A 236,184-nucleotide genomic window follows, 5' to 3' on the forward strand; every position below is an offset into this window, starting at 1 on the left:
CAAATTTCTTCGGAGACACGCGAAAGAGTAACCTTTGGGAATCGTAAAGAATATTTGTCCCAAAGGTCGTATTACTGGTCCCCCCCGTCAAAATTTGAATCGCGGCCGAGCCCTGCCTTCGCCGCAGCCCGCAGTCGCGGATGATTAGCGAGAGCCTGTTTATAGGCGTCCGTAAAGGGGGCAAACGGGAGGGCGATGACTGTAGGTAGGGGTACGCGCTCGCTCTCTATCGGACCCGCGTATCTTTAAGCGTGGTGGGCCAAACCATTTCCCCACGGCAGCTCGCGGGTGGGCGAAGAGAGGGGGCCACGGAGGGGGCGGCCGTATCATTCTCAGCCCACCCGCGGATAGCGTACGCGTTATTATAGTACACTGGTATACTATTCACGTTTTTGGCGAAACGGGGAGTTACGTAGACGAGCGCATTTTTCCGTGGCAGGGGAGAGACGCGTAGTCGAGGGTAGGCCGACGCCCACTGAGTGAGGCGCACCAGAAACAGACTTCCTGCCGCCCAACAAAAACCACCTTCCCCACTGGCGGCGCGGACGGGACGCGAGGGTACCCAGCCGAAAAAGTTTACAATTCGGGCTGTAGATTGTAGAATGAAAACTACCCCGAAATTTCGCGTCTCAATACACGTTTTAGCGGTTATGTTCTAAAAATGGAAATCAATTTGAAACGGGCTCGTTCGTCGACGTCGTCCGGTGGTAAAGCCAAGAAAAGAAGCCATCACGGTTCGAAGCAGCAGCTACAACAACAGAGCGGGTACGTCGTTTTCGAAAACCAATACCTGACGATCACGAATCAAGCCGGTTCGTCCTCTGCGGAAGCGCTGGCTTTGGCTCGATTGGGAGCTAGGGCGGCCGCGAATAATAACGTTTGCGACGAACAGGCGACCGCGTGCTACGAAGTCTCCGCCGACACTGACGCGCCCGCTTCGACCAAGGAAGCCTGTCTCAAAGCGGAAGAGGGCGTAGAAGCCATATCCGTTCTGAGTCCCGAATTATACGACTACTACGCTAACAATAAAGAACCTCCACCAGGTAATTCCATCCTCGAACCGCGGATGGCTAAGAAAACACCTTTATTTCGTTTATCGTTTTGGCGCGGGGCTATAAACGATGCTACTTTCGTCCTACTTTCGCGTTTTGGACGAAAAACAAAATCTCCCCCGAGCGCTAAATAGTTCCTAGAGGGCGCTCGCTGTTCTATTCCCAGAGCGAGAGAGAGAGAGAGAGAAACGCGTTAATGATAAAAAAAATGTGACGGGAAACTAAGGAAAAGCGAGAAGATTTTATTATAGTTTCTTCCTAACAAGTTTCTTATATGTATAATAATAAATTAAGTAGATGGTTTATTTGTCTTCCTGCCATTATATAAGCTTGGATAATGAAGAACGACCTAAGCGCGAGATTTTGAAGGGGAAGTATAATAGCAGCGCGGTCTTTAGGCGGATTGCTTCTTCAAATTGTAATAACATTTGACTTTGAGCGATTTACATAAACAACGCGTGAGCTTCGCGACGATTTAACCGCGTATTTATATAGGAATTCTCCGTATACGAAGGGAGGCTATTGGATAAGTCAAAGCGACTATGTTTATTAGCAGGAATCCATAACGCTACTTGGAATGAATAACGGCTTCAATTCCCCGCCGTTGTGGCGGAACATAGTAGGCGGAGCTTATAAGCCTTTGTTTGTCACTGAATTTGACGTCATTTAAGGCAGTATAAGCGTTTTAGCCCCTCCCACAATGTTCCGCCACAAAATACCACAGGGGATATGGGGAGATACTCATTCCAAGTAGCGTTATGGATTCCTGTTATTAGATATTAAGCACCTCGAGCCTGAACGTGAACGTGTAGCATTCCATTCCCGTTGCAAATGCCACGTGCTTACGTACCAGTGGCGGGGTCAAGGGTGAGGTAATATTTCGGGGGGGGGGTGAAAATTTAATGCAGTCAAAGCAACGCCCAATTGGGGGGGGGGGGGAGAATTCGAGACGTAAACCCCCTTTAATACGGCACTGATACGTTCAGACGCGATGTGTTTAGCCTATTTACTCAACGATCGTAACATCAAAATAATAATTTAATATTAATGTAGAAGATACATTGAAACACGGTTCTGACTTCAACTTAATTTGCAGGTCCTCCGGATGTATCTCAAAGCGTGTACCACGGGCCTTGCCAACCCACGAATGTCGTATTTCCCTCGCGTTCGTTCGGAAAAGATTCTCGCGCCTTCAAGCAGGAATGGTACTTGCGCTACACCTGGCTGGAGTACAGTTTCGAAGTGGACGCTGCCTTCTGTTTCGCTTGTCGTTTCTTCGCCATGCCGGGACAGAACGCCAAGGGTTCCGCCTTCACGACGGTCGGGTTCCGGAACTGGAAACGGGCCATGGAAGGAAAGTCCGGTTTGCGACAACATGACCGCAGCGAATTCCACCAGCGGGCTTTCGAAAGGTGGATGGCCTTCAACCAGTATAATCCCCAACTACAAATGGTCATAGCGCAGTCTACGGCTCCACCCATTCCCAACACCGAAGTGTCGGTATGGAAGAGAGCGTCGGCCACCCCGATCATGTGGAACAAACAAACGGAACCCAAGAAGAGAGTGGAGGACAACTGTCGCTTCCTGAAGGCCATGGTGGAGGCCATTCGTTACGGCACCGCCACGGACAGAGTCTACGCCAACGACGACTTCTTCAACGACCAAATTAACTACTTCAAGGGACTGGTGTCCCTCATTGCTAAAGTGGACGAAACGGTCTACAAACTGCACAGAACCGGGGTCAACGAATCCGTCCTAATCGAACTGATCGACTGCATGACCACCGTAGTCAAATTAGACCTTTTCAGCAGTATTAAAGACAAAAAATTCGCCATCGTGTTCGTGGAATGCGAAGACCGAAACGACGTTCCCGTCCTGGCGTATGCCATCCGATTTTTCCAAGAAGATTCGGTCGCGGAATCCTTCCTCGGCTACCAATCGCGACAGTCCGCTCTCACGGAGGACGAAGTGATTCGGTATCTATCGGACGTCGTCGGCGAGGGCGGGTTGGAATTAGAAAACTGTATCGGTCAAACGTACGACCACGCGCCTTCCCTGACCAACTACCTCCCTCGACTGCCCGATATGATATCTCTGTTGGCGCCCCAAGCCTTAAACTACCATTCCGGTTACCGTAACATCGACGGTTTGCTAATAGAAGCCGCGCGAAAAGTACATTCCTTCAACTTCTGTCTGCCTCTTGTGAAAAAAATCGCGACATTCTTCGAGTCGTGTTCCTTAGCGAAGAACCTCTTGGAACAATACCAACTAAGTCACTATCCGGACGACGAGCCCAAATCGTTATCGCCGGAGCAACGGGACGCGGGGAACCAGAACCTCACCTACGCTTGCGTCTCGTTAAAGTCCCGTTACGGAGCCGTCGTCGAGGCCTTAACCGAAATCGCCAGAAACCCGTCCTTGGAGAACAGATGCGTAGAGGCGCGTTCAGCGCTAAGCCTTATGAATCTGGACTTTATATTCTGTCTGGTGCTAACTTGCAAAGTGTACGATCAAATCTTTTTCCTGTCCGATTACTTAGCGGACGAGGGTAAAGATTTGAGCAACGTATTCGAACTTTTAAACGCGGCCAATTCCACCTTAATCGGCCTCAAGACCGAAGACGCTTTCCAGAAACTAATGGAGGAGGCCGAGGAATTAGTCGCGATTAAAAACAAAGCCTTCGAAAAGGCGCGGTTAGAGGTCGCCAGCGTCGGCGAGCGCCAACCCAAAGAGAGCTCCGTCCGTAGTCGAGAAGCTATCTACAATATGTACATCGATTGCGTGCTGTCGGAGTTGAATCTGAAATACAACGAAGAGACGCGATCGTTAATCCACGCGGTGGACTCTTTTAATCCTCGAAGCGTGAATTTCCTGAACTACTCGATGATGGAGAGCGTGGCGGAGTGGTACAACGCTAATGAATCTGATTTGCAAAACGAACTCAAACAACTTCAAAGGTTTTTGGAGCGCCAGAAAGGGAAAGGCGAGAACCCGGGAGCGATCGAAGATATGGTCAAACACTTGGTCCCCTTTCGAGAGGCCTTCTACGAATCTTTCCAACTGCTCCGCACCGTCGTCACCCTTTCCCCCGAAACCAACCGCGCCGGACCTCTGGCCGCCAAGGTGAAAGATTTCTTCGAGAGAAACGCCCTCGAAGACGGAGCCACTAATTCGGCCTTCTTGGTCCTCGAGAACCAGCGCCTGCAAAATATTCGAGTGGAGAATCTTTTGAATCACTTCAAAGAGAAACACGCCAATCGTATTTACAAATTCTTATAAAAAGAAATCGGAGATACTTTCAATCTCCACTCTTCCGCCTTTTCTTCAAACCGCAGCCGCCCATATTTTTCACAAATAGAAGACATTTTTTTAAAAAGAATTCGCTACACTCGCGTATATTTTTTTATCAACAAAAAATGCCAAATAGTCTTGTAAGAGATATTAAAAGAAACGCAAATATTCTAATTATTTTTCACGATTTTTTTAACTCTAAGATATTGTAGAATTTTTGATCCATCTAAAAAAAATTCTCATTCGACGCCACCAAAATGTAACTTATAACAGAGTACTTAAGTTACTGATATAAACCCTTAACGTTTTATATTTTCTAGTTTTATTAAAGGGAATATAATCACCGGTATTTAGTGTGGAACACCAACGTTTGCAGCTCTGACCGCTCTTGCATTTGGCTTTAGAAATGTTTGGCGCCACTGTAAAGGGTAATTGGAAAAATTGAAGGGGTCTTCCATGAAGATTGCTTTGCAGGTTATATTCAATTTAAAGGTAGTATATTCTAAATAGAAAAGTCGTCTGTTAGCACTCGCAGCAACTTGTTTTTTAACGTAACTAGCGCCAGCTACCCCACGCTTCTGTTTACCTGAAATTCCTCTATCTACCATAAATATGAACAGTGGCGTAGCTGAGAACTCAGAGGCCCCCCCGCAAAAATCTCTATGAGGCCCCCTTTTTAATTTTTTTATGGTTAGCGCCCCCCCCCCTCCCCGAAGCTCGAGGCCCCCCCTGAAGCTAGAGGCCCCCCCGCACCGCGGGCCCTGCGGACCATCAGCTACGCCACTGAATATGAAACTAAATTATATTTTAAATGATAAATAGTATGCTAAACACTGGCTGTCGATTGTTTTAACATAACTAGCCTCAGTTATATAAATTCGTTTATCCACCATAAATATGGAACCTAATTATATTCATAATGAAAGAGTTGTCTCCTAATTCCCGCCGCAACTTTTTTTAAACGTAACTAGCTCCAGCTACCCCACTCATCTGTTAAACCTGGTCGCAGAAATGTGAAATTTTATACTACCATTAACACTATTATTAATCCAAGCTTTAACCTACTGTTCCTAAATGTGAAAACCACTTAAAAATTAGAAATCAGACCACATGGTAAAATTTAAAACCTTAATATTAGTTTATATTTTTAGCTATTTTACGGGGATACATATTTACAACAAAAACACTAATAACTTAAAAAAAGGGAAAATGATTTTGAAAAAAATGATGGTTGAATTTTATAAATCAACGTGAAGATAATTCATTAATTTTGCTAAGAATATATCGTCATTAATATAATCTGAAAATAAATAAAAAATTAAATTAATATTTTAACGCGCATCTTATTTACTCATAAGCATAACATGACCATAGAAATTCATTGTTTTCTACGGAACATACAATAGGTGTTTTTATAAAATACGGGAGGTCACGTGTAAATGTTTTCCCACGTCTGACACGTCACTAGCACGCGCTGGAGTCGATAAAGATTTTGAAATTTGAAATCCACGTGCGAAACGCGCGTGCCAATAAAGTACTAAAAAGCTTAAGCAGATAAAAACCTTTTACACTTTTTATATTTTAATTGTTTTTATGGAAAAAGGTTACCATGGAAACAAAATCTCGTGATCGCCAGGCACGAGCTAAACTACGTATCAAAGAGAGAAACGTGTTATCAAAGTCGTCGCCTGAAAGCCAAAACCACATATATTTTTAAGACTCGCGTATAAAGTTACGTGGATTTTGCTTCCAGGCGACGAAATCCACTTCATTAACTTCCCATAAATAAAGTCGATGACGCGTTTCTCGTCTCGGAGTTGGAAGTAACTTAATTTACGTCATATCATAAGTAACATAATAACGATAAGTACAATTAACGAGATTTACAACCAAACTGATTTTCATAATTATTGCGTAATCAAGATGTTTTCTCAGCACGTGTCTAAAATATGCGAGACTTCCGCTAAGCCGAAATATCTGGTTTCCGATAGATAGGCGGAATATTAGGCTAAAATGATAAAAATTAAAAAAGTTTTTCTCGGCGCCACGAGCTCATGTTTTTTATCGCGCATGATTCGCACGCGGGCTTCGAAACAGAGCCAAAACCCCTCGCGACTCCAGAACGTGCTCTCCGATGTTTATCAAAAAGTAGTCATCCAAAACGGTAAGTCGCGAGTCCAAGTCACAGCGTGAAGAGAGTATCAGTGCCGAAAAAAGGTTCGGTTAGAAAATTAGTATTAAAGCGAAAGGAAGTGTCATACTTAATGTTATTACGTTACTTATGGTCATATATTACAAGGTTTCATTTAGGAAAATGAGTGTATCGCATCCTAACGATACGTATGCTACGAATGTGCCTAAATTGAGCCTTATTATAATTCAGTCTAGCCTGAGCGGAGGGGGGTCAGGGAATCCTACCTCTTCTAGGGATAATCTATTTTCTTTCATCTTTTTTTCGGCGGCTCTGTACCGCTCTGAAAGAAAAGAAAGTTGTCAGTAAATGATTCTCGCATCAGCTTCCTTCCGGAGCATCTGCCGGGGTTCTCACGCACCGTGCGCTAAGTTGAGTTTAACAAGGGCCAGGAAGAAATCCTCCATTTTAATACTGCTGATCTTCACGTAACGAATGACGAGACATTCCAACACTTTGTTACTCGTACTAATGCCTGCGCGGGAAAATAAAAATTTAGAAATCTGATATGACAAGAATTTAAATACACCACTTTGATATTACCGGGAAATTATACTCGTATACACTCTAAATGTCTAAGGCTCTTGGAGTTCTTGGATAATTTACTTATACCATAAGCCTATCACCCAGTGGCGTAGCTGATGGTCCGCAGGGCCGGCGTTGCGGGGGGGGGGGCCTCGAGCTTCAACGAGGGCCTCGAGCTTCGGGGGGCCCTCGCTAACCATAAAAAAATTAAAAAGGGGGGCCTCATAGAGATTTTTGCGGGGGGGCCTCTGAGTTCTCAGCTACGCCACTGCTATCACCCCTAAGTTTGAAACGCGCATAGCGCCCTTTGTACCACCACTGGACGGGCGAAAAAGAAAAAATCAGGCGATAGTATCGGCACCTGGTAGAGATAAATTGAAGCTTCTTCCTTCCCCCTGTCTCTCTCTACGCACCTCTCTCTTACCAAAGCAGCTGGCATCATGCATTGCGGGACGCGTTACGTTTCTCTTTTCCGCCACCTTGTGTATTTAGCGCTGTACTTTCGCCAGTCGTTAGCTTGAACCAACACTGCCTTTCGATTCAAACTTATGGGTGGTAGGCTTATGCTTATACATTTACGTATTTACAAATAAGGTTAAGTGAACTTTTTCTATTCTAGCCAAGCCTTAATGTCGAGTTGGCGCTGATGTTATCGTAGCATGGCTTGGCCGAAAATCTCGGCTCTAGAACACGCCCCTTTCTATCGTCAGGCATTCCAAGTGTAAAAACATATAATTTCTTAGTAGTGACTCACGTGCCATCTACTGTTAGAAAAGGGTTCAAACGATTAATATGAAATTTCCTTTTTTTCCCAGTTTCTACAAAACTGAAAAACTAACGTAGATGTCGTCCGGTAGATAGTGCCAGCTAGGAGCAAAAAAACACAGCACCCCACACAAGGAGAACGCAACCCGTCCAAAGTCGTGTATTTTCTTGCGTACCATTTTGTATTGGTTAGACGCTTTAGCGCCTGCTGCCGTCGGAAGGTGAAATTCCGAAAATTGTCTTCCCCCTTTCCGTAAACCATGGTAAAACGTTCAGCGTAAAAGCTCGTCCAATGAAAATTGTACACAACACTGCGTTAGCGTGTTTAAACGCTAGCTGCGTTCTCCTTGTGTTTGTGGCTCCTAAGTGGCACATTATCATAAGTTAATGATACCTCTAAGTAGACAAATAAGCCCTTTCAAGGAGGAATCTTTGTCCAGAAAATGTGATGTCAAATCTTGTCCCTCCGATTCCCGCGAAAATGAAAGATTTGAAAAATATCTCTGACCCAGCGCCGCTGTGCGGTCGAGAATGAAACTATATTGGGGGGGGGCTACTTTTACTAGCCGTACCTTAGTGGGGGTGCCTAAGCGGGATGGAGGGGGAGAGGGAGAGGGAGAGAGTTCATTCGTTATAATTTCAGTCACATGAGAGAAATAAACCAATAGCAAAAAAAACGTTTTTCTGCCTCTGCGGGGGGAACGAATTTTCTAAGGGAATATCGAAATTTACCTCTTTTGGGGAAGTTCAAGCTAGCCTTGCACCAAACAGGATTAAAGAAACGTAAGCTTCGGCAGTTCCAAGTGTATGTTGAGGCTACTTTGATACGCAGTACGGAGAGACATAGGTCGATTTGGACAAGCATTTCCGCCATAGGCAGCATAGCCATTTGTGTACTTAGAGGTATCATTAACTTATGACATTATATATCGAAGTGGCTTATTGCGAAGAAGCATACCTGCGTCCCAAAACAGAGATCGAAGGTGGTAGCTACTGGTTTTCCCGCTATGACTCTGGTCGTATTTCATAAATATCGTCTGCAAGAAGGGTTTCATTTAATTTGTGAATAATTAATTGCGGGGCATGGCTTGTTTTTACCTTCCACCTTTGAAGTACCGTCATGAGTGCTTGAAGGTCGTGAGCAGATATTCTACCCGCTATACTGGGCTATATTTTTATTTCGAGTTAAGTTCAAATGTCATATTATGAATACGCTAAATTCATCGGTTCATATAAGGGTTTAATATCGGTAAGTATCGTTATAGCGTTTTTGGTAATTATCGGTATTTATTGATAACTATCTTTAAAACGTTTTCGGTTTATATCGGTACAACCGGTAGAAAATTATCTGTTTTTATCGGTAACTATTTAGAATGTTATCAATATTTATTGGTAAATATCTTTACCGGTAAAAATTATCGATATTTATTGGAAACTATCGATAGAAAATTATCTGTTTTTATCGGTAACTATTTAGAATGTTATCAATATTTATTGGTAAATATCTTTACCGGTAAAAATTATCGATATTTATTGGAAACTATCGATAGAAAATTATCTGTTTTTATCGGTAACTATTTAGAATGTTATCAATATTTATTGGTAAATATCTTTACCGGTAAAAATTATCGATATTTATTGGAAACTATCGATAGAAAATTATCTGTTTTTATCGGTAACTATTTAGAATGTTATCAATATTTATTGGTAAATATCTTTACCGGTAAAAATTATCGATATTTATTGGAAACTATCGATAGAAAATTATCTGTTTTTATCGGTAACTATTTAGAATGTTATCAATATTTATTGGTAAATATCTTTACCGGTAAAAAATTATCGATATTTATTGGAAACTATCGATAGAAAATTATCGGTATTTATCGGTAACTATCGGTAAAGAGTTATCGATATTTATCGGAAACTATCGATAGAAAACTATCGGTATTTATCAGTAACTATCGGTATTTATCAGTAACTATCGGTAGAAAGTTATCGGTAATTATCGGTAAGTTTCGGTAAGCCGTTGATAAATATCGAGAAACCAGTTACCGGAATAACCAGCTTAACCAAAATATCGCCTAAGCTCGAATTTTCCCATGAAAGGATACGTCTTTCAACATTAGTAAACACCTCGAAAGCTCGAAAGTCGGTTTTTCGGATAAAATTTTCAGTTCTGCAAAATATTTGAAAGATAAAATGAAGTGAAATGAAACGATATTGGGACGATCAAGATGTAGAAACCACTAACGTCGCCAGCATAACTTCAAAACCTTCAGCAACAGTCGAGCGTCTAGTTCCGTCGGAATTTGGAAGGGATCCGGCGACGAGCAGACCTACGATGGAACAATGGCCGTCAATTTAGGAAAAACGGAATTTAATTTAAAGAAAAGAGGAGGAATTATTCCGGAAAAGTGCTTCGTCGAATCTAGTAGAGGAACAAGATTAAGAAGGGAATAGGGAAGCCTTTGTCGCCTCGAGAGATAGAGGGCGCGGATAAGTTGAAGGGAAAAGAACTAGTAAGTTAAGAGTTTCCGAGATGGTTGCCTAGATGGCGCCAAAGTCGGGTTTACCACCGAAACCACCCCCGACATCCCGAAGACTCCTTTCCTTCCTTTGGTAAAACCACTTTTCTCATTTGAAACAATAGAGAGGTTAAGCATCCGACGTTTCTAAGTTCCGCCGTCGCTTTGGTTAACCTCTCAAATACCACCACCGAAATGAACTAATTAAAAATGGGGGATTAAGATGGCGGCGGATGAAAGGAAACCTAGCTTAATTACCTTTTGTAGAATTTTAGATAGAACGAAACGGGTATTCTGCAAAACGGAAAGGTTTCCATGTTTTGGAATTAATTAAACGAAAACCCTTATAAGGCAAGTTCCCACTTGGCGAATTTTCGAGACGAATAAAATTTTCGCGCAATAAAAAAAGACGCGTTTTTTCGGTCGCTGGAGAAGTGGTTCTCACTTTAGCGCGAAAATTTAAAAACGCTGAAAACAACTCGTGCGGGTTTTTAGTTATGTTTTAGGCCTAACATCAAATATCAGCTCAAAATGAACCAAATGGATGTTCCCTGTTGATAATTTAAATAAATCAACGATTCTATTCGTGAGATAATTATCTTTACTTCAGTATCTTGGTCAAGTTGGCTGAGCCGCTTTTCTAAAGACCTAGGCTTAATAAGTGACGGACGGGAGCGGAAGAGATCGAGGGAACGCGTTTTCTGATTGGCTGAAGTTTTTATCGCCAAGGTGTGGACGGCAAAAAATAGAACATTCGCTAGATACCGCGGAGACGAGACTTTATCGGCGAATTTGAAAAAAATTGCAAATTTTATTCGCGAGCGTCAATTTTCAGCGCGAAAATTGTTTTTTTCGCTAAGTGGGAACTAGGCTTAATTGGACCACTTTATATCTACGCACGTTCAGGTTTCCAACGTCTCCGTTTCCGACGTAAACCGCATCCTCGAAGAGAGTATTTTCCTCGTTGACTTCCCTGTGGACCATTTTCAATTATTACATTTCAATTTATAATTCACTTTCAATCCCTCGACCGATTCTCTAATTGTGTACGGGGAAACCAACGTTTACAAAGAAGCCCTTAGAGGTTCGATTTCTACGCTTTAATTGAAACTAGATGGCGTCTATTTAAACTAGATTTATTAATTTATTAAATAAAACCACTTCTAATAAGTTGATCTTAAGATTTCTAAAATAATTTTTCTCTAGGGTGTACGTAAGTCGGACCCCTCGCTTCTAACAACATTTTAAGATATGTTTTACGTGAAAATTATAATCAAGTAATAAACGCAGCGCCATCTATCGGCTTTAAAATACCTATTGGTTTGGTTCTTTTAGCAACAAAGCCTAAACTGACGTTATTGTTTACAGAGGTCACGCTTAGGTATGACGTCAAAGTACCGTCCGTGCCTGCCAAACTGCGCATGCGTCGGATATTATTGAAACATGGCAAAAAGATAAACTTGAAAAAATTACTTATTATTCCTGGTTTTTAAATATACTAAAGCTTCCTCGTTTAAGCTACGAGAAACAAACACAAACACAACGCAGCTAGCCTTTAAACACGCTAACGCAGTGTTGTGTACAAATTTCATTGGACGAGCCTTTACACTGAAAGTTTTACGGAAAGGGTTAAGACAATTTCCGAACTTTCCTCTTCCGACGGCAGCAGGCGCTAAAGCGTCTAACCAATGAAAAATGTACGCAAGAAAATCCACGACTTTTGACGGGTTGCGTTCTCCTTGTGTGGGGTGCAGTGTTTGTCGCTCCTACGTTTAAGACTGTTTGCGGCGTCTGGTAAATTTTCGTATATTTAAAGGAGAACGGTCAAGCTTTAACCAGTTAAATAGCCCTATAGCCCATTAAAAACTAAAATTTATGGCGAAAACCGCATAAAAAAATATTGAGTGGTTCATTTTTAATAAAATAAAGAAATTTCGGGAAATCGAAAAGCGCGCGTCCACCGCGACACCTGGTGAGAAGTCGGTGAGACAGAAAAACAACGTAAAAGCGCGCGCTGCTGAAGACGCAAAAAAATTGTTTCGCACGCGCGGCGCGTTCCAGTTATGAGAGACTAAAGGCGGATGCACACATAGCCTTCGCGCGCGAAATTTCGCTAGCAAATCGCGTCGCGTCGCGTGACTTAAATAGAATGGAAGTCATGGCGCATGGGCGCGTGCGCGAAAATTCGCAGGCGAAATCGCTTGCGAACCGTATGTGTGTTTGGGCCTTTAAGCTTAATCGCGCGACTTTAAAAGTTAAGGTGGATGCACACATAGCCATCGCGCGAACCGTATGTGTGTTTGGACCTTAAGGATAGTTCGCAAATCGCTCATACGAGGTTAGGGGCGCTGGCGGCAGCCCCTAAGATGGCGGCGAAAATTCAAACCCAAACACCTGGCGTTATTTTTCGTTTCAACTTTTTGGGCCAAAAGCTATTTTTTCAAGACAAAAAAAGGTACGTGTTATAGTATATTGAACGTCTTGTTAATCTTTTGATACGGAAATAAGGCCATATTTGGAAAAGCTTGGCCGTTCCCCTTTAATCATGGGGCTCTAATGCCGTTGTGAAAGAATCGGTCAATAATGGGCGGAATAGTTCTTTTTATAAAATAACCTTGGCCATCTTGTTGAAATGTTGCCTCCCCGCTTCAGCTGTGGATCCGTTTTCTCTCCCACTAAAGAGTTTATGAACTCATTCTTAGGCATTGGCTGAACTATTCCAGGGCAACATTTCAACAAGTTGGGCAAGCGTAAAGACATTTTATAAAATCAACTATTTCGCTTAAATGCGTACCATATTTTACACTGTTCGTCTATGAGTATCCGTAAGAGAAAGACGGTCTCGCAATTGGCTTCCTTGGTACACGGAAGAACAACGTAGTCCCCCGGAGGAAGGGTGAAGAATGTAACTGTCTCCCTGGACGGCGTGAAGACGGTAAGGTCTAATGGTTGGTTGGAGGTAATGAATTCCAAACTAAGTCGAGAAACGTTCGCGGGAACCTAAGTCAAATAGTAATTGGTAACTTCAGTAAGGTACTCGCGATTCTGGTACGCGGTAATGAGAACGATACCAACTTCGTAAATGATAAAACCAATGGGAAAGAGTTGCGGTTTCTTATTGTTGGGCTGATTGGTGTACTGCTGCGTGACGGCGATTACCATGTGGCATTTCTTGGCACTGCTCTTTGGTATGTGAATATGGAATTGAGGATTGGACGGCACCGAATCTGAAGACCACGAATACCGTTCTTATTAGTACGGTTATTAGTGCGAACGAATTTAATCCGTTGTTACCGGGATTCTTCGGTCCACCACCGGCGTTGTAACCCCTTCGAAATCTCCGTTTGGCCAGAACCGCCCTCCAAGGTCGTTTATTGTGCAAAGCGGGCTCTCTGGTCCAGTCGTCGGGTCCGATATGAAGGAGGTCCAAATGGGTGAAGCTCTTCATGAAGTCGTCGAAGGACATCCTAAACGGGAAACGTCATTTCCATAAGGCCTCTTTCAAAAGCCAGTCAAAATAAAAGCGAGTCTAAAGGAACTTGGAAGTAAGGAAATCCCCAAGGTCAATAACATCCGCGGTAAGCTCCATTTTCATAATAAAACCATTACGGTATGCTAATGTTTTAATTTCGGTGGGAGGGCCCGCGCCAGGAAGAGAAAGCTTCGACGCAAAATATAAATAGAGAAACAATTTCGAATGTATGTCGTCATTACCAGAACTCTCCTTCGTTGCGGACTCTCAAATTAAGCAAGTCTTTGTCCCTCCTCGGAAGGGAGTCCCACTCCCAGGACCTCTCGCTCCACGCGCCGTTCCATTCTCCTTTTCCCGCCGGATTCCTCAGTCGGATCAAGGGGATTTCACCGAACCGGTTCCGGACCTTTTATTCGTATAAAAATATGTTATTTAAGTAATGCGGATGAAATAGGAAAATATAGAAGACGAAGTAGCCGCGAAACCGAAAGGGGTCAGTCCCTGAGAATAGCGACCGACGGCCCATGAAGATGGAAGAATGAAAGAAAAGGTTTCCGTCCAAACCAAAGACTGGTTTGTGGAAATAGGACGGCTTACCCACGCTAATCCGGTAATGCTGTAAGCGTGCCTCGTCAACAGTCCGTTGGGCAGACGGCTCATTTTCTTATTCTCCTAAGGACGTAAACACAGCGGTCAAACGGATACTACTGAGGGATTTCATTAGCCTGGTTCACACGGGCACGCGTCTACCCCGTTTTGCGAGGGGGTAGCCATTCGGAAATATTTTTACACCTTTTTACTGATTTTCGAAAAAGGTTCTGTGATTACCATTGATTTCTCAGTTTTTATGTGAATTTCACTGAATAGTTGATTTTATATTAAAATAAAAAGTGGTCTAGCCCAACTTGTTAAAATGATGCTCTTACGTCACAAGACACCGCTTTATTAGTATATTCATCGCACGAGCGATTTGCACGCGCGCTAGAAAAACCTATATTCCTCGCGACTGTAGCGCGCGCTCGTAGGCTTGTGAAAGTAAAAGACTGTGACGTAAGAGCAACATTTCAACAAGACGGCCACGTTAGTTTATAAAAAGGACTATTATCACAGTTTTCTTTAATTTTAACTGGTTTTTCACAGTTTTTCCGTGATTTTCACTAATTTATCAATTTCTCTGTATTTTCCACAGATTTGACATAATTTTCTGTTATTTCTACAGATTTCTTAAAGGGAGTATATTCTAAAAACGAAATGTCAATTTCTGAAACGCGCTACGACCATTTTTTTAAGGGAATATAACCTACAAAATTTTGGAAAACACCAAACCACTAATCAGCGCCGAAAAAGTCAATGTGGCCAATATTGGAACTCATTGAGCTGCGACACGAATACAAGAAGTTATTTTCCCACTAAATTAAGCACATTCTAAATAGAAATATCGTCTGCTAGCACGCGTTACGAAATGTTTTAACGTAAATCGAGCCAGTTAGCCCAAGATTATGTTTAACATGGTAGCAGAAACGCGAAATTTGGCGAACCACCGTAAATAGGGGACATTACACTCCCTTTAAGTAAATTGCCGTGATGGCATACGATTTGTATACTAGAATGACTACTGCGTTTTCCTCTGACTGAGTGGGAACTGGAGAAAAGCGCAAAATTGACGCCCGTGTGAACCAGGTTTCAAACCACAAATCAGAAGTCTGTTTCGTGGACATTGAGATCATTGAAATAAATCGTACCAGGACAATTCCAGCAGCCAGAAGAGTGGAGCTAGGAACGGCGCTGTTTATCATTTGAAACAAAACGTGATGGTCGTGTTTGGGGAGATGAAAACTTTGAGCAATTCCCCCGGTCAAGTCCTGCAGCGCCCGAGCCACGCTACCTCGTTCCAGCATGTGGTACCCTCCGTACAACCTATTTATAAGACGTAAAAATAGCTTTTTATTATTGTTTATCAGATAATAACGGATAAGAATCAACGGTAACACCGTCATCGACAAAAGAACGCTCGCCATTGAATAGAATCTAGGTCCCTGTAGTAGTCAGAGTAACAAATTAAATCTTTACAACAAGTTTTTCTCGGACGACTAACTTTCCAATTGAATTGACCCGTCGAAGTGGTTGAAAAGTAAAAGCCCGCGGCTCTTTACTCGTCTTCCTGTTTCTCTGAGGATTCAATTTTCTAGGATAAAATCCCTTCACGAAAACATTTCCCCTCCAGACTGCGGCCAAGTATAGATCAGTTACCCGAAGGGCTGATTCTACCAACGAGTTACGGCCAATTTCGTCTAGAGAGACGCTTATTGTATCAACTTAGCCGTAGTTGGTAGTATCTCTTTTCAGGTAACGGATTTCTTAAAGAAAACCCGACACGGATGGTAACTCCGCGTAGAAGCGGCCCTACGGCCTCGCCTGTTTTTTGCGTATTTGGACGCAAAATCTTTGAGTGAAAGGATCCGGAGTTAATGAAACGCGTCCTAGCCTCATATCAGAATTAGATGATGCATATTCTTTTTTTTCTCTTCCTACATACGCTATCTGGGGAGGGGGGTACGAAAGACCTTGTACCCGAAAATTAATTGCAATTTCGCGTTTCTTGTTTTCTTTACAATCTATTATTCTGAACATTTTTATTAACAAAAAAACTATCTTTTACTTCGTAAACAAAATTTGGTTTTCGAACGTTATAGACTGATAGTGATTGGCAAGTCGGGTGGCTGGTTTTCTATTTAAATATCTTGTTATTACTTTAGTTGGCGTTAGAGCGGAAGTAATATTAGATTTAATCTTCCGTCACCTCTCTAGGCTTTTACTAATAGAACTAATCACAAATGAAACTACGAATTCCAATTTTCATTGGTTGAAAATCTTCTCAAGCAAAGACAAACGATATGACTTTAGTAATATAATAATCTAAACTCCCCTAACCTATCCTTAAAATAATGTTTCAGAGACCCCGGAAATGAATGATGTAACCGTTGCTAGGTTTTGTCACTTAGGACCAAGTGTTAACAGTTGGAATGTCTACGCCCTGGTGATTCTCATTTAAACGAGCATGGTTTACAACGGAGATTTTCACTAAGCTAGACTCGGCTCGAAATCGTCACTAAGCCTTGTCTCGAATCGAAGTTCACTTAGCTTCTTTGCCATCTTTTAACCTTCTAAATACGATATTTTGCCAATTTAACTAATCTGGATTTCCTAAATTAATTTTTAATAATAAATTAAATAAGGATTTTAGGTTGAATTTAGAATACTCTAGTATCTATTCTTAGTATTGTAATAGAATGGAATGATTTAAAATTTGTATTTCAAAGTATACTGTGGCTTGACCACCTTGTTTATTGTAACTTCTTCGAACCAAATTCTTTGTTGGGCATAAAATTCGCGGATTCTTCGTTTGAGCCGGCGAACCGAAACTTCGCATTTAACCTCAAACTAAAAAGAGGGTTTTGTTAACATACCGGGTCGCGTATTTGTTGTTAATTAAAAGAGGTTACCATCCGTATTTCTATTTTTCTTTTATAAGTTATTAAAATTTAGCCTATGGCGTAACCCCGTAGTCAAGTCAAGCGTTTGTAGGTTCAGAATTATTTGCTTGACGTAAATAATTTATTCCCACAGAGCCGAAAGAAAATTAAATACACGTGGATCCATTTGAAAATATGAAAGAGTTTTATATTGTCGAGTTTAATTTACTTTATTTTATATTGTGCATTCAAGAAATTTTTTAAATATATGAATAGCATATGATGTTGGGAAAGTGCACATAAATATCGAAATTCGCTTACTTGGTTCATTAATTGCAATTGTGCAGAGTTTTGGAGCTCTAAGACAAAAGGTGTTAACGCTTATAGCTAGACAGACAGACAGACAAACAGACAGACAAGCAAATAACTTTCGGAAATAAGGGTCTTTTACGACACAAATGTTACGTCATGGTTTAATATCAGAACAATATAGTAAAACGGTTAATTAATATTAACTAAATTATTTGGGTTACTTTATAAAATAACGGAAATTATTGTGCAAAATATTTAAAAACTATTAAAAAATAGTTTTAACAAATATAACAACTGTAGTAATTATTATTTTTTAAATATTGGGCAAAATAAATACAGTTGTTTTTATTTTCATAAATTAATAGATTTGGTTTTATAAGAAATGTATAAAGAAATAACAGAATTCATGGGGTCGAGTATTTGTGACGTAATTCAGGGGGTTCTGTATTTGTGACGTAATTTAGGGGGTTCTGTATTTGGGACGTAATTTAGGTGGTTCTGTATTTGTGACGTAATTTAGGGGTTCTGTATTTGGGGCGTAATCTAGGTGGTTGAGTATTTGTAACGTAATGTAGGTGGTTGAGTATTTGTGACGTAATTTAGGTGGTTCTGTATTTGGGACGTAATTTATGTGGTTCTGTATTTGTGACGTAATCTAGGTGGTTCTGTATTTGTGACGAATTTAGGGGGTTCTGTATTTGGGACGTAATTTATGTGGTTCTGTATTTGTGACGTAATTTAGGGGTTCTGTATTTGGGACGTAATTTAGGGGATCTGTATGTGGGACATAATTTAGGGGGTTCTGTATTTTTGACGTAATTTAAGTGGTTCTGTATTTGTGACGTAATTTCGGGGGATCTGTATTTGTGACGTAATTTAGGTGGTTCTGTATTTGGGACGTAATTTAGGGGGTTCTATATTTGTGTCGTAATTTAGGGGGTTCTGTAATTGGGACGTAATTTATGTGGTTCTGTATTTGTGACGTAATTTAGGGGTTCTGTATTTGCGACGTAATTTAGGGGATCTGTATGTGGGACATAATTTAGGGGGTTCTGTATTTGTGACGTAATTTAGGGGGTTCTGTATTTGTGACGTAATTTAGGTGGTTCTGTATTTGTGACGTAATTTAAGTGGTTCTGTATTTGTGACGTAATTTATGTGGGTCTGTATTTGTGACGTAATTTAGGTGGTTCTGTATTTGTGACGTAATTTAGGGGGTTATGTATTTGTGACGTAGTTTAAGTTGTTCTGTATTTGTGACGTAATTTAGGTGGTTCTGTATTTGTAACGTAATCTAGGTGGTTCTATATTTGTGACGTAATTTAGGTGGTTCGATATTTGTGACGTAATTTAGGTGGTTCTGTATTTGTGACGTAATCTAGGTGGTTCTATATCTGTGACGTAATTTAGGTGGTTGGGTATTTACCGTATTTGTGACGTGATTTAGGTGGTTACGTAATTTGTGAACTGCCGCGTATATATCAGATTAGTCTAGTCAAGTCAAGCGTTCGTTTGTCAGGAATAGTTTACTTGGCATATGCCTTTTCCAGCAAAGCCGACCAAAACTCGTTGGGGTCGGAAGAATGCAAACACAGCAGGCGACCCTTGAAGGCGGGCAAACGGTCGTCGATGACCACTTCCGTCCATTCGCCGAACGTCCAGAAACGGAAACGGAAAATTCCGCAGTAATCTGCGCTGAAGTTTTGATCAGGAGGGACGACACGGTCCAGGAACTTTGGAGTGAGAGTTAAGCAAGATATGGCAGCTAGTAGGTAATGATCCCCTGCAAATGGACCCGCAATTTCTTTACTCTCGGCAACAGTAGGAACTTTAACCTAATGCCAACGTACCATGACCACCCTGTTCGACGTCGAACTTCGTCGTATCGGTTGAAATGAACTTTGGACGACTGCTTAATTCCTGAAAATCGATTAAACCGGAAGTTTATAATATGTTGTCACGAAAGAGGTATCACTATGGTAAATTGTAATGAAACACGCATTTTCGCAGGCATCAGTCGTTTTCAATAGGCTTCAAATTGAGAAATCAAGAGCCGCGTAGAAACGGTTTCTTACCATTTACCTCGGTAACCGTGGGAATACCGCGGGAATGGGTGGGAAATAAGAAGACTGATATCTCATTTTGGGTTAGGGAATGGATGGAAAAGGTAATTTTGAGTTCGGAAATGATCGGGAATGGATTTTCAATGGGTGGTATTGATAAAACCATAAGTAACATAATGACAATAAGTATGACACTTCCTATTGCTTTAAAGCTAATTTTCTAACCGACCTTTTTTCGGCACTGATACTCTCTTCAAGCTGTGACTTGGACTCGCAACTTACCGTTTTGGATGACTACTTTTTGATAAAAATTTAAGCCTAATATCGGAGAGTACGTTCTGGAGTGGAGTCGCGAGGGGGTTTGGCTCTGTTTCGAAGCCCGCGTGCGAATCACGCGTGATAAAAAAACCAGAGCTCGTGGCGTCGAGAAAAACATTTTTAATTTTTATAATTTTAGTCTAATATTCCACCTATCTATTTCGGCTTAGCGGAAGTCCCGCGTATTTTAGACACTAGAGGGCTCTGTGCAGAGAAAACAACTTGATTACGCAATAACTATGAAAATCAGTTTGATTGTAAATCTCATTAATTGTCATACTTATTGTTATTATGCTACTTATGATAAAACTATATAAAATTGAATGGGAATGCAAATTTTTCAACGGGAATTGACTCTGAAATTCTTGGAACACGTTTAAAGCGAATAATATTATCAGTATAAGTAGATTGATTATTCTCTCGTAAGAAATGTCTTATAGACTTCTGGTTATACTTGTCAAATGACGTGAGAAATGGATGCAAGACAAAAATAACGGTAACAAAGATAATTAAAATGGTAGACACGGATGGAAATGATTATAAAACAACGTCCCAATTCAGGCGTGTATGGAAGATACCATTTCCAAGTCGTCAAGTACAGAGATTCCCATCTCTACCATTCGTCCCGCGCGTCTGCGGACAGTCTTCCAAAAGTTCCATTAAGAGAAAATAACTAAATCGAGATGACCTTCCAACCGACTTCGACTTTTTTTTTGGTTAAAATAAGTTAAATGGGGCGTTCTAAATCGTTTATCATCAAAGTCCCTCGACAAAGACGTCATAGAAAGCGACGGAGTTAACAAAACAGAAACGTCATCCGTGGCGACGTAGTTACTAAAGAAGACAACGTCTATACAGGGTGTTTCAAAAGGCTATGCAAAAGTTTTAAGGAGTTGTAGGGGGTGAGTTGAGATGTATGCCCGTTTCTCCCCATTTTCCTACGATGAGTGAAAAGAGCGCCAGAGAGCTTCAAAGTGTGGCCTACTAGCTCCTGGAAGTAGGCTGCAACAATCGCTAAACCAAGCAGCAGGGAAACGCGAACATTAAGAGTTGGGTTCGTGTGATAGGTGAAAAAGGACTTTGTAAACAAATCGAGGTACCCAACGTAAAAAAGTAAACTTAAACAGTATTTAAAGTCCCTGCAGCTTGGTTTTGTACTTTTGCTTCCACTGGCTAGTAGGCGACACTTTGAAGCTCTCTGAAGGGCTCTTTTAACTCATCGTAGGAAAATGGAAAAGTAATAGGCATACTTTTCAACTCACCCCCTACAGCTCCTTACAGTTTTGCATAACCTTTTGCAACACCCTGTATACAGTTAAGATATAAAAAATTTCTAGAGTATCTTGGGAATGGTGCTTCAAAATCAGAAGCTTACGAAAACGTTTAAAAACTCCTCGAAGCGATTCATTCTTTTAAACTTTTTGGCCCCTAAAATAAAACATTCGGAGAGTGAAATAAATTTCCACGTTGGCCTCAGCCTTGAATTATTTTATATCAAAAGGGACGTGGTTTTTTCTTCATTTCCTATTTTTTATGTACTTTCTTTTGGGGGAGAAATCATTTTAAAAAGTTCAAAAAACTCTTTTCGCCTATAGATGTCAGGGTTAGCCGGAACGTAACTAATCACGGGTAATATTTTACTTCTCGTGAGCTGAAAGTAGGACTTTGGATGATAAATAAATAAAGCCCGAGGTGGAACAGGATGAGGAAGACACGGCGGAGATAGAGGACTGATAATGATAACGGTGAGGGAGAGGGTACTCACGTGAGGCCGCAGCCAAACCACGGGAACCGAAGTCTTCTGCTTAACGCCGAAGTGCAGCCGATTTCCGGGTGGAAATTCCAAATCCTCGAAGAGTAAGCCCCTCTCGCGACACAGCCGTTTCAAGTAAAAATAATTCAAATGTCCCTTGGCTCCTTGGCTCAGCCGCCCGTCGCTGATCTCCGAAGAGATGGACTGCGAGAAACCGGACCTTTCTTCGACGCCCGCGTGGTCAGGTGTCAGGGTCGCTGGTCTGCCCATTGTACTGGAGTAGGGTCGTGACCTTGGCATGTCTTCCGCTACGATCCCCGACTGTCCTAATGAACATGGCCCCTCTCAACTATCCATCGACGTCCTTGGTCTAGATTCGCGGATGTCCATACGGTTCAATTCCAAAAACAATACCTGCTGTAATGAACAATGGATTTAGTACGTAATTAGGTTAATTGAGAATACATTAATCTATAACGTTAATTTTGTCACACGATAAAAATTTAATGAAGAAGAAAAAATATAAGTATTATAATTAATATTTCCTCAAAATTACCGATTCGAAAGCTAATGCTTTTTAATTAACGTACACTTGGAAGATTTTATTTTAATTATAGGTTATTAACCCGTGAAAAACTAACTATAAAATAAAACTATATCTTCTTAATTTTATTAATTTTATTCCATAACCTTATTTAAGCGTCCATTTCGCGAGGACTTTGCTGGTAATGATTTTAAAAATGGCTACAACATTTAAGCCGGGAAAATTCCCAAAAAAATAAACAGGTTTTATAGTTTCTTCGGGAATGTAAGAATTTTGTCCGGAGCTGTGGGCCAGTTATCAATCCATTAAAATCCGCGCATCATTCTGGCCGCTTCCTTTTTTTAAGGGAAAGTCATTGGCCTTGACGCGTTGTACGCTTCGCGTGGACGATTTCGGCGAAGATCGAAAGTTCGTATTGAATGGGGGATCCCTGGGGAACACGTATTCGCCGCGACCCCGTAGCCCTTTTCCGTTCCTAGATGGAGCCATTGGCGACAGCGTGCCCTTCTAGTTTCTTAGGATTAATGGCGACCTCCGTTGGAATATAACCCGAGAAGGAATAAAATGGCCTATTAAAAAGGTCGTCGAAAAAAAGAGAGTCGATGCGATAAAATCGGCCAAAATGATCTGGAGATAAATATTCGAGATCGGTTGTCCATCTTATCATTTATATGGGATGGTAACGGGCCTTTTTATACCCAGTGACGCGGAAGGACATTTTCTAGAAGCGGAGATTTTTCATCTCATCAATCAGGGGAATAAACCCCCGGCGATCGATCAAGTTTTTTTCAACGCTTAATTTGCAAAATATTATCGCGGTCCATTCTCAACCCTTCTGTCGGTTCAGCTACCCAATCTGACCAAACAATGAAATACAGGGTGCTAGACCGCTCTTTGGATCAGTTCGTATTTCACGGTATCGTGATTGTGTACTGTGTGGTAAATTGAAAATTATTCTAATAGAACATTTAAAAAATATATTCTAGTCGAAAATATCTAAAAATAAAGATATTCAACCAGCCGCTTTTCACGGTTATAGTCCCCAAATCATACAAAACTTTTTCACAAAATTAGAAAAACATACGAAAGGCCGAAAACTAATCTCCTACCAATAAACAGCAAAAAATAAATGATTTAAATCTCTATCTGAAAAATAACAAACGGCTTAAAGAAAAGTAATATAAATATGGCGTTTAAACCAACTCTCAACCAACTAAGAAATATTTTTAACAACGGCAAAGCCCATTTAGTTGACCACTCTAAACAAGGTATTTACGAAATACCCTATAAAGACTGTACTCAAAGTTATGTTGGTCAAACAAAACGGTTTTTTAAGAAACGACTTGTTGTAAGTAAAGGTCAATTAAATAATTCTTAATGGGAAAAATCAGACATAGCTTATCATTATAAAAATACTTAACACACAATTGATTTATATATATATATATATAGAATAGAATAGAATATTGTTTAATGTTCGGCAAAACAGTACATAAACATAACCTGGTTTCAAAAACATCTACTTCATATAAAGATAGAAAAGAAAAAAAGTTAAGTATTAATGTATATTGTATACATTGTCATCGCGAATAGATATATATATATTAACTTTTCAACAAGGGCTTGTATATACATTACCCAAATAATATTCTACACATATATACACAAACTAAAAACAAAAATAAAACCAATATAAATATTTATATTTTAATTTGTTAGTTTATTTCCGGAAAACAAATCGACATTGGTACCATGTTTATTAAAATTTGACATTATCCGCTGAAGAAGGTTACTGGTGCGCCTTGCCGAATAAAATAAAGTTGGGTTTCTATAGTGGTTCGATTACTATAGTTAAAATTTATTAAGTCGACGAAATGTTTCAATTGTACAAATTAACTTTACTTACGAAATAATTCGTGTTTTAATTCCATAATTTTAATAAATTATATTTTAATTACAGGTTTTAAATATTGTAAGTAATTTTGTTCGTTTTTAAATTAACCGGTTCAGGTTCGATTTTTTTTTAAACTATCAGGTTCGTTTATTTTTAAATTAAGTTTTTTTAATAATCACGTGCAAAATAATTTAAATGATCGGGTTGGTTTTTAAATTATCAGGTACGAAAATTTTCCAATTTCTTAGATCCTAAAATTTATTCTCCTTCATAAATTCAGTTTCTATTTTGGCAACACACCAAAGTTACGCCTTTTTTGTGAAGTACTGTTTTCACCCAAAGATTGTCTTATATTATTATTATTATTATTATTATTATTATTTTACAGAAGCTGCTTCAATTTGGTTACTTATTTTACATTTCTCTCTGAACAAAACAATATTAAATATATCAGTCTTTTCCGCGTTTTTATATATTTAAAAAAAAATAACGGATTAAATTGAGCTCCGCTTAAAGTCATTATTTTTCGATAAAAATAGAGAAAATTTCCTTTAAAAAAACCCGTAAATTTAACGGTATCGAAATGTCGTTTTCTATAACCTCGTAAAAATAACGTTTTGGGGCTTCTAGACTAGAGGTCTCTAACCTGTCAGGGACGTAAAATAATCAAAAGAAACCTGTTGGATTTTTCGGTAGACCTTAAGGTGGAAAGTATGATGCCAACAAGTTTGACCTCCCTGCGGAAAATGATCCAAATCTCAGCGGCATTTCTCGTTTTTACGGTTTTTTTCTGACCAAAAAACCTAAACGACATCGGTTCACTTTTATAAATACGTTACTTTTTTTGTTAAGTAACGAAGACTATAACGGAAAGTGAATGTACTAAGACCACTTAAGGGTACCTAAATGATCTGTAGTTAACGCCATCTTGTCGGTCCCGTTAACGTTTATGGTCATTGACGAAGGAACGACACGGATTCTTTTCGGTAAAGTGGAACTCGCGAGGGACAGCGTTTACTAGTCGATTCAAATAATAAATTACTCTAAAAGGAAACGGACTGGAAACACAATTGATTGAAATATAGCGCCTATCATTACGACAAAAGGAAAACCTCCTTAAAAAATAAAACGAAGATTCTTGTAATACAATAAAACAATGTAATAAAGAAACATTCGCGGAATGGGAACATGGCGTAGTAAATAATGGCAGGTAGACTCTACAAGAATTATAATAAAAAATATAGGCTCGTAGTGTAGTATAAGAAACAGTTTGATTTACGATGCTTAATTTTAGAACTCGTCACATGAGATGAATTAATTTCCTTTTTAATTTTCCTTTTATCTTAAAATTTCGAATAAACCATTTTCCAACACTCTCCCCCTTATTGGCTTTCCGTTGCTACCCAACGCGATTCGAAAAAATTATGATAAATATCAAATCGAAAAAATTATGATAAATATCAAATCGAAAAAGTTATGATAAATATCAAACCGAAAAATTATGATAAATATTAAATCGAAAAAGTTATGATAAATATCAAACCGAAAAATTATGATAAATATCAAATCGAAAAAATTATTATAAATATCAAATCGAAATAAATTATGATAAATATCAAATCGAAACAAATTATGATAAATATCAAATCGAAACAAATTATGATAAATATCAAATCGAAACAAATTATGATAAATATAATTTTTTGCAACGCTGAGCCAATCCGAGTCAACTAGGTTCGAAATTCACTTGATACATCAATTTTGTATGGTTGAGCTATTGCGCAATCTAGTTCTAGTTGTCAGCACAGAGCCCCCTAGTGTCTAAATATTAGCAAGGCAAAATATATGACTACCAAGGACGATAACACTCAGTTAGAGTGAGAATCCAAGTCAGAGCTTGGCGAAAATGTCAATGTCGGAAAAAGGTTCGGTCAGAAAAATAGCAATAAAATAATAGGAAGTATCATACTTATTGTTATTATGTTTCTTATGTATTAATTGAAGCGTCTATTGTTTTCTTATAAACGGTTGAAACTAGTAATTGATAAATGGCCATTATAATTAATCCCCTTTATTTCACCTTTAAGTAAGCGGGTCACACTTAATGCAGTTAATCACCAACAACGAAAGCAATTCTCATTTTCCACATCCCATACGGAGTAAGACCAATTAAACCTGTACCAACTAAACAGAAATATTAGCGATTTCCTAGTAGGTATATTACCGTAACTGTATCAGCCTTTCGATTAGTTTCGACGTCTGGCAGGGGGTGCTGAAGCCCAAGTAGTCCCCGAAGATGACGACACTATTTGATCAACCCCTCAAACGAACAAGTAGACGAAGACAGACGAAAAATCAGATACCAAAAAAAGAAACGTCGAGACAAAGAAAATACTTTTTCTAATGAATTTATAGTAGCGCCAGAAACGGACCCAGAGAAAGAGAAATCCAATTTGCAAAACCGTTTCCCGAATTAGACAACGCTTCATTGGATCCTTAAGCTGGAAATCGAATTTCTTAATATAGATCAAAAGGCTACTGGGGGAAAAACGTTTGCGTAAAAACCCTAGATCTAATCACGAGTAAATAGGACTAAGTATACGGCAGTTTTGCTTTTGTTTGCTCTCAGCCTTTGAAGGTTGTATACTTAAAATATTCACGTTTGATCGATCTGTTTTTAAAGAAAAGAATAGATTTAAAATCTGATTTTGAATTCCGTTTTTAGACGTATGCAAAAAACTGGGGAAAACTTCAAACATCGCCACTTTAACTTAATTTGCAAGTTGATCCCGTCGAAATAGAGCGAGGTGAAAAGACTTAACATAACCTTTCCGAAATTTCGAGTTTGTAAAAATTAAAAAAATAAACATTTGCTTCGCATAGCACCTATTTTCTATTATCTAGAGTAAAAGTGAGATGGAAGTTTTCAAGGTATAGCAATATATTATAAGCAACCAAATAATTCTGAGAAATTCAAAATGTTTAAGGTTCAAGAAATAGGGCTTTGTTAAAAAAAAATTGTAATTTTGATAAAATAAATTATTTTTTCAGAAAACAGAAAGGCTGCTACTTGAGTGGCTGAAAGGGCCAAAAAAACTAGAAGATACGGTACCCCAAAAGCTCTAATAAGGGCCCTCCAAATTCAAAATGAAGGACCCACGAGCAAACCAATCTCGAAAATACATTTTCAACAATTTGTTAGTTGGCTCGTTTCAATTTTGAGTGAAGCAGAGTACACGACGAAGGAATACGCTGTTTGCTCAAAAATACAGCTACTCATTTTAGACTAATTATTATTTAAAACTTATTATTTGTAATTGCCACGATAATACTATATCACAGGTGACCTACTATTATTCTGCCCACGAACGCGTTAATAAGATATAACAATGTCCCCCCTGGCCACGACTAAAATTACTTTAGATATTTTAGTGTAGAATATGCAAAATAATCCTCGTGTTTTAGTTTCGCTTTTTTGTCCCGGTTTCAGATAGCTCTTCTTTGAGTATTATTTTTCTCGCAATTCGAGACGACACGCGATGCATTTTCCATACCGTGTACCTTTCTCTTGAGCAAATGTAATCTCTACCTGCCATAAGTTACCCCGCACTGGTTTTAGACGTGCATGAGAACGGGTTAAAGCTGCTTTGATTGTCAGGTAACCCAAAGTTAGCAACCGAAAGTTATTTGCGTGTTAGCCTCGCGTGATTATAGCTGTCCTGGTTTATTACCGGAGAGTTCCATATTCATTTCTGCTTCTCTGTCTAAATTGTGGCGGATGGATACCGTTGCGCTGATAAAACCTTGCGTTTGAAACTCGATCGCATCTATCAAAAAACTTCAATAACAGTCTTATGGAGGAAAAATATATCTTAATGGATTTCCGAGTGCTTCTGAAATAACCATTAAACGAATGTTTATAAATTTAACTATTCATTACCTTTCTACACGATATTTGCATACTGGTAATAAAAACTAACAATTTACAGAAAGGCCTATTCACACGAGCTAACATTTTACCCAACTTTGTTGTCGACGCAGGTTCGTGAAACGCGTTACATTTCCATTCACACGCTCCACGAAAAAATGTCGACATTTCACTTGTTAAACGGTGAAGAAATATGCTTATAATTCTTCAAAAATACCTCTAATATAACATTTAATGGACATTCTTTAAAACATGGCCGTGTGGCGAACACATTGACAAATGTTTGCTCCATTCACACTATGTTGGCCAACAATGTTGGCTCATCTGAATCTTGACAACATTTCATGAACGAAAATGTACCGTTAATAAACCCTAAGTTATCTCTGTAAATAGTTTATCTTTATTACGTGCATGCAAAATAGTGTAGAAAGATTAGAAATAATTTAAGAATATTTATTAAAATTCTTTTAAACTGTGTCGCCTAGGAGCAACAAACACAAGGAGAACGCAGCTTGCCTTTAAACACGCTAACGCGGTGTTGTGTACAAATTTCATTGGACGAGGCTTTACGCTGAACGTTTTACGGAAAGGGGGAAGACAATTTCCGAACTTTCCCCTTCCGACGGCAGCACACAGTTAGAAAAAAAGAGTTTGATTATAAACCCCCGAGGTTCTTAAAAACATTTCCACAAATTCAAACCCTCCAAAACCCTTTAACGGAAATTTTCAAATCCACAAGGCTTAAAAATGAGCACTTTTATGATTATAAATTGAAACATTAGAAACCCTTTAAAAACTTCCTAGGGTTTACAACAAAAACCGCCAGTGTATTTATAGATTACATAAAAATTTATTAATTTAATTTACGGCTTGATAACAAACTTTGGCGATTGCATAGGACGCGTTTCGAACCCAAACCCTCTAGCACGACAGGCGGGAGTTTTACCACAGAACCACCGAAAGATGTATGATTGCAACGATGTTTAGAGAAACCATTTTGGGGAAAATCCGTCTTCCTTTACGTTTTATGAAATTATTATACGGCTTGATATCAAATTTTGGCGTAGATGAGATATAGTTTAAAACGTGCAGGGTTTGAAAAGGGTTTTAAAAAGTGATAAATTATTTTTTTTCTATAGGTTCTTTCCTTAAACCATTTTCAAACCATGCAAGTTGCCAAAACAAACCTTAAGAGTTTATAATTTTTTCCTAAACCTTTTTTAAACCCAAAGCAAAACCCTAATAAAACCCATGGAAACCCTTTTTTCTAACTGTGCAGGCGTTAAAGCGTCTAACCAATGAAAAATGTACACAAGAAAATGCAAGACTTTTGACGGGTTGCGTTCTCCTTATGTGGGGTGCTGTGTTTGTTACTCCTAGGTGTCACTAACAAAGTTGGCCCAAAACGTTGTCCCGTGTGAATAAGCCTTCAGAAAATCAACGTAAAGCAGCAATATGCTCCAGATTTCGAGCCAAATCTGGCGTGTCAAAAACCCCTGAAGTGGTGACTCCCTCTGAGGTCTAATCATTCAGAGGTCGTAACCGGAAAACGACACCAATGTTCTCATAAAAACCATCCGTTCAAAGACTTCAACAATGAGCTATTTTAAATAGCGCGAAAAACTAATTACTACCAAAACAATGTAATCATTAAATTGGAAAATAAAGGAGTTAATTACGTACCCTGTAACGTTATACTATTATTAAAAAAGAAAACTTGTAGTGTCGAACAAAACCAAACGTCCACTTATCAGATTTTTTCCCATAAACCGTCGTAAATATTTGCGATTCCTTCCCGAAGTCGAACGTGGCTCAACGTATATTACCAGTTCCATCGCATCACTTGAAATATCTCAAATATCAACGCGAACAGTACAGCTAGATAGCGAAATTCCACAACTCGGAGAAGAGTTCAACGAATTTTACACTTTCTAAAACCAGAATTATTTCTCAGTAAAGAAAGTCCATTTGAAAGGCGAGGCTGTGAGCGTTCGAAATGTAAATGATATTAGATCCAGCGTCTATACGAGCGGGACCTTTTATATCATTTCGCCGCCATTTTCAAGCCAGAGGTTTGATCATTCTGGCCTAACCAGTCGACGGATTTCTAATTCGTAGCCTTCAGCTACTACTTTCTACAAATACGGGGGACAAGATCAAAGCGTGATTATTATTACGAGCCTGATTAATTAAATCTGGAGGTAGGACAACGACCTCTCTTTTGACTCTTATTTATGCCATGATAGGGTTAACTGTCCAAGTTCAAAAACGTAAACAATGACTTCTAGTCTTTAAAGGATTTGTTATTAGCGAATATAGCTGAGGTAAAATCTATTCAAGTTCCCAAGTGGTAAATAATAGATATTAACGTTGTGGTAAGAAATAAACAGTGGTAAATATGGTAGTTAATGGTAATTAATAAAGTACCGCAATTATTGACCAAAAAATTAATTCGACGTTTATCGACTTAGTGTAAATAAAGTTAAGAAAAATTAATTTAGTTTATTAAGTTTTTGTTTAAACCTTTTAAAAAGTATACAATATATCTTCACTCACGGAACAAATTTTGAATGGATACTAAAAGTAATCTGTCTTATAGTAATAATTTAATATTATTTTAATTATTATAATATATTATTAATTTAGTAATATCTAACTTAAGATTTCAAATAATATGATTTATATTTAGCAATATAATAATAATAATAATAATAATAATAATAATAATAATAATAATAATAATAATAATAATAATAATAATAATAATAATAATAATAATAATAATAATAATAATAATAATAATAATAATAATAATAATAATAATAATAATAATAATAATAATAATAATAATTCAATTCAATTCAATTGTTTTTTATTTCCTGAAAAATAACATGCTTTTACAAGCACTTTTTACAATTTTACAATAATAATAATAATAATAATAATAATCAGCTAGGCTATAAGAGCAGTATGAGCAATTTTGGAAAAATAAGTGTTTACGGGACCCAGAATCGGCATATTAAAGATAAAAAGACATCAAAGAAGGTATAGCGGTATACTTTGAAGAATATAGAAAAGACTACCACTAATTTCCGTTGGGGCGTTTAAAATTAACGCCGAAATGACATAAAATAAGGTTAGAGGCGTACTTTGACATTTTGCCTTTGGCACATATAGAATGCGAGCTATAACCCGAAGGTAAAAGTTTCATTTCGTCTGCTGCATCGTCTTCACCCACATTTCTAAGGTTGATCTTACTAAGACAATCGTTTCCCCTCAAAAATATTTTAAATTGTTTCGATTTATGAACTGATATCAAAATTGTAGTAGACTATATGCCAAAAATCTTGGAAACTTTATGATCATACATAGTGTTTCACAGTTTCGTAGGTTCACCATTGTTTCTCGTGTTATGTAATATCTCGAGCACAGTTGGTAATTTAAAAATTATTTTTAAATCTGTTATTTTTTAACAAGAATGTGTTTATTTCAAATTAAGCAGAATGACAACGTTGAGACGATTATGCCAACGGTGGAAAAAACCAGGTGGGGAAAAATAGTTTTATCCACCTGTTGTTTTCCTGTTAAAAACCGTGTGGGAAAAACGTATTTCCCTGGATTTTTCCACACTTTGTAACCCTTCTGCAAGTTCTGTCCCCTCTGGTTTAAGGGGTTTTCCGCGAGCTCATCGGTTTCCCCTTCCATAAAAACTTGTAGAGGAGAGGTGAACGGTAATAGTTAGTGTAGGGAGCTGTAGGTTCGCGTGGCATGAAGGGCTTGCCCCCACCCTCCTACACATTGTAACCCGGCCACCTGAATTAATGGCTTTAAAAGTCGCTTGATGACTTAGGCCTAAGGTGGTGCCTTGGCTAATAGCCTAGCTGATTATTAATATTATATCAATGATTAATTTAGCCTGAAAAGGGTTTTTTCCATTTTTCCTGGTTTTTACCAGTTTTTTCCACATGTCCCGGCAAAAACCTTTTTTGGTCCCTAATGTGCCGGGTTTCATCAAAAGCGCACCATTTGAGTCGGTGATAAAGAAGCTTCAATCAGTGCCGTATTTCCGCCTAGGCCAACCTAGGCCGTGACCTAGGGGCCCATCAGTGGCGCCGATCCCATGGGGGCGGCGGGGCCGAAGCCCCCATTGGGAAAAATCAATGGGGGCTCTGCCCCCATTGGTAAAACCGCCGACGTTAAAGGCCATTTACTTTTAAGCAAGAAAGTGTTGCCAGCAGCCTCATTCCAAGTTTATTAGTGAGCTTCGGCCCCCATTGGGAAAAAAAGCGATTGGCGCCACTGGGGCCCATCCTTGGAAGGGGCCCTCCTGTGACAGTAGTTACTGTATTCGAAGGCATAAATCTATAATATCAATCGTAATTTATATTGGAGAAATTCCTAGCTAGAAGATTTTGTTTTAAAATTACCAAAATTTCTGCCTGGCAGTTTACGGACGCAGCCTTAAATCGAAATGTTGCGTAATTATCGCGTATTAAGTCGACGATTGTTAAGAGCTTTTATTTAGTAATATAACCGTAGAGCTCGGACTTCTACGCTGAATCAGGGAAATTCAGGCACAGCCTAGTTCCAGGGATAAGAGTAAATGCAGCGCGTGAAAAGTGGGCCCAGACTCCTTATCTGCCTATGGGCCCAGGATCCCTAAGTCCGGCCCTGGCTTCAATCCACTATACTTAAAAATGTGCCTAAATCAATATAAATCTATCGAAAAGGAGTGTCATTCGACAGAACAGACCCAAGAAAAATCAGGGGCGTACAAGGTATTATTTGGAGAAAGACAGATTACCCTGATATAGCAACGAAATATTAAAGGCGAATTTGGAAGCGTGAACGCCACCTATACATATATTTATGAAGGGAATAGAACCATTACCTGGCAAAGTGAGGGTATTTTCAGGTAGAAGTACAAACTAAACACTGGCCTCGTGGCTGTAATTCGCAGCGCGTGGAGGCATCCGTGCATGTCAGAGGGAACATCGAAATGCCGACGGAGAAAAAACAAAATGGGAAAAAATGTACCACACATGGCTACGGATCAAGATTTCCCCTCCAATGAAACCTTTAATGGAAAAGCGCAAATCGTGATTTTTTACTTTTTTAATCATTTTTATTCCGGGTAGTGCGTAATAGAGATGGTAGAGGGGGCTGAATACAGTTCCGTTTTGGTGCGCGATTAAAAAAAATGAACGTGCGGAAAAGAATACGATATTAGAGGCCTTTATTTCCTCTCGTATGGACGGTATTTAACGCAGCCATGTGCGAAATACACATCAACTACCTATTTAGATTACAGAGAACGTAAGAATGTACCTTCCAGGCTCGCTAACCTGGTCTGATATCTAAGAAACGGACCATTGTCAGGGCCGGACTTAGAGATGCTGGGCCCCTAGGCCTATAAGGAGTCTGCCCCTCCCCCCCCCCCTTTAGAAATATAGCATAGTGTATATAGTGAGTCACGTAGTGGCAAACGCGTGTAGTTCATAGACAGCTCGATTTTTGTCTGCTAAGCGGACGATTTGCCTTAATAAAAATACAAAGCGTCTGCTAAGCAGATGAAAGTCCAGCAGTTTATGAGCTTCTCACGTTTGCCGCTACGTGGCTTTATATTATTATATAAACTGAAATAGCAAACTATCTGATGTAAAAATATTATTTTTATAAATTATGTTCATTGAAATAGCGTACAAACCCAACCGACATAATCCTTTATAGGAGCCCACTAGCCCAAGCCTTTAAAATTAACCTGGTAGGTGACACACACCTACACAACTCTCATAGCTACGGTTACATTACAAGATAAAAACGTTTCGAACCGTTTAGAAACAAATCGAAACGGGTTGAGTGAAATTCTTGATGTTACTTTTAACCTACGTATTTTAGTAGAGTTTAACCCTAAAATTGCTCTTATTTTTACCCTTCGCGTACCCAAATTGATTTTGCAAAAAAACTTTTTATTATTATTTGCGAGTATATTTTACACCTAACCAAAGATAATTTAAACTCGTACCTAGATTCGAAATCACTCTCTCGCGCGTTGCCGATAGCGTTTACCCACTTCTCATTGGAACTCAGAAAAATTCGCTCCATAGAGTAGTATCGCTCTGTAGCTTTGGACTATGGCCGCCATTTTGCGGGCAGTTTTTTATCTATAGGAAAAAGCATGGGTGACGTTGACGATATTACTCTATTGTTGGCGCCTTACCGCAACCGATGGAGCCCGATTTTTCTGAGGTCACGGGCCGGAAAAGGGTAAACGCTTCGTAACAAAACCGTCAATGGGAAAGCTCTCAGTATTCGAATCTAGGGTACGAGTTTAAATTATCTTTGAGACTTTGACCTAACCTAAGGTTATAAAAATTTCATCAAAAACGTGTGAATTTAGTTATTAGAATTTCGGATAACACAATAATTAATTATTAAATCTTTTATAATAATTTAGTGACGATAACCAGTCATGCTAATAGAGTAATGGCAGTTCTACGTCACACAACGTCACCAATGCTTTTTCCTATACATAAAAAATTCGCGCCACAATGGCGGCCATGGCCAAAGCTACGGAGTGATACTACTCTATAGCGACTACGGTAGAGCTTAGAAGACATTGGGATGTTTACTACTAACACCCAGTCACTCACAAGCGTATATTTTAATTTTATTAGATAAAAAATAACTTACTTTCGATTTCTTGCACCCACTAATCACCAGCGATTAACCAAGGAGGATAGGAAGGGAGGCGAAGTAGGAGGGATGAACGCGCCAGCATCCTTGTAAGAAGTTTAGCGCGCGCTCGGCGGGAAAATTTCGGAAAAATGGCGGCAAGATTGTAGCCGCTACGTTACGTGTTGCCGCCATTTTTCCGAAATTTTCCCGCCGAGCGCGCGCTAAGCTTCTTACAAGGATACTGGGGCGTTAATCCCACCTACTTCGCCTCCCTTCCTATCCTCCTTGGATTAACGAACCGTACGGCGCAAAAACTAATAGTTTTTAAATACCCTCTAAATCAAGAAATAAAGAGAGGCTTCCGTTTAAATTAGCGACGAATACCGGGCTACCTTTCTTTCACGAGCTGCAGTTACTCTGATCCCTGGAACTAGGCTGTGCCTGAATTTCCCTAATTCAGCATATTACTAAATAAAAGCTCTTAACAAACGCGGACTAAATATGCGATAGTTTTGCAATATTGCGATTTAAGGCTACGACCGTTAACTGCCAGGTAGAAAATTGGTTAATTTAAATTACGATTGCTATTATGGATTCATGCTTTCGTTTACGGTAATTACGAATTCACTAGAGGGCCCCTTCCAAGGATGGGCCCCTAGGCCTAGGCCTAGGTGGGCCCTGGCGGAAATACGGCCCTGACCATTGTAGACTGATTTCTAGTTCATGTTAAATTTAATTACTTATTTCATTTAATTAATCAAAATAGTTTATGGATTAAGTATTGTGTGAAGAAAAATTGATTTAACTTAAAAAGTCCATGACCGATGATTGATGAATTTAATTATTTAATTAATTTCATTAATCATACATAGCATATTAATTAGTAAATTAAAAATTTAGTAGACAAAATGTTTCAATTTCGGTTCAAATTTAAATAGCGATTTTCAGAACTTCTTGGTTCCTTAACCAGGTCAACTCGTACTTTCTCGGTAACCTAAGTACCATCTTGAGTACATAGTAATCTTTCCCTCAATATTGGCTTTCCTGGCATGCACTGACGATTTCGTATTATATCCGATTTTGGTCCTCTCATCTCTGATAACATCTGTTCAAGAGAGTGGTTTTACGCATGCTCGATTTCGAAAGGTTGTATCCGCGTATTTCTTTCTGTGGTGCACGGACGCGAGTGAGAGTTGTTACTGGTTGAAAACAAGATGTTTCTTACGTTTACCTATAAGGTTTGATTTAGGTTTTAGTGTTGGATAATTCTAGTTGGTTATTTTTATCCGATTAACTGTAGTAAAATATTCGAAATAATTTTGAATTAAATTAGTTTTAAAAAGTTTTCTTTTAAATTTTACGCAATATAACTTAGAGATTGACCGATTTTCTTTAAGTTTGAAATAAAAATTAACTAAAATTGTTCAAATGCATTTTATTAACTACGAAAATTCAAAACTAAAAACTAAAAATTTTTTACTTTTTATTTTATTTTAAAGCATAATATTCTAAAATAATAAAAAAAATTAAAAATATAGAATTAAAAACATAACATATTATGTTAATAATAATAAGCTAGCCCAAGTCATCTATTGCCTTTCATTCGAGTGGCCGGAGTAGATGGCGTAGGAGTGTGGTGGCAAGTCCTTCACTTACTATTACCGTTAACCACAACAAGTTTTTATGGAAAGGGTAAGCCGAAGAGCTTGGGGAAAACCCCTTAGACCAGAGAGGAGAGAACTTGCAAACTCTACGCAGAAGGATCGGTTCTGAGTTTTCACCCACAAACTGGAATCGAACCCGGCTCCTCTTACCGCGAGGCGAAAGTGCCAACCACACCACCACCCCACGTATATAATACGCGTGATATATTACACCTTATATATTATTTAATTACGTAGCTTTACAAAAATATTTTAATATTTTATTAAAAATAGCTACTATAGAATATAATGCTTTAAGTTTAATTTCAATTGTAAATGAAAACCAAATGTTTTGGTTTTTGCAAACGAAAGTTCCACAAATATAATTTATAACACAACGTTTTATATATATGCCTATATATTTTTTTTTAGTATTTCAGTCTACAAAAACGCGGAACGATAAAACTAAAATATAAAATGAGCCCAACCTTTTTATCAAACGTGTTAATCTTGAGGGCCTTTATAAGAGATCTGGAAAAACTGATTATTTTTGTCCCCAACGTGTCGAAAGGTTGACTCATACAATCAGCCCAACGCCCCGCTAAATGGAAGTTCTCGAATTAGAGACTAAAAAACCAGATCAGTGGTACACTTTTGATTAATCGAATTTATATCAATTCTAATGTCTTTTCCTATTAAAAAATCAATGATAGAAACGTTCTGCATTTCCAATTAAATGAGATTTAACGTGGGTTAAGTTTTACCTACTTGACTGCGAAAGACAAGCAAGTCTAGATACGTGATTTTTGAAAGAAAATTTTAAATAACAGTTTTCAAAGTTAGACTGACTCAGTAATACATTTTTACATAGTTAACCTCTTTTTTTAGTGTATTTCCATTACTAGATTATTTTCACAAAAAGGGTTTTTAAGATTTACGAGACTTTCGTACTCACAAGGAGACGACCCGAGGTGTAACGCACCGATTTGGTTCAAACCCGGGCTTCATGTAACTTGAAACACCCTGAAGGGAAATGTCTCCATAGGCAACCGTTTTGCCAAAGTAACCAAATATGTTTTTGACAATACAAAATGGAAATTTTCCTATTGAATATAACATGGGAATCTGACTAAATGTAAGGGTACCCCTGTAAAGATTTTAATCAACTTCGAACTTTTTCATTATTTTCTTATTTATATTTTCTATTTTTAGCATTTTCAAAAAATAACATTTTTTTACAGAGCGTACCCTTAATATTAGTCAGATTCCCATGTTATTTTCTATGGAAAAATTTCCATTTTGTGTTGTAAAAAACATTTTAGGTTGCCATGGCAAAACGGTTGCCTATGGAGACATTTCCCTTTTAGGGTGTTTCAAGTTACATGAAGGTCTACCAAACCCCCGAGTTTGAACCAAATCGGTGCGTTACACCTCGGGTCGTCTCCTTGTCAGTGTTTTACGTAATGGATCTATTGTATTAAAAAATTATTTAAAAATTAGGGTGGAACTACATTTAGACTTGGTTTATTTTCTTCCAAACATTTGATTCGATGTTATCATTACGTCGTACCATTTGTTTGGAGTAAACATCTATTAGTCTGGACACATTCAGGGACGTTACGTATATACAAACATCATACTAAATGTCTGTAGCTTTCACGTGACGTCATCAGCTTTCCTACTTCACGTCCACTGCTACCAAAAACCGAAGGTCACTCAAGTCCAGGTTGATGGAAAACATGTTGAATATCGGAAAAATATGACAAAAAGTAGCCAATAGTAGACAATAAATAATTTTGCTCGTAGAAAAGTTAAGACCTTTTAATTCAATTTTAACTAATTTAATTAAAAATTATTAATTTTAGAATAGTAAAATTTTACTTCAATGGTGGTGCCTTGGGTATTAGCCAGCTGATTATTATTATTATTATTATTATTATTATTAATTTTAAAAGTGTTTAACTGACAAGTTTTTATACAGAAAAAAAAGTTTGAATTGAATTATTATAATTAGAATATAACCAAAAATACTGGGAAAATAATTAGTTGAAATATAATGACTTAAATCTTTCACTATCTATTTCTTTCGAATAAAAATACATTTTCTACTAATTTCTACATTATCCATGCCGGAAATTTCCAATATTTTTCGAACTATTTGCCACCTGGAATTGTCCACTTCGGAACACTACCTATCGAGACATGGACACCATCTTGAACAAATTTATGGTTACACCTACCTCTATGTGTTTATTCTATACTAAAACTGTCAATAGGAAATTATATATATATACACTCGGAATGCCTAGTAATCCATTGAATGCGTTTGGACAAATGGGCGGAATTTAAACTACGCGTATTTTTAAAATCTTTCTCTGGCGCGAACCAAAATCTCGGCCGCAAACCACGCCCGTTTCCACGATAATCATAAGGGCACCATAGTCTTCTTTAGACATTCCAAGTGTATAGATATATAATTTCCAGTGGAACTCTTTATTTTGAAATAATCCATTAGCTAAAACTAAAATGAAAACTTGCACAGTTTTGATATTTTTAGACTATTAACATAAAACTTGACGATTTAGTTGCGAGTAGAAAACCGTTGGAGGTAAAACACTAGACAAAAATGAGCTCCCGCTGGCAACGCAATGATTCGAAAACCGAAATGGAAATATGTTACGAATGCGACCACAGTTTCCTGTCGTTAAACTTCAGACGTTTTCTGTAAACGCGTGCGTTTATAAAGAGTTCTGGGTTTCGGCCGTAGATAAAACTCCCTCTTGTGGTATCGCGGGGAATTAAAATTCGGAAAACATGAAAAGGGAGAGATAAGAGGAGAGTTTAAAGTTATTTTTCTTAGAAGAGACAATCAAAGGAAACTTTCTAATGAATATTAATGCGATGTAGGTTTTTAATTTAATACCCACTCAGGACTATTTTTAACCGTTGTAATCTGGGTAGCTAGATCGAACCTAGTCGGTATTATATAATCGGAATTATATGGTCGGAAGTTTAGGGTTGGTATTATAGGGTCGGTATTATATGGTCGGTATTTTAGAGTCGGTATTATATGGTCGGTATTATCTGGTCCGTTTTATATTGTCGGTATTATATGGTCGGTGTTATAGGGTCGTTGTTATATGGTCTAAGATATTCTGATTCTAGGATACACATAACTAACCTGTATAAAATTTACTCCATATTTTAGAATTTTCAAAAAAAATACAATATTTTTTGCACTTACAATGTTAGCCAGCGACATTTTATAAGGTATTTGGAAAACTTTCTGTAAAAAATATGTACTTAGTAAATTTTCCATCATTCAAAATTTATGAAAGTGCCTAAAAACAATTCACAAAAGAATATTATACCAATTAAAAAAATCAACTAATTAAAAGCTCAATTAACACATGTTCACGTCCGCTTGGTTAACTTTCGCGGAAAACTCAATTATGCACCTTAATTATTTTCCAATAACTGGAGATTTAGATTTTCAATAAAAAAAAACTACAAAAAGAGCCGAATTTAACGCTAATCTAACTCCCAAATTGGCGCTTTCTATTTAGTGTCAAAGACCTTCGATTTCAAACACCAAAACATCATTTCGATTCGACAACTTAAAATCCGACCGTAACAGTACGCGATTTAATTTATCCCCTTAATTAACCCATCTCGTGAAAAGAGGAAAAAACTATCCAGTAAATATTGTTTACTGTATAGAGAGATCTAACAGATACCGGTTTGTCAATCGCCGCTACCAATACGGGAAAACGCGGGTACGGGGGTGAAGTCTACCTTGTTTTCGCCTATAGCGAAGAACCACGCCAAAAGCCCTAGACATAATGACAACTTAAAAACGTTAAAAACAGACGGATTTCTGGAGAATATCATTTTCCCACTTTTTCACAGTCCAATGAATTCAGACTCACCTTGAACCAAATGACCCGTCAAAGAGAAAGTAGTCAACGATAACGCTCCGAAAAGATGACTCAAAACCAACGACGACGATGGTTTAGACGGTACTAAACTTGAAAACGACTTTCCATTCTCAATACACGGGCTCGCGAAGCATCAACCGTCCACTACTCGAAACACGACCGAACTAATACTGTTCTTTAAATACATCCTACGTTTTTTCAAGTTTGCTGGCGATGGGAAAAAAAGTTAAATTGAAGTATTCCTGTTCATAGATAAATACAAGTTTTTCTTAAACTGGCTAATGGAGAGTACTTAATGGGTACTGGTTCGGGAACAACCGCCGCGGGTAGAGAAGGGTCCTGTATGATATATGGTGTTGCCAGAGAAAATTAGGGGCGGCTTCTTAACCTGTCATAACGCTAATTTGATTTTTTCTCCAAAGGGGGCGTGTATTCCAATGCTTATTTAAACGCTATTTAAGTCAACAATGGGGTGATTTCGCTTAATGGATTAACGCGACTAAGACATACGCCATTGCAAACGAAAGGTTTTCTAAAAGAAACGTATAAATTATACAGTAATAAGGCTATTAATTAAACTTACATGTTTATGCTGGATCAACGTATTTCGCATTTTTTTCCACCAGTTTTAACAGAAGCTAGTTACATTCAAAACAAATCGTACCACGTGTTCGCAGATTTTTCTATTTAAGAGATTTTTCGCAGGCTATCACCGTCAAGAATTATTTGGCAATTTTTTTTCGAAAGCGACAAGTCTGATTTAATTATGTGAAAGGAAGATTTCAACGATCACTTAAAGGGGAACGGTCAAGCCATAGCCGTGTATGGCGACCAATGGCTCTATTTATAAACCAAAGTTAATTTTTCAGCGAGATTGCGAAAAGGCGGTTCGTCAAACAAAAAGTGACCCAACAACCACACCACCGTCTTCTTCTTAAAGGGGAACTGTCAAGCTTTAACCAGTTAGATAGCCCTATAGCCCGTTAAAAACTAAAATTTATGGCGAAAACCACATAAAAAATACTAAGTGGTTAATTTTTAATAAAATAAAGAAATTTCGGGAAATTGAAAAGCGCGCGTACGCTGCGACACCTGGTGAGAAACCGGTGAGACAGGTAAACAACATAAAAGCGGGCGCTGCTGAAAAATTTGTTATACGAGACCTAAGCCTAAATTGCGCGATTTTAAAAGTTAGGATAATTCGCAAATCGCTCACTAAAGTGCTGCTGGCGCTGGCGATACACCTTAAGATGGCGGCGAAAATTCAAATGGCGTTATTTTGCATTTCAACTTTTTGGGCCAAAAGCTATTTTTTCAAGACAAAAAAAGGTACGTGTAAGTATATTGAACGTCTTGTTGATCTTTTGATATGCAAATAAGGCGATATTTGGAAAAGCTTGGCCGTTCCCCTTTAAGCATAAGCATTTCACTACGTATAGGGTGAGGTTCTTATTTATATGTCATACTTAGTAAATAGATTTCAAATGAATAATACTAGCGTTATAGAGAAATTATTATTTTACTGATTCTCAACTTACTAAAGTCATATGAAATTGTATAGCAGTTTTATATACAATAAGCAAACATTTTGGATATCACTTATTTTCAAAAGCATGCTCAGTTAATTATTTTTATAGAAAAAGCAAAAAACTTCAAGATTAAAGAAAGCTTTTCGTAAAGCATCATTTCTGCCAAAAATACTTCTACCTGGAGATTTTAATCCTTTAAGCCTCTTTCGAGAAAACCTGTGGAGACTTAAGGCTAGTAATTAAATTCACGTCATTTTTTTGGTTAAATAAAAGGATTTAGCTAAAAAAACTAGAAAAATAAAGTGGGGTGGCGGAGTGGTTAGCACTTTCGCCTCGCAGCAAGAGGAGCCGGGTTCGATCCCAGCTTGTGGCACTGGGTGAAAACTCGGAACTACTCCTTCTACGTTGAGTTTGCAAGTTCTCTCCCCACTGGTTTAAGGGGTTTTCCCCCGAGTTCTTCGGTTTCCCCTTCCGTAAAAACTTGTTGAGGTTAACGGTAATAGTTAGTGTAGGGAGCTGTTTCCTCGAACGCGTGGCATGCAGGGCTTGCCACCACCCTCCTACGCATTGTAACCCGGCCACCTGAATTAATGGCTTCAAAAGTCGCTTGACGACTTAGGCCTAAGTTGGTGCCTTGGGTATTAGCCTAGCTGATTATTAGTTGTTTGGAAATAGAATAGTTTTTACGGCGAAATTATTTTTAATTATTAGTTTTTAATTTAAAAAGTATTAAATATCACCGTAGATTTAAACAAAAATATAATAATAATAATAATATATAAAAATATCCCAAAAATTAACGCAAAAAGTTCGTTATCTATGGCAATTTTTAATATAAACTAAACTTTTCCCAAAGTCCTTGTAAATCAATTCACAAAAACATTATGGTCATAAACTTTTGAAAGAGAAAAAAAAATGAAATTTAACTTTAAAAGTACAAGGTGATCACGACCGTCTTCACAAATTGCTAATAGGTGAGGGAGCACGCTTTCAAAGCGAAAAAGCATTAAATTTTATACGTATATTTTGCCTTTCGTATAGGAAATTCAGCTCGCAGGCCTGGCGAGAACAAGCTCTCTAAATTCAACCATTCAAATTCAAGTCATTTCCACACAACGCACCACTCTGGCTGCGGTTCTAGCGCGCAACAAAAAAACTATTTTGTACCTGTGGTGCCATCTTAGTCGAAACGATTACATTCTGGGTAAACTGATAATTTATTGTTGTATCTGTAAAAGAATTCGCTATTGGCCACTATTTCTGTGACTTCATTGGAACCTTACGTCATCCAAGGGGATAAAATAAACTGCAGGTTTTAGTAAACCATTAATAAAGATAATAAGGAGGTTTAGAAAAAAAAACACATTGATATAATTCATTTGCTGCTCTAGAGCACTCAAGTGCACTCGAGATTCAATTAACCTCACGATCGGTGTGAGATCAATGACGATGGAGGCGAACTGGGAACGAATCACGAGCAATCAAATGGAAAAAGCTATTATTGCGCTTTCCTCCTCGTTATTTCTATGTGTTTTCTGGTGGTATTAACCTAATGCGTTGAGCTCCAACTGGTTATCCCTCGAGTTCTTCGGTTTCCTCTTTTCCATAAAAACTTGTGGAGGTTAACGGTAGTAGTGAGCGTAGGGAGCTGTTGGCTCGCGTGGCATGAAGGGCTTGCCTTCGCATTGTAACCCGGTCACCCGAATTAAAGGTATTAAAAGTCACTAGATGATTTGAGCCTAAAGTGGTGTCTCGCGTAGTAGCCTAGCTTATTCAGGGTTCATACAATATTTCAAAAACCATTTTCCCTGATATTTCCAGGTTTTCCAGAGTAGTTTTGAATATTTTCCAGGTGTACTTTTTAAAACAATAGGGGTCTCTAAAATGTTAAAAGCATTACTGTTACACTTTCTAATATAATATAGTCAAGATTGAACGTATGAATTCAATACTAAGTAATAATTTCTGTAATACTAAAACCAATTGCACATAATTAGGAGTTCTCAAAATTATTTTCCCTGATTTCCCTGATTTTTCAGGAAAATTTTCATTTTCCCTGATATTTCCCAGACTTTTTTGCTTTAAATAAATTACACTGATATTTCCAGGTTTTCACTGATTTCCATGTTTGTATGAACCCTGTTATTATTATTATATGTCACGATATTTAATTTCAATGTGAAATGTATTTAACATAACCATAAATAAGTCATTAACAATTTTAAATAACCAAATAAATGTTATGTAGATATTTTTTATCGCACGGGCTAAATGAAAAATGGCGTTGCCTAAAAACAATTTACGCGTCGTAAAATTTTCAGGTACGCCGCTCGTATATTTAACCCTTGGCCAGCTTATTTCCCAGACGTTCGAAAGGCGGGGAGGAAAATCTCGTTTGGGCATAAAGCGCGCCGGCGTAGTAATATTACGTCGAGACCGAAACGGGACAGGGGCAATTGACCCCTGAACTATATATCTATCTCATCTCGGCGAAAGGCGGGAAAAAGTAGTGGGGCGTTTGCTCGAGCATTTATAGCGAGCTAGGCCTTTGCTCGTCACAATGCAATCTAGCCTAGGATAGCATCCCTCGCTGTGTGCATTGTATTATGATATATGTTTAAAACATGAACTTCCTCACAATGCCTACTTTCTCTCGGCCGGTTTCCTCCGCCGCTTCTATCAACAGCCACATGCAAAATACGTGCCCTTCCCCTTTCTAGTACAAAAGTCCCAGTCTAAATATTAAACTTTGTAAGTTATAATACCAAATATCTGCGTACAATTCCGGCAAAAAAAGATTTACAATATCCAATAAAAGGCAGCAAAAAATTTGGATATTTTTCATTCGCCATGCAAAATTTACTTAATATATACACTTGTATTCAAAAGTGAAATCGTAACAAAGGGATACGGTTAGATCCAAGTGCGTGTTCAACGTAAAAATGTAATGGTATATTTGCTTGGAATAGCTGTTTACCAGATCCCAAAAATCAAATTATACTTTCCAAGGCCAGAACATGCAATTATCGTACTCTTGAAAATTGGTTCTAGATACTATTTTCGAGGGGCAGGTCACTTCCATTTTGGGTGCGTCTTAATCATAGTAAAATGATTTAATCAGGATAATCATTATTAAATCAGGGTGATCAAGATTAAAAATTTTAATCGAGATTATAAAATCTAATCACGATTTAATCAATCTAATCACAATTTAAACGTGATTTAATTATTCTAATCATGATCTAATCTTTTTATTCAGGATTTAATCATTTTAATCAGATTTTATCATTTCAATCATGATCTAATCTTTTTAATCATGATTTAATCATTTTAACATGATTAAATCAGATTTAAACATTCTAAACATGATTTAAAGTGATGTAATCAACATAATCGTGATTAAATAGAATTTAAGCAAAATAATCACGGTTAAATTGGATTTAATCTTTGTAGGGGTGCGTCGTTAATCAAGGAAGTGACCTGTTCCTCGACTATTTTTGACAGCATATTGGTAATAAACTTGGTTTATTATATTTATCAGGTATTAAGATTTTTAATAATGGTTTAATTAAGTTGGGCCTAATGAAAAAAGGCATTAAAAGATATGTATATATAAAGTACAGTCTGACGAGGTTAAGTGGGGTGGTTAGAACTTTCGCCTGGCAGCAAGAGGGTGAACACTCTAAATAAGTTCGAAAGTTCCCTCCCCCACTGGTTAAAAGGGGTTTTCAATCGCGACCTTCGGTTTCCCCTTCCATAAAAACTTGTTGAGGTTTACGGTAATAGTGAGTGTAGGGAGCTGTTGGCTCGCGTGGCATGAAGGGCTTTCCACCACCCTCCTACGCGTTGAAACCGGCCACCTGAATTGAACGCATCAAAAGTCGCTAGGTGACTTGGGCCTAAAGTGGTGCCAAGGGTATTAGCCGAGCTGATTTTTAAATATTATCGATAAAACCAAAATATCTTGAAAATATCGCACTACACAGTATTTCGTTGTCGTACGGCAAAACTCGCCTCTAAAATATCAATGTGTACGATCATTATCGTACATATGGCAACACTGCTATACATGCGCTTAATTTGGATGTTCGATAATTGTCCGCTAAAGGTTTAAAGGATCACAAAATCGTTTGAAAAATTCGGAGCAAATTTCAGGTATCTCCTACCCGTCTGCTCTGTGACTCAGACATTCTCTCATCAAGAAACGTGTTTATGTAGCCCCACCCTTAAATGAAAACCATTCAGCGGCCTTTTAACGCAACTAGCGCCACTTACCACTAACAGTGACTAGCTTCTGTTAAACCTGGTGGTCGAAATGTGACATACCATAAATACCCACTTCCTACTCCACTTTTTCACTAATAGTAATAGTTAATACAATATAGTTAAAACGATTTAAAATAATTTTCATGTTGTAGTTCACTATTCAATTAAAATTTATAATAAGTATTGGTTTAATACATAACGAAAATAAGTAGATACAAATTCCAAATTTGGATCCAGCCGGAATGCAATTCTGTTTCGATCAAATAATTTTGATCAAATCTGAATAAAGTGGACTTTCATACATAGTAATGGGATCAAATATTCGTATTGGCTACTATTTCTGTGACGTAATCCAAGGGGATAAAATAAACTTGCGTTAATTGTAAGCCATTAATAAAGTTAATAAGCAAGTTAAGAAAGAAAAGTCAGAGAGATAATGTATGGGATTGTAGACGTAGTTTTTACAATCACCGTGTCTGTCTGTCTGTGGGTCTGTCTGTCTGGGCTGCGAACGCGTACGCATTTTCGGGGCAAAGTGTAATCACTGCGTTCTTAGTTTCTTGGAATTAGGGAAAAGCTTTTTAAAATAGGGCATCACTAAGTCATTGGGTGTAGTATACATTTTTTTCAATTTGCGTTAGTATCGGGCGGGATCTGAACCCGAGCCCTCCTGCACGACCGGTGAGCGTACTACCATAGAATTACGGATACATGTTAAGCTTCCATTTGAATGCAATTCTGTTTGGATCAAATAATTTTGATTAAATCTGAGTCGAATTGGTATCTGCCCATTTTTGGGTATAATTTTGAAATAAAATTTGTTCAGGCTTTTTGGAAAGGGAGATTTGGCCATGACCCTCATTTTGATTTAATTTTCTGTCTATGACCTAAATGACTGATTCTCTCGTAAATTATATACTGTTCAAACAAAATATTAAATTAAAAGATAAGGTACGGTTTAATTTTTTTCTCCAAATTTCTAACTTAGGTTCTGTAGCCGTGGATAAATCGTGAGTCGGAAGTTTTAGGAACTACACTAGGGTCGTAAAAAACAACGTTAAACGCTCTTCTTCCGAAATTTCTCCAGGAAGATTGTAAAGTTCGTGTTATCTCTTTTAAGGAGACAGACACACGCTCAGGAACAGGGCGCCACCAAAATTACGAACCTATCTAAAGTGGCAAACCCCACGACGAAACTTTCAAATATATATTTTTTAAGGTCACAAAAATAAATTAAATAGTCTTTGTTATGACTTACAAAATAAAAGGAAAATATTATCGATAAGATTCGATACTCAAATTATAAAAAAGTACACCCTTTTGTATGTAAATTTCCAAATTTCCACAGCCACACCTGAGGTTATACATATTTTTAGGAATAAATTTACCCGTTATATTTTTAATATTTAAACTCCTACGTTTATCGGTTTTGAGAAAATTATTATCCTGGGTTTTCTCAAATTTATTTTTTAAATATCCTTTGACGTCAATCTTTTCATTATTAAAGAGTTTAAGAACTTGCCGCAAAACGCGTGGGGCTACTTACGGGTAGGCTTAAGAAGTTAAGAATTGTACTAATAATACTGAAACTCATTCACAGACGTCCCTGAGTCCGTTATACTATTCGTGAATAGAAATAGTTTTTCGCGGGTTTAATGATTTAATAATATTTAAATTGCGTTTTGGGCCAAACAATTCAAGGTCTTATTAGATTGCCACAAAAAATATTTAACGTTATAGTTTATACTATATACTCGAGTGAAGAATTGAAATGTGGGTATTATTAAACAAGGTGTTATTCACGCGGAGACGTTCGCACTCTTATTCCATGAAATTCTTGATAACACTCGTTGTATTTAAATATTTTGAATATAACTTTGATTATAATATTAATAACAAAATAGGGGCGCTGGAAAAAAATGTCAATGTCAAAACTGGAAATATAAATTTTTAATATTCTGTTTTATAATTTTCTCTAGCATGAAAGTACATAAAATTAATCGTTGGATTCACATTTCGATTAATTAATTTGTTTGAGTTAAACAAGGTTGGCACTTCAAATCAATCGATTTTTTTATTTAAATCGGTTATTTTATTTTAATTTATTTTTTATTTTATTGAATTTAGTAATTTTTATACAATTAAAGACTCTTTTCCTGTATAATTAACGGTTATTTTACTTTTATCAGTTAGCTAATCTGGAATTAAATGAAATCTGAATTAAATTGAATTATTATTTAATAATTTAGTTTGCTCAAAATTTATATGTATTTAAATTTTTTAAGAACCTATTTTTTGCCATTTTTTTTTCTCCAATGAAACACATTGTGCGATTTAAATCAATGATTTAAAAACACTTGATTTAAATCAGCCAACTCGGGCGTTAAATGGAGTAGAAAGTAAATCGATAGATAATCCGCTAACTCCCTTTAAGATTATTTTAACGAAGTTGTCACAATATAAAAAGAAGTTTTAAAAAAAGAGTTTTAATTCCTATCCATTTTACAGTGAAAGTTTAGATTGATTTTAAACTTGATATAAAGAAAGCTAGTTATTTTATTCATATTGGGATTCCATCATAATTCTGTCGTAACTCGTGTATAGCAGACGATTACTGAATCAGACGTACAAATCATTCAAAATCACCAAAACATTGTGAGAAATCATTCAAAATCACCAAAACATTGTTAGAAATCATTCAAAATCACTGATAATTGAGAGAAATAAAACCAAATTAGCGAAATATTGTGACAAATCGCACAAAATCACAGAAAATTTATGAAAAATCACACAAAATCCCAGAAAATTTATGAGAAATCACACAAACTCACAAACAAATTGTGACAAATCACACAAAATCCCAGAAAAGTTATGATAAATCACACAAACTCACAAACAAATTGTGACAAATCACATAAAATCCCAGAAAAGTTATAAATCACACAAACTCACAAACAAATTGTGACAAATCACACAAAATCCCAGAAAAGTTATGAGAAATCACACAAACTCACAAACAAATTGTGACAAATCACATAAAATCCCAGAAAAGTTATAAATCACACAAACTCACAAACAAATTGTGACAAATCACACAAAATCCCAGAAAAGTTATGAGAAATCACACAAACTCACAAACAAATTGTGACAAATCACACAAAATCCCAGAAAATTTATGAGAAATCACACAAACTCACAAACAAATTGTGACAAATCACACAAAATCCCAGAAAAGTTATGAGAAATCACACAAACTCACAAACAAATTGTGACAAATCACACAAAATCCCAGAAAAGTTATGAGAAATCACACAAACTCACAAACAAATTGTGACAAATCACACAAAATCCCAGAAAAGTTATGAGAAATCACACAAACTCACAAACAAATTGTGACAAATCACATAAAATCCCAGAAAAGTTATAAATCACACAAACTCACAAACAAATTGTGACAAATCACACAAAATCCCAGAAAAGTTATGAGAAATCACACAAACTCACAAACAAATTGTGACAAATCACACAAAATCCCAGAAAAGTTATGAGAAATCACACAAACTCACAAACAAATTGTGACAAATCACACAAAATCCCAGAAAAGTAATGAGAAATCACACAAACTCACAAACAAATTGTGACAAATCACACAAAATCCCAGAAAATTTATGAGAAATCACACAAACTCACAAACAAATTGTGACAAATCACATAAAATCCCAGAAAAGTTATAAATCACACAAACTCACAAACAAATTGTGACAAATCACACAAAATCCCAGAAAATTTATGAGAAATCACACAAACTCACAAACAAATTGTGACAAATCACACAAAATCCCAGAAAAGTTATGAGAAATCACACAAACTCACAAACAAATTGTGACAAATCACACAAAATTGAGGAATCACTGGAAACGTGTTTTGTAAATCAGTAATCAATAATAAAAATGTTTTCCGAGTAACAACACCGTCGATACTAACTTTAATATCTGTAAACAATTTGCAAATAAAACCACACTTAAGATAATTAAAAGCATAGCGCGGTAACAGGTACGAACTCGACTTTTGTAAATACAAAGGAACCGTTTCCGTCCATTGAAAAGAGATAGCATGAAGAAACTCCCCGAAGTTACAAGCGCCGAATGACACGTAGCAGAGATTATCACACCGTTTTCTTTCTCTTCAATTTGCCGGCGACAGCGGTTCGAATTATGAAGCCAAAGAAATTAGAAAAATCTCCAGTGGCACCGTTCAATCTCTTTTTCTTTCGGTCCCCGTTGGAGCGTTACCCGCGCCGGTGCGCGGCGCATCCATTTTGATTCGGAAAAAATATCCTACGTAATCACTATCGGGTCTCATTTGGGGATTAAGGTAGCGGTCAGCGAGATGACCATTCCGCGGACAATGGCCATTTCGAGATCGATTCCGGCCGAAGAGGATTAATCCCGACTAAATCCCAGAGCGGATTAATTCGGGCTTAATGTAAGTTTTACCGGGACAAGGCGCTTAAGTCTGCCGAATCAATAATGTACGTACAGTTAAGACGTACGGTTAAAGACTTTCCCGTCCCAATTCATTACGACTTCTAATTACATTGAATATCATGGCTTCACTACAATTATTTTCGATTTCACGTAACTCGCTGAATGATACTGCTATTTTTATCATTTTCAGGGTTAGATTTTGTTTGTTTAATTTAAGTAATTTTATATTTCTATTATTAAAACGTATTTTTTATACTTTGATTCCATAGAATAGATAAACATTATTTATTTTAATGCTGAATGAACTTTTGTTTATAATATTTACATTAAAAAATCGCTTAAAACAATACTAGAAATAGTTTTACAAATAAATCATTAAAGTATTAAGTTCCTTCGTGTGTATAAATAAAAATAACTTCTAAATTGTCGTTCCTCAGAAGCAATTTGTTTATTGGTTTATTCCCACAAATATTCCAATGGATTTTAATTTACATGGACGGGTATAATTTACCAAAAAAATACGCCTTTTTATTTAGGTGAAGGGTCAACCCTCGTAAAATTGCTACTTTATAACTTTGACTGTTAAAGATAAGAATTTCAATGGCTCGTAAAATCGAATCTCCTTATGTACCGCCCATTTAAGCCCTACTTTATATGACATTTTATTTTTGTTTGTATTCTTACAGGTAGGGAAAAAAAGCAATCCACCCCTGACAATTTATGATATACCTTTATATCGGATACCCCCACTAACTTGTAAGTTTCGGAAGAAAATATAATAAATATTTTTTTGAAATTCATATGGCAGATAGATATAAGTGCAGATAGCGTATCGGAATAAGAAGCTTACGAATCTATTGTAACCACCACGAATAACAATTTTTACTAACAAATCTAAACTTAAGAAGTTATAGTTTGATAATACTTTAGTAAACGGCTGGTAGCAGATTTAACTTCTCGCCCTTTAAAAATTATGTATCTTAATTTACCGTAGTATTTTTCAGACTAACGAAGATTATTCCAGACTAACGAGGATTATTCCAGACTAACGAGGATTATTCCAGACTAACGAGGATTATTCCAGACTAACGAGGATTATTCCAGACTAACGAGGATTATTCCAGACTAACGAGGATTATTCCAGACTAACGAGGATTATTCCAGACTAAAGAAGATTATTCCAGACTAATGAAGATTATTCCAGACTAACGAGGATTATTCCAGACTAATGAAGATTATTCCAGACTAACGAGGATTATTCCAGACTAACGAGGATTATTCCAGACTAACGAGGATTATTCCAGACTAACGAGGATTATTCCAGACTAACGAGGATTATTCCAGACTAACGAGGATTATTCCAGACTAACGAGGATTATTCCAGACTAACGAGGACTATTCCAGACTAACGAGGATTATTCCAGACTAACGAGGATTATTCCAGACTAACGAAGATTATTCCAGACTAACGAGGATTATTCCAGACTAACGAGGATTATTCCAGACTAACGAGGATTATTCCAGACTAACGAGGATTATTCCAGACTAACGAGGATTATTCCAGACTAACGAGGATTATTCCAGACTAACGAGGATTATTCCAGACTAACGAGGACTATTCCAGACTAACGAGGATTATTCCAGACTAATGAAGATTATTCCAGACTAACGAGGATTATTCCAGACTAACGAGGATTATTCCAGACTAACGAGGATTATTCCAGACTAACGAGGATTATTCCAGACTAACGAGGATTATTCCAGACTAACGAGGATTATTCCAGACTAACGAGGATTATTCCAGACTAAAGAAGATCATTCCAGACTAATGAAGATCATTCCAGACTAATGAAGATTATTCCAGACTAATGAAGATTATTCCAGACTAATGAAGATCATTCCAGACTAATGAAGATCATTCCAGACTAATGAAGATCATTCCAGACTAATGAAGATCATTCCAGACTAATGAAGATCATTCCAGACTAATGAAGATTATTCCAGACTAATGAAGATTATTCCAGACTAACGAAGATCATTCCAGACTAATGAAGATCATTCCAGACTAATGTAGATATATTTAAGACAAGTGAAAATATATTTAAATCAAACGAAAATTACTCAAAACTAATCAAATTAAGATTATTCAAACATATTGAGCAAAATTTAATTTAAAAAGTATATCGTGGCTTACCAACCTTGTTTTATTTCAAATATTATATTCTTTCATTTTGGTGTTGCGATTCTATGAAAGACGAAAAAAATTTGCGTACGTGTGGGAGACAAACTATAAATTTTGGGATATGAGCGGGACCTGCGATACACGTTTTACGCTTTTGGGCCAAAACTTTGGATGGGCGTGAGGGCAGAGGTGATCCTTTCTGGGTACAGCGGAGCTATTGATGTTTTTCCCCGTTTTTCGGAAAAGGCGTTGCTGACGTTTTGACTCAAATTTTTGACATTTATGAGATGGCGAATAAAGAAAATCGGTGTCGCGGCGCTCAGGGATGGACCCGAAGGACCCCCGGGTTTATAAGAACCTAATTTGGGGGGATTTCTAGGGTTCGCGTCCCAAACAATATGTCAGAATAAGAGTGCGCTCTTGTAACGCCTTAAAAAGACTTCTCGTGAAAGGTTACTGATCAATTTTCTTTAAAAGGCAAGCCGTCAGATTCAACATACAATAATAATCAAATTTCGCCTAAGCCTATTAAATTGGATCCAGCGGAAAATCTTAAACCTTCAACGTTTTGTCAAAATTGAAAGTGCCTAGGAACAAAAGTTGATAATATTTATTTTAAGATAGAAGCGATTAAAATGAAACTAGAACTTTATAAATTTACGCGTTTTTGGACCCTGGGTATTAATTTTTTTTTGTTAAAAATGTTGTTGAATTACCTAATGCGCCTTATACTAAAGCCGGCCCTGAATGGAACCTTTGCCGGCTTAAGGCACTTTTCAAAGGGAGCTAATTATCCATCAAACTACGGTCTAAAATTTACCTCTGAATGTGAAATTTAGATATTACATTATATTTAATTATTTAAAATAAAAATTTTCTCTGTAGTAGCATTAGTATATTAAATTATATATAAATTAAAAATTTCCCTCTGTTAAAGCATTACTATATTTTATGATTTATAATTAATATTTTTTCCTCTTTATTAGCATTAGTATATTTAATTATTTATAACTAAAAAATTTACCCTCTGTAATAGTATTATAATATTTTATGATTCATAAATAATTTTTTTTCCTCTGTAATAGTATTAGAAAATTTTATGATTTATAATTAAAAATTTACCATCTGTAAGGGTATTTGTATATTTAATTATTTATAACAAACATTTTACCCGCTGTAGTAGTATTAGAATATTTTATGATTTAAAATTAAAAACATTCCTTTGGTAATATTATTCTAATTAAAATTGTAATAGTATTAGTTTGTTTAATAATTTATAATTAATATTTCCCTCTGTAATAGCATTAGTATATTTAATAATTTATAATAAATTTCCCTCTGTAATAGTTAGTATATTTAATTATTTATAATTAATATTTTCCCTCGGTAATAGTATTAGAATATTTCATTATATTTCCCTCTGCAATACTATTAAAAATACACTACATGACCATTGTTGCTTCCAAATATTTTTTTTTAAATTGACGGGAGTCTGCTAGGGTACGTATTTTAAGCGAATAACATTTGCAGTAATATTGTGATGGAGATATATTATTTACTTTTGGTATAAAACCCTAACGGAAGATCGAATAATTTAGTCGGTTTACTTTCAATAGCCAACAAAAACAGCTTAACAAAAGTCTTAAAAAATAAACACCACAACGATAATCATAAATATACAATATAAACTAACATTAGGAGATTATTATATATTTTTGGGCAGTTTCCTCCGAAGTGGGAAACGAAAAATAACTGTTCATACAAACCTCTGCGCGGGCTCAATGCCAAACGCCTACTGACACTGACAAAACGAGTCGCAGCGTCTGCTAGCGACCATCCTCAGTACGGGTATCCTTTTTAAAAGGAAAAATTACAATTCCCCAGTGACTGAAATTTAGAGACGAAGAGGATGCGAAATTTACGAAAATTTAAATGTGATACATTAAGATAGTTATCAAGTGGTAATTTGTCACTTTTGTTGACAATAATATTAATTTCAATTTTGCAGTGATATTTTAAAAAAAAATTATAAATCATTAAATTCCACTTAATTTACACAATACCCACATTAAATTTAATTTTCTTATATAAGCCCATTTTTTGTAGGTAAAAATATTAATTAAAATGTTTTAGAAATCAATACTAAAATTTCACACTCAGATTTTTAAATCTGAATACATTTTTCTATCAATAATAGCCTTATATTTAACTTAATTTACGTAATACCTACATTAATTTTAATTATATAAAATAAGCCTATTTTTGTAACTAGGAATATTTATTTAAGTTTCAATGATAAAATATGACATTTTTATAGTTAGAATAATTTCGCACTAATATTTCTACCTCTTTAAAGTTTACTAACTATAATAGCATTAATTATAATTAACTAAAATAAGTAAATTTGTGTACCTAAGGAAATTAATTTTAATTTTGAAGTTTTAACGCAAACATTTGTTGACTTTAAAGGTAGAATAATTTCCCCCAGAAATATTTAGGACTTTAAATTTTTAAAACTATAATAGAAATTATAGAATTATATTTAAGCAACACCAAAAGCAATTTTAAATATATAAAATAAGCATATTTTTGTAGGTAAGAATATTAATTTAAATTTTGGAGTTTCAATGCCAAAATATGTTAAGATAATTTCCCCCATAAATTATATTTAACTTAATTTACGCACCAACATTAATTTTACTTATCTAAACTTATCACTTTATATTGCTAAAAACGTGTATCTAAATTTTGGTCCTAATCCGAGATACCATATATTGTAATTCTCGGGTATCGCGAAGGCTAAGAATCCAACCTAGAAGCGCTAAATACGAAACTAAAACGGCTGTATTTGATTAATAGCGATTTCGGCTGCATTATAAATCTTTTTCGCATTTTATCAATGTCGCCATAGAAGCCGCGGCTACAGACGAAATCAAATTGGGGGGAGGTGGAAAAGAAAGCACTAACTCTTTCTTCACGATCTATCATTTTGATTTCCAAAACCACCCTGCTTCTTCTTTTTTATTTAGTCTCTCGGAGTCTCAATAGCTTATCAAAAAGGGTCGTCTTAGAACTCGAAAAGATATGAAATTTTATGACGCTCCGTTGGGAAAACCACGCATTTTTCATATAACGTCATACACGCTTTTGAGACAGCAAATTTACAGATCGTATTTTTAGTATCTATAATATAGTGGGGTTGGTTTCATCTTTAGATACTTTTTAAGCGAATATTTTGAGTCTATATTTAATATTTTGCGTTATAAAACAGTTAATTTATTAAAAGACACTGAAATGTTTCATTGCGTGGATTTGAATTAATATAATTGTTTGATTATTAAAAGACAGACAAATCACATTGAAATGATAATAATCTTTATAATTAATCGGTTTAATAGATTAGTAATTAGGTGTATTTTTATTTCAATGTCTTGTTGTATCTGCCTTTTAATAACTAAACGATTAAATTAACTAAAATAATTTTCAAATACCTTTTTTAATTTATAATTCTTATTTTAGATTGCATTATACGAAATATCTCTGAAATATTTAATTTCGACTGTATTTGTGGAAAGTAATAAAACACTTGGACACCGGCTATATTTATAAAATTAACGATAAAATGTGCGCCAATTTTTTATTTTATTTTTATTATAAAATATTATAATAATAATTAAAATTAAAATTAATATCTACCATATTTATCATATCGAGTTACCGAAATCTTATTTTGAACACCAGTAAATGACTAAGGTGTTTACGAGCGTTACTGTACAAAGTAAATACTTTTCTATTAAGTCTCGAGTATCTAAAACGACGCTAGTACAGTCTAAATCCATCAACTCAATCTGTATTGTTCGAGTTTATTTCGTTACATATTTTTTTCTTTCAAAAATGGGTTTGTAAAAAGATTTTTTAAAAGGTGTGGTGCGTTAGCATACGCCCAAAATCTAGAGAACGCCCATCGCAAACGGTTCGATAAAACGCGGGTTCAAACCCAAATTTGACCTCGGCAAACCACGCGCGTAGAAAAAATAAATCCATCATTATTTCCAATTTGTAAAAATGGGAAAATTATATCTTAAAAATTCGCGAGTCAAGCGAAAGCGATCAACTAGATCGAGAAGATAAAAAGGCGGCGAAATAGCGATTGTAATGACTGTAGTAATTGAAAGGCTTTTCAAAGACGCTTTCGCGCGAAAGGGAACAACAGTAAAACACCGGCTTAAGGAAACAAAACGTAGAAAATGAAAAGTTTGTCGAAACGCTTACCAATTGGCACGAGAAGCTCCGCGGAATGTAGGTACCTTCCCAACCATCGGCCAGACTGGGACTGAACTGACGGGAAAAGGGCTCCGAGCTAAGAAGCCAGGTGCATTGAACGAAACCGAACGGGGGTCGACTGCGAGCCATCACACATCCAACCATTACCCGAAGGCGCGGACCACGGACCAGCTCTGTGACGTCGACTCTAGCGACCCGTTCGCGCCCCCGACAACCGAAAACCGGTAATTTGGGTGTTCAGCCGTAACCATCCGACGTTTCTCCGTACAATTTAATCAAGCCGACTGTACCCATTTAACTACCACCGGCTACGCTACCCGGTGACTACAATCGGGTCTGCTTCCTTACCTGTTTGCTGCACTCGGCGGGTAAGGCGCATTTTTTTCGTCTTAGCCAGCTTGGCAATAAGAGGGCCTCCTACGGAAGTTCCTGCCTAGTTTTTTCCGACATTTAGGCTTAGAATTATTTCTATTTCTTCGGATTTAATATAACATATTTCGATATGAATTGATGAAATATAATTATTAATCACCAACTATAACCACCAAGTAAGTAAAGTTTTCCATTTGGAATTTATAAATGAATATAAACGGACCCGTTTATGCGGGTTGTTCGAGTCTATGGATAAACTCGTTTCCACCAAGGGTAAAGGGATAAATGACGTTTACACCTTTTCAGAGATTCCGCCATAATTTAGCCCAGAAAATGGCCAAATATTTATTGCTATGCATAGCCTACCTACACTTCAAAGGTATACTAGTACTCTCTTTTATCAAATAACGCTTTAAGTGAATGTTGAAAACGTCTTTATTGTATAGGTATTTTGGCCAACTCTCCGCCAATTTTAATTAACTCTATCGACCTAGCGGTCGTTTCCGAAAATACGCCAGTTGGTAAGCGTTCGTGTTCCTAACCAATTAATTAGAGCGCCATTGTAACGAAACCGTTTCAACTATTCTCAGGGTCTTCCGTCTTTCAATTACTGGGCCGCGACCCTGAGGGTGCACCTGTCAAGTATGGTTTGGAGGGGACTGAGAAACTGGCCGTTGATAAACACACGGGTATCGTGACCGTTGCGCGGGACATCGACCGGGAGGTAAGGAAACAGTTGGTTTTGGTTGGCGCCAATTATAAAGGAGACATTTGGCGTCCAGGTGAACGAGTCCTTGTCGTTCGCGGTGACTTTGGAAGACGAGGTCGGTGGGGGAAACAACAACAACGTCATTCGGGTCCCCGTCACCGTCATCGTCTTGGATGAAAACGACAACGCGCCTCGTTTCCATCAAGTACCTTACGAAGTCGAAGTTAGCGAGGACACAGCCATTGAAACGACTATCTTCGACAAAATTAACGTGACGGATGTAGATGTCGTAGGGTCAATTTTGAACGTCAAATGCGTCTTCAACGCTGACGTATGTTACACATTCGAACCATAGACGAAGTCTGGATTTTAAAACATGATATTTACAGTTTCCGGATGCCTGCGACTTATTTAAAGTCACCCCGTTGAAGGTGTCCCCAACTAACACCTTAGCCGCTGTAGTTCTGGTTAAGCCATTAGATTACATGAAGAATTCAATTTATCAGTTGCATTTGCAAGCCGAGGTAAGTGTCTCCAAAATAAACCCTTAAAAAATATTAGTTAATCTAAGAGTCTGTCGTTTTAGGATGGGGAACATACAAGTTCCACTACTTTGTCTATCGTAATCGGTGACGTACAGAACCAGCCACCAACGTTCATAAGTTCCTTGGTAGCTGTGGTCAGCGAGGATAGTCCGATTGTAAGATAGTTAAAGTGGTTTTTTTAGCTGGAAAATAAGATTAACCAAGAGATGCTTTTTGATAAAGGGAAGCCGGGTAATGATCGTGAAAGCCGTCGATGGTGACAAGGCCAAACCTAGAAAACTGTACTACGAACTCTTAACAAGTAACGACTTCAAGTACATTTCTTGGTAAATAAACAGCGTATACATGACTTCTTAATTCAACGTAGATCCCGGTGAATACTTCACGATGGATTCGGAATCCGGTGAGATCCAAACGGGAAGACCTCTCAACAGAGAAGCCTTTTTGGACACGAATGGAATTGTAACTCTGCGCGTACGTGTCTCTGAAATTGTCCTGAACGGAGAACCAGATTATAGCGAGGAAACGTCCTCAACTTCATCCGTCACCGTAACCATCAAGGTAAGAGCTAAAAACCTCACTAAGGGCTGTTCTCCACAAGGGTAGAAAAACCATGAAGGATAGCATTGACGCAAAATAAAGTTGAATTAGGCCTAACAGAGTAAACGCTCACCGTTGTGGGGTTGTTCTGAGAAAGCTATAAAGTTATCTCCGTAGTAAATAATTGTACATCTTCATTTAGGACGTCAATGATGAAGCTCCGACTTTCAATCTTACCAGTTATTCGGTGAAAGTAAACGAAAACCTTCCCAACGGCACTCCACTTCCGGGATTGGATATGTTCGTCCAGGATTTAGATATTGTATTTATCCAAATTTTTAAAAATAAATTCAACGTTATGAATAATTTAAAAATTTTAGGGCACCAACTCCGTGTTTAATTTGGAAGTGAAGGACCCCTCAGGGATATTCAGTATAGAACCTTCCTTAGCTACGGGCTCAACCTCAGTTAGCGTCCGGATAGCGCACGGACCATTGGACTACGAGAACCCCAATCAAAGGAAGTTCATTCTTTTGGTATGTAGTGGAACCGTTTGCTTGAATATGGTTTATCTTCTAACGTTTTCAATGTTCTAGATCGTAGCTAGAGAAACATTTTCGACTCAAAAGCTTTCTAGCACTGCCACAGGTAAAGACAATAAACGCTCGATTTCAATAGGCCGTTGACGCAAAAAATTGCATTAGGCCTAAAGACCCCTTTTCACGTTCGCTAGTAGATGGTAAAAATGCTTATTTCAAACAGATTATTTTCAGATTCCGCTGAATTTGAACTAGTGTTAGGTATTATTTTCACGTATAGCGAGTCGCGGAAGCATATTTTGAGGTTTAATACCAACCACTAGCTAGCTTGAAAAAGGGGCTTAACGGATAGTTTTACCGTCAACGCTCGTAGCATTTAAGCCGTTGTGAAAACCAATGTTCCCATAAAATGAATTAATCCCGAGTTAAAATCCACAGTATCAATAACGACAGTTGACGTCAACGACAACCCACCAGAATTTGAGCAAGAAAATTACCGGGCTACCATATCAGAAACAGCTCCACCTGGTACGGTAGTTTCCGCCATAACGGTACGATTAACTCTGATTTCAAACTAGGACAAAAAAGAATTCATTAACATTATGATATACAAACAATTCAATGTAGGCTCAAGATCGAGACTCGGGTGTTCACGGAGTAAATGGAATCGTGTACTCGTTATTTGGAAATGGCGCTGATCGGTTCACAGTTAGCAAGTCCACCGGCGTCATATCGGTGGCGCCGTGCGAGACGCCAGGGTCGGGAAATTGTTTGGACTACGAAGCTCACCCCGTTTACCTACTGTCGTACCAAGCTGTCGACGAAAACGGAACTGGACACACCACCGTGGTTCCGATCACCATCGGCCTCAAGGACGCGGACGACAACCCTCCCTACTTCCAACAAACACTCTATCAAGCCGTCATAAACGAGGGCTCCACTCAATTCGAACCTCCGCTTTATGTTAAGGTATGCCATCAACATTTTATCAAAAGTGTATTTTTAAGTTCGGTAAAGGTGTCAGTTCAAAGAAAATATAGAAAAGGAATAGCAACGCCAGTTTTGTAGAGGGTTAAAAATGTAGCTCGGGGTTTTGCGGTTAGGATGTCGCCATTAGCGCTTCCGGTTAATATATATTTCAATATATGTGGCTTAAGTCATAACATTTACGGAAGTTAATAGGTCTAAAGTACTAACTATAGTTGTTATTCCTCTTCTATATTTTCGATAATTAGTTACTCGAATTACTGCTAACTACATGTGGAGTAACGTAGAGATGGCGTCGTACCCAAAATGATATGCACCTTTGTCGATAAAAATACGAGACAACGAGCACTAATTAGATCTAAAGTCCATAAAAAATATCTGGTCATTCTAGAAATGGTTTTCAGTTAAAAAATTCCTCGATGAAACATATTTATAGTCTTAAGGGGGAAGAATACAGTAAAAGCCTCTTTTTCGTTCACGCTGAACGTTTCTGTTTTAGCCATTATACAATTGAATTATATTTTCCGTATTAGGCTGAACCTTCCTCTAGTGGTTAAAAAAATTTTGATGGTTATAATATTAATAGTTAACGAGATATAAGGTCCTAACTTGTTTAGCTCCGGGAGTCCGAATTAAAACGTAATAACTTAATTACTTTTAAATTTAAAATTGTCAAAATTATTTTAATCACTAAACAAGAGGCTGTTCTACACATAATTATTAATTTTATAAGTTAAAATACAATATTAAAAGAGTTCATCTTGAAATAGCACGAAAGTAGACAATGGCCACAGTAGTCTTCCCCCTTAAGGTTAATATTTGCTGTTATCATTCAAACTTTTAATCAATATTAGGCCAAAGACTTGGACGTCACTTCGGTCCCTCAGTACAGTATCATCGCGGGAAACAACCTTAACTTCTTCACCATAAATTCTTTAACGGGAGAAATCAGTTTAGCCAACGCAAACGATAACATTGACGTCTCCAGTCTTCCTACTGATACGTTAGTACAATTAAAACCTCAAAAACACACTATATTGGTCTAAACGACAATCTCTTGTAGAATCGTGTTAACAGTACAGGCCAGAGACAGTGGACAGGGTCTAGCGACCACCACGGTCAAGATAACCGTTAGGGTAAGTGACTTCCGTAGTTTAATCCGTAAACGGAATTTATTGAACCAAAGTCGTTGTAGGATTCCAACAACAACAGTCCAACGTTTCTGAAAGAGTCTTATCTAGCTACCATCCCGGAATCGGCCCCACCCGGTATAATTTGCATAAACATTTTCTTTAAGCCTTGGATCTAAAAATAGGTCGTTTATTCATTCTCAAGGAACATTTGTCGAGCAAGTGTCCGCGACAGACGCGGACACCGGGGTAAACGCGCAATTAACATACCGCATCAATAAAGGAGGATTCGACGATTTTTACCTCAACTCCAGCAGTGGAGAGATTACGGTCGCACCCGCTGCCAAACTCGACTTTGATAAAAGACAAGAATATGTTATTGAGGTAAATCTGTCATATCCACACGCGTAATTGACAAAAATCCAAAATGTCGTACATTCGCAGGTAGTTGCGGTAGATGCGGGAGTACCTAGCCATACAGGAACTACAACCGTAACAGTGCAGGTAAATTCTGCTATTATATATTTCCTGACAAAAAAGCAAAGCTCTTACGCGTTAATTTACGTACCGTAGCTAATCAATAATAACGATAAAGCACCGTATTTCACTCCAACAACTCAACGGACCGAAGTTTCCGAAGGTCAGGATAGAGTTTCCTTAAGAATGAGGAACTAGATAAGGTTTTTTCATGAAATTGTTAACCAACAGGTGCCGTTGTCGGTTACACGTTCTACAAGTTAGTGGCGAAGGATCCGGACGTAGCTTCGCCCGATTTACTACGCTATTACGTCATCGAGCCAATAACGGCGCTGGATAAAGATGGCAGAGCTGTTCCGGACAGCGAACAATCTTTTAGGGTAGGCTTTGACCACAATTAAATTGACTCTCAGTTTGACGTGAAATTGGATTCTTAGCGTTTCTTCGACGTGGTGCCGGCTACTGGAGAAGTTCGGGTTTCGAGCGAAGTAAGCCGCGACACGGCGGCGGTTGTACGCTTAACCGTAACCGTAACCGACACTAGCGCCACGCCGCGTCAAACGGGAACTGGTAAGTTGGCTTTCTCGGCTCGTATCGCGTCCCAGTTTGATGGATTAGGATTAGTAAAAAATATTTTCCCCTTTCCAGGAACGATTGTGGTGACTATCGTGGACCGTAACGACCACGCGCCGAAATTCACTTCTCCCTGGAGCCGGGAAAACCCCAACATCGATCTGAACGTCATGGAAGAGCAGTCAATCGGCACCATCGTGAGCAGCGTGGTAGCCACCGACGAGGATAGCAATATCGCGGGCTACGAAATCATGCCGGAGAACGCCTACTTCGCCATCGATAAAAATACGGGTGTCATCACCGTCCAAGGGAGAATCGACTACGAATCCGTACAAACCATCAGAATGAACATCGTCGCTTACGACACGGGCATTCCCAGACTATCCGCGGTGGCGCTGATGACTTGCAACGTCATCAATACGAACGACAATGATCCAATCTTCTCAGAGGTATTTGAAACTTTTTCACGGCGAATGAAGACGAAATTAAACGCCGATTGTTTCGGTCAGGAATCGTACAAGGCGACAGTGAGGGAGAATTCCTTGGAAGGAACAATCGTAACGACCATCAGCGCGTCAGACGCGGACGCTGGTGATTTTGGCAGGCTTCAATTCAGGGTCATCGGCGAAAGAGGCTCCGATTTCATCATTTACCAAGATGTTAGTACCATTGAATGTACTTAAATATAATTAGGTAAACTAATCGCGGGATTGCGTTTGCAGGGTTCCATTAGAGTGGCTCCGGCCATAGTACTTGACAGAGAAGCGAGTCCTAGAATAACCATTCAAGTAGTCGCGACCGATCAAGGCTCTGACGTCTCTACTCGTAGATCACGTTCCGTACCAGTACGTTTATCCGTTAACCCATATAGAAGTATTTATTTTTTTTTAGGCAAAGTAGATTAATTATCCGAGCCTGAACAGGTTTACATCGACTTGATTGACGAGAACGACAATCCTCCGATCTTCAGTCAACGCGAGTACATGGCGTCGATCGTGGCTAACGTGTCTCTGAACCCGCCTTCGACGGTGCAGCGGGTGGTGGCCGAAGACGCGGACGAAGGCTTAAACGCCGAAATCAAGTACAGCATCGTCTCGGGAAACAAAGAAGGTAAACGCTCTTGACCCCGAAAATGTAGCTTCATCGATTCCTTTTTATTGGTTTCATTCGACGAGGATATTGATAAACTCGCTACTTCTTTTTTGTCGGTGACGGGTGGACTTTGTATAGATACTTTCCGCATCGATTCGGAGAGCGGAACTATTTTCCCAATCAAAGCCATCGGCGAACATCTGAAGGACTTCACGCTGAGAGTGAGAGCGGAAGACCGCGCGGGGGACGGACACAACTTCGACGAGGCCAATGTCAAAATCAAAGTATTGGAGATTAATCAGGAAAAACCTCGATTTATCTTCCCCGCTTCCGTCAACGCCACCATCGAGATACCGGAAGTAAGACGTCTCAATTTAATATAGCAATTACGTATTAATAAATATTGCGACCCTCTTTGGACAGAATCAACACATCCACAATTACTTGATCATGACGGCGCAAGCCATCGACAACGACAGGGGAGAGAACGGACGCGTCTCTTACTACATGAAAGTGGCGGATAAAAACGTCAACGAGACCGAAGAATTTCAGTTAAATACCGAGACTGGGGAATTGAGGACGAAAGTGGTCCTTGACCGAGAAAAGACGCCATTTTATAAGGTAAGTACGCGTATCGATCTCGCGGCCGAGTTATCGGAGGTTATTGGAATTATCGATTACCAATGTCCCCCGTCCTTAAACTCTCCATCGGGAATTCGTGGACGATTGGATATATTGTAATAAGTCTCTTTAACGAGCAGCTGATCTTGGTGGCCCGGGACAACGGGAAACCCATTTTCTACGAGACCCTGAGTTCCTTAACCATTGCCTTAAAAGGTAACTACCTCAACTATCGTTATTCGTCAAAATCGGTGGTTAATATTAAAATTATTCAGACGTGGACGACAATATTCCGCAATTCAAAAGAAGCCAGCTATCCGACCCGTACGTCTTCACCGTGCGAGAAAACTTGCCTCCCAACCAGTTAATTGGACGCGTCAATGCCATCGACGCTGACCAGGGAGACAATTCCGTCGTCTATTACTACATCACGGGTATGAAATTCAAAAGCTCGACTCAAAGCGTATTAATTATTAAGTTATCTGTGAGGACCCGATATAAAAGGGAATATATCACGTCATAAAGAAACCTATTTACTTAAAGGGGCACGGCCAAGCTTTTCCAAATATGGCCTTATTTCCGTATCAAAAGATTAAAAAGGTCGTAACGCAAAATAACGCCAGGTGTTTGGGTTTGAATTTTCGCCGCCATCTTACGCGCTGCCGCCAGCGCCCCTAACCCCGTATGAGCGATTTGCGAACTATCCTAACTTTTAAAATCGCGCAATTTAGGCTTAGGTCTCTCGTAACTGGAACGCGCCGCGCGTGCTAAACAATTTCTTTTGCGTCTTCGGCAGCGCGCGCTTTTACGTTGTTTTTCTGTCTCACCGACTTCTTACCAGGTGTCGCGGCGGACGCGCGCTTTTCAATTTCCCGAAATTTCTTTATTTTATTAAAAATTAACCACTCAATATTTTTTGATGCGGTTTTGGCCATAAATTTTAGATTTTAATGGGCTATAGGGCTATCTAACTGGTTAAAGTTTGACCGTTCCCCTTTAATTGGTTTTTCACGCGATCATAGGTTCCAATAAATATACATGTAATGAATTTTAGCCTCGCGTATCTCAGACCATAGGATATAATTTTAAAATATGGATTACATTACGTTCAAAATTTCATAAAAATTTGTTTACTTTTAATAAGCACGATGACAAACATTTTTCCATTTGAGTCGATGATATGAAAGGTTCACTCGCTTCATTCGCGTCATATCTTTATCAATACAGAAAGCGTGGCCGAGGGAGCATTTCAGATCGACAAAAAGTACGGCGATGTGTACACGAACACCAGTTTCGACAGGGAAGCCAGAAAAGAATACGAATTTGTCGTGAAAGCCACGAGTAACCCAGACTATATGGAGTACCAAGTAAGTACTTCACGTAATACCAGAAGTAAATGAACCGAAGTTATCAGACAGCTATACTCCCCATGTTGGAGGCGTTTTCCTTATGAAGTTACATTTTTACCTCGAATTTGAAATTTTGCGCGCTCCTAGGCCGAAAAAAAACCCTTTTTGTTTTTATGAAACCATTTTTTATACGTACCCACAATTCCCAAGTGCAATTTATCGCGTCAAAAGACGGGGATGGAAAATAGCTTTTATTTGACTCGATTTTCTCATCATTTTCATAAGGAAAACGCCCTCCGATTCTGAGCGCTATTTCAATAACTTCGGTTCATTTACTTCTGGTAATACCATACGTTTATAATCTAACTGTTACGAGAGAAGTATAAATCCAAACATAAACAAATATATAAATGTACCTCCACAGGCTCAAAGTAAATAAGATCTAAATCAGCTTGGTTAATATCCAAGGCACTACCTTAAACGCACTCTCGCAAGCTCAAAATTGGTGTTAGCGTCGAGTTCGGGACTTCTTATTTTCATTCAATTTTTTCTATTAGATAGTAGCGGCAATGAGAGTAGCGGAGGTTTCTTCTAATTACGCTGCACAGCCAAAGGTAGCGGAGAGAGGATTTTCAGCCCCCTGGAGTGACTGATTTCTAACTCTTTGGGGCATATAGTTCATTCCTTCCCACATATACTTTTACTCTAAGGTTCGAATTTCGCAATAAAGATTGAAGTGAGATTGGAATAGCTCGTAGCACGCGTCGCGATAGACTCCATCGCCATCTCTTTTTCATAAAAGAACTAAAAGCTACCTATGTGAGAAAATTCAGCTGGCGAGAGTGCGTTTAAACTCAAGTCAGCTAGCAACTTTAAACGCTTTTAATTTAGGTGGCCCGCGAAGTATTCGATTAATTATCCAACCCCCATATTTTCCCTAGCCTACGCAGGCACATGTTTCAAGTTCGATGGATATTTCTCTCTAAGCGATAAATTATATACTGATGGAGAAAATGAATAAAATTTGTCCATAGCCGTTCAGTTCGCGAAACAGCTATTCCATGGTGCGAACATACAAGTCGGAAGACCTGACGATGGCTTTGGTGAAAATCCGCATATCGGACACGAACGATAATGAACCTACTTTCAAAGAAGGAGAATTCCACGTGGGTAAGTTTGATCTACAATCTTTAAAAGTTTGGATGGGTGTACGGATACCGTTACTGTTAGGCTTGAGATATACCGGCCAACCGGGTGACACGGTGGAACACGTCATTGCCGAAGACGCCGACGAGGGAGACAACGGGACTTTAACCTACGCGATAGAGTACGTTAATCTGTTCCGAGTGGGCATTCCGGGTAGCGTCCGTCCAGTGCCGTCGCCTTTCCACATCACCCAAACTGGGCTCATCACCACCACCGAATTCATGTCCCAATACGATCAGACGCGTTTCCACATCGCAGTCACGGCCACCGAAGTCGGAGCCCCTCACAGATCTGTCAAAGCCATCATCAAAGTAAGTTAATTCCTACCCACCCAAAATATACTGACCTATCAGTAAACATTTGTATTGACCGCGCGTCTAGGTTTGGATCTACCATCCGGATCAATTAGTTAAGGTAGTAATTACCCATCCGCCAGAAGAAGTCCACAAGAAAAAGAAGGAATTGCAAAAGTAAGTACTTAATGGAACGTATTTAGGTTACAAGAACGAACCATTGAGTTGGGAATATTAATCTAGAGGTCCAATCAAAACGTCGGATTTCAGTATTTCGCGAAACTAGATTTTAACAAATAAGAATACTGCCGTCTGCTCGCAAATGACGAGAAAACTTTATCATTCTACCCGTGGCGCCGTCTATCTCTCAATGGTTCGTTCAAATAAGACGCGTATTCCGGCAAAAAGATTATTTTTCAAAACATAATGGATGGCGCCACGGGTCATATGATAACGTTTTCTCGTCATATTAGAGGAGACAGCACATTCGAAATTTTCAAAAACTTGTTTCGCGGGGAGCAGATTTGATTGGATCTCTAGATTAATATTCCCAACTCAATAGAACGAACTGAAAATCGCAAATCAAATTGAAGCTTCATCTGTCGGATAATTATTTTAAAGAAACTTTGGCCCAATAATTAACAATCTAAGAAATATTTTTCTATTTGTTTAATTAAATTCATTAAATTCAGCTTTTATTTATGTTTCACGAAAGCAATTCGGGGTTAAATCGAACTATACGTTTTCCGGAAAGATAAAAAAAAAACATTCCAACGACCGGTACTAAATGACCTTATATAATTAGGATAGAGTAGTTCAGGTAGCAGAAAAAGCGACATAAGACCCAAAGGTGTGCGAGATCCAGTGGCGTAGATAAGGGGGGGTTCCGGGTCCATACCCCACTTGGACCTACCTTTGACTGTACTAAATTTCCACCCCTTCTCGACCCCCTCTTAACATTCACTTTGTAGTCTCAGTAAACATTTCTAAAGGAGTAAAACACTTTTAGGTATTATGTAACTTTTGGTAGTAGATCATGCTAGAGTATTTGGAAGTTAGACTCGTACGTTTTCAGTAAATTAAATACGTTCGTGGTTGGACAAAATCATCGATTAAAGCTCTTAAATTTTAGAATGTTGAAAGACGCCATGGGTGGAACTGTTATTATGGACACCGTGCGATATCACGTGGGTCATGGAAATAAGTTACAAAGGAAATGGTAAGTTGAAACTTACAAGGAGACTACCCTCGAGACTACCCGAGGTGGTTATCACCGATTTTGTTGAAACTCGAGGGTTAGGTAGAACTTATGGTAGTATGAAAATTGCCAAAGGGAAAAGTTGCAATTGGCTTTGGTTTTCCTATGGCAACCGAAAATGTTCTTGACCTCTCCATTTAAAAAGCATGGGATTCTCTCGGTTACCCAAATTTTGTTAAAATTTAATCAAAATTGATCAATTTTAGCCAAAATCATTTATCAATTTTACCCAAAATAGGTCAAATTCATCTTTAAGGTAAGTTTTGAAAATTTAATTTTTTAATTTTTTTAGCACCCTGTTATACCGAGAAGACCCCATGCTTTTTTAAATGGATTTTTTTTGTTTTGAGAGATCAAAAACATTTTCGGTTGCCATGGGAAAACTAAAGCCCATTGCAACTTTTCCCTTTGGCAATTTTCGTACTACCATAAGGTCTACCTAACCTCCGAGTTTCAACAAAATCTGTGATAACCACCGCGGGTAGTCTCCTAGTACAATCTCGGTACTATAACAAGATAATGAAAAGTGGTAAACTCCGGTTTGTTCTTCTATAAGGACCGACTTGTACGTATACGTGGCCGGAAGTGACGAACGAATGTTGCCGCTAAACAGAGTCCTGGATAACGTGGACGTCAACGCCGAATTGCTCAAAATGAAAGACGATATGTTACAGATACACAATATTGTGGTAACTGAATCATATTGAAAATGGAGCTTAAAGGGGAAGAATACCGTAAAAGCCTCTTTTTCGTTCAAGCTGAACGTTTCTGTTTTAATAATTACACAATTGAATTATATTTTTCTTATTAAGCTGAACCTTTCTCTAGTGCTTAAAATAATTTTGATAATTCTAATATTAATAGTTAACGAGATATAAGGTTCTAACTAAAGGGTAGTTTGGGCGCTTGCCCAACTTGTTTAGCTCCGGGGGTCCGAATTAAAACGTAATAACTTAATTACTTTAAAATTTAAAATTGTCAAAAGTATTTTAATCACTAAACAAGAGGCTGTGCTACACATAAATATTAATTTTATAAGTTAAAATACAAAATTAAAAGAGTTCAGCTTGATATAGCGCGAAAGTAGACAATGGCCACTGTAGTCTTCCCCCTTAACCAATGTCCGTTTAACAATTTTTTACCCTTGGTAGCCCGCTTACGCGACGATGGTGCAGAACAAATTTGACCCTTCACTGGCTGTTTTAATCACGTTACTTGTGGTACTCGGAGTGGGTATTCTCACGATGGTTGTCTGCTGTTTCTGCCTCAAATCCTGGTAAATACGAAGAAGCAATTAAGGTTTACTGAAAATGTGAGAACAAGTAACTCTAGCTCAATCAATCAGTGGACAGTGGGAAAATCATGTAAATTTTTTGTAAGAATCCACCATGGGGCCATTTAAAGAAAAATCTATTGTACTACCTTCCCTCGGAGTGTTATTTCCCAATTACACTAAAGTATTGCCGTAATTTGGAGATAAAGTAGTACCGCGCAATAGTTGATTTTATAAAATGTCTTTACGCTTGTCCAACTTGTTGAAATGTTGCCCTGGGATAGTTCAGCCAATGCCTAAGAATGAGTTCATAAACTCTTTAGTGGGAGAGAAAACGGATCCACAGCTGAAGCGGGGAGGCAACATTTCAACAAGATGGCCAAGGTTATTTTATAAAAAGAACTATTGGTGGATCTTAAAATTCATTTAGAACGTGAAAATACGCCGCCATGTTAGGGAATAAAAGCGGGTAAATAAGTCTGCTATACCTCACAATGTAAAGGTACTGTCACTCGCAAAAACGTAATTTTAAATGAGCAGACAGCTTTCATATATTCAATTTAAAACTCGATCGGTAGGCGGCGATACTTGTGACCAAAATGTAAACTACGCACGAAGCCTATACACACATACCTTTATTTCATTAGATCAATTAACCCGCTTCATGCTCAACTTTGACAATCTCAATCAATTTCTGATTGTTAGCTCTATAACTTATCTAACTTAATGAATTATATAGACAATGCGGTCTAATTATAATAAAATTATAATGCAAAATTTGGCAGATAGATGGTGCTAGCCTCTCTGTGCACTACCATATAACTACGCCCATTTCCTAAAAACCCGCAAATATAGCAGCTTTAGGTTCGTTCCCATATTTTCGGTGAACCTGAATAACGTTTTAAGAAATGATGAGTTACAAATGAAACTTTTATTTTAGGTATTTCGTCAAACTACAAAAAATATACGGTACGTTATGTCATAAGCGTATAGTTATATTACATAGTGTGTCAGTTAGTCGAGATAATCACTGATGTGCTGAGTGACGTAGAATTGACGTCACACGTCAAAGCATAAGCAATTTTAGAGCAAATTCCTAAGACTGGAAGCTGCTATCCAGGATAGCTCACCTCTTTTCTACGTAACCCTCGACTACTTGCACCACATTTTTAAAAATAGGTGTTTCTATAAAGTATAGGAGGTCACGTGTTAATGTTTTTTCTACGTCACTAGTTTTGTTATTGAAGAGAAAGAGCGCGCGCTCGAGTCGATAAAGATTTTGGAATTTGAAGTCCACGCGCGTGCCAATTAAGCACTAAAAAGCTTAAGCTCGTGACGTGCTGAAAAACATTTTATACTTGTTTTTTATGTTTTATTTTATGTAAAAACCTATTTAACAATTTTGGGTAGAACTTTAAGGAATTTTAAGATGGACGAATACGAACTGGCAAGACAAGGTTACGTTGAGGATAAGACAATTTTAGTACATGGAAAGGTACAGCATATCTGTCCTTATTCCTGAATAATATTTAATTTGTATTGGCGGACCGCTATGACACCAGGCAAAGAGCGGGCTTAGTAATAGAGTGCTAGCAGTTGATGCGTTTTTAAAAGTTAGTGACGTCGCAGCCGTAGCTTCCGTAATGGTTGTCATGAAAACTCGCGTTTTTTCTCAATAGACGTTTAACATTGGTGACGTCGCAGGGTTTCAAGCTGCTGGCACTCTATTAGGCCTAAGCCTTATGTCCACCAAAAAAAGGGGGGTCATTAAAAATAGGCTCTGAGTAAACCATAAACACGTGGATGATAGGGAACTGACACACTTCTGTAAAATATAATTATAAACTTATGATTCTACCTTTTAGTTTTTTATCGAGTTATTCGGTTTTGTTTTTGGCTTCACCGCGCATAATAAAAATGGAATTTTATGTTGTTTAAACAGCCGGTGGTCCCAAGCCTGAAGTCAAACCAAAGAATACAATGTAAATACGAGTTATTTATATCCTACTAGAACTATTTTCAAAAATTTATTGACTTGATTTTTTTTAACGTAGCGAAAATCCGTTATGGACTGAACAGTAAGTACATTAACTATTTTCAAAATAATGGTCAAAAAGACACCGACTTGCATCTTCCGATTCGCAAACGTCCGCCATCTTCGGTGTCGAGAAACAGTGTTGCCAGACTAAAGTTTATTAGCATTAACACAGCCAACTTTGATCACGCGCTACAGCGGCCAACACATTCGTCGAAATTCCGCGAGCAAGGATTTTCCCCCTATACAGTGGCGTAGCTGATGGTCCGCAGGGCCCGTGGTGCGGGGGGGGGGCCTCGAGCTTCAGGAGGGGCCTCGAGGTTCGGGGAGGGGCCCCGCTAACCATAAAAAAAATTAAAAAGGGGGTCTCATAGAGATTTTTGCGGGGGGGCCTCTGAGTTCTCAGCTACGCCACTGCCCCTATAAACTGTACTATAACATGTAGGAGTTCAGCACCACGCTCGGTTGTTATATTGACTTCAATGTAAAAACTATTCTAAAAATAATAATCCGCTAGGGGCGCTCATGTCATACACATCTTTTGCTTATAGGTTAACACAGAAACGTCAACGAATGAGATGGCCGCTGTAGCGCGAGAGATCCAAGTTGGCCGTGGCATTAATCACCGAGTTGGGAATATAGTACTTCTAGAGGCAAATTTTTATTTAATGGCTTGGGGCACTTTCTTGAAATCACGTAGGAACGGAAACAGTTATCATTATTCGGTCGGGTCATCTACCGCAAGCCAGCGGTGAGAATAATTTAAGCTATCGTGAACAGAGTATAAGCAAAGATAAGTGACACCACCGACCAGGGCTGGACATAAGGCACTAGTCACGGCATTTGACTACTAAAATAAATGCTCTGACTACTAAAATTAATCGTAATCTGGGTGCTCACTAGTCAATTGGACTAGTGAAAAATTTACTTAAATATTCATAAATAATAGAGAATATGGCGTATCATAAATTCATCATTCATTAATCCAATTTTATTTTAAAAAAAAATCACAACATTCTTGTAGAGCTTGTAGAAAATCAAGAGTCCAGAGTGTCCACTGCACCTCAGATTCAGAATCTCTATCTCAAATTAATGCGTCATTTGATGATATTATAAATATTTTAAACGTGAAAAAAATGTGATCGGCCAAAGTCATGTAACTCAAGTGATAAGAAAAATGTTGGCTGTCCCAAAAATCACCTATACCTACGTACCGGCTGACCTTCGTGTTTTTATACACCCCACTAGTCAGCGACTACTAAAATAAATTAAGATAGGAGGCTACTAAAAACCCTATCCTTATGTCCATCCCTGTCACCGACTAATGATAGATGTAATCATAGAGATAGAAAAGAAATAGAGGGAAGATTACCGCGTTAAGGCACCCCGGTTTTTGACCGGCAAAATTCATCCCCCCCCCCTCACGCATGTAAGAAAGCGGAGATGGGCAGAATTTGCAACGCCATCTATCCTTTTTTTGTTTACATCAAATGACAGCTGATTTTCCAAAAGGAATAATGTATTTCATTTCACCGCGCGTCGATGGCGCCACCTAATCTGACCATCTCATGGCTTCCTACATGGGCGAAAAGGGGTCGGCACTCGCGGTCAACTTCGCCAGATACAATAGTGCCTCTATTTCTTTTCTATCTCTATGGATGTAATCGTCGATAATGATTGCAAGAAAGTGTTCCTAATACCCAAGCCACAGCAGATAAAAATTGGCTCTAGAAGTACTATTCCAAACTCAATGGCCATAACAGAAAGCAGCGTTGCCAGATTCTGGTTATTTTGTTTTTAAATACATAAGAAAATGGCCGACTTTCATTTGGAGGTAGCAATGATATTTTGCGGTGTAGTATCGACTAAAACTGTTATCTGAGATTATTATTAAGTCTATTATTTTAATCCATCTCTCAGGAAAGTCAAACTTTACGAAGAACAGGTAATTAAAAGAATTTTTTTAATGGTACGCTATAGAAAATAGCCTAATGAATTCCTTGTCCAGGAGTTGAGCATGAGCGTGGCCCCAGATGGCGTGGACAACAAGTCAATGGTCAATATCCCGGATGACAACGCCAGCGCCGTATACGCCACGCTGAGGAGGAGTACAGCAAACAGTATTATGGGCGGCGAAAGTAATCTGGACGGTTTTCACACTAATAGCCGCAATGAGTACGCCACTTTGAAGGGAGTACCCAGTATGCTGGACCTGCACCAGTCATCTTCGTCTCACCCCAGACAGCAAACGCCGCTAGATGTGAGTCTAAAATACTAAGTATTTCCATAAAACCCTCATCGAAGTCAAAGAAAACTCTACCGCAATTGAACTTACAACCCGTTTTATATTATACTGCCAAAGCTGTGGTCACAGTTCTGACAGCAATGTTCAGTAGGAAATAAATCTTGGGTTAAAACACGGAAGGTATTATAATACAAGGATATATCACTCTATCGTTCCGCGTGCATTTGCTAAGTGTTTGTTACGGGTTCTGCCTTGTAGAAAGCTGCTTGTTACGGGAGTTTAGAAAATTCTCCACTAACTTCGCCAAAGCGGCGCTGCTGTCGCAAAATCCATTTGCAGGTCAGATTTTTTCCAAGTGATATATATCCAGGTAGGAACTACTATTATTTTATTATTTATCCAAGGTTAAAGTGAGTATGAACTAAATCGAAAAATCTTCTGATAACACGCGCTACGACTTGTTCTTAACGTAGCTAGCGCCAAATAATCCCTATCTTCTGTTCAAACCTGGTGGCAGAAATGTGTACACATTAAAGTTCTTACTCTCTTTGAATAAAGTCTCAACAGGGCCGTGTAGATGAGGGTCCCGGCGTAAAAGCGCTTTTTTAGGGCCCATTTTTAAAATTTAGTTAGAAGGGACCGCGAAGATATAATTGTCCCGGGGCCCGAAATGTCTTGCTCCTTGAGCCTCAGCACTATAAAAGCATTACAACAATTTTAAAAGCGACAGCTCGAACCACCGTAGAAACGACGATTTGATTTATTTTGGTCTTCGGCAGGCTTCAGTCATCACGCGGTATTAGCCTCTACCTATTTCACGAGAAAAACATGGGCGCCACCATATTTGTTATCGTACGATGGCTAGAGGCGCTGCAGTCAGCAGGGCTACCAGGCAAAAAAGTCCGGAGTCGGCTCTCCTTATCTTTCCTTCCTGGGCTGTGTTCAGTAACTCTCAACGAAGTAACTAAAAATTATTTTCGTTGAGACCGTTGCTAACGTGATGCTTTTTATGCTTGTTGTAAATTTACACCATGCTGCGACGTCACGTGACCGTTGAGCAACAGAAAAACCTGCTAAAAACGATGACTTCATTGCTCAACGGACGGGCAACGCTACGTCAAAAAACCCGTTCAGTAAAAAACCAGAGATCCTGGCAGTTATAGAGATGCGAAACTCCCTATACCCTAAGCAAACCAGTTTTTTTCAAATTTTTACCGATCGCAGCGACGCCTGTACGTGGGGAGTAACCGCAGAGATCCTAGGATTGTTACCGTTGTTTACAATTTTTGCGTCTCTCGGCTTGAAACGGGCGCTTCCTTCCGGCCGAAGGGCGGCGCTGATGCTTGCATTTTTTTGTCAGGTTTTCGGCGGAGTTTCGCATCTCTATAACTGCCACGATCTCTGAAAAAACCGCTGATCAAATTTTTATTTCTGATGGTTTTGGAAAATTATAGTGCAAAATGTAATTTTTGAAATTTTTGGACGAGTAATTTGGGGGTACCACTGCAGGGACATTTCGCTTCCATAACCTTTCAAAAATGAAACTATTAAAAGATATAATGTCTAGAACAGCTTTGCTATGTAAATATTTTCACTCACAAGGGATTTAAACGCCATAAAAAGGAAGAAAATTCTATTGTTTCTCACTATTCTGATTTACATTTCCTGTTATTATTTTAAAGGAATTTGCTTTTTCGGTTTTTCAAAAGCGTATTTTAACCTCCAATTTTAAAAACAAATATTAAAAATAATTCTCATAGTTTAAAATTTATTGATTTTTTGGTCATTTGCGTAATACTATTTTAAAATCTTAAATTATATTTACTAGAATGTAATTTTTTTGAAATACCTGATTTTAGAGCTTTATTCAAGTGCTATGAGGGGCTAATTAGTCCATATGAAAAACGACTCCTATAGACTATAGCTTAAAACTAGTACCCTTATTGGTCAAAACTGGTTTTCAAACCAACTTAAACGGGTCTTTAGTCCGCCATCTATTGGTGGAAATTCATACTAAATTACACAATATAAAAACAATAAAGCTACCAGTAACTGTAAGTTGTACAGTGGACTTTAAAGTATATTATATTACCATATAAAAATTAAGAATAAAATTGCTGAAATTGGTGCCTAGATTGGCTTTGAGGTAGTCAAACAAGTCGATGAAATATACCATAGTACCGTATTTTGACTGTGCTAGAGCTGCAATTTCAAAGACGAAATAGTAAGCCTAAAACGAGTCTAGTACTTTGGTCGTCGTCGTGTACCCTGCTTTATTCAAAATGAAACAAGACCATTAAAGTGCTGCCATAGAGTTCTGCTATAAGCAAACAACGGGAAAAGATAGAAAAGAATAACATTTAATCTAAACAACATATTCAAAATCTAATATTTTTGTAGTTTGGGGGTTGTTTAATTTTAACTCAAATTGGGAGCAACCTAACCAATAACGAAGCTCTGGTCGGCTGTCACGCTCACGCCACGGCGCCGTCAATGACCTGCTTAAACGCGCCCTTATTTCTGCCTGGGTTCCGGCCATTCTAGAACCCCCCCGGTCTGTCGCGGGACGACGGGAAACGACCCGACGGCTTGACCTTGGTCCCCTGGTCTGGTGGGAAATCCCTGGTTTACGTTCAGCAGCGCTCATCGGACTCACTGATTACTAATCGCTGACATCGGTTTCCTACTGTACGCTTTGTCGCGTTTCCTGGTTTTGACGTCACGGCGGTCATCGGTTACTCACCGAAGCATCGGCTTCAAGGGCCGGTGACTCCGATGACTGACGTAAAAATTCTATAAAAGCTACGCAGTTTTAAAAAACACCGATGACTGAATAAAAGCGTTCAGCGCAGTGGCGTAACTAGGAACTCCGCCCCCCCCCCCCGCGAAAAACAACTCGGGGCCCTTTTAAACAGCACCGATTTTAATCATGAACGTTTGGGGGCCCCTAGTTCTCGGGGCGCTATTTACGCCACTGGTTCAGCAACTTACGACGTCATTATGACGAAAAAGCTCATCGGTGGAAAATATAAATCTATCGGGTTTTTTCCGTTGACTGGTACTAAACATACCCCAAGTCTGGGACTTTAGGTACACGGACCTCTAGCCCCGTGACCCCCGTCCTACTTGGCATCTTCCTCTTCAGCCCCCCTCTGGGCGGCAACCCAGGCCGAATTACGTAAGAACTCAAAATACGCGGGTTTGGAAAATTAGTTTCTCTTCCCTGCTGTCGCGGTCGAAACTCTGGGCTCTTTCGGGCGGGATGGTCTGGCCTTGATCCATTCGATAGGCCGTCGGGTCAAGGAGGTCACGGGTGAGCGTCGGTCGGTGACTTTCCTTTTGCGACGGATCGCCATCGCGGTGCAGAGAGGCAATGCGGCCTCAGTGTTAAACACTTTCCCTCCGGGCGCCTCACTCGACGATTGTTTGTACTCCCTGCCTTAAGTTCGTCTGTTTATATTTTATTTTGTACTATTGTTAATATTTGTTAATAAATCAATAACATTTACCAATAAGTAACAAGAGCATGGGATTTCAGTAGCGATTATAGCTTGAGCAACTTGGTTCCATGGAGAAAAACCTTGCACAACGCGTCGAGTACACAAACACTCTGATTGAAAATGTTTTGAAAAACGGACGGTTTTATATCCGAGGCTAAAGTCCAAATATTTGAATTAATATTTTTCTTACCCGTCCCTTTTGAACAAACTAAATGGAAATCAGTCTTACCATAAGTGGATAATAAAAATAAGTATGACACTTCCAATTCAACCAATGCACATTTTTTAATGATAGTCTGTCGTCGTAGACTGTTTCGCCAATGACCACGTAAACCATTACGTACCGACGGACTGGTAAATCGCCGCCGGCCGCCATTTCGTCTTCGACGGACCAGCCAAAGCCTATTGAAAATTGAAATGCTTTCAAAAGGGTAAAGAACGCTTACTTTTGGAAAATAATGATGAATCGGAAGGTAAAAATTACTATTATAAACACTGGCTCCATTTCATAAGATAATTTTGGCAAATTTCAAACTTAAACGCGTGTACGCTATCAAACTAACCAACTATTTTGCCAACGGAAAGGGTAAAAAGGAACGAGTTTCCTGTTCGGAAACTTCCTATTTCGCAATCACTCCATGACAGACTATCATTAACCGAATTCGTTCTGTGCCATACTTATATTATTTATCGACTTATGGTCTTATTAACCTTTATTAATGCACAAATTGACGTATTTTGTAACTAGAAGTGCAGTTATTTTAAGAATGTTCAGTTAATTTTCTTAAGAATTTCCAGTTAAATTTCTTAAAAATTTCCAGTTCATTTTCTTAAAAATTTCCAGTTTATTTTCTTAAAAATTTCCAGTTTATTTTCTTAAAAATTTCCAGTTCATTTTCTTAAAAATTTTACGCAATAAAATAATTATTGAGTAATTTAAGTTGCGAAATATTAGCAACTTTTCTTCGAGCGTGTGACCGAAAGAAAAAGCAAGATAATTTATGAACTCCATTCAAAAACTGTGCTCATCAACAGAGTTGCCGGCAAATCTGTTGACTCTTGAAAATAGGTCTTTTAAGGGATGAAGGTTAGCCTCCAAAATTTGTTTGGACGGATAAGCTTTCATGACAAGTGGTCGCTTGAAATTCGGGTCGAATTTTTCGAATGATTCTGCGGCCCTTTAAACCGCATTAAAAACGTTTCAGATTGGAACTATAAAACAGACACTATGAATAAAATGAATTTGAAACAATTAATTTTAGCAGTGGCTAAACCATACTTCAAAAATGGTGAAACTCGAAATGGTAAGCCTCCGTTTAACATGATATTAATGGGGTTCCGAAGGCGCCAAATAATCGATTTTTGAGCCCCGAACACCGCTCGCGAACTTCTAAATAAAGCGTTTTAAAAATTACAAGCCAAATCGTTTTAACAGTCACACTCGATCCATGGTCGTTGCCTCTGGAAATTTTAACTTATTTAAGGGAGCTTTTAAATTTCGGTACCGGCTTGTTCAATCGATTTAACTAATCGACTAAAATCGACTTTCCCAAAACTCGCCGAGTCTCGATCCCAGCTGCTTCAAACTTTCCTCACGTGGGGGGAAAGTTGGGGGGGGAGGAAATTCACAGTTGAATTGGTTGTCAAAAACAATTCGCCCGCGAATTTGTCTCGATTTTCAAATATTTTAAAAACATATTTATTTATTTAGGTAATATTATACTCGGATTCTCGGAAAACTTTTTCCAATAGATCTGCATAGAGATAACTCGTGTAATTTTTATCTAAATGCTTTTAAATCTAATTATTATAATTAGATTCTAACCAGTGGGAATCAGTGCAAATATTAGTGTATTTACGGCACTACAAAACGGTAATAATTAGCCCAAAATCAAAAAACAATAAACGCCAAAACGATCCAAAATTCCATAATAAATCCAAAACCATCCGAAATACCCGAGACCAAACTCCAAAATTCCAAAAACCAAATCACCAAAAATTCCAAAATTAAACGCCGAGATGTTAAAAAATACTCATCGACCACATAAAATTCCATAAAAAGCCAAAATCATCCAAAATTATATAAGAAAAACACCAAAAACACCCAAAATTCCATGAAGGAACCAGGAACTATCTAAAAATTCCAAAACCAAAATATCGACCTGATAGTTGCCAAACATATTCAATAGTTGTTTTTACAAAATAAAATGAATTAAAATTTAAAAATAAAAAAAATGTTGTTCTTACGTCACAAGATACAGCTTTATTAGTATATTCAATGGCGTAGCTGGGGGGGGGGGTTGCGGTCTGCCCATGGTACCACCCATTTGGGCGTGATATGGGGGTGACACCCGACCGTGAAAAAATAAAAACTTACACAAACTAGAGACTAGTAAGTAGCACACCATGATATCCGCCCCGGGTGTGACCCATGCTAGCTACGCCACTGAATATTCGTAGACTTGTGGAAGGTATTATGACTTAAGAGCCACATTAAAACAAGAAGGCCACGTTACTTTATAAAAAGAACTATTTAATCTCAGTTTTTGTATATTCATTTAAGAGTGTATTTATTTCCAGAACCCTGATTACCACGAATTGCGGTGCGCTCCCACTTCCTCAAACCAGCATCTTCATCCGGCCGAAAACGGAGCCTCTTATTACGACGAAAAAGAACTAGTAACGCATTTGTTATAAAACCAATCGACCAAGACGGATTATAAGACTGATTAGGCCCTCCCACGAAAACTTCGAGGGCTTGCTTAACCCGTCTAATAATCCGTAGATAAAAAACTGTACATAAAAATCTATTTAAAAATAAAGTAACTCGAGTTGGAAGTTTTGTTTTGAGAGTATGAAAAGAGAGATGACTGGTTTTTGGATTTGTATAATTTTTAATTAAAACAAATGTTTATTTAATACTGTGGTATGTTGTTTTAATGCTTTTTTTAAATTGTAAAAATATTATTTTTGCAAATTTATAAAACATTCTGCCTGTTTTTATGAGTATTTGGTTAATTTTTTCCACGTACAACAAAAATGCAAATACATAATTGAACAATAATATTTGAGACCTATTTTTAAATGTAAAATATTCCAATAAGAAAACCAACATATTTGGTTCGACAATAATAACGTAATATATTTAATTCATAAAAATGTAACGAAAGTGGTAGTACGATATGTTAAGGGCATTAAAAATTTAGTCTTTAACATGAAATTCCACGGTTCTTACCGTTTCTATCAAATCCAGTAAAACAAAACGTTGATCACATAAAAGAGGACAAAATAGACTTCCCGGGCTTTTTGTCGGGCGGTTTTTCGAGAGCTTTGTCCAGTTTCCTCCAAAACTGGTGAATCCGCGTGGGATCATTACTCCAAGTTAGGTACAAGCGCGATTGCAAAAGAAAACGGAGGTTGCTGTCCACTTTGGACAAGACCACTTCCCCCAGTTTGACCACGACCAGCCCGTCGCGATTCTCCTCGAGGAGGACGCTACGGGCTAAATTGGTCTCAAACCTACACCACGAGCTAAGAAGAAAATGCTTGGACACGATAAGGATGGTCTTGCGACTTTTCTTGATGCTATCAACGATGCAGTCGGTAATGGCTTTTCCAGCCACGAAATCGCGATCGTAGACGCAAAGTTTAACGTGGCTGGTCGAACTTTCGAGCGCCGGAAGGAAGACGCTGAAGACCCACTCGGCATCGTAATTACTGTAAGAGACGAACGCGTCGAACAAAAACGATTTTTCCGAAGACGACAATGTCAAGGAGGTACCCGCTTTGAGGACCATTTTGGTGATGATTTGTTTTCGGAAGGCGTAGAAGGAAACGATGGCTAACAGCAGGAGCAACAAGAGCAAGGACACGGTCAGTAGGAAGGCGGTGAAATGTTCTCTTTGTCCGTCCATTCTCTTAAAGCCCACGTTCTTGCACGCGGCGGTTAAGTTTCGAGCGGCCGTTTTTAAAGTGAACGTGGTGTAGTCCGTGGGTTCGTGGCAAGAGTAGCTTTCGAGGCGCCCAGTGCCGTAGGGATAGTCGTATCGGAAGACGGTGACGTTGGTCGCGTTCAACCAGTTTAGGAACTGTAGCTGTTGGCAATCGCAACGGAAGGGGTTACGCGTCAAATTCAAAAAGCGCAAGCGCTTAAAGTCTTCGATCATAGCCGGAGCCACGACTCGCAAGAAGTTTTTGGACAAATCCAACGACTCCAACGTCTCGTCATTAACGTCTTTTAAAATCGTGGCGTTCCACGTTTCGACGTTGTTGCCGTGCATGTAGAGGCGACGGATCGATTTTAAGTACGGAAGAATGGATCCCGGACGCGTGAAAGAATTTCGAGACAAGTCGAGAGTTTCGACGTTTTGAATTCCCAGCCACACGCGCGGGTCGACGTCAGCCGCTTGCGCCATCTGGAAGACAAAACGGCGCAGGTTCTTCAAACCGTCGAAAAGGTTAAAAGCCGGCGATTGAGGAGTCTGAAAGTGCACCAGCTGGTTTTCGCTGATGTCCAAAGATCGCAGAGATTTGAGGGGCCGGAAAACGCCCTCGTCCAAGGAAGTCACGCCGCATTTCCTAATTTCCAAAGTGTCGAGGCTCGTTAAGCCTTCGAACGTATCGGATCGTAGACGGAGCAGCATTTTGAAAGAGAGATTCAATACCCGAAGGGAGCGCATTTCCAAGAAAGACCTATTCAGTTCGAATCTGATGGGGACTTGCGGGTATCCGCTTAAATTAAGCTCTTCCAGAGAATGTAGACTTAATCCAACGGGGTAAACGGTCATAATATTCTGTTGCACGTACAAGCGCTTCAGATTAGGCAGTTTCTGGAAGGCGCTGCGTTCCACGGAATGCACGCGATTGCCCGTTAAGAATAACGTATTCAAACGGGGCATGTAAGGAAAGTTATCGTTAGCCACGATGGGGGTCGACGTTCTGGTCATCAGCAGGGTGGAGACATTCGTTTGACCCAAAGCTTCCAAAAGCGTGAAGGGCACGTGGGAGAAACTCATGGCGGATATGTCCACCACTTTCAGAGGGAAAGGGATTAAAGCTTCGAAAACGGCGGCCAGGTTGTCCTCCCTCATCTTATCATTTCCGCCCAAGTACAGCTCCTCCAGTTTATCGAAAGGTATTAAGGCCCGAGGGTGAATGAACTCCAAATCGCACATGAATATTTCCAAAACACTAATCGAGCTGTTCGCCATAGAATTAAAACTAGTTTCCTCCAATTTGACGAAGGAGTTACCGGCAATGTGCAACTGAGTCAGCGAAGGTAGCGTACTTGGAAGAGTGGCCCTCAAGATCAAACCCACCTGTTTCACTTCGTTCTTCATCAGAATCAGACGTTCCAATTTGCGAAGTCCGTTAAAAGACAAAGGATGCAACGACGAAATCATGTTGACCGCCAGGTTGAGATACTTCAACTCGGGTAAAGCCGCGAACGCGTTCGGCGCGATGGTGACTAAACTTCCTTGCATAATTTCCAATGTCTCTAGATTCTTCATGCCTCGAAACGAGTAGGCTGGGACGCGATCTACCGTGGAATATTTCATCGTGACCACCGTGATATTCTCGACTCGAACGCCGCGAATAATGACCTGGCACGATTGTTCCGAACACAAGCACTGGTCAGTGGCCTTGTCGCACAAAAACGTCCCTTCCTTGAAGACCGTCGGCGAATTGACGTCGACCCGCGCCGTACCCGTCAGCGACAGGACGGGGCGGTCGAATTCTTTATCTATAGCCCGCACGCAGACCAACGACACGAGTAGAATATTCAGCGGAATCATATCCGAACCTCCGCCGATAATGACTCTTCTCAAGACACTGCTAGAACAACAACTTGAAGGTTAATCCGCCAAACGAATTCGAAATACTTTCGCTGTATTTCCTCAAAATCAAACTTTCGGCCCGCGCCTTACAGGTGGAGGCAAAATGTGGAGCAAAACTAAGCTCCGGGACATACCGTGACGAATCCAAAATTGTCCAGCGGGGAACGTGTTTTGCTCTAACTCGATTGCCCTACGCGCTACCAAGTTAAGCTATTATTCTCAACGTTAGAGAGAACGTTTTTTCTCATCTACTACACACCGACTACGAGGCTGACCATTATCCGTTCAAACCCCGGGGTGGGGAATGACCGTGGCTATCAATAGAGGGGTCGCGAGGAGAAGGTCAAAAGACGTATGAGCCCGTTTTACAAGCTGAGTGGGGGGGGGGGGTGACAATCTGGGCCCGTAAGTCGGAATACGGACAGGTGGACCGGGGTGGCTGACGTAGAAATAGAAAAAAGGGTGGTAAACATTCGGATGAAGCATTTACGTTTCTTCGGGGCCTAGAAAAAATAGGAAAATAGGTTACCTTTCACGTCGGAAAAATTTAATTTGTGCTGTAATTTTCCACAAAATCTCTGAAAGATATTATGACGCATCGTGCCAATAGGATGTTTATAAGATACCTTTATCATTTTAATATTCGTAAAATATATATTATATATTTTACGAATATTAAAAAGATATATATAAAATTACCGGTTATCTTAATATTGAATTAATAAAATGGGATTTTAAGAATAATTTCCAGTCTAAACTTTTATAAAGGACGTAGTTTTGAAGTGCGAAGGGAATTCCCCCAAGCGCGTACATCCCCGGGCCTCCGCAAAGCGCGCCGCTCGTTAAGCCTACTGTCAATGAAAGACCTTCGAACGGGCCTCTTGACCGGATTCCAACTCGAGACCAACATAAAAGGCATCATGGACCCTATACCAACACGAAAATTAACCCGTAAATTATACCGACAGCGGAGGAAAATAGTCGACGACTTAACTATAAGCGTCGTCCTTCGAAAATTATTTTATCTACGTAATTACCGAATTCGAACTAAACGTATAACAGCTAGCGGCCCATGTTACATTACATAAACGCGAAAATCTACAAATATTACAACTTACGAAGTGTAAAGTTCATCTATATCCTAATTTGTAAAGGTACAGTTTTGAGTTAAAAGGAACCACCTATGGACTGCATAGGTACAGTTTTGACGAGAGCTCTGAAAAACAGTATTTTGTGGTAAACGGCTGTTGGATGAGAGCGTCATATGACAGGCGGCTGAATCAACTAACAATGATCGGGTAATTAAGTTACAAATATAAAAGTAACCTTCGAAGCTTATAGCGTGTGAAGACTATTAGTATACAAAGGTTTTTGGGGTTTAATTTTTAAAAAGCAAGTCTGGGCTCCGCCTCGTTTTGGTTGTCGCTCAATAGATGTTGCCAAAAATGAAATCTAAACAAGTTAGTCAAGTCACAAGGGGTTTTGAAATCAGTCCCTCATTTAGTCATGGACCAAGTATCTAAAAGGACTCACTGTTCAGGCTTTAAAAAGCACGCGTGAATAATGGGAATAGGAAAATCGGGGCTAATTTTAGTTCAATGTGGACAAACTTGGCATCGCTGAAGTCGATTTCCGTCAAAGTTTCATAGAGAAGCTGGTACGTTAACGTTCAATTTTGACAAAATGGTGCCGTTGTTTTCGGTTAAATGATTAGGCTTAGTAAGTTTTTGACCTTTTAATTTTGAAAATGGGCCGTAACCACTGTGTTAAGTAAAAATAACCAGTAGGCCGCGTATGGCTGAGGTTTTTTAATCAAATTTATTGGTACCCATTTCATTTTTAAGCTAAAAAATGTAATGAACTTAGCCTAACCTAAAGACCTTTTCACACGAGCCAACTTTTCAAATAAAAATGCTGAGTCAGAAAAAATGGATCATTGATCCATTTTTTTTCTCGCGTACTTTTTTGGTGGATCAACTCATCGAACTTTTATTCACACGAACCAACTAGTTGACTAAACTCAAGTTGACTCATCTAGTTGTATCAAAAAGTTGACTCGTGTGAAAAGGCCTTAACTTTATCGCACGTACTGTCTCCTAAGCTCGAACTCGCAGTGATAGTTGAACCTTAGAGGATCGGTAAAAAGCCTATTTTTTAGCCCCCGTAAACCAATCACACTAAGGTAGTCGGCCAAGGTTATTTGAAAAAAAAACAAGTATCGCTAAGAGTGGACGATACTGTTCGAAAAAAGAAAAAAAATAAACACGAAGTACATTTTTACATCAAAAGGTATTTTTTCACGTTTTTATAGATTAAATATGATATACTAAATATCAGTTGATAGTTTTTATTGAATTAAAAAACCAAAATTACGTAACAATACCAACCGCATTAGATTGCCATTTTGAAATTTTAAGATCACGTGGTACAAACGACCTTGCAAGACTCCCTCGGAGTCTCTCGAGCTGATTGATACGCGGGGAGAAATAAAATGCACTGTGGAAGCTAGGAGCAACAAACACAACACCCCACACAAGGAGAACGCAACCCGTCAAAAGTCGTGGAATTTCTTACGTACATTTTTCATTGGCTAGACGCTTTAGCTCCTGCTACCGTCGGAAGGGGAAAATTCGGAAATTGTCTTCCCCCCCCCGCCCGTAAAACGTTCAGCGTAAACGCTCGTGACGCTCGTCGAATGAAATTCGTAAAGGCTAGCTGCGTTCTCCTGGTGTTTGTTGCTCCTAGGTGGAAGGGTATCGAAAACCTGTCCTCTTAATTTACTGTCCATGGTTGAACAGAATTCTTGAGGCGCTTCAAAGCGGCTGAAGCTGATGTACCTCAATAAGCCTTCCGATTTAGGCCACGCCTACCGTGTCAAAATATCGGGAACAGTGAGTCCCCTTAAATTCTTGGTCCATGATTTAGTATTGCGCTATCTAGTAGCTTTTAATTAGTTTCTTTATATACCAATAGATGGAAGCACAATTAGCACATGCTAGAAGCTTATTTTTTCACGTGGTTTATTCTTTTTTCAAAAAGAGCCGAGACTTGCTAGGAGATGTTTTTTTTTCGATTAGCGTTATAAGACTTATATGTAGGTTACGTTAGTTACCTGTTTGCGGGGGAAAAACCAAGAACGTAGGATTAATTAAAATGATTGAGAATCGGAATCGATAAGCTATCAAGAGTTTGTTGAATTTTCATTAGCTCGAAGCCGAATGCAAGTACTTCGTGAAAGTTTGCCAAACTGATCTTCTTGAGCTCGTATCGATTTTACGTTTTCCCGAAATTCGCATCTATTTCAGACACGTGGGTTCCTATCGATTTGACATTATGACATAGCGCGAACGATTTTACTGCCCTCTTTCGGTATTTTTTTTTATTAATTAATTAATTTTATTATATAATTTAATAATGATAACAAATTTTTTAGGAATTAAATTGCATTTAATTTAATTCAAAATGTTTGCGTATTCTGAAAAATAAAGGCAAAAATTTCAACATAAATGGGAGTAGATTCGTAGTTTCGAAATATGCCTGATCAGCGCTAGCACTATGTAGTGGCGACCTTTGGAACCTTCCGGATACTATAGCCAATCACGGGCGATAAAGAATTTTATTATCGTCTGCTGTTTGGAGATTTTTCTTGATTAGCGAGTGAGGGGTCCGACACTCGTCTAAAATGCGTACGAAATTTGAAAATCTTCAAATCTTTTCGTTCAGATTTGAAGATTTGACCGAAATTTCAAAAATTTGCAGAATTTTCAAATTTTATATGTGATTTGCAATTTTCAATGAGATTTGATAGGGATATGATATTTGATAGGGATTTGGCGTGTAGGAAATTTGAAAGAATGACGGACAACTCGTTAGCGAGTTACGGGGCTAATGGCGTAGACCTGTAATCCCATGCGTCTGGGAGGCAGTGTTGCCAATGTTCAAGACTCGAAAATCCCACAGCTCCCGTCAAAAAACCACCCAATAGTCACAACTCGGCCACAACCCCTTCCATTTTCGAAAACTCGGCAGAAAATAGGCACAAAGTTATGAGACTAATGAAATATTTTTTTATATATAGATTTTACTTAAAATATTTTTTTATGAAAACCCTTGAATTTGTAAAAAAAATCCCTTTATCCCATTTCTCAAAAATAGCCCTAAAAAATCCCACGATATGTTATTTTCCCCACGATTTGGCAACACTGCTGGGAGGCAAAGAATGTGACAGCTAGGAGCAACAAACACAACACTCCACACAAGGAGAACGCAACCCGTCAAAAGTCGTGGAATTTCTTGCGTACATTTTTCGCCGTCGGAAGATGAAATTCGGAAATTTTCTTCCCCCTTCCCTGAAAACGCTCAGCGTAAAGGTTCGTCCAATGAAAATTAAACACAACACTGCGTTAGCGTGCTTAAACGCTAGCTGCGTTCTCCTTGTGTTTGTTGCTCCTAGGTGGCAGGCCTTGTGAGAACGACCACCAATAGGCGAAACTATAAAGTCCACGGGGGCTGAAGGAAATACGAACTATTATTAAAGTAAACCGATTAAAGTACTGTTTATTCTTACCCTCGACTCCTGCCTTCTACAAGCTCCCCCGTTCTACAACGCAATCTGTTCCGGATCGCCTGGCTTTGGCCTATGCTGAAATCGTAAGCCCATTGAGTTGGGAATATTAATCTAGAGGTCCAATCGAAACGTCGGATTTCAGTATTTCGCGAAACAAATTTTTAAAAATAAGAATACCGTCGTCTGCTTCCAAATGACGAGAAAACGTTATCATTCTACCCGTGGCGCCGTCTACCTCTCAATGGTTCGTTCAAATAAGTCGCGTTTTCCGGCAAAAAGATTTTGTTTTTCAAAAATAATGGATGGCGCCACGGGTCATATGATAACGTTTTCTCGTCATTTTAGAGGAGACGACACATTCGTAATTTTCAAAAACTTGTTTCGCGGGGAGCAGATTTGATTGGATCTCTAGATTAATATTCCCAACTCAATGCGTAAGCCCCGAAATTTCGACTGAGAACTTTTTTAACATGCATTTCTTGTTATTTTTATATCTCTAAAACTATTGGTCCTAGGCGAAATCTAAAACCACCACTGGATTCCTGACGTCGGAAACATGTGCCTTTTATATGTTTCGATATAATGGGTTTTTTTTTAAGTACTTAATCATTAGTTTAAAGAAATGCGATTTTTTCGGCGACGCTCTTAACAAATTCCCGTTTCGCGGTACCGGCTACTTGGGGAGCGACAACGGGGGAGACCGAGGGGTCGGACACTTGGTATTATTTTGTACGGGATTTCGGGATTTCGTAGAGATTTTGGCGATTTTATCATTAATTTTTGAAGTGATTTTGGGATTTCAATGTTAATTTACCATAGAGAGAGTTAAAAGATTTGGCGATTTTGGACAAAGTGTACGGGATTTTGGTAAATGTCCGACCGTTCGGGGGAGACAGTCGATTCACAGAGAAGGGAGAGAGAGAGAATACGAGACGGGAAAGGCGTCGGGGCATAGCGGAGTGAACCAGGAAACCAAAATAAAAAGAGTGGAATTTCATATTTTTAACTATAGTTTTGGAAATACTACCGAAATTAAATACTATTATAAATAACTATAAGTGAAAAATACAGCAATTCCAAAATTCTTAGTAATTTTTTGTAACGAGATGGCGTTGGGAGCCCAAAATAAATTAAAATGACAAGATAATGAACTCGAGGAATTTAAGTAATATTATTAGCGGAATTTAAGTAATATTATTAGCGGAATTTAAGTAATATTATTAGAGGAATTTAAGTAATATTATTAGAGGAATTTAAGTAATATTATTAGAGGAATTTAAGTAATATAAATTATTTGATATAAAAAGTAGAGAAAATGTTCAAACTGAAAGTAAAATTAAAATGAAAAAGTAGAAGGAAAGTAAGGGCGAGGCTCCGAACCCGGGTTCGGGTTTGGGTTCGGGATCGAGATCCGGGATTTATGGGATGAAATGGGGGTAAAATAGTCAAAAAGTCAATGTATTTATGATATTTCTCGCGACGATTTGTTTTTTCGTATATCAACATATTGTGTCCAGGCCAGCTTGTTCATTTATCAACGCTTATCTCGAAAGATACTTGAACGTATATCTTATCGCGTTTTATCGTACGGAATAAGTTAAAATGATGTAAAAATTGATAACCTAGGCGGCGCGTGCGCGGATTCCCCGGGAGGCGCGGTTAATTTGAATTTAAGAGTTTTTTGACGTCATGGAATATGGGACGCGGTTAACGTGCGCGGATTGGGGCGCGGTTAATTTGAATTTAAAACATGGATTTGAGTGTTTTGACGTCATGGAATATTCGTTGTTAAAATGACGTAGAATGGAAATATTTTTAAACTTCATTTTAATATCATTGTAGTCCTTAAATATGCTTGACACTTGAACCTTTCTCACGAGTATTTCAAACGAATATTTTAAGTATGAGAAACGTATCGTTCTCAAGTATTGTAATTGTACACGTGATTCCGTATGAGGACCGGGTAAATTCCTATATACGTAACGCGATACACTTCAAAATGCGTATACGTAGAATGGAATTAATTTTAAACTCCATTTTAAAAAATAAGATATCGAAGATAAATAATTTCAGAGTATAAAAAGGGAAAACCGTATAATAGTAAGACCATATTTAGAAAGTTCACCATCTGAATTGTATTGGAAGTGACTCCGAGGAACCTTAAAATGTAAGTAGGAATACTCAGTGATAATTCTTAACTTTGTCTTAATGTATTTATTTTATAGGAATTGTTCATTTCCTGTGTCTGCTGACAAAGGGTTAATCGTTTATGCAGATGAAACCATCTACTGCGGTCTATTAGATTTAACAAAGGGTATCAAACTAACAGAAGCGGAACTGCAAGAGCTATGGACAAAGAAAGATGCCATTGAAGCTTATTTCAATAACGAAGCTGAAACTTCGTGGGTTTTCACAGGTTCTGAAACCAAACGGTTTTCGGTTCATAGATTTGCCCAACAAAAGGTTTTAGATGTTAGACAAATGTACCATGGTTATGGCGTAAACTATGGAAAACTGTTACCGACTAAAGAAGGGGTAGCTTTCGCTCAATCTTCTTGGTTGAATTTCCTCGACCAGTACGAGTCGATTCAGAAGTGTTTAAAGAAAATCAAGGAAATAAAGGAGGCGATGACTAACGTTGTAATTAAACAATTACACGAAGCTCTGAAGAAAGCGTGCAATGGCTGCCAAATTGATCATCCATCTCAACTCCAGCATGATTGTATCATGACGGATTATTCTAAGCGCGTAGATTTGCATTTTTATGAAATAATTATGTCGGTAGATTGTGAAAATATTATTGAAATGTTTACTATTCGCTGTGAATTGTCGAAAGAAATTTTAAATAATATAATGTCACTAATAATATGCAATGCTAAAAACTTGTTAAAAAACTAATAAAATTGATTGCACTAATGTTCCGATTCTCATTAACCATTATGGATTTAAGCTTACAACATCCAATGAATGGGCTTGTAGCCGGGTCCACCCAATGCGGAAAGTCATTCCTGGTGGGACGGTTGATTCAACATAAGAAGACATGCATATCCCCTCCTCCGGAGAGGATAATATGGTGTTATACCGAGTATCAGCCGAAACTATTTCAATCAATATTAGAACACACACCTTCAGTCGAGTTTCACGAAGGGTTACTCGATGTTAATATATTAAACCCGCAAATTAGGAATTTAGTTATTTTAGACGATTTGTTATGCGAGATATCTAATAATAAAGATGTAACTAATTTATTTATTCGTGGATCTCATCACAGAAACACCTCCGTACTAATTTTAATGCAAAACCTTTATTACCCCGGAAAAGAAATAAGAACTTTGAATTTAAATGCTCATTATCTATTTATTTTTAAATCACCACGAGATAAATCAACAATTTATCATCTCGCGAGACAGATATCTCCAACCAATAGCAAATACGTTATTGATGCGTTTCAACAAGCTACGTCACGGAAATTTGGGTATTTATTAGTTGACTTGAAACCTCACACCCCAGATCAGTATTTACTACGAACAGGTTTAATACCGGGTGAAGAATCGGCTGTCTTTATTCCAAAATGAAGTGTATTATAGAAGGGAATTTTTTTAGGGTTAATCGAGAGTGGATTATTAAAGAATTAGCTTACGTAGTATTAGAAACTGAAGAATCGGAAGTGTTTACTTTCAAATCTCCATACCCTTTCAAAGAGCTTTCAAACGAAGATAAAAGACAATGCAGATGGATATCTCATAACATTTGTCATCTTCGATGGAATGACGGCGAACGTCCTTACAGAACGAGACGTGACATTTGCAATCAGATAGCGGAAAAAGCTACTTCGTTTTTCACTAAAGGTTTAGAAAAAGCTGCAGTATTATCGACACTCCTCGGTGTTCCAGTAACTAACATCGAAGATATCGGCTGTCCTAAATTATCAGAACTAGAAGACGTTGAATTAAACTGCCCTTTTCATTCCGAAACTGTTCATTGCGCTTTAAGAAAGGCCAAGAAAATCTCTAAATGGATGTCTCAAAACGAGTAAAGGAAAACCTAGACTTTCTACGTTTCCTAACATCCTGTAATCTAAATCAAAGAAAGACAGCTATTAAATACGCTAGCAAGGAAGCTATATTGGCTCTCGTTGAATGTTGTATAAATGTATTGCACGGAACAATTGAACTGTCAGAACGTCATCGTAAGCGGTTAAAGAAACATAGCGCGGTTATACGAAACGTGTCGAAGAAGAACCCGATATCAAAACGACGAAAGATACTGGTACAAAAAGGTGGTTTTCTTCCATTTTTATTAGCGCCACTGCTATCTATCGTTAGCTCAGTCGCCGGAAGTGCAATAAGCCGAGCTATAAACCGATGATGGCTCGAAAAATGCTTCTAGTACCTGAAGATGTAATGGAGAGATTAAAAAACAATACACCTTCCAAAACAGAAGAAACACCTGAACTTCAAAAAGAGAAGACACTCGATGATGAAATGAAATCTATTCTAGATAATCCAGATTTAAACGAATCAGAGAAATTAGCATTATACAATCAAACTCTCCAACGACGGTTAACTTACGTACGTAAAGAGCAAATCTCTCCCGTTATTGAAAACTCTGAACGACCTAAAACTTGGTTCGCGCAAATATCTTATTCTCTACCTGCAACTTATGTTAGTGATGCGATTTCATTATACCGAGCGACTACGGAAGATCCGAGATATATTAGATGGACTAACTCAGGAGAGCTTTCTATTCGAGGACAAATGATTGGAGGATCTAATATAATCGATCTTTTGTATGACGCTGTGAGAAAAACGCCTGGAACAGCGATTGATCCTATAGGAGTTACTGAGTTTTACGAGGGTATTCATAAGTCAAATATTTCAAAACGTTTAATTAAAAATCCTGTAAGATTGACACTGTTAAAAACATTCGCTGTATTTCATACACCACCAAGTAGTTCAATGTTATCATCATCTTCACCTAGTCCTCTAAGACCTTGGATACATACTAAATAAAATATATTAACCTGATAATTTTGTTCTCATTTCATAGTATAAGCCTACAATGGAAGGTTGTACAGAAACGGTCTCTTTAGGACTTTTAGCCTATTTATCACAATCATTTTCAAAATCACCGAAAATTATCACAGCTGTATTAATTATCATAGTTATTATAATATTAGAATTATTTAATTTCCTTTTTTGGCGTTACATACCATTACATCAAAATATTACCCAATATGGAGAAAGAACTTGAGCAGATCTATACTAACCCCGCAGACCCAGGGTCATTCGCTGGAGTTCGAGCGCTCTATAATTCAGCTCGACTTAAAGGTTTAAAGGTTTCATTGGAAAAAGTAAAACAATTTCTAATAAAGCAGGATACATATACGCTGCATAAACCTGCTAGAAGACGATTCAAACGAAATCGAACTATTGTTTATGGAATTGACGAACAGTGGCAAGCGGACTTGGCAGATTTTCAGAAGCTGTCTAAATATAATTCAGGATCTCGCTACGTATTATGTATTATCGACATATTTAGCAAATACGCTATGACTGTAGCGGTTAAAAATAAGAAAGGTGTAACAATTTTAGAAGCGTTACGTAACGTTTTTGAAAAAGGCCGTCAACCGAAAAGAATTCAAAGTGATCATGGAAACGAATTTGTCTGTCAAGAAGTGCAGAGTGAATTACAACGAAGGAACATTAAATTTTTCGCTACCCGATCAGAAATGAAAGCGTCCATTATTGAAAGATTCATTAGAAGTTTTAAATCTCGTTTATATCGCTATTTCACGCAGAATAACACCCTTAAATATATCGACGTTTTAGATGATATTATAAACGCTTATAACAATAGTTATCACAGATCAATTAAATGTAAACCCGCAGAAGTTACTCTAGATAACTCTGCTAAAATATGGAAAAATCTTTACGGTTCGGTAAATTTTTCTCCTCCGTTAACATACGCGTTTGAAATTGGAGATATTTGTAGAATAAGTAGAAATTTATCAATTTTCGATAAGAAATATAACCCGAATTTTACTACAGAATTGTTTAAAATAGCTGAGAGACTACCACGTGACCCACCTGTATATAAGCTGATGGTTTTAAATTCTAACCAAAATTTTAGGAGTATTCTATCGAGAGGAGGTTCAGATTGTTGGTCGAGATTTAAAAGACTGTTACTTCATAATCGAAAAAGTAATAAAAAAGAGGAAAAAATCGGACGGCCGCGTAGAACTGTATGTCAAGTGGCAAGATTACGACCCTACATTTAATTCTTGGATACAAGAAGTGGATTTAAAATGAGTTTTTACGTAACGCTACCTTCAGATTCCTCGTCATTATATTACCAAGATAATAGCGTTGGTAAATTTCGAACGTATTTAGCTGAACCGTTAAGATTTGAGGAACAGTACGAAGTTGGGTTAGCGGAAATAAGCTATCCTCGGACATGGCATAACGTTCGAAAACCTAATCTATTGGTTATTAAAGACCCTCTCGAATATGATAAAATGACTGATAACCCTCTAGTTAAAGACCCTCTCGAATATGATAAAATAATTGAAGTTCCCGCGGGTTTTTATAAAACTCCGGAAGAACTATTACATGTTATGAACGTCCACAACCAAGAAGAACAAGTTACATTCGCTTATTTAAATTATTCTAATCGAATTAAAGTTAAATTGCAACCGAAAATCAGAGCTGTAATTGGCCCCGATCTATCGATTTTACTAGGTTTTAAGGATAGAAGAGATAATGATTTCACCATTTTAAATTCAATGATAACCCCCTACCCAGTTGATATGAACGCTGGGTTACATTCCTTATTCGTTTATTCTGATCTGGTTGAAAATAGCGTTGTTGGGGATAGTTTAGCACCTCTATTAAGAATCATAAGCGTCGAAGAGAAAGCCGAGTCTAATGGGAAAACAACTACAAAAATATTTTCACAACCTCATTACCTACCAGTCGTGTGTAATAATATTAAGACTATAGAGATTAATATAACAGATTATTTAGGTGAGCCAATACAGTTTCATAGTGGAAAAGCTCACGTTGTATTACATTTTAAACCCCGTAAAATGTGGACTTCACTATAAACCTTTAATCATTCAGGACACACCCTCATTCTAGCTTAAGAGAGCGAACAGTTAACATCATGAGGTCTGAATATTCACCTTCAAGAACTGATTATGAAAGTTACTATTTAAACCAGGTTGGTTTCGGTGGAATACCTGTATATAGAGGTTTAGCCGTGCAAAGAGGACATGGACTAGGAAATATATTATCTTCAGCGTTTAGATTCGCGGTACCTTTACTGAAGAAAGGCGCTTCTTACTTGGGGAAAAAACTTTTAAGTACCGGAGCGAAAGTAGCGACCGATGTTGTTAGCGGAGTCCCAATTAAAACAGCGCTTAAATCGAATTCTATTAACGCTGGAAGGGAAACTTTAGCTTCAGCAGCTGATGAAGCCATGAGACTAACATCTTCAGCTACGGATCATATTAAAAGAATGACGGGTTCCGGAAATAAAAGGAAACGAACTCAGTCGAAAAGCGCCATTTCAACAGCAGGCAGGATAGCGAAAGGACGGTTCCCTAAACGTTCCGATATATTCTCATAATGTCCCTTTTACACCCACACTCAGTTGAGTGTATAAATTCCGAGCTAGATTTGTTTCAAGTACCTATGACACAATCTTCGATTATTGGTGGAGAATGGGTTGAGTATAATCCAATATCAAATATAGTTGATAACGCATCAATTACATTTTCTATCAACGGTAACTCTGAAACGTATATAGACCTTTCACAAACTTTGCTGCACGTTCGAGTTAAGGTAACTAAAGATAATGGTCAACTACCGCAACCCGCGGTTCCAGGTGTTGCGGGTGGGGCCGCCGGAACTCCAGCCGACAATATCGCCCCCGAGAATTTGTTTCTTCATTCGCTTTTTAGCGACGTCCACGTATTTCTTAATGAAAGATCAGTAACACCTTCCAGTCAAAATTACGCTTATAAAAGTATGATACAAACTTTATTAACGTTCGGAGATTCTGCGAAAAAAAGTTATTTAACGAGTTCACTTTTCTATCGGGATACGCCTGGAAAGTTCGATTCATTTTTCGATAACGATGGTTTCTCTAAACGAGCGAGTTTAGCGCAAAAAGGGGCGATTGACTTGTTAGGCGTAGTCCATACTGATTTATGTCAACAACCACGCTTTTTATTAAATATGGTTGATTTGAAATTTAAATTCGATAAAAATAGAGCAGCTTTTTGCGTTCATTCCGACGTAAAATGTAAAGTGGAGATTTTATCAGCTTCCCTTTATCTGAGGAAAGTTAAAGTGATACCGGAACTATCGCTCGCTCAAGCCAAGGCGCTACAATATGGAACCGCTAAATATCCTGTAACTCGTTCGGAGTGCACCTCATTTTCTATACCTGCTGGTCTTATGGCTAGTGTGCAAGATCATTTATTTACCGGACAAGCACCCAAGAAAGTTGTTATCGGGTTTGTGGAACAAAAAGCGTTTCTAGGAGATTTGAAAAAATCCCCGTACAACTTTCAACATTTCGATTTATCAAGCATTGGATTGTACATTGACGGTAGCAGCGTCCCTCATAAGGCGTTATCTCTAAACTTTGAGGAAAATCTATATATTCAAGCGTATTGCAATCTTTTCATTCAAACTAATCAGTGGAACGTAGATGAAGGGAATCAGATAAGTCGGGAAGATTACCCTAACGGAAATTGTTTATTCGCGTACAATTTAACCTCGGATCTTAATAACAACGCTAATCACTTGCATCTTGTAAAAAACAGTAACCTGAGATTAGAATTAAAATTTGCAAAACCGTTACCGGAGACGATTTCCATTCTAATTTACGCCGAGTTTCAAAATTTGATTGAAATTGATAAAAATCGAACCGTGATTTTCGATTACAGTAATTAATGGATTCGCTACAGATAACTAAAATTCTTGAAAAAGATTTAAGTACTAAAAGTATATTTCAAGGCGTGTTCGCGGCTGACAAGCTACCTAAATACGTAAAAATATTCCCTTCTCTATTTATTGTAAATACCGATACGAGTGCTGAACCTGGAGAACACTGGGTTCTAATATATTTTTCTAAACATAAAAATTGTGAATTCATGGATTCCTTTGGAAACCCGCCAGATTATTTTAAATTTAATGACTTTATTGAACGAAACAGTAAAACTGTAACTTTTAATTCTAATCAATTACAGAGTAATTCTAGTAATACGTGTGGAGCATTCTGTATCTATTTTGCTATAAACAGGTGTAAAGGAATAGAAATGTATAACATTGTGTCTAGGTTTAAGAAAGATAAATATGTAAACGATAAAATGATTAAAGAGTTTATGTGTAAAATGTATCCAATAAAATAATTTTTTTTACAATTTATAGCAATAGCAGTTTTTTTTTATATATACATAAATACAAGCATTCATTATAATTTTTCAATATCTTTATGACCGTGCGCTAATGTACGAACCCCGCAGGGTAGAATGTATCTCTTATCATCATTTGGTGATAAACAAAGTTTTCTAGTATTTAAAGTAAATAGTTCATGCTTGAAACTAGCTATACGCATCATCTCGGCTGACATGGTTTCTTGATTAAAAAGACAACGTTCATAGTCTTCGTGGCGGATGACGTTTCTAATAACGTTCATGGCAACGCCCTTACAAACCTTTTTATGGTTTAAAATTGACTCTAAAGATTTCCCCAATCGCAACTCCTTTTCTATCTCTTCAGCGGTCTTAGACTCCCCGTACAATTTAATAGAATAAAGCTTTGGACGAAGTCCTACAAAGCTTTGAATTAACTGCGAATTTGTCTCGTCTTTAAAATAACCGAGAGCTTTTTTATTCTGATTAGAATGAAGGAAATGCGAAGGTGGATAATCAGAGAAGTCAAAGCGGTTTTTATGAACTTCAAAGTCTTTATAAACATCATCCGTCTTAATGTTGTACGTTAGACTGTCTGTAAATATTTTATATATTAGTACTATTTAAATAAAAAATGCATATTAAATTAAATTACCAGTGTCTGTAAATAATAGTGATGCTTTGTCCCCGTACGTATTTTTTATGAATCCATAATGGAACCGATACATGAGCTCCTTGGATAAATCTAGAATGGTGAATCCGGTAAATATAGGCCGGTTAAGAACAATTTTAGCTCTCTTCTTATGAGCGCCGGCTAACTCTTCATTAAAGATGGTAAAGTGTTCAAACTGCGGGGAACTTGTAACTTTTAACATTCTTTCTGGTTTATGAATCAACTCGAAATTTATATGCTTCCGTAAATTTTCCATTGTTTTTCTAAAGAATTAAATGAAGTAAGGGAAAAAAAAACAGCAATAAATTATTTAAATTGATTTACCCGAAAACAGAGTTAACCATTAGTTTCCAGAAATTCTTTTCAAATGAACTCTTGGATAATTTCCTCTGTTCAGTGTTGAATCTAACATATTTTTCTAACCATTTTCCTTGAGTGAAGGTTAGAGCTCGATGAACCTTGGTTATTTTCAAACCTAATTCTACATAATATTTTAAATTGCGGTAATGTACTATGTATTTCTCTTTATTATTTAAATTAGGAAGAAGTTTTGGTAGACTTTGATTCTCCTTAATATTTAATTTTCCTAAGAGATCTTTGGAGTATGGAGATAGCATATCATGTGTAATAACTTTAGATTCCGCCGCTACTGGGAGATCGTTATGTAAGTCATGCAACTCTGGAGGATATTCAAGATCCACCTGCAAAGGAAACAATTCTTTAAAAATATAATTCAATAATTATAACACTTGTTATTTACCTCTAAAATGTATCCGTTTTCAACGTTATTGGGAATACTTAGAATATTTTCACAGAGTGTTTGCAAATCATCCTCCTGAACCCACTGGAAGTCGCCTAGCGGTAGTGGTTCACACATAACAGCACCGTACAAATTATTAGCATCTTCAATTAAGTTAAATTAAGTTAATTAATATAATTAAAATTAAAATAATTAAAATAAAAAAAAAAGAAAAAAAAATATATTTTTTTTTTAAATGTAAATTACCTAAATAGCATATATAACTGCTCTCTTTAGACGAATCATATGTGTCGGCCATATATTTGTTATTCGCTTCAGAATAACGAGTTGAGATCATTGAAACACCGCCTCGAATCCCTAAAAATTCAATGTAAATACAATAATATTTAAAATATCACAAAAGCGTTACCCTTTTCAATAAATAAGTGTTGATCTATATCAAGTATGAGATCGAGGCGAACATCGGTCATCTTCAAAGCTGCTTGCCAGGCTAAACCTGGTGCGGTGTAAGCGTGAGCGGGATCTAGTTTATAATGAGTTATAGATAATGTTCTAAAATTTTCAAAAACGTCGGCTAAGAGCAACGCATCGCTTTTCACATAGAGGTCGGTGTATTCTCCTACGAAAACCGAGTTTAAGAGATTTGAAATATTTTTACTATTGTAATTTTACCTAATGTTTGAATATTAAACGCTGTCCAAACATTTTGGGCGTGTAAATAATCAGATTCTAAAATATTTTGATTTTTCAATGAACTGAAAAACGCTTCTCTAGGTGGCAGCATCGTCTCGTCAAATTTCTTTTCATCGTCCATATACTCGTACGGGTAGACCCCCTTCCGCAAAAGCAGTTGAACTTTCTCACTTTCAAAATATTTCTTAACAATCTGGAATTTACTGGCTCCTTCCAAAACGAGATTAGATACTAGAGCATCGAGGCTATCACTTAGAAATCGATAAGAGTCTAAAAACCGAAATCTCCCTAAAAAACAATAAAATTAATGTTAAGGTTAAATTCATAATTAAATATATTTTACCTAGTTTCAGCGAAATATAATTTTCGCTAGTGGAAGGAATACAGTCAAGTGTCTGTTCCTTAAAATGACCAATCTCCTGACATATAAGATGTAAATCGTACCTATGAAGATTTATTATTATTAGGTATATTTCCTGGTTAATTAACTTAATAAATTCACCTGCTAAGGTTATGAAGGAAAATAGGGATAAATTCTGGAACTTTCTTTTGAAGATTACAGACGTTATGCGCTGGCCCCCTATATTTTCCGCTGAAATGACAATGATCTCGAACAGCGGGCATATTTCCCTGATTTAGCTGTTTCTGACAAATGTAGCAATGCGTAGCAGCTTGAAACTGTTCCTCCTCCTCCGGGGTAATAATCATTGGTACATTTGTCTCAATGAGTTCCATCAACTCCTTCTCTAATTCCAGAATAGACTCCAGAAATCTTCGAGTTGCATCTTGTCCTCGATAGCAATCGGTTCGAACAGGTACACCTATAAGTATCCTATTGTAATATATCTAAAGGGAATTTTGTCAAATAACTTACCGTTAGGCCCAACAAGCACCCACGAATACGCGCAGCTGATGTGCATGTTTACTTTGCTGGTATTTAAATCGGGATCTAGATCACATCCTTGAACTCTCGGTAGGATTGCTTCAAAATCGGCGTAAAATACATACTGCACCTAATAATATCATTTCATTAAGAGTTAAATTAAATAATTTTTATTTTTAATTTTTCCGTCCACTCATATTTATCAAAATAAAGCGTCTTCTTCTTGGTAGGGAAAACTGTTTTTTGGACGCCGTGGGTGGCGCATTCTTCGATATGTGCATCACGTCGCTGTTCCGCGTTGTTTCCACTGAATCGGTGAAGACACATTCTATTACAGAAAATAATTAGTAGATTGCAAACTAATATATTGGAAACTAAATTACCTGCAGTAATAACTTGTGCTTCTGTTTTTTGTTAGATGCTGTAACAGTTTTCCTAGGTCTCGTATAAGACAGTAATGTCTATTCCCATCGTCAATATCTTGAGTTTCATCGGTGATGTATAGCAAATCAACCTCCCTTTCCTTACCACACTTGTTAGCGCTTACGTAAAGAGGGAATATATCTCCCGAGAAGCCGAACACAGATATTGATAAATTATTCATTAATTCAAATTTTTTAAGTTCTGTAGCGTTTAATTTGAAAGGAAAAGATATATCACTGGTATCAAGTTCATTTTCATAAGGTCTATATTTGGAAACACTGTTAGGGTGATGAAGCTTAGAAACTGGGTGAAGTTTAGCTAGAATTGACCAGAGAAAACATTTCTCATCATTTTCGTTTCTAATATTAAGAATCGCGTGACGTCGAGATAGTTTTTCAGGTAGTTCCATATACGATGACCCCCGCAACGGTTGGTAAGATGCTACATTTAATTCTACATGCAGAATACGATCAATTACCCAACCCGATCCTATCAAAAATATAATGTTTTAGTTCAAAATATAACTTATAAATTTTAGTACATACCTGTCGCTTCAAAGTTTTCCGCTGCTGACTGTATTGTTTCAATGCAGTCATTCAGCTGGCTTTCAATGACGTCGAGCGTTAATGTTGTTTGCATAGTGCTCCGGAAATAGGGTCGTACTTCCGCTCTTTGTTCCACCCCTCCTAAAGGTCTCATATAAACAGATCTTACGAGTAAGAACCATTTTATTCCGCGTTTACTGGCAAGTCTTTCCATTAGAAATTTACGGAAAGCAGCTCGGTAACGTCCAATAAACATCCCTGCATCAATATCATAGTCTTCGGCATTATAACGAATAGACGCTAGCGTATCATTCAAGGCCAGGACCATACTTGGGGATGCTGGTGGTGTTTCATCAAGTATTGATGAGGCGGGAGCAGGTGATGGTGTTGGGTTGTCGGGTAAATCCGTTGCAGATGGTTGTGTACGGAGGGATTCTAGTTGAATGTCTTGAAGCAGACTAGGTGAAGGTGGACGGTATGGCGATGGTGTACGGGAAGATGCTGATGAAAGTTGTATTGGTGACGGTGTGCGAGACAGGTCCATGGGTTCAGAAGGACCGGGTACATTCAAGTCATGAGTTCGTTGATGACTCTTGAAATGTTCCAATCTAGCAACATTTTTACCACATACTTCACAGACAAACGTATGTCTATCACCGTGTACTTCTCTAACATGCCGATTTAAGGAGGACTTGGTAGCGAAACTTTTCGCGCACGTAGGGCAAATATGTTGAGCTTTAGACATCTTGAATTTAGCTATCGCAGTTAACCGTGGAATGATCTCCGACAACCCTATACAACCCCTTTTATAGTATATTCAAGTATCATTTGAGAACGATACGTTTCTCATACTTAAACTTGAAATATTCGTTTGAAATACTCGTGAGATAGGTTCAAGTGTCAATCATATTTAAGTACTACTTACGCGTTAATGCTATTAAAATGAAGTTTAAAATATTTCCATTCTACTTTAACAACGAATATTCCATGACGTCAAAACACTCTTAAATTCAAATTAACCGCGCCTCCCGGGGAATCCGCGCACGCGCCGCCTAGGTTATCAATTTTTACATCATTTTAACTTATTCCGTACGATAAAACGCGATAAGATATACGTTCAAGTATCTTTCGAGATAAGCGTTGATAAATGAACAAGCTGGCCTGGACACAATATGTTGATATACGAAAAAACAAATCGTCGCGAGAAATATCATAAATACATTGACTTTTTGACTATTTTACCCCCATTTCATCCCATAAATCCCGGATCTCGATCCCGAACCCAAACCCGAACCCGGGTTCGGAGCCTCGCCCTTACTTTCCTTCTACTTGAAAAAATGAATAAGAGATATATGCGGAAGCGAGATTCGAACTCACGCCTGTTAGCTTAAAAATCTAGTAACGTCGTTTTTTTTAGTTTCAGATTTGTCCGTCCTTGCATATACGCTTAGCTGTCGCTTCATTTTAATGAAATAATTAGTTTTAAATTCGGTAATTCGCTTAACTTTCGTTTTACTTCATTAAAAGGATACCCCAGTTCAACTAAACAAGGTAATAAAATTTAAGCCAAGTAAAAACACTAAATACGCTTCCAATTCCAAACTAAAATACTTCGTTAAGTCTTAGCTGTTCTAAACAGTGTTTCCATATGAAACCAATTTGGTTTCACCTAAATAAATATTATTACGTTCCATTTAATCTTTTTTCTCCTTCTGAAAAAGGGACATACATTATACAAAAACCAGTTCTTCGAACTGAAAAAATAGTGTTTATTCTTGTAAGTGTTACGGCTAAGAAGGGACAGACATTAAAATAAATTTAGAATTAATGTTTTTACGAAACATCATAACAAAAAAATGTACGCAAAGTTTATCCAGAATAAACTCTACTAATGTTAAGAGATTAAATACAAAATTAAAGAGTGGAAAAATAACTATGACGTGCGATTCGAATCGCTTTTCATAATTATTTTTCCACTCTTTAATTTTGTATTTAATCTCTTAACATTTGTAGAGTAAAGTTTTAAATTTTTTCCTCAGTTTAGATTGATTTTTCATTGTTAAAAATGGACAAAAGCGCTCTATTTACGTCCCTCATATCTGCTTACGGAAAAGCGTTCCCCGATAAGACACCACAATAAAACCCATGGATGGGTTTAAAGTGTTGCATAAAAATACAGTTGTCATTTCAAGTTTTAATTACAAACAATAAAATTTAGTACCTGATCTTATTGTACTTTATTACCAGCATATTAGTTGTTACGTACTATAATAATATAAGGGGGGGGGTCGATATTTGTTACGTAATTTGAGAAGAGGGGTCTTTAAAATTTGTTACTTTTTGTTACGAGGGGGAGGGGGGAATCTAAAAAGTGGTTTTTCTGCGTTACGTAATTTGTGAACAGCCCCTAAATATCTAATTTTGGGTGAAATCTAATTTTTTGGTCAATGTCTAATTTTGGGTCAATGTCTAAATTTGTTTATATTTAATAATAAATACATTCAAATATTTCATTAAAATTAAAAATTATCTTAAAGGGAATATAACCTCAGGTATTTGGTGTGGAACACCAAAGCTTGCAGCTCTGGCCGCTCTTGCCTTTCGCTCTAAAAATGTTTGGCGCCACTGTACAGGGAAATTTGAAAAATTGAAGGGGTCTTCCATAAAGATTGCTTTGCAGGTTATATTCCCTTTAAATAATATTGTTTAACTTTAAATATAATATTTGTTTAAAAAATGGTTGCTCTATCTAAATTCTTTGAATTAAAGCTTTTCGAATTAAATTTACATAACCTGCTCGAAATTTATTCAATTTAAAAACTTGATAAAATTTCATCCAATTCACAGTAGCTGATATAATTTTACCCAATTTTCAGTACCTGATCAATCTACCCAAATTTAGACATTTGATATGAATTATACCAATTTACCTGAATTTAGATATTTATAGTAAATTTACCCAATATACCCATTTGAATTTAGATTTTTACCCAAATTTATTCGGCTTTATCGACCAGAATAACCCTTAAGACTAATTTTTATCCAAATCTAAAAAGGTAGGGTGGTAAATTCCAAAACATTTGGTCGATTTGTCGTGGAATGACCCCAAATTTAGAAGTTTACCCGAATTCAGATATTTCAAATTAAAATATTTAAATTATTACCCAAATTAAAATACTTACCTAAATTCAATTTCAATATTTAAATTTAAATATTTACAAAATATGCATATTAAGCTGAATCAAAATATTTACCAAAATTAAGAATTAATTGACTTATTTAAAAATTATAATACAAATTAACTCTATTTTAAATTCTCACAGCCAGAATATTCGCGAATCACGTCAGAGTACCTATAAGATTACAAACACGAACATGTGTGACGTGTCACATGATGATTTTTTTCTCACCTAATCGACAGGCGTCGCTTAAACGTGGTACCACAGGAATACGGAATAAATACCGGTTGTCTGCTTGGCGTCGCTTCCGTATTAACCGCCCGCAGAATCTTGGGTCTATTTCTTTATTATGTCTATGCCCCCCCCCCAGACAAAATCTAAGAGTGCTTATAAAATCATTTGTCGTTGACTTTATCACCATGTAAATATTTTCTTTTATTTTTGTCCCTATTAACCAGTAAATGTCAATCCTATCTTATTTTAGTCTTTATTGTCTCAGTTACTCTTCTAATTATATTCCCCATGTATTTATCGCTTGTATTCGCGTTGTAAGGGCACAATAACTGTATAGCTTTTTATACCTGATGAATAAAATTATTATTATTATAATTATTTACTTTTAACTTAGGAGTTACTTGGTTTATTATTACAATGCAACACAGAGCAGCGTAAAAAATAATTTTCTTCGGCAGCATCGACTTCCAGATTTCCGCATTTTTCATGAATTATTTCGGCTATAGCAGACGTTTCACACAGCGCCACCTAGAACCGTTTCGGTCACGAATTAAATTCCATTCTCTTTTAGTACAAGAGGGGGAGCCCGCGCTCGCGCTCTTCTCTATTTACGCTTCCCGCCAAACTTGGTTTCGGATAATTCATTTCGAGAAGAGAGCGGCCTGCCTGCTATGCGATCGGGACATCCCCCGCTGATTTTCGAAGGAGGAATCTCGTTCTCCTATTCTTCACCAGACAATTGACCATTGAAATACGATTGCCTTAGCATTAGAGTCATGTCTAAATAACTTCAGTATAGATTTTACATTTACTATCTCATGTCACTAGTCACAACTGACGCAACGTTTCCTACCTTCGCTTTCGCTACGAGGTTACGATAGTTAGTATTATCAAGAATGTATTTATTTATATTTAGGAAGAATGATTATGTTGCGACAATCGCCGGGCACGTTGAACGCCTTTCCCCCGTCTCGCGCGGGGGGGGAAGACAAAACGTCACCGGCGTTTGATTACCATCGCGTTAGGTGACGTAAATTTTAAGCAGCCAATGAAATACCGGGACTATTCGTTTTATTTTAAGCGGAGGAGCGTACTGGGGGGACCAACGGGTGGATTGAGAGAAAGGCTAAAAACCGTCTCGACATAGACATTCTCCCTTGGTATAAATAAATACATTCTTGGTATTATTACACACTTTTACGGTATTAAGTTTTTTCCGGGCGACCACGAACGTTTTCTTGTGGTCAATTATATTAATAATGATAATAAATTATGACTTCAAATTAGGGTTGGCTGATATAAATCATTTTGAAATCAAATAATTTTTTGTAAAACAAAATTTTTTATTGAAGTATTTCAATAGAGGGAAATATACAAAAAATTGGTTGAATTACTATCGAAATACAAAATAAATCTGAGAAATCTAAAATATTCAACATAGAAACTTCTTATAATTAAGATTTAATTTAATTTTCAATGACACAACCAATGGATGCGAAGGAAGCCCTTTAGTTCTGCTTCAAAGTGCCGCAGCATTTCTTTTGGAGGGGAACTTGATGAAATTTAATATTACAAAGTACTACCAGGAGACATGACTACTTAAAACCTGATATGGAACCACATCGAGATATTTAACTAGAAATTTAAGAAAAAAGTCAATGGAAAAATATCTCGATGTGGTTCCATATCAGGTTTTAAATTGCGGGTCAAAGAGGGGGCTTTCCGGAAATACGAACCACGTGAGGTCACTTCCGGTAACTGTTATGTTTTGAAATTACTGTTTAACTAAAGAATAACTCTCTTGTAAACAACAAAACATTATTTTAATTAAAACACCAAACCCGTACATTAAACTTTATATTCGAGCCCCTCCCAAATTTACGTGTATAAGACAAAATTACTTTTTTAGTCTTATACGCCGTTTGGTTCAGATTTGAAGGTCAATTTAGCGATATTTGGTAAGAGCACGTTGAGACCAATCGAATGATACCAATATCAGGTCATATCAATTTTCAAGGTCACCGGAAGTGACGTCACGTGGTTCGTATTTCCGGAAAGCCCCCTCTTTGACCCGTAAGACAAACAGTTCTTTGTTACAAATCACTAACCTAATTAAAAAATACCTTGACCCATCTTGTACCTTATCACATGCTTATTTTGTCATGGGCTCTTGGACTAACTAGTTTAAACTGATTATCAAAGTAACACTATTAATGTTTTGTACTGATATTAGACATTTTATATCGATAAAAAGGTTAAATCATTAAAAACCTTTAAAAAGTAATTTGTGTTTCAATTTTGCGCAATTCGGAAAATTTTCCGCATTTTATTTTTCCGGAAAATTAACCACACTAGGTAAAACCGTAAATATAAATGGTAGCAGGGACTCATTTAAGTAGTAGCAGGGACTCATTTAAGTAGTACTAAAAACTACTTAAATGAGTCCCTGCCCTTACTAAATCAAACTATGAAAATCAATAATGAAAATGAAAAGGGGACCCCTAGTACTGTTCCTGCCAGATCATCAAATGATAACCAATATTTATTCATTTAATGTGACTGTAAAGAAATAAAAGTAAATCTAGAACTTTGCTTATCTACTCTCTTTGTCTATTCTAACAAAATAGTGCTCTGTCAAGATCAAAGGGGCCCCATTTTCATTATGGATTTTCATATTTTGATTTAGTAAGGGACATAGACAGGGTTGGGGCAAAAAACGTTTGTTAAATAAAAACCCAAAAAAGCGAGCCCAGAGTGGCAGAGTGCCCAGTGAGAAAGAGGGGCCTGATTTTGGGGTAATTTCTACAAAAATTAATGGTTTGCAAGTGCTTAAAATTAGAATCACAACTTTAAACAATAATATAAAAATTAAATAAATATCTTTTTTTCCTTATTAAAATATCATTCAGCGTTAAGTAATCATTAAGTGTTCGAATTTCCCGCCGCGAAAATGGTTTTAAAAGACAACAAATCTGAAATCCGACAAGGCTTAACATTTCAGATAAACTATTTTAAAATTACCTACATGTATGTACTGAACTATTTGGGGGATCATATAATAATAATAATAATAATAATAATCAGCTAGGCTAATACCCAAGGCATCATCTAGCGACGTTTAATTAATGCCTTAAACAGGAAATTGAACTTTAAATTATAATCTAAACATAAAATAAGTATAATTTTGCTATATTTAAATAACTTTCAGTACTGAGTACTCATTATGGTAAAGTTTCGTGCCATAGAAAACCATGTTCTTTATATCGTAAAAGTAGCCGACTTTAAGGTCCGGAGGTGGCGCTCCCCGACGGCCAACGAAGACAATAAAAATCAAACTTTTGATTCGCGCCAATACATGGATTGGAAATTCTTTGGGCAGGTCGCCTGATGCGAGCGAAGTGAGCTCGCGTAGTTGGTCATAGCTAGTCGTAACTGTTCACACGGCGTCGTAATTCTCCATGACTCAAATCCAATTTTTTTTATATAGATTATTTGCGAGTAGTAGATGTGAAATTAATGAATTGCTTTAAACAAGGATTTAGAAATGGTAGGAAATTATTGCTCAATATGTCTTCTGGTTGATCGCCGCCTGCTTCATCGTCACGTGGTTCAAAGACGCCAAATTTCACGACTCCAGATTGGTTGTTGATGACCGGTTGCACAACGACGTCAGATTGATTGTTGACGACAGGTTGCACAACGACACCAAATTGGTTGTTGACGACAGGTTGCACGACGACACCAAATTGGTTGTTGACGACAGGTTGCACGACGACACCAAATTGGTTGTTGACGACAGGTTGCACGACGACACCAAATTGGTTGTTGACGACAGGTTGCATGACGACACCAAATTGGTTGTTGACGACGGGTTGCACGACGACACCAAATTGGTTGTTGACGACAGGTTGCACGACGACGCCAGATTGATTGTTGACGACGGGTTGCCCGACAACTCTAGGTTGCCCGACAACTCTAGGTTGCCCGACAACTCTAGGTTGCCCGACAACTCTAGGTTGCCCGACAACAATAGGTTGCCCGACAACTCTAGGTTGCCCGACAACTCTAGGTTGCCCGACCACTCTAGGTTGCCCGACCACTCTAGGTTGCCCGACCACTCTAGGTTGCCCGACCACTCTAGGTTGCCCGACCACTCTAGGTTGCCCGACCACTCTAGGTTGCCCGACCACTCTAGGTTGCCCGACCACTCTAGGTTGCCCGACCACTCTAGGTTGCCCGACCACTCTAGGTTGCCCGACCACTCTAGGTTGCCCGACCACTCTAGGTTGCCCGACCACTCTAGGTTGCCCGACCACTCTAGGTTGCCCGACCACTCTAGGTTGCCCGACCACTCTAGGTTGCCCGACCACTCTAGGCAAAAAGCGACGTTTTTAGGAAACAAGACATCTTGTTCTGAACGCTCCAAAAACCACCGCCCGAAGTCCACTCGCAATGGCCAATCCCCCGGATTTAACGCTTGTACTCTGTCTGTGAAAAGGGTACTGAAGATTATCGTGCATGACCCACCAAACGGACGAATGACTGACTCCCATTTCGTGTTCGCATTTCCCTCCTGCTTGGTTTTTCGCTTGTTGCAGCCTACTTCCAGGGGCTAGTAGACCACACTTTGAAGCTCTCTGGCGCTCTTCTAACTCAAAATGGGGAAAAAACAGGCAACTTCTCAACTCACCTTTTGAAACACCCTGTATAAACAATATCTGGCGGGTCCTGGCTCTAGGAAATATAAATTCCTGGCGATTTCCTTGAAGGATGATTTATTTAAGCGCCTATTAGGAGCGGGCGAATAACTGTTAATCTATACGAATAATCGTTTCAAAACGAATAATCATTTGAAAACGAAAATAATAACTTCTCTTTGTTTCGTCGCGTCAGGTGACTCAGCGATTGGTCTAGTTTCGTTTAGTTTTGTTTGCGAGGGACGTGTTCAGTGTAGGGCAGTTAAACTGAATTTATTTCCAAAGTAAGAAATTATTGAAATTTAAATATAACAATGGCTACGCCTAGACCTGACTCGCGGGAGTGATTTAGATTTTTACAGCGCAATTTCGGCCGAAATTCAAATAATCGCTAAGTTTAAAAATTGATTAATCAAATTCAAACGAATAATATTAGATTTTTCGATTAACTGAATCGAATTGGGATATACTATTCGTTTCTGAAATTCACCCACCCATAATTTAAATCTTTTTAATTAATTAGTTGAATGAACTAAATTAATAGTTAATTTTAACTTTTCTGCAACTTTATAAAAATTGATCGATAAAAAGAAAAACCTTATTGCCGTTGATACTAGATGGCGCTAAATTATTGTGCAAATAAATATAAGATTTAGTTACACAAACAGCAGCCTGATTACGTTAAAGAAAGTCTTCAAATTCAATTTTAAAATCTAAACTTTATATTTATCACTGGCACCATCCAAAGCTCTACTTCTTCCCTGGCTATACTATAGGGGGAAAATCCGAGGTTTTGCAACAACTCTCTATAAACATTGATATAAGGTAAAGAAGGTAAAATCAAAAACCCACTAAAAAAAAGAACAAAAAATACAACCATTACTATTAATTTTACCAAAAACATTTTATTTAACTCTTTTTAAAATGAAGTGAATGAAGGGTTTTCATATAATATTTTGGAAGATTAGCTTGAATAAAGATATTTTGTCCTCCTTGAAGTTCTGGTAACGTAACTGATTTAGAATGGAGATGAATAGGTATGTGTCTCACTTTACTTTGCCTAACACCAATTGCATCTAGAACATCTCCCGGCAATTTCTGAAAACCAAATATTTAAAAATTAACGAAGTAGATATACCCAAGCTTTCTATTTTAAGTTAACCTGAGATTGTTATTTTTTTAATGCCATAAATTTGACTGATTTTTTTAAACATACTTAACCACATCTTAAATGACATATATAAATACCACCTTGATTAAATGAATTCTTTAGCCCTGTGAAATTTTACAATACCTGCTCCTGCAACATGATTCTACTTAATTCATTCTAGACCAATTTTTTGTACAGGGTGTTTGATATTATACCAATAAACATGATGTACATTGATAAAATTGATTTTTCACTAGATGAATATGACAATTAAGGTGATTAAGATCGTTGTTAATGCACTAAGTTTGTGGAGAAAGTGCTACTTTTGGTAAAAATTCCCCTTAGGTTGTTATATTGCGCTTATCAAGTTAATGTTCAGGGTGATTGAAATATATTTCCTAATGAACGAGGCGATTGAATAAATTTGATGTACAGGGTGATTGAAATATTATTACTATAAAGCAAGGTTATGAATTTTTCTCAAATTGCTTTTTGGTTGTTGATGTTTAGTACAATAGTTGTGTTAAATGAAAGTGTCATTGTGATAGTTTATAATATACAGGATTGTTGAGAAAAAGCTAACTTTCAACAAAATTCCTTTGTTTAAATTTAATTGATTCAAAATAAAGATGATTAATTTAAGTTTCAGTTTACAAAGGCACATTTATTTTAATAAATTTGCCAGGTAAAATTATAAATAAAAAATCCACAACCTTTGCAATGGCGCTATAATTCCTATTAATCCAATTATTAAATTGAAAATTACATACCTGTGGAACGAATTTGGTTAAATACGAATATTTATGGTCTCCGATTATTGGACAGCCTAATCCAAATCCAAGATGCACTCTTATTTGGTGTTTGTACCCTGTTGAAGAAAATATTTGCTTCATTCCCTACTGTTAATGTTATTTGAAATATCAAACTTTTCAAGTTTGTGCTGATTTTTCAAATCACATTTAAGAAGAAAATAAAAAATATGGGTTAAATACGTTAATTAAGATTGGATATTTAATATATCATTAATATATGTAGTACATTTAGCCTTGCGTTAACTTCTGCAATTTGAAAAGAAAATGATGCCATTTGCAAATTGCATTGAGCTGTTGCATTTCATGTTCTGATTTGGTTAATATACGTTGTTTTATCCTTTAACATCTTTTAAATTGTCGGCCTTCGTTATTGCATAATATTAAGCTGCTGTAGATATGAAATTCAAAACCGATTTTATAGCCTATATGGATACTTTTCCTGTAAGAACACATTATATACTTCTGATGGTAGTAAAAAGGCCAAATTAAAATTTATAAGCTGAAAAGTGTTTATAAGATTTTAGAATTTTGGGGAATAAAGGTTGGTAGTAGTGGGCTTGAAAGTAAAATATTGGTAGTTTTAACATTACACCACTTATAATTATAATTCTAGTAATAAGTGGCTTCAGGGTACTGTTAATATTTAGATGTGTCACATACCTGTTTGTGGTTTAACTTCAAGAAGTGACATGCTCATTTGGCTTTGGAGAACTTTGTAATAAGTAACTGCTCTAAGTGACTTTGGAGAACTGAACTTTACCACTGACCCATTTTCAGATTTAAGTTCAGGAGACAACACCATCTAAAAAAGACAGGTTGCAGATTTGACTGAAAGATAAACCACTAACCGAGGAAAATCTTTTACCCTAAACTTGTTACCAATCTTTCCTTCAATTATAGGAATATCAATAATGCCTAAAATATGTAAAAATGTTAAGCAGGATTTTTCTTTGAATACATAAGCATTTAGATAAAATACCTTCAAGGTGTTGTGGAACTCCTTTAACCAGAGCATAATAAGTTTTCAAAACTTTTTGTTCAGCGAACATTTCACTTAATATTGTTGCCATTCGTTTTGATCTATTAAAAAAGATGGGAGATTTAAAATTAACAACCAAAAACAATCGTTTTATGCCCCCCTCCATAGAAAAATTGGTGTGAAGTGAACTACAGCGGCCTCATTGAATTTTATATTTATTTTGGTTGCGCCTGATAGACTTTGTCACGTAGATGCCGAGGGTATTTTTTATTTTGGCCGCAAATTATTATTTAATTTTTTAATTTTAAAAATTTCTCATTTTCATTGAATTTTACATTAATTTTGGTTGCGCCTGATAGACCTTGTCACGTAGATGCCGAGGGTATTTTTTTATCTTGGCCGCAAATGATTATTTAATTTTTTTATGTAATTTTAAAAAAATTCTCATTTTTGGGCATTTTCACGTGTTTCGTTGTACTTATTTCCATCGTGTGTTCGCCGACACCACAGTTTCGGTGTCCTAATAATTTACACGTGATATTCCCGTACTTTATAAAATCAATTACAGTTTTTGTTCATTTTCTAGGTGTTTTGTATTTTTGGGCCACAAACGCTTATTTCAGGTTGATATTAAAAGTATATACTTGATGCGTAAGGCTTGGTACTGTCCTCTAGGTCGCGTTATAGATGGACCATCGCTTTTTTTAGTATGGGGTTGGGGAGGCGCCGCGCGCCCCCAGCGCTTGAGCGAAGTGAGTGCGCGGCGCCGTCAAACGCCAATACGGGGAGTTACTATTTAAGTTGATACGATTTCACTAATTACGATGCCACTAGGTACGATTACAGAAGGCCCACCGTCAATGCTCTGAATGGGGCTGGGGAGCCTCAGAAAAGTTGTGTCGACGGATACACGACGGAACTATTTTTTAGAAAAACGTTAAGTTAATTAAAAAATTATCATTTGCGGCTAAAAAAAATTGTTTCGTAATCTACGCGTCAAGTGCTACATTCTCCGCCAAAAGAAAAACCAAAAAAAAGGTAATCCCCTAAAATTAATACTTTTTTAAAATTAAGTTAATTAAAAAATTATCATTTGCGGCCCAAAAAAATAGTTTCGTAATCTACGCGTCAAGTGCTACATTCTCCGCCAAAAAAAAAGCAAAATTACATGAGGCCGCTGTAGTTCAATTTTGCCAAAAATTGTTATGAAATCTTAATTTATTTTATGTGGAATAAGTGGACTTGAGAAGTAAAAATTCCTTGTACCAAAAGTAGCATACAAACTCTCATTAGTTACTATACCATTCTGACACACTTTTGGGTCTTATGCTACTTTTGCTTGTATTTTAAACACAACATTTTGCTGGGTGTCCATGTTTAGGTTTACTTTTTGCCCTTTAACCTCATTCTTCATTTCCTCTGCCCAAAGACCCAGCCTAGTAGCCTTGCTAAGGGTCTTGAAAGAGTGCCCGAAAAATAACAGCTGCCATCCCACTATTTAATATCGATCAAATATTTAAAAAACATTAATTATAGAAATATCAAAAAATATAAGAAGTCTCAATCAAATAAAAAAAATATTTGAACAGCTCCAACTAGTTGAAAGTGTTTTTATATTAATTCAGCCCTTGCTCATAATGGGCCATGGCGGATCTAAAAATGTTTTGGAGGTTGTCTACGGTATAGATTTGAGAGCTTTACACTCCTTATGAAAAAATTACACTGTAAAATACAAACAGAATTTTAGGGCATACAGCAAAATTACAGATAGGCTATGCCTACTCTAGCATACCCTCTAGATCCACCATTGCTTACTCAACTTTTAAAAAGGAATTAAGTCAATAGTTCAAGAATGTTTGGCACTTCTTTATTAGGTAAATGTGTTTTGTAACAAAACTATGACAATATTCAGAAAAGATTTGTTCGTTTTCCTTCAACGTTATTGGTGTATAAAAAGTAATATGTAAAACTATGATATATATTTTAATAATAACAATCAGCTAGGCTAATAGCCAAGGCACCACCTTAGGGCCCAAGTCATGGTAATGATAGGGCAGACACTCTGGCCAAGGAGGGTGCGGAGGCTATGTTCTTTGGTGCTGAACCTGCTATTTCAATACCCAATGGCCATGTGCATGGAACTATGGCTTGAGACGGATGGTCAGAGGCCAACCAAGGAGTTTAAACCTCGGCCTTCTAAAATTAAAAGAGCAACTGAGTTGCTCTTGCTCTCTAAGAGTAGTATAGGGTGGTTAAGGGCCTACTCTTAGGTCACTGCCAGCTAAATAGACATCTTCACCTTATTGTAAAAATAATTTGTAAAAGAAAATGATTATAGGTATAAATTCTAACTGAAAAGTACTTTACTTGGCCAACAGAATAACACCTGATGTACTACGATCAAGCCTGTGAGTTATGTAGAGACGACCATCTGAATTGTTATGTGCAAATTTGGCTAAGTCACACAGATAATTTGACATGCTAATAGACTTTGAATCGGACTCTTCACCTACAAAAATAACAATAACGAGTGAAGATATGTCATTATCCTGTAAAATATGATATTCTGGAATGATTAAATTAATCTAATTACTGCAAACTATCTTGGTCTAGCTATGAATAATTAAACTGGAATACCAGTTGCTTCTAGTGACTGAGAAGGCGGAGCCTATTAAAGATATAAGACTGTACATGATTGGCTGTTAAGTACAAAAAGCCTATAAAACCGAATTCTATTAATGTTTTTATTGATTTGAAATGATCCTCACATTCTTTTTAGCAATTAAATTACAATTTTAAATCTGATGAAAAGGAACTTGGTGATTTTTTTGGCATGTATTTATGCGTGGTTTGCAGTGTTTCGAGGTGGAAAATGCCAGGTAGATAATAGTGGAAAATTCCAGCCTGGACAAAAGTGAATTTAGTGGCCAGAAGTGGCCAGTAAATATTTTTACCACAGATAATTATAAAATATTAAAAAAAAATATTTTAACACAGAAATTTCAGATTTGGGCTACTTAAGGAAAATATATGTGTTTAGGAATGGTCAGATTCGGATTAAATCTAGAATAGTCCGTTAATTTTTTTTTAATAATTTATTATGACATCGTAAGTTCAGTGTCAATAAACTTCTTAAAAATGTAATTCCATTTACTTTTTAGGGTTCATAGGGGGACAGGATCCCTGACGATCTAAAATGAAGTCAGAGTTGGCATTTTTCTAGGATTAGGTTTTTGTAATTTTAAACGGTTGCCACCCACTAAAAATTGTGGTCTCGGCTGCAGAGTGCAGTGGTATTCTTTTAATTGTAAGCTCTTTTATTGTGAAACAATGCGTAAAATTTTGAGCAGCTTTTACGAGAAAAATTCTTGTGCGGGGTCTAAACTATGTAAAATACCTGAGAGGGGTCAAGAAGGGGCTGCAATTTTAGTACAGCTAAAGTTACACCCAAGAGGGAATTTTGGACTGTTTAAATACTGTTAAATATAACTACATGTCACATGAGTAACTACTAAAATTTAAAATTAATAGGTATATAAAACTGGTGCATTTTCATAATACATACAAATTATTTCCCATCCCAGACTTTATTTTTCAGGGGATAGCCCAACCGTAGCCCTGACTTCATATTGACCCTGCAGGGTCAATATGAAGTCAGGGCTACATGTACAAAAACTATGGGTAAAATATATTTTAATAAAAAAAAACAGCTGGTTTTTAGAAGAATTACTTAATTACATTAAATGTTGAAATAGTTGGATTACCTTTTGCGCCAATTTACAATTAAATCCGCCGAACCATGGTAGGACCCCACATTCCCAAAATAATTTTATTGTTCCCTTCACTATCTTTCTTGTATATGGTGTTATAGTTAAACAAATAACTTCTAATACCTATTAATAAAAATACATAACATTAGACTTACTGATACAACACATTCCATATGGTTTATTCAATGCGACAATATCATCTAAATTTGTAAGAAAGAAAAACAAAATATTTTTGTAAAAACTAATAAACTATAGCGATAGAAAAATATTAGACCTTAAAGTCTAATATTTTTTATATAATGATAACTTATTTATTAGAATAAACCTTAAATTAACCTTTAAGTACTTCAATAGTTCAGGTGTGCTGAATAGTGCCAATACTTAATGCTACTTTATAACTAGGCATACTATACTGACATATATTCAGGGTTCGTACGAAAAATTCTGATCTAAAATCCCTGACTTTTCCAGGTTATCCCTGACCAATTTTTGCCAATTTTCCTGACCTTTTTGGTTATATTTTTGGACATTTTTTTAAAATTATTTTAGGTAAAAATTCTTTGTTAGTGTGTGGTTTGGTTGACTAACTAAAATCCCTGACTTTCTACGAAATTATTTAAATCCCTGACATTTTCCCTCCATTTTACAGATCCCTGACTTATCCAGGTTCTGTACGAACCCTGATATTGTTTAATACTGTGTGAAGCAGCCTCCCTCATAACCATACCACTAACATGCATGCCCTGTCCCCATAAGGAATCAGTCTAACATAATACAGGGTTGCCACAAATGTTTCATTTGCAAATTCCCGGACTTTTCCCTGAAGATCTAATATAATTTTCCCTTGCCAATTTAAAACAGAAATATTTTTTGCATAGCTACCAGTTTACCCATAAAAATGTAATTATCAGAGCAATTAAACAAATCATTACTGTAAAATTTAAGAATGGTCTCTAAGTGAGTTAAAGCGACCCTTTTTTGACCAGACAAAATTCAATATTTTAACCAACACTCCAAAAACGGTTTGGGAAAAGTACAGATACCACTTTACATATTATAAAAGATGCTAAAACGCTGATAAAAATATAAATAAACGTTTTAATACCACTAAAAAACTAAAAGAAAAAATAAGTCTATATTCCCCAATTTTGTTTTCTTAAAATCCCCTAATATTTCGACCCATCTACAAAATTATTAAAAAGAGACCACCACTACATGTACTTATGATGGATCACCTCATTTAGAATAAATGTCTTCAGTTTTATCAGCAGCTATGATTATGCCATAGAGTAGTGTCAGTGCTACATCATGCAACATCACCCATGCTTTTTCCTATAGAGAAAAAAACGCGCCTAAAATGGCGGCCATGGCTAAAGCTACGAGGTGATACTACTCTATTGTGCATGTTATCAAACAATTTTTAAATTAAGTATATTATTAATTTAAAAAAAGACACATGGAAGGGATCGAAATATAAATTTTCCTTATTTATAACAGGTAATTCAGCCATGTGACATTTGGAAAACCCCCGTTGTTTTAATGGCAATAAAGCATATTCTAGGACAACAGTTCTCAAAAGGTGTTACGCGGAACCCTGGGGTTCCTTGGAAGGGTCACAGGGGATCCGAGAATTTGCAGCGTGGCCATCTTCGTTTGTGTCAAAGAGTCTTTTAAGATAAGTAAAAAAAATGGGTTGGGGTTCCGCCAGCATTAGGTGGATAATTTAGGGTTGAATAGCAAAAAATTTGGGAACCGCTGTTCTAAGAGAGTAGGAGGGCACTTTTAAAAATTCCTAAATAAAAGAGGGTTAAAGGTGGGTTAGGACAATGAACTTAAATGAAAAAAAAATTAATGTAAAAGTACTCGCAGTCATTGTAAACAATATTCTTCAATAAAAGTGTCACTATTTCGTCTTTTGTGAATTTCCATAGCTCTGGAACTCTTGATTTCATTATAACAAACCCTTTAGAGTCTAGTTTGTCTCTACTCAGATTTTCATTATGACTAGACAATTTGGGTTTCATGGAAATATCTAAGAAAAATTTTTTAATAATTAATAATGCTAAAAGATTATAAAAGAATCCTTGCACTGGGCCAAGTCAGCTAACAACTTTTATTGCCTTTTATTCCATGTGGTCATAGCCTGCCGGCTATATTGTGTAGGAGGGTGCACATTAGCTCTACAAGTTTTTATGGAAAATGGAAACTAAAGAACTTTAGGTAAAACCATGGGTAAAACCCATGTCACAAAATGGTAACTTGTGGCTGAAACTTAGAATTAAAATTGCCCTTAATTGTGAGTGTAAATATATATTTCATGTCTCTCGTTCATGACTGAACTAAGCTTTCTATAATTGCCCTGGATCTCAGCTAACCCATCTAAATAAAGATGCGCAAAAAAGGACCGATATTCAAAATCTCAATTTAAATAGTTAATTAATTTAGACAATAGACCAAATCACAATAACCTCTGTAGGAGATATGATGTGTAATTGCTTATGAATGAACGTTTAGTGTGTGAAAAACAGAAACCCCAATCTCCTACCACTTTTTATCTCTCTATGTGTATGTGTGTCAAGAGAATTTGCAACTCAAAGCAGGTGTTGTTCCGACTATTCACTCAGTGCCACAAGCTGGGAACAAACCGGGCTCCCAGCCCTACCTATATACCACCCCCTTCAAACAAAATCTAAATTGGGACCCCTTTAGAAATGATATCCCACAATTATTAAAAAGTAGGGTTAAAGACAAATGGTTGGAAAACTTACCAGCTCCAGTATTTGGGCTAGAATATTTTTTTTCATTTCGAATTTTCATAACATAATCATACGCAGTTTCTGGTGCTCTTGAACTTCCTATTTGATGCACTTCAGGATTAGTATCCATAACTTCATTTTTCCCCCTTGTTGATGTACCATAAGATTTACTCTCAGTAAAAGCTTCACCACTTATTCGAGATTGTGTATTATTATTGTCATATTGTAAATTTTCAAAAGGCTTCTTCGATTCACTAACACTTGTATGGTCGCCGGGTAACGGACTTTTAGGCTCCTTTACTGTAGCTGTTGATTTTCTTTTCGAAATAAAAATTGAATTTGAACCTTCATTATTGCCAAAAGAACATTCTTCATGGCTTAAATTATGAGGCTCTTTTTTATTAGAATAGCTGTTAACCAACAGATCACCATCAGTTCCTATAAATTTATTTTCAACAACTTTTTCAACTAATTTAGCTTTGGAAATTTCTTCATTTTTGCTAAATTCTTCTTTATGCTGAATTTGTGATACACTTAAAAACTTAAAATATTGCTCATGGACCAAATCACTCACATTATTTTCTCGACTCTCATCTTTTAAATCCTTATCTATATTAGTGCTTGATGATTTTGTTATTTTATCTTCGTTAACTGCAAGCTCAAAATATTGCTCATCAAAGATATTGGTACTTTGAGACAAATCTTTATTCTTTAAGGGATAATTATAACTAGTTCCACTTTTATTATTTTCAACTGATTTAACTCCATTTGACGATATTTGTAAAATATTTTCATAGTTATGTTCATTCTCTGAAATAGAGCCAAAATATTGTTCATCAACAATATTTTCACTACACTGATTGTGATTGTCAAGATTATTCGGCATTACTAAAGTATTACTATTATTATTGTTATAATCAATATCAGTCCTCAATTGCAAATCCTGATGATTTGTGTTACAGACATCCAAATTTTTGTCTCTTTGTACCATTTTAGATAAATGTGTTTCATTGTTACATTTATCAAAACGAACATCTGCGAAAGTCATGTCATAAATGACCTCTTTCTCTCGCCATCTTGAGTCTTGATTAGCACTCCTGAGCAACGTTGAATATTTTTGGACCGGGTTAACAATTGTTTTCTCAAAACCTTTTGGCGTTTTGTTGGTTTGATGATTTAATGTAGCAGAGTCGTACTCAGAAATTCCAAAGAAATCAGTTTCCTGATTCAGAAGTTCTGCAGTGGAGCCAAATTTTTTTGTATAATTTTGATGCGCCCAGACTTTACATAGGCAACTTCGACAATACATTGAATATTGAAATAGTCGGCTAAACGTAGTGTAAATCATAATTTTATGTTAATAAATATTATAAATTTAGAATACAAATATTATAAATTTAGAATTCAAATATTTCTACAAAGTGTGCATTACCTCATTTCTAAAAGCGTCACAAGTTCACAACACAACTTACAGCGGTCAAACTATACAACCAAAACTAGAAGGTAAGCAGACCGCATACTTTTAAAAATTATGGTGTCGATCAAAAACCTTAGACACCAATATTGTAGAGTGGAGTTAGAAACCAACAACATAATTCTATAATATTGTTCCATAAGTTTATCACTTTACTGAGAGCTAGTAACGGAGTGACGTCATCACAAGAATAAAATCTCCCCCTAGCGAGGCACTGACAAAGGCTACGTGTGACGCGTTAGCAAGCGGACGAAAAACGGTGACGAAGCCCGTAATGCAGCTGTCGGTCTTGAGAATAGCTCTCAGTGTCAAACTTATGTTAAAGTATTATATACTTATGCCAACAATATAATTAGAAATCCTGGCAGTTATAGAGATGCGAAACTCCGCCGAAAACCTGACAAAAAAATGCAAGCATCAGCGCCGCCCTTCGGCCGGAAGGAAGCGCCCGTTTCAAGCATAGAAATCTCATAGGTAACTAGAATGCTGCCGCCTACGGCCAAGCTTGACGCCAGTTCGCCTTGAAACTTCAGCCAATGAGAGGCCGTAGAGTGGTTCCGCCAAGGAGGATAATAATCCTCCTTGGATCCGCTACTATAGCGGGAGATAGTTGACGTCATTCTCTCTGGTGACATTAAATTCTTGGCAGAACCACTCTTTGAGCTCTGATTGGCTGAGATCTGGCTATCGTCTGCCACGGCGTTTGGCCCATTTGCCAGTTACACGGCAGCATTCTAGTTACCTATGAGATTTCTATGGTTTCAAGCCGAGAGACGCAAAAATTTTAAACGCGTTTTATTTTCGAAATAAAGTTTTAAAATGCCTGGAACCTATGGTTCAGCGATTTTTTGTAATTCTTGTAACGAAAAACAGCGCATTTCTTTATTTAAGTTTCCAAAAGAAAAAGAACGGTGGGATATAACCATAGAAATCTCATAGGTAACTAGAATGCTGCCGCCTACGGCCGAGCTTGACGCCAGTTCGCCTTGAACCTTCTGCCAATGAGAGGCCGTAGAGTGGTTCCGCCAAGGAGGATAATAATCCTCCTTGGATCCGCTACTATAGCGGGAGATAGGTGACGTCATTCTCTCTGGTGACATTAAATTCTTGGCAGAACCACTCTTTGAGCTCTGATTGGCTGAGATCTGGCAATCGTCTGCCACGGCGTTTGGCCCATTTGCCAGTTACACGGCAGCATTCTAGTTACCTATGAGATTTCTATGGATATAACATAAGTTATTTTAATTAGAGTTATATTTTAATCTTTGTTTTTCAAAATACAGTTCAAAACAATGGCTAGAAAATGTAGGAAGACGCGATATTTTTGAAAAAGATACCAATTATCTACATAATAATAATAAAATATGTGCCCTGCATTTTGAGGAGTCTTGTTTCATGAACAATAAAACCAGAAATAGATTAACACCAACAGCTATTCCTACCCTATTTTCTAAGGATTATAGGCAGGCACTGAAAAGTAAAAATAAATTATAATTACTATTTTTTTAAGTACAGCTAAATTACACAGTGTTTTTTAAAGGAAATGACCATTGCGCTAATAATATTAGTAGCTCAAACAAACATAACAAAGACCAGTTAGAAATAAACAACCTCAGGAATTGTGATAAAAACTCTGGTATAATAATATAATACATTTATATAAGGTACTTGATTTAATAACAAATTCATATCAGAATCTAGGAAACGGGTACTAGAACAGCGTATCACCTGCGTAGAATATTTGGAAAACATAATCAAGTTTTTTGTACAATTTTCCATTCACAGCACTTTTTGAAAAACATAACCTAAACCATAAATATAACAAGGCCCAGAAACGTTTAGATCGAAAGTTACTTAAAGTTAATCACTAAATATTAACAAACTTTAAAATATTAGCGTAAATCCTTGATTTAGTCCTAATTTCTCAAAAATCCTGTTTCTTATTTCTTTATTGTGGTTAAACAAGGCCTAAAATATTTTAAAATGATAAACAGTTAAAATATGAACTTTATTTCAAATAAATTTTAAATATATACTAATGTATAAAAAACTACTTAAACTAATAAATTATAGTTCAATTCCAGTTTCAACTTGGTTTCTTCTTCGTTGGCGTTAGCCAAAAAAAAATGTAAACAACGGTAACAATCCTAGGATTTCTGCGATAATGCTATTACTCCCCACGTACAGGCGTCGCTGCGATCGGCAAAAATTTGAAAAAAACTGGTTTGCTTAGGGTATAGGGAGTTTCGCATCTCTATAACTGCCAGGATCTCTGATATAATAGCCCAGAAACACAAACTACAATAAAACAACTTACGTCGTTAGTGTTGTCAGTCTCCACAACACCACTAAAATGGTAAGAGATAGTACAAGCAAAGATAATATAACTACGTACCCTAGTTTTGAAATCTCGGCGTTTCTCGATAGCTCATTTTCTCATAAGGCTTTTACTGAGTTCGCGCCGGAAGTCGGAAAAATCGGGCTCCATAGCAGGGTGAGAAATAAGGAATTTCAATAGATAACCCAAAATTATATTACTCACCTTTAGTTTTCTTTCGTTTAGAAATTGTTTTTAGAGCTTCAGGCATGATCCATTATTGTTTTAAAACAATATAACGCAAAAATATCTGGTATCTTGAAAACCGCAAGTCAAAAACCACGGCGCAATTTTCACTAAAACATTTTAACTAGATGTCGGTAGGCCTGCCAGCAGCGGCTCTATGGAGGCAGTTTTTTCCGACTTCCGCCGGGAACTCAGTAAGAGCCTGCATTACGTGCAAGGAGCTTTATTTCCAATCTAGGGTACGTAGTTATATTATCTTTGGTACAAGCATATGCAACATTCACTTTTTTCTTCTTAATTTACGCAGAAAAAGCTGCCACTGGCTGCTTATAGGCACTCAAAAATTTTTGGATACAGAGAATACAAACGTTTGAGATATATATATAAAAAAAGAAAACAAAAACAAAAACAAAAGGAAAAACAATATAAATACAGTAAAACGTTAAGCACAGGAGGGGGTAAGGTAGGATCGTAGGGTACGGGCGAAGGAATAATACTGCTACAATTACGATATCGGTAGCCATGGTTACGTGGGACCTGTTCTGATAAGACTGTACGAAAATCGTCTTTATAATTAGGCGGTAGCGCCATCTATATTTTGTAAAGTTGTATGGCTAAAAATAAATAATTATTAGCTAACTCACCGTAACTTGAGTTAAAAAGGATCGTGTTGACAGAATAAAATTATTTTTAAACAACTTCAAAGGTTTTTTTGTTACGATTAATCATACATTTCAATTTCGCATCAGATTCGCGAAAAAATTAAATTGCAATATAGTTGCTACCACTAGAGACAGATGCCGCCACGGTAGAACGATAAAGTTGATAAAGTCTTCTTATTGAACGAAATTGGTCCCGCGCCAGCCAGATTTAGTTGTACCTCTATTTATTCCCAACGCAATGGTAGAGACACTAAGTCTTGAGGGAGAGAATTCCAAATGGAGAATGTGCGGTGTGTAAGAAGTGTTAACGCGAGGTAGGAAAAGTTTTTTGTTGTGTCCGCGGGTGGAAGTCAAATGTGGACGCTCGAAAAATATTCCTTCATGAATGAAACTGGAGTCTGACACAATCGAGAATAGTTCGGTTAGGTCATTTGCTTGATATCTTTCTTGTAGCGTGGGAATGGAAAGGAACTGTCGGCGATCGTCAGCCGAGACATCGCGCAGATGAGGGACAAGCTCAGTGAGCCTATTTAATGATTGGTTTATGAGGGTAATGTCCTTCTTGAAATTCGGGGACCAAATTTGTGACGCGAAGTCCAGTAGTGGAAGGATAAAGGTTTTGAAGAGAGTCTTGATCAGTTTCGGGGACTTGTAGTGAAAAGTCCTCCGGGTCATGCCAGTAAACATGTTTATCTTTTTGGCCACAGTGCGGCAGTGATCGGAGAAGGACAGCTTCTCATCAATGAGAACCCCAAGATCTCGGATGCAGCTCGTTGGTGGTATGGCTTGGCCCCCCAGATAGTAAGTGTGACGAGAGTTGTTTCTGCCAAGATGGAGAACGTGTGATTTGGCTGCATTGAACGAGAGGCCAGCCTCAGCTGCCCAGGCTTCTACCCTGGATAGGTCAGACATAATTACTCATAAGTATGTCACTAGCTCTATTTCTTCACTAACGGTTTGTTTCACAGATATTGCGTCATCCATACCCTACGTAAGATTTGACGTCATATTTGATGTAATATTTGACGTCATCGAATCTCAAATGCCGATAATGCCGTCGTTCAATTAGCTCTACGTCTGATAAACCGACGGCCATTATTTTAGTAAACAAACCGGTTTGAACAACCAAGGCTTAGGAGCTAAAATGTACTACAATATAGTGTCAAGTTCTGTCAATGTAATTAATTTGCAAATTAATGAAGTTATCGGAGACTCGCGTTCTAAAATAAATTTGCATTGTCAGATAAAAGAAGCAGGTTTATTGGAAAAAGTATTCTGAATCTACAAGGTTGGAGTCTTTGCAGATTCTTTTGAGCCTAGGCCTAACTCTTTTAGGCTTGATATGGGTTTTAATAACGCTGGTGGAATATCCCACTTCGACGACTTCATTGTTCCATTTTCGGAAAGCGATCACTTATTGGTCATTTTCCCCAACCTTTTATTTTTCTAAATTACTCATTTATTTAACTTCATCCGCAAAAACCGAGTGAGTTTATAAATTTCAATAAAGCTACCTTGGGCTGACTAAAATTCCTTCGCAAAAAATTCCTTCTCAATTTAGAGGTTTTCCATTGGCTTAAATAAATATGTTAGTAGCCAATAGTGTGACTCACAAAATTACTAGGATGAATAAAAAGGTTAAAATCTAACGTTGTCCACCTTTTTACTGGTTGGTGGTGAAACAAACCGTTAGTGAAGATTTTGAATGGAATAAAGGTACAGCGGCATACTTATGCAGGGCTGCCAGTTGGGCGGTTTTCCAGCCCAATTGGGCTACTTTAGACAGTCATTCACGAGAAATTTATCGTTGGGCTATTGGGCGATTTTTTGGGCTAGTCGATAGACTCCTCACTTTGACCTTCGGGATAGAATTTATTTTTAGCAATTGATGGAACTTATTCTTCTTTATTATTTCTTTCTGAAAAACTATCGTCTGCAATTACGTTTTTACTCCTATTAGCTAGACGGCTCTCCATGGGGTCTATACATATAATACATTTTTTATAGTGGCATTTTTCTGTGCAGGTGCGTGTTTAGTTTTACCCTTAACTGCCTTCCTTATTGCTTATTTCTACATACAAAGACCCTAATATAGTTATATAGCCTAGGGTGCTGGTAAATAGGGGAGGGGATAACGAAAGACCCGAATACGGTTTTAGGTCATTTTCATTTTTGCGATTGGAACTTAAGAGTCATCATCTCTTCGGTATTCGACTTACCTCGTTTTTATTTTTAGTTTAGGAATTGGGATTAGACTTGTTAGAAAGCATTTTATACGTCGGGTTTGGAATATCAAGACTTGTTATAAAAAATTCGCAATTTATCCCTCCACCAAGTCTATTAAAATTTAATAGTTCCATTTAAGAATGATGAATCTGGTATTTTCGTCCATCAATAACAGGGTTGCCCCGAAATTTTTAGATTCGTATTCCCTGATCATTTTAAGAGATTTTTCCTGACTTTTTAAGGCCAAAATTTTTCAGTGAAAAGGTTATTACAATGTTTAAAAATTAGCCAAACTTTCAAGAAAATAAATGATAATCATAAAATTTGTCATAGATCTAGAGTAAAATTACTTTAAAAAATGCCAAGATAAAATTGAATTCCCTGATTTTTCCTCGAATTTTTATAAATTCTTAAAATTCCCTGACTTTTCTCTGATTTCTCTAACGTGTGGCAAACCTGAATAAACAAAACTCCCTAAAATAGTTACTTCGTAATTGAACGAAGCTCTCACTGTGGATGGAGAGTTACGTTTGGCCGACCACAAAATACACGTTACGCCGACTGTCCATTTGACCGACTACACATTTGTCCGACTGAGAAGTAGGACAAATGGACAGTGCATTAGACCGACTGCTCATTTGGCCGACTACTCATTTTGCCGACTTCTCATTTGGCCGACTTCTCATTTGGCCGACCTCTCATTTGGCCGACTGCTCATTTGGCATTTGGACGATACTAGGTGCGTTTGGCTAGGTACTGTGCTCTAGGTCGCGTTTTAGAAGGGCCAGATTGGTTATGAAGAACGGGGCTGGGGGGCGCCGGTCCGCCCCCCCCCCAGCGCTCGAGCGAAGTGAGTGCGCGGCGCCGTCAGGCGCCAATACTTAGAATACATTGCTCGTTCTATAAGTCAACCTAACACTAAAGACATATATAATGACAGGCTAGAGTATAAGAGTCGTTGAAATGAGCAGTCGGTCAAATGAGTAGTTGGTCAAATGGGCTGCTCATTTGGCCGACCTGAATTTCGGCTAAAAGAGTAGTCAGCCAAATGAGTAGTCGGCCTAATGAGTAGTCGGCCATATGGTCGGCTCATTTGGCCGACCGAAAACTCAACCAAATGAGTTGTTGGCCATATGAGCAGTCGGCCAAATGAAAAGTCGGTCAAATGAGGAGTCGGCCAAATGCACCCCACCCACTGTGGAAACTTGCCAGGAAAGTTACTGTTGGCTGTCCGTCGCGCATTGGGGGAAAGGAAAAGGGAGCTTCGGAAAGCGACTCTAGAGAAAATATTGCTGTCCGTCGGAAGGCAAAGGAGTTGGGGAAAAGGGGAGCTTGCCCTTGGAATGACGTATGTGGCCGTGTCACGAGTTAAATTATTAGATGGTATAATATTTGACCCGGGTTTAAATATTGCGCGCCTTTTAAAAATTAACAATAAGAGTGGATTATCTGCTAAAAAACAGAACTTGAAAGGCTTAAGATCCATTGCGGTATTACCACATAGGGCAAGTTTAAAAAAAGATAAGCATTAGCTGTATATTTTATCTTTACCAAATAAACAGTAATCTTTGGTAAACTAAATTATATATCTTGCTTTTCTTTCTCTACTTGGGTATAATTAATCTAAGCCTAATTAACCACTGGATTTGTAGCTCGCTCCGCTCAAGTCTTTGTTGAAAATGCCGTTTTCGGTTTTTGCGACGACCTAGTTTTTCCAAGTTTTCAATGAATGTTTTATAATATTTTCTATTAAATCTAAATATTCCTTAAATTTTAAACGAAAATTTTAAACTTTTGGCTTTTTCTTTAAATATTTACGTTTTTGGGCGGTAAATTGGGCTACTTCCCAAAATTATTTGGGCTGAATTTTGGGCTAGTTTGAAACTCGTTGTTTTATAGTTGGGCTAGAAATTGGGCGATTTTTTGAACAATTTGGGCGTCATACCAAAAAGATTTTCTGGCAGCCCTGTACTTATGAGTAATTATGCCCATGCTGCTCGGCGATAGGTTAGCCATCGTCATCAAGGCCAAATAATCTTGTTGAAAATCGACTTCCTAAAACCCCCGAAGACTGCGTACACTGCAAAAATCCAGAACTATACGTATTTCTTCGGCCATTTTACAAGAAACCATCACATCTTGCGTTCGGTGATAATCTTATTACGTCTGAACGTGGGGTGCAACAACGTTAAGCTCTTTTCTGTCTTCTAGTACACAGTATAGCATCTCGCATGACTTCAGAATTCAACATTTGGTACTTGGATGAGTGGATGACTCTTCATTAGGCAGTTCTGAATGATTCGACGAAACTGTCGGCCTCCTCTCAATTACTATAAAGTCCTAAACTAATCTGAAGTGGTTCAACAGCGACTGACTCTGCAGCAACACACTGATAAAATTGAAATGCTGGTTGAAAAAGTAGAAAGTCACGGGCATGAAATTGTGGATCTTCAAAAGATATTAAAGGATAATCAATTTCAGTTTATTTGTAATTTTAGAAATATAAATACATCGAGTTTTAGAGGGACAAGTCATCATTAAATTAAATGTTAATCTCAAACAGAAATTATTATATAAAAAACCAAAGAAAACAATCAATATAATAAAAATATGTAATAACATGTGGAACAATTAAAAAAAGGAAGAAATAAACTTAAGAGTAATAAACATTAAAATTAAAAGATTTCATAAAACAATTTGTCGGCGCTAATTCAAAACCGAATCATTTACCATAATGTAGTGTTTTAGGTATTTCTTTAATTTTGTTATGTTAGGAAATTTAAAAATTTTATGGTAAATCATAAAAAGTTGGAATCCGGTTTAAAAAGTAGATAAAATTTAAGTTTCTTCTCTGTTTTACATTGTGGTTATTTAATCGGGTATTTATGCCTTGTAACAGACGTCAAATTATTAAAAGAAAACAATTTGAGGGCATTATTTTGTATAGTTTTGAAAATTAACAATATACTAACAAACCAATATTGTTGCTCAATGTTTAAGATTTTGCTTTTTATGAATAAATTCCTAGAGTGAGATTGCCATTCAACATTATAAATGTTACGAAGAGCTCGTTTTGGTAATGTCAATAATCTAATTATATTATAATTAACAGTGTTACTCCATGAAGATATGCCGTAGAGAGCTGCAACGGACCGCAAATTACATCACTTTTCAGACTAAACTTCCACCCCCACCTCTCCCACTAGGGAATCGCATGAGACAACGCATTTCGCGTACGTTTCTACCCCCTGCTCATAGGTAAGTAGAATGCTGCCGCCTACGGCCGAGCTTGACGCCAGTTCGCCTTTAACCTTCAGCCAATGAGAGGCCGTAGAGTGGTTCCGCCAAGGAGGATAATAATCCTCCTGGGATCCGCTACTATAGCGGGAGATAAGTGACGTCATTCTCTCTGGTGACATTAAATACTTGGCAGAACCACTCTTTGAGCTCTGATTGGCTGAGATCTGGCTATCGTCTGCCACGGCGTTTGGCCCATTTTTCAGTTACACGGCAGCATTCTAGTTACCTATGAGATTTCTTTGGGTTAAACATGACTATCGATTCGGGTGCAACGATAATGTCGTAAGTGTGGATACTCACAAGAAGTTAAATTTGCCAGTTTTGAAGCAATCAAAGGTGCGCTTGAAGGCTTACGGTTCCAACCGCCTATTACCTGTTTTGGGAAGATGCAAGGTGTGGTTGGAAAAGGGAAACCATAGGGTGGAAAACTATCTCTACGTGGTACAATGCAAGAGTAATCCATTACTAGGATATAAAACCGCAGAAGTGCTTGGAGTCATTCGAATAATAGAGCAGGTGGAAAGTCAAGAGTCTAAAGAAGATTCTGCATCCGAGTGGAAGAATAACTACCCAAAGTTATTCAATGCTGTGGGAAAGTTGAAAGGGTATCAAGCTCGTTTACATATTGACGAATCAGTGCGTGGGAAAATTCAACCACATAGAAGAGTTCCATTTGCCATACGAAAGAAAGTTGAGAAAGAGTTGAAAAAACTCGAAGAAGCTGATATTATTGAAAAGGTTAGTGGACTAACTCCGTGGGTTTCACCGATCGTAGTAGCGCCAAAGCCAAATGACCCAGAAGCCATTAGAATGTGTGTAGATATGCGTGTAGCAAATAACGCCATTAAACGGGAAAGGCAAATAACTCCAACGGCGGAAGACATTTTTAGTGCCGTTAATGGCGCGGTCATGTTCTCGAAGATAGATCTCAATATGGGATATCACCAAATTGAATTGGACGAAAAATCACGAGTGATTACTATGTTTACTACACATATGGGTCTAAGGCGATACAAGCGATTATTCTTCGGAATTTCATCCGCCGCTGAACTATTTCAACACATCATAGCGGAAGTAATTTCGGGCATTCCTGGCATCCTGAATGCAAGTGATGACATTCTTGTTCATGGGAAATCAGTTGAAGACCATGATCGATCACTTCACGCACTATTAAAAAGACTAGAGGAATCTGGATTAACAGTCAATGAGAAAAAGTGTCAATTTGGAAAAACGGTCCTTCTCTTCTACGGATTTTTACTTACTGATAAAGGTGTTTCGGCGGATCCAGCCAAAATCACAGCGTTTACCCAGCTACAAGCTCCGTCAAAGGTAGAAGAAGTACATAGTCTTCTAGGAATGATTCAGTACTGTGGACGCTTTATTCCAAATTTGGCAACCATCACGTTCCCATTGCGCCAACTACTGAAGAAGGGTTCGAAAATGGCGTGGACACCATCGCACCTGAAAGCGTTGGACACTCTCAAGATGGTACTGGCTAAAGACAGACAGCTTGCCTATTTCGATCCCGAACTAACGACCAATTTAGTGGTTGATGCCAGTCCGGTGGGACTTGGAGCTATTTTAAGCCAGGAAGGAAAAAACGGTGACATCAAGATCGTCGCATACGCGAGCAAAGCGTTATCTGAGGTTGAAAGACGATACTCTCAAATTGAGCGGGAGTTATTAGCGTCACTTGGGGAATGGAACACTTTCATCTTTTCGTGTATGGCACCAAATTCACCGTTTACACCGATCACCAACGTCTAATACCAATTTTGATGAAACCTCACTTGCGCATTTCGGCAAGACTAGAGCGTCTGTGCCTACGAACACAGCAATACGATTTTAATGTCGTTTATCAGAAAGGGAAAGACAATCCATCTGACTATCTTTCTCGTCATCCGCTACAAACAAAAGACATCGATGACTTAGAGGAGTACGTCAATTTTGTAGTTAAACAGGCAACACCACGAGCCCTGACCAATGATGAGTTAGTCAAAGCTACACTGAATGACGTTACCTTAACTGCAATTAAAACCGCACTGGAGTGCAGTAAGAAGAGTGAAAAAGAGTGGAATCAGGACACACTGAGACCATTCAAACCTATTCGACATGAGCTTTCGGTACACAAGTCAGGAATTGTCTTGAGGGGAACTCGTATTATCATACCCGAAGCTCTGAAAACGAGGTGCCTTGAACTCGCTCACGTTGGTCATCAAGGTATAGTAAAGACTAAAGCCTTGTTAAGAGAGAAAGTCTGGTTTCCTGGAATAGATGACAACGTGGAAAATCTAGTCAAGAATTGCCTCTCATGCATGCCAGTCGACGGTCAAAGAAGTCAAGAATGTCCCACTGGAAATGACCCCAATGCCCGAAAGGATATGACAAAACCTTACTTTGGATTTCGCTGGACCCTTTCCGGACGGGAAATATCTAATGGTCTTCATAGATGAACACTCAAGATATCCAGTGGTACACACCATAGCTTCACTCTCGTGCTCCGTTGTCATCGAAAAGCTGGAAACAACGTTTGCTTTGTTTGGATTTCCAGAACGTTTAAAAACGGACAATGGACCACCGTTCAATTCAAATGAATTTACAAATCGCCTGAAAGACTTAGCATGCTATCACCATAAAGTTACGACACTGTGGCCCCAAGCAAACGGTGAAGTCGAGAGATTTATGCGAACACTGAACAAATTTGTTCAAATCGCCAATTTGCAGGATCAATCGTGGTGCAAAGAGCTTCGGTTGTTTTTGATATCGTACAGAAGTACACCGCATACTACTACTGGTAAATCTCCGGGTGAAATACTCTTCGGAAGAAAAATGAAAACCTGGTTCCCGGACACGGTAGTTTTGCGGCCGAATGACGAGTTTGTTGTTCGAGAAAGGGATCGTGTGCAGAAGAAGAAAATGAAGGAGTACGCGGACGAGATGCGACATACGAAGCCGAACAGTTTGCAAATCGGTGACTGGGTAATTGTTCGTCAAGCTAAACGAAACAAGCTCACTTCGTGTTATGACCCACAGCCCTACTGAGTGTCTGAGATTAAAGGTTCTTGGGTAAAAGCGAAGAGACACGGTTATACTATAGAACGCAATTGTTCGTTTTTCAAGAAACTGTCCCTAGACGCAGCACAAAAATGGATACAGGTGAACGAGTACGACGATGAGTACTCAAACAATAACGATCAACACGACGTACCAGAACACCCTGGTGTTGACGTTCCGCAAGAAGTTCGACCGGGAGTTGACCGAGATCACCCAGAACTCGTGTTACGACGACAGCTACCAGCTAGAATAACGAGATTTAAACTACCGGATCGGTTCCATGACTTTGAAATGAGCCAACAATAATAAAGGCCAATGCCTTCAGCCCAAAAACTTTTTGGTGTCTTAAATGTTTATTGTATAATTCGTTGATTTTAAAACTTGTTGTAAAACATTACAATTTGAATGTTAGACAAAAAAATGGAAAAAAGAAGAGATGTAGGCTAAGTTCAGCAGCAGTCAACGGAAAAAACCCGGATGGATTTGATATTTTCCACCGATGAGCTTTTTCGTCATAATGACGTCGTAAGTTGCTGAACGCTTTTAATCAGTCATCGGTGTTTTTTAAAATGCCGTAGCTTTTATAGTAGTTTTACGTCAGTAATGACGTCAGTCATCGGAAAAACCGACTCTTCCAGCCGATGACTTCGGTGAGTAACCGATGACTATCGTGACGTCAAAACCGGAAACGCGACAAAGCGTACAGTAGGAAACCGATGTCACCGATTAGTAGTCGGTTAGTCCGATGAGCTCTACTGAACGTACCCGTAATATGTTTTGCTTTATGCCACTAGAGGTACTTGGCAGCCCTGTATGTACGGGTATTGTTAGGGACCTGGCAGCCCTGTATGTACGGGTATGGATAGTTTTAGTTTTAGTTCTGAATAATAGTCAGTAAATAAAGGTTGTTGTTTGTCTGAGCTGCGGTGTCTAGAATAATAGAATAGTAAGAACACTACACGGGTCTCTCCCGCGACGACGGGAAGCGGCCTGATAGTATGTCCCTTGTTCCATGGACCGGCGGAAAATCGTTGGTGTGGGACTTTACCTGCACTGACCCTTTGGCCCCGTCGTATTTGGCGTCTTCGTCTGCAGCCCCTCTCTGGGCCACCACCCAGGCTGAGTCGAAGAAAAAAGCGAAGTACTCCGGGCTTGAACACCAATATTTGTTTAAAGCAGTGGCGGTAGAATGTCTCGGCTCCTTCGGCCCAGACGGTATGGCTTTGGTCCATTCTATTGGTCGTAGAGTTCGGGAAGCTACCGGGGAGCCGCGTTCCACGCCGTTTTTGACCAGCGGATAGCAATCGCAATACAGCGGGGTAATGCCGCGCCAGTGTTGAACACTTTTCCGCCCAGCACCTCCCTCGCGGAATATATTTATTGCCTGTAAAACCATTTTTGTGTCCTTCTATGTATTTACAGACTTCATGAAATAAATATATAATATTATTAGTTCAACATTTCAAAAAAAAATACATAGTGTTTAATATTATCTTGTCACTTAAGATTAGTATGCTAACTTTCCTGTTGCTTAAATTCCGGAAACAGTGTTCATAGCTCGGTTCATAGGTATGAGGATGAGCCTCTGTTTGGCTAGGTTGGGCCATGTAAAATGGCATTGCTAAACATATTTCGGAAAATGACTCTCACTCTATAAAATGGAATGATTTCAAAATTATTAAGAGATAATCAAATTGGTATAAGAAAATTTTTTTTGAAGGTATGTTCATTAGGAAAAAGGGTAATTTAAATTTGGAAGTAATTAACTGGGGTCTATGTAATATTTAATTGATTAATTTTTTGGTACTTGGTCCATTTGCCAGTTACACGGCATAATTCTAGTTACCTATGAGATTTCTATGGCTGTGGCTATTGGGTGGGTTTTGCCGGGAGCTGTGGGATTTTCGAGTCTTGAACATTGGCAACACTGCCGTTCTTCTTACTATCATACTATGTTATATTCTTTGGTAAAGTGACTAACTTGGTAGGTCTTTGTTTTGGTTCTAGGAAAACCTAAGTAAAAGAAACATTGTTTTATTGTAACTTCTGGTGTTAGTTTTTAAACTATTTATACGTTCGAAAAAGTTATTTTTATTCTTATTGGATTATATTTTAAATTTATCAAACATATTGAAGTTCTAAATGATAATTGAAAAGATTCGAAAATTAGGTCAGTACTATCTTCTAACTGTGACCAAGGCTTCGGAACTAAGCCTACTCCAGTCCACGTATGATGTATACATGCAAACCTTTGAAGCAAATAGTGTAAAGGTACGTAAATAACAACTTATTGTAATAAGTTTAAGTGTATAGTTTCAAGGTTCTATATTTTTTTAGGTTGTTGGAAATTAAGAGCCATTCTGATGGCACAGAATAAAAGTTTTAAAGATAAAAAGCTCGAAGATAATGAACAGAGTATTAATGAGTCTAATCAGGCTATTGGCGAAAGCCATCAAAATGGGGTCAAAAAAAAACTTAAGACTTTGACATTTTGTCGGCGAAGAAAAGGTATAAATGATGTCTGTCAGAAGAGAAAGTCATCCTGGACTTTCAAATTTGGTCCCAAAATAAGGGATATCTCTAAAATGAGTGTTCCACTTAATAATGGTGAAAGTGAATCGTGCGTCTGCACTGTGTATCGCCGTACAGATCAATTAACCACCTCAGATTCCTTAAATTTTCCTGAAGTTGACTCTTTGCCTAAATGTGTTTTTAATTCAAAATCAACAGACTCAAGCACTGAAAATTTAACATATGGAAATTTTGAAACAAGTGCATTTAATATAACTAATGAATTTCCAAAACATTTTTCTGTAAAGTCTGACTTCAATTGCAAAACTGTAAATCTACCATTAAAAGATACTACAGAAAGCCATAACTTGTTCGAGGAGATGACCTCCAGAGATGAAAATTTACCAGTCATAGGCGAATTTGATCTTCATTCGTCAATTTCCAACGCCGAAGCGGAATTGACTGGTGCTTGCTCATTGGAAGCTAACCCTACTTACCAACGTGAAAAGTTGTTTGTTGGAGATGATTCATTTGCTGAAACCCTTTTAGATGATGACAATAAACCGCAATCTAGCACAGATCAGTATGCTTCGGATATTCCGTCTGATGATGATGCTAAGCAAATTCCCGAAGATTATCCTGGCGAAGACTGGGATGAACGTGCTAGACTGCAACGCGCCAAGGAAATGGAAGAAGGAGTTGAACCTCCTCCGGGCTACAAAACAAACCAATTGACCCCACACCTCAGTCCTGCACCGTTCCCGGAGTATTCAATTTCTGAGTTGGCTCATTACCTTCAAAATCATTTACGCTTAAAGACGAATGGAAATTTGGCACTTTCTTTTGAAGAAGACAAATCTACATTATCAAAAAATGTTTTGGAGTTGCTACAAGACCTTACTTTCAACGGAATATTTAATCCTCCAATTCATACCAGAGGTAAGCAGCGTTATTTGATCTTTGTTTTTTTTACTTTATTAATCTTTTTATGTATATTTAGTGGATTATATACACTGTTTGGTTCCTGATCTATTGGAAATAACTGGCTGCAGGTATTCTAATTTTTTATTCTTTACAGTGCCTAGGAATATGATTTATAACAAATACATAAATTATAAACGAGTAAATTTTGAAAGTTAAGAGATGTGTAAAGAGTCAAAATTCAAGAAAATATTTTAGACAAATATTAAAGTGGCTTTTTAAGGCTATGCACCCAAAAAAAAACGCTAAACGACTTGTGTATACATTTTGCAAGTTAAAGCTCTTCGGTTTAGCCTTGCCACAAAAACTAGCTGTTCCCTCGTGTGGCATGAAGGGGTTTGTGACCACCATCCTACGAATGGAATTAATGGCAATAAAAGCCGCTCGATGACTTGGGCCTAGGATGGTGCGTTGGGTATTAGCCTAGCTGATTATTATTATTATTAGATTATTAGACAGGCTAACTTGTGCATAGTATTAATTAAAAATAATGATACCACTGATGCACAATAAAAACATTTATTAAAAAAAAAGCTACAGCTGTTTCGGAACGGCTCGCACGTTCCAAAACAGCTGTAGCAAAAGTGGTATCATTATTTTTAGTTATTATTATTATAATCCGGCAGGAGTTACTTCAATTTTTATGGAAGATGATTGTTTCAAAGAAGATTCTGCTAAACACAGTTTGGTTGAGTTTAAAATGCCGCTTGTAAAATTATATTAGTACCCCCAATTATCAAAATATTTCAACTCTGTTTAAATTATTAAAAGAAAAGTATAAATTGTGAAATAATGCAGGAAAGTTAATGAGTGAGACGAGCAAAATATATTATTTTATTGATTTTAAATAGTGAGACAGGGCTCCGACCTGGGAAACCTGTATATATCAGGTAATTAGATTGTCAACAGAAAAGTCGGGGAAATTTATGAGTACAAATTGACTTCAATAAGTTTTCTTATTGAAGATTTGACTTCATTACTTCTCTCGTGTAGCATCACCAGCAGGTGCCTCAATTACTTCAGTAAGGGTGGTCATAATAATCAACTGGGCTAATTCCCGTGGCACCACCTGAGGTCTTACGATCGCCTATTATTTCGTACTTCGGGCTATGGTCAAGTCTAAATGACTACAGCAGTGTTATTTCATTTTCTAACTTGTCTTACTAGTCACCTCTGAAAAAACTTGGCTCACTGTCATTTCGCTGCGAGCTGATGTTCTTAAAAAACTTATTGCAGCAAATTCATTCCTCTAATAGAGTCTGAAGATGTCATAACTGAAAATTTTCAAATTTGTAGCTTTGGTACCTGGCATAATCATGATCTATGCCCTTGAAAATACCTCAATAAGTAAAAAAACTTAGCCATGCCATAATGGAAAGTTTACTTTTGTAAGCAAAATAAACAAAAACATTTGAGTAAGGTATAATAAAAGTGGTCAGATCCACTATTTGGCTGCACTTAGGTGGTCAGAATGAGTTTTTTAAGAACGTTTAGACCTATTGAATGATTTCTATGCCAAGTGTGTTATGGTTTGATTAATGGGTCTCTGTGAGTGATCATTCAAGAGCCCCACTAAAATTTTTACAAATCTTTCCAAAATTTATTTTATTTCACATTATCATGATCATTTTTCTGAACTTCTTTTTATATTGTAATATTATATATCCTCTATCTATTGTATACTAGTTGCTACTGGGGTAAGATGGACCGCTATGAAGCTGAAAGATTATTGGAAAACAAACCAGAAGGAACCTTTTTGTTGAGAGATTCTGCCCAGGAGGATTTCTTATTTTCAGTCAGTTTTCAACGATACGGCAAGACTCTGCATGCGCGGATTGAGCAGTGGAATCACAAATTCAGCTTTGATTCGCACGACCCAGGAGTATTTTCATCTCCAACAGTCTGCGGATTAATTGAACATTATAAAGATCCATCGTGTTGTATGTACTTTGACCCTATGTTAACTATACCATTACATAGAACATTTCCTTTCTCTTTGCAACATTTAAGTAGATCTGTCATATGTAATAATATGAATTACGATAAAATCAACAGCCTCAATTTGCCTAAATCACTTAAATTTTACTTGAAGGAATATCACTATAAACAACGCGTTAAAGTTCGCAGGTTTGACTGCTAAATTTTATTTGTAAATTAAATGGTTGCGATATGTTTTTGATACATGTTTTTAACCTTTTAAAATAGCCTCTTATCATAGTGATGAGAGTGAACAATCTCCAAATTTGTCTCGCTACAGACAAAGGAAAAAAAGTAGGCACTCACTACAACTTTATAAATTTGAGTGCGAATATTTCCACTCACTGTACCCAAAGTTTCACTTACTTTTTATGTTCATAATATGCAATAATTTGAGGAGGTAAAAATTGTAATGTTGCTGATAATAGTTGCATAGTGTCAACTTAACATTTCTACTATCCTAGAAGTTTCGCTGTTAAGATGCGTTATTATAGCATCAGTGGTTGTTTATAAAAGGTGAAAACCAAGTGTATGTTAATATACATTTCAGGATAGAAAGTTGATGGTTATTAAATTTGGGATGTTTTATTAATTTTTGTTACATATTTGTATTGAAAATAATTGTTAATTTGATATCTTTTTTTCTTAATAAACGTAACTTGCTTTTCATATTGCATTCTTTCTTCTTAATCTTTTACATATTTGTCCAACTGATCAGTAAACAGTGGTTGTGCTATCATATAGAAGCTATGGGTAAATAATATAAGTTTACGCTTAAATATTACCAGGGTCCCCATAGGCCCTATAATACCCATAAAATTGTATAATTTTGATATTTTGCCTATTTAAAATCCCGCCACTCACAAGGAGACTACCCGAGGTGTAACTCATAGATTTTGGTTTAAATTCAGGGATTAAGTAGACCTTCATATAACTTGAAAAACCCCAAAGGGAAAAAAAGCGATGGGCTTTAGTTTTACCATGGCAACTGAAAACGTTTTTGACAACTAAAATATTATATTTCTCTATGTAAATTAACATGGCAAAATCAAAGATTCCCCCCTTATGAAATTATTCAAAAAACTTTTAAACAAAGGTGGTTAAATTTGGGTAAATATCCAATTTTGGGTAAATATTCAATTTTGGATAAATATCTAATTTTGGGTTAATATCTAATTTTGGGTAAATATCTAATTTTGGGTAAATATCTAATTTTGGGTAAATATCTAATATTGGTTAAATATCTAATATTGGTTAAATATCTAAAATTGGTTTCTATATAATAATAAATACATTCAAATATTTCATTTAAATTAAAAATTATCTTAAACGATATTGTTTAACTTTAAATATAATATTTGTTTAAAAAATGGTTTCACTATCTAAATTCTTTGAATTTTACACGTACTTAATAAAGCTTTTCGAATTAAATTTACATAACCTGCTCAAATTTTATTCAATTTGAAAACTTAATAAAATTTTATCCAATTCACCTGATCAATCTACCCAAATTTAGATATTTGATATGAATTTTACCAATTTACCTGAATTTAGATATTTATAGTAAATTTACCCAATTTACCCATTGGAATTTAGATTTTAACCCAAATTTTTTCGGCTTTATTGACCCGAATAACCCTTAAGACTAATTTTTATCCAAATCTAAAAACGTAGGGTGGTTAATTTCCTGAAAATTAGGTCGATTTGTCGTGGAATGACCCCAAATTTAGAAGTTTACCAAAATTTAGATATTTACACAATTTAGATATTTACCCAAATTCAGATATTTCAAATTAAAATATTTACCCGAATTCAGATTATTTCAAATTAAAATATTTTTCCAAATTCAGATATTTCAAATTAAAATATTTACCCAAATTTAAATACTTACTCAAATTTAAATACTTACCCAAATTAAAATACTAACCTAAATTCAATTTCAATATTTAAATTAAAATATTTACCAAATTTGCATATTAACCCGAATTAAAATATTGACCAAAATTTAAATATTGACCAAAATTTAAATATTTACCAAATTTGCATATTAACCTGAATTAAAATATTGACCAAAATTTAAATATTTACCAAATTTAAATATTTACCAAATTTAAATATTTACCAAATTTAAATATTTACCAAATTTAAATATTTACCAAATTTAAATATTTACCAAATTTAAATATTTACCAAATTTAAATATTTACCAAATTTAAATATTTACCAAATTTAAATATTTACCAAATTTAAATATTTACCAAATTTAAATATTTACCAAATTTAAATATTTACCAAATTTAAATATTTACCAAATTAAATATTTACCAAATTAAATATTTACCAAATTTAAATATTTACCAAATTTAAATATTTACCAAATTTAAATATTTACCAAATTTAAATATTTACCAAATTTAAATATTTACCGAATTTAAATATTTACCGAATTTAAATATTTACCGAATTTAAATATTTACCAAATTTAAATATTTACCAAATTTAAATATTTACCAAATTTAAATATTTACCAAATTTAAATATTTACCAAATTTAAATATTTACCAAATTTAAATATTTACCAAATTTAAATATTTACCAAATTTAAATATTTACCAAATTTAAATATTTACCAAATTTAAATATTTACCAAATTTAAATATTTACCAAATTTAAATATTTACCAAATTTAAATATTTACCAAATTTAAATATTTACCAAATTTAAATATTTACCAAATTTAAATATTTACCAAATTTAAATATTTACCGAATTTAAATATTTACCAAATTTAAATATTTACCGAATTTAAATATTTACCGAATTTAAATATTTACCAAATTTAAATATTTACCAAATTTAAATATTTACCAAATTTAAATATTTACCAAATTTAAATATTTACCAAATTTAAATATTTACCAAATTTAAATATTTACCAAATTTAAATATTTACCAAATTTAAATATTTACCAAATTTAAATATTTACCAAATTTAAATATTTACCAAATTTAAATATTTACCAAATTTAAATATTTACCAAATTTAAATATTTACCAAATTTAAATATTTACCAAATTTAAATATTTACCAAATTTAAATATTTACCAAATTTAAATATTTACCAAATTTAAATATTTACCAAATTTAAATATTTACCAAATTTAAATATTTACCAAATTTAAATATTTACCAAATTTAAATATTTACCAAATTTAAATATTTACCAAATTTAAATATTTACCAAATTTAAATATTTACCAAATTTAAATATTTACCAAATTTAAATATTTACCAAATTTAAATATTTACCAAATTTAAATATTTACCAAATTTAAATATTTACCAAATTTAAATATTTACCAAATTTAAATATTTACCAAATTTAAATATTTACCAAATTTAAATATTTACCAAATTTAAATATTTACCAAATTTAAATATTTACCAAATTTAAATATTTACCAAATTTAAATATTTACCAAATTTAAATATTTACCAAATTTAAATATTTACCAAATTTAAATATTTACCAAATTTAAATATTTACCAAATTTAAATATTTACCAAATTTAAATATTTACCAAATTTAAATATTTACCAAATTTAAATATTTACCAAATTTAAATATTTACCAAATTTAAATATTTACCAAATTTAAATATTTACCAAATTTAATACCAAATTTAAATATTTACCAAATTTAAATATTTACCAAATTTAGATATTTACCTGAATTAAAATATTTACACATATAATAATAATAATAATCAGCTAGGCTAATACCCAAGGCACCACCTTAGGCCTAAGTCATCATGCGACTTTTGAAGCCCTTAATTCAGGTGGCCGGGTTACCCAAATTATTACTCAAATTTAAATACGTATCCAAATTTAAATACCCAAATTTAGACATTTACCCCAATTAAGATAGTTACCAAAATAATATAGTTACCCAAAAAAGATAGTTCCCAAAAATTACACATTGACCCAAATTTAGACATTTACCCAAAATTTAGACATTTACCCAAAATTTAGACATTTACCCAAAATTTAGACATTTACCAAAAAATTGGATATTCAACCAAAATTGGGTATTTACCCAAAATTGGATATTCAACCAAAATTGGGTATTTACCCAAAATTGGATATTCAACCAAAATTGGGTATTTACCCAAAATTGGATATTCAACCAAAATTGGGTATTTACCCAAAATTGGATATTCAACCAAAATTGGGTATTTACCCAAAATTGGATATTCAACCAAAATTGGGTATTTACCCAAAATTGGATATTCAACCAAAATTGGGTATTTACCCAAAATTGGATATTCAACCAAAATTGGGTATTTACCCAAAATTGGATATTCAACCAAAATTGGGTATTTACCCAAAATTGGATATTCAACCAAAATTGGGTATTTACCCAAAATTGGATATTCAACCAAAATTGGGTATTTACCCAAAATTGGATATTCAACCAAAATTGGGTATTTACCCAAAATTGGATATTCAACCAAAATTGGATATTCAACCACAATTGGGTATTTACCCAAATTTAACGACCTTTCTTTAAATTTTTTTGTATTATTTTTTTTTGACATCCACACATCGGTGTCGACCCAAGGCCTTAGACACCAGCACACAATAACTGATTAATCAGGGCGAGATATGTGTAACGGCCACGCCAACGGGGGGTACGTGGGGACAGGGGTGGTCGTCCTCACACGGCCATCCACAAACACTGACGCCTGGGATTACAGGAGTGAGCCAAAAATTTTTTTGAATAATTTCATATAGGGGGGACCTATAGAATCTTTGATTTTGCCATGTTAATTTACACAGAGAAATATAATATTTTAGTTGTCAAAACGTTTTCGGTTGCCATGGTAAAACTAAAGCCCATCGCATTTTTTCCCTTTGTGGTTTTTTAAGTTATATGATGGTCTACCAGGAGACATGATTAGGAGTTCACAGCCGGGCGCTTTTCCCAACGCGCGCTGTTAACGAAAAACGTGTCTTTTCCTTCTCTAACTTTTACCCCCCCCCCAAACCGTGGTATCTCCAGTCTGGGAGACGGACCCGAGAAGGCCGAGATGAAATATTTTAGTGGCGTTCTCTAGCGAGTATTGTGGGAACTACCGCTGAAGAATAAACCAGTTCTGACTGGGTTGTAGAGCCGCCACTGACTTACGAGAGCTTCCACCGCGTCTCCCAGAGGGCGCAATGTTGATAGGAAAGCATCTCACGCGACGGCAGTCCACGCGTCAAAAACCCGTTCAAAAATCACGTGACTCCTAAAAAAATTTCCTTCCAAGTGGGTCAAAATAATATAATAATTATATCATAAGCTGTGCAAAAAGAGGGAAAATTTCGAGAAATGAAAAAATATATATATAATTATATTTCTCTTTAAGTCATCGGTATAGACGTGATACTGATCGTCACTATTTAAGCTCTCTGAATATTAGTCGGACTCCCCATGGAGCTAGAGTTCCCCTATCTACTCTCCACTTCTCACTTTCTTTATTCTTTAACTTTTTGGGTTGAATTGCTTGTAGAGGGGGTGAAAAGTTTTGCTCAAGAGTTTTGGCCTATACAAACATGAGGGAGGCATAGGGGTAACATAAAATCCAGACTTGCAGTGTGTTTCAAAACCAGTTTTTTTGTGACCCTATTCCTTCCCCTGTTGCGAGTGAAGGATCCCTTTAAGCCCGGTGGGTTTGGAATGAAGACTTTAAATTCCGTTTGGTAAGTTTGGTGCCCAAAAGTTGAAGATCCAATACCAGCAGTGTCAAAAGGATCAAAATTTACCGAAGTAGAGAAAGAAAAATACGTTGAAGATCTTAAAAAAATAATTCAGCTTTAAGTTCTGGATTTGATAGAACAAACAAGAATATGACAACTTCCCGACTTCCGATTCAACCGACACGTTTGAAGTTGAAGGTGTACAAAGTTCCACGGCTTCTACCTCAGCATGTGCTTTAAACGCACTCTAGCAAGCTCAAAATTTGTGTTAGCGTCGAGTTCGGGACTACTTATTTTCATTCAATTTTGTCCATTAGATAGTAGCGACAATGAGAGTAGCGGAGGTTTCTCTAACTACGCTGTACAGCCAAAGGTAGCGGAGAGAGGATTTTCAGCCCCCTGGAGTGACTGATTTCTAACTGTTTGGGGCATATAGTTCATTCCTTCCCACATATACTTTTACTCTAAGGTTCGACTTTCGCAATAAAGATTGAAGTGAGGTTGGAATATCTCGTAGCATGCGTCGCGATAGACTCCAACGCCATCTCTTTTTAATAAAATAACTAAAAGCTACCTATGTGAGAAAATTCAGCTGGCGAGAGTGCGTTTAAATGTATCAAACTCGGGCAAATCTGATATAGAGAAGATAAAAATAATTTTTTTGGAATCCTGGAAGGAGTCACATCCTTGGGTAGATTGCCTCGAAAACGGTAATATGATTTGTAAAATTTGTCATAAAAACGTTCCTACACCGGAAGAAAAAGTCAGTACCATGGTCATAGGCAGTAAATTTCTACTTTAAAACGACACGAACTAACTTCTGCCCATCAAACTTATTCAAAAAAGAGGAACTCTTGAAAAATCCAGAAAAACAAATTATAATAAAACTTATTCTTAAATTGGATGAAAAAACGAAAAAGAAAAGATAAAAAATATTTCGCATAGTTTATTGAAAAGTCAAGTACTTCCTTCAACCATAAGTAACATTAAGTATGACACTTGTAGCCTTGCTCGTGCATTTTTTATTACTACATCCTTTCTTCACCAACGATAAATCAGAAAAACGACTAGCTAGTTTAATACTCTTTGGGATTTGATTTTTTTATTGGTCCTCGAAAAGGAGTCAGAGTTCAAATTTAGCCAATCATATAGCGCTACAAAATATTATGAGGTACGAAATGTAAGAAATAAAATGGCCGTTATGGTCATTGAATTGGGAATAATACTGCTAGAATTACAATTACGATTTCGGTTGCCATGGTTACGCGGGACCTGTTCTGAGAAGACTGTACGAAATTCATCTTTATAATTAGGCGGTAGCGCCATATATATTTTGTAAAGATATATGGCTAAAAATAAATAATTATTAGCTAACTCACCGTAACTTGTGTTAAAAAGGATCGTGTTGTCAGATTAAAATTATTTTTAAACATTTTCAAAGGTTTGTTTGTTACGAGAAATCATACATTTCAATTTCGCGTCAGATTTGCTCGAAAATTCAATTGCAATATAGTTGCCACCACTAGAGACAGATGCCGCCACGGTAGAACGATAAAGTTGATAAAGTTTCCTTATTGAAAGAAATTGGTCCCGCGCCAGCCAGATTTAGTTGTAACTCTATTTATTCCCAACTCAATGGTTATGGTAGTCGGCTTATTAGGCCTAACTCTATCGGAAAATTATACCTAAATAATCAAGGAGGATAGGAAGGGAGGCGAAGTAGGAGGGATGAACGCGCTAGCATCCTTGTAAGAAGTTTAGCGCGCGCTCGGTGGGAAAATTTCGGAAAAATGGTGCAAACACGTAGCGTAGCGGCCGCAATCTTGCCGCCATTTTTCCGAAATTTTCCCACCGAGCGTGAGCTAAACTTCTTACAAGGATACTGGCACGTTCACCCTTCCTACTTCGCCTCCCTTCCTATCCTCCTTGAAATAATAAATATTATTAGGGTCATTTTCAAAGTTTCAACTGAAAAAAAAAATTATTGCGTAATTAGTAAACGTTATTCCCGAAGTTTGAAAAAGGTTAATTCTTACATTTTAATTCATCAATTCATTTTTATTTTGATCACAGCGAACAAAACCAGGCATTCATCCAGGTACAAAATACAAGTATATTCAAATTATAATAGTAAAGATCTGGAAGAAATTGTAATAAAATATTCGTAAACTAAATGATAAAACCTTTTTACATTAAAAACGTAACAAACTGAAGGTTTTTTAACGTCTACAGTATTTGGTGCGTAACATTGATAAACATCAATGAGATTGATCTTCTCAATATACTACACTAGTGATCCACAAATTTCGAGTTGTTGGTGAATTTCTAATATAATACCATTTGCCCGATATAAAGATTTAATATTGTTGGGGAAAATACATACAATTTCTTTAATTTCTTCCATTGATAAGTTTCCGTGGCGAAAACGAAATTAGTGCGGCTATACGCCTTAAGCCTAAAAATGACTGTTTTCAAAACCGCGGGAATCACGTTCCCGGAAGTTGGGTTAGATTAGTTCATGCCGTCGCTACCGAGTGGCGCTATTTCGAAAAAATTTTGACGTCACTGTGAAGAAAGGATGTAGTAGAACATTTTCCTAATGTCATACTTAGGGGTATTATGTTACTTATGCTTCAATCAATTTCCAAATTTATGCGCACTTCAAGAAGCGAAGGGTTTAGAAGTTGGATCTAGATATACATCGCATCATAATGTAGTTCCTGAAATTTCTAAATACATAGCCATTTCATTAACACAAGATGTGATTAACAAAATAAATATTTCGGAATAATATTAGATGGGTCAACGGACAGGTCACTTGAGTCCCACGAAATTGTTCATGTCTCGTTATTTTTTTTTGATAGTTACAAAGTGGTATCGGCCCCAGGCCTTAGACACCATATGTCTCGTTACTTTCTAACGAAAAAAAAAAGAAACAAAATACTTTGGACTCATTAAAAGTGGCTCAGCTGTTCAAATTATGCAATCCCTAACAATGTTTTTTCATGAAAATAAAGTAGAAGAACCATTTAAAAACTTTTAGCTATAACAATCGATGATGGTCTTTTTAAGCTTATACCAAAAATTGCCCATATTTAATATCAATTCATTGTCTCGAACATAAGTTAGAGCTTTCCGTGAAAAACATATTAAATGACAAGGAATTAGATACACAGTGTTTCGAAAGGTTATTTGAAATAATTGGGTAACTTTACAATTTTTATACAAATTCCCCGAGAAAATCTGAGCATCTTAAAATGGTTAGTCAGGAGCTCGAAGAAGACATTGGAAAATTTTTGTCTCTTCCAGGACAAGATGGGTCATGCACCACCACCGTAGTTTAAAAGTTGTCTTTAAAAATTGGAAAGCCGTTAAACATTTAGAAATAGTTGGGTCACAAGAAAATGTAGCCAAAATTTTATCGATAATTCTTGATTCCTCATTTATTTCCTATTTGGCTTTCTCTGCTGATTTTTATAACCTTCTTGGAAGAACATCTGAGCGTTTCCAATCAAATCAACTCCTTCCACACGAAGCTATGATATAGCTTGAAGTTTTGGCTGGACAACTAGTAGAGTTAGGGAAAAACGGAGGGGATTTCGTGAAGAAGACGTCAAAATAAACTTCGACCTTGAAAATTCTCAAATTTTTCTTAAAGAAGTGGAAACCATAACTACTTAAGTGTCAAAAAACGTGTTGTCAATGATGGCAAATAGTTCTTTAGAACTAATTAATTTGAAGATTTTGGATATTCGCCATTGGCCAGAAAAGGTCCAATTTGAACAAAGTAAATCTAAATACAGCAATGACTATAAAAGAATTAGGACCATCAATTAAAATTAATTTATGGCTTAGTAATAAAAATTTACTATTAAATACTAAGGAGTGTGGTTCGATAATCATTTAAACTGGAATGTCCATGTTATCTATATTCCGTAAGAAACTATCATGTTCCTCTTGAGCTTTACTACAGTTTATTTTACTCTTATTTAAATTATGCAGTTGTCTCATCGGGAAAGTGGGAAACACTTCAATTTTTAACCTAAATGAAATAAAGTATTTACAATGTAGATTGGCTTGCTGCTACCGAACCATTATACAAAAAAAGGCAAGTGTTAAATATTTTTCAAATCTATGATTATATAAGCCTTAATTTTATCCACAAAAATACCTCTGATCAGTGCCGGATTAAGGATTAGGCACACTAGGCACGTGCCTAGGGGAACCCGAGGGTCAGCGGGCCCCGAAAGATCCCACGTCAATACGCTAGTTCAAAGAATAAGTTATTTGAAAAAAAAACATTAAGCTTATTTAAATTTAATAACAGTTTTACGGCATGTTTTTTCAATCAATAACTTTGAAACTATATTGATTCTTTATTTAATATTTATAATATAAATGAAATATGAAATACTATTCCGAAAAACACTAAAAACGAATTCGAGTAAGTCGAGATAAGGTACCGCGTAACAGTGGCGGACTGGCCATAGACTGGGCCTAACCGATGGCAGGTGGGCCCCATGATAAATTTGGTCAGTGGGACACCTTAAACCTTCAACAATATGTCAACATTATAGTAGCTTCAAAATATAATAGAAGTTCCAAAACTTTCAATATTAAATTATATTTTTACTGAATAAATTAATATTTTATTTATAAAAAAAGTTCCAATGACATCGTCGGGGTGCCGAGGCGCTGGCGGTTCCGCGTGGATTCATTTTCAAAACAATTTTAACCATTTTTAACACATTTTTAAAAGTTTGGCTAAGCCCAAGTACCCAACGAAAGAAACTACGTAGTTGAACAGTACTAAGTTACGTTTTATATTTGGCAGGGTCCCGCTGATTTAAGAGTAAATGTGTTTAACCTAATAATGGACCGCATTGTCCAGTCACTAGATTCACGTTTTTTACAACACAAAAAGTTGTATAAAGATTTATCTTGCTTGGACACAGCAAATTTTAAAAATATTACAGAGAAGGGTCTCGAAGATGACGCCTGGGTTGGTGTTAAGCTTTCTCCACGAATCAGTAAAGATGAAGTTATGTTGGAATTGCTTTCTTTTGCTTCAAACTTCGACGTATTAAAATTATTGCTTAATTGAAAAGGAATTGTTAGATGAATTGGATGTAGAAGCAATTATTGACAGATTCGCACAGTCATCTAGTGTATTTCAACGATTACTCAAAATATAGTGGAACATGAAACATGCTTTTAAACAAGCGGTTAATAAGTAAAATTTCGGCATTTGTCTAAAATATAAACTAAAATTAACAATCTGTATAATTATGTTTACATTTAGTATCGACTGTATGTTGCCTTTAATATGTTATCTGTAATTATTAAAAACATTATATAGCTAAAACATTTCTTTTATAAATGGCGACGAACCAGCGACCTATGAGTTGCCGTTTCAAAGAGTATTCCAATTGAAAGGAACTGTTACAACTAGGTGATATATAAAATGCTTTGGCTTAATAAAAAATCGGGATATATTTTACGCGAGACAAGGGAACACCTATATTGTGGGCTTAGTAGTCCAAAAGGAAGAGGCGTTGGGACCGCAACCCACAGGTCGCTGGTTTGATTCCAGCCTGAGGCATGCCCAGTGGTATTCCTTGATTTAATTAAAAATATTATAGCATTTATCCTTCTAGTTTTCGGCAGTAGCGTAGTTCGCACACAATTGAGTAAAAATAATTAAAGCGAAAAATTATTAACATAAAACAATATTTCAGGGGGGAATGTTCCTTTTTCGGAGGGTGTCTCCCCCCTGTCTACGCCTCTGGTTTTGGGTGGGCCCCCTTTGACCCCTGGCAGTCCACATTTTTAGACCCAGTCCGCCACTGCCGCGTAGCCTCTATTTCGTTTTACGGTGATCTATAGAGGTAGAACCGTACCAAAACGACTACCTTGTAACCTTGCATAACCAATCTCTTGTCCACTCTGTGACTCCGTGTCAGGCCGCTCAGCATAGAGGGGGTTGCCCCACCCTTGTTCATTTTGTTTGGCCCCAGCATAGTTTTTTATATAAACATCGTTAGGATTTGAATTGACAACATTTTCCCAGCATTAAACAAATATGAATAGTCTAACTATAATTTGGATAATCATGGTCCAGTTATTACTTCCTTTAAGTGGGTGCTATGGCATTTATATTTATTTTTTGGTTTAAGTTACGTTGTGAATTGTCACTTATGGAATTCAGGAACGTATGTAATTAAGGGCTTCGTCTTAGAGGGGTAGGGCGAAAAGTTAGGGTTTTGCCTAGTCAAATAGAAAAAGGTTGGTTTTTGGGTTCAAACAAAGTTCAAATAGAGAGGAGCATGCAGTGGCATAGCCAGATGGGTGGACCAAGGGGCAAGTCCACCCCCTACGCTACTGGGAGCATGGACGCCGGCAGAAATTAAAAATTATTTTAAGTCATATAGCGAACTCACCCGATGAAATATACAACCTTTACACATACAACGATCCGATAAATGAACGAGCTATAGCTAAAGCTTAGTAGGAATAGGGATATAAGTTTCCCGAAATTGATGTAACACACATTTCAAGTAACTGGATCACTCTTCTTCGTCACTGCACTCCACAAAAAGGTCGGCAGAAAAAAGAAGTATGGCTAAAGAAAGGGGTGGTGGAGCAATTTCCCCGTTTGCCCACCTCTGCGGGCGCCCATGGAAAAAAACCATTTCCCATTTTCAAAATGGTCATTGTGTCAACTCTAGAAAAAGTTGGTTTGCTTAGCTACCCTCTTACTCCATCCTTCAGTCCTCTACTTGTATTAAAGGGGCCCCCCGATAGCCTAGTGCCTAGAGGCCCCCAAGGGTCTTAATCCGGCACTGCCTCTGATAATCTATTTACATTCAACGTAACCAAATCAACTTTAAGATCTGAAAATATTTTAAAACCACCCTAATGTAAAACCGCAAAAAAACTAAACTAAATTTTTTACAGTGGCGTTAACTCTATAATGAGATATATGAAAAACTAAAGGAGATTAAAACAATAAATAGTCTCAAAAAACATTTGTGCTTAACAAACAAGTTGGCAAGCCAAAATATACCTCTCCTCGGAAGAATTGTCCCTAGTGGTATTAATTTCTCGAGATAATCCTTAAAGATATATCTCCGCAATTTAGAGTTATTTGTTAAAAATATTAACCCATTTCTATCCCGCCCGGTATAAAATTTTAATTATAATTAAAATAATTGAGACGAAACGACCAATTTTAATTTATTCAGAATATCATAAGTTAAGTAGTTACAACAGTAAGTTAGACGTACTATAACAATGCACAATTGAATTAAACCCTTTTACAGAACAAGTTTATCAGTTAAATATAATACGAAGCAAATTTTAATGAAAGAAATATCTACAGAGGCTTTTTGGAATTACTCGCTTACGAAATACTTGCCGCATCTTTAACGCTCATTTTATTTCAACACTCGCCCTTGATGAAGATACCGTAGATATCTGGTAGTGGACGACTCGTTCACTTCCTGTTGACGTTGTGACGCATACCACATGAAAGAGACCAATGCCGTCCAATTTCCAATATCATATAATGACTCGCACACCCAAGAAATCATTGACTGCGTTAGAAATCGTAGATATCCAAATATCCACACCAAATGTATTTACAAGAAGCAAAAACCTTACCATCAACAAAGCACAGAGAGCCACTTGACAAACCGCCAGCTCTTAAAGCAATTAACGTTAAATTATCTCCCTTGAATTAACAGAACTATATATAGGTCGTTAAGAAAGTGGACCACCCACAGGGTCTACCCTTTAACCCTCTAATCTCGGCTGACTGCGCTAAAACAAGATTTAACCTTTAAAAAATACCAGATTAGGCCTTCATAAATTCATTAATAAAAAAAGACTTTATTACCTATTATGCTTACGATGCCTGTCTTAATTTCAGTGAATCTAAGCAGCTATCGGTGGTTCTGTGGTAGAGCGCTCGACTGCCAAGCCGAATGGTCTGGGTTCGAAACCTGGGTGGCGCATTTGTTTTTAATCAATAGAGAAACGCTTAATTAGAATTTCTTCGATGCAATAATTTCAATTTCAATTCTATTTCAATTAAACCAAAATTTCCTACTCTATTAAATACGCTTCCGATAAAGCTGAATTTCTAATTTTCAATAAGGCGTAACAAGTGTCGGTGGTTCTGTGGTAGAACGTCCGCCTGTCAATCAGGAGGTCTCGGGTTCAAATCCCGCCCGATGCGATCGCAAATTGATACTAAGACGAATACCGTGTACAACTGGTGGAAACCCTGCCATTGGACGTTGAGGTAGCATTACACTCAGCACTCGGTCCGTCCCAAAGTCATTAAGAAGAAGTTGGAGAGAAAACGCCCATATAAACACAACAGACTCAACATGCACAACCATCAGAACACAAACACAACAAATTCAACACTCACAACCTACGCATAAACATTACAAAAACGTAATACACCAAACCGTCACGACGGTGAGCGAAAAACCACCATCCAAACCAAACCGCAAATGCATCCGTTAACGCTCACCGTCACCCGGTGGTTTTGCCAACCCTTTGAGAAACTGCGTACGCAGTGATTACACTTTGCACTGAAAATGCGAACGCGTTCGCAGTCCTGACAGACAGACAGACCCACAGACCCACAGACAGACACGGTCGTTGTATAACCCCTCCTAGGGGACTTTGTCCCCTCGGAGAGGTAAAAAGTGTGAAAAATTATTAGTACACGTATGTGTAATTATTGCTATGTGTTAAAGTACAGATTTTTTCTAATATAATTTTTAAATAACCCAATATCTATAATCTCTTAATTTGTAAACTCATAAAAAGAGGCCTTCTAATTCCTTTGTAACAAAAACCAAAGTTATAAAAAAATATTTGAATTTGAATTTAAATTTACTCTCTATTAATATATTCTTCAAAATAATTTTTTTAATTGTGATTAGTTAGATTAGTAAAATCACCCTACATCGAATTTACCTAGTCCTAGATATCGCATTTTTGGTCTGATTTCCCTTTTCCCTTTTGGGATATTTAGGGGTGAAAACTTTTCCCTCGAAGCTCTTAAAAGCTGGTTTCACACTCGACGGAAAATTAGCAGCGTAAATTTGAACGTTAGCGGTATATGGAATGGGAATCAATTTTCAGCTAGGCTTTTATTATCGTCTTTCCGGCATATTTTCCGTCGAGTGTGAAACCAGCTTTAGAGCTTTTCTGCCTACACTAACTTAGGAAGATCAGTTTTTATAGCACTTGTGAGTATGTCAACGCATTTACCTACATCCTGACAGTAAAGTTCAGTTCCATCATATTCACGGAAATAGGTGTAAAGGGCATGGTAATCACAATTGGAGTAGCCAAATGAATCGTAAGTGACTGAAATGGTTTTATCAAATGCGGATAGTATTCTACTTTAAAAGGAGGGTATTAATCATCAACCTTCACGAGCGGTTCATTGACATTACTTAAACATAAATCTAAGAAGTTGCCACAATTATTTTTAGAATTATTAAGTTGTTGTACATTACTATAGCGTTACATACATCTAATATTATTTATAGTATTAGTATAAACCATACAGTAGTATTATAATTAATCCAATCGACCTTGGGAAGATTGAATTCACCCAACAATGCAATATCATGCTCTAACGAAGGTACGTTCCTTTGCCAATACGTACTGAATATTTCATATTTTTCAAGGTAATCCAGAGGAAAGTATACGTTCCCAAGAATCAGAGTTAATCCTAACTTCTAGAAAATACACCCTGGGATACTCTCAAGATCAGTGCGTCTTATAACTGTAAAATTATTTTTAATTGCAATTAGTGCTCCTCCACCTCGAACATTAGTTTTAGACGAAGCATCAATTTCACGTGTTTACTATTTTAAATTCACTTCACGAAAAACATGATAATAAATGAAAATCTTTTGAGGTCCGTGGAACAAAACCAAAAGGGCTCCAAGACCTGAAGTTGAGAGTGTCTTGCTCGCTTATTTGGTACATTGAGAATAATTCTTCTTTCCATAAACACGCCCCCGACTAATTGGCCCCCTTTCCGAACGTTACTGTTAGAGCTTTGACAACAGCTTTGGCGGTATAATACAAATTTGGTTGTACGTCCAGTCACAGTTGCGCAAATGTTTGTTTTTACTTTGACGGGAAATTTTATGGAAACATCTATTGTACAAAGTTTGCGCGCTATAAGACAAAGGCGTGGATGCAAAACAGACGGACTACAAACCTTTCGGAAATGTTCGAATTTGTTTTATAAAAAAACTTAGATTTACCCATTTAATTCATTGTAAATGGTATTTATAATGATCTGACTGGCTTTTCATCATCAGAGACTAAACTTTCGCGGTGAGTTACACGACCCAAACCTTTTGCCAAATGAGTAAAGACCAAACTATTTACTGCGTGGAATAAGCAATAAAATGTACATGTTATGTCAACTTTATTGTCTAATTTCAGTGTACAGCTCTGGATTAAAACAGTTAACAGATGCACACTGCCCCAATTTTAAATGGTAGAATAAATTTTGAAACGCAACGAGGTTTCGTAAACTTTTCGGAAATCTTAGACATCCCTGATATAAATTGGTCGGATATGCAGAGAGAGGCTCCCTTTTCTGTTCCTCTGCAGTCATTGTCATTTGCGCAAGAGCAGAGGCAAACGGCGGATTCCGCGTTTTCTCCGTTATCTGTGGAACAATTGCCTTTTTTGGTAGGGCACCTCGAAAGGTCACATTCACTTGTTGACTTGCAATCTATATCAAGGAGTTATAAAAATGTATTTAGTCTCTCGCGCAATAATACAGTTTTCTAAATCACTGAGAAAGGAACTATTAATAATAATAATCAGCTAGTCTAATAAACAAGGCACCAACTTAGGCACAAGTTATCTATCGACTTTTATTTCCTTTTAATTCGGGTGGCCGGGTTAAATTGCGAAGGAGGATGGCGACAAGCCCTTCATTACACGGGAGCCCAAAGCTCGACCCTACACTTACTATTGCAAGTTTTTATGAAAAGGGAAAACCGAAGAGCTCGGTTAAAAATCCCTTTAACCAGTGAGGATATAACTTTCTAAGGAGATACAACGCTCGTCCTACACACGTGCATAAACGTGCCTTTTTATAGTTGGTTTAATAAGGCTTCTGGAACCTAGGGGCAACAAACACAAGGAGAACACAGCTAGCCTTTAAACACGCTAACGCAGTGTTGTGTAAAAATTTCATTGGATCATCCTAACAAACGTGGGAAATATATCTAAGGTAATAGCGTTGTCAATATATTTGGTATTTTGTAGTGGGGAGCTTGGCACAATTTATCTTCCGGTCAAACCTTAGAATAGTTTAAAATTCATCTTTCTGATTGGCAAACCTGCACTATCTTACCTCAAATTCGAGCGATAAGGGAGTTTGAAACCGAGTCTTTAAAACACACGGAAGACAGGTTTGAACTAAAAGTACTTACCTGCGAAAGGAGCAGCTGTTCCTTGAGAATAAATAGTCTGCAGAAACATGACCAACACTAGGCAACAGAAAACGACGATTTTGTAGCTCATTTTCTTGTTTCAGGTACAGCAATCAGGTTATCTATTAAAAAAATGAATAAAACCACACCAATATTCCAAGCAACTAGAATTTTGGTATTTGTGTGTTATTACTGCTGCGTTAAAGGGGCTCCAAATTTCGGTGGCAAAATGTGCTTAAAGTCAGTAAAGTGTGAAATTTACGGTTGACTCTGCCCGCCTCTGCCAAGGCCGAGTGAGGGGTTGGGGGGAATGAAAAGCATGCTCAATTTTCTTTTTTTTGCCACCGAACTTTGGAGCCCTGGTTGGAGCCCCTTTAACTACGCGATTTAAACGGTTACACTAATCTTATACTTTTCCTTGCGGTATTGCTTATGGTATAATTTTGTGTAGATAGTCAATTTTAAAATATTTTGTTTTGTACCCAATGAATGACTTTGTATAAAACTTTTTTTTAAAATCCATCATGGAGGAAGAGAGAGGAGGCTTTATGAATAAAATTTTTACCCCGGGAGCTTGATGCCAACTCCCACAGGGTAGGAGAGTTAGGGCTGACAAAAAAGGGGATCAGCACCCGTCGGTTTTCGTGTCGTCTCGCGCATTCCCTATTTGGCGCCCTCTTTTAGTGTTTAGGCGTACTCGGTGTAATTTCACAACGGCCAACAATTTCAACAAAAATAGAGGGAGCCAACTAGAGAACGTGCAGCCAGGTCGTGAAAGTTGACGGGTGCTGATCCCTTTTTTGTCAGCCCCCACTCTCCTACCCTGTGGGAGTTGGCATCAAGCTCCCGGGGTAAAAAGGTTATTCATTAAGCCTCCTCTCTCTTCCTCCATGAATCCATTCATAACTTTTTTTGTCGATTGGTTAGGACCGAAGTGTACCATCTTTTCGTATCAGCAGTTTAGTATGGGTAACCACGTCTTGCATTGAAACTGAATCAATCTTTATGATACATGATTGTTTGGCCCGATAGCTATATAGCGTAGAGGGAAATAAATCCTATCTTTTACTATAAAGATAATTAACGTTCTAATCCTAATTTAGAGAGATGTGATGAATATTATTTCTCTAGCGAGAGTTGATGAGTCAGTGTTTGACTTTTAATTTGGAATGATGAATTCAGAAGGAGAATGATTAAATGTACGAAAAAAGCCATATCTGGTTCCTAATGCTCAAAAATAATAATAATAATAATAATAATAATAATAATAATAATAATAATTTATTAGTTAATTGATTAGATTCCTACTATAAACAGTACAATTACAGAAAATAAAAAAAAATGTTATAATAATACAATATGTAATCCTTGGTGTAAGCGATAACCATAGAGTGACTAAGATAAAACAGTGAAAATGTAGAAAAGTCTTTAATCAAAAGGTGAAAACATTTAAATAAATTTAAACTCTTAAGAGATACTCGTACCAATAGCTCTTCGAGCAGAAAATAAAGAAGATACACGAATTAAAAATCATATAAAATAGACAGAATTCCCAGCTAGCGATAGACCGGTTTCGCCCTGTTTGGGGCTCATCAGTACCGTGGCTTGCGACTAATTAATTTTTTTTAAACTTGTTGCGAAGCAACGGAAAGCCGAATAACGATAAAGTGGTGGGAAATATAATAACTTTCTAACTTAAAATTATGTTGCGTTATTTAATTTCATTTTTGCTTCACTGTACAATTAATTTGGAATAAGTTAATATACGTTTATTTTAACTTAATTGTTTATTATTTTGGTCAATTTGATATTAATATACGTACTATGACTTTCAGTTACCCTTTAAACTCAGAACCTTTTCGCCAACCAATTGTACTGTCATATAAACGTATCTCATAGTCTATGTTGATAAATGAACGTTATTTTATCATAGCACCATCTCGAAATTAAAATGAAATATTGTCGTTTGTTAAGGTTTTGATTTATTTATCTAGTGCTTATTTGGCCATGGCCTATTGTTTGGGCTTCCAAGATAAGGTTCCCCTTATTAATTTGGCAAGCTGTGTATTTCCATTTTTATTACCTTGTTAGCTGCCCTACAGATTTTGACATAACTATTTAGAAAAATCTTTCAATGAATAAAATTTGCTAAGTGCACCAATATTTATCTGAGCAAATGATTGTTTTTTCTTATTCAAAGAAGGAAGAAAGAAGGGCTGATTGAGTCTGAGAAGACCGCGAGCCCGGCGAAGATTTGAGGCGTGGGTGTAACGTGTGGGACAAATGCAGTCCGCTCGTCCACCTGATTAATCAGGGCGAGATATGTGTAACGGCCACGCCAACGGGGGGATACGTGGGGACAGGGGTGGGGACACCCGCGGCGGAAGTATTCCGACCACCCGTTGGGGGGTTGGTGATCGTCCTCACACGGTCATCCAGACGCTTGGGATTACAGGAGTACGCCACCACTCATCGGTTTCAAATCATACATTTTGAAAGTTTAAAACTTGAAGTCGTCGAAATTTAGATTTCGCTAGCTCAAAGAAATTTGCCTAACTCTGGTTAATATTAGTGGTGGAAGTTCCTCCGTGCCCACCTCATGTTGAGACCCTGCTGCAAAAATGACGTGTTATAAACTTGATACATTTACTTGCAAAACTAACGCTCGGCGTCTCACAGGAAATATATTAAAATTTTGAAACATTTTAATAAATTTACTCAAGAAAGTAAGGACCAGCTCTCGCTAGACCACCGCCATTAACCGAGAGCTGAAACTTTCAAGGCAACCTCCGCGCTGACTAGATGGCGCTCTAGTCGAACCTTAGTTCTTTTTTTAATAGATGTTTCTATAAATTAACGTGGTCTTCTTGTTTGAGTGTAGCTACTACGTCACTTTGGTAATATTACGAGCGCGCTTAAAGCGAGATAAACCTCGGATTTTTACGTGCGCGTGCAAATCGCGCGTGTCAAAATAGTCTAATAAAGCTATGACATATTGACGTAAGAGCAACATAAAAACAAGTTCGGAAAACCTAGCTGAATTTATAGAAATACCAATTTAAAATTCTCCTTACCAGTACCATGCCGGTAATATGGGACCTTTTGGCGGAATCATACTCACGAGGACCTTATAATAGACTTATGATGCTGGTATGAAATTCTAGAAATGTTTTATTTAAATCATATATTAATACAAAAAAATCTAGTTTCTAGTTTCAGATTTCTTGCTTGGAGGTGGGCATAAGCAGAAATCGAAGCTTTTAGTGCTGTTACAAGTAGCCTTGGTTCCTCCTTTACAATACTTTTTAGAGCAATAATTTTCTGTATTATCGTTCACTTCTGGGCTGATGTTCTCACAAGCACAAAGACAGAAACCTTGTCCGGGTTCAAAATCAACTGGTTTGTAGCAAGTTGTGGTATCTGGTCTGCCAACGTTTTTGCACGTCTTGACGCAGTCATCCTCTTTAACGCATTCTAAAAATTGGAAACAAACAAGACGACAACTTATTTTATAATCTACCCACAAATAATCCGTGTCCAGTGGTCACATTTTATTGCGCTATGTTTAGAGCTCATAATTGAATGAAGTCTCAACTAGTATTATTATTATTATTACTATTACTATTATTATTACATTTGTGACTTGTCAAGTACTTACTATATTCGCTAGGAATGCCATAATAGGCTTTCAATGAGATTAACAAGATGCCCACAGAAATCAGGTACTTCATTGCTGTTATCGCTATATTAAGCTAGAAGAACTTTACTTTTGGGTGTAAAAAATATATACGTCCGACGAAAAATAATTTCGAAGCACAATTTAGCGTATGTTCTATTTGGCTTAGACATTTTATATAGTTTTGGTTAAGCAAAATAGTTGAATGCTCTTTTACTCACAAGTGGCGTGTCTCTTCCTGAAAGCTTTTCTGTTTGTTGAATAATCAATATATTCATTTTGTGAAACAATGCATACGCATAAAAGTGTCATTAATTTTTTATTAATGCTCCAACTGTTATAAATATATCCCGACTAATGTATTCGGCGGAAATTATTAACCTCTCTTGGAGACATTCACCCGTGTTAGTGTCGAGAAAATAATGTAAAATACTAATTTGTCAAATGTGATCATCCACTTAAGGGAACTCAGCGCTCTAGGTTCAAAAGTATTTTAGGTTATTTCGGACCAGCTTTCGGTCGATCTATTCAAATATACATTTTTTGCAGTTCAGGTGCAAGCCCACGTTGGAGCTACAGTGTAGGAGAGAGTGTCAGTGTCGATGAAAGGTTTGGTAAGAAAATTAGCATTAAAACCAAAGGAAGTGTCATACTTTGTTTTAGAGTATTACCTATGTGTAACGTTTAAATGATCAGAACGAACTGTTAAAGTTGGTCGGTTTCTCATTCGCATTTTCTTTGGAATGAGCTATATACTAAGCAAATCAAGGTTCAAATATATTTATTGTGTTCTGGAACTACACACTTTAAGTCACAAATAAGGAAGTAAATTACTTTTCGTAAATTACGCGCCCTTAAATGCCTGGTTTTTGAAAATTTTAAGAATTTGAATGCAGTAGTTCGATATTTAGGTTCCCTCTATTAAAATAAATATTTCCAAAACTTATTCGAGTACAGCTGTGGATTGTAAGTAAATTTGTGGTTCATTGTCTATACTGCATACAATAAAGCGAGGTACACACTTACCCCTAAAATCGCTTCGTTTTAGATAACTAGTTTTCAAAACCAGCGTTAAAAATCACTTCGTGTTGGTTCGGGAAGCAACTCGTCCAGGTCTATTCGCTTAGAATCGCTCGTATTTTCCAAAATAATGGGAATACAATTCTAAATAATGTCAAATAATATTACGGTATGTATAGTAAACATGATTAACTAATTGTTTTTGGATACATTTTAGTATTTTCAAAATTCTGCTCATAATTTGAAATGCCGTTAAGCCAGGGCTATAAGCTAACCGGGGTGAAGCGATTTCGCAAGTGTGAACCAAGAATTATCGTCGGCGGTCAAAACTGGCATTCAAACCGACCTAAACTGGGTTTTAAGCTCTAGTGTGATCGTGGCTTAAGAGGACTATAAGTCGCTATTGACTTGGCCCTCGACCTTCTAATGTAAAGCCCAACCATATATGACTATGGAGTTATTTGTCAAAGAAATAGTATTAATCGACAAGCAGACGAAATCAGTAGTATGTCAATATTTTTCGTCAAACAATTAAAAAAAACGACTTAAATTTATTTTTCGGAAAGACAGATATACAGTTATAGATAAAATCCCTAGTTTGCATATTAACATTGAATTACTAATCAGGTTTAGTATGTCTTCTTTACAGAGGCTATATGTACTTAAAGAAACCAGGAAATGTAAATAGTGTATCGTTTAAGATGGCTTGTCCGGACATAAGCAAAAGTCAACGCTTTTAGGGCGTTTACAAGTGGCCTTAGTACCGCCTTCGCAAAAGGATTTGAAGCAGTAATTTTCTGTGCCACCGTCCAGTGTGACAACCTCACAGGTACAAAGACAGAAACCCTGTCCAGGTTTGAAGTTCACCGGCTTGTAGCATGTTGTTGCGTGTGGTCTGCCCATTTCTTTGCACACATCGACGCAATCTTTGTCTTCAAGGCACTCTGAATATTGAATCAAATAGGAAGTGCATTACTTTAATATCTGTGGACAAAGTTGAGAGGAGTCGGGCGATTTTAGTTTAGACCCGACCCAACCTGAAAAAATTAATAATTTTTACCCGACCTGGCCCAACAAAAAAATAAATATTTTTTAACCAGCCTGGCCCAACAAAAAAATAAATAATTCTTACCCAACCTGGCCCAACAAAAAAATTAATATTTTTTACCCAACCTGGCCCAACAAAAAATAAACAATTCTTACCCAACCTGGCCCAACAAAAAAATAAATAATTCTAACCCAACCTGGCCCAACAAAAATATAAATAATTCTTACCCAACCTGGCCCAACAAAAAATAAATAATTTTTATCCGGCCCTGCTCGAAAATAAATTGTCCGACCCAGCCCAATAAATTTTATATAATAAAAAGCCCGACCCAATTCAAAATGAGTTTGATTCGAGTGTAAGACTTTTAACGAATTGTTAAGATTTAAAGGGCCACACCGCTACATGAAATTTAATGATTTCCCAGGGTATTATTGGCCGAAATTGCTGTAACTATTCGTATATCTGAATAGTCTCTTTGGCATACATACGGCTTGTTAAACCACAACGGTAACTTATAGAAAGCTTATAAATCAAATGTTCAAATAAATAAATAAAAAATTTCCTAAAATGTTTGTTTCTGAGAGTTTTCTCATTTGAATATAAGGATCATCCTAGAAATTATATTTTTTTACTGTACTTAAGGATATAAATTTTTCTATTCCTTTTACAATTTTGATTAAGTTTTTTCCAAATAGATCAATTTAAAATCACGAAACACAAAAATTTATAAAATAAAGCAGTTTGACTGGTGACATAAACGAGATGTTAAGTTTCGCATACCCCCCTTGTGTTCTGAACTCGTTTGGGTGGCGCTCACTGAGATATTGTCCCCGAGCGAAACTCTGCTTAATCCGATCCATTTGAACCCACGTTTCACTGCTTCCGGAACTAAAGCATTGGAATTGCAAAGTAAACGAGTCCCAAAATGGGGCCAGGTTCAATGTTAGTACCTATGCACTGGACCTTAAAAATGTTCTTTTGTGGATGCTGTTGTTAGTGTGTTAATACAAAATATCCAATATTTCCATGAGCAACTTTCATAACAAAATGTTAGTTCTTAAATATGCTGTTTAGATAAGGAACAAGATGTTGAATATTATATTTTTTCAGGCAGAGGTGCTAAGAAGGTTACAGAAGAGGTTATATATTTCTATTTGTGGTCTGAAATATTCGAGGTTAAAATTTATGAGAATTTGCAGCCACGGGAAAAAATTAGTACGCCAATCAGAGCGTGGAACGTTAACTAAATTTACAGTGATTTAATATAAATATTTTAGTTGAGCTGATTGACGTACCTGATTTTTAATATCACTGAGATCAAGTGAGATATAGATATCTGAAATGATGCAACTTCAAAGGTTTTTTATTTTTATTTCATGAAAATTTATTGTTGAACTAACTAATGTTTCATTTAATGTTAATTTTTATGATATTGAAAAAGAAAGAAAAATGTCAACATAGAATTTATTTGATATGAAGTTCATTTTAAAAAATAATAGAAACGGATAACTTTTATAGTAGATGGCGCTTCAGTCACTCCGTTTGTGCAGATGGTATTACTGAAGACGTTTTTGATTTAAAACAAGGTAAAATAAGGTGTACGTACCATATGAGTTAGGTGCGCCGTAATATCCTTGAAGTAAAATAAGCAAGATTACCCCAGAAAACAGATGGTACTTCATCCTGGTTGCGTTGTACTTTCCACTAGCGTTAACGGTACACAATATTGACGATCAGACCACTTCCCGATGGATATGATAAATTGATTGAGAGGCTATTTATATCTCCATTCCATATATTATATTTACCGTATAAATGATTTAATTTGTAACAAAACAATTAAGTGTGCTTTTATCTTCTAGCTACAGCTGGTTTGTACATATTTATCGGTTAATAGGCCGCTCAATATTTACATTTTCCGATAGGAAATACGCGTGAAGCAAATAAAATAACAAAATATCATTAAACACTCGTTAATGAGGGCTCCAACGGATAAAGTAAAGGAAAAATTGGACATATTGTATCAATGCATTCCGTAGCGTTGCTAGGAATATTTTTAGCTCCAAATTCCATTGCCCTTGAATTTGTTTATAAACTAATTAATATAAGATTAATATAATTTATAAATATATAATTAAATATAAGATTAATATAATTTATAAATATATAATTAAATATAAGATTAATATAATTTATAAATATTTCATTAAATATAAGATTAATATTATTTATAAATATATAATTAAATATAAGATTAATATAATTTATAAATATATAATTAAATATAAGATTAATATAATTTATAAATATTTAATTAAATATAAGATTAATATAATTTACCCCTCCTAGGGGACTTTGTCCCCTCGAAGGGGTTATACAATCACCGTGTCTGTCTGTCTGTCTGGCTGTGTGTCTGTCCTGCGAACGCATTCGCATTGTCCGTGCTAATGTTAATCATTGCGTACGCAGTTTCTCGTAATTTCTGCGTTCGCAGTTTCTCGAAGGGTTGGCTGAACCACCGTGTGACGGTGAGCGTTAACGGACTGATTTGCGGTTGGGTTTGGTTTGGTTGGTCTTTTTTTCGTCAACGCTCACCGTCTCGACAGTTTTAATTCAGTTTGATTGGATATTTCGTTATTGTAATGTTTATGTGTCGGTTGTGAACGTTGATTTCGTGCTATGACGGTTGTGGGTGTTGAGTTTGTTGTGTTTGTGTTATGATGGTTTTGGATGTTGAGTTCGTGTTATGACGATTGTGGGTGTTGAGTTTGTGTTATGATGGTTGTGCATGTTGAGTCTGTTGTGTTTGTACGGGCGTTTTCTCTCCAACTTCTTCATGACTTTGGGACGGACCGAGTGCTGAAAGTTATGCAAACTCTCAACGTCCAATGGCAGGGTTTCCACCAATTGTACACGGTATTCGTCTTAGTATCAATTTGCGATTTATTGGCGCCGGCCGGGAATCGAACCCAGGTATCCTCGTGCAAGAGATTTACTCTAACCACTCAGGTGTTTTTTTCTAAAAAACAGCTTTGGCGAATGTCCTTTACAAAGTTATAACGTTAGGTACTATAATTTATTCTACATAATTTTAAATATTTGTAAATTATATTAATCTTATATTTAATTAAATATTTATAAATTATATTAATCTTATATTTAATTAAATATTTATAAATTATATTAATCTTATATTTAATTATATATTTATAAATTATATTAATCTTATATTTAATGAAATATTTATAAATTATATTAATCTTATATTTAATAAAATATTTATAAATTATATTAATCTTATATTTAATAAAATATTTATAAATTATATTAATCTTATATTTAATGAAATATTTATAAATTATATTAATCTTATATTTAATTAAATATTTATAGATTATATTAATCTTATATTTAATTAAATATTTATAGATAATATTAATCTTATATTTAATTAAATATTTATAGATTATATTAATCTTATATTTAATTAAATATTTATAGATCATATTAATCTTTTATTTAATTAAATATTTATAGATTATATTAATCTTATATTTAATTAAATATTTTAGTATTTTAATGTAAAATTTGATCGTGATCAGGAATTGAACTCGGGTCGCATTGTAACAATGTGAATAGTTCACCGCCGAGCCATTGACTTCCTTAGGGAAATATTAAAGTAAAGGAACCATTATGATAAGGCGGTTTTTTTTACTAAACGGATTAATACAAAATCTGTATATATTGTTTATTGAACTTTGTTTTTTAATTTTTGTGAACCTGTTAAAGTCTAAATATTTTACGTATGGAAATCTAAAGGTCAAATCTTGTTTGAGGTTATTTTTCTCCACGAAAACGCCCAGTTTTGGAGGAACCTTTACAGTGTGTACGTCGTGTTATTTAGTTTATCCGGTTTCATAATAATAACGTCGAAAACCCCTGTTTGTTAATGGTAAAGTGTCGCACTTCTTGCTATAATTAAATTTTGTATTGTTGGGTTTCTAAATTTTTGAAGGGATTTGTTACTTGATTGCGTTATATTTTTCTTCCGGTTATTTTTTCTTTGAAGCCTGATCGATGGAGTTAATATTATATATTTTCTATTAAATATTTTTGTTTTGAAGGCTGATCGATTGGGTTAATAATAAATATTTTTATAGGTTATTTTTGCTCTGAAGTCTGATTAATTGGGTTATTATTATAAATTTTTCTATGAATTATTTTTGCTCTGAAGTCTGATTGGGTTATTATTATTTATTTTTCTATTAATTATTTTGCTCTGAAGTCTGATTGGGTTGTTATTATATATTTTTCTATCGGTAATTTTGGCTCCGAAATTTGGTCGATTGGGCTTTTGTATTTTAATTTGTTGATTGTGTTGAGCTTTTGGGTGGTATTGTCAGCATTAAATTATTGTTCTTGGTGTGAAATGGTTTAAAGTAGGTTTTTTTGTTGTTATTAAGGAAATGTTTTATGCCACGAGGTTTGTCTTATTGAATTTGGTGTAGTGCTTTTTAAATAAGAGTTAGTAAATTTTGAATATTAGATGGCAGGAGACGAGGGTTTATCTAAAGAAGAACTTACCCACGTTATCTTCATGGGCGAGTGTTGAAATAAAATGAGCGTTAAAGATGCGTCAAGTATTGCGTAAGTGAGAAAACTAATAACAAGTACAATCTGTAGATATTTCTTTCATTGAAATTGGCTTCGTATTAATTGATAAACTTGTACTGTTAAGAGGGTTAAACTCAATTGTGCATTGTTTTAGTACGTCTAACTCACTGTTGTAACTACTTGTTTATAATATTCTGAATAAATTAATTTCGGTTGTTTCGTCTCAATTATTTTTCTTATAATTAAAATTGTATACCGGGTGGGATTGAACAAGGATTACGTTTTCAGTAAATACGGTGAATATCATTAAGGGTCATCTCGGTAAATTAATACAACTAGGGACAATTCTTCCGAGGAGAGGTATATTTTGGCTTGCCAACTTGTTTTTCTATATCAAGTTTACATGTAATTGTTGACATATAGATACGCAAATTAACCCCAAATGTAGAATTTTTACGGTTCTCTTAGTGAAGGTTTTGTATTTTAATTTTTTTTAGTGGACCTATGTAAATATCTAAAATATGTGACCCTGTACAACGACGTATTTAAGGGGGGTTTGTGAGTTCAAACCCCCTACCGAAATGGATACGTAACATTACTTTTCAATATCAAGGAGTTAGTTAGTTAGTTGGAAATTTTACGGACAAAATCCCCCCATTCCAATTGACTGTTCGGACAAAATCCCCCATTCCAATTGATTGTTCGGACAAAATCCCCCCATTCCAATTGATTGTTCGGACAAAATCCCCCTATTCCAATTGATTGTTCGGACAAAATCCCCCCATTCCAATTGATTGTTCGGACAAAATCCCCCCATTCCAATTGATTGTTCGGACAAAATCCCCCCATTGCAATTGATTGTTCGGACAAAATCCTCCCATTCCAATTGATTGTTCGGACAAAATCCCCCCATTCCAATTGATTGTTCGGACCAAATCCCCCTATTCCAATTGATTGTTCGGACAAAATCCCTCCATTCCAATTGATTGTTCGGACAAAATCCCCCTATTCCAATTGATTGTTCGGACAAAATCCCCCTATTCCAATTGATTGTTCGGACAAAATCCCCCTATTCCAATTGATTGTTCGGACAAAATCCCCCCATTCCAATTGATTGTTCGGACAAAATCCCCCCATTCCAATTGATTGTTCGGACAAAATCCCCCTATTCCAATTGCTTGTTCGGACAAAATCCCCCTATTCCAATTGATTGTTCGGACAAAATCCCCCTATTCCAATTGATTGTTCGGACAAAATCCTCCCATACCAATTGATTGTTCGGACAAAATCCCCCCCATTCCAATTGATTGTTCGGACAAAATCCCCCTCATTCCAATTGATTGTTCGGACAAAATCCCCCCATTCCAATTGATTGTTCGGACAAAATCCCCCCATTGCAATTGATTGTTCGGACAAAATCCTCCCATTCCAATTGATTGTTCGGACAAAATCCCCCCATTCCAATTGATTGTTCGGACAAAATCCCCCCCCATTCCAATTGATTGTTCGGACAAAATACCCCCATTCCAATTGATTGTTCGGACCAAATCCCCCATTCCAATTGATTGTTCGGACCAAATCCCCCCATTCCAATTGATTGTTCGGACCAAATCCCCCATTCCAATTGATTGTTCGGACAAAATCCTCCCATTCCAATTGATTGTTCGGACAAAATCCCCCATTCCAATTGATTGTTCGGACAAAATCCCCCCATTCCAATTGATTGTTCGGACAAAATACCCCTATTCCAATTGATTGTTCGGACAAAATCCCCCCATTACAATTGGTTGTTCATACAAAATCCCCCCATTCCAATTGATTGTTCGGACAAAATCCCCCTATTCCAATTGATTGTTCGGACAAAATCCCCCCATTCCAATTGGTTGTTCGGACAAAATTCCCCCATTCCAATTGATTGTTCGGACAAAATCCCCCTATTCCAATTGATTGTTCGGACAAAATCCCCCCATTTCAATTGATTGTTCGGACAAAATACCCCTATTCCAATTGATTGTTCGGACAAAATCCCCCCATTCCAATTGGTTGTTCGGACAAAATCCCCCCATTTAACTTCACTTTTCGGACATATTACCCCGAAAACAGCGGATCATTTTTGGAGAATTTTCGTCAATTTCTACCTATTTTATGTTTCTATCGCAACATACTAACGGGATCAAAGGTGAAAATAGGAGATTTGGGTGGGGAGTAAATTTATTAAAATTTATATACATTACTTACTAGAGAAAGTTATGTTTCAATCAGTTGGGTTGGGTTGGGTTGGGTTTGGTTAGGTTAAGAGAGATCTTGTTATTGGGACCTGCATGCGTTTTATCTTATAAGCAAATTTTCCGGTTTTCTTGACTACTGGACTTCTTATTTATACGAAGTCAACGCCATTATACTTACACCAAATTGTAAATATCAAATCTACGAAAATAATTCCGAGAAAGGAATGTTTACCATTCGACGAACGAATTAATTTTTGAGTGGAACAAAATTTGATTGGTGCTTTGAAAACTATTCGTGGATGGAAGAGAAGTTGTGGAGGGGTCTTTAGCGAAATGTATTGCAGTCATGCCACAGTGTGGAACCATAAGTTACTCTATTGTATCAAGTGAACAACTTTAATAATTACTTAAATACAAAATATTTTCAAAATCGGTAATATCTTCACCTGCCCCGAGCTCCTTGATATATAGGTCGTTTTGTTGAAAAATCGTCATTTTATTCTTTATTTTTAATACATAAATTCAGTTCAAAGTTGTTTTAAATTGATTGAAACATCATTTAACAGGAACGTTAAAAACAATTGTACGCGCAATTATAGAGTAATTTAGAATTCGGATCCTTTTTATAGGGATGGAAAATTGGGCAATTCCTGGTATTTTACTCTAATATTATCTTTGGACCGAAAACTGCATTTTTCTGCTTCTTATACAGGAATGTACGTAAATGTGTTTATTGTTTTTAAATGATTTCAGGTACATGTTTACATGCTTATAGTGAAAGAAAAAGCTAATTAGTAAATATTTACTTAATTTCTAATTGATTTTGACATTGACGACAAGTCAACCACATAAACAGAATTGTATAGAAAAGCAATAGAATGCCCAGTTTTTAGTTCATCCCGATCTTTGGGCAAAACTGTTCTACCAACTTAGGTAGATTTAATAAAAGGCTTTTTACATGTAAAATTCGATAGCACATTAGCAGGAAAAGGTCCCAAAAAAATATCGCCCAATTAGTTGCTATTAAAATTAAAGGTATCTGGAAGTCTGCATCTATTGCAACGGCTTCTCGTCAACGGGTAATTGATCAAATATGAATCTTTTACGAGAAATACAGGAATCTACTGAAACCGTACGAAGGGCGAAATAGTAATATTAAATACAAAACATAATTAGAAGATAGAATAGACCTTTCTATAAATTCCTAGCTAAACAGGGTAAATATTTTCACAAAGACAACATGGCGCTATTTCAATAGGACTTGCAATCTTATTTATTCTTTGGTTTTAAAATTGTGGCTTATGCTCATTCCTATTTAAATGGTAATTTCTGAAGCGTCACCCATAAAGTTGATTTTCAAAATATAGCTAAGGTAGCCTAAGTGAAGATTGTATATTTTAAATTATAGTAAGTCGCTAACTGAATTATTTACAAAATTAATGAGATATAGTTAAATACCTATTTATAATGGTTTGTATAAAACTATAACCGTTAAATGAGTAGGATTTTGATCAAAAATCCACTATTTATCCTGACAACTAGGTTGGCAGGTTTACCAGAAGTAGAAGGAAAGTGAGGGTGTGGCGTCAGTCCCGGGGTCGGGGTCAGGTTCGGGATCGGGGTCCGGGATTTAAGGGGTGAAATGAGGGTAAAATCGTCCAAAAGTCAATGTATTTATGATATTTCTCGCGACGATTTGTTTTTTCGTATATCAACATATTGTGTCCAGGCCAACTTGTTCATTTATCTACGCTTATCTCGAAAGATACTTGAACGTATATCTTATCAAGTTTTATCGTACGGAATAAGTTGAAATGATGTAAAAATTGATAACCTAGGCGACGCGTGCGCAGATTCCCCGGGAGGCGCGGTTAATTTGAATTTAAGAGTGTTTTGACGTCATGGAATATTCGTTGTTAAAGTAGAATGGAAATATTTTTAAACTTCATTTTAATATCATTGTAGTACTTAAATATGCTTGACACTTGAACCAATCTCACGAGTATTTCTTAAAACGAATATCTCGATCGCATTTTATCGTACGAAATAAGTGGAAATTATGTAAGTTGTATGATACTTGATAACCTAGGCGGGAAGATAGCGCGCGCGTGCGCGGATTACCTGGGAGGCGCGGATTGCCCGGGCGCGCGGTTAATTTGAATTTAAAACATGGATTCCCTCTCCGAAATAATTCATGTACCCAAAATTGGACCGCAAGTTTTTTTCTTTTAGGGGAATCTCTATGGGAGTTTAACATTACAATAAAGCTAATAGGTCCAGTTTGGGGTACTTTTGGTCCGAAATGGGGTACATAGGGTCGAAAATGGTGACTTTGGTCGTTTTTAGGGTACTTTTGGTCTATTTTGGTCCATTTTTGGGTACATCAGAAAAGCAGTTGGAAAAACGAAGAGCCTTATTTTTTTTTCCACCCATCTCCAAACTCCAAAAATTTATTGCTATAATTTATTTATCCCTTCCGTAGGTATAAAATAAGATAAAAACCACTTACCTATATTTTAATTACGGAAAATTAAAAATACTTAATTAGTGTACTAAGTTACGTTTAAAAGAACCTTTTGTAACAATTCCAATATGTAAATATAGGTATAAGGATTGAAACCCTTCAAAGTACTATAAAAGGATTTTATTTTCGAACTTAATTCATATTTTCTTCAAACTTTCAATTCGCTTTTATTACTATTTAAATACGGTAAAATATAATTCTTATACACAAATATAGTCAGAAAGATACTATAAAACACTAAAATTAAAATTAAATTAAATTTGTGTGGATAAGATTTGTAAATATCATTTTGAAACTAATAACTTTCACGCTTTATTTAAGTCAAGCCAATAAAAACAATTACCTATATTTTAAATACGGTAAAATATAAATACATTTCCGATATGTAAATAGGTAGAATAACACTATGAAAAGTTCCTTTTTCTTCTTTTAATACGACAACACACAACTCTGATACGCAAATATATAAAGAAAATATTAAAAAAAAATTTACTCTACGTTCGATACGTTAAAATACATTTCCGATACACAAATATAGATAAAGAAATACTATAAAATGTAAAAAGGTAGAAAAATACTACACATTAACCATTATGAATTTAAGCTTACAACATCCTTCACGTATAGAGCATAACATATATGTTCAGAGTTAACTTGTTTCCTCGTTATCTTTATCGCATGTGTTTTAAATAGCGTATGGAATAAGTTAAGAATGTACTGAAATGGTGTATGTTTAAACCTCGTAGAATAAAGAGTAAAACATATGTTCAGAGTCGGCTTGATTACTAAAGCGAATAACACAGAGACGTTTCCGGTGTAGTCACGTAGGAAGAAAAATACTACAACACTCTCTATACTCTACATTCAACACGTTAAAATATACTTCCGAAATGCCAATATAGGTAGTAAAATACTACAAAATCTCTATACTTTACCTTCAATACGTTAAATTACATTCCAATATGTAAATATAGGAGGAAAAATACTACAAAAGCCTCTTTTCTTGGCGTTCAATATGTTAAAATAGATTTCTGAAATGCAAATGTAATTAGTAAATACTACAAAATCTCTATACTCTACCTTCAATACGTTAAATTACATTCCAATATGTAAATATAGGTAGTAAATACTACAAAAGCCTCTTTTCTTGGCGTTCAATATGTTAACATAGATTTTTGAAATGCAAATATAGGTAGTAAATACTACAAAAGCCTCTTTTCTTGGTGTTCAATATGTTAAAATAGATTTCTGAAATGCAAATATAGGTAGTAATTACTACAAAAGCCTCTTACTCTACGTTCAATACGTTAAATTAATGATATGCCTCCGATCGAATCGTTCATTTTTTCCTATTTAAATATACGCATTTAAATTAGAATTGTTTCTAGTGTTCGGCAGTCGATTAATTTTTATCCACAAATTTTCCGATTTATTTAAAAAACGTTGGTAAAAAGAATATCATTTTAACTTATTTAATTGTGTTTTTTACCCAACCAAGCATTTATTTGAATAAAAGTGGTATTTATTTAAATAACCAATAGTTAAATAAAAATTGTTAAATGTTTAAATAATCGAAAGTGAACAAGCCTATTTTTTAAATAAAACAAACAGACTTTAGAGTTGATAAGATTTGTAAATATCATTTGAAACTAATAATTTTCACGCTTTATTTAAGTCAAGCAATTACATTTTTAAAAATGAAAGAAGTTAAACAATATAAAAATTTGTAAATATTGTAAATATTTTTAGGTAATAAAGAAATTAAGAAATGTTTTAATTAAAATATCTTTCATTTTCTACTACATTTTTAAAAATTAAAGAAGTTTAACAATATAATTATTCTAATATAATTTCAAAATCAGGTATTATTTAAAGTACAAATGCATAATTTAGTGAAGCAATTCTTATTTAAATACTTTTATTTAATTAATTTGTGTATCTGAAATGTATTAATTGAAAAATAAGTGGGTTTTACTATTTATCACGGTTTTTTTTAATATATATATATATATATTGGAATTGTTACAAAAGGTTCTTTTAAACGTAACTTAGTACATTAATTTATTTTGGAAGTTCAAAACGTATTAAGAGCCCTTCAGAGTACTATAAAAGGATTTCATTTACAAACTAAATTAATATTTTCTTCAAACTTTCAATTCGTTATAATTTGAATTTAAATGAAAACATCATGGATTATAGGTGCGTAATCTACTATTAGACCGAACGGATTAAAAAATACTTAAAGTAAGTGGTTTTACTGATAAACTAAAGGAATTTAACTTTAAAGGGTATCTTAGATTATTGTTTTTAATATTATTCAAGTTCAAAACGTATAAAGAGTCCTTCAAAGTAATTTAAAAGAATTTTATTTACGAACTAAATCCATATTTTAGAAGTTAGTTTGTATGAAATACTTACTAATACCTGAAAAATGGACTTTAGAGTTGATAAGATTTGTAAATATTATTTGAAACTAATAATTTTCACGCTTTATTTAAGTCAAGCAATTACATTTTTAAAAATGAAAGAAGTTAAACAATATAAAAATTTGTAAATATTGTAAATATTTTTAGGTAATAAAGAAATTAAGAAATGTTTTAATTAAAATATCTTTCATTTTCGACTACATTTTTAAAAATGAAAGAAGTTTAACAATATAATTATTCTAATATAATTTCAAAATCAGGTATTATTTAAAGTACAAATGCATAATTTAGTGAAGCAATTCTTATTTAAATACTTTTATTTAATTAATTTGTGTATCTGAAATGTATTTATTGAAAAGAAAGTGGGTTTTACTATTTATCACGGTTTTATATATATATATATATATATATATATATATATATATATATATATTGGAATTGTTACAAAAGGTTCTTTTAAACGTAACTTAGTACATTAATTTATTTTGGAAGTTCAAAACGTAATAAGAGCCCTTCAGAGTACTATAAAAGGATTTCATTAACAAACTAAATTAATATTTTCTTCAAACTTTCAATTCGTTATAATTTGAATTTAAATGAAAACATCATGGATTATAGGTGCGTAATCTACTATTAGACCGAACGGATTAAAAAATACTTAAAGTAAGTGGTTTTACTGATAAACTAAAGGAATTTAACTTTAAAGGGTATCTTAGATTATTGTTTTTAATATTATTCAAGTTCAAAACGTATAAAGAGTCCTTCAAAGTAATTTAAAAGAATTTTATTTACGAACTCAATCCATATTTTAGAAGTTAGTTTGAATGAAATACTTACTAATACCTGAAAAATGGACTTTAGAGTTGATAAGATTTGTAAATATCATTTGAAACTAATAATTTTCACGCTTTATTTAAGTCAAGCAATTTCATTTTTAAAAATGAAAGAAGTTAAACAATATAAAAATTTGTAAATATTGTAAATATTTTTAGGTAATAAAGAAATTAAGAAATGTTTTAATTAAAATATCTTTCATTTTCTACTACATTTTTAAAAATGAAAGAAGTTTAACAATATAATTATTCTAATATAATTTCAAAATCAGGTATTATTTAAAGTACAAATGCATAATTTAGTGAAGCAATTCTTATTTAAATACTTTTATTTAATTAATTTGTGTATCTGAAATGTATTAATTGAAAAATAAGTGGGTTTTACTATTTATCACGGTTTTTTATATATATATATATTTGGTCATTTTGATGGTCAAATAGCCCAGTATGGAACTGCGAGATGATAGTCAGACATTGAGACGCGGGTGGCGCCCGTGCCCCAGCGTCCGCGCCCTCGCCCTGATGGTGCCCCGAGCCTCCGTCGACGTCTGAAATGTGAAATGGGGCGCCGACGGGGCTGGCGTGGACGCTGGGGCACGGGCGCCACCCGCGTCTCAATGTCTGACTATCATCTCGCAGTTCCATACTGGGCTATTTGACCATCAAAATGACCAAATACACGTATATTTGAACATTTCCTTGACTACATGACTGAAAAATTGTTTAAAGCTCCATCTACTTTTTTACAAAATTTGTTAAATACTTGGCTTTAAGGCCATCTAAATTAAAGTTAGAAGAAGCTAGACAAAGAGAAATTGTTCTGAAAAATAAAATTAAAGATATAAAAACTAACCAATAGTATTTCGAATACCAAATAATTCGACGTATTTGTTTTTGAAATAACTAAATAGTTTGCATATTTGTCAAAAAAAAAAAACTAAAAAAGTAATTGAAATTACTATTAATTTTACTTGCAATAGTAAAATACTAAACCAAATGTATAATTTATATTTTATTTTATTTAATAAATTTAAACTATAATACTAAACTTTTTCAAAAAAACTTTTACAAACAAAATTTAAAATACACATTTTTAAAATTTAACTACACCAGCTCCAAGTCAGCTAGCGACTTTTTTTTAAGTAACTACTAACTACAATTAAAATCAAAGGATCTGCTATATTTTTCATGCTTTGAAAACAATTCATTAAAATCTCGAGTTTTTAAATATATGTAAAACACGAAGGAGCAGATCTTTTATCACAAATTTTCAAAAATTATATTTAATTTAGTTTATAATAATATAGGGAACTCAAAAATTAAAAAACGAAAAATCAAAAAAATTACTTACTTCAACCTTTCTCCCAGTTATTAGTTTCGTTTTAAACTTGGTTTACGTTTTAGTTTTACTTTGCTATTCTAGAAAATTCCAAAATTCCTTTAGAGTTTATCAGTAAAACCACTTACTTTAAGTATTTCTTTTAATTAGTTCGGTCTAATAGTAGATTACGCACCTATAATCCATGATGTTTTCATTTAAATTCAAATTATAACGAATTGAAAGTTTGAAGAAAATATTAATTTAGTTTGTAAATGAAATCCTTTTATAGTACTCTGAAGGGCTCTTAATACGTTTTGAACTTCCAAAATAAATTAATTTACTAAGTTACGTTTAAAAGAACCTTTTGTAAAAATTCCAATATATATATATATATAGATATATAAAAAACCGTGATAAATAGTAAAACCCACTTATTTTTCAATTAATACATTTCAGATACACAAATTAATTAAATAATTTTTATATTGTTTAACTTCTTTAATTTTTAAAAATGTAATTGCTTGACTTAAATAAAGCGTGAAAATTATTAGTTTCAAATGATATTTACAAATCTTATCAACTCTAAAGTCTGTTTGTTTTATTTAAAAAATAGGCTTGTTCACTTTCGATTATTTAAACATTTAACAATTTTTATTTAACTATTGGTTATTTAAATAAATACCACTTTTATTCAAATAAATGCTTGGTTGGGTAAAAAACACAATTAAATAAGTTAAAATGATATTCTTTTTACCAACGTTTTTTAAATAAATCGGAAAATTTGTGGATAAAAATTAATCGACTGCCGAACACTAGAAGCAATTCTAATTTAAATGCGTATATTTAAATAGGAAAAAATGAACGATTCGATCGGAGGCATATCATTAATTTAACGTATTGAACGTAGAGTAAGAGGCTTTTGTAGTAATTACTACCTATATTTGCATTTCAGAAATCTATTTTAACATATTGAACGCCAAGAAAAGAGGCTTTTGTAGTATTTACTACCTATATTTGCATTTCAGAAATCTATTTTAACATATTGAACGCCAAGAAAAGAGGCTTTTGTAGTATTTACTACCTATATTTACATATTGGAATGTAATTTAACGTATTGAAGGTAGAGTATAGAGATTTTGTAGTATTTACTACCTACATTTGCATTTCAGAAATCTATTTTAACATATTGAACGCCAAGAAAAGAGGCTTTTGTAGTATTTTTCCTCCTATATTTACATATTGGAATGTAATTTAACGTATTGAAGGTAAAGTATAGAGATTTTGTAGTATTTTACTACCTATATTGGAATTTCGGAAGTATATTTTAACGTGTTGAATGTAGAGTATAGAGAGTGTTGTAGTATTTTTCTTCCTACGTGACTACACCGGAAACGTCTCTGTGTTATTCGCTTTAGTAATCAAGCCGACTCTGAACATATGTTTTACTCTTTATTCTACGAGGTTTAAACATACACCATTTCAGTACATTCTTAACTTATTCCATACGCTATTTAAAACACATGCGATAAAGATAACGAGGAAACAAGTTAACTCTGAACATATATGTTATGCTCTATACGTGAAGGATGTTGTAAGCTTAAATTCATAATGGTTAATGTGTAGTATTTTTCTACCTTTTTACATTTTATAGTATTTCTTTATCTATATTTGTGTATTGGAAATGTATTTTAACGTATCGAACGTAGAGTAAATTTTTTTTTATATTTTCTTTATATATTTGCGTATCAGAGTTGTGTGTTGTCGTAATAAAAGAAGAAAAAGGAACTTTTCATAGTGTTATTCTACCTATTTACATATCGGAAATGTATTTATACTTTACCGTATTTAAAATATAGGTAATTGTTTTTATTGGCTTGACTTAAATAAAGCGTGAAAGTTATTAGTTTCAAAATGATATTTACAAATCTTATCCACACAAATTTAATTTAATTTTAATTTTAGTGTTTTATAGTATCTTTCTGACTATATTTGTGTATAAGAATTATATTTTACCGTATTTAAATAGTAATAAAAGCGAATTGAAAGTTTGAAGAAAATATGAATTAAGTTCGTAAATAAAATCCTTTTATAGTACTTTGAAGGACTCTTAATACGTTTTCAACTTGAATAAAATTAAAAACAATAATCTAAGATACCCTTTAAAGTTAAATTCCTTTAGAATTTATCAGTAAAACCACTTTAAGTATTTTTTCAATCCTTATACCTATATTTACATATTGGAATTGTTACAAAAGGTTCTTTTAAACGTAACTTAGTACACTAATTAAGTATTTTTAATTTTACGTAATTAAAATATAGGTAAGTGGTTTTTATCTTATTTTACACCTACGGAAGGGATAAATAAATTATAGCAATAAATCTTTGGAGTTTGGAGATGGGTGGAAAAAAAAATAAGGCTCTTCGTTTTTCCAACTGCTTTTCTGATGTACCCAAAAATGGACCAAAATAGACCAAAAGTACCCTAAAAACGACCAAAGTCACCATTTTCGGCCCTATGTACCCCATTTCGGACCAAAAGTACCCAAAACTGGACCTATTAGCTTTATTGTAATGTTAAACTCCCATAGAGATTCCCCTAAAAGAAAAAAACTTGCGGTCCAATTTTGGGTACATGAATTATTTCGGAGAAGGAATCCATGTTTTAAATTCAAATTAACCGCGCGCCCGGGCAATCCGCGCCTCCCAGGTAATCCGCGCATGCGCGCGCTATCTTCCCGCCTAGGTTATTAATCATACAACTTACATAATTTCCAATTATTTCGTACGATAAAACGCGATCGAGATATTCGTTTTAAGAAATACTCGTGAGATTGGTTCAAGTGTCAAGCATATTTAAGTACTACAATGATATTAAAATGAAGTTTAAAAATATTTCCATTCTACTTTAACAACGAATATTCCATGACGTCAAAACACTCTTAAATTCAAATTAACCGCGCCTCCCGGGGAATCTGCGCACGCGTCGCCTAGGTTATCAATTTTTACATCATTTCAACTTATTCCGTACGATAAAACTTGATAAGATATACGTTCAAGTATCTTTCGAGATAAGCGTAGATAAATGAACAAGTTGGCCTGGACACAATATGTTGATATACGAAAAAACAAATCGTCGCGAGAAATATCATAAATACATGGACTTTTGGACGATTTTACCCTCATTTCACCCCTTAAATCCCGGACCCCGATCCCGAACCTGACCCCGACCCCGGGACTGACGCCACACCCTCACTTTCCTTCTACTACCAGATAATCCTTTCATGAGCCTCCCTGGTTCATGAAAAATCGGGCCAAACCTTCTGCCTCTCTAAAGTCTCTATACACAAAAGTCAATAATCACATAAGTAGTATCTAAAGGGAATATAACCTGCAAAGCAATCTTTATGGAAGACCCCTTCATTTTTTCAAATTACGCTGTATAGTGGCGCCAAACATTTTTAAAGCCAAAGGCAAGAGCGGCCAGAGCTGCAAACGTTGGTGTTCCACACCAAATACCTCAGGTTATATTCCCTTTAATAGAATGGTCTATGGGCGAATTTAGAGACGCAGCAAAAACCAGTCTCTTGGATATTTGAAGCTGCAACTGTTGAGATTTTTCATTTTATTCGTGTGAAAAATCAAAAAAGTGCCGCATTTAGAAAGGGAATTTTATTCAATTACCGGGGAAGTTATTCGTGTTCTTGGTGTAACGGAAGTAGATTACTAATTTGGATCAGTCAAGGAACGTTGGGCTGTTCATATTGCGGATGGATTAGTCAGCGACTGTATTATTGGTTGTGATCTACTCGAAGAATTGGGAGCCGTATTAAAGTTTAATGATAAAGTTTTAGTTATTGGCGATAATACTATGTCTCTGACACGTTCACAACACTCGAGCGATCTTGTAGTTTGCCGCGTTACTCTGGCTGAAAACGTCGAAATTCCAAGTCGACACGAATTGATTATACGCGGGAAAATTGAGAATTGTCCACAGACGAGTGCACTTCGTACGAAAATGGGTCTCATTGAACCCACAGAAGAGTTTCGTCACTCGAACGCTGTAGCACTTAGACGAACACTGGTCAATACTAATGGAGACGCGCTCTACGTCCGAATAATAAACACTGTGAATTCACCAACAGCCCTATTTCGCGATTGCGTTATCGGTACTCTTCACGAGGTGGACGAAATTGGCGGGAATCAAGCAACGAGATTACGCGAGCATTCGAAAAATACGTATTTATTGAACAAATTTACCGTTAATAACTGTTCGCTTCCAACAAACCGATAAAACACGTTGCAAAATTTTCTTTTGATAAACACGGATTTGTTTGCCAAAAATCAATTTGATTTAGGACTAGTTGAAGACGTCCAACATCGTATTATTACTGGAGAAGCTAATCCAATTAAGAAGATATCGCATCGAATGCTAAATGCGCAGAAAGACATCGTTGATGAACAAATAAAAAAATGTTGGAAAGTGATGGTATATCTCCAAGTTCATGTCCGCTCCGATTGTTTTGGTCAAAAAGAAAAATGTTGACTATCGGGCATTAAATGAATGAAACATTGGGCTATTTGTCGGGGGCAAAGTTGTTTTCCACACTTGACTTGGCCTCAAGCTATTGGCATATTGAAGTTCACCCCGAGGATAAGGAAAAGACTGAATTTATAACTCAACAAGGTTTGTTCGAGTTTAATAAAATGCCGTTGAAACTAACCAACGCACCGTCTACTTTTCAAAGACTTATGGACTGTGTTTTACGTGGCCTTCAGTGGGAAAGCTGAATTATTCCGAACATTTATCGAGACTGGAGCAAGTCTTTGTTCGAATCCGAGTGCCGGACTGGAAATGAATCCTCAAAAATGCAATTTCTGCCAAGATGAATTTGAATATCTCGGACACATCGTGTCAGCTGACGGAATCAAACCCAACAACAAGACTATTCAAAATGTTATTGATTGGCCAGTACCTCGTACAACGACTGACATTCAATCGTTTTTGGGACTCGCCTCATATTACAGACGTTTTGTTCGAAATTTCGCGAGCATTGCTACACCACTGCACGTGCTCATGTCCGAAAACTCAGTTCGAATGGACAGAATCGTGCGATCATGCTTTTAATACCTTAAAAACCTGTCTAACATCAAACCCTATTTTCGGATATCCAGATTTCAAGGCAGAATTCAGGGTTGAAACGGACGCTTCAAGCACGGGAATTGGAACGAGTCTCTCACAGATTCAAAATGGTCGGGAGACCGTCATGTGTTATGATAGTCAAACCTTACATAAGAGTGAAAGGAACTATTCGACGGTCGACCGAGAAATGTTAGCCGTAATTGACGTGGTGGAAAATTTCGGCCTTATCTATTTGGCAGCGACCACAATCCGTTGGTTTGGTTGCGAAGTATGAAAGAACCCCGAGGGAAATTCGCCAGATGGAAACTGAAACTTGAGGATTACGACTATGAAATTCAATATTGATGCCGAAAGAAACATAGAAATGTTGATGGTTGGTCACGACGAACACCACAGCTAAATAACGACTCCGATATTGTTACCACTCAGCCAAAATACACCACGCGTGAATGCGCGGGCTCACAACAGCGGGACGTATCGATTCAAAAAATGATAAACTCAAGCCAGACAAAACGTCGCGGGAATTAAGTGGAGAAGGAAACGAAAGATTCCTATCAGTGTGGAAAAACTCGACGGATTTATTTGTGGAAGATGGACTTTTATATCGTTAATACAGAACTCAACCAATCCTCGGGTTGTAGTCCCTATGTTTATGATCCCAGAATTGTTACGCTACTACCACGATGAACCAACTTCCGGACATTGCGGCACCGATAAAACCATGAAAGCGTTACAACAAAATTATTGGTGGCCTCTAATGTCCGAAGACGTAACTACTTGGTGTCGGGAATGTATTCCGTGCTTAAGAACGAAACCACCTCATTGCTACGACGTCGCGCCTTTAATAAATATTTCCATCGGTCACCCGTTCGAACAGATCGGGACGGATATCATTAGACCGTTGCCGCTTACCGAATGGGGGAACCAATACATTCTTACCATAACCGATTATTTAACTATGAGAAAACCGAAACAATTACAAAAGCCCTTTTGACTTATGTCGCTAATTAGGGAAACACCCCACGTCATTATAACCGATCAAGGCGGTAATTTCGACTCCAAAATATTTCAAGATTTCTGCGAAAAACTCGGGCGCCATCGCCTCTCATTATATCAGCAACAGAGTGACGGATTGAGTGAAAGGCAGAATCGTTCGCACAAAGAGAAAATTACTATGTACGTATCAGAAATTCACAACGACTGGGATGTTTGGTTGCCTTACACGTTAATGTCTGTCAGAGGTAGTGTTCACCTGTGCCCCCCCCTTGGCTACGCCACTGGGGGAACATGCCCCCCTCGAAACGTACGGTCGTACGTACAAATATTTTTATTTTTTTACTTTTTTTCAATGGTATGCCCCCCCGAAACAAAATCCACTGTCCACCCCCCTTGTAGAGTACCCAGGGTCAATATCTGTAGTAGCCGGTAAAAACGTAGTGAAGAATTCCCAGAAAAAGGTGTAATCCCTCGCTATTATCCGAGGAAAGGTTAAAAACAGATCCCCACGAGGCTGAGAGTTCATGCCGCTTCGTATATTGATATCGTTAGCATTATGGTATTTTTTGTCCGTTTTACCCTCGCCAATATCATTTGAGCCAGTGTTTTGTTTATTTATAAGTGTAAGTGCCACCAAATTAATTGTATTGTTTCATTATGCATTATTAGTGTATAGTATTTTTACAAGTGTTAAATAAGTATTTTGTAATTGATTATACACAAAGGGTTTCCATTCTGAATTCGAATCTCTCCTCTTTCTAGAGTTGAGTCTTAGGCCCGCTAAAGGCGGGCTTACCCGACCCGACGGGTTTTCAATATCGAAGTTTTTGGCGGGTCGGGTCGGGACGGGTTTAATTTTATAATTCTTTTTCGGGCTGGGCCGGGTCGGGCTTTATTTTAAACTGGTCGGGTCGGGCTTTTTTATATTAGTGATCAGGCCTTCAAGTTTCTATTTTATTCGCAACCGCAAATCTCTACATACAGAAAGCGAATCATTATCATGTGTTAATCAAACCCTTGGCACGTTCACTCATTTTTAATTGTTTCTCAAAGAGCTCTAAGCGACATCTACTGACATAAGCTTTAAACAATACTGTACAAGTATTAACCTTTGTACTTTGTAGGTGAGAAATCGTGCTCTCTCTGACTCACAAGCAAAATACTACTATTAGCAAAAGTGACATAATTACCAAAGGTGTGACAATCCCTGTAATTTCGTATGTTTAATGAATGCTCGACTCGAGACTTTTTATTGTCGCCTCTTTGGAACTTTTTTTAGTCTATGGTATTATATCGTAGGTAGATGGCGATAGCATCTCCACAGAACGACGAAAAATCAAAAATACGCTAACTTTGACCAGTGCTACTTAGTTCCTCCGTTCCTCACTACGAGGCGTTATTTGTTCGTTTTAACTTCCTCAAGGCATACTCTCCCTTCTCCCCTCCCAACTTGTATTTCGCTCGTAACATTCATTAAGAAATAGGACAGATTGGCACACTTTTGGTAATTATGTAACTTTTGCTATTAGATACTCAACTTCAGCTACTCGAATTTTAGCAAATCAGTATCCTGCTTTAAAAATAGTTGCGCAAAGAGTTGCGGGAATACCGGCATCAGAAGCTACTGATGAACGAGTTTTTTCGACAACTGGCGAAACTCTCGGGCCACGGAGAACTAAATTGAAAGGTTCAACCCTTTCTTCCTTAACATTTGTGCACAAAAAAACTACTTGGATAAATAATCTGTGCGTAGGATCTACGTGTGGTGTTATAACACATTTCAATCAAAATATTTTTCAAGAGAAAATAAATAATTGAGTTTCTAAAGCTATTGATCATTTTTGAAAGCCTTTAGGAAATCATATCATTTAAAATTTTTAATCTGAGAGCCTGGCAGCCTGCTCTAGCATATAGTACAAGCGTATACTATAAACCTAAAAAGTGCTAGTTTTTCGGGTCGAGCCGGGTTTCAATTTTCTCGGGCCGGGCCGGGCCGGGCCGGGTTTCAACTTTGGCATGCCGGGTCGAGTTGGGTTTTCGAAATAAATAATTTTGGTGGGCCGAGTCGGGTCGGGTTTCAATTTTGTATTTTCTTATCGGGTCGGGTCGGGCTTTAAAACTAGTCGGTGATTTGATTCATTCCATGGAAGACCATGACTTGCACTGTGTAGCCATCTTCCCCTGCCTTGGTGAATTAATATCTTTGAGCAAGGGTGGGAATATTTTCTACACCGTACTCGTTATCCCAACCGATACCATACGCGTTGGGGAATCATCCCGTTAAAAGGTTGCAGCTTGTTTAAATTGTGAATTGCCCTTAGGTCTCAGTTGAATTAAAATCTTATATTCAATATTCTATTGAACATAAATGTCATTAATCAGGAACTAAATTTTGACAGCGCAACGTGACCTCGTCACACCAAGGGACCAAGGGAAAAACCGGGAAAGCAGTTCCTCCCTCAGTGACGATTTTTTGTGTGGCCGGTACAACGAAGACCAATCACTACGAGGCAGTCTATGAACTAACTTCACCAATGAAGAGAGACGAAAATTATGCAGTCCCGGGAAAATTTAGCAAGGCTTTATTATTGAGAATGATATAAATAGACTATCCGCTGTCGACGAGGACTTTCAGTTCACTCCATTTATTTTAATAGCAACATAATAGGTAACTCAATCTTGTCCTTTAATTTAACTAGTTTGGTTTCTACGATTAGTTTGGACATTTCCATTTTGGCCCAAATATTGATCTGTCCGGCGTTGAAATTGACGGTGGTCGCTCCCTGTGAGGTTCCGTGACAATGGTTGTATGGGCGAAACTCATTCCACCGTAATTCATTAAGTGCTTCAAACCGTTTCGCGACGGACAAAGCCTCATTCAAATCCTTAGGGTTCAACTGAAATACCCGGTCTTGCAGTTCTGGTTGTAAACCATACATAAATTGCTCCTGAATCAATGTTTCGTAGGCCACAGCTCTCAGACATGGCATCGCTCTCTCTAATCGTTCAAATTTTCGTCCAGTTGCCGAAATTGTACATGAAATCCCGCTACATAAACTCTTTGCCTTTCCGGTTTAACGAAAGCGCCCCCCCCCCCTGTAGATTTTTAGAGTCGGGCCGACGTCGGTAAGTCTCTTAAAACAGAAAGGTCGGCCGCCTGTTGGGCCGTCCCACTTTAAAAGGTCGAAATGTCCTAGTAGAAAAGTAGGCGTTCGAGTAAAAAATTCGACTCACTTCCGAGGTATGTTCTACTCTTAAATGACCTTGGGCCGACTCAGAAATTACTATGGGCCGACTTCACAGAGGCATATTTCCGACTCGGAAACAACGTTGGGCCAACTTCATATACATACAATACCGACTCGGAAACTACGATGGGCCGACTTCATATAGATAGATTTCCGACTCGAAAACGACGTTGCGCTGACTTCATATAAATACAATTCCGACTCGAAAACGACGTTGCGCCACTTCATATAGATACATTTCCGACTCGGAAACGACGTTGCGCCGACGTCAAATTAAATCGCACTTCGGAACTCCCACTTAATACCAATTTGATGCCTTAACAGTAATTTAGCTGAGACTGAATCGATAATAATTTTCAATTATTTTGTAAACACAAATGAGCTATTTATCTTAATAGAACAAGAATGTATTTATTTATACTCAGGGAGAATGAATATGTCGAGACTATCGACGGACACGTTGAGGCCCTAACCCCGTCACGTTAAGGGGGGGGGGGATGGAATAAAAGGAGGTGGTCTTATTTTTTTCGTCCTCGTAGCAGCGTTAATCGCGTCGAAAAACGTAATTTTTAAGAACCAATGAGATTGCAGTATTATTTGATTTTATTAAAGCGGAGGAGCATACCGGGGGCCCCAACGGGTGGAATTGGAGAAACGCTAAAAATAATCTCGACATATTCATTCTCCCTGAGTATAAATAAATACATTCTTGATAGAACTAATCGAACTCGCGCAAAACATTGTTCACAAAGCTATTATTAAATTATAGATATTTGTTTATTGAAAAACGTACTTTGTTAGTGTAGACTTAATATATTTCTCAAGATTTCAATGATTTTTCCATTGATTTGTAACAGAAAATTAAGTGCACAACAATAACACCGCTCACGAGAGTTAGCCAATTAAATTCCAACACGCATCTTGTCCGCAGATGGCGCTGCGAAAGTATCAACTGGCGCGTGCTTTTGAATTTTTGAAACTATATGAAGCGTTTGAAAAACATTTTGTGCTCGTATTTATCGAAAAATCAATATTTGTTAATACATTTTAATTTTTTTTAATGTATTTAGAATATGATTAATCAATATCAATAAATATCAGGAATTAATATTTTGAAATTATACCGTAAATCGCAAAGTAACTTCTTATGCAAATCAATTTCTAAAAATTAACTTAAAGTATAATTATACAATAAAATACAATTATTTTAAAAATATGGAAAAGAAATACATACAAGTTGGCATATCGACTGTTCATTAAAGTCGACTTACCGACTTCATAAAGTCTCAAAATGGAAATTTTTAATTTTTGGAGTTTGATAAAAAGGAACAATTTGAGTCGGCATACGGGCGTCGACCTGAAAACGACTTTTCGATCAATACCCGACTCTTGACCGACACCCTAATGCTACAGGGGCCTCAGTACATTAATTAGATTAACGTACGTTCCCTTCTGATTCGGTGTGAACGTATCAAAGTTGTTGAAGGCCCGACCCGTCCAAAATGTAGGGAGATTTCGTCTCTTCCTGTCGTCGTCCCATTCGTTCACTACAGCACACACCTCAAAGTATTTTACCCATGTTCCGAAATCGCCATCACCATCGTACTTCTCATCAGTGGCACTAAGGCTCGGCCGATACACAGGCATAGCAACAGCATCTGGATCTGGTTGACGTTGAGGCATATTTTTCCAGAATTTTAATTTTAGTAGATTGTATTATAACTTGGCCGTGTGGCTAACCAGTAAGAATTTGCCTGTACACCGATTACGTAATCATTAATGAGTACATATGAGTACACATGATTATGCAATGAGTACAGATGATTACGATGAGTACACATGATTACGATGAGTACAGATCGATTACGATGACCATACAGAATGATTACGATGAGTACAGAATGATTACGATGAGTACACCCTTACGAAAATGGTGGATCAAAATTTGATCCAAATTTCATCAAAAATTGGACAGATCAAACGGGGATCCAATTACAGACTTCTCTTGATTAAATTTTGGATCCAACTGTTATCTATTTGGGATCCAAGGGTCTTGATCCAATGAGAATTGGATCCGTTCTTGAGCCCATGAGATTCGGATCCAGTCGCCATCCAATGAGATTTGGATCCGCTCTTGATCCAATTAGACTTGGAACAGCTCTTAATCCAATGAGAATTGGATCCAGTTGGGTTCCAATAAGATTTGGATCCAGTTGACATTCAAAGAGATTTGGATCCGGTCTGGATCCAATTAGTTTTGGAACAGCTTTTGATCCAAAGATACTTTTATCCGGTCGGAATCCAATTAGATTTGGATCCAGTTGGGATCCAAAAGATTTGAATCCGGTCTGGATCCAATTAGTTTTGGAACAGCTTTTGATCCAATGAGACTTGGATCCGGTCGGGAGCCATCAAGATTTGGATCCAGTTGAGATCCAAAGAGATTTGGATACTGACTGGGACCAGCATTATAAGTGCGGAATCTGGGTGGTAATCAATACTTTGAAAAATAGGTTATTTTAGTGGCATGAATTATATTGCAATAGTATTAAATGCAGATACTACACTTTTCACTTAGATATGAGAGTAACTCACAGTGAAGCACTTTTGACAATTAATCATAGTTAAAAGGACGAGAACAACACTAAACTCCGTGGAAAAGTTTTCTCCATACATAACAAATCATGCCAAGAAACGATAAGGTACTATAATGAAAAGCTAATTTTTTGGCCAAAAACCTAGGAAACCTACGATATCTGCCAAACGTCGTCGACTGTGGCCTAAACTAAAGAAACTAATCAAAAAACTGCACGTGCATCACGTGCTCCAAGTGCTCAAAACGCGGTAAACGAAAATAATTGAGGTAAATATAACATAAAAATTAACAAAAACAGTGAATTATATCCCCACCCAAATCCTTTGTTTTTACCCCTGGTTCCGCTTAGATGGTAGATTAAATAAAACAAACAAATGTAATTGGCCAGAACCGAATGACGTCACTGTAACTTTTAGAAGGCTAACTATTAGAGAACCGACTAGAGTGTAGAAGGCAGGGAACAGACTTATAATAAGACGACGCGACGCGCAAAACAAAACCACCCAAACGAGGCTACTTTTTATATCAGTTTTTACTAACCTTGGGCGTTACTGACTAATCCGTAAGTTTCAAATCGGCGCGTGGTCCATTGCAAAAATCGATCTTGTTACATTCTGATTTCTATGCTGTAGAGTTTTATCAAAATGTTGCCAGTTGTTCGATAAATTTAACCATTGAAATAAACATATATTTACTGAGATCGATATTGTTCTGGCGGTCTCGCCAGACTTAAAAAGTAGTCATCTAATCTCCCATCACCTTCTATAATTATGTTTATACCATTGAGTTAGGTATATATACTCTAGATTCTTGAACACTCAATTGATATCCGCTATGGTGTCACGGTTGGGACCACTTCCTAGAAACACTTTCGGTACCGTCATCTATTTTAGAAATAATATATTTAAGCCACCGGCTTAATTTAAGTTATTCTCAGTGTTTCTAACCGTCCTCTTCATCCCCATCATCGTCAAACACACACAAAAAAAAATTCTCTTCAGGTCGTCCACTTCACCCTCATCATCGTCAAACACAAAATTCCTCTTCAAGTCATCCACATCACCAACGTCATCGTCGATAACAAAATTTCTCTTCAAGTCGTCTACATCACCAACGTCATCGTCGGTAACAAAATTTATCATCAAGTCGTCTACATCACCAACGTCATCGTCGGTAACAAAATTTATCTTCAAGTCGTCTACATCACCAACGTCATCGTCGGTAACAAAATTTATCATCAAGTCGTCTACATCACCAACGTCATCGTCGGTAACAAAATTTATCTTCAAGTCGTCTACATCACCCTCGTCATCGCCTAAAGCAAAATTCCTGCTATCGTCAAGAAATCAATTCCTCTCCATATCGTCCGCGTCAGTCTCATAATCGTCAAGAATAAAAAAAATGACTACCTCTTCAAGTCGTCCACATCACCCTCGTCATCACCAAAATTCACCCGCTCCTTCCTCGTAATACTCAAAGAGTGACTTTCACATTTCTCTTCAATCGCCTTGCAATAAGAAAATAAAATCTATTTACAACAATCTCTTCAAGTCATCAACTACGTCATCCTCTTCTTTAAAAAAAACTACATCAAACCTTCACTTACAACGCTAATTATTCAATTCGCACCTGGCTGCAAAATCATTTACATCTCCTTTCTTCAAGATCTTCTAATCAATCAATTAACTTCAATATCTAATAAAAAAAATCATTTACAAAATTTCAAACAATGTACAATCTTTTACGTTAATAAATTTCACCGGTGACTTCGGGCGGGCTCCCTCCTTTGCTTCACCTCTCCGGCCCCTTCGCGGGGTTGGGTTGGGGTTGGGTTTGGCGGGGTTCTCTTCCCTGTGGTTTTTGCTACCCTCTCCCTTGGCTGTGTTTTCGCTTGGTCTCCTCTTTCTTAATCTTCCTCGGCAAATCTACTTTCTCCTCTCCACCCCCTGTATGTATTTAACAAAGACTATATAATGCTTCGCATATAGACAGGCGTGTTGAACCGCGGCCCTTGCATACACAACTTTAGCACACTCTGTCGGCTGGTCAGAGAAACATTGGCAAGGCCGCAAGCTCTGATTGGTCGAAATTGTGGGATTTGAATTTTCAAGATAACCAACTTTTAACGGCTCAAAATTCTAGTCAAAGCGCTTTGAACATAATCGTATTTTTATTAAGTCTCTCTCTCTCTTAATTAAATTTTAATTCAATTCTATTATGTAGTAATACTTTTTCACGACTGCTTGGTAAGTTTCTTGTTTGTTTAACATAATATTGTAGGTATTATTCTGAAATTTATTTACTTTGAGTAGGTTTTCCAAAGAATCAAAAATGAGTTTTTGGCAAGTATATGGGAAAAAGAATTGTTCGTATGCAAATTGCACCAACAAACAGGGAGTAGGTGGATGCAATTTGTCATTCTTTAGGTTCCCAAAAAATGAAGAATGGTATGTCTAATTGCTTAAGTCTTAAGTGTTTCATGATAAATCGCTAGATGCTCACTCTGCCTTATTGTAGGCCGCAGTGGCAGCTGCCTTTGGTCACCCAGAATCAATGTTTCTATGAGTTTTTAACTCAACATCACAGAATTTACCAGGCGTTATTATATTATTATAAGCCTCAGTAGATGTCTGGGGAATCTCAACCAACTTTTCGATGCATGTTTAAGCTTCATTTCGTAATCCAACTGGTTCACACTACAAATTGATATAGAACTTGGTGATAGTTTTTGGGTTATCTATTTTCAATTAGGTAATTATAAATTTTATAATTATTTTTCCTGTAACATACAGTTGTCAAGAATGGGTTTTAAACTGTGGCAACCCAGATTTATACAGTTTAAATTCCACGAAGCTGTATAACAATCACCGTATCTGTGCTGTACATTTTGAATTATCAAAATTCATGAATGTTAAAAAAAATAAGTTAATCAAAAATGCCACTCCTATGGTTTTTAAGACTGAGGAAGACTTGAATGAGGAAAATTTGCCATCTCCTCAAAGTACCCCAAAAAGGGTAATTCCTAACATAATTTTGCGAAGAAGCCCCAGATTTATAGCGTCCCATAAGACAATCCTTCCAAGACCCCTGGAAATAACAAGTAACGCAACAAGCTTGTCAGAAGAAGATGTAATATCCCCAAATAAAAGGAAAGGGTATTCCACTGAAGTCGATGACACTCCCAAAAAAGGCATAAATAATCAATTACTTTAATATGAAGTTTAACATTAATTTTCAGCATTTATGTAAATTATGTTTTTTAATATTACAGTTGGTTCACCATTTCAAGTCCTGAGCCCCAGATGTAATGTTTTGGCGGCTTGTAATACAGTCTGCCCAAAGCCCCCGGAAACAACAAGCTTGTCAAATAGAGATTTAATAACCCCGAAGAAGAAGAAGATGGAATGTTCTTATACTGAAGCCCATGACACTCCCAAAAAAGGCATAAATAAACAATTACTTTAATATGAATTTCAACATTCATTTCATGCATTTACATCAATTTAATTTTTGAAATCAACAGTTTTATCACCATTGCAAGTAACTAACATTGAAGAACCTGAGCTACTTATCAGGAAAAGAGTCTCTCTGAAACAACCTGAAATACTGCAGATACCGGATGACGAAGATCACCTTATTTTGAACTCTCTAATTATAAAACATTTGATTGATAACAATTATGGCGAGGCTTCTCAGTTATTGGTAGAAAAGATTCCTCACAAACTCGTAAGGAAACCTGAAATCTATTCCTTTTTATAATGAATAGTAACATTTTATTTTTCTTTAAGGAATCATTAGAACTCTGCAACTATCCTTCGTTGATGCAAATAGTTAGATGTCTAACTTCAAGCAACAAAAAACTTGAAGAACATCCACGAATTGGCTCAACTCCAGGTAAATGAAATACTATCAAGTTGTTAAAGAATATTTCTATATCAATTTTCATCTACGAAACCTAGGTAATCTCTTGAAAGCTATGTCACGTAATTTCAAGACACCTGATACTCCACGAAGAAAAATACTCAAAAAAAGGTTGCGAGTGAAAACATCCCAAATTTATCGTTATAAGAAAACGATATCTGCTCTTAAAGTCAAAGCAGTCAGATCTAAAATGAAAAGAATTGAAAAGATTTTAGAATATAGCCAAGATCTGTTATCCGAAGAGCAACAATCATTTTTCGCGACTCAATTGAGACTTTCTACCGTTAAACCAAAAGGAAGAAGGTGGTCTGAAACTGACAAAAAGATTGCACTATCAATCAACTATCAAAGTCCCAAATGCTATAAAGTCCTTCGAAAAATATTTTGTCTACCACATCCCAGAACACTCAGAGATTGGCTTTCTGATATAAATATTCAGCCAGGAATAAATAATTTCATTTTGGAAGCACTAGAAAAGAAAGTTAAAAAAATGACAGTAAAAGATCGCAACTGCGTTGTAACTGTAGATGAAATAGCGTTATTGGAAATTCTCTCCTTTGATCCTGCCCAAGATATTATTGAAGGATTTGTGGATTATGGTCACCAAGAAAAAGAGCGAATCCTTGCCAATGAAGCTCTGGTAGTAATGATCCATGGATTGTTTAAACAATACAAACAGCCACTGGCTTTCGTTTTTTCAAGAGGAACCACTAGCCCTGCATTTCTGAAATCTTTCTTATTTCAATGTATTGAGAAGCTGCAATCAATTGGCCTCAACATTCGAGCCCTCATTTGTGACCAAAGTGGAACGAATCGAAGCGTGTACAACAAAATGAATGTCTCAAAAACAAATCCATTTGTTTACGTGAATGAGAAAAAAATCTACTGTTTATTTGATTGTCCCCATCTCTTGAAGAGTTTCCGAAATAATTTTCGAAAATACGTTTTAATATATAAGGGAAACCGAATATTATTTCATTACGTAGATGAATTTTTCAAAATGGACAATGCACGACCTGTGCGCCTTGCCCCAAAGCTTACAGGAAGGATTATGAACCCCAACAACTTTGGAAAGATGAGAGTAAAATGGGCAGCTAACCTGCTGAGTCATTCAGTCTCCGTGGGCATGTCAACCTATATTTCCCTAGGTAAAAAATTCACACATTCTTACTTATAATATGTCTCGTAACATGTTTTCTTTCTCATAGGCATGTTAGATGCTCAAGCTGCACCCACAGCCGAGTTTATTGGACTTATGGATGAAGTTTTTGATGCAGTGAATTTCAGTAAATTTAAGAGTACCAAACCTCTTCTGCGACCATTTACAGAAACCTCGTGTCACAAGGAAGTACTTTTTAAAGGCAAAGAAAATGTTTGAAGATCTTAAATTTTTGGTTCCCAGCAATGTTAAAATATATTGCGTTGACGGATGGATTCAGTCAATAACTGCGATACTTTCATTGTGGGAAGATTTGAAAACCGAAGGCATAAAATATTTCTTCACAAGACGTTTAACACAAGATCCTTTAGAAAATCTTTTCGCGAACATCAGGCAAAGGAGGGGCAATAACACCAACCCTAGTCCAACACAATTTAAATATGCTTTCAAGCAAGTACTCATGATGACGTTGCAGTCAACTAGCGGCACTGAAAATTGTGAAAAGGACTCGAACGAGACTTTGTTTTCGTTTAGGTCATTTTCAGCAGCTGATAAATCAAGTGCATCCAGTGTTGATGTTAAAGATCCCAAAAAAACTATTTCCAAGCTGCTCGAAGCAAAAAAAACTGTCCAAGACTTTGGATCAAAAATAGATCTGAATTGTTTATCCTATGTGATAGGTAGCTCAATTCGCAAAGTTAAAGGCCAGCATGAATGCGGCTCTTCAAAAGAAATTTGTCAATTTCTAACTGAATCTGAAACGTTAGAAAGCGATACACAAATATTCACCCACTTGAAAGCATACAGTTATGAAAAAGGCAGCTTTGGTGGTTTAACTTCCCCTTCTGATGCGGTATTAAGTTTAATGCTTCATTGTGAAGAAGTTTTTCTTTGTGAATTTAATGAAAATATGCACCAACCCCACATAATGCAAAATTGTATAGCAAAAGCCAAGGAAAAAATCCAAAATCATGATATATGTGAAGGATTTTTAAAAAAAACTCTTAAAACTGTACTGCCGTATGCGTTTGTATTATGCTGTAAAATTTATAAATACAGGAGTTATTGATGAAAGAGATAAGAAAGCACGCGAAGCCACAGCAAAGAGGTTAGCCACTCTAAATAAAAACTCCGCAAATAGTACTTCTTCAGTAAACTCGAGCATAGCGCAAACAAGCCAAACTCAAACCAAGTCAAAACCAGCTATAACAAAAAAATTATTAAGAATACAACACTTAGGTTGTTGATACAAAGATCCATTTTGTAAATGTTTTAACTTTTCAATGAAAGTTACTATTACTCTTTAACATGCTATGGAAAAGAATAAACATGTCAGCCTAATTTAGTCGTGAAGAAATCTTGCCTACTACTTTTTACTTTGCGACCTTTAGTCCTTAAGTTCCTAAAATGCCATAGTGAACTAGTCTAAATTTGTTAAAATCACTTGAAAAATGGCCTTTAGTTCCTAAACATTGATAGTGTTTTAGAAAGTATTTCCTAAAAAATTAAATTATTTAAAAGCCAAAGAGCAAGATAAAATTCTAATAATACCAAAGAAGAAATCTAACCTTGAAGACAGCGTAAAATGGTAGTTAATTCCTAAAACTGAAACAACTTTTCTACAAATGGATTTGTAAAATGATTTTAAATTTTGATATGAATTAAATATTCATTTTTCGAACATATTTTCTGTCGTAAGAGTCTCTTTTAAGTTAAATTAGGATCTAATAATATGCTATTGCAAGGGCCTACCTATATTCATAAGAAAGATAACCTTTGAAACAACTTGCAAATTCGAAAATTCCCGCTTACCAAAGACCACAAAACCTAGCTATATAGTCTTTGTTAAGGCCCCAAAAGCTATTGCAAAAACCATTTTGACCAGCTATGAGATGGCGCCACACTCAAAATCACTAACATTTTTTTTTTACCAGGAGACGCCTGTCTATATGCGAAGCATTATATAGTCTTTGGTATTTAATTACGGTACGAGGGTATATAAATCTTTAGTGTATGTTTCTAACCGCTGGCGGTAGATGACGACACCGTACAAGATTCCATACACGATTCCAAGAAAGTGTCCCGGCTAAATATCAATTGGATCCAAATTTGATACAATTTTATTTGATCAAATTAATTAGGATGAAACTTGGATCCAATTCTTAGTTAAAGATTTTTTTGGATCTAAATTTGATACAATTTTATTTGATCAAACCTATTTGGATAAAGCTTGGATCCAATACTTAGTTAAAAGATTTTTTGGATCCAAATTTGATACAATTTTATTTGATCAAATTAATTTAATCAAATTAATTTGGATCCAAATTTTATCCAATGCTATTTGATCAAAACAATTTAGATCAAACTTGGATCCAGTTCTTAGTTAAAAGATTTTTTGGATCCAAGTTTTATTTGATAAAATTAATTTGGATCAAACTTAGATTCAATTTTTATTTAAAAGATTTTTTGGATCTAAATTTGATACAATTTTATTTGATCAAATTAAATTGGATCCAATGCTATTGGATCAAACCAATTTTGATCAAACTTGGATCCAGTTCTTAGTTAAAAGATTTTTTTGGATCCAAATTTGATAAAGATTATTTGATCAAGAAATAGTTGATCCTTATTTGATCCCTTCAGAATATATATAGCTTGATACAAATTGGATCCAATGTCCAAAATTGGATCAAGTCATTTTCGTAAGGGCAGAATGATAACGATGAGTACATAATGATTACGATGAGTACAGAATGATTACGATGAGTACAGAACGATTACGATGAGTACAGAATGATTACGATGAGTACAGAATGATTACGATGAGTACGTAATGATTACGATGAGTACAGAATGATTACGATGAGTACACATGATTACGATGAGTACACATGATTACGATGAGTACAGAATGATTACGATGTAGTACAGAATGATTACGATGAGTACACAGGAAACCCAAAATTTAATATTGTTACAGATGAGTATTTGAGTACGCGTGATTTCATAATGATTACGGGTGATTAAAGATGAGTACGAAGATTACAAATGATTACGGGATTACGAAGATTACAAATGATTACGGGATTACGAATGAGTACAAAAGATTTCGGAAGATTAAGTAAGCATTAAAGTTAGGGTGTACACCGATTACGGGAAGTGGTTAGCCCCTCGTTCCCGGTTTGGCTCAATGTAATGTAAATGTTCAAATAATAAATAACTGATTCCCCTGAAACTGCTTATTTGATACCAAAGCTATAAAGTCTCCATTTTTTTAAATAATTATAATTGTTTTTTTAAATAAATAATTATAATTTAAATAATCGGTGCCTAATTTTAAATTGGCGTAGCGAAAGAAGCCACAGTAGTACAATACACATATTTTATAACGCTTTTAATTGTTTTTTTAAATATTACTATAAACTTACGTTAGTACTCAAATCCTACTAACGTCGTTACTCCAAGGAGATAACAAAAAATCAACCACGTTCATTTTCAGGAGTCATTGGGAAGAAACTAAAAATCTATGAGAAAATGGAGTTGGGCGATTTTTCACTGGATGAACCTAATTTAAGCACTGACCAGAAGTATCTTATGGAAATATGCGTAGCAATTGAGTGTTCCCATCATTTAGCAAAAAGTAATCTAGGCGGCATGTTGCATTTGAGATGGTTAACAACTCCCAATCGGATACTTCGTTTATACGTTACGACAGAATCTCCTTCAGAGTTTTGTTTAAGGGTACATGCACCTGGCTGGTTTGACGTCAAACAAAAACCTTCTTGTAAAAATAGTTCTGAACATGTTTGGAATACACTTACAAATTCCAGATACCTCAATAAAGAGCTCACGAAGGTTATTGATCCTGTTATTCAACGGAACGCGTATTACGCTCACCCCGAAAACATAATTTTTAGTATGTTTTTTCGATGATAGGCACTGCATATAAGTGATTTGGCAATTCGTCGAATAATCAATGTAAGGAAGAAAAATATTCGTAAATTTAAAGTTCCGAAAATTAGTATCAATGCTGAAGATTACATCGACTTAATCGACTGGGATTCATCGAAACTTGCATCGGAGCCACCTCTAGTTACCGCTAGAAATAACCAAAACCCGCGACAGCTTTATCGGTGTTCCATGTCACACTCAACCCGTTGAGAGATGTGTCCAGTTAGTCATTGAAGCTCAGTGGAAGTGCGTGGTGTAGAAAGAGTAGATGGCTACATTTGGTCAAATGCCCATTTTCGATAAGTAAATCTTATTACAACCCGTTGCTAATTTTCTTAAACATATGGGTGGGAGAAACCCAATCTGCAGACACCTGCGCATGGTGAATTCTGGTTGTTTTTTTAAAGAACAAGCGAAGAGCTGTAGTTGAACGGTACTTTATTAATAAATAATAATTTAAAGCAACAGATACAAACTGAAAATTTAATAATACAAATTTATGTAAATGAACCAAAAATTACAATTTTTTTACTCCTTAAAAGTATTTACTTTTGGTCATTACACGCAGTGGCGTAGCTAAGACAACTTAGGCCCCCGCAAAACTCTTTTCTGGCTTTTAGTCGGGAACTAAGATATTAATTGATAGGAATTAATGCATTGCGGGTTCTGCGGGGGCCTTATTTACGCCACTGATTACACGTGTTTTCAACGATCCTGTTAAATGATGTTTCAATCAATTTAAAACAATTTTGAATTGAATTTATGTATTTAAAGTAAAATATAAAAAGAAGATTCTTCAACAAAACGACCTATATTTGAAGGAGCTTGGAGTAGGTGAAGATATTAACCAATTTTGAAAATATTTTGAATTTAAGTTATGTATACCAATACAAATCTTTTGCGCTCTCATGCGTTTTTGATGCGCATGTTTCCATACCAGAGTGTCTGAGAAAATCACATCCCCTCGAGGCCCAACGCCACTACCATTAGATTTCCGAGTCCACGAGTGAACTTACAAATTAAGTAAATAGGGTGTTACAGATAACTGTTTGGGTAAATGAATTATAGCAGATCAGGTAAGGTCTGTTATATAGGATAATGACTTGACAATTGTCTTCAAATCGGGATACAATTCGAGATCAGATTGCATGGTGGGGGCATTTGACAGATAAACCTGATCTGACTATTTGATAATCTTCAGATATCTGAAAATTAGGACCTGAATAACCTGATCAGTTGGCTGTTGGAAGCACTAGTACACGTAGGTATCAAAGAATGAATGAATGGACGAATGAATAGGTTTATTTGGTTAGCGTACAGTGACATTTAGAATAGGGCGGCTCCACTTAGGGGAGCACAACCGCACAAATAAAAAACCACAATTATTTACAGTTTTCAGCTTACAACAGAATTTGAAATTAATACGGCACTAATTATTTTTCACGGGCATTGAGAAGCAGATATTTTCTTCTCTAGTAAACGGCTTTTCTTCCAATGCCATTTTGTGAATAGATGTTTAATAATATCTGGATTCCATACTTTTCCCGAAAACCCCAGAAGGTCTACTATGCTCAAATATAAAGTAGCTTCTCTCCATTCCTGGATCTCTTTGAATTCGTTTATAATGATTTTCAGAAAGCTTTAGTATAATGAAGTTAACAATTTTTACTTCTCTCCGTTTTGTTAAGAAGTATTGTGGTTGTAAATCGTACACGCTTGTACCAGATTTTGAAATTTCTACCTTGACAAGGCTTAGGTAAAAGAAAAACAAATTTTATAAAATAACTGATGATGTAATAAGAAGACCATTGGTTTACGTGATAGAGATCGGATAATTAGCTAGAAACAACTTTTAGACAATTCCCGAATTTTTGGGATCTCAACTTATTAATTTATTTTATTCCTTGATTTCTGTAAATTTCTACAGAAAAGTCTGTAAATATTTTTCCCCTCAAACAACATTATATGGTACATTTTATTTTCAGAAAATGTTGGCTTATAATAGTAATTCACCTAATTTTGAAGGACTATTTTATTATTATATTTAAAATTTTAAAATTCTGTTCTATGGTACTTTTGGAATGATTAAAGGTTATGAGCTTTCGGACCGTGGTCGTTCCTCAGCTTGTAATTTTTTTTGTTAAAGCCAAAAATAAACTACGATTAATTTTTGTCAATAAAAATTTCAAATGAGCAACTCTCAATGACCTTATGTAAATAATGTTCGTAATGGTTTATTGCGTGATGTTGCTTTTGTTAGACTAAGTCTATTAATTTTAGATTTAACAAAATTATTTTTTAATATTTACGATTATTTCAAAATATTTACATTAGAATATAGTTATACTAATATTTATCCAATTTTGATGGGAGAAGTAGCTTGATATGTTTAATGGCAGTTAGGAGCAACAAACACAGCACCCCACAAAAGTAGTGCATTTTCTTGTGATCATTTTTCATTGGTTAGAAGCTTTAGCGCCTGCTGCCGTCGGAAGGGGAAAATTCGGAAATTGTCTTCACCCCGCCCGTAAAACGTTCAGCGTAAAGGCTCGTCCAATGAAATTTGTACACAATACTGCGTTAGCGTGTTTAAAAGCTAGCTGCGTTCTCCTTGTGTTTGTTGCTCCTAGATGGCATATTTTAGCCGTATTACTTACTTTCCATTTAAATTTTTTTATATAGTTTCTTCGCGTCAAAATGTACGTGCCGCCATTTTCATAAACAATGACTGGCAACACTGCTATTTATAAGTAGAAATTTTAAATGTTTCCGTAAGAAAAGTACCATCTAAATTGGTATTTTCTGACACACCAGATAGAAAATTGATAATTGGTATAAATCTAAGGTGACCGATGCGACGTGAATATAATATTTTTCAATCATTACTATATTTATTTTTATGGTTTTTGAAAAGTATATTAAATGCACCAAAAACTACACAGGAAAGAAAGCTATGTAATAAATAATTATATAATGATAACTTCCTCAGATAAATCTAGCGGTTGCTTTCATGGGTGTTCAAGCCTACATTACAATAAAACCAAACTTCAAACCAATCAAAAATTTCTCAATTTTGAATTCCTTTAAAGGGTTTGTACTTTGGGTAAACGTGAATTTTATTTTTTAGCATTCAATGCGTTGAGTTTGAGATATTTTACATTAAGAAAGAGCAAATTAACAATTCCCTTGACTCCGAAATATAATTTTATTTTAAAAACGACCCGATTTTCATTTGACAAAGCTTATCTTAAAACAGGCTAACCTGTAATTTCAATTAGAATTTTTACATTCTAACTTAAAAAAAAACCATTTGAAATCGTCACAAGGTTTACGTAATCATTACACAAAATTTATCAATAAATAAAAAAATAAATAAATATAAAAAAACAGCTACTCTAATACAAAGGCTTAATACAAATGCTCCACCTTAGGTCAAAGAAAACTAGCGACCTTTAATGCCTTTAAATCAGGTGTTCGGGTTATAAAAGAAGGGTGGTAGTCTGATAGCATGCCTTTCATGCCACACGAGAAAACACTTACTATTTCCGTTAAAACGTTTTTATGAAAATGGGAAACCGAAGAACGCAGGGTTAAACCCCCTTAACCAATGGTGACCGAACTTGCAAACTCACCGCACATGAAACGGTTTCGAGTTTTCCCTGAGTGCCACAAGCTGGGATCGAACCTGGCTTCTCTTGCTGCGAGGTGAGAGTGCTAAGCACTGCCACTAATATATGAAAGAGTAATTTAGTCGTATTACATTTTTTCTGCAAGATACAGGATTTTCCAACTTTTTCTAATAAATGTATAAAATTATCGGGTTTTTTTTAAATTATAATTGTGTAAAGCAAATGGTAACATATGTTTTGTTAATTTAAAAGCTAAATAAACTTTCTATTGATTACACATCTTAAAGAATGTGTGAATATAACTAAGTTTCTTTTTGTATAGATAGTTTCGTATCAAGCCAGACCTTTTTAAATTCCGTCTTTATTTATTTACGGCAGAGCTGTGAGAGAATGATGGTTGCACAGGCAAGTAAATTGCCGCAAAACCAAGCTTTAAAAATTGGTGCCAGAAAACCGAGAGATGTCTTTTTAAGCGGGAGGCGAGATCCGTCGTTCTGCAGCACTTTACGGCAAGGAAACTCATTTATCACTTCTCCTGGCTGCATTTCTCTTGTCTCAACATATCGCAAAACCCTGAAACAAAATCCGTGTAATTAATATTGAAACACTTTATTATCAGTTGTGAAATAGACTGTTCTATAAAGTACTCTGCGTGTGCTTTTTTCGTTTGAAGCACAAAGGCTTAAAAGGAAATCCTGCTAAGGGTATTAGCCTAGCTGATTATTATTATTATTATTATATTTTTAGTAAAACGGTTAAATAACGATATTTCTTTGTGTAAAAATATTCTTATATTTTAAAATATACTTTCTTAACGATAGTTAGCTTAACCATTAGCCCGTTGTTTTAAAATTTCTCAATTAAGGACTAATCACAAGCCGAATAATTTCAACTAAAAAAGGCAAGTTGAATATGCAAATCCTACTGAAATGTGAGGGTTTACCTAGGATCTCATATGAGGGCGTACTAAAAATAACTAATAATGCATCAAATCTGTTATCTAAATAATTTAGTACATTCAATGGTTTTTATTTTTTTTTCTTGTCGTAAATTCCTCGCATAAATGGTAAGCCCGCCATGGCGGGTTCTCTAATTACATGTTTAAAATGCGGTAAGCCCTTTTTCGGCAAACAAAAAACGCTCTGGACAGTCTAACTCTTTTTTTCCAAAATATTCATCTAGCGTGCACCCAATTTAGCAAAACAGATTATTTTACATCATTGTTTAAAGCAACAACGCCTTTACTTGCATTGCTTGTAAGCGTTCAAGTAATCTACCTCCCCAGGACTCTTATTGATCTAAGAGCTAGACTCTATTTTTTTATTATCTTTAATGAGCGAATAGTTAAATCCCTCTTCTTTTATAGAGATTCTTTATGAATTCAACAAGGCTAACAGCCTAACGAGGGTAAAAGACACAGTACAATATCATTTGATTATGACTGCCTCTTAAATTTTAAAAAAGCTAGAAAATATGCAGTTGGACATCAATATTCTTAAAAGCAAGAACTCTAATCTGAAACTACTTATCAGCGAAAAAATGAAAGCTGAAAACACAAACCAAGCAAAGCCAACTGACAGGGGCGTACCGAAGGGAGTACCTTTGGGGGGGGGGGGGGGGTGGTGAGTGAAATTTGCCAAGTAAAAAACAAAGTTTATCAAGTTTGGTAGGCCTAGCTGCTGCATCTCAAGTATATACTTTATCCAATATCGATAACAACTTCGTGTTTTAGTCTTGGTTGCAGATAGAGCAATAATAAATTTTATACAGATTGCCAAATTTAACGTAGAAAATTAACACTGAAATAATGACGAATAACCGATATTATCTATCACGCGTCTATCTGCCTTTGAATTTTATAAGGTGCTGTAGGAAAAATGACTATTTAAAAAGCTTTTACCAGAAGGCTGAACTAAAGTTGCGACACACTAGCTGCCTAGCATAGAAATCAGGTCTTGTAAGTTATACATAAGGAGAAGCAACTACATAGAAATCTCAAACATAGTTAATGACTTTAGGGCAGTAAATTGCTTGAAAATTCTAAATGATTGGTTGCAAAATCGTTTACAATCGATTTAGTAGCTTTTTAATTAACTAACATGTTTCATAATTTTCATTTTGCCAAGTCCACCTCGATTTGCCAACTCTACAGTTGTCTGCATATAATCCTGCGCTACCGACAGCTGGAAGAAAAGAGGCCCACAATCGAAACGTTACCATTAAATCACCCAAAAACGTAACAACTGAACCCAGTCTACAGAAAAATGGTCCCAATCACATACTAACGATGAACGCCCAAGTGGTTGGATGACAAATTCCAACCAAAGTTGAAGTGTTGCAATTTCTAAACATCGCTAAAGGCAGTTCCAAAAACCAAGCTACCTTCTCGAAAGGAAATTTTTGTCCACATTGTCGCGCCCAGGGACGGGCAAGAGAATCACCAGCCACCTTAAGCGCAACTGAGGAAAAAGGAAAAAACCCGAACTCCTCTAATGAACAAAGGACGCCCGGGTATAAAAGGGCAAGATCGCTAACCGTAGGACCAGTCTTCTCGCTTGACTTCGTGGGAGCTATTAAGGCGGAAAAGCTAAGCCTACTAAGAGCCACTGGCAACATAGGGATAATTAAACTGTAAAAGCTTGCCATAGGCCATTAGCGCTTCCCTTAAAGGTCAGATCTCACGGATCGCGTTGTACACTCTTAAAATCGTTGGGTTAAATGATTTTGGTTATTTCATTTTTAACTGCTTTTGAGTAAATAATAACCCAAATGTAGTTGAATATCTTGAAACGCAAAATTTGGGTTAAAAAAAATTAGGTTGTTCTTAAGATAATATAATAGCAACCCAAAATTTGGTCATACTATCGAATTTAAAGTTCCCACGCGCATCAAAAATGTGTCCATCGAACTGGTAGTCTTTGGAAGACTGGAAATTAAAAATGTTGCGCCATTCTTGCATCGTTTCCATGACTCATGGAAACGATGCAAGAATGCGACCATGAGTGCTTGAAAGGATTCTTAATTTTTGATTCTAAAGGTATAGAATATTTTTAATTTAATTTACTATTTATAATTTTAATTTTCCAATATTTTAAATTTATTTTTTATGTTGTCTTGATATTTCAGCGGAAGAACGTAATGAGCTCCCTTGTTTAAATTTATTGCAAATTACCAAGGCCCTACGATATTCTTTCCAGTGTGATCAAATTTATAAGCCAAATTCATTGTTAATTTATAATTCAAAATTGAGTCATATATTAACCATATTTTGGGTAAATTATAAATTTAACCCAAAATATCGTTATTAAAATAACCCATTTTGGGTGAAAACGAAAACTACCCAATATTTTGTTTGGTTAAATACTGACCCAACAATAGGAAAAAAACAACACAATTTGGGTAAAAAACAACCCAATATTTTTAAGAGTGTAGTTGTTACCTTTTAATTTGGTATGTAAAGTGTAAATATTTGCATTTGAACTAAAATTACTTGTTTACTTATTCTTACGCTGACACCATACTACATCCGACTCTTACGTCTCGGGAACTTAGAGAATGTTTGGAACAGGAGAATAATTTAAAAATGGTTGAATGCATCTGTCTTAAAACAGGTTTTCCCTTTTAAACTTCGTTCCATGTATCTGAATTCGAAATACTGATGGATGTCAACGCTTGGCCGACTGATTGCCTAATTAACCATTCCATTTAGCCACTTCCCAAGTATAGAAAACACGAGTCTGAGTTCATGGCTATAAGACTTACCGTCCTCATTAAAGAAGTGGAAACTAAGAGTTCAAAGGCCTGCTTGTTTACAGCTTCTTCAATGGCTACGCTAGCCCTACCCGGCGCTTTTAGTGATAAGGATGCTTATTAAATTAAAATACGAGCCTGAATTTTTTTATGAAAATGTACGTGGTCTTCGCAGAACATCAGAACAACTTTATATAAATATTATATTTAACAATTTCAATATTATTTGTTTAACTAAGATCTGGCTAACTGAATTCCATTCCTCAGCTGGCTATAGATCCAGGATCATTATAATGTTATTCACTCGAATAAATGTTAGTTAGACGAGAGTCTGACTATTAAAGGCGGAATTCTTATAGCGACAGAAAACGACTTAACGATCCTTCGTCACTCAGACTTCCTTGGAAGTTATCAAGGAATGCATATTTGTACAGATAAAAACCTAGCCACTCTTATCATGCCAGTCTCTACAACGACTTAGCATCGATGGACTGGACAGAACTTCATGGTTATCAAGATGTAAGCAAATGCACTGATCACATTACACTTCATGTTCAGGAAACCATGGACAAATACTCCTGTTGGTTCTCAGTAGAGCTGGTACAACGTTGAGGAAAAATAATACCATCGTAAATTCGAACGACTCGGTCAGTAGGGAGATAGAGAAGCCTACGAATTATTAAGGAAAAACGTCAAATCATTGCCCTAACGTGACAAGAAGCAGAAAACAGACGTGGCTAACGGCTTTTCCCGTCATTGTGGAAAGTCGTCGTAGTCTCTTCAATTTTCAAAAATGTATTCGCTAGCGATGTTAAGAACAACGGTCCCATCTCTTTGCTATACTGCTTCTGCAAAAGTCTTTAATTCTGTAATGCACATCGTCACCCACAATTGACTTAAGCCAAACTCAGTAGCTAGCGGCGCCAGAAACAGGCCGGGGTAGGCCTGGGCCTACTTGAAATTTTGGTAGAGGCCTCCAAAAGTCGACTTAAGGGGCCTCCAAAATTTAATATATGGGCCTCCAAATTATTTAATATCAGAAAATTCAGTAATTTGTTTGCGAAATAATTTATTAATTTATGAATTTTTCAATATTCAACGCGAGTGATTCGCTTAACGACATTTCTGTTTTTATTCCTTTCAAAGGCACGAGTAACTTTTCTGCGACAATAGTTTATTTTTTGGTTTTAATTTTTGGCGAGCGCTTCTATATCAAAATTTTATCTTTACAAATAAATGGTTCTTAAACTTACTTTACTTACAAGGAGACATCCGGAAGTGTAACCAACCGATTTTGTTCAAACTCGAGGGATTGGTAGACCTTTATGTAACTTGAAAAATCCTAAAGGGAATTTATTCAATGGGCAACGGTTTTACCGTAGCAACGAAAAATGTTTTTGACAACAGATAATGGAAATTTCCCCATTGAAAATAGCATTGGATTTTGACCGATTCCCAGGGTCCCCCCTGTGAAAAATTTTAAAATAGTTTTTTCCAAAATCAGTAGTTTTGATCAAAAACGATCAAAATTAATAGGAATTTATGGAAATTCATTAGTTGTGTAAAATTGGATTATTATATAGATAAATTGCTTTTTTTTAAAGAAAATTGATTTATTTTGGTCAGTTTGATCAAACTGGACCAAAATTGGAAATTAATAGATCAAAATTAGCTAAATTTTAAAATTTTTAAAATTTTGAAGAAAATAATTTTAAACAGTTTTGAGATAGTGTCGAATTTAGTTCTTTTTATACATTTTTTACCAATTTTTAAAAAAATTCTAATTTTGATCTATTAATTTCCAATTTTGGTCAAGTTTGATCAAATTCTACAAAATAAATCAATTTTCTTTCAAAAAGAACAATTTATCTATATATTAATTCAATTTTACACAACTTATATATTTCCATCAATTCCTATCAATTTTGATCGAAACTTCTGATTTTGATGTTTTTTTAAATTGTATTAAATTTTTTTAAATTTAAAAAAAATTATTTTAAACAATTTTGAAATATGATTTTCAATGTTTGAATTTTTTTTTAAATTTTTATCACATTTTTCCAATTTTAGCCATTTCTGTTAATTTTCACCCATTTTGATCAAATTGATCAAAAGTTGATAAATTTTGATTTTTTTCGTAAATTTTTATCAATTTCATCTAATTTTGGCTTTTTAAATTTTTTAATTTTTTTTTAAATTTTTCACAGGGAGGAAGGGATGCACATGGGGAAAATCACATATGAAAAAACAAAGAAATTAAAAAAAATATAAAAATTAAAAAACTTTGTATTTTGGGGTGAATTGGTACGTCGTTGGGTAAAAGCGAGCGAGGTAGGGTAAATTGAGGTAAGTTCATATATTTGTGAATAATTTCTAATTAAACTAACAAAATAGAAATTTATTTAGGTGAATTCGACTAAATTGGACCAATTTAAAAAAATTGGGTAAACCCGAAAAACACAATAAATCTTGGTATATTTATGTTAAATACGAGAAATATTCGGCAATATAAGTAATAACGTGTAAATTTTAATTAATTTGAGTTAATTCGTCTGTATTGGACAAAGTCGATTAAATTGGGTAAATACTGATAATTTAAGGTAATGTTAATATATTACGGAAAATCCGAGTTAAATTCGGTAAAAGACAGTAAAGTTCGGTAAGTTACGACTAATTTGAGTAAATTCATCTAAATTGGACATAGTCGATTAAATTGGGTAAGTACTAATAAATTGAAATAAATAATATAAGTAAATGCAAGTTAAATACGATAAGATGAAAACCTAAAAATATATAAATAAATTTAGTCGAATTTACCTGCATAAACTTATATTTTGTTAATTTATTCACAACTACTTCTATTTACCTCCATTTATGAGCATTTACTCGTTCGCATTTACGCAGAAGAATTCACCCAATAATAGTATCTCTAACCCAAAATTACTAAAATGTTCCCAATTTATATATATTTTTTTAAATTTAAATTTTTTTTCATATGAAATATGTGATTTTCCCATGTAAAATTTGATTCAAAGATTTTCATAAAATTTGGATCATATATTATTTTGGTTAAGTGATTATTTTATCCGTGTTTGGCCTGTTAAATAAATTATGATTTCTTATTTTTCGAATCGAAAGAATAAGAAACGTTTCGCAAAAAGTGATTTCAAGGTAAATAGTGATACAAAACGCGAATAAGTAGAATAGTCCATAATATTCCAAAGCAAGGTCGACTAAAATATACTTTTGCTTTGCGGGAAAAGTGCTATTTACTGTACCACGCCAAATACAGCAAAAAAGTACTTCAACGCCGGGAGAATGTGGTTCATTTGTTTCTCAGGCGTGAAGTAAGATACAACATTTTGAATAAAGCAGAACTCCCATCCCTCATTTCAAAAGTTTTCTAAGCACATGTGTATGTTCTTATAAATAGCTACTCACCTATAGTCGACTGCTTCCTTGATCCACGACGGTAGGTCGCTGCAAAGAGAGACGTAGCGTGACTGTACTGAGTAAACCTTTTGTCCCTGGTAAATTTTCTTGCACGATTTGTGTGATGGGTTAAGTTCGTCAAGTAATAATGCGAGACCAAAATTTGCTTTGTTTGTTATAAATACCGCATTACTATATAGTACTCCGTGTTTTGGTATTCGAGGCCTTTTGGTTTCATTATGGAAAATTGAAGTTATGTACTTGCTCTGTAGAAAATAAAATCGTGCAGTTACAACATTTATTTAGTTACATCGCTTTAGCACCCGTTAAAATTTAAAAAAACGAAAGAGGTCAAATTATTAGTTCATTTTGGAGTGAAATCTTTGAATCGGGATTTTTATTATTAAAATTGTTATTTAAAATGACACTATTTATATGAGATACTTTTCATGTGCCATACCAAACATAGACTTAAAGATTATGAAACAGGACGATCGATGATTAATTTAATTAATTTAATTAATTTAATGTTTTGCAACTAAAAGCGCTCTTGATGGATTTATAAAGTAAAATAACTTAAAAAGTCAATTTTATTCGCTTTAATATAATATTTTACTAAATAATATTAATACTCTAGCCATCTCCTTAGATTGAGAACATTTCGCAACGTTTAACGCCATTAATTAAGGTGGCCGAGTTATATTGCGTTGGAGGATGGAGACACGCAGTTCATGCCAAGCGGGCCAACTTCTCAATACACTAAATAGTCGTTTACCTCTGCAATTTGTTACGCGAATAGCAAATCGAAGAACTCAAGAAAGCACCCCTTTACATGGACCGATAGCGTTCCAACAACGGCTATCTATATTATTTCGAGAAGAAATGTTCTTATAACCTTCGCGATAATAAATTTCATGAGATGCTACAATAGAGCGTTCTATAAAATCGCTGTGGTGTGCTTTTCCCCTTTTGAGTTCGGAGGAGGTGAAGGTTTGGCCGGTTTTTCGTGTGAGAGAAAAATACTTATCTGGCACACCAGTAAGAAATTGAAAGCAGTCGATTTTTAGGAGTAGCGTAGTTTCTAGCCTAGGCTTCACTAATTTCCGGCTTTCCGCGCCGTTTTTCTTATTTTAAATGATTTTTGTAATAAATGTATGATTTAAAATAAGAAAAATACTTGTCCCAAATCCACGGGTTTAAAAATAAACTTAGATCATGAAAATATTCTTAACCCCAAACATACTTCAACAACTAGGGTCCCACCTACAACTCCTAAAAGGTACGTCTCTAAAATATTCATGTAAAGCCGAATTCTCTTAAACCAATGAATAACAAACGTTGTTAGACCTGCTGAACTAGCTCTATAGTCTGTACGAAAAGTTTGGCCGGTTTTGGGCCGATTTTATACAACGCTCTATTGCTGGCTAAGCGAAAAACGTCTTACCGAAACAAAAGCATTAATATGTTTGACATCTGTGCTTTCCAGTAGTTGAGGAATAGTGTCAATGTATCGTATTTTGGCGGTAGCTAGTTCCCCCTTCATGTTGCATAAGTACATACGGTTTAGAAGTAAACCTGCTCCCAAAAGCCATCCGCAGAAGAGAAATCGCTGGTAGGAGTTTAGTAGCTTCGGTCCTTGGACCGCTGAAAAAGTTCATTTTAAGTGTCAAGCAGCGTTATAAAAATACTTCTAACCACGATCCACGGACGGGAAAGCTAACGCGAAAGCTTAATTTTGTGATATCTTTATCCTACACTTGGTCCGCTTTTTAAATGCTAAAATATTTTTTCACGAAACAAGTTGCTATAGAAAACTTTTCTTTTCATTTGCAAAAAATACAAATGATAAAGAAAATCCTTTCAAGAAGTAACACTGAATTTTACTAATTGGAGCCATCAGTTTAAAACGTTGGAATTTTAAATTATCCACAAGCTAAAAAAATACATTTTTCACATTTACTCTAATTTCGGCTTTAACGCTGATTTTATTAGATTTTACATAAAGATTGGTTAAAAATTAAATTATGAAAGGTTTTTTTTGTAATATATCGGCAGTAAGTACCGTTTTCCACAAAAACGTTTAAATTGAGGCCATCCAGTAGAAATAAAGCAACCAAATAGATCCTTTAATGTACTCACTCTAATTCGTTGTTTACCATTGAGGGTTTTTTAAATCAGGCACTTAGATTTCGTAGCTCTTAGCCAAGTTTCATAGAAAATATGTGCAACATTATCATCTACCATAATAGGGTTACCAGCTGGTTCTAAGAAGGCAAATCAGGTTTATCCCTCGGCAACGTGGTGTCGCAGAAAAGCATACCAGGTTGTTCCCTTCGGCCACAATATGTCGGGGATAAACCAATATATATTTTTTCTCTCTTGGAGCTAGTATGACTAATAGTCAAATACCGCAAAATAAACTATTCTCCAATACAGTATTAAACTAAAAGATAAAGTTCGATTTGCAATTTACTTATATAAAAACAAACATTTAGTAAAAACACTTGCATTTGATTTAATTGGACACATTTTGGCCGATAGGAGTTAAATACGTAGTGATTTATTACTGAATTTTAATGTAAAATCTATAGTCGTTTTCAAAAGTTACAGGCTGCTCCCTAACTCCTGTCTAGTTTTTAAGCAGGCTTCAGGACACTCATAAAGTTACAGGCTGCTCCCTAACTCCTGTCTAGTTTTTAAGCAGCCTTCAGGACACTCATAAAGTTGAGTATGTGTATAAAAGGTGTGAGAAAATAAATTAAAATGATTTCGAGTATCATCTGTTCATGATTTTGTGGTGAATAAAAGAAGGACCTTTCAAAGAGGATCTTGCTTACAGATTAAACGATTAATAAACTATGTATAATCTATGCGCGGTTCTTGACAAATATTTTTCTGAAGAATTCTAGGTAAAATTTATACAAACGCGACCGAGCTATTAATTCAAAAACCAAATTTTCTTAGAACACAAAGCGACCCAATGTCATCCTTCAAAATAATATTTCTGCTTATCGGTATATTTCAAGACGGATTTATCAGTTTGGTTTCGGATTTAGTTTCTGGCCGAATGTCAGACAGAAATTTAATGGAAAAATGCGGTTTAATCAAACTAATAGACTGGTGATTCGTACATTACATTTTATTTCTTGTGTAGACGACGGTTGTTTAGGTTTCTCATTCTGATTGGCTAATATAAAGTTAAAAATAGCCAATAGTTAGGCAGAATATTACGTCATGAAAATAGTACGAGGCGTCCTTGGAAATTTGAGTTCTGTATTTTATTTACTCTTATACACTCGTAGTTCTTTGTTATAATTAAAATATAGGCAATTTCAAACCAATTTGTTTGAGTTAGGTAATGGTAGAATTTTTATTTGAATTATTATTTGAAAATTTAAGCGATACTAATTTTTTTCTTATCTCCCTAAGATATTGAAATATTAAGCCTTGGCTATGCTGCTTAAAAAAACTAGCGTTTCCAATAACACTTATACAACCCAAACGTCAGTTTAACCAGTGCAATTTTAATATGAAAGAAACCTCTAATAAAGCTATACAGAATGATATACGTTTGAACAAGAATCCAAACTTGTTCTCTAGCTCTTCGTGAGCAACACGTCTTTTCTTGAATTCGCTAGAGTCTATCCATAGTAACATAAGTCAATCATAAGGTCCCCACAAGTATGAAACAAAGGCATTTTAGTTGCATAGCAATTTACCCAAATTAAGAGTTCAGGTACCAAAATCTCGTCCCCCCTGTCAGCCTCTCGAGATACAACGAAACGATAGTGACGTAGTCGATATACTCATTGCGCATGTCCCACAGTCTACACTCTAAGGAAATAATTTAAAAAATGGCGGCGACGGCGGTGGATAATTGAGCTGGGCGGTATTTAGGTAAATTAATATTATATTTATATGTAAAGGTAGGCAAAGAAGTGCAGTTGAACAATACAGATATAGATAAACTATATTCAAAATTAGTAGAAAACAAAATTCACGATAAGTATTTAGCATTATTCTTAGATTATCTTCTAAGCCATGGAGAAAGAGGTGTTTTGAAAAGGGAAACTCTCCCAGGCTCGTGATGTGGACCTCCCACAAACGGGAGGATGGGCAGGGATGAAAACGTGGGGAATGCATCCTGGTAAAATATCAATAGGCGGCCGATTCCGTGAGCTCGCGCCATCTAGTGCCTCTAGCCGGAATGGTAAAAAAAAGGTCGAGTGTAACCAAGGTTCGTAAAAATGCACCAAATATGGAGGATCGCGTAGTAGGGTTTTATTAGCTAAAATTTTAATTAAAATACCTTAAGAATGGGAAAATATTGTTTGTATAGAAGATGTAGGAATTACAAAACCGCTCATCAATCTCAAAGTCAGGAAATAAAATATTATCCTGTACCAAAACCAAAGAAAAACTTTGAAAAATGTATGTTATGGGTAAAACCGATTTACAGAGCGGATATAAACATTCATTATGATGTTAAACCACATCATTATGTATGCTCTATGCATTTTGTTGGAGGTAATGGACCTACGGTAGAACATTCTGATCAGAGCTAAATGAACCAAACACAACTTTATAAGATATCAGAACACCATTGGATGTTCTTTATAGTTCTTTAGTTCTTTATTTGCTTAACAAAAGGTCTGAGACCCATCACGTCAAGACATCGAGAAATGAAATATGTACAGACAATAGATATAAAAATATACATACATCGAAAATAGAGAAGTGATAACGATAAATTTGTTAGGATGTAATTGCAACATCTCCTGTATCGGAGCCAGCCTCTTCCTTGGAATACATGTATGTTCCAACTAATCAATTAATGGGAGAACATCCTCTTAAAAAAATCGCAAGATAATTTTTAATTCATCAGTTAGAAAATATAGATAACTGTGACTGGTCTATTGCCATAATTCAAGAACCAGTATGCGATTTGCGTGGTATAAAATGCCTAAAGTTTAGAAAGGGGGTTAACTCTTTAATTATGGTGGAAATAACTCCATGTTTAAAGCCAAGTGTTTATTTTGCAACACATTACTTTCGCCTGATCATAAAATGTTTTCATCAAGTTCAGTTGATTTTCATATGCCATATTCATGTATGAAGGACTTGATAAACCTTTTGTTTGAAATTGAAAATTGGCCACCCTGCCTTGGCATTTCAAGAGAACTGCTTGCCCATTTCAAAGATAAACATTTAAAACCAGCATATATTTGTACAACTAGCCAATCAACACGATCAAATAAATGTGAGAAATTATTCCTTCGCCAATTTTCTTAAATTTGCCCTCCTTGTCGAGTAACGAAGGTAGTTTTACAAAATTGAAAACGAAGATAAAATAATAGGCCTACTTTAAAAAAAGTACCAATCTACTCTACATGACAAAAGACAGGATAAAAGATCAGTTCATTAGAGTTAATAAAAATAATAAAGCGTTGAAGAAAAGAAACAAGGAACTAGAATTAAAAGTTTAGAAGAGCTTTAAAAAAGATGGGTTTTTCATGTCGGAAGAAGAGAGTCAGGGTTTCGAAGAAATTATTGCGAAAAACCCATTTGAGAGCAAATCAATATTTCAAAAGCTACTGATGCGAATGGGCAACGGGTTTGCCATGGCAACGAAAAATGTTTTTGACAACATAAAATAACATGGGATTTTGACCGATTTCCCTTTGAAAAAAATTAAAAAAATTAATGAATTTTTTTTTATAATTTTGGTATTTTAATTTTTTTTTCAATTTTGTAAAATGTTTCACAGGGGGGACACATTTTTCGTTGCCATGGCAAAACCATTGCCCATTGAATAAAATCTCTTTAGGATTTTTCAAGGTACATGAAGGTCTACCAATTCCCCGAGTTTGAACAAAATCGGTGTGTAACACCTCGGGTAGTCTCCTTAATTGTAAGTACAACTACTGCTAATGCCGTGAAGGAATTAACCGGGGATGAAGCTAGAGAGACTGTGAAGTTTCTACGAATGTTTGACACTTTTTTCGACATCCTAAATATTTCAAATACTTTTGCGTTCTTTACTAAGAAAATACCCGCATTAGAACCATACAAAAAATTGGATGATTGGCGTTTTGAGGTATTATTTGTACAAAAGTAATTATTATATTTATATGAGATTACAATTATTAAATTTATATTTTCTAGTGGCTAGAAGAGGATTTTCTAGGCCATTTAGAAGATTGGGTATTCCGATTAGAAGTAGATGATGATTTCGACAAATCAAAAAAATTATTCTAAGCAGGGAAACTTTGGAGGGCATACGAATAACTGATGGGTATAAAAAATAATCAGTTATCATTGGTATCAAAATAAACTTATAGTATAACACTGAATGATTATGGTTAATGATAGTCTGCCATAGAGCAATTGCATAATCAGAAGTTTCCAACTAGGAAACACACATTCTAACTCTCATCATTAGCAAAATAGCTACCAGGTTAGTGCGAGAGAAAAACATGTGCTCCAATTTAAATAAACTAAGAGCAATTCATATTATTCCTTAGTCACAGAATACTTTGCTGTCATTGGTGAAACAGATTATCATTAACAATTTTGCATTGAAATGAATAGAAAGTGTCATACTTATGTGTATTATGTTACTTATGGTGTTACGAAAATTTATGTTTGGGATTTACTTCCTTATTTTCTATTACTTTAGTATACGCATCTATTGAGATTATAAAGTTCTTGCTGAAAAAAGGAGCCCCTTATGTTTTAACAGTAAAGCTAAATCAGGATTTGGTTGGGAATTACTTCAGTAGACAGCGCGGATCCTGTGGTTCCGGTGAAAATCCCACAATTAGCCAATATGAGCAAGGAGCAAAGAGACTAAAACTCATGAAATACTTAATACCAAAAGTAAGAAATGGAAATTGTACTTCCCCAAAACTAAAAGTGCGCAAAGAAGAAAATCAGCTCGTGATGCTCTACGAGAACAAAAAATAATTCAAATATTTGCTTTGAAAAAATATCAAGTTTTTGGGTTTACACAAACAGATCTTTAATCCTAATCATATTACACACCTTTGTAAATTGTCTTTACTCTTATTTATTTTAGTTTTCTGAGTTAACACTTTAAGTTCTTTTCTGATTCCGCTGCTTTTTAGTGTGTCTTTCTTACAACCTGAACTGCATTTTTATCATTCGTGTCAGACCCTTTAAATGGTAGTTAATGAGGATAGAAAAACATTTTTTCATGGTAGATTTGGAATTTTCCTTACCGTCCCCCCATAGTTTTTCCCACGTTTCTTATATAAAGATATATTTTTCAAGATTGTCAATAATTTTTTAATTTCTCATTACATTGTCAGCTAGCTAGGGTTCATACCCAAGGCACCACCTTAGGCCTAAGTCATCGAGCGACTTTTAAAGCCTTTAATTCAGATGGCCGGGTTACAATGCCGGGTTAAGCGGATCATCATATTTTACAAATGGCACAATTTTGAAGAATATATGTCGGAAAAAGCTAAAAGCTGTTTTGGACAAGTATATAAGAACCCCCTCTATCCTGTTTAATTGTCCATTTGCTTCACTCTTCTTTTATTACCCCAAAACTTGGGACACTCGTAAAGACCAATTAATTGACTAATTGTGTACCCCGCTATCTGATGAATAGTTTTACTTTCTTTTTGTTTTGTTTCATCAAGGCTTAATTTCGGGGTTTTAGATTTTAATATTGTGGTAATTGTTTGGCCTGCACTAGTAACTTTGAGTTTTTCTTTTTACAAATAATTGGAATGTAATTCTTTGAAAAAGCGATTTGCAAAAATTGATACCACACAGTTTTGGTCACTGGAATTGAGATTTTGATATGGCTCGATTGGCATAAATGATTTTTTTTTCATTCTTCCTTAAAGTCTTCATTAATCAAAAGGCACAACCTAATTTTGATTTTTTTAATATCTTCTAATGCATCCTGTCATTAAACATAAAAAACATTAAATTACAATAAAATATACAATATTAGAAAGTTGTGACTGCTTCGCCTTAGCGTAGTTTTTTTCCTCAATGACGTAGCTTGGACGCTCGGAGCCTTTAGGAATCGTCTCTAGTTATGACCAGACATGGTCTTTAAATTAAATACTTACAATGACTGGTTTTGGTCTCCCAATGTAAGATACCTTACACAATTTACAGGCGTTAGATAAAATATGGCATAAATTTTCTTTCAAAATTTTTTTTTTCAAAAGAAATACCTAGGGAAATATATCAAATTATAAATCATATATAAATTCAATTGGTACCAAGGCTTAGTAATTATTGTTACCTGCATCTATCTTTCGTTGAATTGCTTTAGTATTTTACCTACGAATACCAATTTTGAAATAATTATGATCATTTGGTTCAATCATTATTATATTAAAACGCGCTTTGATAAGAAATCGAGAACCGCGTGGAGAAAAGCGTCAAGGTAATTGAAAATTTGAAATTTCCAAATATTTTTGGTAAGTACTTTCCCCATAGGTGAAGAGAGGGCGCGAAGAAATGTTTTCAATTACCACGGGACTTCACGTCTTGCTCACGTGTTTTATTTTTACTAGTATTCCCCCTTTTTTATCCCCCTGCTCTCCCGCCCGTGGGAGTTATTTATTACGGGTAGGGAGCTAAGAAGTTCATACAAAACACCTCCTTCCCTTCTTTCTCCATGTCTAAACGCTGTCAAAGATATTCAATCAGAAGTTAAGCCTAGTCATTTAAAATCTCATGTAGAGCCACCCCCAGTTCCATTTCCGGATTTACTTAATACTACCATAATAGTTTTAAGTTTAACAGCGTAAAAATACTCACAGTTTTTAGTTTAAATTTTTGCTCATCATTATGATCTGCCTTATTATAAATAGTATAGCACTGGGTTGAAGCATCAGTTTTGAAAACCGAAGACCATTTTTCATTATTGTTTTTAAACGTGATAGCACATTTAGAGGCTTAATGAAAGTTTCGAAACTAAATCCACCAAATTGTTTTTCTTCTTGTAATTTATCTTTATCCCCCAGATAGAGATGACAATAAGTAGTTTTACGTTCCTTTTCTTTACTAATCACAGTTGTGATATGAAAATTTGGAGACATTATAATAAATTTACTCAAGAAAGTAAGGACCAGCCGTCATTAACCGAGAGCTGAAACTTTCAAGCGACCTCCGCGCGGACTAGATGGAGCTCTAATCGTACCCAGAGTTCTTTTTTGAATTTAAAATTCTCCAGACGAGTAACATTCCGGTAATATGGGACCTTTGGCGGAATCATACTCATGGTGACCTTATGATAGACTTATGATAGTAACCAAAGAAACACATCACGTTCACTAGTTTCTTTTTTACTAGAGTCATCTCTTCCTTCATCGGAAAATGCTTTTTCTTCTCTGTTTGTATGTTTCTTAACCCACCATAAGAATTGCTTTTGATGCGTACTCTTCGAAACTATTACGGCTGGTTTCTAAATAAGCCTCGAGTTATTGTATTATCTTTCCGGAAACGCTTCTGTCAATTTCTTCACTTAGCAGTGGTTTGCTCACTGAGAGGAATCTCTCCATCACGTTAGAAGATTAAATCAGTAAAACTCCAACTTCCAATGTTTGGAACTCTTATCCGATACCACGAGCTTCCGTTCTGGTAGTTGATTTTTCAGTTCGGTCGTCAGAAATGGAATTCGAAAGGACATTATTTCACTAGAAGACGAGCAGCCCAATGTGTTTCTGATAAGGACTTAACAACTTTTGTTCCTGGTTTCAGAGATTTAGTAATTTCCACCGTCGAGTTGATGCAGAAAAAAGTTGTATAGTTCTTGAACGAAGTTAATAAAATAAACTGACCACATTCTGCAGCATTAAGACCCGAATGATTAATTGAATGGGCAGAGCGTGGCACATAAATAGCGTTTCGTAGTATGTTGCGTTATTTTTTACCTTGAAGACCGCTATAAACACCAGACATGTGTGCAGGTTTGTCATAGCTTTGCCATCTACAGTTTTTGATAACAATAGAGCATTTGTTTAGGAAGGACAATGTGCAATTTCTAGTTCTTTGACTTTAAGCCCTGTATTAGATATAAATTCTAAAAACGTTCGACGGGGGTTCCATTTGGTTGAAGATAGCAAAAAATTATAGTTAGCTGGTCAATATGAGCAATATTTGTTGAGTCCACTACTATCGATAACTATTTTGCATGTTTGATTCGACGAATTTCGCTTAAAAATGTATCTCCCATCAGCCATATCAATTTATCGGTTGTGCTTTAAGTATGACACATTATCTTTGCCAATTCCATTGTATTTCGAAATATGTTATGATAGAAATGGGACGAATTGTGCAATTAAGTAATTACCATTATGAAGCGATCCAAATCTTTGATCGTGTGCTCTAAAAGGCAACCCACGATCAGAGAGAAATTTTATCACTACCTTTTTTAAGATATCACGTTGTAAACATAGACTTTGATCGACTCGTTGAGTCACATGACAACGTGCCACAAAAACAAGGAAAACCTTTGAATGTTTCGTGTTTTATCAGTCTACTACTTGCATTCTTCCAGTCATTAAATCCTGATTCAGTTAGCGCTCTTTCTGGTACTCGAAGGATCAAGGTTTCTGTTTGCGTTGCGGTAAAAAAAAAAGGCGGAAATAAGCACAAAAAAAATTCCCGTAGACGGAGAATAGACTAGCCATTAACGATGTGTTGATTTCCTCGTTCTTAAGTTTACTTTTGAAATGACTAGTCGTTAAATATCGCTTGCCATCGCTATACTACCCCTCGGAATTTCAAAAGTTATCACTTATATTTGGTTCAAAACGTGAAGAGCTACAATTCACTTGCGCTATCATTTGTTTACTATTTCGCAGGGTCATTGCTGAAAACAAAATCATCCTTAGTCTCCGACCATGTTTCAATATTGGTTTCCATTTCATTTTCTCCTTAATTCTGCGACTTCTATTTAAAGAAATAATTTAATTTGATATCATTATAAAACTGAAATTATAAAAGGCAAAATATATAGGTTACTAATAATATCGATACTAATTACTTACGTCAGTTTCGCATTGTTCGGGCATTGAAGACATGTTCAATAGGAGCTTCAAGATCATTTGAGTTTATAGCAGCTGATTTGCCATTTGTTAATTAAAATATTGTACTCTTGTATTGTACATAGAAAAGACCTTCGTTTCCCAGATTCATTCTGCTTCGCAATTTCTTTATGTTCTTAAACAGTTTCGTAGTTGCTAAAAGAGTTGCATGTAAGACTAGCTGGGGTACCCGATATTTCCCGGGGAGATATTGCTATTTGTGGAATCAAGGAAAAAGCGCAAGTGACGAAACTCCGAATTAATAATGTCGTCCTTTTGGCTAAGATCTAAGTGTAGTATCTTGAATATAGCGGATTAACCTATTTATTAAATTAATTATAATTCTTTGACGTGTAGATGGGGTATCCGATATTTCCCGGGGAGATGCGGCTATTTGTGTAACCACGGAAAAAGCGCAAGTGACGAAACTCAGAATGAAAAAACCGAGGTCTTTTGGCTAAGATCTAAGTGTGGTATCTGGAATATAGCGGTTGACGTTATTTATTAAAGTCATTAAGGTTACTTAGCCGCGTAGCTGGGGTAAGTATTCCCCAGGGAGATATGGTTATTTGTATGATCAAGGAGTCAGCGCCAGTGACGCAACTTCGACACATTGAACTCGAAAATAGAACGCTGCAATAACTGTCTCTACGCATGGCACTGTACCCAATATAACCAACTGATTAATGAGTCAAAATGACAATATTAACCAATTTTACGTTGATTACATAATAATTTGCCCTATATTATACGGCCTAGTGTCTATAGAAGAAGACTTTAAAAAAATTGCAATAATTTAAGCTTTTTTCGTGTGTATGCCTAAAGAATAAAAAACTCGATCTTTTATCGAAGACCAAAGTGTAGGATCTTGTATATAGCGGATATACTTTAATATTAAATAAGTTCAATTAATTAAAGTGGTTTTAAAACTTACGCTTAGGAATACCGAAACTGCAAACGATTGCCCGAATCCCTGTAAGTGAAGTATGAGCCTCATACAAAAACCCCATGTTTAAGATATTGGTTTTGGTTTTTATAAAATCGCCTATTGCAAAACAAATAAAAACTTTTTGATTACGGTTCAAGACGAGATGCGAGAAATAAAAGAAGGAAATTTTCCACATCCTCTTCGCGAAACTACGGTATGCGTGTCCGCATCTTTGGCGGGATTGTGTTCTTCCTTCGAATAGCACAGCCGTGATTAGAGAGATTGCGAAAAAAGAAACGAGAAGCAAGGTCCAAATGGCCGTCCCAAGGGCTTCAGCAGGCAGTAGAACGCGGTGGTTATTCCCTTGTCCGTCCAAGCAACTGTAAATTTGGTCACCATCTGAAGAGTATGGCTGACTAAAATGAGCTTTTTCCATTTCAACCCTCAACACGCTAGACTTCAACGCAGTAGTCCAAGCTGTTATGTTCTAAATAAAATAGAAAGAGTTTGCGTCTAAAGTCGTTTAATAGTAGTTCTCACTCCAGTGGCGTAGCTAAGGTCTCCGCCCCCCCAAAAAACCCTTATGGGGGCATATATAATCAGGCACGAGTGGAGACGCCTCCATTATGGGGCTCCTTGAAGCCGCCCCCCGCATGGCGGAGTCTGCAGGGTCATAAATTACGCCACTGTCTAATTCTAGTTAATTCTGAACAATCAATCCCTCTGAACTGAATTTTTCCCCTTCATACCAGACAAAGTATTTTCGTTTATCGGTACCAGATTTTGTTGGCTAGCTCAAGAAGCCAATTTCAAAAAGGTCCTATGCCGAGCGTCGACTCAAAATCTCGATTAAGCGACACAAGGGTTTCGCTTTAATGCTTTTCATCGCTGCATTCCGTAAGCCCTTACAATGACCAAATAAAGGATAACTTGCACGTCCAGGCTCAATATATTATTTTTTCCTACCAAATCGCTCAATATTTTTAATGGTGTTTCTCTGTTTTGAATTTCCAAGTTGCTTTACTACAAAAAGAACTTTTACTTACTTTTTTTCGAAAACTTGAAACATTATCGTTATACTTAATTTTAACGCCTTTTATTCTAAAATAAAAAATCGAACATTTTTTTCGCGGTTATATTTTACGAAAATATAAGGAAAATCTTAAATCAGGAAAAAACCAGTTGGCTTTCGCAATTACATTCGAAACTGCGCCTAAGAGAATGTAACCAAACTGAAAAGATCTCTTACGTTTATAAGTTTTGAAAACCGAAAATAAATAACGTCCAACAACTTTATGACCAAGCAATGTTTTCCAAAATTCTAAGAAACCATTTGTAATTTTAAATGTCTTAATAACGAAATGTTTCTAGCTACTTGTGCCAGACAAAAAATGAAAAATGAAATGTTTTTTAAAATATACATTTTGCACTTTTAATTTTCGTTGTTCTTCATATTTTTAACCATTTCTAAAACACGGCTGATACTTGTTGTTTTAAAAGATTTGATTCGAGAGCCATTTTATGCGGCTGAATTGGATGACTTAATATCATTAAATTTTAGTTCCCTAAATGTTTTATACAATTTTAAATTAAATTTTCCAATATCTTTAGTGCATACAGATTCTTCAATTAAAATAATGTGATTTCCGCGTAACAATTTCCCTTTATTCAAGTTTATTTTATGTCCTTTTGTATTCCATATATGGTTCGAAATGCCTTTAGATGTATCACGTGATTTTATACATTTTTGATAGTCATTTTCGTAACTCTAAAGTATAGTTTTCCTTAAGGAATTTAATCAAACCTTTTATAAAAGGATCTTTTATACAATCAGCAAAGTATGGTAATCTTTTCGGTCTATCAATTTCACCATTATTTACTGCCTTATTAACAATAACCATAATTATTTATCGATTATATCGTTAACACTTATCGTATTTTCAATAAATAATGTTATTCACTTGACCACAAAGATGAAAGTACAAAGATAAATAAACCTTTAGTAGATTTTAGTGTTGTTAATTTTCCGGAAAAATAAAATGCGAGAAAATTTTTTTAAACTTTTCATCGGTATAAAATGTCTAATAACAGTAAACATACTACAAAACATTAATAGTGTTACATTGTTAATCAATTTCAAGCTAGTCTAGAGGTTTAGTTTTACTTAAGGATTTGAATAAACGAGGCGAAAATGCCGCTTTATTTTAATTTAAAAACAATATTAGACTACCTAATCATGGAATTGATATGAATATTAAATTACAGGTTGGCACAGCCCTAATTTTTTAAAACTAGAACTACATCTTTATAGTTCTTTAACATCCAGAACATCTTAAAGTATAGATACAATTATAAAATTTAATGGACCAACCAGGTACAGATAAAGAATTCAAATTCAAATTAATTTTTTATTACACTTAGAGATTTATACAAATATATTTGAAACAATTATTATGCGGTTATCCAAAAACATTATTAAATGGTATGTTGAATTCACATGCAATAAAAGGTACCAAATCAACAGAAAATATGAAAACATGTTAATAATCTATACTGAATTAAACAGGAATAACTGAGGAAAAAATTAAATCTAGGTATAAATCTATAAAGTGAAAAAAATTAAACTTTATCATTGGTCTTAATTAAAAATAAACCGAAAGTTCGTAAAGATAACGAAACTGTTATAGTGTTTTACATAACGAGAAAATACGACAAACCGTATATAATGGGTTGAAAAAAAAACATTATTTAGAGTTAAAAAATTATTTATTATTATTAAAAAATAAACTAACGGCATTTCACACCATGTATGGAATACAAAAAAACATAAAATAGACTTGGATAACGGGAAATTGTTACGCGGGAATCACATTATTTCAATACACAATTTAAACAATCTCTATGCATTAAAGATATTGATAAATTAAATTTACATAAAATTTGTATTAAAAGTTTGTGGAATTAAATATCAGTGATATTAAAATTTAACGCGCGATAAGAGACGTGTAAAATTTTAAAAATACGGTTGGTTGAAATTGAATCGGAAGGATTCTGTCAGCCGCTTGAAAAGGGCTCTCGAACCCGAAAGCTCGCGATGATATTCAATCAAATCATCCGCCGTGTCTAGATTCTTTACTTTTTATAATTCAAGGGGGAAGACTACAGTGGCAATTGTCTACTTTCGCGCAATTTCAAGCTGAACTCTTTTAATTTTGTATTTTAACTTATAAAATTAATATTTATGTGTATAACTGCCTTTTTTTTACTGATTAAAATAATTTTGACAATTTTAAATTTAAAAGTAATTAAGTTATTACGTTGTAATTCGGACCCCCGGAGCTAAACAAGTTGGGCAAGCACCCAAACTATCCTTTAGTTCGGACCTTATATCTCGTTACCTAGTAATATTAGGATTATCAAAATTATTTAGAGCACTAGAGGAAAGTTCAGCTTAATAAGAAAAATTTAATTCAATTATTTTGATTGTTAAAACTAAAGCTTTTACTGTATTCTTCCCACTGAAGCCATGGTTACAAATTTTCACGTATACGATTTGGATTTTTAATTTTTAAAAGAAAAAGGGAAACCAGTTCTTATTTTTAATTTACAAGAATAACCGTGAAATTTTATAGTAGATCCAGACCATAATTTTAATTTAAAAACATAAAAGTAAAAAACGTCCATAAACGTAAGTAATCATTTTAGGCATTCCTGTTTCGAAATTTCGAAATATTTCGTATTATTTTGAAAAGTGTAGTACTTTATGTTCGGAATATTTTGAAAAACGTAGCGTAGTATCAATAGTGAAGACTGAAACGGGTTCGTATTGATTTCCTGGACATCCTGCATGTTCCCTGATGACATCTACAAAAGTAAAAGCAAAATAACTAGCGGGTTACTTTGTGGTTTAACTCTGCAGCTAGTGGGTTTTGCGTAAAAGTCTGTGAACAATTAATAAATTTAATATTGACACGTAAAAACCGTTTAAAATTCCCAATATAAATTTTAACATCGAACGTTTAAGAGGTACAGTTTTTCTTTCCTCAGCTGATTATTTCCATGAAAGTATGGTTAATTTTAATCGGTTTATCAGTCAAATTTGGCTTCGCTTTAGAATGGGCTTCTCAGTTGATTTATACAATTAATAAAACAACCAGGAATCCATGGCTACGTTCAGCAGCAGTCAACGGAAAAAAACCCGATGGATTTGATATTTTCCACCGATGAGCTTCTTCGTCATAATGACGTCGTAAGTTGCTGAACGCTTTTATTCAGTCATCGGTGTTTTTTAAAATGCCGTAGCTTTTATAGTGGTTTTACGCCAGAAATGACGTCAGTCATCGGAAAAACCGACTCTTCCAGCCGATGACTTCGGTGAGTAACCGATGACTATCGTGACGTCAAAACCGGAAACGCGACAAAGCGTACAGTAGGAAACCGATGTCACCGATTAGTAATCGGTGAGTCTGATGAGCTCTGCTGAACGTACCCCATACCTCGACCTAGGATTGCTTATCCTGCCTATGGTAAGTTATCTCGGTCCTTTTAGCCCCCTCACGATGCTGTTATATTTGTTTTCACTTATGATAATAACGTAGAGCCACCTAGGAGGAAACGCGAGAAGCTCAAAAGCTGCTGGAATTTTGTCTATTGACGAGAATGTTTGTGATATTTGGCCCCTTTGAAACTTTCGCGAAGAATCGCAATTTTTCTTAAATTATTTTAGTCAAATTAATAATGATTTACTGTATTAATTTGTAATTGTTAACAATATTATGCAAAATCTATTATGTTGCTTTTCGAGTTTTTATTATTGTATAAATTCTCTCTTGTTTCAGGTCCAGTTGGGGGGACCAAATAAGGATTATTGTGACGCGTGGAGAAGGGGTTTGTCAGGATGATCGGAGCTTGTTTCCGGTCAATATCCGGCCAGGCCTCTTCTTCAGTTCAATTTTTTTGGGGCCTATAAATATTCCGGGCACAAATAATTTGTATGTTTTTTTTTTATCATCGCGTGGTCTCCTGAAAGACCAAAATTTACTGATCTCCAAAAGAGACAATATTAGTTCGCTCCGAATGAGCCAAGGTGTAGGGAAATTGTATTGTAAATTAATGCTGTTATTAAGTTTTCAACTGTAGAATTTTATTCCCTAATATTAATTTAAGTACAGTTCGTTCGCGGAAATATTTAGTTGGTCCGTAGAAAATCAACTTTAAAACTCTTACGCTTTTTCAGTCGGGTGTTGGGGTTAGTGTCCACCGAAACTAGGGTTAATGTTTAATTTACTGTTAAGTTAAGTTACAAGAGACCACCTATGGACTGTGAGAAGGATGATAAAATACGCGAAAAAGTAGAGTAGTCCATAATTAAAAGGGATAATATATCTAAATCCTAAACAAATTTTAAGAAATTAAAAAACTTACTAATAACTCGTACCGATAGGTCTTCGAGCGAATCTCGGATCAAATAGATCTTCGAGTAATAAACTACATAAAAACTAAATAAAATAGCCAGAAATTCCAACGGTAGACCGGTTTCGTTCTATTTGGAACTCATCAGTACCGTGCGGGAAATCTGGCTGGCGACTGTTATATCGAAAAGAGAAACTAAGCCTAAACATTAAAAATTTCAAAACGCGTTGCATATAGCAACGGAAAGCCGAAAAGGGGGGAGTGTGGTGGAGAATAGAACGAAACCGGTCTAACCTTGGAATTTCTGGCTATTTTATTTAGTTTTTATGTAGTTTATTACTCGAAGATCTATTTGATCCGAGATTCGCTCGAAGACCTATCGGTACGAGTTATTAGTAAGTTTTTTAATTTCTTCAAATTTGTTTAGGATTTAGATATATTATCCCTTTTAATTATGAACTAATCTACTTTTTCGCGTATTTTATCATCCTAATTTACTGTTAAACCCAGCTAAGTCCCGCTAAGGTGGGGTGGCAGAGTGATTATCACTTTCGCCTCGCAGCAAGAGGAGCCGGGTTCGATCCTAGCTTGTCGCACTGGATGAAAACTCGGAACAACTCCTTCCGCGTTGCGTTTGCAAGTTCTGTCCCACAGGTTTAAGGGGTTATCCTCGGAGCTCTTCCATAAAAACTTGATGAGGATAACGGTAATACTTTGTGTAGGGAGCTGTTGGATCGATCGCGTGGCTTGAAGGGCTGGCCACCACCCTCTTACGCATTTTAACCCGGCCACCTGAATTAAAGGCTTCAAAAGTCACTTGATGACTTAGGCCTAAGGTGGTACCTAGCTGATAAAAAAAACAACCTTAAAAGCAACGAAATTTAAGTAGCTACGTAGATACATGGCTCTACGTTACACGAAAAACTAATTATAATTAATTAAGTCATATCTGCCTGTTACTATTTCTATTTTTAAGAAATATCTGTGTTTGGTTTTCATACGCTTGTTTAATACGGATAACAGAAATATCATGTTCTCACCCCATTATTTTATCTGGTGAGCAAAACTCTATTCGTCTTAGAAGAATTTCTCAACTGATCTGCTTTTAAAGTTAAATAATCAGTTACTTAAACAGCCATATGCTACGGATATTAAAACAAAATTTTATTAAATAATAAAAACTTTTAAAAAAAGGTTTTTTGTTTTATTGAAGGCTAAATGACGTTTTAGAAAGCATGACTTCACGTCCGATGAGTTATATCGGATAAGAAACCGATAAGAAATTCGGTTAAACAAACGATGCATTTTTATTTTGATATATTTGTTTGAACAGGGTTTTACGGATAAGCATGTCAAAAATTAAGTGACGTGTTCTTTGGGTCATATTGAGTAGAAAATGTCTCATGAACATGGGTCCCAAAATGCTTTGCTTCCGAGAGCAGTTTCTATTATTCCTTGGTCCCAATTGTTTCCCTTTACTAAGCATTTGTTTTTTCCCCGAAACAGTTAAGAAAACGATCACTAGTATCAAAAGTGCGATATTAAATTAGATTAAGTGGGATAAGTGTGTAAATTACATTTTACGGCAATCGAATTTGTTTCAAAGTGTCACCGTTGTTTAAATGAAAGTTTCTAATAGGTGTTTCTATAAAATACGGGTGGTCACGTGTAAATGTTTTTTCTACGTCACTAGCAATAGTTATTGAAGATAGAGAGCGCGCGCTCGAGTCGATAAAGATTTTGGAATTTGAAGTCGACGTGCGAAACGCGCGGGCCAATAATGCACTAAAAAGCTTAAGCTCGTGACGCGGGGAAAAACATTTTATACATTTAATTTTTTTATTGATTTATTTTATAGAAACACCTATTGAAATATAATTTAAGTACCAAAATTGTTCAAAAGGACATCTTATGCTCGATACACGCATGGGCCCGTCGTACAAATGATTATTGAACTCGTTGGAAGATTCAAGGCGTGTTACGGACAGTTTCATAGGCATCAATTATTCTTTGTCGTAGGTAATCAATGTTGTAACGTAAAATATTAGGTATCTCCAGTTTTAACGTCAAATATTAATAGTTGCTTTTTTACTTATTTTATAGCTTCTCCGTGCGGGTTCCAAATGCGAAACTCACGGAGTAATTGGAACCCTTCAGTGCCACCACTCTTAAAAGGGACGCGATGACTCCATAGGCCTTGGGGTCCCGCGCTTCCCTCGCTTTTCTTGTCATAAAAACGTATTCGCTATTGTTGATTGAAAGCGTTAGCTGCTGTCTTTCTTCCCCTCGCGCTAGTGTTCCGTTTTAACTAAAAATTATTTACATTGTTAATAAATGAAACCATATGTACTCTCCTTCCTTAAGTCTTTTTATCTTAACCGTCTTTTCTAAGAAAATAAGGAATGCCAGTGTACTGTATTTTTGTATTTTGAAAGCCTTGTAAAAGATATTTTTCCAAGGACTACAAACCACTTACGACCTTTGACCTTCACCCCCCAATGAGTCTTGAATGTTAAATATAACAAGCCCGGTGCAAGGGGGTGACCCCTTCACCGATTGGGCGAAATAAGTTCAGCCCCTTGGTGACACGAATGATCGCGAAAAAACTATTTGGAGTTAGGAAAACTCTGGGCTCTTTTTGAGAGAGTCCCTTTCGAGTTGCTTTTTGAAGTACCTTCTCCGACGGGACCATGCACCGGATGACAACCCGAATCTTGGGTTCTGGCGCGAACAAGAGTTTTTTTTTACTTGATACTAATAATAATAAGTTAGTCGAAAGTCTGAAATGGTGCAAGTCTCCTTGATTCGCGCCCCTGGCGCAGTGGCGGATTAACTACCACTCGGGCCCCTAAGCTTAGCTTTGTTTAGGGGCCCCTTGACCTTGGGAAACTTGCCGCGGCGGTTTTGATATTATTCGTTTAAGCATTTATGGTTGTACAGTCTGTTACAAAAGTCTTCGACAATGGGACTTTTTGAATTTATCTTAAATTTTCTCGAAACGTGTAAACGATAGAAAAATGAAACAAGAAGGCATTTTTATTACTTTTTTATTTCCTTTCACGTGGAGTTGTCGTATTTTGCAAAGCGATAATAGTTACGGCGGAAACGCTAGATTTCGTTTTTGACAACTTATCAAATAAAGGATTTACGCCCCTGAAACCGGCATTTTCGGATTCAGGGTGGTTGATTCATATATAGAAAGTGTCACTGTCATTGCTCTACCACCAACGGTTGCAATTTTCGATTCCATTTGGGAAAAACTAAAAGACGTCAAATATCACCTGTGTCATTCCCCCGATAATGCAGAGCTTTTCAATGGAATGGAAGCAATGAAATTAGAAAGTAGGTGAAGAAAACTGTAATCACTGGTGTAGCAAAAGGTTTCTGCCTTTTATCCCCTCAACCGATTCTGCCAAATTCGTTTTTACAACAAGTAACATAATCTCTATTAGTATGACACTTGACATTGTTTCAATGTTATAACTTTTAGTCACTGTGTCTATCAAAATATTGTAAAAAAAGCCATTCACTCGAGGAAAGGATACTAAACCAGTAATTACAATTTTCTAATTTCATTGCTTCCATTCTCGTCTCTTTTCATATACAATATTAATTGTTGTTGAAACGCTCTGCATTATCGGGGGAATGCCACAAGTCATATTTGACGTCTTTTAGTTTTTCCCAAATGGAATCGAAAATTGCCACCGGCTATAGCTCCTCAACCGTTGGTGGTAGAGCAATGGCAGTGACACTTTCGAAATATGAATCAACTACCCTGAATCCGAAAATGCCGGTTTCAGGGGCGTAACTCCATTATTTGAAAAGTGGTCAAAAACGACATTTGGCGTTTCCGCCGTAACTATTATCGCTTTGCAAAATACGACAACTCGAAGCGAAAGGAAATAAAAAAGTATTAAAATTGCTTATGGTTTCTATTTTCTATCGCTTACACGTTTCGAGAAAATTTAAGGTAAATGCAAAAACTCCCTTTGTCGAAGACTTTGGTAACAGACTGTACTTTGTACGATACTAAACTTTCTTATGAAATATATATAACTAAAAAAATCTGATGATACAAGATGAAGAACTGACCATTGACAAAGCACACCTTAACTGAATTCGTCTCAGAAGCCCAGAAATTATTTTTCTTGCTATTTGGGTCGCACAGATAACTCGAGTCAGAAATTAGAATTTCTAATCCATTCTCGATTGGCACTTGCCTTAAGTTTTATGAACAGCGCACAGTTTATCACAGTCAATCAGTCATTCAATTAATCAAATATTATAATATATCAAAATTGGTTAAGAAAGTAACAGCCTCATTGGTGATGGACTCGGACTCGGACTCCGATCCGAACTGTCCAGGTCCTTTATTATTTCGTGGCTACTTCCAAAGTATAATTTAATTTAATTTTGAGGACAACAGTATACATAAAATAAAGGCTTTGATTATATATAGATAAAATCAATAAGCAGAGTAGTATTATAAAACAAAATAACGTTTTCATGTATCCGGCTTTACTACAAAACGAAGATAATACAGACGATCTTAGCGGCGGTTGTTGAAATGAAATCCGACAACCAGGAGGAAACTCGATTACAAAAATTTGTGTTTGGACAATTTTCTAACAATTTTTTTCCAACTAAAAGCTTAAATATTTTTATATTTTGCGTTAACTGTGGATTATTTATTCTCGAGGGCCCTTCTAGAAAAATCCTACCGGGCCCATTTATCCTCCGGGCCCGTAGGCCTAAGCCTACTCAGCCTATTGGATAATCCGCCACTGCCCTGGCGCCTTGGAAAAGTGCAGGTACGCCTGAACGTTCTTGCGCGGAGTGCCATAGAAAAGCTTTTGTCGGACTGTGCTGGTATGACTGAGATGTGGAATCAACAAGTGTCGTGTTTTACGGCCGTGTAAACTCTTAATAATAATAATCAGCTAGGCTAATACCCAAGGCACCACCTTAGGCCTAAGTCATCATGCGACTTTTAAAGCCCTTAATTCAGGGATGCTGACCAGAGAGGACTGAGAACTTAAGTATATATTTGACTGTAGACGAATGTCTAGGGGTGTTTGAGGTCATCGGTTATAAACTGATGAGGGTGATGATAAATTGAATTTAGGTTTAATATATATCGGTTTAAGTTGTTTAAGTGTTGTTGTTTAAGTGTAGTTGTTTGATGTTGTTATTTAAGTGTTGATATTTAAGTGTTGTGCTGATTTAAGTTGTTGAAGTGTTTTATTATGATGATTAAAATGATGTTTAATTAAACCTGGTATAAGTATTCTCCTTTCTAGTTATAAGCGGCAAAGCCTACTTACGAATCTAGACCTGCAACTACGCTATCTCCAATAGTGAACGATACGCGTCTAACCCGGGATATCTATTAAATTGTAACGTACGGAGTGGTGCATAGGGTATGGTTTGGCAATGGTAAGGCAAAATCCGTTACAATGTCACGAACTTCAGTCTTGTAAACCAAGTCCAAAGTGTTACCCACAATTAGAAAAAGACAGGTCCAAAATGTTACCCATAATTAGAAAAAGACAGGTCCAAAGTGTTACCCACAATTAGAAAAAGACAGGTCCAAAGTGTTACCCACAATTAGACACCAGGCTAAATTGCTGTTGGTGTGATCTAACAGTTTTCGCGTGAGTGTTTCTTTAACTCCACTGTTGGTTATTGTGCAGATTGATAATGCCGTCACGAGAAAAATTGCCTTCATCAGCCGTTAGGATTACAGCTGGAAACTGTGGATCTTCAGCAACTCAGCCCACAAACAACTGGCAAAACTCAAGTCGCCTAGGATAGTCTGCTTCGTTCAGAGACTGCTCTGGACCTTTTGCAGATGGTAAGGGTAATTCTGATCACCATGAAGTATTAGCCACACTATGACGTGATTCATCACCAATGGCCTTCCCACTTTCCGGGTACTTCTTTCGGGATCATTGTCGATAATGGTAAGTACCACGTATTTTTAATTATTGACTCTTTATTTATTAATTAATAAATGGAAGTAAATACTATTTTCGGTAGATTAAAAGTGACGAAGAAATGATTTTAAGAAACACGCTGTTGCGTGGTCCACGCAATATCCCGACTTTTATCTCTGGGGACACATTAAAAACTTGGATTACGACATTGATGACCTACGAATCCAATGAATAATAATTGATGCCTGTCCGTAACACGCCTGGAATCTTCGAATGGTTTCAAGAATCATTTGTAGGAGGTAATTTGAACAATTTTGGTAAAAAAAATCATTTGTACGTGTTTCATGACATTTTAAGAATAAAAAGATCTCAATTCAATTAGAAACTTTCATTTAAACAACAGTGACACTTTGGAACACCTGCGTATTACGTAAAATGTAATTTACACACGAATCCTACTTACTATAAATTTAATATCGCACTTTTGATACTAGTGATCGTTTTCTTATCTTTTTCGGGAAAAAAACAAATGCTTAGTAAAAGGAAACAATTGGGACCAAGGAATAATAGAAACTGCACATTTGCCCGTTTTTCGACGTTTTGGGGGCCGATGTTTGAGGGCCAATTACTCGGAAGCAATACAATTTGGGATCCATGTTCATGAGATATTTGCGACTTAATATGACCCAAAGAACACGTTACTTAATTTTTGACACGCGTATCGCAACACCCTGTATATTATTTCATAGAGTTGAAAAATTCTTGCCCTACAAAATGGATGATAAACTATCACGGAAGAAAGCACTTACCATATCTACTTCGTGTACGACACTTTTTAGTAAGATAAAACTGATGAGTAATTATTAATATCAAATTTAGTAAAACAACTTTTAACTAATCTTTTCATTTTATGGATTAAATATAATATTGCTAAAAATATTATAATATAATTAAAACTTATATGAAAGCAAAAATAAGCAATTAAAATTGTCCCTTGAAGTCTATTCTTAATAAAAACATTGTGCACTTGAGTGGTTCTATTTTATCTAAAACCAGGCGTGCCCCCTCACCCGCCTTAGTTTATTCCTGCATTACAAAGGCCTCTTTCATCACTAATCTACTCGTGTCATCATTGGATTCATTTTTTTATTATTTTAGTATATTTATATTTTATTATTACATTTTATCGTTCAATTACATTGTACTCGCGAGTTCATTTAATGCAAATTTCTCCCTGGTTAAAAAGGGGTTGCTATTTCAAGAGTAAATAAACATCTATCTACCCTTACACAGGACATTGAAAAGCTAGTTACGGCACTGTTCCTAGGTCGCGTTATGGATCCATTGTTTTTCCTTTTCATTTAAAAAGCACTTAATATTAAAATTTCTTACTGTTATTTCTACAATTTTATTATAAGTTTCGTTCATTTTCTCCAATTGAACAAATCTTTGAATCGAGGGTCTCGTTGTTAAGAAAAACCAATTAAATAAGAAAGTATTGGAAACAAAATTTTTGAAATTTAAGCGACGGTTTTGACTTCCAGGATAGAATGAAACTGACAAAGGCCAGACACTCAAAACTAAACCATAAATTTGGTTAAGCAGTTTAAATACGCTTTTTTGTTTTTTAGAAAACAAAACCAATGATTGGACGTTAAATTGAATAAAAGTAATAAATAAACTAGACTTATCTATGATTGGTTAGAATGAGACGTTGATGCCTAGTTAATTGTAAAAATAAATAGTTTTCGACGATAATTATCGACTAAAAACCAAAGTATCTTTTGATTTGAAATGTAAATATATTTTATTTGATTACACCAACAACTTATTTCAACTAGCGAACCATTGATTTCCTGAATCTAACAGCACGCACAAATTAGATCATTATTTAGTTTTATTTAGTACCTTTGTATTTATTTTATTTGGTTTAAATATAAACACGGTCCTCAATGTTTAATTGAAAGTTAATAACAAACTTATTACTGCGTCCTCATGCAATCTTTGTTGTATTCGATAGTCCTTCAGATGAGAATTTATTTATTTTTAATTTTTCTAAAAAATGTAAAGCACTCGTTTTTTATTTATATATTCTTAAATTAGTTTCATAACTGTCAACGAATTAGTCTTCAATAGAAAACAAAAAAAGATTTTAATACTTCTAGAAAAGCTAGTTAAGTTCTTAAGTTCGTTTATTGCAAAACAAAAGGTCGAAGACCCATCACGTTAAGACAGCGGAGAAAAATATATACAGGAGTAGAGGAGCTTTATACCACGGAGGGTAAAGGCAACACACGTTAATTAATTATAGAGTCCGAGGAACACGGTAAGTTCTTTGAAAGGACGACATACACTTCAAAACGAAAATGTGTTCAACCGTAGCGCTATCTCAAAATCCAACATCAAACGAGATAATATTAATATAAACAAGACGTACGACGGTCAGAATACACACAATCCTTCTAATTTGTTAAGTTTGTTTGAGCTATTCACAGCAACCTGCAACGCCGGTATCACAACCAAAATATATCCACGGTCACAGATATATACATATTTACACTTATTTGTTACTTCTAGTCATACTTTGAAAGCATCGAAGATTCCTTCGATCAGTGTCACTCTTATTTTTTACTTCTGATCACACCTATTTGTTACTACTAGTCAGCCGTTGAGTGTCACACTTATTTTTTCTGGTTAATAATAATAATTATAATAATAATCAGCTAGGCTAATACCCAAGGCACCACCTTAGGCAATGACTAGTTCGATCCGTTTCATACTTATTTGTTACTTCTGATCACACTTATTACTTCTGGTCATACGCCGAAGACTAGGTCGATCAGTGTCATACTTAATTGTTACTTCTGGTCATACATTGAGAGCGCGGCGCACTCTGAACGGCCTTGAAAAACGCCAGAAGGAAACTGGCGCGTAGACCTCTATAAACACGCGGATTTACAATGTTGGAAATTGCGGGGCTCCGTATACGCTGCCCAAAAAACCTTACTTAAAATTAAAATTAAGGAACGTATTTGCAACTCTTGGTTATATGTAAACCACAGCTATTCAAAAATATAACTTTCATGAAAATCGGACTTAAATTAAGGAACGTTATGGCGACTTTCAGGCGGAAATATAAGTGTCACACTTATTTGTAACTTTTGGTCATATAAGAATGACCTCCGATAAGTGGCATACTTATTTGTTACTTCAGGTCACACGTTGTAAGCATCGCGTATTACTCCGATAAGTGTCACACTTATTTGTTACTTTGGGTCATATTAGAATGGCCTCCGATAAGTGTCACACTTATTTGTTACTTTGGGTCATATTAGAACGGCCTTGGAAAATGCCAGAGAGAAATTCGCGTAAAGTCTCTATAACCACGCGTATTTCCAATGTTAGAAGTTGAGGGGGTACTTATACGCTGTCCAAAAACCTTACTAAGAATTAAAATTAAGCAACGAAATTGCAATTCTAGGATATATGGAAACCACAGCTATTCAAAAATATAACTTTCATGAAAATCGGACTTAAATTAAGGAACGTTATGTCGACTTTCAGGCGGAAATATAAAACCACGAAAATTGGGGTCCCGTAAATAACCCCGAAAACTATACTTAAATTTAATATTTACTGATATAACCGAAGTTGTAGTTCAGATGAATCCTAACCTATCCAATAATATCTTTTTTTAACGTTACCGGACTTAATTTTTAACAAAATATCAACCACACAAAGCCAAACTACCGAAAACGGTAAATTGGGCAAATGCCCAACTTCTTGGGCTTCGATTTCAAAACTTTATGAAAGGCTATCAATGGCGATGCATGTACATTCGAACGAGATATCATTGACTCTTCTAGCCTTAACCGTTGAAGAGGTATGCGCGACACGGCGGCATCGGCATCGGCTACACTGTACGTGAGACTAATACACACAAATCCTTAGGATTGTGTGTAAAAATGACGAAAAACACAACAATGTTGACTGCCGATAGGCTAACTGATAATATACATTTTTGAAGGTGCGTGTTCATGACTTGCGGTCGGGTGGGGTCGAGTTTTAAGTAACCCAAACCAGAGACCGACTCGACCCGACCGAAACCCGATGAAATAATTTAAAAATTATGTAGAACTTTTATTTGGAATACATGTTCTCTGGGAGGTTTAACAACCAGGAAATAAAATATACTAATGCGTAATATTACATGAGACTAGTCTGCAAAAACCTGTGCAACTACAGATTCCGAAAACAAATTAACATGATTGTTCTGAAACATGTTTCAGTATTTAAATGACATAAGTGGGGTGGCGGAGTGGTTAGCACTTTCGCCTCGCAGCAAGAGGAGCTGGGTTCGATGGCAGCTTGTGGCACTGGTTGAAAACTCGGAACCACTCCTTTTGCGTTGAGTTTGCAAGTTCTCTCCCCACTGGTTAAAGGGTTTCCCCTTCCATAAAAAACTTGTAGAGGTTAACGGTCATAGTTAGTGTAGGGAGCTGTTGGCTCGCGTGGAATGAAGGGCTTGCTACCACCACCCTCCTACGCATTGTAAACCGGCCACCTGAATTAATGGCTTTCAAAGTCGTTTGGTTACTTGGACCTAAGCTGGTGCCTTGGGTATTAGCCTAGCTGATTATTACACTCACGGATTGTGTCAACAGACTTTTTTTCTCAAAGAGAACAGTCGTTCCACAGGTACTACCGTTCCACAGACATTCAAAAAAGGTACAAAACAACAGTTTTAAGGTGGTATTAAATTAACGTAAAAAATAAAAGAAATTACATTGAATTGGGCAGGCTCTTTAATTCATTGAAAAATAACCATATTTGTTGCATTATCCATCGAAACTGATCGAATATTGTGGGTTAGGCCAAAACTTTACAAGCTATCCCAAAGTGCAGCTGCTATATTTTTAGAAGCGTGAATGCCTTTCAATAGCTTCAGCTCTATCATCACGAATTTGTTTTCGTTGTTCTTACCAATAAATTGGCCACAGCTCTCAGGAACGGAAGTTGATTTTTTGATGTCCCACAATCTATTATTAAAGATATTTTTCCAGGAGCTTCGTAAATTACACTTATATTTGACAAATATCAATATTGAAACTGAATATATCTTAGCTTACTCTTATTGTAGTTCGAATTTACTAAAAGTATTTTTTGTATGTATTTGCGATATCTGATCTCTTGGCGTTTGGATTGCAATAATTACAGGAGTCTTGTCAATTCTTAATCTCTACCAAACCAAATTGCTGGTCTTTTACTACAATGACGCGGTCCGACTTTTTGAATTTTCCACGATGAATTTCTAATAATTGACGAAAATAACGACGGAAAATGATAGCTGATAAGTAATAAAACAGTTTGTTGTTGATTAGTTTGTGTAACATATTTGTTCAATGTTTGATAGGTAGTAACACTTCTAAGAATATTAGAGTTAACACTTTTAATGTCTCGATTCAATGCGCTTGTGGAACCATTCTTGGATTTGATAAAGGTCGATCATCAAATAAAAACCTTTGATGAAATCCTAAAGCGGTAATTGCAGTGGTACCGCTGTTCTTTTGGTGTGAAATGGCCTTGACAGATAATTCTTTGCTATTTTTTAGCATGTTGACTATCCGATAATGTAACCAAATCATACTCATTAGAGTTCGATAAAGATTAACAAGGCCTATCCATTAATTATTAAAACGTGGTTTTACTAGAATTCGAAGAAGTATTTACAGTTTTGGTAAAGCAGGAATGTTGACAAATCGAAAACCACAAGTGTTTGGACTCTATTCAAACGAGAGTATTGCTGATTTACTGTGGGACGAAAAGACTTGTCTAAAAACTCTAAAGAATTTTTCTTCGTGTACACGAGTTTACCAAAATTAAAAAAAAATCATACTAACCAAAAATTTAGTTTTAAGAAGTTTCCTTTAATGAACTTTAATTCCACTTTGACCGGGTTTTGACCCTTTGAGAATTTTCCAAAACTATCTTCTTTATCGGGCTTTCTAATCGAACTTTTTTATAAAGTTTTTTTAGGAAATAATCTCTTTGGTTAACGATGCTGGCTCTCTAGCCCGTAAATTGTGTTATCTACCT

General features: G+C 36.1%; 10 protein-coding genes across 14 annotated transcripts; 4 read left to right on the plus strand and 6 right to left on the minus strand.

Annotated features, from left to right (window-relative positions):
- Positions 1 to 378: 378 nt before the first annotated feature.
- LOC149928503 (uncharacterized) lies at positions 379 to 4,466 on the plus strand. The gene is made up of 2 exons (XM_090158381.1): positions 379 to 1,043; positions 2,149 to 4,466. The coding sequence occupies exons 1-2, from the start codon at positions 662 to 664 to the stop codon at positions 4,329 to 4,331; spliced, it is 2,565 nt and encodes an 854-aa protein (XP_090014507.1). The 5' UTR covers positions 379 to 661; the 3' UTR covers positions 4,332 to 4,466.
- Positions 4,467 to 5,503: 1,037 nt separating this feature from the next.
- LOC149928504 (calpain-11-like) lies at positions 5,504 to 80,124 on the minus strand. Of its 5 annotated transcripts, none has more exons than XM_090159594.1 (19): positions 80,110 to 80,124; positions 21,753 to 22,157; positions 19,457 to 19,526; positions 19,137 to 19,389; positions 15,564 to 15,738; positions 14,419 to 14,493; positions 14,064 to 14,227; positions 13,644 to 13,816; positions 13,425 to 13,576; positions 13,144 to 13,349; positions 11,250 to 11,322; positions 10,608 to 10,643; positions 10,076 to 10,160; positions 9,936 to 10,000; positions 8,923 to 8,991; positions 8,783 to 8,861; positions 6,896 to 7,009; positions 6,762 to 6,817; positions 5,504 to 5,643 (listed from the first exon to the last, which is right to left on the minus strand). In XM_090159594.1, exons 2-19 carry the CDS (start codon positions 22,038 to 22,040, stop codon positions 5,617 to 5,619), a joined length of 2,160 nt encoding a protein of 719 aa, XP_090015720.1. In that variant the 5' UTR covers positions 22,041 to 22,157; positions 80,110 to 80,124; the 3' UTR covers positions 5,504 to 5,616. The 5 variants fall into 5 exon arrangements, with proteins under 5 accessions (XP_090015720.1, XP_090015719.1, XP_090015718.1 ...); XM_090159593.1 differs by lacking the exon at positions 80,110 to 80,124 and adding an exon at positions 57,102 to 57,201 and having other exon boundaries at positions 21,753 to 22,154; XM_090159592.1 differs by lacking the exon at positions 80,110 to 80,124 and adding an exon at positions 57,102 to 57,152.
- LOC149928505 (cadherin-87A-like) lies at positions 57,771 to 80,859 on the plus strand. The gene is made up of 42 exons (XM_090157887.1): positions 57,771 to 57,864; positions 57,932 to 58,006; positions 58,076 to 58,209; positions 58,268 to 58,525; positions 58,584 to 58,718; positions 58,781 to 58,894; positions 58,962 to 59,040; positions 59,107 to 59,300; positions 59,482 to 59,601; positions 59,660 to 59,815; positions 59,876 to 59,927; positions 60,257 to 60,369; positions 60,446 to 60,787; positions 61,660 to 61,808; positions 61,869 to 61,941; positions 62,001 to 62,073; positions 62,141 to 62,319; positions 62,380 to 62,439; positions 62,509 to 62,575; positions 62,644 to 62,792; positions 62,850 to 62,982; positions 63,061 to 63,434; positions 63,495 to 63,644; positions 63,708 to 63,830; positions 63,909 to 64,095; positions 64,216 to 64,436; positions 64,501 to 64,698; positions 64,839 to 64,914; positions 64,974 to 65,132; positions 65,926 to 66,065; positions 67,082 to 67,217; positions 67,278 to 67,564; positions 67,635 to 67,723; positions 68,679 to 68,765; positions 69,361 to 69,493; positions 69,956 to 70,080; positions 71,018 to 71,046; positions 72,020 to 72,059; positions 72,132 to 72,155; positions 74,033 to 74,057; positions 74,121 to 74,372; positions 80,438 to 80,859. Exons 1-42 carry the CDS (start codon positions 57,771 to 57,773, stop codon positions 80,552 to 80,554), a joined length of 5,721 nt encoding a protein of 1,906 aa, XP_090014013.1. The 3' UTR covers positions 80,555 to 80,859.
- LOC149928506 (toll-like receptor 2 type-2) lies at positions 80,794 to 84,834 on the minus strand. Its single transcript, XM_090159591.1, has 2 exons — positions 84,813 to 84,834; positions 80,794 to 83,692 (listed from the first exon to the last, which is right to left on the minus strand). Exon 2 carries the CDS (start codon positions 83,650 to 83,652, stop codon positions 81,127 to 81,129), a length of 2,526 nt encoding a protein of 841 aa, XP_090015717.1. The 5' UTR covers positions 83,653 to 83,692; positions 84,813 to 84,834; the 3' UTR covers positions 80,794 to 81,126.
- A 1-nt stretch (position 84,835) lies between these two features.
- On the minus strand, positions 84,836 to 102,206 carry LOC149928507 (uncharacterized). Its single transcript, XM_090157888.1, has 12 exons — positions 101,781 to 102,206; positions 100,686 to 100,824; positions 100,314 to 100,632; positions 100,155 to 100,255; positions 99,791 to 100,099; positions 99,528 to 99,737; positions 99,365 to 99,475; positions 99,119 to 99,261; positions 98,683 to 98,747; positions 98,341 to 98,621; positions 97,885 to 98,280; positions 84,836 to 84,978 (listed from the first exon to the last, which is right to left on the minus strand). Exons 1-12 carry the CDS (start codon positions 102,204 to 102,206, stop codon positions 84,836 to 84,838), a joined length of 2,643 nt encoding a protein of 880 aa, XP_090014014.1.
- Positions 102,207 to 110,612: 8,406 nt separating this feature from the next.
- LOC149928508 (uncharacterized) lies at positions 110,613 to 120,601 on the minus strand. The gene is made up of 10 exons (XM_090157889.1): positions 119,252 to 120,601; positions 118,351 to 118,515; positions 116,639 to 116,683; positions 115,081 to 115,222; positions 112,714 to 112,814; positions 112,600 to 112,649; positions 112,395 to 112,536; positions 111,693 to 111,790; positions 110,687 to 110,870; positions 110,613 to 110,623 (listed from the first exon to the last, which is right to left on the minus strand). Exons 1-10 carry the CDS (start codon positions 120,585 to 120,587, stop codon positions 110,613 to 110,615), a joined length of 2,274 nt encoding a protein of 757 aa, XP_090014015.1. The 5' UTR covers positions 120,588 to 120,601.
- A 10,641-nt stretch (positions 120,602 to 131,242) lies between these two features.
- Positions 131,243 to 131,917, plus strand: LOC149928509 (uncharacterized). The gene has a single exon (XM_090157890.1). The coding sequence runs from the start codon at positions 131,243 to 131,245 to the stop codon at positions 131,915 to 131,917; it is 675 nt and encodes a 224-aa protein (XP_090014016.1).
- Positions 131,918 to 134,520: 2,603 nt separating this feature from the next.
- Positions 134,521 to 138,184, plus strand: LOC149928510 (uncharacterized). The gene is made up of 4 exons (XM_090159027.1): positions 134,521 to 134,789; positions 134,856 to 135,968; positions 136,030 to 136,081; positions 137,697 to 138,184. Exons 2-4 carry the CDS (start codon positions 134,882 to 134,884, stop codon positions 138,148 to 138,150), a joined length of 1,593 nt encoding a protein of 530 aa, XP_090015153.1. The 5' UTR covers positions 134,521 to 134,789; positions 134,856 to 134,881; the 3' UTR covers positions 138,151 to 138,184.
- A 16,000-nt stretch (positions 138,185 to 154,184) lies between these two features.
- Positions 154,185 to 155,340, minus strand: LOC149928511 (uncharacterized). Its single transcript, XM_090159450.1, has 2 exons — positions 155,223 to 155,340; positions 154,185 to 154,513 (listed from the first exon to the last, which is right to left on the minus strand). Exons 1-2 carry the CDS (start codon positions 155,311 to 155,313, stop codon positions 154,242 to 154,244), a joined length of 363 nt encoding a protein of 120 aa, XP_090015576.1. The 5' UTR covers positions 155,314 to 155,340; the 3' UTR covers positions 154,185 to 154,241.
- A 3,084-nt stretch (positions 155,341 to 158,424) lies between these two features.
- Positions 158,425 to 158,959, minus strand: LOC149928512 (uncharacterized). Its single transcript, XM_090157891.1, has 2 exons — positions 158,881 to 158,959; positions 158,425 to 158,696 (listed from the first exon to the last, which is right to left on the minus strand). The coding sequence occupies exons 1-2, from the start codon at positions 158,951 to 158,953 to the stop codon at positions 158,425 to 158,427; spliced, it is 345 nt and encodes a 114-aa protein (XP_090014017.1). The 5' UTR covers positions 158,954 to 158,959.
- Positions 158,960 to 236,184: the final 77,225 nt, after the last annotated feature.

Source organism: Leiobunum rupestre, chromosome 9, assembly GCF_980474605.1.
Source record: "Leiobunum rupestre chromosome 9, qqLeiRupe1.1.hap1, whole genome shotgun sequence".
In the NCBI taxonomy this organism is placed as follows: Eukaryota; Metazoa; Arthropoda; class Arachnida; order Opiliones; family Sclerosomatidae; genus Leiobunum; species Leiobunum rupestre.

Excerpts from the sequence above, each read along its gene's own strand:
- LOC149928511 (XM_090159450.1), bottom strand. The coding sequence starts at position 155,313 with ATGAGCTACAAAATCGTCGTTTTCTGTTGCCTAGTGTTGGTCATGTTT. Across the intron at positions 154,514-155,222 it reads AACAGCTGCTCCTTTCGCAG|ATTGCAAGTCAACAAGTGAA; the intron begins GTAAGTACTTTT and ends TCCTTGATATAG.
- LOC149928510 (XM_090159027.1), top strand. The coding sequence starts at position 134,882 with ATGGCACAGAATAAAAGTTTTAAAGATAAAAAGCTCGAAGATAATGAA. Across the intron at positions 135,969-136,029 it reads TCCTCCAATTCATACCAGAG|TGGATTATATACACTGTTTG; the intron begins GTAAGCAGCGTT and ends ATGTATATTTAG. Across the intron at positions 136,082-137,696 it reads TTGGAAATAACTGGCTGCAG|TTGCTACTGGGGTAAGATGG; the intron begins GTATTCTAATTT and ends ATTGTATACTAG.
- LOC149928503 (XM_090158381.1), top strand. The coding sequence starts at position 662 with ATGGAAATCAATTTGAAACGGGCTCGTTCGTCGACGTCGTCCGGTGGT. Across the intron at positions 1,044-2,148 it reads CAATAAAGAACCTCCACCAG|GTCCTCCGGATGTATCTCAA; the intron begins GTAATTCCATCC and ends CTTAATTTGCAG.
- LOC149928504 (XM_090159594.1), bottom strand. The coding sequence starts at position 22,040 with ATGCCAAGGTCACGACCCTACTCCAGTACAATGGGCAGACCAGCGACC. Across the intron at positions 19,527-21,752 it reads TGGTTTGGCTGCGGCCTCAC|GAATTAAGCAGTCGTCCAAA; the intron begins GTGAGTACCCTC and ends ATCGATTTTCAG. Across the intron at positions 8,862-8,922 it reads CGGTACTTCAAAGGTGGAAG|ACGATATTTATGAAATACGA; the intron begins GTAAAAACAAGC and ends CCCTTCTTGCAG.
- LOC149928508 (XM_090157889.1), bottom strand. The coding sequence starts at position 120,587 with ATGATTTACACTACGTTTAGCCGACTATTTCAATATTCAATGTATTGT. Across the intron at positions 118,516-119,251 it reads TAGCCCAAATACTGGAGCTG|ATATTTCCATGAAACCCAAA; the intron begins GTAAGTTTTCCA and ends AATTTTTCTTAG. Across the intron at positions 115,223-116,638 it reads ATATGGAATGTGTTGTATCA|GTGAAGAGTCCGATTCAAAG; the intron begins GTAAGTCTAATG and ends TTATTTTTGTAG.
- LOC149928509 (XM_090157890.1), top strand. The coding sequence starts at position 131,243 with ATGAAACCTCACTTGCGCATTTCGGCAAGACTAGAGCGTCTGTGCCTA.
- LOC149928505 (XM_090157887.1), top strand. The coding sequence starts at position 57,771 with ATGACGTTTACACCTTTTCAGAGATTCCGCCATAATTTAGCCCAGAAA. Across the intron at positions 58,007-58,075 it reads TTCCGAAAATACGCCAGTTG|GGTCTTCCGTCTTTCAATTA; the intron begins GTAAGCGTTCGT and ends AACTATTCTCAG. Across the intron at positions 58,210-58,267 it reads CGCGGGACATCGACCGGGAG|GTGAACGAGTCCTTGTCGTT; the intron begins GTAAGGAAACAG and ends TTTGGCGTCCAG.
- LOC149928512 (XM_090157891.1), bottom strand. The coding sequence starts at position 158,953 with ATGAAGTACCTGATTTCTGTGGGCATCTTGTTAATCTCATTGAAAGCC. Across the intron at positions 158,697-158,880 it reads TGGCATTCCTAGCGAATATA|AATGCGTTAAAGAGGATGAC; the intron begins GTAAGTACTTGA and ends TCCAATTTTTAG.
- LOC149928506 (XM_090159591.1), bottom strand. The coding sequence starts at position 83,652 with ATGATTCCGCTGAATATTCTACTCGTGTCGTTGGTCTGCGTGCGGGCT.
- LOC149928507 (XM_090157888.1), bottom strand. The coding sequence starts at position 102,206 with ATGGACCTGTCTCGCACACCGTCACCAATACAACTTTCATCAGCATCT. Across the intron at positions 100,256-100,313 it reads TTCCTTCATAACCTTAGCAG|GTACGATTTACATCTTATAT; the intron begins GTGAATTTATTA and ends AAATCTTCATAG. Across the intron at positions 99,476-99,527 it reads ACACTTATTTATTGAAAAGG|GGATTCGAGGCGGTGTTTCA; the intron begins GTAACGCTTTTG and ends TTGAATTTTTAG.